General features: G+C 35.7%; 9 protein-coding genes across 19 annotated transcripts; 4 read left to right on the plus strand and 5 right to left on the minus strand.

Moving 5' to 3' along the window:
• Positions 1–18,359: 18,359 nt before the first annotated feature.
• Positions 18,360–23,572, minus strand: LOC115447526 (odorant receptor 46a). The gene is made up of 7 exons (XM_030174634.2): positions 23,332–23,572; positions 22,896–23,025; positions 22,150–22,354; positions 21,640–21,924; positions 21,381–21,480; positions 21,196–21,300; positions 18,360–18,942 (listed from the first exon to the last, which is right to left on the minus strand). The coding sequence occupies exons 1-7, from the start codon at positions 23,518–23,520 to the stop codon at positions 18,619–18,621; spliced, it is 1,338 nt and encodes a 445-aa protein (XP_030030494.1). The 5' UTR covers positions 23,521–23,572; the 3' UTR covers positions 18,360–18,618.
• Positions 23,573–26,761: 3,189 nt separating this feature from the next.
• On the minus strand, positions 26,762–33,846 carry LOC115447525 (ran-binding protein 3). Its single transcript, XM_030174633.2, has 6 exons — positions 33,591–33,846; positions 31,313–31,441; positions 30,484–30,875; positions 29,083–29,226; positions 27,773–28,015; positions 26,762–27,593 (listed from the first exon to the last, which is right to left on the minus strand). Exons 1-6 carry the CDS (start codon positions 33,607–33,609, stop codon positions 27,180–27,182), a joined length of 1,341 nt encoding a protein of 446 aa, XP_030030493.1. The 5' UTR covers positions 33,610–33,846; the 3' UTR covers positions 26,762–27,179.
• A 1,319-nt stretch (positions 33,847–35,165) lies between these two features.
• On the plus strand, positions 35,166–77,234 carry LOC115447508 (kelch-like ECH-associated protein 1). Of its 3 annotated transcripts, XM_030174607.2 has the most exons (14): positions 35,166–35,322; positions 35,430–35,505; positions 46,342–46,505; positions 55,441–55,554; positions 59,033–59,197; positions 62,833–62,982; positions 64,165–64,281; positions 67,562–67,723; positions 69,832–70,023; positions 72,557–72,688; positions 73,374–73,453; positions 74,027–74,232; positions 74,488–74,664; positions 74,803–77,234. In XM_030174607.2, the coding sequence occupies exons 3-14, from the start codon at positions 46,350–46,352 to the stop codon at positions 75,147–75,149; spliced, it is 1,998 nt and encodes a 665-aa protein (XP_030030467.1). In that variant the 5' UTR covers positions 35,166–35,322; positions 35,430–35,505; positions 46,342–46,349; the 3' UTR covers positions 75,150–77,234. The 3 variants fall into 3 exon arrangements, with proteins under 3 accessions (XP_030030467.1, XP_030030466.1, XP_030030469.1); XM_030174606.2 differs by lacking the exons at positions 35,166–35,322; positions 35,430–35,505 and adding an exon at positions 37,999–38,304; XM_030174609.2 differs by lacking the exons at positions 35,166–35,322; positions 35,430–35,505; positions 46,342–46,505 and adding an exon at positions 49,079–49,464.
• LOC115447507 lies at positions 77,224–83,551 on the minus strand. Of its 3 annotated transcripts, none has more exons than XM_030174604.2 (7): positions 83,302–83,551; positions 83,084–83,155; positions 82,452–82,570; positions 82,034–82,231; positions 81,148–81,363; positions 80,377–81,068; positions 77,224–80,289 (listed from the first exon to the last, which is right to left on the minus strand). In XM_030174604.2, exons 1-7 carry the CDS (start codon positions 83,356–83,358, stop codon positions 78,473–78,475), a joined length of 3,171 nt encoding a protein of 1,056 aa, XP_030030464.1. In that variant the 5' UTR covers positions 83,359–83,551; the 3' UTR covers positions 77,224–78,472. The 3 variants fall into 3 exon arrangements, with proteins under 3 accessions (XP_030030464.1, XP_030030463.1, XP_030030465.1); XM_030174603.2 differs by having other exon boundaries at positions 82,452–82,582; XM_030174605.2 differs by having other exon boundaries at positions 80,101–80,289; positions 80,372–81,068; positions 82,452–82,582.
• A 2,422-nt stretch (positions 83,552–85,973) lies between these two features.
• On the plus strand, positions 85,974–120,373 carry LOC115447509 (dual specificity protein phosphatase Mpk3). 2 transcript variants are annotated; one of them, XM_037443114.1, is made up of 6 exons: positions 85,974–86,606; positions 102,598–102,688; positions 115,246–115,426; positions 115,961–116,099; positions 117,042–117,277; positions 117,619–120,373. In XM_037443114.1, exons 1-6 carry the CDS (start codon positions 86,240–86,242, stop codon positions 117,925–117,927), a joined length of 1,323 nt encoding a protein of 440 aa, XP_037299011.1. In that variant the 5' UTR covers positions 85,974–86,239; the 3' UTR covers positions 117,928–120,373. The 2 variants fall into 2 exon arrangements, with proteins under 2 accessions (XP_037299011.1, XP_030030470.1); XM_030174610.2 differs by having other exon boundaries at positions 86,240–86,606; positions 117,042–117,272; positions 117,619–117,707.
• Positions 120,374–121,676: 1,303 nt separating this feature from the next.
• Positions 121,677–195,870, minus strand: LOC115447529 (afadin). 5 transcript variants are annotated; one of them, XM_037443112.1, is made up of 38 exons: positions 195,571–195,870; positions 181,498–181,634; positions 179,169–179,277; positions 176,292–176,482; positions 174,193–174,349; positions 173,321–173,446; positions 171,090–171,247; positions 170,292–170,367; positions 148,721–148,905; positions 142,169–142,336; positions 136,338–136,462; positions 135,577–136,047; positions 134,985–135,143; positions 134,655–134,763; positions 134,364–134,509; positions 133,773–134,016; positions 133,443–133,581; positions 133,118–133,305; positions 132,726–133,016; positions 132,505–132,645; positions 132,246–132,363; positions 131,954–132,064; positions 129,920–131,650; positions 129,314–129,476; positions 128,721–128,870; positions 128,260–128,359; positions 127,763–127,910; positions 127,127–127,403; positions 126,688–126,757; positions 126,256–126,352; positions 125,928–126,087; positions 125,536–125,656; positions 125,194–125,403; positions 124,834–125,060; positions 124,506–124,674; positions 124,211–124,329; positions 123,700–123,835; positions 121,677–123,505 (listed from the first exon to the last, which is right to left on the minus strand). In XM_037443112.1, exons 2-38 carry the CDS (start codon positions 181,603–181,605, stop codon positions 123,461–123,463), a joined length of 7,443 nt encoding a protein of 2,480 aa, XP_037299009.1. In that variant the 5' UTR covers positions 181,606–181,634; positions 195,571–195,870; the 3' UTR covers positions 121,677–123,460. The 5 variants fall into 5 exon arrangements, with proteins under 5 accessions (XP_037299009.1, XP_037299007.1, XP_037299006.1 ...); XM_037443110.1 differs by lacking the exons at positions 129,920–131,650; positions 131,954–132,064 and having other exon boundaries at positions 127,763–127,913; positions 173,366–173,446; XM_037443109.1 differs by lacking the exons at positions 129,920–131,650; positions 131,954–132,064.
• A 2,791-nt stretch (positions 195,871–198,661) lies between these two features.
• Positions 198,662–200,704, minus strand: LOC115447517 (high mobility group protein I). 2 transcript variants are annotated; one of them, XM_030174621.2, is made up of 4 exons: positions 200,519–200,704; positions 199,847–199,958; positions 199,618–199,770; positions 198,662–199,545 (listed from the first exon to the last, which is right to left on the minus strand). In XM_030174621.2, exons 2-4 carry the CDS (start codon positions 199,916–199,918, stop codon positions 199,420–199,422), a joined length of 351 nt encoding a protein of 116 aa, XP_030030481.1. In that variant the 5' UTR covers positions 199,919–199,958; positions 200,519–200,704; the 3' UTR covers positions 198,662–199,419. The 2 variants fall into 2 exon arrangements, with proteins under 2 accessions (XP_030030481.1, XP_030030482.1); XM_030174622.2 differs by having other exon boundaries at positions 200,380–200,523.
• A 606-nt stretch (positions 200,705–201,310) lies between these two features.
• Positions 201,311–202,936, plus strand: LOC115447520 (NADH-cytochrome b5 reductase-like). Its single transcript, XM_030174624.2, has one exon. The coding sequence runs from the start codon at positions 201,632–201,634 to the stop codon at positions 202,526–202,528; it is 897 nt and encodes a 298-aa protein (XP_030030484.1). The 5' UTR covers positions 201,311–201,631; the 3' UTR covers positions 202,529–202,936.
• Positions 202,937–207,220: 4,284 nt separating this feature from the next.
• LOC115447506 (transmembrane protein 35A) lies at positions 207,221–218,641 on the plus strand. Its single transcript, XM_030174602.2, has 4 exons — positions 207,221–207,608; positions 210,135–210,273; positions 212,696–212,840; positions 217,091–218,641. The coding sequence occupies exons 1-4, from the start codon at positions 207,498–207,500 to the stop codon at positions 217,164–217,166; spliced, it is 471 nt and encodes a 156-aa protein (XP_030030462.1). The 5' UTR covers positions 207,221–207,497; the 3' UTR covers positions 217,167–218,641.
• The last annotated feature ends 3,786 nt before the right edge of the window (positions 218,642–222,427 follow it).

The raw sequence follows: 222,427 nt of genomic DNA on the forward strand, positions 1-222,427 counted from the left end.
TAATCTGATTTACATTATAGATATATTATGTAGGTCGAAAATGTAAAATAGATTAATGAAATCCCAGCATCCCCCCATGCTTATAGTAAATGAAATATACCCTATATTACTAAAATATGTATTACATTTCCCCCTTGAATTGCAACTAACAAAACATACCTACATAACAAGTAAAGTTCCTTAGTTAAATAAGCTTTGGGTTCCTTGGCCATCCACTCATCTTTTTACACTTAGCTATAATACAGGTTGAAAGTTTCCATCAAAGTTAAAGATTTATAGCGACATCTTAAAATAAACTAAACTATTTCGAAACCTCAATCTTGTTTTATTTTCATTCGGTTTATTTTCGTTTCATCTATTTGACCTCCTTAGGAGTTGATCTCAAAATCTCCAAATCTTTAGATGTACTTACCTATTAAATATTTGCAAAATCTAATGATCGGTTTACTTTTTTTATTTTTATTATGAATTGTATACTCAAGACCTGTTTATGATTGCCTGTCTTCTACCTTACCTTTAAGTAAAGAAGTATTCATCATAATTAGGATTATTGTTTATATCCACACTCCGCAATACCCTGTATAAGTCAAGCAAACGTGTGCAAGTAGGTCAGTTATAGAATAAGACTTTACTAGGTCGGAACATGTGCTCGGCATGGTGGGGTGATTGGGAACTATCACATGGAGGGGAAATAAGTTCCACAAGATACGGACGCACGAGTTGTGTCGCTTACACCTTTGCGAACACGCCGTGTGCTTAAAGTAAAGATAGTGTCGGAATATTAAATATAAATATGATTCGTAACATGTGTTTAAAATACTTTGGGTGCTAAATGATATTTGAAGTCACAATGCCAAATCAATCGTAGACACCTGTAATATCTAAAAAAATAATAATTACATAAAACAAAATAATGTCTAAAATAGGTAATTTTTAAATACTAAGACCATTAAAACAAGAACTTATTAAGTATATAAAAATTGTAATAAAGACATTAATTTGGCTTCGCAAAATAAATGTGAGAGACGTAAATAATAGAACCTACTTATTATGTTTTAAAATTTGCTTTTTCAGTTTTTTTTCTGAAATAAAGGTCCCGCTTTATATTTTCCTGGGATTAAATAAAGCCTATAATTTATGACAGACCTCTAGCAATACATCAGTGGCATCTAATTCCACGCAGTAGTTTAAATACGTGGTGCGTATAGAAATATATGTATACAGACAAAAAATTTGATATCTGTTCTGTTGCTCTAATAAAAAGTTCATATTAGTTATTCCCCATATTTGTTTTTAGCATTTACAAAAATATATTTTCCTGTTGATTTTTCGAAATTATTATTTACTTTGTCGTCATAATCAGGAACAACAAAAAAGAAATCAATCAAGCTAGTCGAGTCATTCTCAAGGGATGCCCTAACATGCATGTGGCAACTGATTTTTATTAATACAACTTGCTCGTATGTTACTATCAATATAAAATTGTGATCCAAATTTCAGTAATGTTTTTTTGATTATAAATATACAATAAATTCTTCAAAAGTAATGCTATTATGGTTACCAAAGAGTTTTATTCGCTGTTTGTTTGCCTTTGTTTTGAGGTCATAGTTAATAACCTTTATTAACCGGGCAAGCCAAAGTGACTCCACTGCACCTGATGGTACGTGAGTAGCGTCCACATAGAGTATTCATATCTCGTCGGTCCATACAATTCGAAACCGCATATACCAGTATAATTCCAGAACGTAACACATTTATGTGGATCATTATGGCGAGTATTACACCTTGTGTGAACACAAATATTTTGTTTTTTCTACGCTGTATATAGTTTGGTAGAGTAGGTTATTTCTCTGCTCACCCAATGTGAATATTAGAATATCTGTTACACATGAACACTATTATTAAATCATATTGTTTTTTGCATGGCAAAATAAATTAAGACGTAAACATTGAGAAAGACATACAATGCATTTGACGGTCTATTAAATCTATCACGGCTGATTTAAGGGTCAAAGTTGAAAGTATACATATTAAATCGAGTACCGATATTCATCGTCTTTATCCAGTATATGAAATCTAGTACAACGCACACTATACACTAACAACACCGCAACGGGACTATCTCGCCTCGGCGAGAAGATCGCGGGCCGCAAACGTTGCATAGTCAAATCGCAGATCCCAGCACTTAATCTCGTAGAGCGTTTCGTTTCCTTATTAAGCACCCTCTTGTTCAATTACGCGATGTGGCTCCGCATTCTTAAAGCAACTTCTAGCCGTGATACGCGATTGAAAAGTCAACTCGTCCTCCAATTGACGCTTGCTGTCAACCAACGGTCTTCTTGTCATATGCACAGCGCTGCCCAGTCCAAGACGATAGACCCTCCCAAGAATGAGGTTCTGATTCTCTTCAGTATGTGCTTGCGTGCTGTTAGTACTTGATGCGTGGTTAACGAGGTTATAGATTGGCGAGGCGGTGATGATCCGCTTTCAAATTAATATATTGTGTTATATTTACTTTTAACTAATCAAAGCCATCATAACATCACAAACACAGTTAGTTATATGTAAATAAACATACTACTAGCGTCATAGTTAAGATAATTATAAACCATCTATTTATGGCTACTCAGCCACAGTGTCATTGCATGCCCAATATAATTGCACGAGACAGAGTTAGTAAAAGCCGTGAAAAATGTATTAAAACGGTTAGTTTATTACTTAGTAAAACACTTTTTTTAGGTAATATGGATTAATGGTGGTCGTCCACAGCAACTTTTAGCAGTAATAAAGTAGTAGGTAGCACTTTTCATAAATGCACTGCAACGTTTTGCTAATATCCCACTCTAAATTCGCTATTAAAAGTCGCTATGGGCGACGCTACAATGCTGCAACAATCAATATTTTACAACTTGAACTCTAATAGATGAAATTACAATTATAATCAAAATAATTTCACTTTCTGTACATATTCATAGAACATAAATATATTTAATAATCACATAATCCTGCCTCGTTATTAGGATCTTATGCGGTATGTAGATTATCGGTCGCAACATATATTTTGCGGATCACATAAAACATTAGTTCGTTGCGGAATTTAAGACACGCTCGTGCCGTTCTGTTATGCATTGCACAATGTTCACATATTCAAAGAATTTGACTGTCTGAGAGTCAGAGAGAAATTCGTATCATTATTATAAAATTTTGTACATATTATTTTTTAAAAAATATAAGCGTTTAGCAACACCTTTAAAAAATACTAAACATGTTAAAGTTTTATAATATGAAATGAGGTCTCCAAACTCTTTAGCATTTTTTTTTGGTTGATAGCCTCACATTTGGCCTTTTAGCGTCCCGTGGCGAGAAGTCCTGCTGGTGAATGCCAGCTTTTAAAAATGAATAAACGTACCTTCACATTTTAATTCTTGTGTAAAAAAACCATATAGTAGTGCTCCACAATGATCGCAAAACGTCGGCGACATAAACTGATGCGGACGAAACCGATGCGGCACGTCTACTTTGAACCTCTCCCGCAAATACTAAAAAAAAACAGTACAATTATAATAAGCAAGAATAAATAAAACGTTTAACTTTCAAAAATAATTATTAGAGATATGTTATATACATATAATACCGATACGCTGCATTAACTATATTTTTTAAATAGATGACGCTGGCATCGTATAGGTGGTTCTAGGAATCACTACAGTGTTTTAGGGACCTTTTCAGCGGGAAAGATTTTTTCCGCGGGCGAAGCCACGAGTAACACTAACAACAACAGTAGTGTAACGATAGACAAATTAACGCTACCTACCTCCTTGATAACATTTTTTCAAAGTAAAGTCACGTTTTTCACGTAAAAATATCTTAATATTATGTACCTAAATATGGATAATATAACCCGTGCGACCTAATTGTGCACCTCGTCGTTTATTAAAAAAGTTTTATTCGCAAAGTTATATTTACGAATTTTTGTTTATTTTTATTGCAATGGAACAAGACGAGCATGCCGCTCGCATCATTATACATGTATATCGATGGCTCGCTTGATGTAAGTAACATCTGCAAGCAACCGATATGGGAGAAATATCCCATAAGGCATTCCGGCAAGTCGCACTGGTTGTAGAGTATCAAAAACCGGGTCTAAAAATGTGACTAAAATGTTTTCCCATTTATTAATTATGAAGTCCTTTGAATAAGTAGTTTTATGCAATAGATTTATTAAATAATATAAAGAGTAATTCTATGATGTATTTCCGTGACGATCGCAATCATGGAAGTATACCATATTTAGAAAATATCTTACAACGGTAGCTTCCGAATGAGCCGATGAACCTGGACATTTTCCTAGTAACTTGTTATGGCATCTCTTGTGCACCGCAGTTTGGCAGGCCACGCACCTGTAGCCTTGCTTGCCGAAACCCCACAGAAACTCCTTGCAAAATGCACAGAACGTGGGTTGACGGAAGAATTTTGCCACAAACCGGTGACCATTTACTTCGTGGACTCTGGAAACAATAAAAACGATTGATCTAAAAATAATTTTTAAAACCTCAGTATGTAGATACTTATAGCAGATGTATAGATAGATACAAATATTAAGAGTGCGAAAGTAATTCTATCTATCTGTTTTGCTTTCAGATTTAAACTATTGAACCACTTTTGATGCGAGGCATGCGCGTTATCAGTCAATGGTTAAAGCAAGTTTTCAGCGTATGGTTAAGAGGTGGGGCATAGTTGACATATGGATGCTTCAAGAACTCTTTTAGAATCCCTATAATGATAGCTGCCACTAACTTTCCCCTCCCCGAGCCCTCGCCCCTGGGCAGCGCCTTTGGTATAGGGTAAGCATGATCCATAAATAATCATTCCTGCAGGGTACATTTTATCTTGGAAAGTACACAGTGGGACTTTTATCTAACGACATGTGGGAGGAGGCGGGAGCAAACATAGTTATTTATACAAATAAAAACAATCAAAGGTTTACAATAATAACATTTATACCAAAAATTACAACATTTGTGTAAATCTGAACAATCCGCTAAATGAGAATATTACATGTTTACCTTTACCCTACATCGAGTAAGATACAACGAGATAAAATACCGAATTTAATGAACGTTACAATGCCAATGTAGAGTAAAATATAACATCCGCGTTAGAGAGAAACATAAAAAATAACATACAGCGTAGGTTACATTACGAGATGAACACTCTTGATGGAGTGATAACTACATATTTATTATCAAAAAACATATTATTTCTACGTTTTAATATACCGATGAGAATATACAAAATTGTAGGCAGATGTAATTGATGTTTACATCTGATTCAATAAAAAAATCTTAGTTAAGTATTAAATATTCGGCGCGTAATATAACGATTGACGAAAAGACAGTCTGTTACCTACACGTTTAAGCGAAAAATGTTATCAATAAATAAAGGGAATCTATTGTTTCTAGTCCCTAGTGATTATGCATTGACGGATGTAAGTCAAAATATTAATGTTAACAAAATTGTAAATTTTTTTGGTGGGTAGTCTCTAACAAAAAACCTTAAAAGAAAACTGGGCACTTATGCAGTATTAAAATATTGACAAACAAAATATGACGAATAGACAACTTGTAAATTTGTCGACAATTCTGAACGTTATTCTGGAATCGTTTCTAATGGTTGAAGCGAAGAGTAGAAAAAACAGATAGAAACAAACTTCGTTATTAAGATTTTATGCGTTGAATGAAACAGCACCATGTAATAACAATGTTATTCCGTATGGCGTTTTATTACACACATCACTACTGTTTACTTTTCACGTGTCTTCACACGTTCAATCCGATAGCAACCGAAAAAAATAAGGTTTTCTGGTGAATAAATACGATTAGCGGATCATAAAACAGAATTATGCACACATTTATTATTCTGGCCGCTTTATGCCGCGCTGAGTGTCTGTTCCGCGTGCTCATGTGTATTTCCAAGTTTACAGTTTGCTAGTGCTCTTGAACTAAATCTCAACCTTCAAGCCAATATTATTTCGTCGAATACAAATGGTTGAGTTTTATGACTGTATAAAAAATAGCATCCTGTTTTTTACTTTCAAATACCGATTTTGATTTGTCTCTAGGTACGATTTAAAAAAAAAATAATATCTAAGTACGTATTAAATTTTATATCTTTTATTTTAAGTTTAACATTATTATTGATTTCTTAATTGTAGGTATAAAATAAGAAAACATTGTTCATAAATGGACACGAAACGGATAACAAACTCTTCAAATTGTTTTAGAAGAGGATTTTCATCATAGGTTAAAGTATAACAGACTCTAAAAGTGTGTAGAGCGATCTCTATCAAACCTGAATGACATTTAATTATAATTTATTAAGTATGCATTTAGTAAAAGCTATCATATAATGAACAATTCAATAACAATATATTCATGCCTAAAAGCGCGAACGCGTATTTTTGTGAATCATTTCTCATGTTGAAAGAGCCCTTGTTAGTATAGACGTTTTTTCGTTACGTCGGAGTGGGAGTGGACTGTGGATTGGATGAGGCAGCCTAAAAATTGTAGTTAGACTGAGTTCGTTAAATTGGCGATAGATCATTTCGTTCAGTTACATGTAGCACATGCGTGATGAAGGCGCAATAACGCATGGTCTAGGTGTGTCTTCGAACTTTTTCTCATTTTCAAATGAAATTGTTTTCAATATTTTTTACCTCTTTCATAATCATTCTCGATTCCTATCATCTCCTCATTTATATTACACCAATGCTTAATTGAGACCCGAGCTAATGAAGTTGATGATGCTGATGATAATAAATGGTATGTTAATTAACATACCATCGAACATATTATTACAGGTACTTATAGCCTTAAATTTACTTACTAACATATTATTCTTTTATAAATTATGACGTCACCAGTCCAGCTGGCATCGGCATAATTTCAACGCATTACGTACCATTTCACGCGTAAGCGCAATAAAATATGTATGTTCGACCGTTACGCATTACGCCTTAAGTGCAGGACTAAATTAGCCAACCACGAATAAGGTAGGGAGAGCTTCGGTAAATCTAACAAAATTATGTTATCAATCCCAAATTCATTTGGTAGTAGTATGTCCGATTTAGAAATGTTTGGCTTATAAAATTAGATCTCAAGAATAAAGATGTGAGCCTCTACGTATCAGCGGCACCCGTAGGCTTCTATCTCATTTTTTAAACCTTGTTTAAGGTGAAGATACGAACATCCTAAAGCTAGCCTGATAGGTACTACGACATCGAATATAAACTCACTTATGATGTTTGATTGCGCCGCGCCGCTGTGTGATGCGCTTGCCGCGCGAGCGACGCACGGCGCCCTCGCCTCCTTCGCCACAAGTCCCGCCCGGGAACCACTGAAACCGTTAAATATATTTTCCATTAGATAAGTATTGCTTACGCCTTTTATAGGATCTAAGGATGCATATAGATATTTAATTAGCCCTAGCATAATTAAGAACACACCGTCGCTTTAGTTCTAAAACCGAGAAGTCAAAATAAACAAATTACTTATAAGAAGACCAAATAGTGTTGTATTATGTAGTTTTGACAATTGTTTAAAATTCAATTTTTAATTGGTTTAAATCCTCATGTTTGATTGGTCAAAATCTACGTCTTTGATTATAATTTAATGACATAGGCACAAAATTATTTCACATGGTGTGAACATAATAGACGATACCTAAGTTCAACATTTTCATGCTCTTTGCACAATTCGTGCGATTTCTGATGTTTACATTTAAATTTGACGCATTACAGTTATTAGTTGTAAATCTAAAATATATAAATGTAATGTATAGGCATGGTGGAACTTATGTTTGTTAAACAATGTCTTACAACGTGGAAATGTTCCAATGTAATTACAATTCACGCATGTCTCGATATGAGTGTCGTAATGGATTATTAATCTTGTAACAGTCAGAAATGTTATGTATCGTATGCTATAAATCTTCAGCTACATTCACATGACTCATAGATACTCTACCGGTTTAGTACGCCTACTTACGTAAAACTAATACTTTTTATAGATCCAATCTTTGAAAAAAATGTTCTCATATGTCAGTCACTGTTGTTTTACTGTTTTTTTTTAACCAGTGATGTGATTGACTTCGTTTATTGCGACATAGTTAAAAAATAAATTGAGTATAGGCAGGTAGTCACCACTTATTAATAATAGCTTTTGCCCGCGGCTCCGCCCGCGTTATAAAGTTTTTCAGGCTAAAGTTTTCCGTTATAAAAGTAGTAGTTTCCCGGGAGCCTATGTTCTTCCCAGGGTCTCAAACTGTCTCCATACCAAATTTCATCTTAATACGTTGCGTAGTTTTTGAGTTTAATACGTTCAGGCAGACAGATGCAGCGGGGGACTTTTGTTTTATAATATATTTTTTAGAACTTTTTAAGTGAAACATTCCCGTCATACATCATTGTTGCATAACTTTAACCGTTTACGCAGCGCAGGCAACGGAAGCTCTCAAAACTCATAATTTTCCCCGGTTTTGCAACATGTTTCATTACTGCTCCGCTCCTATTGGTCATAGCGTGATGATATATAACTTTGAGCACTCCACAAACAAAGTACCTACTATTCAACACAAAAATATTTTTCAGTTTGAATCGGTAGTTCCTGAGATTAGACATTACTGCTCCGCTCCTATTGAATATAGCGTGATGATATATAGCCTATAGCACTCCACGAACAAAGGGCTATCCAACGTAAAAAGAATTTTTCAGTTTGGACCGGTAGTTCCTGAGATTAGCCATTACTGCTTCGCTCCTATTGGGTATAGCGTGATGATATATAGCCTATAGCACTCCACGAACAAAGGGCTATCCAACGCAAAAAGAATTTTTCAGTTTGGACCGGTAGTTCCTGAGATTAACCATTACTGCCCCGCTCCTATTGGGTATAGCGTGATGATATATAGCCTATAGCACTCCACGAACAAAGGGCTATCCAACGCAAAAGAATTTTTCAGTTTGGACCGGTAGTTCCTGAGATTAGCGCGTTCAAACAAACAAACAAACAAACAAACAAACAAACAAACTCTTCAGCTTTATATAATAGTATAGATTAGCAAGGGTACATAGATAAGTCGCAAAGGATTTATTTATTTTCGATTTGTTTTATTGAACCAAGAAATGGTTGACGGCTCGTAATCAAAATCAAACTCTAGATTCCAATTCGTTTATAGACATTTTACTAGATGAAAAAAGAACTAATCATAAATAAAAAAAAATTGCCTCAATTCTAAATTAAAATGTAATCATAATGTTACTGTAGGTACGAAAGAATAATATTGTATGATAATCATTTAGAGCTATGGCGGTTGTGTTTTGTTATAACTCTTTTGATGTTCGTAATGTGTAAAACGGTGTAAACATTTGTGATTCATCTGTAGATATGTGTTGTTTGGGTTTTCGAAGCAACTGTGTCCGTCATCACTAATTGACCTATTGCCAACACCGAACCATTACCGCAGACCATAAGGCGACACTCTTAGTTGCAATTGACTCAACATTATCACCAGAAACAACTCAATCGTTTACCTTTATACATTATCTAGGCATACTGTTATTGTCTATATCGTTTGGGAGGGCGCCAATCCCGCTAAACCGATGTATCCTGTTAACTAACGAACTGTGGTTTGCCAAAACATTTCGCTCTAATTGGTTTGTAAAGTTCAGCTTGTATGCAATACGAATGCAGATTCTAATTCGAAATACCTAGGTAAATAAATAGAAAAATGAATCATTACAGTTTCTTTGGGACACATTTAGGTACCAACAGCAACGTCATATCATGACAATGTTAAAATTGGAAATATTCGAGAATATTCTTGTTGTTAATTTTTTTTAGTTAAAAAAGTAAAAGAAAATCCTAGCCATAATTTTACTGGTTGGTATGCCACATTATATGGGAGATTTTGGTATGTACATTTTTTCTGTTAAACTGGGCACATTTATTTTAATGGTATCTTATCTGAAATACTAGCGTAAATTATAAGAAGTTGAAGATACAATGGGTCATTTCGGTAATTCGCTTAAGACAATTAGCTATTCAACCGTCTTTATGATTTGTATGACTGATTTATATAAAGCTGAAGAGTTTGTTTGTTTGAACGCGCTAATCTCAGGAACTACCGGTTCTTGGTTCAATAAAACAAATCGAAAATAAATAAATCCTTTGCGACTTATCTATGTACCCTTGCTAATCTATACTATTATATAAAGCTGAAGAGTTTGTTTGTTTGTTTGTTTGTTTGTTTGTTTGTTTGAACGCGCTAATCTCAGGAACTACCGGTCCAAACTGAAAAATTCTTTTTGCGTTGGATAGCCCTTTGTTCGTGGAGTGCTATAGGCTATATATCATCACGCTATACCCAATAGGAGCGGGGCAGTAATGGTTAATCTCAGGAACTACCGGTCCAAACTGAAAAATTCTTTTTGCGTTGGATAGCCCTTTGTTCGTGGAGTGCTATAGGCTATATATCATCACGCTATACCCAATAGGAGCGAAGCAGTAATGGCTAATCTCAGGAACTACCGGTCCAAACTGAAAAATTCTTTTTACGTTGGATAGCCCTTTGTTCGTGGAGTGCTATAGGCTATATATCATCACGCTATATTCAATAGGAGCGGAGCAGTAATGTCTAATCTCAGGAACTACCGATTCAAACTGAAAAAATATTTTTGTGTTGAATAGTAGGTACTTTGTTTGTGGAGTGCTCAAAGTTATATATCATCACGCTATGACCAATAGGAGCGGAGCAGTAATGAAAAATGTTGCAAAAACGGGGAAAATTTATTACTTTTGAGAGCTTTCGTTGCGTGCGCTGCGTAAACGCTTAAAGTGATACAACAATTATTTATATATACGACAATTGTGATAATTGTTCCTCTCAAAAAAATATATTATTAAACAAAAACCCCAACCACAGCTGTCTGCCATAAACTCAAAAACTACCCAACGGATTTCGATAAAATTCGGTATGGAGATAGTTTGAGACCCTGGGAAGAACATTGACAAGTTTCTATCCCGGAAAAATATATAGCGTCATGTTTATAACAGAAAATTTTAGTCCGGGAAAACTTTATCACGTGGGCGGAGCCGTGGGCAAAATTAGTCTAAAATAATATTTATGAAACTTGTCTTAAATAAAAATAATCAAAGTGGGCCCATAGGAAACCACGTTTCTCAATTGCATTCAAAATACTCTGCAGCAACACATCGGTATGTACTTACTCGATGAAGTTTAAAATTTGACTGCATGACAAAAGCATTAAAATTGAAATGACATCACTATCAGTACTTAAAATATGCGTTAAAAAATATTAAAACGGCCAATATTGGCTGAAAGTGTACATGAAAAATTCTTGTGCTGAATGTAAATAAATATAATTGTGCGGTGTTCACCGCTCATCTACCCGCCTCGCTCGGTACAAAGCGTCCACATTTAGATTTATTGCGCTTTTACATTTAGCGAGAACTACAATCGAAGCCAATCTTCGCTTCGAGTTAAACGAGAAACTAGACATACCCGAAACCATGACGACATCGCAGCACGATGTCGTTCGCACGCATCGCCAAGTCACACGTCACACGAAAGTGGGCTGAACAAGAATGCAAACAGGGAAAATGTATGAATTCTTACAAATACAAGTGGCGCCCTTACAGCCGAAGGGACGCAACTAGACACACCGGTATTTACATGGAAAGCATCTGTACGAGATCTTCGAATTCTCTGGCATGAATCCTGGTGATTACGGCTTTGAAATACATTGTGAATGTCAAATGGCCAAAATCGAGAATACGTTTGTCATGTCACGTGTGTGACGCGCTATGCGATCAGTGATTCATGCGATGTGCACCCGTATCCAATATACAACATTAAGTATTAACTAATTTGATGTGCCATTTAGACAGATTTACTGCGCTTCAAAGTCGTATTTAATAGAGTTCCTGGTCAGTGTTTGGATTTAAATTTGATATCTTTTCCATGTATTGTTTTGATTTTCTGGGAACAGTACGTACCGGACCGGTTCGAATGCATTATTAAATCAATGATACAATCGCTTTCAATGTCTCAATACAGAATTATATGTATGTAGGCACATACATATTTTTTTAACAACATAATGACAATATAAGCAAGCTTCTCGCAAATGTGTTCTTTCCATGAATAATATTGTCTCCAAGTAGGTATTATTAATAGATAATATATTTGTTGAAGAATTAATACGCATAAAGCAATTAAAATTGGCTAAGTATGTACTTATGTGTTTCACTCCCCTAACTCCTAGGTATGCTGATTGCCTAATATCTGACAAAAACAAGTACTTATCTAAGATTTTGTTACAGTAGATGCAGCGTTTTTGTTCGTCAGGGTTCCTTTATCTTTTTGGTTAGGTACTTACTTATTCATATACTTATAGTTATGTTCACTCCATCTATTAAAATGAAGCTGATATCCTGTAAATAAATTTCTTACTTCAACTTGTTGATCAATATTTAATCTTTTTTAAATATAAGTATATATATTAAACAGTTGATTCAGGCTGTATAAAATATACTTAAGAAAGTTAGAATTATTTTCCTTTAAACTTTAAAAAACAAAGAAGTTGGAGTTGGATACGTATATGGTAGAGACATCTGCTAGGCTTATATATTATATACGATCAAAACACATATGTAAATTCGATTTTCATGGGAAATATAATAATATATACACTGGCAGTTATTTTATAGCCAGAATAGATAAAATAAGCTTATTTATCTATTTTTTATCCCGAAAAAAAACTCACATAATAATGTACGGGCGAACCAGCGTAGGCTAGAAAATAAATAAGTAATAAAATATTTAAAGAATGTAATAAAATATTCAGTAACCTGTGGGTAATTGTGTCTTGATAAATAAAATAAGTCTATATTAGTAAAAATACTCGGGGACCGATCGTAAGACTATATTTCTGTCCAAATAAGTTGAGAATAGTCATTTTCTTTAATCCTAAATCCTGTAAATTCAATATACAAAGGTAAACCTTTAGTATTTACAAACAATACGCTCCTTACCAATTGGCGTCCATTTGGCAGTTTAATTAGCTATCCGACGTATTGAGTTATGTGACACAAAGACAAATTATGCTCGTTACCCAATGAGTCGTTACCTCATTCTCATTCGTTATCTTTTGACAAGTCTATTGTTCAACGGATTAAAAAAACACTTGTCAAACTGAACAATCTTTCCCTGTTGTTTTGATATACTTACTAAATTGTGTACTTATTTCGCTATAAGTAATTGTTTTTCTGGATAAAGTTATCTATAACTATAATTGATTCGATGTTGTTTAAGAGAACTGATGACTAATGAGAACTAATGATTCGTTCGCTTTGATTATACTGTATTGGGAAAAAATAATGTAGTTGATTACTTATTTTTAATGAATAAATGTTTTAATGACCATTCGGATCGTATAATATAGATAAAAAACAATAATTTTCTTTTTCTAATTTAGTATACACATATATACGTACACACTACCTACACGCCATATTAATTTTTATTGTCGCTTAGGTATTTTCGGTAGAGCTGGTTTGTAATTAAAATTAAGTACAATAAATTCTAAATTTTCAGGATCCAGTATCTTAGTATAACAATGACTACTTGTCATGTACCCATTCAGAGCTACAGTTTAGAGGACATCTTTATTACGAAAATTATACCTTTTTAAAATTCAATTCGGTAGTGAGCATTGTGGTTGATTTAGTGAGGAGCATCAAGGTTGTGAATACTGAACACGGCGTGCTAGTGCAATGGTATAAATAGCTGGAATCCAACGTGAGCTTTGATGGTGCCGTTTGTAATTTGTACCTATCTACAGCTCGTGCGTCACCTTCCATTCAGCTATCACTTTTATTATTTACTATCACTGTATGATTATTGTAATTGTATTTTGCGTCCTATTAGTTGTTTTAATGTGTTTAAAATAAAAAGTACGTACAAATACTACAATTAATTTGAGGTAATTCGAAAATCCTTTACTCCATTTAAATATTCTTCATCAACCTGCTAGTTCACTCTATAACGAGAGAATCTATACTATTATATAAAGCTGAAGAGTTTGTTTGTTTGTTTGAACGCGCTAATTTCAGGAACTACCGGTTCAAACTAAAAACTTATTTTTGTGTTGGATAGCCCTTTGTTCGTGGAGTGCTATAGGTTATATATCATCACGCTATAGACAATAGGAGCGGAGCAGTAATGGCTAATCTCAGGAACTATTGGTTCGAACTGAAAAAATCTTTTTGTGTTGGATAGCCCTTTGTTCCTGGAGTGCTATAGGCTATATATCGTCACGCTATGACCAATAGGAGCGGAGCAGTAATTAAACATGTTGCAAAAACGGGGAAAATTATTAGTTTTGAGAGCTTCCGTTGCGTGCGCTGCGTAAACGGTTAAAGTTATGCAACAATGATGTATGACGGGATTGTTCCTCTTAAAAAATTCTACAAAAATATATTATGAAACAAAGTCCCCCGCTGCATTTGTCTGCCTGAACGTGTTAAATTAAAAAACGACCCAACGTATTAAGATGAAATTTGGTATGGAGACAGTTTGAGACCCTGAGAAGAACATAGGCTCACGGGAAAATATATAGCGTGACTTTGATAACGGAAAACTTTAGCCCGAAAAACTGTATAACGCGGGCGCAGCCGCGGGCAAAAGCTAGTTAGAAATATTCCTCGACCGGTAAGTATAAATACTTAGTTCCTATATTATGTATTTCAATAATTATTACAGAGCCCATTTAGTGTCGTCCGACACTGCGCAACTGTCATAATATATCGGTTGGGAGATCCCGGACTGGATTCGCTGGTTGGCATCAATTTATGTAGGCTTTTCTAAAATTATGTATCCGGGATTGAATCCCCCAGAAGAGATAAACACCAGGCAGCTGGTCGGACATGGCCAAATCGTTTCTGCAACTTTCTGTCGTGGATCAATGTTTTAAGAGCATATAAAAAGGCTAAATGTTTTGTTTATATAAGTATATAATTATGTTACCCTTACATATTTAGTTGTCTTATTCAATGTTCAGTGGCTATTTATACAACATTTTTGTATTGTCATTTAAAATAATGTTGATTATATCGATTTTAAACTTTTTGCAGAGACGCGTGATCGATCTTTGTTTGTATTTCGTTTGTTTATATTCTTAATTTACCTACACGGTTAGGGCACATGAAATGATAGGTTAACAAATATGTGCCAACGGCTTTATGCGCCGTACCACCTACAAAGAAAATGCGTTTATCTGGAATTAGCCTACGGTTCTCAGACTTCACAAGTAACTTATACTTTATAACTTTTCTCCGTTACTATGCCTGCGTTAACGCCCATTCCCGGAATAAAAGGAGTCTATAACCACAGAAATAATATAGCAATATCAAAATCGATTAATTCTTTTTAGAGTTAACCTATTATAAACGTACAAAAATAAATAATTTCTCATTATAATGATAGTTTAGATAGAAATAGAATAAACATAAAACCTAGTACGTGCTTATGGCATCCAGACGTATACATAAATATTTTTAATGTATTGAGACTTCAGGTTGTGTAGCATGTAAAAGCTTAAAGTGCTTCTAAGCGTAAGTAAAATAGAAATAAATATAGTAAGTAATAAATAAGAGAGTTTGAATGCATTCTTTAAAAATATAAAATATAGGTACTCTATAAATTTAAAAGCTGCGAGCGAAATTTGCATATTCTCGTCAAAATACATTTTAACTAATAACCCGGCAATGTAGACCCAATATTTCATAATTATCTTGACATTTACGACACGCGTAAAATGTAATTAGGCGTTTATAGGCACGTTAGATAGAAAACTAACTATGTTCGAGCAGTAGTCGGGCTTGTGAAGTGATCACTCACGTAGTCGGGTTGGAGTCTGTGGGCGGGCGGGCGGACGGGAGCGCGCGCGCGTGGCGCGGGCGAGGTGCGCCGACGCGCCCCCCCGCCCGTGAATATCATCGGCGCACGCGCATCTCCACAAGCCACCAGCTACCTGCCACCGCCGCCGCGCCGCAGCCCTGTCCGCGAAGCTACTCGCCTCGGCTGCTTCTCGCCCGCAAGTTCGGCACCGCCGCGGCTCCCGCGCTCCGTCGGCACGACTCAACGCACTCGCGTATTTATAAACGGAATTCCACGCGCGCTATTTGAGGCCGGATACAACTTTTTACACGACTTTCGGCACTTACGTCGTCCGGAGCACTGAAGAGGCGGGTTACGGACTCCTGGATTGTCTGGCGGACTCCGTGTGAGTCACTCGCGCCGCCCGCACTTTGTGGTTGCGACTTCAACAGAATACGCTCAGATATACATTGATTTAAATAATTGTCTTACCAAGTTTACGCATACCGAGACAACCAATGATACGAGTTAACGACGTGTATTTTTAACGGGCCCATTAATGTTTGTTTCTTTATAAATTCCTACAAAAGAAAATGTAAAAAAGCGTGACAATGTTTAGGAATGTAGACGCCCACGCTTTTAGAAGATCGTTGTGAAAATAGTTATAAGAAGCGATGGGTTTGTCAACAACTATTACTTGCAATTCGTTTTTAATGCTTTTTTTTAAAGCCTACGCTGCAGACAGCACAAAGCGTTATTAGAATTCTACCAGACGTTCAGTTGAAAGGACTTCTAATATAACACTGCTTTAGTTGAATATCATTGCCAAGACTAGGTAAGACAAAGAATGTGACCTACAGCACAAAAGCATTGCTATGTTCATGACTATGACGTCACCTAGTCATAAAGTTCTAGTAAATGAATACAGTGATTCAAATCGCGGTCAATTTTACGAGCAATCTCCTGATAGCCAGCACGAACAACCGACACGACGTGGTGAATTTTTGCGATAAATAAACATACATAATATTGATATTTATTCAGGAATAGAATTCTGTGTAGGACAAAGCGATGAGGTATAACAATAAACAGTAAAACACAATATATTAATAACTACTACCTGACGTTTATTGATAATTACAATCGAGAAACCAGAAATTCTACAATTTCGTGGACTACAATAATAATAATATTATTCTTTCAAAATCTATTTTCTGTTCAAAAAAGTAAACAACGTATACGAAGATTTTAAAACCTGAAACAGAAATTATTTTAAACATCATCCAATTCTTTAATGTTATTATATATCTAGCATTAAATAAGTACCAGTTGGGCCTAAACGCCTTCCTTAAGGGACTTCGAACATTCAAACAGTCGTGTAAAGCATAACAATCAATAAACTTGCACTTTATATTCATACTGTTGCATCATTTAGAAATCCAACTAAAAGCACCCACTCACCTCCCTGGTGACGTTAGTATACTAGAATCATAATATGAAGCCAAGATTACTCACTAGGTATAGATAGGGTACAATTGTAATTTTATCACATAAATTTGCAGGTCATCGTATATAGTTAAAGGGGTCCCACTAATTATTCGTTAATTTTAAATACAATGCATATAAATAAACTATCTCAGGAGATAGGAACTGTATCAGCTCAAAACATATTAAATATTTAGACTCACATGCTTAGGTGCCACTAGAGATCTTAGAGAACAATGAAAACTGTTTTTATAGGAATCATAATACAGACGCAGCAGGATAAATGCCCGGTTATTACCTAACATATTTAGACATATACGACCATTCTAACGTGATTTAGGATACTACGCGCCCAATCTGTACGTGTTAGGCAGCGGAAAGGATGAGATTTGTCCTCAGAGGCATTTTTCGTAAATGTCTAATGCAAATTATAAAGCGCTAAGATTTTATTAAGCTCATATTTTTTGTTTCAAAACGAGAATGAAGTATACATCGGAAGTATACGTCTATATTTCTACTTTCATTACAAGGTCCATCGTTTTTCTTTTAAAACAAGGGCCTTCTCGCCCTAGCTTAAAGTATTGATAGAGGATACTTACGACAGGGAATACCAATTAAATACTTTGACAGTTTTGAAGACCGCCTCACATTAAGGGTAGGAAAAATATAGAAATAGATTTAAGCTCAATTACTTAAAGTTAAAAGAGGTACTGAGAAATTTATTCTGAAGAAGGAAAAAGTGGTTAATCAAAAGAAAATAATTATAACATAAATTTGCAATAGAACTACATCATATAATGAGATCAAAATATGTTGTTTTATTTGTAACGGCAGATGCCGTTCCTTACACAAAAAAGCACATAGGGCAACTGTACTCTACCGTAGGCGTCTATCTCCTTTGTTAGTTATTTTTTATTATATTGTTGTACATTAGAAAAATATTTTTATATTGACCAGTTTAATTTGAATGGACAGTCTCTCAATAATTATTACATTCTTCATATCACAGCTCGATTTCAAAAAGTAGCACATCATACCACAATTACCCACTACACGCAGAACAACAATATGGCTACTCGAATTCTCTTTGTTTCATATCCTAAAACATTGTGTCCCTTGATGATGTCTAAATATTTACATTAACCTGTCTTCCTGTATATACATGTGATGTGGTAAATTTTACACCATGTATAAGTACATAAGTGTGGTGGACTTATCCCGTATTACATAGCCGGTACCTACTTTCTCAGCAGTGATGTATAAAATACAATTTAAGACAAGTGATAGTCTCCGATAGTAATACAGACCGACTGAAGTGCAGATATAAACAGATAATAAAATACCAACCGTTATGTAGGTGTCCAAAGACATGGGGATGACGTAGACGGCGCGAGGCGTTATCGGCTGCGAGCAGTAGCACATCATAATTAACAGCTGTCGACGGAACCGAGGACTTACTGCCAACCAGTCGCTGCGGTATACCGATTGATTCACCAACTCACTCTGCATAATATACAAACAAAATTTCAAATTACGAATCCACGCAGGGAGATAAATACCTATCTCAAAAAGATCGATATAAAAGAAAAGATACAGGATTCAAAAAGATTTTACTGGTTATCCTCATCGTACCCAATATATAATATACGAGCTAATCGTTACATCAGAAACACATTTAAATTCAACCTAAATGTAGGTATATTACACCAGAGATTTGTATTACAAAATAGGTTTAAATATCATTAATTTGAGGCTAGAAATGTTACCATAATCAAATATTTAACTTCTTATAAATAACTAGCTTTTGCTCGCGGCTCCGCCCGCGTTATAAAGTTTTTCAGGCTAAAGTTTTCCGTTATAAAAATAGCAGTTTCCCGGGAGCCTATGTTCTTCCCAGGGTCTCAAACTGTCTCCATACCAAATTTCATCTTAATACGTTAGGTAGTTTTTGAGTTTAACACGTTAAGGCAGACAGATACAGCGGGGGACTTTTGTTATATTATTTAGAACTTTTTAAGTGAAACAATCCCGTCATACATCATTGTTGCATAACTTTAACCGTTTACGCAGCGCAGGCAACGGAAGCTCTCAAAACTCATAATTTTCCCCGTTTTTGCAACATGTTTCATTACTGCTCCGCTCCTATTGGTCATAGCATGATGATATATAGCCTATAGCACTCCAGGAACAAAGGGCTATCCAACACAAAAAGATTTTTTCAGTTCAAACCGGTAGTTCCTGAGATTAGCCATTACTGCTCCGCTCCTATTGGGTATAGCGTGATGATATATAGCCTATAGCACTCCACGAATAAAGGGCTATCCAACGCAAAAAGAATTTTTTAGTTTGGACCGGTAGTTCCTGAGATTAGCCATTACTGCCCCGCTCCTATTGGGTATAGCGTGATGATATATAGCCTATAGCACTCCACGAACAAAGGGCTATCCAACGCAAAAGAATTTTTCAGTTTGGACCGGTAGTTCCTGAGATTAGCGCGTTCAAACAAACAAACAAACAAACAAACAAACAAACAAACAAACAAACAAACAAACAAACTCTTCAGCTTTATATAATAGTATAGATTTATTCTGTAGAGCCTCTTAACTCTATTATGTTACATGAACGTAGGTAACTACCTTAATTACTACATGATAAGTGAAACAAGAATGAATAGCCAATGGTTAATCTATACTATTATATAAAGCTGAAGAGTTTGTTTGTTTGTTTGTTTGTTTGAACGCGCTAATCTCAGGAACTACCGGTCCAAACCGAAAAATTCTTTTTGCGTTGGATAGCCCTTTGTTCGTGGAGTGCTATAGGCTATATATCATCACGCTATACCCAATAGGAGCGGAGCAGTAATGGTTAATCTCAGGAAATACCGGTCCAAACTGAAAAAATCTTTTTGCGTTGGATAGCCCTTTGTTCGTGGAGTGCTATAGGCTATATATCATCACGCTATACCCAATAGGAGCGGAGCAGTAATGGCTAATCTCAGGAACTACCGGTCCAAACTGAAAAAATCTTTTTGCGTTGGATAGCCCTTTGTTCGTGAAGTGCTATAGGCTATATATCATCACGCTATGACCAATAGGAGCGGAGCAGTAATGGCTAATCTCAGGAACTACCAGTTTCAACTGAAAAATTCGTTTTGTGTTGGATAGCCCTTTATTTGTGGACCGCTATAAGCTATATATCATCACGCTATGACCAATAGGAGCGGAGCAGTAATGGCTAATCTCAGGAACTACCGGTTTGAACTGAAAAAATCTTTTTTGTGTTGGATAGCCCTTTGTTCCTCGAGTGCTATAGGCTATATATCATCACGCTATGACCAATAGGAGCGGAGCAATAATGAAACATGTTGCAAAAACTGGGAAAATTATTAGTTTTGAGAGCTTCCGTTGCGTGCGCTGCGTAAACGGTTAAAGTTATGCAACAATGATGTATGACGGGATTGTTCCTCTTAAAAAGTTCTAAAAAATATATTATAAAACAAAGCCCCCCGCTGTATCTACCTGCCTGAACGTGTTAAACTTAAAAACTACCCAACGTATTAAGATGAAATTTGGTATGGAGACAGTGTTAGACCCTGGGAAGAACATAGGCTCCCGGGAAACTACTACTTTTATAACGGAAAACTTTAGCCTGAAAAACTTTATAACGCGGGCGGAGCCGCGGGCAAAAGCTAGTGTTATATATAGGTGTTGGTTCGGTTTAATTTATACCGATCCGCCGCCCATAACAAAATATTACCTCCACTTTAAGCTGTGTTCCAAAATAACAATAAATAAATAGTTGTGCTAGCATACATCCCAAGTACATTGCCATCGACACAAACTCAGCTGACAAAATTTCCAACTGAAAGAAAATGATTTTTTAATAATAATACTACGTCTATGAGAAAAATATGAGAACTTTCAAAACATGCATTTACTTACTCCAATGATCTTATACACAGTCATACAAATGACCCAAGCCATTATAACAAATTGTACCGTCATTGCTTCTCCGAATGTTGACTCTACCTCTTTACTAATCCTGTAGTTAAGAAGAATTAGGCATTATTAAACAAATCCTCTTTTATATGAATACAAATTAACTGTGAAATGATAATGGAAGTAAATTTTACTTCGTACCTAAGCCTTATGTATGTCATGATTTAAAAATGACTTATGGAGCGAGATTCTAAACTTTTACCATGCTATTTGGCGGTAATGCTCGACGCAGTGTGCTAAACCTTGTTGCAATTTAGCTTTTTCTCCAGATTCATCCTTATATGTGATTCGTCTGTTTCTGCCATTTAATTTCAGTTCATTACGAGTGTTTTCTTTCGATTTAACCAGCATTTCCAAATCATGCCGAAGTATTCGTATTTGAGTTTTAGCTTGGGCATAGAAGGCGATAATCGTGCAATCCATAGTTACATTTCCATACGCTTGCAATGTTATTAATATAGACATATAAGCGAGAGCTAATTCAAACCTATAAAATGTGACATTGATTAAAAACAATATTTTTTTGTTCTAATTTTACTTCTACTTATTATTTAGATCGTATTTAAATACAAAATTAAAGGTAATTTTGTATATGTATCGGTACGTACCTGTATACAGTATGCTGTATACAGGTACGTACCGAGCTCTAGTAAAATACATAATTATTGTCAATGTTACTTATATAGCTAAGTAAACAAATAAAATTGCTTACCGTGGCGATGTCGCTGTATCAAAAGGGAAATAGGCGGTAAATTCGACAGTTGCGCCCGAGGCTCTGTTTATAATAGGAAATATAGTCCAAAGGGCTCCACATAAGAAAATAGCTATGTGATAGAGCGTTAATAGACGCGACATTACCAACGCGTTTGCTTGTATTACTTTTGTATGATAACTAGTTCTTGGTGAGAAATGTCTCCCTGCAAAATTATTAGAAATGAGTGTAAACTCTACATTCGGTAAATATTTATGATCATAGTACCTACTGGGTTTTTAAGAACTGGGGGTCAGCGTTAACGGTGTAACAATGAGTACTTAGTACTCGTAGTTCGTAGTAGTAGTCATTTAGAGATATTCACTACTCCAAAGGAACTCAGCAACTGTAATGATTGTTGACAGACATCTCAAACGAATGTCTCTAAACTTCTTAGTTTAGGTGGCTAGAAATTCTAGACCTAAACTGTATGTAGAGTCGAATCGGACTCATCGACAACGCATTATAAGAAGTGTTATTATGGAAATTCTTCTAAGATCAGATACTAGTGAATACTGGTGTAACGAATATTCAAATTCGCGTATATTCGCATGCGATTGTTTTTGGAAATGAAATGTGCAAATAATTTACAAAATCATTGTTATTAAACTGATTTGCAAAAATGGGCGTTTTAATCAAAAAACTACTTTGATAGCCATTGAAATATTGAAGATCAAATATTCGTTATGTCGCTACCCGATACGTACCGTTTATAACATGTAGTATGCGTTTGATGCGATGTGATCTCGTATTGAAAGCGACTTGTTTACCGAGCGCATTGAGCGTGGTAAGCAATATGAACAATATGTCCACTATCATATCAATGCTTTTACGAACCTGTCCAGAAAAATATAAATATGGGTATCGGTATACATTTTAATATATCTTTAGCAACATTTTGAAAGTGGCATAGTAGGGTTACCCATCACGTAATATTGAATGATACCTATTGATGAAGTAATTTCAGAAACCAGCAATTATATAATTATTTTTGCTGAACAACTAGGCCTGCATGACAATCTTAAAAAAAGTGAAATAAGAGGTTAAATAAGTATATTTTGCGTTGCGTTTAAGGTTTTTTGTAAGACTGCCTAAGGTCAAATATGGATAGATAATATCCATGAATTGTTATAAAATGATTACCTGAATAACACGAATCAAGTGCTGCAAATTATAAGTAATAATTAAGATCCAAACAATAACCCGATACAAGTTGTGCAGAATGACTCTACTATTGCCAAAATTAGTGAAAACCTTTTCATAATACCCAGCTTTAGCAAGCGCGGTAAAATGGGGCTCCATTAATTGTAAAGTCAAGGAAGTACGTTCCATATTGACTAACAAACAGATACTAAGTTTAAGCTCTAATCCAACACCTGGCTCATAATTAAATCTTAACCTTATTTATTGTGTAGGGTATAATCAACTAAACGATCCAGTTTTATTTTCTAAATTCAATAAGTATCTAACTACCACCTCGCACCACATTAATTTACCGATGATAATGACATGTGAGATGTTAATTAAAGCAACACGAAGGTACGAATACCAGTGGGCAAAAATTAAAGGTAATTAAGAAAAATACTAACATGAAAGGGGCGTCTAAGTAGTGATTAATTTTTATCATAATTAATGATCTCCACACAATCTTAGGCTGCGGTCCACCAGAAATGTTTAAGGTAACTGGGCGATGCTAGGATGCGTAGCGAGCCTGTGGAACGGTGTACATTGTAGATGTGCTAGGCCGCACAGCTATGGGAGCATGTGTAGCGACGCTGTGAAACTCTGTGTTTTAATGTTTTTTGTACACAATACATGTAGCTCTAACAAATACCATCTAGTGATTGCTATTGTTTCTAGCACACATCCCTTGCAACACATCCTTCTCTTGTTTTGTATCCTTCTCTTGTAAAACCTCGATTCGCTGAGCCGTTTCTACTAGGACCTACGCTGAGCGAGGCAAGGAAGATGAAGCGATTCTATTAGTTCTTAACAAACATTTCTCCCACTACGCATCTTCGCATATCTCTGATGGAAACGTAACCTTAAGTCTCCTCCCCGACCAAATGGGCTCGAGTAAATCGTTCCATAAAGGGCGTGGCGCACGATATATGGGCGGGAATATTCAAATATTTATGTAGGGATATTTAAAAAATCAATTAAAGGTTTTTTTGGAAAAATTTTAACTACCAAAACAATACTTATTAAATTGCTTGACTAATAGTATAATCAACACAATTAAAGATTATGTGTACCTCAGAAGATGCACGAGATCAGTAATTTTAATGGAATAGTTATTATAAAATAAACTATTGTTTATTATTGTATTCAATATACACGTAACAAACATTTTAAACAAAGATAACAGATTTTGCAGAAATATGTATTTTTTTTTTTCTACATGTACTACTTATCAATTTCAAATACATACTTAGTTTCTGAAAATACGGACCGCCGGCCATTTTGTTGGGGGCAAAACCTCTGTGCGCATTTATATTTAAAAAAAAAATAATAAAACAAATTACTAGGTATCGTGCGACTTTGTACATACCTCTACTAAATATTTTTTTTATTATTTCAGTAAAAAAACTGCGGCCTTGATATATAAAATCTGAACTGCCTTTATCTTACTCGACGGCCGAAGGCTGCGTAGTAGCTAAACTCACTCTATGTAGAGTTGCGACAAGATAGACTACAAGTAGTACTAATAGTTACTAGGCAGTAAAAATCTCATATATAAGGTCAGTCGGGGCAAGTGCGCCGACGGGGTAAGTGCACCTACCCTAAATAAATCGAAAACTATTGATGTTATACAATTACCGCAATCTTATATCGATGCTACTAACTGAAATACAGTTCCACTAAAAACATAAATGGCTATGTTCATTTTAATACGATTTATTCGCCATTTTATTTTAAGTGTCATTTAGACCTGTAAACAGAGATGACCCCGTGTAAGATAACATCAAATATTTCAAGATATTTAACATATTTCTGTAAACCAGTAAGGTGAATACATAGTTTAAACCTTTTATTTTAACTTCCTGTCTGAAGTTTATTTATATATACTAAAATAAAGGATTTTTAGCAATGCGAAAAAATGTACTTAAAATTGTCGAGTAGGGCAAGTGCGCCACAGTTAATAGTCGTATGGCGCACTTGCCCCTGATCCATATATAACCAACCTTTTTTGAGAATAAGTTTTACGAATATGAATTATTATTATAAAAATGTTATACTTAACAGCAGAATTTTTTGTACTACGTTTTTACAAAAGAAAAACTGATATACCTTGGTCTAGAGCAACTTTACGTGAATAGGTTCCAACTGTTCGATCAGGCACGTTATCTGGATATAATGCAGCTAAAACATATCAAATGTCATAAGGCCAAATTCTAAGTAATTGAGTTATAACGCATTCGAAATTGTTAATTTCTACATTTTTGTATGTTATTTTAGTTTTTAGAAATAAAATGGATTTTATATTAGGGCTACCATTTTTTATTCCAACATATCCGCACACAAAACTCTAATATAGCAAAAATCTTATATAGCAAAAAAATCTAAAATGTTTTGAAGCCCTGATTTACATATATATGGCGCACTTACCCCGAATTTCATTTGACAGCCATAGTTTGTTATAATATTGAGTGATTAAAAATTATCCAAGAGCATTGCGAGTAAAACTTATTTCTCTATGGACTAAAATGAGTGTTCTCTTTATAATGTTTCATATTGGCGTTTTTTTTTACACAGGCGCACTTACCCCATTTCCGGAGGCAAGTGCGCCTACTACCATTTTTTTTTACTTTGAGCAAAATATTATTAATTTATGGTCCAATTTCCTTGAATGGCTATAGGTTGTTATCACAAAATACCAAATATTCTTAAATTAATAAAATTATATTCTTAAGTCAGCACAAAAAGAAATTATTTTGCATTGAATCCAGCTATGAAAATTTTATGGCGCACTTCCCCCGACTCACCTTATATGGCAGAGTAGGTACCACAAGTCTATTCTACTCTTCTCCTCCTTGACATGAAACTGGAATACGACTCCATCCCAGAGCAAATCGTTCTTAAAAAACTTACACAACGTGTAGACCAGCTATGAAATAGAACCCAAAATCTTTCATGTAAATAGGTTGTGAATTGGAATAGGCTGCCCGTCGCCGCTAATGTAATAAGGCGATATCATGGAAATATTATGTATTCCGTACAAACGATATTGTAATCTCATTTCTGAAGGCCACGTCGTTCGACATTAGTTAATGAACTTTTGAAAAATTATGATATTTGTGTCGTGGCAACTCTTATGGTTGTTACTTTAACAGTATTTGACAATCTGTCGTTAGAAAATTTATTCTGATTGGTCGATTTATGCCATAGATCAGAAAGTTTCGATTAGAATAGTTTATTAAAAACAGCCGTCGGGTAAAAATGTGGTTTACGTTAGTAATGTCAGGTTATAAATAGCGTAATTTCAAACACCATATAGTAATTAACCTATGTTTATTAATAATATTATTGCTTGAAGACTAAATGAGAAGGAGCTTGTAGAAATTATAGATACTTAGATTTATTGTAAAATTATTTATTGTTATAGTCCTATAAGAAAATAAACCACATTGTTAATTTATTTGGTATTCAGCTCTGGCTAAACGTGCTAATCGTTTGCATTCACTTGCAACCTTGGAATGTGATATTAATTTTTTTAAGCCGTTACACCGCAGCCGCGTTAATTTGTACTAAAAATAAAATTCAAATGCCAGTGCGGTTGCTATAATTATTAAAATGGACTCTCCATTAGTAATAATAATCAACAATGTTGCATAATGCTATAATAGTTATTCATAAATATTTATTTCTACACAATCTATTTAGTCGAATTTACATAAGGGTTCAATAAATCCAGAGCCTTCTGTGGGTGCTGCACACATCCACATGTAGATCACAAGTTCTTGCACTGCTTTTAAAAAAATTGTATACTATCACTCTGTCAGTATATCTGGGCACTGTCGCTTCGGCGAGGTCTCGTCATCAACGGGCTCTTTCCTCTTCAATGCTTTAGTCTCTCTTTCATCATTTAAACTGTCTATGTCAGCCTGGATCTCATCAGTCTCGTTTTGTTCAGACTCAGCCTCTAGCCTTTCATTGACATCAGGATCGTTTTCTTGCGAGTCCTCGTCGACGACACTCTCCGGCCTGTCAACATCGTCATCTTCAGTAATACCGTCATCGCATTTGTCCAAACTCTCATCATCGACACCCGACGCCTCCGCCTCGAGCCTGTTCGACGGTTTCTGAGATGTAATTTGAGTGCATGTATTTGATGCCTTCTTTTTGCTTGCCAGTACACGATTCGTAAGAGCTTTACTTAACTGAGTTATATCCCCTGGTGTACCCTGAAATGCAAAAATGATGTATAAATTATTATTCTGTAACTTTATGGAAGGCAAAATATTTTTCCATGCCTATAGAAATTCTTAATCAATGTTTTTACATAAATAAGCTGTGCCAATGATTACTCTCTCGCTAAACTTTAATTTAAATCGTTAATATGTAAAAGTAATTTTGTACCGACCATAATAAGGAACAATTTGATCTGTTGCTGTGCATCCGCGGCGGTGATTCGCAGCGACTTGGGCCCGGCCTGCTCCACCACCATGTCGGGCCACAGGTTGGTGTTGAGCACCACCCGCAGCGAGCCCGACACGCGCGCCACCACGCGCGACGCGTCGCCGCTCGCCGCGTCGTTCAGCCGCAGCACGCCGCGCCCGCGCTCGCGCCAGCTGCCCGCCTCCCATGCAAACAGCCGGCACGATATCTGTACAAATACAAAACAAATCACCATAATCAATTATATACGTTTTTAGTCACTTTCACTAGTCGCTATCTGCAAATCTGGTGCCATGACATGAACGAAAACCGACGATAAAATTAATACATAGGTTTGAAATAAATCTAATTATATATAAACTAGGACAACTCCACAGAAAAATCTAGATAAAGATCAAACATAATACAGTTGCTATGTAAACCCAACCCATTATTTAAATTAAATAAATACTATAAAAGAATTCATTGTGTTAAGATATAAGATAATAACAAGGTACTAATTGTTGGATAAATTAGCATTAGCATTAATTGTTAGCAAGCTAAATCACATTTAGCATTTCACAAATTAAATACAGTTGCCAAATTTCGTGAAGTGCCAATTAATTCGTGCGTTAGCGCGCTTCACAATAGCAGCGCAAGCACGCTCGCTCTCTTTAACGCCCACAGGTATAATGATAAATTCCGTGCTAAATGCTAATGCGGCCTGTTTTGAATGAAGGAGTGAGCGAGAAAAATCGGGGCGAGACATGCGTCGCGAGTGACTCATTGAATTGTTTATATATTTGGAAAATTACCAAATATTAGGTTGGATAATATTGCACACAATAATATCTATTATGCCTGTATAAACAATTAAAAATAATTTTATGAAGAACTTGCACATTCTGTTAGGTATAATACACATTCTATATTCTATGATATACAAATTATTATGATATAATTTTAATAAAATGTATAAAAGGGAAACTGGCGTTAAACGAAAAAAAATGCCTTAAAGGAGTCGAACGAAATTGGGCTTGACCATACACAGAATGAAACAGTTATCAATATTATTCTTCTATTTTTATATCAGCCATAAAAAAATATTAGATTTGCAAAATATAATTTTCAAATTAAAATATACACAATTTTAATTCATGCGTCATATTAGCAATTAGCATGGCTATTTAGCACGCTAAGACATGAAAATTCGCATGCTAATGAAATGAATTCAAAATAGCATTAATTGCCATCACTGCAAGGTACCAAAATAAGGGTCTCAGGAGTTATACAAACCTGTAATACGTTAATTTCCCCTTCTTCTCCTGTAATAGTGCAGTTGCTGGTAGGCGGCGGAGGCCGTGCATGCGACCTCTCGTACTCGGCCGCGGCCGCGGCCAGTCCCTGACTGGCACTTACGGTGTTTGTACTGCTCATGCCCTGTCCGACAAAGAAATCCATGACATATATTTAAATATATTTTTACACATCAAAACAAAGTCTAATGTCGAATATCTTTAACATATTGTTTTATTATACCTATACATCCTCTTTTACAATGCCCTGTATAGTCAGAGTGAAAGACTGCCGAGACTTCTAACACTAGAAAGATAACTATCTTAAATTAATTTAAAATTTTAAAGGAAACATTCTGAATAAATGTTCATGATTGAATTCATGACAATAATTTGATGAGATGTTAAGTTTAACAATCGACCCATATGAAGTCATTAAGATGGAAATAAGCCCAAGCCTCCTGTGTACACCAAAAATATAATTATTATATATTACAAATTAAATGTATATACAATTTGTATGCAATTATTATATTGTCAAAGATGAACATAAAAATAAAAGGGTATATTTAAATTATATCAAGTTACAGGTCAACCACACTGACCACAATGTAGAAATTATATTCTACACATTTGCAGTACATTAAGGCGCGCACCCCAGCACGACGGCACGCTAACCGAATTTTGATAAGCTATGTATTCAAAATTCACAATACACATAAAAAAAAATATATATTTCTACAATATGTTATCTCATAATTTAATAGTCTCAAGTTTTTTAATGGTACATATTGTTTTATTATTTTCCTAATGGAAATTCCACTAAAATTGTTGATTCTGTGTACATCCTAAAGTACACATTTGAATTTGCAACCAACACTATAAGATGGATAATTTAACAAGGAACATATTCGTAATTTATAATTTTCAAAAAGACCTAAACTTGTTCGTTAAAGAAACTATTTATAAATTTTGGCGTATTTCTTCTCGTAACTCGTGTACTGTATAAGAATGAAACGAATGCTCGAGACCGTTTGTTCAGAGGAAGGCTTAAATTCAAACAAAGCATATCACGACTCACGATTCGAGATAATACACTGTTGTCACTTTGGTTACAATTGACGTCAGGCCGTAACTAATAATGCTCAAACACTGCTGTGGAAATAGGACCATAGCAGTATTTATTTATGCTTACAGACATTGGTAAATAAATCTCTTCCCCCAATTGCTACCAAGAAAAATCGCACCAATTACTTTATTTACTTTTAAAAACATTATTTGTCACTAAATATGAAAAGTTCCAAGTGGAGTGTAGGGGCCGTTCAGGTATTATGTAATTAAAAATCTTTAAAAATTGAAGATTTTTAATTGAGATCTAGCATGAAATACTTAAAATGATTACCTGACCATTCTCCTTCACAGATGCAGCGGCACTAGTGAACAACAATTCTGAGGTTCCATTTGAGGAAGTGTGGTTAACTGTCGAAGGTTCGCCATTATTAACATTCTCCTTTATGACCACACGTTCACTCAAACTCTGGCCAAATACGAAGCCACTGGATGAAGCACTTGCTGTTGGCTGTGGGGGTATCGGTACTTGGTTGCTGGTTCTAGGCGTTACGTTTGACGACCCCAATGGAACAAACTTTGGTACTTTAACTTCATCCTTGGCATCTTTAAGTCTATCTTCAGATTTGTCAGTATCTTTATCCACGGATGACTCTTCAGTATCCGTTACTTTAAGGAATGGATTGTTGCTGAGAGGTATCAGCTGCGGTGGACGCAAGATAGAAGCTAGAAGTAAAATATATTCTTATTTTATTAATATTTTGATCTCATTGGTAAATCACATTACCAAAGATGTTTAGATGTTAGAACAAAGGGCAAAACTGCTGAATGCTATAATATCATGGATCATTTCCTGACTTAATATGTTTTATCTTACTATATATTAAAATTGTAAACGGAAAACAACTGAACATTTATGTGACATTGCTGTACTAAAATTTTAAATAGCAATCATATGTTTATTATCAGCTGATACAAAAATAACATTATTTCATTAAGCCCATAAGCATCCAATGAGTACATATTGCATACCTAACTAAAAATGACCTAATATACATCAATATAATGACCAAACATTAAATTACTTTATTATAACAAGTAATTTATTGATTCATAAAACAAGAAGTATATGATTTTATCAATGTTGAAGTATTATGCATTACCAAATGGATTATTAGTTTTGCTAGAGCTTGATCCAAAGCACGAGGAGCCGAATCCACCGAGACGCGGTTTCGCCAGCACCACGCGTGATTGAGATGAACCATTGCAGAAATCTTCCACTGGTGTCTTTCCTAATGACAAATAAAGTTGTGAATACAAAGCATTAAGTGGATGGTGGTAACATATATTTTATACTAGGTGTTAAAATCCACCATAGTGGCCCAGCTAAGTGTGTCGCGTTCCAAAAGTGTGTATTGCCTGCCAGGTATCCACCTCTTGTAAGTCGACATTCTATTAAACCCACTTCACTTACCATCAGGTGCAATGGGGTCACCCATTCTTCACCTAGTGTGTTCAGTATAATTATGTGATGGGGGTGAATCTATAACCACATTGGGAATAAATTCCAGACTTCAAGTCAGCCTGCTCCAATATTGAGCAAAACACCCAATATCCTATAAAATGTAGTATTAAATTACAATTCCTCTATTTATTTAAAAAAAACTAGTAGTGAATTTAATCTAATACATCAATACAAAACCATGAAAAAAAAAGGGTATCATACCATCTTTGAGATAGACCATATAGATCAGAAACAGACCACATCAGGTAATGAATGAAATTGAATAGAAATATAATGCTTTTTGAAATAGCTAGAACACCGAGTACAAATACATAAGTTGTTTATACATTGTCTAATGTTGCATGTAGATGAATGCAGTGAAATGTCTTTCGGCATTGTCATGTGAAGTTCTGGTTGTTTTGATTTTGTTATTTGGAAACCGTGTTGCTGGCCATCAGGCAAGCAATGCATTTATAAATTTTACTTCTATAATATAAAAATCCTATGGATTCATTAACAAGTATATGAATGCTAAAAGTTAATAAATAAATTCTGCTTATCAAAGCACAGTTTAGAAGGATGTGACATTTACATAAATCACAATTTGCGTCTCCCTAAATGTAGATAAAACTAAAATGGCATTATTAAAATAATATTTTGTGAAAGTTTTATACTAAGTGCAAAAATATCTTATTGTATTTTGGGCTATGACCCATATGTTTAAAAAAAAAACTTTTATATTGGGTAACAAATCTAAGCACTGTTAGGTATAAAGTTTTTTTTTTTCATTTATTTCTATACATATTCAGCAAGTTGTTTAGTTACTTATTCACTAATCTTCATATCAAGAATAACATGATATTCCATAACACTCAATATTATATTTTGAATAACATTAAAGTGCTTGCTGTAACTTTTTCATAAGTATCAGAATGTAGTACTTATGTTTTCTCAGTTTTTGTTTATTTCCTTTCCCAGATAACACCTACATTTAAAACACTCCACAACAAATGTTGATTTCCAATTCTTATCAGTAACATAACAAATTAAAAGTATTATACTACATACTTCACAGTCATAGATCTACCATCTACTAACTAAAATTATGTTAATAAAAAAAAACAATTTTAGAGAGCCAAAATAAAAACAGGCCTGATATTGCTGATTGGTTTCCTAAATTATTTTATGGAGTTTATTTTACCTAGCAGAAAGTCGAGATATAAAGTTATCCATAGTTAATAATACAATTTACATCACTAATAACACCTAAGAATATTAAAGCCACAGTTATCTTACAACAAAAATATCATGATAGCATGTAGTAACACAAAGTTTAGATTCAGTTAATTATTCAATTATTAAACATACAAAACCACAATCACTAAATGGAAAGAGGTTTACATACCTACAAACCACAATATACATAATAATGTTTATCACTTCTGTGAAGCATATAAATGAATCTGTCAAACAAGTATCTAACATCTATACACCAGTGCAAGTGAATTTATATTGTTTTGACAATATATTTTTTACCCTAGTTATACACAAAGTTTGTTAAATGTTCAAATGTAAATAATCAAGCAATGTTGTTTCTGCAACACAGATAAAGAGATTAAACAAGCTATGGTGAATGCTGCGAAATCAATTATTATCATTTATAAAATACTCAAAGCTGTGTGATTTTGATTTTAGATTTACATATATAATCGAGAAACCTATCATCTTGATCTAAAGACACACTCACGAATGGAAATAATAAAAAAATACGTTGATGATGCAGTAAGAGCATTATGCATTATTGCTACCAAATAGCAACTTGTATTTAAATGGTACGCTAAATTTGAATAACTTCATAAAATCATGGTAAATAAATAGAAATTGTTGTTTTGCATATGAATTTCAATACAAAATACGTAAAATTGTGAAAACCATACCTTGCTTTGCGTCTGCCATTGTCGAAGATTTTTTTTTAATCTGACTAGGGCTACTACTCCACTAGTGTCAAGTGTATTTGAGAGTTGATTGAAGTAAAATCGACTTCAACGTGGCGTGGAGACTTTTCTAGATTACCTATTTTATATTTAGTTGTAGGGGTAGTACATAATAATTTTATATATAAACTTTAATATTATGACCGTACATTATTATGACGGATTATAACTCAATTCGAAAAATAAAATATAATAAATCAATTGGAACTATTGATTACTGAATAAAAAACCTGTGAAAAACAATTACAAAAAACCACAATGTCCAATTTATGTATGAATAATGTTATACTTAATAATAGTCGTATTTTGATAAGACAATTTATAATTTTGGAGTAAGGTATAAACAAAGCTTTATAATATGAACTGTAGAGGGTAGAGTTGGGTAGAGTACAATGAATACTACTTGAATTTTATTTATTTCCATAGATTAAGTAATATACTACGTTTTATATCAAAAGAATCATCAGGTAAAATTTGAATTTGAATACATTAGTTAATATTATGCATATAAATAAAAAAGGTGCGATCCTTATATGACATTTTTCGATCGCATCACCTGATGTATTGTGGACGGCAAACGTTTATTTGGATCAAATCCATAATACTATTTATTTTTTTCTCTTTGGTTCAAATACTTAATTTAAAATATATTGACTAAAATATTAGCTTGGTCCCAACTCTAAAGTTTTGTGTTGAGCATGGCGTGTGTGATGAAAGGTTTCAAATCATATAAAAAAATACCGGAAAGAAAATATATGTTGGATATCATAGTGGATTCACATCGGAATTAATTTTTATAAATGTAAACGAACGTTTTAAATCATATTTTACAGAACCCAACGTTGATTCAGTTCATGGTTTTATTTCGTAATATTTATTCATATATTTAACAAATTTACTTTTAAAATAATTTTGTTGTTGTTGGTAAATTTTGCCTTTTCACGGTGGCCTAGCTTTCCATTTAATGTAGTGTTATATTAAAGTATTATATTCTCTTTGTTCTTCCATACAACTATTTTATTTTGTGACTTTAATAAGGTTTCAGAAAGAGAGGTATTACTCAGTCATGAATCATGCATTTGGAATCTCAGATTTGAAATTGACAAGGTTGTCACCAGTAATTATATGTAACTTTTGTCACAGATTACTTACTTTTTTATGCTCTTGATGGGGCAGTATCGATTTCAAAAACATCGATTAAAAATAATTGTGTTTCAGATACGTGCATAATGACAATTTATATATTTTTTTAAATAAAAACAATTAACAAGTTGCTTAAAATGGCGTTTTCAATGACAAAACATTTGTATAAGTAATTAGTGTCAGACCAAATTAAAAAAATAACTTTTAAGTCCCCAGTCACTTTCTGACAAAAAAATGTAGGCATAAATTCGGTACAAGAAATTCCTTTTACCTCCGGAAAAGTTTTAAATTCAGATTATAAATTCCGGTTTTGTTTATGTATGTATCAATGATAAAAGACTGTACCTATATATCATTAATCGGTCTGTCATTGGCTGACAGATGTCAAACTCAACTGTCATGTGCCCTGTCATCCATTTCATTAAAATTGGGATTCTAAGATTTATATTGTATAAATGTATAAAATATTAAAATAAAGTAACATTCCATTTTATAAATAGGGTTTAAAATAACATCAACAAGTCATCTAAGTGTGAGTGTGATACAAATTAAGCCAAAGTAGCAGTATAGTGTTATCAATCTTTATCGTAATATGTTTGATAGATAGATTTTCAATGTTTTCCTTTTCTTTTTTTGTAGAAAATTATAAGACGGCAATGTTCGGAAGTTCTCTATAAATTTTATTGAATATTAATCCTGTAAGTGGCTTCAAGAGGTAAGTAGCCAAGATTTTGCATCATAATGTTTACATGTAAACTTTTAAAACTTTAAATTACGAGAACAGCCACAACAAATAAACCACGATGTTGCAACGCTGACTATATTTGATATAAACAGCTTTTAAACACCTTATATTTTGATTAAATAGTACTTATAGCCATTATAAGCATCTTAGCAAACTATTTATATTTTCAAACAATGGTTCATTAATTCCTAGATGACCCGTTAATGCTCTGCGATAGCACCGTTAGTATCTTTTACATAATATAATTTTATGTACTTTAGAACTTTTCTCAATATTTCTTAAATCCAATAAAATATTTAATCTATACTCTACAAATATTTTTATTAAATTATTATGAATATGTTTTAAGTATCTAAGAAATATTTCAAATATTTGTACTTAGTCAACTTGATAGTGTATTGAAATAAGTGACAGTGTCCATGTAAACATTATCGCACCCAAAACTAATAATTTGTGTATATACATATTATGTTTTGAAGATTACTTGATATATTATTTGGCTGTTAAAAAAAACACTAATGTGGAATCACTGCTAGGTTATTTTTTTAAATTATATACATCTTTTTGGAAGTATAATTTATTGACAGTAGAAGAATTGCTCTACTGGTTTTGTTTGGTTTATCAAACTATATATTTATTTTTCTGTTTCTAGTGCCATGATACACATCAAAGTGTTTTATGACATTACTCAGCTGTTGAAAAATTTACTGAGGTAGACCCACAACCTCCTATCTCCCCATTATAATCTATGTATACTGTACATAAAATACTTCAAACTCGAACTAATCTGAACTAACCTTTTTTGTGAGTTTTTACTACTTAGAACATGTTTGAAATTGTTTTCACATATTTGTATATGGATATTTCTCATTTTTGACTAACAAAATAAAAAAAAAAACTATCTTTCCAGTAAAATTTATGATTGATTTTAATTGTATTGGTCTTGCTTTTTTAAAGAAATATTCAAGAAGCTTGCAGCATTTCTTTTTACTTTAACTGAGAAAAAAATGTAACACTATTAACCCCTACCTCCCTAGTGATGCCTATGATTATATTATACTATAAAAACTGAGAGCTAAACCAATTTTATATACAAATGTCATTTGCAAGGATTGAAGATCACATAGAATTTTATCCACAGAACCATGGATGTGACTTTATCCATTGCAATCCCAAAAACATAAGTTTTAAAAAAGCTATGCATGATCAAATTTACATAGCTTTTTGTGCCAAAAAAACACATTAGATCTACAAATTACAAAACTGAATATTTATAAAGATAGAATTATTACATGTAATATAACATGCAGATGTAATGCCCTGGCAAGAACTTAAAACTAAGACAAAGTATGGCGTTTGTTTGCATTTAAATAATCATCCGTATTCTTATGACAGTATGACATTCTTTTAATTTTGCCTGGAGTGACATACTCATAGAAGAGACAAAAAGAAATGTCACAAACTTTATGCAATAAATTTATAATTATCCTCATTACTTTTGATTTGTATTTTAATGGACATAATATTTTAAAGGAATTATTACAATCATTTTCATGCCTTTACCCCATTTGATAAATCACAGGTTTCTTTTTATTAAGTGTAGTGTTGTGACATACACAGAAAAGGACAATTTTGAGGCTTCCAAAGTTCATAATATGATAACTATGTATTCAATGTTCCCATTTTTTGTTTAGAGTGAAGTACTGTGTTTTATTAAAACTTTATTATAACTAAGCATAATTCGGATAATTCTTAATAACCAGTCAGTTTAAAGTGTCATAGGCATAATTTTCAAAATTGAGAGATACCCATACTTGATTTGATCTGTTTACACAACTGTTTATAGAATGACAAAAGAGTAATGTGATAAGTTACCATTGTCAACCAGCCGATAAATATTATAATCTGATATGAGATAATGAAGGAAGAAAAACAAGAAATTGTCTATTGTTTTATACATGCATCAATTCATATATTTGATATTAATATGTACTTTCCAATATAAATCTTTAATATAAGTTAGGTCTTAGGGGGCACGAGCTTGATGGAATTGGAACAAAATTGACTTGGAATAATGTAAATCAATCATCAAAAGGTAGTGTTTGCTACATCATACCAAAAACGTAATTCTGTTGTGAAATAAAATAAGAGGTTGCACAAGTAGCTAAGCAAGCACTATATACTTATCTATTTCAGTAAAATATATTTACAATATTTGCCTATTTTTTCCACTCTGCTTAGTAAAGTGCAGATGCCCTCCATAAAACCTCTTAATATAACATCTTACCGTTCAAGGTATTCCTATTAATTTATAAGATGGTATTTTGTATTTACGTATCTTGATTCTTTGCTAATAGAGAAATATATTTTTAGAAGGGTGTTAAAATTCGTATGCAAATTTTTGCTGAGTCACTGTGAATTGATGAGGCTGTGATGACGGTGGTGCGCGGTGCCTCTATCTATAACAAAAATTTTGTGATCAGTAAGCGCGGGCGCGCCTTACCATATACACGCAATTTTTTGTCGCCAATTTTTGTTTTTCGTGAAAACTTTCTTCGTGTTAATATTGATGCAGTGATAAAAATAAGTGCAGTGTTATACTTACATAGTAAAGAATGCTGTTGTTGATAGTGTTGTGATTGTGTTAAGTAGTTTTACGGTTATATTTAGTTCGTATTTTATTTGCATAAATGAAGTTAGATGTGCAGTGGCAGTTTAAGCCAAGTGCAACCAAACATGTAGAAAATGGTCATTCAATATCTCAAAAAGGTAAAAAAAATATGAGTTCATTGTTCTAGATTCTAAATAAAATGAATGGACGTCAATGACTGGTGGTAGGATATATTATAAATCCGCACGGATAGCGACTACCGTACGCAAGGTGTTAGAACCCCCCACAGACCGGCATAATTGTGTCGACTGTCTCTCGACAGTACCTCTCGGTAATCACTTCTCGTCAGTTGACATTCTATTGGACCACACTCTACTTACCATCATGTGCGTTGGGAACACTTTGCGGTGCACGTATAAAGAAATGCCGAAAATATGAATGTTATACGCGCGAATAAAATTACGATTAAAATTGCGATTTACTTACCCCAAGTTATAATATGTTGTGTGCTTTAGGAACATAGAATAAATGTACAGTCAGCCACAAACGTAGAAAATTTAAAATCGCCTTTAAACTTTAGTGCCTGGATCAACAATAAATATTTCTTCCCTAAAAAAACTTCAAAAGGTTTACTTTATTTTATATCAAGAAAAACAAGATTTTAATTCAAGTTAAAATGTACTTTTATGGCTGATTTAAAAAAACGATATTCCGAGTAGTAGGAAAGACGTAATAGTTGCTATTTTGCGGGATAAAAACTGGTCAATTCCACTGATCGGTGCTGTAACTTCATATTAGTAAACTTTCAAAATCGGGTCAGTAGGTTCAGACTTAAACTTGTTTAAGCAACAAATTTGACTTTAAATAATTATTAGACTCAAAATTATTGTTGACTTGTTGAGAATTACCCCAGTGTAAAGATCCACGGTGGGCGCCTAAAAATCATACTTTATAAGGATTTACAACCCCAACACAAATATATTATTATTTGCTTCCATGCATTGCATTACACAGCAATTATTTTGATATTTTTTTTATCAAGAGATAAATATTACAATACATTTAACATTCTACGGGATATGCATCTACAATATACCTCATGCCTTCTATTTTCAGAGAGTTGGTCGCCTTAATTCAAAGTATATGTCAAGGTAGGCCTGACCAATTTTCATTGCTAAAGTTTTATCACTTACAGAAAGCCTGGCATCAGAAGTTGCAATTGAAATTAAGAAATACTCCATATCAAATACTTTAGTGGATACTGCGTGTGCGGGGATAATTTTCCTCTTGAAATATATCGTGTAATTGTTTTACTTATCGGAATTTTATAAAAGCCTTATTGTAACAATGTTAATCCATACATTTTTTGCATTGTAATCTGGGACCTTATTCTCTATCCCGCACGTTATTTTGACAGTGTGTAACAAGCACGTAACACAACGCATCATGTTTAGGACTATAGAAATTTGGCTTACAGAATACCATTCCACGCACATTTCTCGAAGATAACATGACACGGCCGCGTTACGCGTTTACACTATCATACAGAATAAGGGCCCTGGTTTTATGACGGCTCTGCGACGTGGCCAAAACATACTCTTTACTTATATGAAATCATAACACGTATCCGCAGCCAAATATATACTAATACAAGCTTTTGTTCGCGGCACTGCCCACTTTAGTTCAGGAATAATGTAGGCTCTCCTTAGTGAAATAAATTATATCAGAACAATAGTTCCAAATATAGCGTGTTTAAACAAATAAAAAACTATTAAACTCTTCAGTGTTACATAAAATTGTGTAGGCAGTACCAGTTTTATTGGTTTTTGTGCAAGGTGTATTGGTGAAAATAACGTAAGGTTCTTTGCTTGGCCAATTTTAGTCAAAATATCTTGAAATCTCTATGTCAAATTTTCATTATCGTGAGAGGCAGTTGCACAAAAATAAAAAAAGTATGCCACACCATTTAAAGGATTCAATTCATTACTTAAATATGATGTTAATTTATATCGGTCAATGTTCAGGTAACTAACAACTTACTAAGCTGTAACTGTGCTAGTAAGAGTAATGAGTACGTTACTAAGCGATCAATATGTTAATCTTGTAGTAATGTAGAACAATACATTAGGTCACTATGTTAGTGTAGAGTTTTACTACATACATTACGCACTTACTACAATTAGTTTAAATAAAGAATGTAGTCCACGAGTTGAAAAAGTGGAGACACTAGAGGATTTTGGCATGGGGTTGTTTGAACACTCGGTTATGTACCAGTGGCCTATGTTTAACAAAGTTTGGGTCGATGAGGCAATAAATCGTGCGTTTTATTAAATATTCGCTCTCGTATACTGCTGATCTGCGACGTAGTATAATAAGCGTAGATTATGATGCCGAGGGCTGCTGCCGGCTTATGTTCCCGTGACAATATGACTTATTCGTCGTTAGTAATCGCTGGATATCCGATATCCGATCTACATCTACATTTTAAGTAAACAACCTTAATTTCTTTTTTGATTCATCGCAAAAAGTTCCAATCAGGAAAAAAATTTTTGACATGCTTGCAGATGAATTATTTTGATTGGTTCCACCTTGGGATAGGATCGAGGATTAATTTTGGGACCGTTTATTGAAAAAGCCCGCCAATCACTACCTGTTTTATCTCCGATATGCAAATATATTACCGGACAGATAAAAAAAGATAATAATAATTTTAAGTAATTTTATTTACTAAGTAACTTTAGACATAACGGATTTATAAAATCACTTATTGACATCTTAGTTTTTTTTTAATGATTTTTGCGTTTTATTGCCTTATTAGTATATAGTATATTACCCAATTTAAAGCTCCAAATTAGTTGACCGTTGCGAATATTTCGTAAAATGCCGTGGTCCGATTCTGATTATTTGACTTGTTTATTGAATCTACATATATATTTCAAACTACGTATATAATATATATACTGTAATCTGTAAGCACAGCATGCATAGTAACCAAACGAAACAAAAGCCACAGTAAGTTTTCCAACGAATCATTCCGATAAAATATTTGTTAGGCTAACGAATTATGAAGATGATTAATCACATGTGCGCAGATAAAGGCTAGTCCCGTTTCGTTGTGAGCTCTTATCAGCTTACCGGAAATGACAATAAAAATATGTGTCAATCTCAAAAAACTTCGATATCGGGTGTTTGATAAAGAGTTCCTATAATCATTATGATGATTGTACATTACATAAATAAAGTGCAGAAGTTAGATTAGGCTTATTAATTACTGTGATGTATAACGTATTCAAACTAAAATATACCTGAATTCAGAAAACACTCATAAAAAAAGAAAAAAAAATACTGCTCATTATGTAAGCTTTCGTGCAATTTAATTGTATTATTATATACGAATATATAATTTTGATTACTGCTGACTTTCCTTTCTTTTATTTCATGTATCTTTTACGGCATAAACCTCTAAAATGTCTATTAATATTAGCACAAAGCTCGAAATAAGCATATTATTCAAGAATAGTCCACTGTGGAACTTATTCCAGGGAAGAATTTTAGCGCAGGTGTTACCGCGTGCAAGTCTCAGTATATATGACTATGCTTAATGCGCCGTCAACCTGGCAATTTGTGATCATGTTTCGAGTGGGCGATTGATCGGACGTGCTCTTCGCGTGTTCGCAGCGGGCTCATCGCGTGTGCACTTTGCTTTCGCGGAATGTGTACATCAACCTCGAACTAAGCTGATGGCAGATATCAAAAAACGAATCGATCCAATTGCTACCTTCAAATATTTAACGAAAATGGACTTATCAGAATAAGTATGTTTGAAGCGCTTATAGATGACTAATATTGATTATATTCTCTACAACGAACTGAAGTGGCGATTGGGATCGTGTATTGATATCGGCCATTTAATTATATATTTAACTAATTATTTAATTTTATAAATTATAGCTTTTGCTCGCGGCTCCGCCCGCGTTATAAAGTTTTTCAAGCTAAAGTTTTCCGTTATAAAAATAGTAGTTTCCCGGGAGTCTATGTTCTTCCCAGGGTCTCAAACTGTCTCCATACCAAATTTCATCTTAATACGTTGGGTAGTTTTTGAGTTTAACACGTAACAGACAGATGCAGCGGGGGACTTTTGTTATATTATTTAGAACTTTTTAAGTGAAACAATCCCGTCATACATCATTGTTGCATAACTTTAACCGTTTACGCAGCGCAGGCAACGGAAGCTCTCAAAACTCATAATTTTCCCCGTTTTTGCAACATGTTTCATTACTGCTCCGCTCCTATTGGTCATAGCGTGATGATATATAGCCTATAGCACTCCAGGAACAAAGGGCTATCCAACACAAAAAGATTTTTTCAGTTCAAACCGGTAGTTCCTGAGATTAGCCATTAATGCTCCGCTCCTATTGGTCATAGCGTGATGATATATAGCTTATAGCGGTCCACAAATAAAGGGCTATCCAACACAAAACGAATTTTTTGGTTGAAACCGGTAGTTCCTAAGATTAGCCATTACTGCTCCGCTCCTATTGGTCATAGCGTGATGATATATAACTTTGAGCACTCCACAAACAAAGGACTATTCAACACAAAAATATGTTTTCAGTTCGAATCGGTAGTTCCTGAGATTAGCCATTACTGCTCCGCTCCTATTGGGTATAGCGTGATGATATATAGCCTATAGCACTCCACGAACAAAGGGCTATCCAAAGCAAAAAGAATTTTTCAGTTTGGACCGGTAGTTCCTGAGATTAGCCATTACTGCCCCGCTCCTATTGGGTATAGCGTGATGATATATAGCCTATAGCACTCCACGAACAAAGGGCTATCCAACGTAAAAAGAATTTTTCGGTTATGGACCGGTAGTTCCTGAGATTAGCGCGTTCAAACAAACAAACAAACAAACAAACTCTTCAGCTTTATATAATTTTATAAATTATACATTTTGTACCAAACACGGTGTCCGTGTTACGGTATCATAGAGATCATATTACGCCCGCGTCAAACTTGCTAGAATCTCACATCAAGCCGTTTGACCGTTCCGCACTCGCGCACCGCAAGCACTGCAAGTACGAGTGTTCGTCAGTCTAAAGGCCTTTGTCGATTGCAGGTGACCGTATCGGGCGACCTGTCTGCATGTTCATCCAACGGCATAAGTCGCAAGATGCAGTCTCTTTTCGTCTCCTACTTGAACTAAATACAAAACAATGTGTGGTCTAATATTTTAAACAAAAATGTTAATGAGATAAAACGAAATGCTGCTATTGGAGAGGTTTTACGTTCGTCAATAGGATAAACTCGAGTTAAACCAATATTCCACATAAAAACCATCAAAGAAGATTCTAAACTAAGATATAATAAATCCTTTATAAATATTTTGTCAACATAGTATAGGCGCTCGGTGTGTTTTAAATCAGGGTTGGTTTTAGGACCACTAGCGTTTACTGGTGGGTTTAAATAGCCCACACTATTTTGACCGTTACCGTCATGGTTCAGTTGCGGACTGCGGTTCAATGTTAACATTCTCAACACCGAATTTGGGCATTAACAAAACATCGGTGACCTTGAATTAAATATTCATTACTTTTACTTTACGTAACGATGTATTAAAATTATTATCGCTTGTATATCATTTTAACTTCCGTTAAAAGATCGTTATCATACTAAACATAACAAGTTTTAAATTTACTTACTACGCGAGATAATAATATAAGAAGGATATTAATTGGGCTACATTTGCAGAAAAGATGCATGGAATGTATTCAAGATGATACCTACTATGCACTGATAAAAGGGTATGAAAACTTAAACCAGATAGCTGCAACTCCATCTAGGCAATATTATAAATATGTCTATCAGTTGTAGCCACAAGAAAACTTTGTAGTCCGTTAACCCGAAGCACAATATTGTATGTAATAAATTATAACTATCTGATATTAACGGTAATTGAAAAGTTTCAGATTAGAGAAACATTTTGATACAATGATTTGTTTCGAAATCTCTGAGAAATCCAGAAATTAAAAGGTAATGATTACCGCCGTAATGATGATTGACTAAAAATTTCTTATAAACGATTTCGGCTTTCAAAAACTCGGGCAACACCCGAATTTTGTCATAAATTAAACCTCCATACGGCTATAGTGGGTTAAATATGAGTGAGGTCTGTTAAATTAATATACATGTATGACCTTATACCGGATGTTAGAGTTACTTAGCACAAGACTTCAAAGGTGGCGTCAGCACACAATAATCTATAATAATAAATAATAAATGGTAACAAAAAATATCACAAAGTTCGATAAACTCATGTGTTTCCAGCACGTGTTAGTGACGGAAAGGATTACGGTGTTCCGACCGAATACCACCTGTATTTTTAACTCTATCGAAAATTTTTCTTGACTTTTGTATTATGTATGTGGTTTTTTTTTTGGACAAAATTCCCGCTTTATATTTTCCTGAATAAAAAGTCTCAAACTATCTCCTTAACAAACATCTAAATCTGTTCGTCACTTTTTGAGTTAATCGAGTTCAGACGGACACAATGAGAGGGACTTTGTTTTATGTTTTTTATGAATATATACCGAGTTAACATATGTTTTGGCTTTGTTTATTTTCGGTAGATTTTCAAGTACTACATGATCTTTTTTATGATGCAGTATAGATAGACTGTTATATAACAGAACCGACTTCAAAGTTCAATGTACAACATGGTATCGAGTGTCTATAAAATTCGCATTACGTAAAGAAGGAATTGAGATAAAGTAATTCTCGTAAAATTCTTATCTTAGATCTCTAAAAGGACAAGTCTCTTATCACCCAATCATATTCACAAACTTTCAAATAAACATATTAAGGGCCTGTTTAACAAGTTTCAGGTGAATATAATATTCGACAGCTGTATTAAACACCTAATGTAAATAGTACACATTTTGTTACCATTTATTTGGGAGTATATGTATATTAGAATGCATATTGTATTTGGTCGGCTTCAACATTTATGTGACGAGTAGTATTTACTCAGAAGTTGTAAAACAGGCCCTAACATAAGTATACTAATATTATACTCATCACGAGTAATTATTATTCTAACTACAATTCAATGGACCGTCTCCAATCGCTTAGTTATATTACGGTACGACTGGACCCGAGAACTCAATAGAGTTTCTAGCCTGTCTCAGCCCGGACTCTGAAATTTTTGCCCGATATTGCGACAGGCTCGCCACCTATGCTATGGGGCGGAATACGCACGGGGAAAAGTGGATGCATCAGTTGCGCCTCTGCCTACCCCTTTGTGGATAAAGGTGTGTAGGGTTAAAGAAAAATTACCAATAGTTCATACCAGGTGATTTCAAGTCTTATCATCAGTATAAAGTAATGATTTAAATATCAGAGCAGGTCTAGTGACCGACGTATACCAATTGCCAACATATTTGTTCTCTGCAATGACTGCTATATACTTTTTTATATTTGATTAAGTTTTCGACGATAACAATGGATTTTGGTTATAATTAAAATTTGATAAAAAAAATCAAAGCTGGTTTAAGTATGTTAATATTGCAAGTAATTGCGATTGTAAATGACTCCTACGACAATATGTATATTGTAACATAAATGTAACATTGTATAATTATAATATTTTTCGGTATATACATAATATTGTGCTATTATGTTTATTTTTCGGTATTTATGGATTGCATTAACATATATCGTTTCTCTTTAATCAGTTTAGACTGTATGGTCTGCGAGAACGAAACCGTTATCAGATCTGTTAAGTTCTTGCATTGGGCCAATGAACTTATATCGATAGATAATACCTAAGTATATGTTCCGTTATGTATTTTTCAGTAGAGCTCGCGGTTTCTCCGCGATTAGTTAAGGAACGAATTATGCAGGTCAGGTTAAAGTTTATTAAATATCTCGGTTTTAACTATTTACCATGATTAGGTATTTTAGACTGCTTAAAATGTTGCTCAAAAAAACTATAATGACTATAAACTGTAAGCAAAAAACAAGAATATATGCATTTTAGCAAGTCCATACGTAGTTTAGCAAGAGTAGAATTCGGCCAATGAACTCGACTCCGTGAATCGTAGAAGTAACAAACCCGAAGTGAAATATTCTATTTGGAACATGAAATAATGAAATATTTACATTCAATGCAAATTAACATGTTTTTTATTACACAGACGTCGCGATGGAGACCGACGACGACGCTCTGCGCACCAACATATTGGACGACATGCCCCCGATCAACTGCGATTCCTCTCTGGAAGGCGCCACGGGCACCGGCTCCAACGACATCGGCGACATGACATTCTGCATGGGCAATTACATAAGCGACTTTATGAGGGTGAGTAACATTATACAAATGATTTCTTATGTTTACGCGAATATTAGACATTGAAAGAAAACTGTTTACGGATTTTTGTTATTTATATTATTATTTTCTCCCGATGTTTCGGACTGTGGTGGTGGCGGGTCCGCCCCGTGACCATGAAGGCTGCAGTTTTCGAAACGTTGGGAGAAACTAATAATATAAATAATCGCTATAATTTCCGTAAATAACTTTAATTTCAACATTATACGTATACGGCATGGTAAATCCACAGCACTTGATTACTGAATGAGAATTAATGAGAGATCCACCTATTATGCTGTCTTGTTTGAAACCGGATGCTAGCTTTGTGTTAAGGTTGATATAGACTACAAGTAAATCGTGTTATTATTTGGTTGGACATGAGCTGGCGAATATTCGGGTTATGCCTGAGTGTAGAATAATTGACAGCCGTGAACACATTGTAAGTCGTGATATAAAAGTAGCGAGAAGGTATTTTTTTGACGTGCAGATGACCTTAAGTAATACATGTACGCACATCGGCAAAATAATTTATAAGTTAGAATTGCCTGAATTGCTCAAGCGATTTAAAAAATGAAATATCCTTGGTTCTTCCCTTACCCATTAAACTTATCGATTAACTAGCCCGTTAAACGTGTACTAACATCTTATGGCCCTTCTGCGAGCAAATCGCCATGAGAATGGAAATTGCAATGATTTACGAATAATTACATTAAATAACCAATTTCAGGTTTTTTTTTTATTTTAAACTACTGAACTATTCTTTATTAATTAGTCTACTTAACAGTGTTGATTGCAAATTATTCTGATGTTTATAGGAGGTGATGCACGGAATCATATGCGAGGTATTTTTATTTTGAAAATAACGGAACAATATCCATATTACAAACATTTTAAGCAATCAAAGGAATGAAATATTGCAGAAATATAATGTTTTATTATGTATTTTCTATACTCTTACATATAATAAAACAAAGGTACCTGTCGCGTCTGTTCTAAACGCCATAACCTAAAAACTATCAAACAGATTTCAATAAAATGTGGTATAGTTTTAGATCTTGGACCGACCCAAGATATATATAAAAGGGGATAAAAAGTAGCCTGTGTTCGAACATAGGCTACTTTTTATCCCAGAAATATATATAGTAGGAGTTTTATCTTGGCAGAACTTTCATGCAGCCAAACCGCGAGCAAAAGTTAGTGTATTAAAAGTTTGAAATAGATACCTTTTAAAAACACTGGGGATAAGGCCTTAAATCAATTCGACTGTTTTAACACTACATTCCACACAAACTTTATTTTTTGCTCTTAACATTGGTTTGAATTTTAATCGCGTAAAGTATACCACCCTTTAGCGAAAGGTGTATGGGAAATAAGGCTACAGACAACAATAAATTACACAAATATGTATTAAAATTTTATATTTCGGACAATCACTTGAAAGGCCCACGAGACAACAAACATAAATTACATTAAAAAAAATTGATGATAACGAATCACGAAGGTTTCTAATAAAATAAATACACGCACTTTAATTAACATTTAAATTCTAACTGTCTCAGGTGATGCTGCTTTTACAATATCATGCTTATAAGGTCGTACAGGGTGGTTTCTTATTTTATTTAACGTTTGTGGTGACGTCACCAAACCAGAAACAATTATCTCCTTTGCGCAGTTCAGTAAAATACCCCATTGTAAACAAGTGACAGTAAATTATCGCGAACTGCAAATCACAAGTTAAATATTATTATGTTCTTACATAAAAGTATCCATAGTATATATTGTATAATCCCAGACATGTTGATTTGTGTCGAATAGATATTGCAAATTATGACGTAAATAATCCTAATGGGAGGCCGTTTCACACACAAGGCGTACGGAAAAGTTTTGATATTGTTGAAAATTATGAATACTTAGAAATATGAGTGATATAATGTTATAAGCGGTCATGCTTGTTTATTTTGTAAATAAATTCTGAGATAGATATTATGAAAAGTCCCCCGTTTATCGTGTTCAATAATATTCATTCGATGCGATAAAATTGAAATTTGGTATGATTAAATATTGATATGACTTTAACGTGCAATGAGTCATTGAACTTCAATAGTAGGAAGTCGGCGTAATAATATGTAATAATATATTTGTAACCAACATGCGTATAGAGTAGGTAGAGAAGAAAAATGAATTAAAACTTAATGAAAAAAAAACACCTAACAATAAAAACCGCATAATGTTTAAAATAGTATCAGAAGTATGTAGAGAAAAAATATGTAAATTCAATTCGTACTTGTTTTGTTTTAAAATGTCGCCTCGTGCGGTTTTGGCGTTACGAGTTATGGATTACGACTTACGAGGTTAGAAATGTTGCTGAGTCACGGTGACTACGTACTAAAAGCGTACAATAAATTTAAAACTCAATGCATACTTCAAACTTTATTTACTCCACAAATTAGATAAAATACAACGCAGCAAATTCAATGTGTTTGGATAAACATATTTATGTGAGGGTATTTGTGACACTTTTTGGTACAAAAACACTGAGCGATTTGACAGACCGGGGCAATGGTCGTTGACAGTCGTACTGGTCGGTTAGTTGGTGAAATGTTTGTGAAAGTGTTTCTGTATTCAGTATTAGTACTTTTCATTTTAATCAAAGTCGCGTCAGTATTTTAACAAATGGTCATGTATATCTCTCAAGGATGGTTATAGCTGTTACTAGTTATTAAAACTACTAGGCTGGGGTCATATCCTCTATGTCAGTGTAAACTCACGGCCGTGTTACGTTATCTTCGTGAAATTAGCGTGAAATGGTATTATGTTTGCCAAATTCAATTGTCATAAACACGATAAGGTGCGTTGCGTGCTTGTTAAGAATTGTCGAATAACATGTGGTATAGAGAATCAGGCCCCTCGGTGTTATTTGAATTCAACCTTGGTCTAAAATGAAATACAGGTCCGTATGATCTTTAGATCCTATGCCTATTAAATTAATCATTGATTTTTAAAGTATAATATAATTTATAATGTACTACGTATTTCCGTAGTGTTACAACAAATAAACATGTTATTAAACTTTTCTACATATATGAAACAATACATAAAATAATCTCTGATAAGATATCATCACCTAGATATTACGTTAGGAAATTTTTTTTTTCGCATTTTTTATGAAAACACAACACTTCTTTTTTGAAACTTTATTAACATTTAATTACAGTATGTGTGTCATTTTCTTCGATGACTCTGCCATATTTTAGGAAGTGTCTTGATCTTGTTGTTATAAGAATTTTGGGACTTTCGAAAAAAAAGCGACAAGTAGTTTTGGCAGTCCTCTCTTGATAATTACCTGACACTACCTAAAGAATTTTGGAGATACCGAAACAAGTGGAAATTTGAAGGTGCATGATAGAACACCTCCCTGCTCAACTCACTCTATTTTTGCTGAGTAGCTAAATATGTGTGAGGTCTAGAGTAATCGTGATGAAAGACCACATCCTGTCTATTAATCAATTACGGCCTGTTCTCCCAACTTCTTGCTTTAATCTCATAAATTGTTAGAGATAGAGAACCAAATCGATGGTTTTGCCCGGTCGTAAAAACTCATTACGAACAATGTTCTTCCAATCTAACCATACACATAGCATCACCTTATTGCGAGTTAGCACACGTTTTGTCACAGTCTGTGAAGCCTGACCGACGTTTGTACACGACCTTTTGCATACGTTCTTGTCCTACGTGATTCACTTTCATCACCAATTATCGATCTCTTTAAAAAACGGTTCGGTTTAATCACGTCTCAATAAACAATCGCACATGAGTACACGGTTCTTTAGGTTTCTTTTAGTGAGATCGTGTGACACCCAAATATCGAGTATTTTTGTGTACCCGGTTTTTTTAAAATGGGTCAAATCTGTTTTGTGGTCAATTCTCAGTTCTTCAGCTATCGTAGTTCTACGGATATGTCGATCATGCTCCACTTCTTCAAAAATGGTCTACACTTTATCCGTAACAGGGCGACCAGAGCGAAGTGCATCTTTGACGATCAATATTCCCGGATTGAAAACGCTTAAAACAACTATGTGCTACTGTTACTGACACCGCATAAGGTCCAAAACTGCACAAATTCTTTCGCTGCTTGCGCAAATTAAATTTAAAATTAAATTATCGAATTACTTTACTAAACTCACTCATATTGACAAAAAAAAATAAAAATAGCTGGAAACAAAATTGTACTAATTTGTTTCTTTTTTTTTATGGAACCTTTTTCTGTCATAGAATCCAGCCAGGCACAAATAGTACAGCCAGAGATTTTATTATAAGTTTACATAATATACTATGTATAAAAGACGTTTTCTACGATAATCAGTAATTTTGTACCTTTATATCGTCTGGCTTTTTTTGTTATTAGCGTTATCTTTTTTCCAACTCGTGTTTTTGTCTTTATAGGCACAATAAATAATTTATTGAAGTTGATGGCACATTTAAATTGAATATTTATTCGTGTTTACTAAGTAAAGCTAGTAATTTCAACCAAAGAATAAGAATTATTATGTATGGAAAAATAATTAATGAGTTCTTTATTACATACTTAGATGACAATATAATATTCTTGCGACATTATTAATTAAGTAAGAACACGTAGACATCAGGCAATTAAAAGCGTCCGTACATAATAATATTATTATGTATTTTAATTGAGGCGCTGTATTAAATAAATATTGTTATTACGTTTCCAGCTTAATGGAAACTTAAAAATATTTTATAGTCAACAAATTATGATACTTGGTTATACATTATCCAACTAGCTATTGCTCGCGACTTCGCCATCGTAAACAAGTTTTTCCGGGATAAAAATCCCGGTATATAATTCCCCGGCATAAAAATATTGTCATACCAAATGTTATCGACATCCATTCGGTAGTTTTTGAGTTTATCGCATTCATACAGACAGTCATGGCGGGGAAATTTGTTTTATAATAAGAATATTAAAAAGACTAGAAACTTTCCCGCCCTCACACTCACCACTATAACTCCTGTAAGCCAGGATCAGCAGTGGCACGCTTTTTATGACACCGAGCGATGAAGCTCGGCGAGTCTCAAAGAATACTAATTTGTCTTGATCCCGCAACGAAATGAAGCAAATAGAAAGAAAGGGAGGAGTTGAGAAAATTAAATATCCACTTTTCTCTCTATGGAGGGAACTGGACAATTTATTTGACATATTTGCTATGCAAAGCGGGAGATAAAATAATAAACTAAGGAGGCATTAAAATGACTAGGTTACATTCTGCGATGTAAACAAATATTTTACCCATTTATGAATTATGTCTATTCTACACGAATTTTGATGTCATATATTTATTACATTAGTTGTGTAATTTCACGGAAGTCCTATGTTAATTGTTCAACATTTTTAGAATTAGGTTAGTGAATATACATACGCATTTACATTAAAATACCATTACGTTTGTCAAAGTTATGTAAAGGAAAATCATCTGTGAATCAACTAATCGTAATTGAATAGCCAATTAGTTTATAAAACACAGTTTTCATGACGTAACAATGCGTCGTTGCGAATAAGCCGAATATGAGCGTATTTTTCTTTCTGCTATTGAATCTCGCGGTGCAACTGCACGTCTTTAAATCAAATAAGCTTGTTCCCTGCTATTTTAATGACGCTGACAGATTATCTAATTAAAATATAGAATCGAAGAAAGAAAATCTTTCATTAATAGAAAGCTGCATTTAGCCCTGACCCAAAAATACAGCAAAGTATGTTGACTTAATTTTAATTCATTGTTTTCCTTTTATTCGGACCTTTCATGGATATGGGCTTCGAGCATAAACTAACTTAGAATAGACTTTTTCTAGTTAGACGACATGGAACGTCATAAGTTTGGCGTCTAACAAAGTTGTTCCAGTACAAACAATATGTTGCTACACACAAACCGAGGACAGTCTGTTGTTAAGAACATTTATTTACTTATCCTTTTCCTCTCAATTAACACTAAAGAACGTCATGAGACGTCCTATGACGTTAAAAAGTGTTAGCGTCAGCTATCGGTATTCCATTTAAGACTGATTAACACCCAAAATACATAGTTATACCGGAATCAATATTTCAAGTATTCGATGAAATTGACTACTTGTATTTAAAATTAACGGGAGGAAGTTTTTCTTTGATACGGCCACGGCAAAGTGACCCCACTTCATCTGATGGTAAGTGGAGTGGGCTCCAATAGACCATCTCTCGTCACGTATCTATGTTCTAACAGACGAGAGATGATTACCCCTCGACAGTCGACACAATTATGCCGGCCTGTTATACACAGGCTGATCCCGGAACGCGACACACTTACATAGGCCACTATGGCGAGTTTTAACAGCCTGTATACGGTGGTCTCTATTTGGACGGATATAAAATATATCCTACCACCAGATATTTTACGATCGGCGTACTTTTCAGTCCTTTTCTTGGATTTATTAGGAACTCAACGTCAACTTTAGTAAGAAAATAAAAGCTGAAAGTTAGGTTCTTAGACGACTCGAATTCGCATGATTACTAAATTTATATAGTGTCACGCTGTGCAAACGTTTATGCTATTTCTTTTTCCGAAAAAATAAACGCAATTTTTTCGACAACAATAATAATGCATGAGCATAGACTAGTTATCAATAAAATATGAATATAGTAGAGCTAGTTATCAATAAAATTCAACGGTGATAAAATGAGATTTACCTACGATTAATTGTGAACGACAAGATGACGATTATTACAATTACCGTACAAGTTTTATAATTATTGAGATATTGTATAATCAATTAATTTATTTGCGTTATTGACACTGAGCACATCAATTGCAGTTTACCTTTACCTCTCTTCCGGCTTCGGAGAAAGTGGTAAGATTAGTAAGATGATTATAAAAAAAAGTGTACAATTTTATTTGTTTTCGTAAGGCATACACAATGGTCGCCTTAACCAACGCGAGTTTCAGGTGGCATATCTTTGCGTGGTCTTTGTTATTGTGTTTGAGCCCCTTGTTAGTAGCGCGAGGCCCCAGGCGGGAGCAAGAAAAAGGTCTCCGATTTTAATAATTCCGTAGGTAAGATGCGCTGGTAAATTGGGTGGCGATCTAAAAAAAGGACCTTAGTTGGACTTCGCAAGGTCCCTATTTTAAGTGCGATTTCCCGAGCCGTTTCCCGGTTCGTTCCCTCGACCCCCCCCCCCCCCATGCCCTCCGCGCCGAAGAACGCCACTGAACATACGTAATAAATACTGTAAATAATTACAATTAATGAAATAACTCAACGCTTGATCTAAATCGTAAATGTTGACAATGAACGAACGAGCGATGAACGAGCGATGTTTTGTACCCGTCGCGTCTGCTTGGACATTAACAAAAATATATTTTAATACTTGGAACTGATGTAACACTTTCCTGGATTAAGCTAGTGACAGATTTTTATTCGTCTTATTTAATAAACACAAAGAATTTGCAAGTCATTCTTCGTTTGAGGTCACCGTGGCACGAGGGATCATTAGTCGACTCGATCTTTTGAATAAGATAAATGTATTGGAATTTGTATTTTTATAACATTTACTTAGTGAAGATAAGTGGGTTATTAACTATTTCACCGCCAACTAGCATTAGCACTATTGTGTACTATCTTAAAAGATAATGTATTAAGCAATAGAATGTCTTAGACAGGCGAAGTTCAGCGCCACGTATTTTTTTAACCGACGTCAATAAAAGGCGGTTCTGTATACGACTCGTATGTATGTATTATATTTACTCCGTATGTTTTAACGTCCGCGATCTTTTCATAATCACTTGACCCATTTTGCATGCGGCTGGCATTTAAATGCTTATTTTCAGGGAAGGTTTTATATGATCCATAGTTTGGCTATTGTTACTATTGTTTATAGGAGTCGTGTTGGTTATCCATATCAAAGCTTTTTTAATCTTTAATTAAGGAGCTTGGGTATAATTTGACGTCCATGGTGCTCCGCACGTCAGCTTGCACGGGTGTTCAATCTCTTTGCACGATGTCAAATTATTTTTTATTGAAATCCTCGCCCCTTCCGACGCAGATACCGATAATAAACTATTTATGATGCCCACATTGAAACCCAAATTATGGGGACCATTCCGCACACACTCCGATAAAACATGATGTACGTCTTCTCTAACTCTACGGTCTAGTCAGAGCAATTCCGGGAGTGTTTATGTCGTTGCTTTACATAGAAGGATGGAAGTGTTTTTATGAAGACTGTTGTTATGAAGAGTGTTCTAAGGCTAGCGTGTACGCATGTAACGATATTATTAAGATATAAGAGGTATGGTCTACTACAACACTTCAGGAGGCCTTCCATTGTTTTTGTAATTCTATAGATAAGTCGATGAATTTAGCAATATTTTGCAGCATGGGTGAATTTTAAGTCTCGTGTGTTGCATCTGCAAACTAACTAGCATTTTTTTTCTTTTTATTTTTTAATGTTGTAAGGGGCAAACGAGCGTACGGTTCACCTGGGCCCTTATTCTGTATGATAGTGTAAACGCGTAACGCGGCCGTGTCATGTTATCTTCGTGAAATGTGCGTGGAATGGTATTCGGTAAGCCAATTTCTATAGTCCAAAACATGATGCGTTGTGTTACGTGCTTGTTACACACTGTTAAAATAACGTGCGGGATAGAGAATAAGGTCCCTGTTGGTAATTGATCACCGTCGCCGTCCGTCGTCGGCCTTTTAGATGGGAATATATCGATTAGATTTACAGTTTAGCTATGTTTACGAATAATAGTAATTTCAAGCCGGTTGAAATAAATTATTTTATCAGTTTTTATAGTTATTATTAAAATAATAACCTAATATTTAGTTCATTTATCTTTGCTATTATTAACATACCTATTTTGTTTCTCTTCAATAGATGATGTTCACGATGAGATCTCACCACATGTTGACCGACGTAGTCTTAGAAGTTGGGAACGAGTTATTCCACGTACACAAAATAGTGCTGGCGGCGGGGAGCCCTTATTTTAAGGTAAGAATCTTTTTTGCTTTATCATGAGAAGCAGTAGATGTGGGTTAGACATTTTGGAAAATGTAACACATCACGCCTTTGCCCCCGGAGGGATTGGGAGAGTTTGCCAAAATGGCGCCCACTTCTCGCCTAGTGTGTTCCATCCCATGATGTGATAGAGGGTGAGCCTACCGCGAAGTCCGGCACTTATAACTAACTCCGGGCTGACACTAGAAAAACCCAATATTACTTTTTGAAATATATATTTAACAACTTATTTTAAATATCTGCGTTATAATTTTTGTTTCTATTTTGCACAAGACCGTGAATAAAAAAAATCTTTTGTTTAAAAATAAATTGTTGGTCCATCATGCCAAACATTAAAAAATATTTGCAAGCCACGTCACATAAATATTAAACATATTGGCAAATCCAAAACAACTTTTGAATACAACGTTTAAAACATTTAAATGTTGCAAATCATGCGACGACAAAAAAAATATGCAACAGCCGCAGCTCTGCGAGTCGTGCTGGAGTATTAACTGCGTGACCTAGAACAAGAGTAATTAATATTTTATGAACGCACTAATTCTGATTAACCTTCCAATTTCGATAGATACTCATATTATACCTGCTTGCTTAATCATACTGTATTGTAAGATCTTGCGCTAATAGTACGAGATCCCACTGCAGAATTAGTGCACTCATCGAGTACATGTTAAAAACTACATTCTTACACATATTTATGCTTAGAAGAATATATATCTACTAGGTTGCCTATTAAAACTTGGCCGCAAATATTTTTAATTAAATTATTGTGAATTGATTTTTCGGAAAACATTTCATTCATTTGTTTTTCAAATAAAATAGCGTCCACTTCATGACAATACACATAAAGACTCTGAAAAACCACGGTTGCCGTTGCGCACTTGGCCGCACCTCTTCGCAGCCAGGTGTAAGCAGGTATGACTATGATACATTTACTCGTTCATAATGTATATTTATTAGCTATACATCAAATTAAAGCTGAATTTTTTCTGTTGATCATGATACACGGTTGCCTAATTAAATCTAGCCGCAAATAAGGGTTGCCGACTCTTAAAAATGATAAATATTGAAGGTAGAGTGAAAGAGAGCTAGCGCGTAATATTACCAGTCAGAAAAGGATAGCGAGTACTAGCTGTACGACACTTTTGAGCCATTGCGCATACGCCTGATGATCGTGTTCTCAACCACCAGTTAAAACAATAGTAGATACAACTAAATAAATACTCCAAAAAAAAGTCTTCTCAAAATGATAAATGTAAAAATTACCACAATAAATTACTATCCATTAAAAATAAAATTAGGGTTACTCACGTAAAATAAAATTTTATTGTGCAAGTACTGTTTGAGTAAATATTATATTTTATTCAAGTATTCAATAACTTATTACATATAAATGAAGCATTTAAGTAACCCAAAAATTAAACAAACGTATCTTATCTATCCGTAAATTTTATTTAAAAATCTGAACCATCAGAGCTTTCATTTTCACTATCATAGAAGCTATCACTTTCATAACTTTCATCGCTAAAAATATCATAATCATCGTCATTATCGGAAGATTTGTTCGTGGAATCACAGAGAACATTTTCAACTTGCATTGGAGCTGAATCTCCCAGAAACCATGTAGAATTCTTCTGTATCTTTATGCTTTAAAACTGTAATTTTTTTAAGACACACTGTATGATATCCAAAGTCATAGGTAGATTCAATTGTTAATATAATATCATTGTATTTATATTTTTTACGACGAAATAATAACATTAGCAAACACTTTTTGAATGATGCATCATCAAAGTCAAGTACATTGCATTTTTTCTCACACAGAAAACACGCCTTCATCTTCATGAATTTTATTCGAAGTTTATTAACCCATTTAGCATCGGAATGTTTGCCGGCAAACATGACAGCTACATGCATGTGTCACGGGAATATAACCTTATTATGTACTACATGCTATGTATGTTATCCTTTTCTGACTGGTAATATAACGCGCTAGCTCTCTTTCACTCTACCTTCAATATTTATCATTTTTAAGAGTCGGCAACCCTTATTTGCGGCCAGATTTAATTAGGCAACCGTGTATCATGATCAACAGAAAAAATTCAGCTTTAATTTGATGTATAGCTAATAAATATACATTATGAACGAGTAAATGTATCATAGTCATACCTGCTTACACCTGGCTGCGAAGAGGTGCGGCCAAGTGCGCAACGGCAACCGTGGTTTTTCAGAGTCTTTATGTGTATTGTCATGAAGTGGACGCTATTTTATTTGAAAAACAAATGAATGAAATGTTTTCCGAAAAATCAATTCACAATAATTTAATTAAAAATATTTGCGGCCAAGTTTTAATAGGCAACCTAGTAGATATATATTCTTCTAAGCATAAATATGTGTAAGAATGTAGTTTTTAACATGTACTCGATGAGCGCACTAATTCTGCAGCGGGATCTTAGACTATAATATACTGCGCTACCTAATTTTAAACGAATTTTTATGGATATTTTTAATATTACTAATTCTAAGGAAATAGTAAAGGAAATGAACAAACAAAAATACCTCGTTTTTTTACCACTAAAATACAATAATATAAGCCTTAATAAAATAATACATTGGGCGTGGCAAATTCTGTTGTAAATACTTATATACTGTTTAAGAATAATGTTAGTTGTTACAAGTGTTGCTATGCGTGGAAAACGCAAGTCACGCTCGACAAATAGCCGGTACATAAACAACTACGCAGAAACAGGATAAAATGTATCTAATTCGTATTGTAATGCCTGAACTTACCCTCGCCGTATATTAGTATTCAATCAATTTTGTTGTATAAGTACCTTAGTATTTTCATTGTTCCAAAAAGTACCATTTTGTGATTATAAAATCTGATGATATTAAATATAAATGAAGAAAACTCGCGATATTGATTACCTCATCACGGAATAAATTAACTGTGACTGGTACTATTTCCAGACCTAGAATGCTTTTGTAACACGATCGATTACAATATTTTCGGTATCGATAATTTTTATGATGATACAATAGTTCTGTTTATGGAAAAATAAATAACACCAAAATAACTCGAATATGAAAATTTAAGTTAATTTAGTACTAGACGTATATTATAAATTGGATAAATATTTTGATTTACATTACAATTTTTTTTGGCAATATATTGGAATACTTGTGTGCCTGCTTTTCGATGGAGTATATTTATGGTAATTTAATTCACGATATCGTCGTTATTATTATATTGCCACAAAACTTACATCTTGAAAAAAAACTTGGTATTGGAATATAAGCCAGAAATCAGATGTGACTGCAGATCGTTGCCTGTATTTATTCCTACTACTTCCTTTTTGGGATACCGTGTGTAACACTTCTGCGTAAATAATGACGCAATATCTTTCCAATTATCATCATCAATTAGCATGTGTTATTGGTATATCGTCAGGCGATGTTCACGAGCGGTCTGAAGGAGAGCGAGATGTCGCGCGTGCGGTTGCAAGGAGTCTGTCCATCAGCGATGGCGTGGCTTGTCTACTTCATGTACACGGGCAAGATCCGCATCACCGAGGTCACCGTCTGTCAGCTACTGCCAGCCGCCACCATGTTCCAGGTGGGTTTCATTTATTGATTAAAATATGTTAATGAATTATTCATGAATAAAATGTGTAACGCTTAATGAGTCAAAAAATGTTTTTCCATAAGATCAATGGGCCTGCGATTCCTTTGGAATTTTTTATGTTTAAAGTTGTTGCTGTGTTCAAAGTACTATCAGTACCAATTATTTAAGCTGTCAAATAAAAGATATTCGTTCTTATGTACCGATACAGTACTGAGTGCCGTCAAATCATTGACGTAAGCCACAAATCAGGGGCTGAAAGTATAATCAATTGAATTCCAATAAACAACACAGAATAACCTCCGAATTAAAGTAAATTTATCAGGGTTATTAGGCATATCGTAAATTCGCGTGAAACATCGAATAGGTATTTATTTTCGTTATCACACAAAAACATGTGATTAAATTAAATACAACACAGAGAATTGCAAATATTGTATGGGCCCGATATTCTCTTTTGAATAATTAGGGGGAACCTCCTAACAAACGATGCTAATGCATTTTAAGAAGTTATCTAGTCGAAATTTATGGTACATGTAGAAATAATAAACATCATATTTCTAAAACAAGTCATCTTTAGTTTGGTTGCTTTAATTTCTTTTTATAATGTGGATGTTGTTTCATTAATTTTATAATGATTATGCCACTGAATTGTCGATTTCTTGCATCTCCTCCTAAAGAACACATAATGATAATTTGCAACCCACGCTATTATATAGACAAATTAAGAACGAATATTTAAGTAAGGATTATTTTGAGTAGTTAAATGGTTTCAAAAAACCTTTAATTTTTTTAAGAAATTTTTAGTACATAAGTCTGCATAATATTCCTAACGTAACTCATGCGACGTAAATTAAGTATTTGTTTCTCCGGGGAAGGTATTAATGAAATTATAATAAAAAATCATTACAGTTATAATTTCATGCTACTTTAGACAATTGTTTGATTTTTTGTAACAAATCGTATGTAAGTCGTTACGAAATGTGATTGATCAATTAGATACTTCTTATCACGCTATCGATTTTTGAATATATTTGATTCGCGAAGTCACCGTGACTGTGGGTTTTCGGTCATGAAAACAAGGAAAGTAAATTACATTTAAGCTAAATAATGAACAACTAGCTTATGATAGCAATCCATGTTTTGAATAAAATAATAATCAATGAGTCAATTTTATATAACATTTATAATAAATTGTAATAAGGCTCAAAACTAGGCAAGGTTTCCAAACAAGAAAATCTTAGTGGAAGATATTTTTATCATTTAATCATGCCGTGGGAAGAGGACCCATTGTAGATATAATGTTTATTCAAATATAATTATAAGACTTGGGAAGCGAAACGATCAACGCGAAGTCTTTATTTGCGTTAAACTAAACTTGTCACTTACCTATCGAAACATTATATTTTCATCTTACTAATATTATAAATGCGAAAGTTTGTGAGGATGGATGCATGAATGTATGTATGTATGTTTGTTTGTTCCTCTTTCACGAAAAAACTACTGAACGGATTTGGATGAAACTTTACAGATATATTGGTTGTACATCAGAATAACACATAGGGTATAATTTATAATGATTTTGTGTAATTTGGTCATAATATAACAATACATATCAAGTAAGTCAAAAATTGCTATCTTGACGTTCGCCGCCTAAACCGTTGGAGTTAGAGAAAGATGATGTACCATAGGATTATTTAGTTGACCCTGGGAAGGTTATAAGCTACTTTCTATCCCAGGAAAATATATAGCGGGACTTTATCCCGGAAAACTCCTTCACGCGGGCGAAGTCGCGAGCAAAAGCTAGTTCTTTATGAAATCACTATCTTGTGAGGGTTTACGCCTGTTTGCTTTGTCTTACGGTCCAACGGATGAACTGACGTCAATATTAGGTATGTTATAATACGCCAATTTGTTGCAAAACACGATAAGATAGACCATGACAAGCAGTTTTTATCAAAACGATTCGCATATAAAACAACTAAGTTGCCGTGAATAACTTCTAACATTTTGAAAAATTTGTTTAGTTCCTGACGGTATAATAATTTTGACTTTGGTGCTGAACAGTCGCCTACTTTACAATTTTCTCGTCACCTCTCGTTAAAAAATATAGTACACCGAAAAACTATGGAACAGATCCGGTTTATAACCAAATATTATGTTTGTTTGACCTGTTATAATTCTTACAATCGACATTTTAGCAATACTACGTTAATGGGTATTAGGCGGGTATGTTGTTTACTTAATGACGTAACTATATTATTATTAATTATTTTACATGTTAATTATTTTTATGCCACGATTAGTAATACAAACGCATATTCTGTAACAACGAAACCTTATCTAGAAACTAAGTAGGTATCGATATTATATCTGTTTTGTTTTTAATCGCAATGTATCGCAGGCAATATATTGACGTTGTTGCATAATACGAGTGTCGATTTTGGTCAAATAGGAGAAATTTCTATGTCCGATATCGTACATGATTAAAGAAGAAATCTTTTTCCCTGAAAACCGTAATATTAGACAATATTTTTTTTAACTCAAAATGCTATGAACCGGAATGAAACGTGGTGAGGTTATTTAATATTTCTCTCTCATTCTTACATCCGCACCGTCATATCCAGTGATTTGCGCCATAGTACGTGTTTGATTCCGTTATTTGAAAATGACGCACTGACTTCCAACGCTTGTGACTGTTTTTTGAGCGAAATTTGTTCTTATTTGTGTGCTAGATTTTCTAATTTTAATAATGGTAGGTATGTTAAAATATAGCGAATGTAACAACGTGCGGACGCCTGCGTTATTTAAAACATTCACAGCAATAGAATATAAAACTGGATACCCGCAGGTCGTATTGCGAATAATTTTGGTTCTAAAGAACGATATTGTGCACAGAAGCTCAAGCTGTAATTGCACTAAGTATTGACCTATGAACACTTAATGCTTATGTTCGTGCATCGCTGCTCTTATTTTCGTCTAATGGGGCGATAGGACTCGAGCCATCAAGTAGGACATCAATTCTAAGCCGCGCATTCATTTTGAAGTGGAACATAGTTTATAGTTGTCCAACTTATGAATTAAAATTCAGAAGCTCACGATTATTAATAGGTATACTTTTAGTAGACCAATGATACATTCTATAAACTCATAAGGAAATTATTGTTGTGCATATTTTGCTGGTGGTAGAATGTATTTTATATCCGCTTGGGATATAAAATACATTTGGATCAGCCTGCGTATATCCGGTTCCAACAGGCCGGCATAATTGTGTCGACTGCCGAGGGGTAATCTTCTCCCGACAGTCAACATTCTATTGGAGCCCACTCCACTTGTCCTTATATCACTTATTCCCAGGTGCAGTAGGGGCCCTTTTATCATCGTCTTGAGTCGTAGTGCAAAACTTAGTTACAATAAATATATCTTAAATTTATCAATAGAACTACGAATATTTTGATAGCGTTAGAATATGAACACATATACTAGATACTACTCAATTGTTATCAACGGAAAATATTTTTACCATGAAAGACAAAACATCTCGTACTATAAACATTTTGTTGTGCAATATTAACGTGAAATGTCCGTTATATTAGTAAATTACGCTCATTTTAGTGGTTTGCCGACAGATATCGAACGTGATCGACGCGTGCTGTGCGTTTCTGGAACGGCAATTGGATCCTTCGAACGCGATCGGCATAGCAAACTTCGCGGAACAGCATGGCTGCGTCGAACTCAAGAAGAAAGCTAACCAGTTCATCGAAAGGCATTTCACACAGGTGGGTAATATAATTGATAATATTACTCTACTCATCCCTACGAATCGAGTACATCTTATTTTTTATTGCTTTGAATGACGTGACGAGGTTGCCGTTCGCCTGATGGTAAGCGATACGACTGCCCATTAATAGTAGAGGTACCATCCAACACTTTCAATTACAAAGTATTGTTTGGTATTCCACTGCGCTCGCCATCATGAGACATGAGGTATTAAGTCTTATTATGTCCAGTTTCACTGGCTACAGTCTTCATCTCCTTGTAGATTGTGAAATGATTTAAAATATGCAGAAGTACAAATCAATACAGTACAACTATATTAAGTATACAGTACGAATTTGCAAAAACCGGACAAAGATTGGGATCCGGTTAACACAACGGCCCTATGTCTACGCAATGCGAAGGCTGCCATGCTGTCAACACTGAGAAACAGACTTGTTATCACAGCAATCCTTAGATAAATAACGTCTATGAATAAGGGGGATAGATATTAAAATTTAGAACCCAAGAACATTTATTGCATAAAAAAATACTTTAATTAAATTTAAGTTTCGCTTAAAACCTACAGCTCTTTAACCAGGTCTGCATTGTCGTATTCAGATATCACTAGAAAACAGATTTTAACAATGTTTTACATTTTCTCAACCACCTATCCCAAAATGTCTATCAACTCTTAAACTATGTGAAATTAATATTGCATCAAGCTGATGCATGCATGATATGCGTTCGATTATATATTGGATCAGGGTGTAATTATATTATGTTGAAAACTGACATGAGATACCAAACGCATATAATATGGTCTTCGTATGTAATATACTTTTAAAAGATCGAGAAATAAGAATAATGCAAACCTAATATTGTAACAGGTGAATCAACATTCATAGACCTCGTTTAAAATAATGTTTGACCACAAAATACATGCGACACGTGTAAACTATACCGATATATAAAGTTGAAGAGTTTGTTTGTTTGAACGTGCTACTACTAAAACAAATTCGATTTTTTTTTTCATTTATGGAAAGCTACATTACTCCTGAGTGATATAGATTACTTTTATCCCAGAAAAGTATTAAGGAGAATAATCCTGGAAAAAAAATTCACTCGGGCGGAGCCGCGGGCATAAGCTATTATAGATATTTATTAACATCACTAAGCAACAAATTTATATAATTTTTTTACAGGTGTGTCAAGAAGAGGAATTTCTGCAACTAACGACACAAGAAATCATATCTTTAATACGAAAAGATGAACTTAACGTCAGGGAAGAGAGGGAAGTGTATAACGCTGTTTTAAATTGGGTAAGTTGTAAACATTCATCGTTTTGTTACTGTATAATGTTTATATTATGCTAGACAAAGTGGTAGGAAGCTAACTGATCAGTAATTACATGAATTAATGTAAAACGTCGACACTTATTCATATATCATAATATGGTGTTTGTTATTTATGACTTATCTATATGCTATAACTAGCTCTGTTTGTATTAATTCATTAAACACATACGCACGAAATAACCGTCACGTAGCATGTATACAGCTGGACATTATTGGCTTTTATTAATTTAATACATATTAGGATATATATCGACGGTTGAAAGGCTAATTGACTTGAGCGACACTATCTTTCGGAAATTATTTACTAAGTAAAAAAATATATAGAAAATAGTGCTGATTTCAAAAATGTATGAAACTAAGTGTCGCAAAAGATGTCGCTTAAGTCAATTAGCCTTTCAACCGTCGATATATATTTTTTATTGTTTTGAATGACGGAAGAGCTTGCTGTTCGCCTGGTGGTAAGCGACACGACCGCCCATAAACAGTAGAAACACCTTCTAACACTTTGAATTATAAAGTATTGTTTGGTATACCACTGCGCTCGCCATCCTGAGACATGAGATGTTAAGTGTCATTATATCTAGTAGTTACACTTGCTACAATATCTTTCAAACTGAAACACAACAGTGACTATACACTGCTGCTTGGCAGCAGAAATAGATATTGTGGTGGTACCTACCCAGGTGGACTCACATATGTATCAGAGGCCTACCACTAGTAAGTCCATTATGTCTGGATAATTGTACGAACACATTAAGAGTACACTGTATTTATCTTAAGCCTTAACTATTGCTACGTGACAAAATTGCAAAATCATAATCGTTGATTTTATTATCATCGCTACTAACATGAACGACCGCCTTCGCACAATCGGATGACGTGTATCATTAATGATACCGATAAGCGATCATTGCGAACAAAAAAAGGGAAATAAGAAGTGTTATCGTGGACTGTATCCTTGATTTTGAGTGTTATGAAAATGATTTGTCACTGTATCATGTATTAAACTATTCACGTGTCAGTTATATAACGTCTTGGAACATAAACTGTAAGAGTAAGAAGTATTGTATAGGTAATGAAAGGAAACACTAAAGAAACTAGCCAATACCAAAATGTTTGTAATTTTAAGTCATACATTAACTTTCTTTTAACACTGTTTACCGTGTATCCAGGAAAATGGTGGAGTTTAAACGATTTTGCGATAATAATAAAATTGCGTCCAAAAATTCCTATTTGGGTAACTGATAAAGTTTAACCTATAGCCGCTGCACAAATATTTACAAATCATGGTGACGTTTCAAAAAAATGTATCGAGTCATTCATACTGATAAAAGTAATGTCCTCGTCTGTCACGGCTGGTCAAAGTCAAGTTTACTTACAGGCGCGCTGCAACCTTACAATGCAACAATGTAATCGGTTATTAGCTGTCCTATATTTATTTGCAAATTATATTAATATATATTTATATTTCTCTGCTATATTTTAGTATTAACACTAAACGAGACGAAGTTATTTGTCTATTACTGTTTACCATAAAAGGATGCATTCATGGTTAGAAGTTAGAAGTTTAAATTACAAAATTGGACGTAGATACGCAAAAATGATCCAGCGCACAAAATGATAATTTTGAAATAGTGAAGATTGAAGTTTATATCGTATTTTTGCTCGTTGATATTCTATTTTATATTTTATTAATAAAAAGTTCAAATAAATTTTTACTAAGATGTATTTACTAATGGAAAATATAAACCTTATAGATTAGAACTAATTTGGCATACTCGGCTCATTTTCGACCATGCTGTGGGTTGAATCCTTTTTGCATATCTACATCTAATTAAGCACGCTACGCACAACTCCCTTTTAATACCCTAGCTACAATATACTTATTTTTTTACCTTTTTGTTGCCTTAGTAGTTAACGAGCAAGCGGTCTATCTGATGGTAAGCAGCACCTGCCGCCCATGGACTAAGGCAATGCCAGAAGCGCAGCCAAACCATATTTAGCGAAAGAAGTTCGAAGTTCATGTCTGCCTAACTTCGTACTAGTGCAAAAATATATCTGATACCGTTACATCAAACAAGCCACTAGTCGATTGTATTGTACGAAATGATAACATAACCTCGTTGATGGATTAAGATATGATCACATGATGATGGTGTGTCATAGGGGTGGACGATATTTGTACTAAAATATTATTCTCAAAACAAAAATTTCCGATTTTAATCGCTGCTGATACAAGCACAATAGGCGATCAAGTTTGTGTATAGCGTACATTAATTAAATTATTTTGGTTGCTATCTTATCTTACAATTGAACTAACGTGATGACTGGCGCGTTTATTATCAATATCACTGTTTTAACAATATACCTGTGATCGATGTTAAAATTATTTTTATCGTGGTTTAAAATAAATTTCAACACAACAAATATTAATTTACAGAACTTAAAGATACATTATAAATTCTATATAAAACTGTTATTTGCGGTATTATTTATTTTGAACTATGATATCCGGTTAGCGTAGCACGTTTACAAAGCTTGTTGCAATAAAATCTAGTCATGTTTTTATTTTTCTATCCAATAGTTTAAAAAGTTAATAATTAATATCTAGGACGAATAACTATTAATCTAGACATATAATCGTCACAAAAAGGCGTTAAAATCACTCGTCGCACGCCTAGAGCATTCGATCCCGGAAGTTTTTTCTAATCTCTGTATTATCGTGCGGCGCGCCCCATACGTGACGTCAGGCGGTCGTCATACCTTATTTTTTTTTACGATGACACGTGTTTTTCAAATTCATGCCTCAATTTTCCTTATTAACTTTCATGAATGGCAAAATTTTTACTTAGTCGCATAGGTGAAAAGCATAAGAAAAAATTGAAACCTAAATGACAAGTCAAATGTTCAATATCTGACATTTATGTATTGCACTCTATACATGTCATGTAGTCAGACTTATTGCCACAGACATTCTCTGCCAGGGAGTGAGTGGGATGGTGCAGAAATAAAAACAGAGTAACATGGTATTATTTTTTACTCTATTGTTACCTTTGGAAAAGTAAAGAAAATCAAGTATATCATACTATAACCATCACAATTATTAAGGGCTTGTGTTGCTTGATGGACTACGCAAAACTAATACGAATGGTTACGATATTAAAGTACAAATAAATATCATGTCCAGATATTATTCGCAGTAATAGACAGTGTAGACAGAAGTAATGGAGTGAGTTGGCCACAGGTGAAGCACGACGAGGACAGGCGCCACGCGCGCATGGAGCACATCCTGCAGGCGGTGCGGTGCCAGTACCTCACGCCGAGCTTCCTCAAGGAGCAGATGAGCACCTGCACCGTGCTCAAGAAGGTGCCCGCCTGCAGGGAATATTTAGCTAAAATTTTTAAGGTAAATAGAAATATGAAAAGTATGTAATCATTTTGTTGTCCACTGCAGTGTTCGTGTGGAGGGGATGTCCATTTTAATATAATGCGCAACTAGATATCGCTGTAGTAGAATAGCTTCTGTGTACTATTCAACTGATTACCGTGAATAATAGTATACCTCGGCCAAACGGCCGATATATGTCTATATATCGACGGTTGAAACGCTAATTGACTTAAGCCACATTATTTTCCGAAAAAATTTAACTAGGTTAAAAACCATAGGACAAAGAGTGTATTTTAAATATATATATAAAATTAAGTGTCGCATACAAATGTCGCTTACGTCATTTAGCCTTTCAACCGTCGACATATAGGCATATATCTGGGCAACATTTATACGGATATATTACTTAAATATACATTCAGGTAAAGATTTTTTTGGGTATAACTTATATTTTGACAATGAAGCCCATCGCAAGCGGATTTATTAATAAAGAATATTGTAACAATGCCTCCACGTTTATCTTACGTGAACAAATATGTCTAAACGCGAAATTATCACATCTTGAAGAGCTCTTTGTCTGAACTGGCGCTTATCAATTGTCAGTGTCTTATAAAAAAAAATATTACTCATAAATTATTTATTTCTGCTTTGTAACATCACTATTTACGCTAATAAGTAACTAGCTTGTGCTTGCGGCTGCGTCCGTGTGAAATAGTTTTCCGAGATAAAAGTATCTAATTTTTATTTCATTAATACATCACTTTGGTTATAGTGTGATGTTATATAGCCAGTAGCCTTCCTCGATAAATAGGCTATCCAACACTAAAATAATTTTTCAATTCAAACCGGTAGTTCCTGAAATTAAACGCGTCCTAACAATCAAACAAAGAAACACTTCAGCTTTATATAATAATATTAGTTGACCCGACAGACGTTGTCCCGCATTCTGTCAATCGCTGACAGTTATATTAAATTAATATATTCGTTAAGTTTTCTTAAATTTTCTAATTTTCCGCGCAATTTTTTTAATTTTTTCTTTCATAAGATAGTTCTCCTGACAAAAACAAACACAACAAAATAAAATAGTGAAATCGGTCCAGTCGTTCACGCGTCATGGCGTGACCAAGGAAATAGAGATTCATTTTTATATATATAGATAGATAGATAAACATATTTGTCATACTTTTATTTAATTAAAGTGATCATGTCTTGTTTCCGTTGAATCCTTATCGCCTCTATCTTGTTACAATATTCTTTAACTCTTGGTCTCTCGTGAATCGCCGGCGAGCCAAGACAGCTACATGACATTTGCGTGTGTCACGGGATTATAACCTTATATACTACATATATACTACATAATAAGGTTATTTTTCCGTCACACGCGTAGCTGTCAATGTTTGCCGGCAAACATTCAGCTACCTCACGGGTTAAATCCTTATCATCTGTTTAGTCATAAAAAGTTTGACAAAGACCCGCATGTGGATTGCGAGCTTCTGATAGCTTGCATCGTTAGTAAGCAATTATTAAACAGCATTATATACTTGCAAAAACATAGCCAGAACAAAAATAATCATATTGTTTAACACGGTCATGATCCCACTACGCGCATCGTTCTTTTAAGGCGTCAATACATTAAACAAACTACAAGGATGAATGTAAATACAATGTTACAAAGTTTTTTAAAGCACTTACATTTTATTTTAATTATCACTCTACACTGAGCACAATATTGTGGACGTCTAATCACGATGACAAACAGTTTCTTGGTTCTTATAACTTGTACGTTTACTTGGAAATACGTCGCAAAACAGATTCCTCGATACCACCAATGTCAGCCGACAAAGGTGGTGAGTAAGGTCATTACACATTTCAATGAAAAATTTACTTCTTAAATGTTACTTTTGATGAAAATTAGTACCTGCGTGAATTTATTTTAATAATCCATAGGACATAGACGATTCTAGAGTGGACAAGACTATAACTGTTCTCCCCCCTAGCCACGTCCATGCTTTCGATCAATCATCTCTTATCAGGCACTCTATTTAGACCCTACTTTACTTACCATCAAATGCATTAAGGATCCTTCGCCGTGCGCGTATAAAAAAACTCTTATTTCTTTGTTTCAGGATCTCACATTACATAAGAAGCCAGTGGTGAAAGAGCGTCGGCCGAACACGCCTCGCATCATATACGTCGCTGGCGGTTACTTCAGGCATTCGATCGACGTGTTCGAGGCGTTTAATCTGGACGACAACTGCTGGGCCTCGCTTCCGAGGCTCACCGTGCCCAGATCAGGCCTTGGCGCTGCGTTTCTCAAGGTATGATCATAAGACTTAAGAATTATTCATTGCTGTTGAATGACAAAATAATCATCCTGCTCGACTGTTGGTGACCGATACGACCATATTTAAACAGTAAAAACACCATACAGAACTTTGAATAACAAAGTACTACGTCATACGTGGCACTCCTCTGCGTTCGTCGTAAGACAAGATATTAAGTCTCGTAATACTGAGTTATTACGCTGGCTACAATGACAAAAAAAAATAATAACTATATGTAAGGAAATTCCTTGGGCTCCTGGAGTTTCTCTTTCCAAAAAGCAATAAAAATTCGTTTATTTCTATCAAAACACGTGGCTTCAGAGAATAACTAATCGATCAATGGTAAAAAAGTAATTAATAGTGATATAATCCATACAAGACTCAAACCAAGCTATGTTCAAATATTTTTTTCCCAAATCGGCCTCAAGTTACATTATTTGAAACTCAATGCCATTAAGTAAAATTGAACATAGTAACACATAGTACCTAATGTATGTAAAAATAAAAGTCATGATGGATTGCACAAAACGTTTCACGAATTTTCCACGACACAAATTCATGTTCAGCTTAACATTATTAACAATTAAGATATGACTTCACGTACGTGTGTGTACATACTTTTGTATGTATTGTATTGATCTCTGTGGCTCTTTGGTCATCACTCCCACCTCCGGATCCAAAGAGACAACGTGGGGGAAAGCAAGTGGGCTGCCTCACTCACTATGCCACCATGCAGTTACCAACTTGCAGTTAGTTTGCACGTCATTTCTTCTATTTATTATAAAGGTTAAAATGCCGCCTTAGTTAATTTTTTTTGTCTCCCGCTTGGCTATGGAGGTAAGTGGACGATTAATATTTCCAACTTTTCCCTTTTGTTTTTATTTGATTAATTTCGTTGCGGGATAATGACAAATTAGTGTTTCCTGAGACTCGCCGAACTTCACTGTTTGGTGTCGTGAAATGCGTGCCACTGCTGATCCTGGCTTGCAGGAGTTGTAGTGGTGAGTTTGAGGGCGGGAAAGTTTCTATTATCCATTATTTTGTTCATAATTTTTAGCCATTTATAGCCTCTCTTTAGTGACATTTTGACGTATATGGGAAAAGCCGTAACGGACATATATAGTATTCGCTGATGGTAGGATATATTTTATATTCGTCCGGAAAGCGACCACCGTGCATAAGGTGTTAAAATCCGCCATAGTGGCCCACGCAAGCGCGTTGCGTTCCGAGATCAGCCTTGATATATTCGGTTCCAACAGGCCGGCATAATTGTGTCGACAGTCGACATTCCATTGGACCCCACTCTACTTACCATCAGGTGCACTGGGGTCACTTTGCCGCGTACAAAAAAAATACTTGACGAGTTTTTCTACAACATAGTAAGAAAGCTGAGAGATTACTCATTAGTAATCATATAATTTTTATTGAATCTTTTTTTCATGCGGTTGCTATGGCCATAAGAGCCCTTGTGCGCGTTTTACCAAATAACCATTCGATTGCATTTTTAAATCGCTGAATACGTATGACGCGCATAAATATACATTTGTATCAACGTCATACTGTTTGTTTTGCACAGGATTATATCCAAGGTGCGTGCAAACAACTGATAAAGGGTGTATGCTTTGCCATAGCCGAGCGATCACGTTTAACGAGAATATAATAATATAAAAATATTTGTATAACATTAGTATAAATGCACATCAAAAACATTAAACACGTGTAAAACGGTAACACTCATTTGGTGGATTATTTTTTTATTGTCAACGTGAAATAAATCATAAACACGAGTTATTAATATAGTAAATAAATTTTATCTATATACCTGGAAATGAATTCATTTGATATATATACTGATAGTTATAATGAGTGAGTCAGTTTTGAAACTATGGGCTTTATCAAAGGGGTCGGTGACTTATCTTGTATATAATTTTCATGTTTACTTTTGTATGTATGTAATGGTATATCATTTGTTGAAGAGTTAAACCACCGCAATGCCTATTTCAGCCGCCAAGCAGTAGTGTGTAGTCACTGTTAAGTTCCGGTTTGAAGGACATTGTAGCCAGTGTAACAACTTTACATGTCATAACATTGTGGAATGCCAAACAATATTTTGTAATTCAAGGTGTTGGATGGTGTTTCAACTATTTATGGGCGGTCGTATTGCTTACCATCAAGCGAACGACAAGCTCGTCTCGTCATTCAAAGTAATAAAAAAAAAAGGATTTCGTGCAGTTTCTAGTGGCGCTCCGTAAAATTACAATCGATCCGGGAACCTTAGACTTAACAGCGTACAAACACTGCTACCTTTACAAATGAAGCAAGCGATACACGAGACTTCATAAATACATAATATCTCATCTCATAGGCGTACGCAAGGGCTATGGACGGACACTCTTCTGATTCCAGCATACTTCTTTCACTTTCATCAATCTCTCGCATATCCGTCGTTTCTGGACCCGTCTTTCACTAAAATTGTTACAACAGACAACTTCCCGTGTTTAAATGACATGACGTGTTTTGGTTGCAGGGTTTGTTCTACGCGGTGGGCGGTCGCAACACGTCGCCGGGCTCGTCGTACGACAGCGACTGGGTGGACGTGTACAACCCCGTGACGGAGCACTGGCGCCCCTGCAGCCCCATGTCCACGCCCCGGCACAGGGTAAACATTATCATATACCTACTTACTTACATTCGTACTTACTTTCGTTTTCATTGAACGACCCTGTTCGCTTTTTTCGATCCGCCGCGAAAATGGACCAATCAAAATAAAGGTTTTTTGACATACAAATAACTTATTTTGAATGATTTAATCTCGAGATCGGTTCGAAGATCAATATTGGGATAGTTTATTAAAATCAATCGTAGGACAACATGAGTAAGGGATGCTTAAGGCGATACCTCAAGGTCCATTTTCATACATTTTGGCATTTTTTAAAGGCCGAAATATCCATGATTATTAATTATTTTTACGTTTTTCTTTCAACTGCGAGAACTAATCACTAACTAGACGTGAATTTAAATTCTTTACTTGCTTAGTTACCCAGATTAAAGCCGAAACAAAATGTATGAAAATGGACCTTGAGGTATCGCCTTAAGTAGTTACCCAAAAAAAAATATGGCGAACCGTCAAAATATTACTCTTAGCAGCCCTGATATTAACCATTTTGATAAACCCTCAAACAAACATTCTAGCAACATTGCTATCACACTCATCGCCGGGATTCTTGGCGTAATATTTTTTTAAATTTATTGGGACTATTACAATCCACTAAACAAGAATGAATGTCTCTCCAGTTAGTTGCTATATTGCCCCTAAAATTTATCTTACAAATGTTACATAACAGGTTGGAGTCGCGGTTATGGATGGATTCCTGTACGCGGTGGGTGGGTCGGCCGGCTCCGAGTACCACAAGTCTGTTGAATGGTAAGTTATTTTCCTTATCATCACCCTCATAGAGTCCACTGCGGATCATAAACCTCACCTTAAGATTGTCAAATGTACCTGTAAGAAGCGACCTGCATAATTTAGTATTTACATTTAATTCCTTTGAGAACATGTCATTTCATAAACTTAATATTATTGGGTGCAAAAATAGATTGCTCAAGTTTTATCATTAAATAAACAGACACAATAGCAATCAAATTTGGATTAGATATTCATCGTATTATTGTGATAAGCGTACGATCAATGCGGGTAAGTATTATGACGTCAGACTTAAACCAGATCGAACTAGTATTCTGATAACTAGATTATCATACATAATTTGTTCCCTATTAGGTATATATAAATCATGATGAAACATATTAAATTTGAAAGTATTATTCTCTGATAACGATAGCGACATTTTCAATAGATTAAGTCAATAGACATCTTGAAGTATCAGAATCTCTCAACCTTACATTAAAAATGACTTATATAAATATAAAGAATAGTATGTTTACTCTGCAATCTCATACATAAGTCGGAAAAAGTTAAAATAAATAATGTGTTCCACAGTTATGACCCGGAACATGACGTGTGGACGTCAGTGGCGGCCATGAGTAGCGCGCGGCTCGGCGTGGGCGTGGCCGTCGTGAACCGCCTGCTGTACGCCGTGGGCGGCTTCGACGGCGCGCGCCGCATCGCCTCCGTCGAGTGCTACCACCCCGAGAACAACTGCTGGACCGAGGTGTCGCCCATGCACGTCGCCAGGAGCGGGGCCGGTCAGTTGCAATCACTGTCTTACTTTAATGTGTAGTTATAATTTTACTAAAGTTATTTAAACAAATTAGACGGCCTTCAAATCAGAATTTGTCTAGTTACAACGTATTAAAGCACAATTTGATTAACAATTTCGGTATTTGCCAATGACAGGTACATATTTTGATACAAATATAATTCAATTCATCACCAAAATACGTCTTGGTATATATACAGAACTATATAACGACTTATTACAGTAGAATATAATGTTGCAGGCGTGGCGGCCATGAACCAGTTCATATACGTCGTGGGCGGGTACGACGGGTCGCAGCAGCTGTCGTCGGTGGAGCGCTACGACACAGAGCGGGACGCCTGGGAGCACGTGGCGCCCGTGCACATCGCACGCTCCGCGCTCTCGCTCACCGTGCTCGACAACAAGCTCTATGCGCTAGGTACCAAAGAAATCATTACCACTAACTAACGGACTATTTCCTGCTCTCAATCCAAAGACCATGTCACCAATGTTAATAACAGCCTAAATGTTTTTTACGTCAAAAATTATAATTAAGAGCTACAAAATTGTTCGGCAGGCGGTTACGACGGCACGTCGTTCCTGGACATAGTGGAGGTGTACGATCCGGCGACGAACACGTGGTCGCAAGGCACGCCGCTGACGTCGGTGCGGTCGGGCCACGCGTCGGCGGTGTGCTACCAGCACGTGACGCCGGTGACGGAGCACTGCGACCAGCCGCCCGCCGTCATCAAGAAGCTCGGCAAGCGGCCCGCGGCGGTGCCGTCCGCGTCCACGTCGTTCTACTCGTCGGCGTCCACGCCGGCCGCGCCTGTCGCGTCGTCTTCGCGCGACGATATCCCCATGGCCAATAACATCATACGAACTTTATCCAACACTCAGAACTCTTCCAATGGCGGCGTATAGTTGTGACTGTTTGTACATAGTATGTGACTTGTTTTGGCTGTGTTGATACCGATCACTCGCAGTAGATATTATTCCCTCACTATTCCGGTGGCAGTGTACTTGGGCTGCGAAACCATTAAGTACGAAGGTTCCATGACCAGTTCGGAGTAAAAGTTTTTTTTTTGTTCGAAAAACACATGACGCTTTAGTTCAGATTCATGGAACACAAACTCGAGAAACCGAACTGAGTTAGTTGGGACATAGGGGTGATCTTATTATGTGAATGAATTAATAAAAACGTGATCAAATATTATGTAAGCCATATTCATACAGCTCTGGGAAGGAAAATACTACGGAATATTACTTAAATAAATAAATATATAGAGAAAAAATAACCAGATACTTTACACAAACTATCGCTCATTACTAAAAAAAAACGTTATTTTACTGCATAGAAAATTAATTAGAATCGTTTCTGCGCGATCTGTACCCGTAGCACGAATATCTGCGTAATAGTTCTCGTTAGTTGTAGGTCCATTTAAGTCTTTATAAGGGTATTTGAATCATTCAAGTAAATTTTTGTAATTATATTAGCAAGATTAATCGTAATGCGGTTTCCCGCTTCCCGATACCTCAGATAGTTTACAGAATTCATTTGAATTTGTCTGTGTACCGTCGATGTACTAACTTGTTTCGGTATGGTTTAAGTTTTGCTGACATTTACAACAATAATGTATAAAAGAATTACTAACGTATTATTCATTCATTTCTTAAGCGAGGTTTAGATTAGCAAGAAATCTTGCAGACATCAATGCAAGCTCACTTCTGAAATTTATTTAACTTGCAGTTTTTTCCGCAACAACATTTGACAATTTGGAGTGAGAACTTGTAGTTTATTTTGCTTGGAAAAAAAAGTTGTAACTTGCTGAACAAGTAAAGATATCGTTATCTGTATTATCCTTTGGTTATTCGTTATATATAGAACCAGCATCAGAGACCGTAGTGTCAAGTCATAAGCTGATAGTATTACCGCTGTCTATTTTACCACCAAGTAGAAGTATGTATCACTTATTATGTTCCTATTTGGCGGCATCGGGATGACGAGCGCAGTGACATGCCACACACCGCTTTGTCCGTGCAAAGTTTGTTATGTTCAAACGTTGATATGTCTACAGTCACTTGTGGCGTTAAAATCCAGCTTGAGCATTCGTTACATTAGATACAGAAAATTTGAAAAAATAATTTGTTTGCCATTTTTTATTATAAAAAAAAGTTGCAAGCATAAAATGTTCGTCGTGTAATGTAAACAGCTTGAAATGAACTTGCTAGTCTAAACTTTATATTTAGCAATATTGTTTCCACTTCCCAGGGAAAAAGAACTTTGTGAATATTTAAAGTCTTTCATAATAGGAACGATGGCTAAGATCATGGCGTTTAAACATGAAGTAATTGTAATACATGGTTTTTGTAAAGAATTTGAATACAAGAATAAGGGACGCCTTATCAGAGTATTGGAATTCCTCTGAATAAATCGAAAATTTGGAATCAAAAAGTCAGTGGTCATAAGACTCGTTTTATTTTCTTACCTATCATGTCTAGATTTCAATATAAAATAAGTACTTAATCAATTAAATCAATGTAAGATTTTCCGATGAAAATTATTATCTTTGTCATAAATTACAATTTTATTATAAAACACTTCGAATGTATTAAAATTCCTGAAATAGAAAAAATAAAAATTATCGTTATTGTGTTTTCATAAATTGGAAAAAGTGAAATTTATGAAGACACGCTCTGCGACTTTCTTAGTCATTTTATATTACTACTGCCAGATTTTTGTAAATATATATCTTGGAGTCATGCGCCATATGCAATTTTAGATTTGTTTATAGAGTTATGATGTATAATGCTGATGTGGTTTTGTATGTTTATTTAAGTGTTGTGTAATAAAACATTTATCGTGTACAAATGGCCATTTCGTAATGCGTAAAATAAACGAATAATATTCCTTTGTTGTATAGTGTAAGTCGGTAATGTTACATACAATAATGTAAATATAATATAGGAATAATTATAAGGAAAATAAAGACTGTTATGGGTATTTAATATGTATTTTAATTAAACATAAAAATCAAATATCCTGATAATGACGATGTTTGCCGCGTGCAAAAACTATAGTACATATTATGTACAAATCGTAAGACATTCTTAAAACAAAAAATAATACTCCAGGACGATTAAAGCAACATGTGCGTCAAATATTACTTAATTAAAAAAAATCATCTTTAAATTTATACAATCTTTAAGTGCTAATAGTTTGTTGCCAGTTATGAAAAAATAATAAATACGAAATTCACTTCTAATGACAGATTCTGTTTTGCAGTCACCTACCATTTTGAAACAGGTAGGCAGATACGATTGCAATTTTAGGACTCCGTATTTACGTCATCGATGTAGTCTCTTAAGTTACAGTTTGTGGTAGAAACACTACTCAAATATTTTTTTTTACTTTAATAATAAAAATCTATTTAAACACATCACTCACGTTCATTGTGTAAATAGAGATGCTGAAGTAAATCATATCATTGTCTTTTTCAATTTCTTCAGTTATAATTACACATCCAAACTTATAATAACGAAGGTAATTGTTTCGCCCGAATCAACCGATTTTATTGGAATTTATTAAAATTATTACAGGGAAAAGTAATTACCAGTTGGGTAATAGCACTTACTACATTGCTTTGTAGGCTTATAAGTAGTGCTCAAACTGTACAATGTCCATGGGTTTTCATACTTCCAACACATAAAATTCAGTACCATATGCCATATCTATAAAGTATATTATCGTCAATCTTACTGTCCATGATCGAGTCCTTGAATCATAATTTGATATAATAATGTTTTTTTGTATGTGTTGTTGAATATAGAGAAACTGATACATATGTCTATATAGAGGCAAGTTACTGTATCCGCTTTAATGCATATTCTGTGTTTAATTTTTCTTCTTTTATGCCAAAGGTTACAAACAAGATAGACAAGAAAAACCAAAAGAATTCATGAAACTTTGGACATCTTTTTACACAACTTGTATAAATTAAAAAATACATCATATTTAACTAAGAGGTGGTATCATAACACTAACTAAAAAAATATGGCTCCACATTTTCATTAACGAAAAATTTACATAAAAACAGACAGACAAACATAGACGTTTTTTCTTAAAATTTTTTGGCCTTAGGTAGTTTTTACAATTAACATAAAACTGAGTATTGTCAATCAAGTATAGATTTTTTGCACAAGATATGTAAAAGAAAACAATATCATATTTAATAAACATCTAATAATTACTTTGCAGTCTTAACTATCCTTCTTCTTCTTTTTACAAATATTCTTACATCAGGTAAGTCCTCATTTGTTGGCTCTATTTTATTGTTTTTGTTGGATACCAAGGTATCCGCACAATCAGTATTTGTTAAGGTACTGTTTGAAACACAAGTTAACTCTGGTAGTTTGGAGTCTATTTGGTGCACATGTTTATAGGGTGTGGATGTTGCCAGAGCTTTAATAAGTACATTTTGGGTTTTATGTGTCACAGCGTCTTGGTCTTGTTCAATATCATCTGAAAGTAGTTCTTCAGCATTCACAAGTGATTCTGCTCTTGATTCTGTATTAATTTCATCAGGTTGTATTCCTGATGAAATGATTATGGTTGCCACAACATCATTTTCCTTATTAACAGTCTGTAATTTTGTATTATCATGGATAGCATTAGTTATTGATTCGTTTGATATTCTTGTATCATAGTGTTTCAGTTTTGGAGGACCTTTGCAAAAGTTGTCAAGATGTAAGTCTACACGTATTTTATCATCATTTTCTGCACTAGTTTTCTCTTCCCCAATACTTTTTGATTTTGATGTGTTAACTTGTACGTTTTGTTCTAGGTCTGTTGCATCTAGAGCATCTTCAAATATTGGCACGTAAATGGCTGTATTCTGGGATGAATTTGGTGCATGTGGTGCTGGAATGCCTAAATCAGCAGGTGTTATCAGACTATTGCTGTCACCAAAGAGTTCATTAAATTTTGATGTAGCTTCTTTTGATTTCTCTTTTTTATCTTTCTTCAGCTTGGGTTTCTTTTCAACAGTCTCTATAGTATGTTCTGAATCTTTGTGTTTGTGTATCTTCTTTTTACTTTTCTGTTTCTTACTGCATTCAGTATGATCTTCCACATTGTCACAATATTGTGGCAATTTTGCTTCTTGAAGTTTATTATCTTTATTACAAGGTTCATTTTCTGAGAGCTTATCTGTATTATTCTGATTTATATGCTCTTTTTCAAGAACAGAAATTGTTGAATTATCTTGGAGGTTACCATTATTTTTTTCAATGGTATTATCATTTAACACTTTCTGCAATTCTGTATTATCACAAGTCTCGTCGCTTAATTCTAAATCACCCTCAACTATTTCTCTAGTTGAAAGTACTCTCCGACTATCATCTAAACTATTTTTGAAATCGCAAGTTTTGTGGCCATTTTTAAAATCATTAGCCATAATTAGGCCATACTTTTCTATATTTTCCAGTGGCAATCTACTGCTATCGCTTGGAGAATATTGTTGATCATTATTATCAATATTATTGCCACTTGGATATGAAGTATCAATAACTTCCAAAGATTTTTCTTTAATAACTGTGTCTGCTTTGAACTCCTGGTGACTTTTTTTTATTTTAGGAATAATACAATTAGCAATACTTCCGTGTATTGGTTTTTCTATACTTAATTTATCTTTTTCCATACAATTAGGTTTGTCAATTACATTTTCACGATAATCTTCAGTTTGATTATCTTTTGTCATATGCTCATTTTGAATGGGTTGCACATCAGTACTTACCTCTTCTGAATTTATTTGCGACATGATTTGTGCCTCATCAATATCCGTGTACAAATCTTTAATTAACTGTTCATCCATTGGTGGCTGAGTTAAGGCACAAGGCATAGTCACTGTTGGTAAATTCCATTTTATCTTGTCAACTGGTTTCAAATCAACATTTCTCCCAACTATTGTGGATAATCTTTCTAAGCCATTGTCATTACTTAATATATACTTACTTGTTGCTAACCTAGGATCGTCCAGTGGAGTTTCTGCAGTATCCATAATTACTGAAAAATTAAAACAAAAATGAATATTTGTCTTACAAAAAGATTATTTAGAATTTATTTTGTTACTAAATTTTATTATTACCTTACCCTTAGGCTCAGAGGGTTTTTCATTGTATATGTGATCAGGAGACTTGCACGATGTGTATTGCTCCTCTAACCTTTCAAATGTTTCAGTAAGTTCTTGGTGTTCCACTATTTCCTTACCATTCCACATCACATCTTCTTTCTCCCTGACATAATAAGAAGGTTTTGGCTTTTTTGCATACGGCTCTTCATATTCATATGGTATTTTATGTTTGGCAACATATCTCTCAGGGCTATGCATGTGTCTATCAGTGTCATTATAATTATTTTTATCGTGATATGTCCGATACTCTTTGTATGAATTATGGTGAAATCTATCAGGACTTTCTCGGGTTCTAATTCTATTAAAATCCAGTTTGTGGCAATTTTCCTCATAGTAATCTCTTGAAGGCTTATTATTATATCTGTCAGGACTATATCTTTTGTGTTTTTGAAAGGTGTCATATTTATCTCTGATTCTGTGCTTGTAATTGTCATGTTTATAATTTCTGCCTCTGTATATGTCTCTTGAAGGCTTATGGTAACCCAAGATCCTCTCATCCCTACAAGATGATCCTGATGATTTGCTACTGTGTCTATCATTATCAAATTTTAAAAATGATCTTCTGTCTTCTTTATTCTTTATAAAGTCATCTGGTTGTGAATCCCTATTTATCCTGTCGTTTTCACTGAAACCCACTTGTTCCCCTTCAACACTAAAGTAAAACAAGTAATTAATTGCAGACAATATATGAAACATAATAACAAAATAACAAGAATATAAAATAATATTACCTTGTGGCTGGTATAGATTTGCGGCGATTTTTTATATCCATAGGCTTAAATTGTACAGGGTTAGGATTATTTTCATATGTTATATTTTCCTTAATGTGACTATTCACATAATTGCCAGAATCTGTATGTGTTTCCACTCTAAACTTTTTCGGTTTATGTATTGTGTTTTCTATAGTATCTTTTTCATCACTTGGAAGTATTGGATTCTGTTCTGATCTAAAAATGAAATTATTTTTTATTGGTACCATATTATTATATTACCTTTAAGCCTGCAGCTCTGCTCATGTCTGAAAGAAGGAGTCTGTCAGCATAGGATCCTAACCAAAGTTTTGAAGTTAATTGAAAATTTATTTTTTTACATGGTGATTACTTTTTTCTGATATATGATGACAAAATATATAATCTGCTCCCAATTATACTCAGAACATGTAAACAATATGAAAATCTGACTAATGGTTTATAAATGTGCCCAAAGATGCAAACATAAAAACAGAAAGAAAACAATTGTCACTGGTTTGTGTTCTATTACTCTTTAGTCACCATTTTCCTTATTTTCCAATATACAGACATACCAGACTCTGGTGTTTTGTTATATGTATGAAAGATATTGTGCCCTAATGCCATCTAAATTTAGCTCAAGTTACCAAGACACAGGCTAGTACACATAAGAGAGTACAATTGATCTTGGTCTAATTATCTTAGACCCAACAAACAAATTCATTCTTGATTAATGTTAAAAATCATCAGTATTGTTACAAATATTCCTGGAAATGATATTTTAATGAATTTTCAACTTATGTATATTAGTTATGTGATCCAATCTAACCTCCCTTATTTTCAAGTGTTTATGATTGCTCATTACATATAATGTAACAATTGCAAGTACCTTTTATTTCCAAAATCAGATTCATTATTTTGGTCATATTGCATTTTATCTTCTTTGGCTTCCTGGTATTTTTTCTTTTTCACAGATCCATCATCCTTGTGTCTATTGATTGTTTTAGTATAACTAGGCATATTTTTCCTCATATGTAAAACACTTTTGTTACCATTTTTAAGTGCTGTAAGGACCAACATATCTTTTCTGTGGATAAAGTAGGAATCAGTTTTATTGACAAGCTCATTAAACAACCAAATTAATAGAAAAAGGTTATGAACAAATCCAGAAAAAAGTTAGCAAAAAAAAAACATATTATAACCTGAGTTTTTGGGCAGAGATGTTCAACTTGTATGTGTTATACTTTTTATTCATGGAGAATATGAAAAACAATTAAAAGGGATTTACACAAAACATTGACACTCACTCCATATTAATGTTGGTTATAATCTGTGTTTTCCTTTCTATCTCCGACCTGGCCGTCTTCAGCAATGATGAGTAGTTGTGCTCAAGTTTCTTGAACTCCGATGACAACAAGTCAAAATCCTGCAAAATATTCTACAATCTCACTCCGTATCTGCCCACTGTTAAATTCTTGTGGCATATAATGTTATATTGAATATCATATTTAAGAAACTATAAAACTAAAACTAATAAATATATATAACTAATAAACTTCATATAAATTATTTCTTCAGACTTTTCAAGTATTTAAAATAACAAATAATTGCTAACATTTAGTTTTTCTTTCCATACAAAGTTGATCATAATGCAATACAAGTAAATAATTCAATTTACAAATTTGTCGACCAAACAAGTTGATATAAAGCAGCATTGTGTAATCTGTGATTTTTATTTGTGTACTTATCATTTTTATAATTAGGTACTTCCTCCGTACTTTAGAGATTATTTTGCATCAGCTATGATTTATAATATACTCATTTGTTTTCTGCCTGTTGATATCATATTAACAAAATATATGTGGTATATGTGGTATATGCGTAAAAGGATCTATGTCAAAAACATTACTCTACCGAGAACGAGCAATCTAGCGCTTACATTTTGTAGCTTCTCCATCGCACCAGCATAATCTTCAAGCTTCTTTTTAAGTTGCATATTTTCGCTCTTCAACTTAAAAAAAACAAAACACGTTTACGTATGGATTCTGTCTATGTTATTGTTTGATAATAATCGAATATAAAAGCAAGAATACTAGAAAAAAAATAACAATGTATTGATAGTTGACAGAACGTTTTGGCGCTAAATTGTACTAGTACCTCTACTAGAGCATTCACTTCATTATAGTTTTCTAGATTTCCATATAAATCTTCCATTGTAAAAATAATTATCCACGTAGCCTTAATTCCAGTTTAGACCTATTATTGTCGATAGACATTACACTCGTTACTGTTCACGCACCAATAGCACAAATCAAGTTTAAAAATTATTATTCATATCAATGAATGCGTCGATCACAGAAGAGCGAAGACTGTTGACACTTGACAGAGGTTCGCAAGTGACTTTTTTTTTATTTATTCATAGCCATGGATACATGCCCTTCAGCCGGAAACTTAAGAATTGACATTTTATCAGTGTTTCCACTTACAATTTTGGCTTTTCCTTTATTTCTTTTAGAATCATCAAACCAGTCGTCAACATAAAATATGTACAAAATGAGCCATTATTGTGATCATATACCATCACGGTTTCTTATTGTGATGGTTGCACTAGACCCAGGACAGCATTGAAAAGGCATGTACAATAATTGTACTCTTCTAATACTATAATGTGCTTTGATTGTCGGAATCGACCATAAGTTAAATTATGATAGAATAAAATTAATCGCATAATAATGTTTAATATGGCAGCAACCAAAAGCAATAACTATTAAACTAAGTAGGTATGTTGTTCGGTGTTTCTAGAAAAATATAGTGATGTGCCAACTCGGGATAAACACAACTCGAGCTAACTCGAGTTGAAATTCACGTAATTCAAGTTCAACTCGAGTTAAGTAATTCGAGTTAACTGGGTAAAATTAAACTGAGTAATGATTTGTTTTGGTTTATTTTACAAATGTAATGGCTCACCAATAAAAAAGGAATTTATTTATTCATCAAGTATTTATGTTTTATGTAATTATGATTAAATCTTCGTAACATAAATAATGTAAGCATTTAAACTCGAGATAAAGAAAATTCAACTCGAGTTGACTCGATCTAAACCCAACTCGAGTTAACTCGAGTTAGTAACTCGAGTTGACACATCTATAGAAAAATATTTATATGAAAAGTGCCCACATACTAATTATTTTCTGCTTCATCCTGTCAACTAACAGAATTGCTTATTTTTTAATCGCCGTACCTTTTATTCCATAGCGTAATCCTCTTGTTAGTATTATTAAAACTTTACATAGTACATATTTTTTTTGATATTAGTGTTTTAAGTATGTAATATTACGAGAGTAAAACACACTTACAATAAAGTTAAACTGTGTCATATTGCCAAAATATTTTTTTATCTACCATATAAGCCGTGGAAAATGACATCATTTTTCTACCTATGTCGCTTATTTGTCTTACCGTAACAAAAAGTGCGAATTTCTAATACGTATAATTATTAGTAGGTATCTAAAATTATTAAACAGGCAATAAAAAAATTGTCCCTTTTAATGAAACTACAAAACTAAAGAGATAAATTATAAATATTTGTTTCCTACGTTTATCTCAATCCTATCAGTTTTACCCTAACATAATGCGGAACCTCTAAAAGTGGAAACACAGTTCTTTGTCCTATTTTTTAGAGATGTAAATATCGATATGATATCTTATGGGTATCTCATCATTTCGACAAACCTCAAATTATGTATAAATGATTATATTATGTATAAATGACATTCAGTTTCTCTTAAATGAACAAGCAAGTTGTTTTATACAATTTTATGTCTTAGAACGATTAATTTACATTCATGGGAAATAAGATTGAATAGTTTTGACTACAAATTGATTGATTTCATTCTAAACATTAAAGCCATGACTTAAAACAATTGAAGCAAGCATCCGTTTTTTAGATTCTGAATTTAGGTCCGTTTCCGTAAATTTAATCAATGGTAAAATCCTAAAAATTTTGTTACATTCAATTTTATTCCAAATGCTCATAAACCTCTTACGTACTGTGGTAAAAAAAAACTCTTGACTTATACAAAATTAAGATGCTTTGCTTTGAAAAAGGGATAAATCCTTCAAAGTTAAAATACTGGATAATAATTATTATGTATTTATTACCAAATATTGCATATAATAATTTTGCGTCTATTAATTTATTTTTAATGCATCGATATCAATCGATATAAAATATATTTTTATAGCTTTGGTATTTATTTAAAACATTCAACTACATTTAATTCGCGAATTAAACCAGTTGAAAATTCGTCTCAGTATAATAGTCCATGTACTTTTCTTGGAGAATGTGGCAAATTTCACCTAAATCCGTTCAGTGGCTCTACGATCTAATAAACATAAAGTGTTGATTGTTGATAATTTTAAGAATATGGAATGAAACATTGATATAATATCGAATGTACTCATTACATTAAAAAGGCAAGCTGTCCACAGTGTAACGGTCGCAAGAACTGTTCATCTAAGTATAACAAGACAAATCGATACTCCACCACTTCATGAAATGCCGAGTCGAGTAAGAGTTCAATCTATCTTTACACAATCAAATTCATCATAACATAATTTGGTGAGCCTGTAAGATGATTGAATATTTTAATATAGCCTGTTAGACTTAGTCTTGCTTACTACGCTTTAAATTTTTGTAACATTAAGAGCTGTAGCATTATTCTTTCAAAACGATTCATAAAACGGTAAAACTAATATCGATAAACTCGTTTTACATATCGATAATGGATATTTTTACATCCTTAGTCTATTATTCGTTGCTACTTGCTAGTTGCTGGCTGCTGTACAGTGCATTTTGTTCAACTGTCTGGCTATTCGCTCGGTCGTTGTGGACGTTAAAATTGTTGTAGTGTTTTTTAAATGGCCTTCGTTAGATTTTAATTGTTTATTATAATATAGTCCTTAAATACTTAATGTTACCAATTATGTTGATGTGTATAAACGGGTCAGTTGTCTTGGTTTTCGTGCAATAGTGCAACAGGCGATCGAAAGTGGTAAGGGATCCCTGTAAACACAAGGGAACTTCAACGATAAGATGCCTACAGATTCAGAGTGCGAGTGCGACATGGTGTCGAAGGAATGGTTGCTGGCTAAGTTACGTTCAGACGAAAGAGACACTGTGTTAATAGATTGTCGGGGCTCCAATGAGTATACTATGTCTCATATCCGTTCTGCAGTAAATTTTTCCATACCAAGTATAATGCTGCGACGTTTAGCCGCTGGAAAGATTGAGCTGGCATCGACTGTCCAGTGTAAGGAGCTAAAGGCACGGATAACTCATTGTCGGACCCGAGGTATCTTCGTGTTGTACGGTGATGGGCCTCCTAGAGACCCTGACTCTGTCCACGGGATCCTGCTGAAGAGACTCAAACAGGACGGCGTCCAGGTCGTCTGTCTCGAAGGTAATTCTTTTTTTTTATTAAACACAAAATTTATTTACATGTTACTATAATTTTAATTTTTCCTTATATAAATAAATATTTTTTCTAAAAATAAAAGAAGCAACAAACGATTTCACACAAAAAAGATTTATCAATAATTGATTTGACACAGAAAAATAAAATATTCTAATTTAAAAAAATGTGTTCAATAGATTTTTTTATGTTTATTTATAAATGAAATGCTTATAAATTGTTCTCTATGTATCTGAAACTAAAAAATCTATTAAAATATTCATAACAAGTAGATATGTACTACTCTTGCTCTAAAAGATTCTTTTTTCAAATATTAACTACAAAATATTGAAAATATTTATTTCAACTCTATTTGTATTTAGTTTAAGATTTATTATAAATTTGGCATTACTACATGATGATTATATCTAGCCAGCATTTAATTATGTAAATTTTCTATCTGGTTTAAATATTTAAGTTTTTATTATAAGTATTAAAGTAATTTGTCCTACTTGGTCTTCTTTAAATTTTGTTGATCATGAGATATTTAAAATTTGAACAATCATCAACAATCATAGTATAGTTTGAGCCCCAAAGATATTGAGAGAGGATCACAAAATCCCTATTTTTAGAGAAGGTTATTGGAAAATATCTTTTAATAATTATAAGGAATAGAATTGGTCTGTATTATCTATTATATATTATTATAAGACAAATGTATAATGGAATATTGTATATTGAATTGAATTTCATTATAATTTATTTAGTTGTGTACAAAATGTATTCAGTTAATGGAAATGTAAAACTATTTTTCTTACACTTCATGTTTTATATCCACCAATAAATAAAGATATAGTATAACATATAGTTAAATTACATATTATTTATCCTAATTCATATTGTCATACAGCAACAATTTTAAAACAATATAAATAAATATTACAATACAAAACTGTACTTTGTCTAAGTTTGTGGAATTAAAACCCAACAAGTATGCATAAAAACATACCCAGTCATACAATATTGTAGTACCATATACTTGATTCTAAAATTCTATCTTGTTACAAAACTTATAAAACCACTGCAGCGATCCACAGCATTAATCTTTACATCAAAGGCATTTATTTAAAAAAGTCAGATATTTACATTTGAATATTTCCTAGAGAAGCAAGTATCTGGGATAAATATTAAATAGTACCCTGTGTTAATCTGGGACATGATCAATCTGTATCAGGTTTCTCAAATTTCTTCCAAAACTTTTTAGCGGTTTCTGCATTTAGTTGTAACAAACATTGAAACATTCACATTTATAATCAGTGATACCCAACCCCCGAGCTTTGAGCCCTTTTTGGCCCATACCTACATTTAATTAAACAGACATCCAAAAGTTCGCGTTGCCTTAAAGGGCCCCCAACAAATTTCGAGGTAGAGACGCTCTTTAGTCTATGGCAAGGTCCACCGCTGTTTATATTAAAAACAGAAATATTACAATTTATTGATTTTAATTCTTGTGGAATTAGCATTTTGACTTATCCATAGAGATAATTACATGATAATGATAATGTTCCCAGACGGTCCTAGTATTTTGATATATTATAATCCAAATTAAATATTCTTCCCCAGAGCATCCAAGTTGTTTAACGCGTAATCCATAGGTACATAGAGGTGAGCGCAGTATGTAATCAATAACTAGATTGGCTTAAAACTTGTACATCATGGTTGTTGGCATCCAAACACGCTGCGAATAAAGCATCGTTTATAATGAATAGTTACATGATATTCCCACGAATGTGTTCATTCAGTAAATGATTACCTAAGAGATATATGCGTAATACCGGTTGCGGCGCGCCGTTCGTCTCGTCTCAGAACGAGCAACGAGCCATTGACAAAAAACATTAACATAATAGGTAACTAAGTAATTCGAAAGCTAATTATGTCGGCAGGATTATTATTGAGTTTTTTAGTTCACTTCCTCTTGCCATAAAGAAACGAAGGGGGCCAGGTTGGGAGCCGAACTGGAACACCTAAGGTTGACGCGATCGTTTTTAACTTTTTTTTAATAAAACGTTTTAATGCCTAATTAAGATGTTTAGGTAAAGAGGCTAGATGAAGCTAACCAATGAAATGATGTAGGTAGATGGCATAATAAGACATTAATTCAGTCACACAATATTATAGCCTCTCTATTTTTGATATATGATAATAATTTCATATTATTTAATCTTATGTAAAGTTACTAATCCTCTTTGAAGTCGTAAGAGTCTGAGATATACCCATAGTTAAATAATAATAATGTAAAATAGATCTTGAACAAAGGTCACATCAACATTTAATAAATATTAATAATAAAATCAATTTCTTTGGTTTCCATATTTAAATGAAAATAATCTATTGCAAATGTATTGTAAGTACAATTTCTATGAGTTAATACCTATATTTCGTGCAAATTATAAGCTAACAGAACGTACGGGCGATGTAAGGAATCTTCGTTTTTTCACATTCGCGAATGCAAATCTTAGACTCCAATATTCGCAATGCGAATATCGGATTTTTAATATGCCGCCAAAAGACTGATCTTGCGTTTACGACCGATGATGTTAAAATCGAAAGTAGTTGATAGTGTAAGTAAACTCTCCGTGCTTGTTCGCTTATTGACTGAAGTTGATAAAAAAATGGGTCAATTAGTTTTGAGATTAAGGGCCCTATTCACAAGTAAATTTCATTTGACTGTTATCGTGTCAAACAGCTAATTTAGATAATACTCAACTTATGAGTTTACTTCAAAGTTCAAACAATCGTCTTAACATTTTCACAAACTTCGCGTGTATGATATTAAATGCTAAGAGAAGATTATATGACAATTTAAAATAGTACTTGACTAAATTATAATATTATTTAGGTACTGTAAATATTATCAATTGCATTGTTATTACATAAAAACATTCGCAAATAATTCGCATAGTCTAATGCGAGCGCAATTGAATATTCGCTACATGACTAAAGCATACAATTTCTTTACCCCGTTGTCCCATTGTTACGGCCTCGCGCCTTTATTAATGTAAGAATCAAGGGAGGGTTGGACTTGATCTCACTACGCCAGCTCAGTACCTGTTGGTAGGTCAGGATGTAACAAGGGCTGTTCAACTTGAATTGACGCTTTTAAGAGTTTTTTTTCCTAAATATCTTTAAACACGCCATTGATCAAAATTCGAGGTGAAGGTAATTTTAATCCACGTGGATTAAATTCATTACAGATATATTACATAAACTTATTTGTTTTCAATGCCTTAATTTCTATGAAAAACAATTTAGAATTAACTCGAACATCACCCAAAATAAAATAATATTCCGTATATCGAATTCGAATATAGTAATGTGATAAAACAGGAAGTTTTTGTAATAAATGATGGATACGAAAGCAATTATTATTTCCCGCTATTGAATTTTGTTGGTCGCTAAAACCAGTCATATCGGAAATATATACATATTTGGAATGTCATTAAAATTACGTGCTGGATTCTTCGTTACATTTTCCTGTACGGTTAGTTCTATGTGTAATCAGGTGTAATCATTTTTTTAATACATTGGAAGTATTAGGGCTGCTCGAATTATGCTATGGATATTTTTTTTGTTACAGCATTGATGACAGTTTTTTTTAAACAGTATTTATTTCAAGAACAATAATCATTTAATAGTCAAATCGATATTAGTATGGCTTGCCAAACGTCATCAGTTATGACCATCAATAATTTCTTAAGAAAAATATTTAATGAAGAGAAGTTTATAGATTACTAATTAGATTGGATGAGTTAGTCGTGTGAAACCGTCCTGTTGTGTTAGGTGTAAACATTTATCATCGCATCGCATTTAAAATATTCCATGTTCAATAGTTAATAGGTATATCCGTTTAATAAAAATATCTTCCAGAAATATTTATAATTTTTTATTGAAAATCGTATTTTATGACATCGTGATATCAGTTAAAAAAAAAAATAATTTGTTAATCTTTATTTCAATATCACCTATTACCGACGGAATTTTGTTGCTTAATAAAACGGTCACATCCTTATAGATTTGAAATAGAGTGATAAAAAATCTTTATTATAAGTATATGTGGTAGGTCGGCACTCGGCAGTCGGCATGCATCGTCGGATTGATTCGTTTAATAGGTGCCCGAGGGCTAAGACCGGTGGCGGAGGTCGCCAGTCGGGGCATCCGTTCCTCCAAACGTGGGAGAGGAAGTCGACTACTTATTGTGCTCTTCAATGCGAGACACAGATTAAATCGCTGTCGCTCCGTCCCTGCATTATGTGTGACGTGGGTTGTTTAAGACTCGGCTAATAGAAATGTGGATCGTTTTAAAAAATGAATTGTCTGTGGTTCTGGACTTATGGAATGTATAGTCATGACTCGCGAGTGTATAAATAGCAATGCAATCAATTATGTTACAAATGTATTAAATATTTAAGTTCAGTAAAACACGTGAAGAAGAATGCCGATCTGTGTATGGGATTCCCGAATAAATAAATTTTGAATGATAATGAAAATTACTCACAAAACAAGGGACAACGTACTTTGAAATAATTCAATTATCGTTTTATTGAATGTGGGATTTATGTACATTTAAAATAAATATTTTTATATTAACTTTGAAGTTAGTTTTGGATAAATATGATTTATCCCTAGATATTGGAGAATTGATAATTATACATATATTGATGGCAAACCATCAGAATTTAAAACAAAAACATCGCTATGGTAATATCTATCTTGGAATAATATATTATTGAAAATAAACCCGATCCTCTTTGTTTTTTTTAATAGCGATCTGATTTTAATACTCTACTTATTTTGTATCTGCTATTATTACTCGACATTGACAAAATCACCAATAAATAAACGTTAGCAGCCATAATATAAAAGAAGAAGAAAAATAAATCCCGAAAAGGATTCGTATCAAACAAGTATAAATAATATTAAAAAATATTTTATGTATACCTTACAGCGACGCTTCCCAAAATTGACGCCGCGATCCACCTAACAAAAACTTACAAATTCTAGACTAGGCCTTGGCTGTCATGAAATCTTTTTATACAAGAAGTATCAATTTTAGTTGCTTGACTCCTCTATCATTGGCAGTCCGGCTGTTTGCCCGGTCGGTTAATGTATTGTTATATATTCCAAGACCCACCCAATATTCCCTCACGATTTACTGGTGGATTAGACAGGTTTGAGAATTCTCTTTCACAAATCAAACGAAATTAACTGGACATACCGTATTTTTTTCTACTCCATGGCTTTACAGTTACGGTATATTATTAGCCGCCCTATTATTGAACATATTAAAGACCTAACTAATTACCGTCCCATAATAAATACTCTCAAATTTATTCCATAAAGACATTTATTGTAAATCCTGCAGGTTTTCCTATCGCTTGGAGTTTGGATCGACCGGACTAAGGAATTCTACACACATCCGTGTTTCTTAATGTATATTTATAATATAATTTACACAGGGCAACATCACTAAAAGAAATTCGAACGGAGTGTAATAATTTAACACACACACACACACAAACATAAAATGGATGATCAAAGCACACCGGATGCGTCTATGGTCCGGTCTTCGTGCGACGGAAGAGCGTCGCAATTTTATTAATAAGTTCCCGTTTCATTCACGTCCTGCCAATTTCAATTGCTTACATTATGTATAATAATAAACGGTTAGATCTATTAACAGGTTGTGCTTACATTTATTAGTAGACATTAATGACTATTTATCCTAACTTAGCGCAATAACGATAAAAAACGGCGTAAAATAGGAAGGATTGTATGATATCGTGTCTTGACTTATTAAGTGTTATGCACTCATCGTATCCACTAAATTCAGTATGTATTTAAATTAAACAGTTGTCTATAATTCATTTTCATCTACATTAATCTGATTCGTCCCATTCCAATTTATATAGCTCTTAGTTATTGCGTATTTTATTTAAACTTCCTTATTACAGTAGAGTTTTACCATTTACAAAACCAAAGTATTTCACAACTATAACGTAGCACCAGCGCGGCGCGGTCCAGAACAAACATGATTGATCGATATCCAATAAATAGTAAACAAGCCCATTATGATGTTCTTAGTATGGGCCGTTGCGATCGTAAAATAAATGGCACGTGCTTACGGACAGCAGGATGTATGCGGCCCACTATGAATGTAAACTCCACGGCATTTATAATGGCGGCGGATATCGCATCTGGCAACGCTGATGTGCTGGCCCATAGAGGAAAACGAAATGACTGAGGAAGTGGACTCTCGTAAAACTGGATCGCATCGGTTGCGTCGCGAGCGCGTGGAAACAATTATGTACGCCTCAACCCTGTGACTAACTTCTATCGGAATTTTCCTAGTCTAAGACAGATGTAAATTCCGATTTAACGGCCACGTACAACGAAATTAATACTTGCAGGTCAAAGACGCAAATTGTATTTACGATCTTAAATTCATTGTATATAAGCAAGGTCACTGCGGCTATAAAGAAATACTTAGTAAATATTAAGCTAAGTGGGTCCGACAAAAATAGATATTACAACAAAAAAATATATTTAATTCTTCTTTAAATTCTAAAATTGGTTAGCCAGTGCGTTATAAGATTTATTTATGTCTCATTAAATGAATCGTCGAGAATCCCATAGCGTGAAACGTTAATATGAAGTCGACCGTTTTTGGAATTAACCGAGTGTGAAGCGGCGGTAACAGCGACTTTGTATAATTACAGGCCACCTACGGTCTGCGAATCAACCGTGCCGTACACCAGATATGGCCAACTATGAACATAAAATATTATGTCATATGTTGTGTTCATTTTGTTTTTCGTCGTAAAGAATACCCAAATCTGTCCCACTCATAGAAATCCTTTACGGGGTTTATTACTTTTTTTTTATATACAATTATATAAGACGATTTATGATTATGTTTTGGCCAGTTTGAATGTTGTTGTTGACAGTCACATTTTTGTGAAAAGTCTAGCGTAGGATTAAGGTAACTGATCGATTTCGTTAAAACATCAATATTAAATGATTGCTAAAAAAATTATATTCGGGTAAATACTTATTTGTATTTTTTAGGTTCGTCGCTTATAATAGGATTACTTAAATTCAAGATCAATATCGTATAGGAATGTTTCTATGTTAATACATTATGATGAAATGTAATTTGGTATTGTTACGATTCATCTGATATTTTACATTATATTATTAGGATAACTCTAATATATATATCTATTATATTATATCAAAATACTAGGGTAGCTATGTTTTTATTTTTAATTCCAATCATCGATGTTTATCAATATATTTAAACGAAATAAATATGAAAATATGTATTGTATGTATTGTACGAAAACTCTGAATAGCAATAATGGTTGTTGTTTTATGTGGAAAATACATTCTGTAGTTTGTTTCTTTCTTCTAAAATAAAATCATACGGGCGCACTATACCACACAAAGATGGGCATTCTCCGACCCGACAAATAAATTGATCAAGTTTAATTTGTGTATTAAAATTTGAGTTATTCATTTCAAGAGTTATATCTGATGTAAAGAAAGTTCTATATCTTAAGAACTATTCTATTTACTGAATACAAAATTCTATATTTTACGTATATTCACTGGCTGAGGAAATATTCAGCAAACTCTATTAGTTCGTGATGCCTGGTTTTAAATGCTAGCACATGAAGTGTAGACGCTGAATGGGCGATTGTGTGATCATATCCGTGACATTGACTTTGATAATCGAATATTTCTCAAAATAAATTACGTAAGGAAATAGTTGTTATGAAATAGTTTTACCAAAATTATCTGTCTTATCACATATAAGACACTAGCTTTTGCCCGCGGCTCCGCCCGCGTTATAAAGTTTTTCAGGCTAATGTTTTCCGTTATAAAAGTCACGCTATATATTTTCCCGGGAGCCTATGTTCTTCCCAGGGTCTCAAACTGTCTCCATACCAAATTTTATCCTAATACGTTGGTTAGTTTTTGAGTTTAACACGTTCGGGCAGACCGATGCAGCGGGGGACTTTGTTTTATGATATATTTTTGTAGAACTTTTTAAGAGGAACAATCCCGTCATACATTATTGTTGCATAACTTTAACCGTTTATGCAGCGCACGCAACAGAAGCTCTCAAAACTAATAAATTGTCCCCGTTTTTGCATCATGTTTCATTACTGCTCCGCTCCTATTGGTCATAGCGTGACGATATATAACCTATAGCACTCCAGGAACAAAGGGCTATCCAACACAAAATGATTTTTTTAGTTCGAACCGGTAGTTCCTGAGATTAGCCATTACTGCTCTGCTCCTATTGGGTATAGCGTGATGATATATAGCCTATAGCACCCCACGAACAAAAGGCTATCCAACGCAAAAATATTTTTTCAGTTTGGACCGGTAGTTCCTGAGATTAGCCATTACTGCTCCGCTCCTATTGGGTATAGCGTGATGATATATAGCCTATAGCACTCCACGAACATAGGGCTATCCAACGCAAAAAGAATTTTTCAGTTTGGACCGGTAGTTCCTGAGATTAGCGCGTTCAAACAAACAAACAAACAAACAAACAAACTCTTCAGCTTTATATAATAGTATAGATTAACGCGGTTTTGTAAAGGCTTTTAAGAAGACAAGAATTCTTTTAATTTAGCAACTAGGTAATGTAAATAGCATGTCAATAATGAAAGACAATGCAATTATTTTGAGCCTACCTGTCTAAACAAACCACTTAAAATCTTGTACCATCGCTTTTAAAAAGTATAATATGTTAAATTATTGGCAATCTCGACAGTATAATATTATCTAAACACAGACAGAAAAAATACGAGGCTTCGATATCTTTTATTTATCCAATAATCATTTGAATTAGAGTTCGTTTAGTTATTGCATTATTATCTACTGTTCACAAACTACACTACAAATGCGAAGCATGAATCTCTCTATCATTCTGCCATTGTTTTGTTCCAACACTGATTCATTTCATCGAAATATTCACCGATCTTGTCTACAAGCTAAGGTTTTAGGTAATTAAATATTGCAGTAAGCATATTTTGTAGTCCTTCACGATTGCAAAGCTACATGAATTGGATCTCATAATATTATCAAATCACATGTGGTGAGTAGTCTAACACATCAGGCCGCCAGCCGCATAGACTGCGAAATATAGCCGTTGGGATACCTCTATTAATCGCGATTCAGTTGTATGTAAAATTAGTCTTATTGGTAAATTGACTTATCAAGAAATAAAATATCGGACAGGACTTTTACGAGACGGTTCCGTTGTAACCCTATGAATAACTATGTCGATTGTCGGTTCTTCTTTCTCATCTGGAGTCTGGAGTTTCCTTTATTTGTCACAATTTGTTAAAAAAACTGTCCATCATTTAGAAAATGAAGGAAATGGCCCTTATTACATTACTCCTAAGTAATTTTTTTTTAGTTTTCGACGCCTACAATTAAAAGTTTTAAGTTTACAACGAAGGTTGTTAGTGGTAATTCCAGTAAAACCAGAGCGGTATTTGGTCTTTGTATTATTTTTTAGTGAAAAACGTCCGTCAGCCCCAGTAGCCGCTACACAGTAATGTAAACACTGTCGCGGCTCGTGCGGTCATATTCGTAACATTGGCATTGACAGGTATACTTTTTTATAGCGTTGATGTAACTACGGAATGGTTGATTCCGCTCCGAGTATTGTATTCAGATTTTATTTGCACAATCTCGTCGCGGTACAGCGATTATTATGTATAAAAACTTAGTTGCGCCGTGGAGTCACGATGAGGTCGCCCAATTGTGAATAAAATGTTTAGGTGTTCTATATTCAAATGTTTTTTTTTTATAACTATATACATAATGTTTGTTAATGTAAAGAATGGGACCTAAAATAGCAATCTTTTTATTTTCCTCTCACTAGATAAAATGCATTCGTTTTTGTTACGGGGTAAAATTAGTATAGGTCAATAATCTGGTACAAACTCGACAATGAATTACCAGGTCTAATTAAAACATAATACGCAAAAATTATATTACATAGAAAAATATTTCATACACAGCAAATAGAATTAATGTAACAAATCCATAAGTATAATGTTTATTATACTTTAAGTCTTAGTAAATATTATTAAAAAACAGCATCTATTAGGGCGGCTTCTTTAGTTGGACGAGCTGGATGTTCGTTTGTCTGTACAAAGTTAGAATGAATTACATCGTGGAAATTATTTTGTTGAAGTTAGTTTTATTTGTAATCAATATGCATGTCACTGTCCTTGAAGTGATTAGTCACACGTCATATTGTGTGTTACTTTCGACTATATGAACAATAAGGCAACATAAAGGAATAACAGAAATTTATGTTATTGGTAAAGTTAAAAATGAATTTAATCTAATTATCAGAATCTCGTAAATAGTTTGTATTATTTTTGTTCATATTGAGAATTTTACTAATATATTTGGCTGTATTAAATAAATATCTAATTTATTGGGGAATCAATTCAACGATTCACATTTTCTGAGGGTATTGGATTAAAAAAATGTAGTGTAATAACTGGAATGCAATTAAAACATTTGTTAGAATTTCCCATTAGGAAAATCTTAGTAATCCTCTTAAATAGGATGAATTTCCGAGAATCCTTTCTTGTGTTTATAACGTTGCAACTTAATCACAAAACTTGCGTGCAAATTTACACGCGTCTACGTTCTAGATGACTCCACACCCTCTGAACTCCTGAAATTCGCACCCTATGCCCACTCGTCCCCTGTAATATTTTTAGTGCCTAGGGCAACAGGCTAACTGCGTGTTGTCTGTCAATCAGACAATGTTGAAAAAGTATTGAGGAAAAAAAATACATTATGGTGTTTCCTTCATGTTTTATTGGTACCGTCGTGTCGATACGAAGGCCGGGGAGCAGTCGATGTAGCAGCGTTGATACTGTTATCAGCGAAATTATCTGCCGTCCGCTGGCGCCATGTTCATTATCGCCTTGAAATCGAGCCGCCGCTCAATTACTGCAACATGTACCCTGCACTGACCGGCGACCGCCGCGGACACCACGCCGGCCCCGACGACGTGATATGACGTGAAATTATCATGACATGTACTAAGTGTTGTACAATAATATATTATTGTACGTCTAATAATTTAATTTGTATTTATCTCATCTTCTCTTTTGGCTTGTTTCTGTCTATGCAGTATCTGAAGGAGTGATTGACGTTAGGGAAACATTTCTACTATTTGCAGAACGTGGACATAATTAATGCAAATGTCGCCTACAACGAACGTTATCCTTGATTTGGTTCACATTCTTTATAAATCGTAGCACGTTTTCCACCAGTATTCGCCTATGATGAATTGTATGTATGTAGTATACTCATATATGTAAATTTTAGCTATAACCAAGTTGGTCCTTAAAGTTACAATAGTGATAAAATAAACCTTTCTTCCGTCTCCAAAATCTATTTTGGAGACGGAAGAAAAGCTTTACTCGCTGTTAGAATACACAGAACTGCCGATCCAGTCGATTCTGAGAAACTGAATCGATTCTAAATCCAGTGACGTCAATACGCCGGATTCCCGGAATATGTCTGAACATTATTTTATTTATTACTGTTTTATATAACCATTGTTTCCTTAACACGAATACCCAAAATTAAATTTTACGCGTGATCTGGCGCAGGTGGCTAAAAATACCAGGTGTGTATGTCCGGTAAAAATAGGATTATTTGCCCACAAAGTATGATACGATTGTTGAAAATATCTGGGCTTTGCACGCGGCTCGTGTCCGGCCGCAGAGCCGCAAGCCGCTGAGCCGGACCAATGTATTTAATTGATGGGAGTTTAAGACGAAGAGTCAATAGAGGCCCATGTGCAATCATATTATTTATAAGTCGCCCACTGACATTACTAAATTGGTTCAAATTGTCACAACAGGCTTGATTAAACTCTATTTGTGAACACATGACATGTTGCCAATAACGACGTTTCGCTTTCGCTACATTATTTTATTGAAACAATTAGATAAATATATTCGTAATGTGTAGCGGTTAATTTGCAGTTTCTACATTATGTGCTCGCGCATTGTGCACATTTAGATTTTCAGTTGATTCTAATTAGGTTATTGTCCCATTGTAAGAGTGATATCGCATTGCATCAGATCTCAACTGTAACACAGATGTAACCGCGGCAAGTACGTGACCGCAAAGCCTGTAAAACATTGGCCGCTTTCGTATCTATGGTTTGAGTTGGTGTTAACTGATAATTGATCTTGTCCCTGTGGACTGCATAAGTATACATTATAATTAATATTTGAGATGGCATGGCTAGTTTAAATCGCACAAGGTTATTGGTAAACGGTGCGAGGACGCAGGCGGGAGCCGACCCCCGTCTGCACCTGCCCGGTGCCACCTACGCGCACAGCGCGCCCACCCCCGGACGGCAGCCTCCGATTACCAAGTACCAACATAATACATTGTTATACAGTGTATACAAACCAAGACTTAATAATAATTGTTCCCTATTATACTACTTGCATAATATATATATATAAAGTATGCAATTTCCAGCCAAATGAGATTACTACGTTAACATTTTCAACGGTACTTAATAAAAAAAATTGACGTAAGCACCTTAGCAGTACGTATCGGTTCTAGCGGTGCTATTGTGCGACTGCTCACTAGAAACGCATGCTAACGTATTAGCGTATCGAAAAGGCATGCGAACCTCATTCATGATTTTCGTTTCGACCTCGGCGTGGCGGTAAATTTGAATATTTTAAAAGTACTCGTATCTAACTATATTTATGTATGTACGTCTTAGTGGATGTATACGGACGATCGTGGGCGGCCGGAGTGGGTGACGAGCGTGTGCGAACCGATCACGTTTATATCAAGGTGGGTGTAATGGGCTGAAGGACTGGATTCATGCGGCGAGGACGGATTTTATGGAGTCCTTGCTACCGAGGACGCGATGTCGGCGGCGTGCGGGGGAGGACCAGCCGGAGGGTGGGCGTTGTGTTTGCGAGGCGCGGGCGCGGGGCGGGCGGGGGCTACGGCGGGTTCATTGAGTGCGGCGGATGAATGGGTCGCGATGAGTCACCGGATCGATGCGGCGCCCCCGCTCCCGCGCGGCGCGCTAGTGCCGCGGCTGCGTGCTGCGAACACCCGCTCCGCGGCCCGCCAAACGGCGTTGCTACAAACATCATTTTATACCTGTTCTTCCTCTATATTATTAACAACAATGGAGGAGATCATAGCGTTACACATAACACAAGATTGTAAAAATAGCAAGTGTAAAAAAGATGTTTACATTTATACGTACCCACATTCATAAGACCTTGACCTTGTATAACGAAGTGACACAAAGCGAGCCAAAAGAATATTTCCAACCTACATACTATAATATTTTCTACTTGATTAAGATTCTGCTTTGATGGAATATCGAAACAGAATGTTGATAATTATAATTAATTATCAACTTAAATTTCAGAGTCACCTTAGCTTATCAAGGTAATCTATGTATACAAAGTGGGAAACACTTACCTCTCCCACTTTGCACGTATTCTACATACAATGCCCTATAAGAACACCATTAATATAATCTTGTTTAGCTATTAACGACATTATAGATCCGTCCGATTACAATGATTGATTATTCAATGATAATTTTTTGTGATTTGATACTATGACGTTAATAATTCCTCATTGGCATTAAGCGTTATTAAGCCATCGATTTACAGTCCGTAATGGCGAACATTACAATTTGAATATTAATTGTTTATTGCGTAGTGGCTGACAATAAATAGGTAGGTCACGGCTACTGTAGTCTAAAAGATAAACAATAGACAACATGCCAGAGATTTTAAGAAAACAATGTTCCATTTATCATTTATTAAAATCTTAAACGTATCAACTGTCCTAATAAGGGATTGGTGCTAGGAATTTTTTTTAAAATTAATATTTATTTTAAAAATATTCTCGACTCACATACCTACGTTTTAGCTGATGGCAACTACCGGTACCAATAACCTATTATAATTAATACCGAGAAGTAATAACTTAAGTATCAGCGCGATTTGAGTGGGATAAGTACGATATTATGAATAAAATATGAATTTATAAACCAGCTTCAAATTCTCGGCCTACAGTTAGAAATATTATTATTCGACCTGGTTCGTTCCACGGGCCCCGCTTTGTTGATAGTATCACACGGCTGTATAGAGTATAGGTGTGTAATTAGCCGGTCCCCAGAATCGACGGTAGGATGCGATGGACATAATGGGAGCGGAATTAGCATCACAATGGCGCTGGGCACGGACAACGGCGGCAGGAAGCGATGCGCCCGCGCCGGAAGCCGTCTGCCTGCTGCCTGTTGTCTGTTTCCTACGCGTCAGCGCTGACTGCTACCGGCTGCTGACCTGTATCCCAACCACTTAAACGCTTCTACTCATCACTAGAATGCCGTGCTCCAATCAAAGGCGAGCTGTATCGTCAAGCTGTCTTATAACTCAAGCTTGCATTTAATACGTATTATTTAGAATCGCTCGTCGTATTTCGAACATTTTATGAGTTTATCGGCTACAAAGTTTATTAATATAATTTGATAAATTTAAATTATGTTTATTTTTTACCTGCCGCAATGAATTCATGCGCATTCGTTTTACATGATTATTTTCCCGATAATTATAAATCCATTCACTAAAGCGGACTAGTTTTCAATCGTAAGGTTTAAAATATGTAATTAATGAAAGTAAATAAAATGCAAATCCAATACTGTTATAAACGCAGTGTTTTAACAAAAACACAATATCAAGTGTGTATTGAAACATTCTAATTGCTGATCGTCCTTGATCCTGGATATAGATCTGTCAATAAGTTATACCTCGCACCTAAAATGCCGATACATTGCCGAAACACCCACGTCGACGTGCGTGTCCCAATGGCAATAAAAAATGGCTTGTGTGGGTTGATTGTTATTTACTTTTTATTTTTTGTTGCGTCATAAGAGGTCGTAGCAAAATACCAAATAAAAATGGGGAGGATCATGAGGCGTCTAACCAGTAGCGTCTAACAACGCGCTCCGTATGGTCTTTAAGAATCTATGTCTGGTGATAGAATTATGGTGATTATTATCGTTCGACAGTTATCGTGACCACCTACCTACCTTATTAGTTATAATTAAAATATTAATAAATATTTAACTAAATATAAATTATGTTAATTGTGTTTAGTGTGATTCTGTGACTTGGTGTATATCATGATTTCGTGGCAACCATAACAAGATGTAGTTATAAATGGTATGCGGCATACACGATTGTATTGGGAAGGTAGAAACAAGTCCTAATGAGGAATTATTTGAAAGCGGTTGGACACCGGTTTACATCCCTGTAACTATATATTCATTATCTAATATCTACCTACAAACTACGGATTGAAACAGTGGAGCGCGTCACTGAATGGAAAAATATCAATGAGTCGGTAACGATGAATGAACGAAACCAAGTTAAAATTGAATTAGCAACTCCGCCTACCAGCGTTTGCTTCACCGGTTATCACGTATCTAATTATAATTACTATATGTACGAGCATGTAACGTACATGGAGCATGTATGAGAGATTGTTTTTTTTTATTTCACGCGTGACTCGCGAATCAATAAATGTTTGGTTATTTAGTATTCGGTTTGTGTTCTATAGATATTTTATTTTTGTTATTCGACGTGTCATTACTAATTTAATTAGATTTTCTTTAACATATTATGCCCTGAATGAGTGAGCATGAAATATTCTATTTAAAGTACTTACGCAAATATCTTAAACATAAATAAATATTTTTAATATCATCACATTAAAGATATTTTATATGGTAATTAATTCTAAAGCTTAAACAGGAAGCTGTGTTTACGATTATTATAGCTACAGAAAATAAATTATGAGTTGAGATAATGATATCTGTTCTCAGGTGACTTTGGCGAGTTCCGTCGATCGTATCCGGAATGGTGCAGCGAGGCGGGGGCGCAGCATGTACCACACCTGCCTCTCATGGGATTACGGTCTGTATTTACTACACAATAACAAACATTTTGCCCTGAATATCTATGTAGCGTCGGTTCACTATCATCGCATATTAGATTAGCGCAGTGCAACTATCATTTTCAATGTATTATTGTTAACAACTTTCGTCATAATTTTCATGTTCGTTACTTTGCAATAAAATACCTACCTATTTACTATTTTTAAGCATATAAGTATGCCAATTATGTACTGGTATTAATATTTTTTGACAATGGCAACTTCTGTACTATGCCAAGGCGTTCTCCGTATTGCATGAGATCTTCTATTTTTAATCGACTTCAAAAAGGGACTAGGTCTTAATTCGACGTGTACTTATTTTTAATATAATATGTTATCTTGGATCACCGTCACATGGTTGATTTGGAAAAATCTTTTTTATTCATTCACATCCACATTCACGCCCGAAGGGGTAGACTTTCCGCCATCGGAATTCCGTCTCACGATGTGATAGCAAAAAAATACATTTTTTCAAAATTAAGTTAATAACATATTCGTCATCAGTAAAAAGACGTATCAACATTTTTTACTCCGTATAAAAAGTAGAGTTACATACTTTTTCCTTATGACGGCAGAATTGTACCGTGGGTACATAAGTGATTATAGAATGATAAATCGTGATTATAATATTACAATATCAGATATTGTCATTGATAATTTCTGGTTGTTGATCTAAGTGTGTGAACGAGGAAAGTTGAAGAAACGCGCCGTGGGAATAAGATTTCATGCGCGTGAGAGTTTTTCTTTAATCATTAGGCGTACGTGGAAAAATTGCGACGGTTGTACGATTCCGACATTATTAGTAATTACACTCGTTTCAATCGCTTGCCAGATTGACCATCATTCCGGTACTTACAACAGTTCTGTCTCCATGTGCCTGATCTGTAATGCATTATCTTTATTTGATAAAACCCTAAAATAATATATTAAAATAAATATTTAAGCATATACAAGCATAAACCGGACGGAACGTTTGGTGAAAATGAATGAACAAATCCTTTTTGTTTTTGTTCCATTTTTTCTGCGCTAAACTATTAAAAAGCCGGTTTGTGAAACTAAATTCAAACTCGCGATCTTAGTTTTACTCAATGTAGCTATTGTTAAATATTGTAGTTTTATAAATTGCGTTATTTGCCCTCAAAACGAATGGATTCGATGTTCAAATTCTCCGCATTAAGTCTGCCGATGTTACTCTAGGCGGAGGCTGTTTTTTTGCGCTCACGTTTAATACCCGTACACAATACATACATATATTTTGTTATATATATTATATCATCGCGATTGGGGAACATGGATTTATATGTGAAAACACCTGAACTTTGATCAAAGCGTGGGCCGCCCGCTCGGACCAGATCCAATCGAATAAATAAACGATTTCTCAGTATCTGCGGTGATGACAGAGGAGGTTAGTCATCACTTGACGCGGGTAGGTTTAGCACGCTGACTTCTTTGTTCCCTCCAACAGTTTACTGTAGCAGCTATATTTATTATCGTGGGCTTGGTGAGTGCATTTTGCACGTGCTAACACGCTTGCCGGCTGCCGCAGCATCACTCGTCATACATATACTTAGCTATTGTAATGGCACCAGTTTTGGACACTTACAAAGGCTGAATATTTTGTGTTAAAAAATTAAGATATATTTTCGTGTTTAGGTTAAAAGGGATGAGTTAAATAGTAAAATATAACCGTATCTTACTTACCATAGTGTTTTTGTACATTAATAAATTGTTAAATGTAAAACCCGAATGATCAAAGTTTTTTAAGATTATCTTTACGCATCGATAATTAACACTTATAGGTGCAGTAATCAACACCCTGGTCCTCGACGGTAATTAGCAAGCGTAAAAAAATCATAGACAGAATGATTGCACTGATACTGAATGTTAAGATAGGTCCCTTTATAATCTATATGACAAGGATCGCAACCTAGTAAAATAAATTAATTTTCGTATTTATTGAATTTATTACTTGCTTATAATCAAGCCATTCACAAGTCTTTCAATAACATTTCTAAGATTTGCAAAAAAAATATGGAAATAATACATACCATCCTTTTATAAACAATGATTAAAAAATAATACGAAAATTTAATTACCTATTATTATCTAAGTACCTGTAAAAAAAGTAATTTTTCGTTTTCTGGAGAAAGGTCTTTTATGAACGCCAATAGTCATCGGCAGCTTTTGGCGCCAAAAAATAGCAGACAAATTCTTAATTCAAACCGCGCCTTGTCAAAGAGAGAAAAAAATCTAAATTCCAAATTTCATTGTATTATTCCCGTAACAATACCTAAAATATATTTTATACAACTAAAATAATGAACAAAAGAAATTCTCAATTTTTAAAGTATTGTATTATAAGAAATAGGTATTTTTCACGAGAATACTCAGTAAAACTAAATTGAGTTTAAACAGCTGTTATTGTAAGAAAAATTTGGTGAATAGCATTGAATGTTCACCGGATAACATGAGTAAGTATGATATCTTACCTCTACTGCTGAAAAATTTAAATAAGGGTTACATACTTCTAATTTGTTTAATTAAAAAAGAAAAATGTTAATCACTGGTGTCTGTCGAAGACTGGGTGTCACTATGTTATTCCATTCATTTGTATAATCCATTTGTTCAGTCGAGATCTTCATTTAGTACGATTATGTTAAATGCGCCTATTTGCATGTCGCGGTGATGTATAATAATTCATACCTACATATGACATGACAAACAATACACGCCTTGTTAAGGAAAAATTCCGACATTGTATCGTATAATGTATAATATGATTCACAATATCCGTGTGCCATCGTTTCAATGACCGACATCAACATAACTAGAAGGTTACGAATGTACGGTTTGCGCGTCCGGTAATAGCGGTAGTCGGTACGTTCGCTGCGCCGCTCGACTCGTCCGTCTCATAACTTTCCACGGATTACGTCACCTTGAACGTAGTGCATTGCAATCGACACGTAAAAAGAGTTTGGTTGGTAAACTCATTCATCATTATGATGTCGGTTGTCTCAGCTGAGCCGCGCCGGTGTGAGCCGCTGCGAAGCTGTGTGCGTGGAGTGCACGCCAGTCGGCACTCGGCACACACTCACCTGAACACGTAATTGGTGTATTGCAATAGAAACGGTGAGACTTAGCGTTGCGCTGAATGGAACGCGGCCCATTCATGTGGCGGCGCGAATGCGGTACATGCGGCCTGCGCGCCGCAACCTGCACCGGTCGCTATTCAACTTTATTTCTTGCATAACAATAAATATTCGATAGACACAGACTACGCGGAGTAATGAATTACCTACCGTAATGAATGACCGTTTGTTAACATGCGCTTATGAACGGGCAGCGCAGCCGTCTGTAAGTAGGTAACCTACAACTTGGGATATTAAGTCCTGGCATTCATTTTTCGCCGTCTTGCGAGTTGTGACTACTGTTTGGCGCGAACATACGATAATCATAACTGTTATTTATTTGCTTCAAATTTTAAATTTCAAATTAATACTTATTAGATATCACTTGAAGTGTTTTGGGCCTAATGAAGTTATCGCGAGGTCAGAGAGAAGTTATTTTAATTAATTATTAAAACAATGTATTCAATTATAAAAGAGTTGCGTTCTACACTACTTGCCTAGTAAACATTGCTACAAGTAAAAAAGTGTTATCAATATCTGCCTGCTATAAAGTGGCGGCGTCTTAGTGGCACAAAACATTTTGGTTGCTTATATGCATTAATTATTACGATATTAGATATAAGATAGCCTAATACTAATTTTACGACTGAATAATTTTGAAACGCTGTACAGGTCTGTATCTCGTGCCGCTAATAATATTATGTGTGTACTGTGCGTTAACCCTAACACTGAGGCATCAGGCAATCCTCAGAGACAACCATACACATTTCACACAGTTTGAAGTATGATTGGCTTCGCTATAATAACAAAGCGTATCAGCGATACTGGTATCACACGTCCATTCGCCAATTGGAAAAGTGGCGGATAAAATGTTAAAATCCACCATACTCGAATGTTAACGCCGCGGGCGCGTTAATCGGCCCACGCGTTTTCCATTTAGATTACATCGTCTAAAAATAATAAGCTTAAGTAATGGCTCGCAAAGGTCGCATTGTAGGTAGATATTGTATATTGTAAGTGTTTTCGGAAAATGCCGGCGCCTTAGCGTGCACCGTACGCCCACGAGTGGTGTTTTGACAACGCCCTTTCGAGCACTAGTACCGAATTCAATGTTCTATAAATAGCCGCGTACGATTTATGGCGTAAATGTAATCACGCCTACGCGCAATGATCGCGCCTCGTCACTCCGTAGTCCGTACCTATCTACTGTCTAAAAGCCAGTTCAAATATACTGTGCGATGTTAGTGTTGGATTGTTTTTCGCTTATCACTTTCGCGCAAATTATGTTACATTTTGAATTTTATAGGGTGTTAGAATTTTACTTAGGGATTTCCATCAAAGAAGCTTAGAATCTAGATTAATCAATTATAATAATTAAATGTGTTTTATTTTAACATAAATGTAGAATACCTAATTGTTAATTTAGTTTCCCGGGGTTGTTATTTTTATCAAAATAGAGTTAAGGATCGTGTCAAATTGGTTTCTCGGTACAATCTAGCAACGCTAAGCTGTAGCAGTGTGTGTTGCCGAATTTTTTAGTATTAGTTCTGACTGCCTTAACCGCACTTCATAGTCTGAATCAGATGTCAATGAGTTAAATAAATTCGGATTAGCTTTGATCGTGTCTAATCTACACACTGGATACTTTTTGAAGTAATCTGTATCCATATGGAATTGTAACACAAAAGGAACTTCATCTCCTTTATTTCAACAACCCATTTTCCTCGTGCTGCCACTAGCGGCGAGTATCGACATAATCGGGAAACCTTGAAGCGTAGTTTTGCATAACAAGCGGATTGTGATAATACTCATGCTCGTCGTCCGGTAAACAGTGCGATTGTCTTGCATGATAAGTGATAACCTGCAATACACATTATGCAATGTTTATATTAGAACGCGGTTGGGTCACGCGAGCTGGGTTACAATGGTCGCTATCGAGATTCGCGACTGACGTCAGCGTGACGTCACAGGTCGTAAGGCCGACATGATTATGGTGTGACGACTCCGCCGGTGACGCTGTCTGAATTCTCGTAGACGGCAGGACGAGCACAAGTTATTATTATGGCAAAAATGTTTCGGTAGACATGTGTTCCCTAGAATTAATTAGGTAACGTCTTGTTTGATTAATTACACCGGAAAGACTTTCGTAATCTACGTGGAACTTAGTAATGAATACCAAACATGACGAGGGCGGCAGATACATTACGATGTACGGTGCATATTTCCATATTATAGCAAGCGTCAAGAGAAAGTAGATTCAAGGTTTATGTGAACAATTAAACATATGTCAATTTAGTTCAATGTCAGATAATTTTACAAGCATACATTAAAAAGAAATTTCTTTTTTTACAAATGCTACATGTGTTTCGATATAATTAAAATTGCCCAATATCCCATGAACGTCGCGTCTGCAATTTTTGTCAAGCTGAAATAGAATACTTATCTTGTGTTAGTTGTTGATATGGGTGCGCCAGTTTGGTTCAGTCCTGTCAGAACGCAAGCTGGTGTACTGACCTGTGGTAATGCTTGCGCCGTCTGAATCATGAACGCCAGGGTATATAGCGCCACTATATAGCTTCGGATTTGTTTTAGAGATGGTAAAATTGTGTCGACTACCGAGGGGTAATCATCTCTCGTCAATCGACATTTTATTGAACTCCACTACACTTACCATCGGGTGCAGTGGGGTCATATTACTGTGAACGTCTAAAAAAAGGTAGAACAACATCTTTGGAATGATGTAGATTTCACTGCTTTGGCGTGACAATGATTTGTCAAGGTAACAAGCGTGCTAGATGATCTCAAATCAGCCCCGGATTTAAGGGGGGCTAGCCGGGGCCCATACCCCGGGCGGCAAATTCAAACTTGGCAGACGAATACATAACTCATCATTAACGCAACTTTGACTACTGAGATATCCAGTACATTCCATACTAAAATTATAACCCGCTGGATGCGAAATAATGATGATGATAACAAAAGTAAAAATATAGTTGTGTGTGGGCGGCATTTTACAAACTTTGCCCCGCCTCGAAAAAAATCAAGATCGGGGGCTGTCTCAAATATAGGCATAGTCCAGTAGATAGCACTGGCGTCAGTCTGCATTGAGATAGAATATTCCAAGGAGATATAAGAGTCTGAACCATCAACTACAAGCTTACCTCATGCTAATTGTTAATTCGCTTGAAATCGTATGGTGAATTGACGATTTATTAATTACATGACTGATAACGTTATCCGAGTATGTACGTCATTTGAATCCGTGTTTGATTCATGTATGGAATTAAATTAATGCGGAAAGCGAGCGGTTTTGATAAATTTAGTCACTGATAAAACATATCTCTTTTTTATGAATGTCATGAAGGATAAAGAAAATTGTCATTTCATGTCTACATAATAATAACGATGATTAATTATGTTACAAATTAAATAAAAGCGTACCATGTAACGTAATTTGTGTACAGAATCAAAGCCCTTATGTAAATATAAGTTGTTTTTACAATATGACTAGTGAGCTGTAGTGTAACGACATGGTTTTAACCGGTTTAAAGTAAACTAGGCTTAGATAGATGCTTGGAAATGATTAAAACCTGTATTTTCGTAAGAAAGCGAATGTCCTTCCGATATGAGGTATGACGTGTTATGTTAACAGTTTTTTGTTACTCACTGGATTCACATCCAGTTCTAAACTACAAGAGAAAAGGAACACGTCGAGCGATCGCTAGGTCAAGTCCATGACAATATACATTATTCTACTGTCTAGACCACTTAACAATTCGACCTCAGAGTGGCCGTTTTACGTTAGGGACGAAACCGGGTAGTATAGGTGAGAGATGTGACTACTGCAATCGTTGCACGGAGTCATAAAGCAGCAAGTCCTGAATTGCCTCTAACGCTAATGGCAGCATGAGGCCAACCATCCAACTCTCCATCCCGGGAATTGGTTAGAACCGACGCGACGCGAAACCGGTTGCCTTCTAAATAGTGGAATTACTCTTTTCTACACCGGTTACAATACATAATCATTATTTTAGTCAGTAATTTTATTTATTTTATATTGTCTAACAGGAAGTCTCATGCGTTATATGGTTACCAGTTTTTGTTCGCGGTTCCGTCCATGTGAAAAAGTTTTTCCAGGATAAAAGTCCTGCTTTATATTTTCCTGGGAGAAAATGGAGCCTATTTTTTAATTTGAACTGCTAGCATACATCGTTGAAAACTGCATATAATTACATTCAGTAGTTTTTGCGTAAAACGCGTACAAACATACAGACAAAACATCTAAAAAAATATTTTAGCTTTTGTTGCTCTAAGAACGACCCTCGATATTACTTTTACTTCAATATCTATAATGTACAGGAGATCGGCCTGTTACAATTTTATTATATGTATAGACAAATGCTGGTTTTACAGTGAGATTCTCGAGGTCATAGGTCCTGGTATGGGATCATCAGGTAATGAAGATGGTGACGTCACCCGCCGCCAGCGTGACGTCACCATGCTGGCGTTCATTCACCAAACTATATCCGTCGGTCACGGCCAGTATGCCACTTGAAACTTTTACTTGTGCCGATGTCGTTTACACATAGATCTGGTTATAGTGGCAAAACAAATAGAATGCTTGTTTCAATAGTGAGTGACTATTTATTTATCTATCTATAATATAATTATAAAAATAAATGAGCCACGTTAATCAAAGGAAAATGCCTAAATCTCTCCCAGTCTTTTAAGTGAGTGTATAGCATTGTTAACTTATTTATTATTTACGAAATATTTTTAGAAATTATTTCAATTCATTGGATAGAAACCCTTTGAAGTGTGAGACATTTGTTTGGGGTATACTCCTTTACCAAAAGGAACGTTAGTTTTATTACTATAAGAAGTATAGCCCGTCGCGCTTTCATTTTACTCAAGTGTAATCTATTATGCGATGTTTCATTTCAAACATTCAATTTTCTATTAAAATTAACCTATTTGGAGTATAAATCCACGCTCTTTAATTATGTACTAAATGGTTAAAGACTCCGCTGCTACGTTATATTTTGCTAGTGGGATCAGTTTAATATTAATGTGGCTTAATTCCCCAGACAGACAATATTATTTGCGTAGCTGATTTGTTTTGCAGTACTACTCACGGCAAAATGTACAAATTGCGTTCGGAACTGGTAATGTAAATAAGGACTATTATATACAGAGTGTGATATTACAATAGCCGGTCGTATACCTGCTGCCTACGCTTATTAACATTTATGTACTGGTCCGATCGGTTCACAATTACGTTCATTGAATAAATGTTGCGCTCCTTTACTACGAATGTATTACTGAGTCATACGGATATGTCGTTACCATTATCTTTTCTACCATCGATGATGATTCGGCAGTAATTATTTTATTACCTAATTAAAATACCTCAGTGAATACATCAATACTTTAGGGATAAGTTCACAGTATTGTAACGCACGAGGTATTTGTCATTGTTTTTTAACTGACAACGTTATTACTTGTATTAGAAACGACCGGTCCCCTTTGTCCGGATGACTCGGCGTCGGCTCGTTAAAACTCCTGCCAGGATGGGAACGAGCGAGTCGGGCATTAAAAAACAGTCCCTTGCAGGCGGTCATTGGCAGCGAGTGGGTCGAGCCGCATTCCTGTGCGCCGGCGCACGCACTCGCACGCCCACACGCGCCGCTCGCCGCTCACCGCCACCGAGCGCTCTGAGAGCATCCGACTCAAGGAGTCGCTGCTCGACGCTTCGCCGATGCCCGATACTCCTATATATTGGACTCGTTCATTAATAACACGGTCGGCTGTGTCGCGACTTCCGGCGCTCGCACCCGTTGTGCTCATTCAAATAAGAATGGTATTCGCGCCCCGGTAGCCGCACCACCGTACCGCCGTCCCGCCGCCCTAGCGTACACAATGCAATACCAGCAACGTGTGCGCATTCAAATGAACCACTCGATTATTGTGTTACGATTGAGTCACATTTTCCATCGCGAACTGTTCGTTACGCGGCTGTTCGGTGTCGACTGTCGAGCCTAAGCTTGCGAAACGTCGAGGTCTGATTTCCCGCATATAGGCAAATCCCAGTAAACAATGTCGTTGCCATTATCAGATGTGTCAGAATGGCGAGTAGCGTGGGTGAGCTCCCCTGAATGGACGCGTCGGATGGTCGTCGCCCACGCGTGGCACTAGCGCGGCCCACGCCGGCCGCGCCGCCACCTACTACGGGCCTAATGTGACAGTACTCGGAAGGCCTGCCGTTTGCCGCCTGCGTGCTCGCTGCTTACCGCTCACCGCCGCCCACCCCTTGTCAATTGCAACTAATTATCTTAATGACCACTCACGCGGCGCTGATCCCATTTATTTCGAAAGACTTGTTCGCTGGAATTTTCCATTGATACAATGTCCTAAAAGCCTAGACCTATGCGCTAACATATTAGGGAATAGAAATAAAACCCTTTTTGGTTACAAAAACATGTAATTTTCTGATTTGATTTATAATAGTTTGATATCAATATGTCCATGGCAGATTACTATAAAAAGACGTCGTCCTTGAAGACCTTAACAAAGGTATGATAAGATTGAGTAAACGAATAAGCTAGGAATCGATAGTGAGTTTAGGAGAACGCGATCAAGTTCGCAAGAGCCCGACGACACTTTGTGACCGAGAGATACCGGCTTGTTTGTTTTATGTTTTTTAAACGGCAAACTGAATGGTGGCGCGTGTGCTGAGGGGGCAACTTTGGGAAAGTGTAGCGTGGGAAGAGACGCGTCGAGGCCACAGGAGTCGGCCGAGGGGATGAGGCACACGGCCAGGGGCGGGAGGGGGAGGGTTGAGTAAGGACGACGCGGCGCGTGGGCGGCCATTGAGCCGCGGGGGCAGGTGAATGGTGCGCCCGCCGCCACGGCTCTCCTACCCCATTGAGCGCGCTCCGGCGGGCGCGGATCGATCGCCGCCTCCGCACGCGCCCTCAACAACGCTGCCAACATAACGCGCGCCCTTTATCGTGAGATTTTATTTATAAATCACGATTTGCGAAGGTGGATTTCTTATTACAAGTAATTAAATACCACGAACCGTTTAAGTTGTCAAAATTTAAGACATTTGCAATTCTTCAATCTTTCATTATACACAAAGAACTATGACCCTTCTATATAGCCTTCTGTACGTACATTAAAATTTATTCATTAATACTTATTAACACATTGTATTCGCACTGCGATTATAGTGCGAGTGTACACTGTACAGTAGTACTCGCTGTCAGAATAAATGCAAGGGTTGCGTGTTTGCGTCGAGTACATATTTCTTTATCATGTGGCGCGTTATTCACTACTGACGGGCGCGAAGACAGATGACGGTTCTATGATTAATAATTATTGAGTAATCAGCACGCACACCGCAGTCGCACTCTGTAAATAAATCGGGATCGGAAATTATACTCACTCGCGTAGTAATCAGTCGAAACTTCATTTCCATAGAACGACTTGTCACTACGCAAGTTTATCTTTATAACTTATATTTTCCAGTTGTTATAGTATCTTGTAGAATTGAATTCAACATATTTTCGGCAGAGACTATTGTGTTCGTTCGTCTACAATGAAACCGGTGTAAACGTATGGTGGAGGTTGTTTCACCAATTTTATCCTCGTGAAAAAAACCCTCCTTACATCTGGTTTGTGCCCTTGACCAATCCTAGGCCAGCATATCGACTCCCAAATCAAGTTGTCTTTGGGAATCCTGTGTAGATCTGCATTGCTCCATTAGGTTTTCGTGGTCGCTTCATATAATAAATTAAATATCAAGGTCAAACAACTTCACCCCTTTGCTTAAATGAAGCTAAACTTCCGTCATACATTAATACGGAGTGACGTCAGCTATTTTAGGTATGCTTTGATGCTAATAAACAAAAGATTGGAGAAAACAGGCATGATTATGAATGCCCCTTACACGCAAACTGTAGAGTTTATAGTTTACTTATGCTTTCAATATGGCTTTGTCAAGTTAGTTTAATTATTACCGAAAAACAACAATCGTTATGAAACAAATCAGAAAACCTCTAAGGAACCTAAAGTGCGCCAATTGGACTGACTGTTCGTCACTTGAAGTATATGATGTCTTTGTTCGAGTTATGAAATGATCTTTGCTTGTTTTTTTAGTATTCTGTATCTATTTTCTTTGTATCATAAATTCATTAATGCATTAAATAGGGATTTTGTTTTTTAATTATTTAACACTTTTGGACTGTGGATTTAAACTTAATTTTCAATAAAATTTTCCGCTACATTATTTTCTTTTTTCTTTTTTAAGTATTTCTTAGTTCAAAAGGTACCCTAATAGGATCATTTTGGTGTTCGTCTGTCTGTGTATAAAGACTCTTTTTCTCAGAAGCTCGTGGTGGTATCAAGTTAAATATTATATCAGATAAGTACCATCTACGATTTCATTCAGCTATAAAAAAAACACTTAAGTCAATGCGATAAAAACACATGGCTGTTTGTTAGATATTTTAGCATGTTTTGCGATTTCACAAGGGAATAAAAACCTTGACCAAGAATCATGAAATTTGGCAAGAAGCCAATCAAGAATTTTAGAACACGTTAAGGAAAACATCTGAAAACCGTAAATATGTACTTAATAACTAAATAAGCGAATTTAGTGTTACAAACTTAATAATTGAGTTTCCTGCAATAACCGTGTCTAGGAATCGAAAGGTAAAGTTAAGTTTACCAAGTTTGAACTCTATAATTAGACACCTTCAAGTTTGTAGAGAATCCTTGGTGCGCAAGTCCAATGCGTACTTGTCCGGTCTTTCTTTCTTCTGCTATTTATTTTTGCTGGCAGTGGACACTTTATGCGCGTAACGACAGACAAGATATTGTAAGCGGCGGATGTGAGGCAATTTGCGCGAGGTGTTTTGTGGACGGCTCACAAAAGTTCCTAACAACTACTTGTACTTGTGGGCTGTGGCGCGTGATAATGCGTCGCGTCGTAGACGGGATGTGTCCGAGACAGCTTGCTTACAACTTGAGTGTTATGCCCAACGGGATTATTCCGACTCTAATGGACTAAAACCAGACGTTGTGTTTATTTGTATCAAAAATATTTATATAGACAAAGGATTATGATATGTGCGTCCAATTGCATATGATTAAAATAAGACTACGGACTCTAGTAATAGGTTCAATGATCATGTTGCCTTTGTCTATACCTAAATCGATCTTTGGAACCGGGCAATCGCCCGGGACTTCACGCGGGCAGTACAAAACAAACTATGCCTTTAGAATGAAACTTTTGTCCCCCGAAAAGAGCACAGTGGAAAAAACGTTCTATGTAATAATGTCGCCGATCCTAAATTAGAACAAAGGAGTATGAAGGTTGTCTAATGATGTATTGTGTTTAATTTCAGGTCTCTACGCATATCAGGGTCAGGGTGCGAGGAGGCGCTATCGTCAGGCTCGTCGTCGGAGTGCGAGGAGGTGCACGGGCACGTGCCGCAGGAGTTTCCCATCGAGATCCTACCCAATCTGTACCTCGGCAACTCCACCAACAGTGAGGACTGCGACGCGCTCGCCAGACATAACATTAAGGTACGACCTGCTGGTTACTTCTTGTTAATTCCTTTTTATCAAAGTCAATTAGAGAACCGGATAATGACATCAGTAGTAAGCAAGTCAACGTTTTTTTTTGCCTTACCGGAAATTTCAGAGGAAAATTAAAAACGCGCATGATTTATATGGAAAATATTCATGTTTATCCAAAGCACAATAATTATTATTTTTATACCAGGAATATAATGAGTAATACCTAAGTACAAAGTGCTTTGAATTAATAGGGTTTTCATTATTTCTATAGTATGAATCCCTCGTTGCCTACATTCATTAAATTGTTTATAGCTTATTAATGTATATTTATGCTGGGGTATTCCACAGGCAAATGATATTTATTTGCGTGCAAGCTCTTGAAATACTATAAATCATGACAATACATTATGACGTTTAAGTATAATTCTAAACAAATTTACCTGTTTTGCAAATATTTGGTCCAATTTCGGAATCAAAATCCTACGTTGGTCATAGGTAGTAGTTTCTAATAAGTTAAATATTGTTATTAATGATGTACAGTACGTGTTAAACGTGACGCCGGACCTTCCCAACACGTTTGAGGCGGAGGGCTGCGGCATCAACTACCTGAAGATCCCCATCGCCGACCACTGGAGCCAGAACCTCGCCGTGCACTTCCCGCAGGCCATACGGTTTATCGGTGAGCAACATCACATGTTCATAAATAAATGTGTCTTATGACTAAGAGTAGGGAAAACTGTAGAACCGAAAATAATATGTCATTACATTAAAAGACTACTAATTATTGTTTTAAAAGTTATCGTTTGTTAATTCAGTTTTTGTTTCTAATTGTTTCAAAGCTTTAAAAATTGCACAACGTATTATCAAAGTCATCGACCAATATCATAACATGAAGGTACCAATTATCAATTTTGCTGTATGAGTACTATGTCTAATGACACTACTATAACTAAATGTAGGCTAACATAGGTTGTGCTTCCGCCTTAATGAATCCACTCACGAGTGATGGTCCGTATGACGACTGTGTGAGTGGTGACATCATTGTTATTAACTGTATCAAGGAGAGTAGTGACGCTCCCGGCAGCGTGCGGTCGACATACGTCGGTTATTAGTCACTGTTCCCTCGGTTGGATGTGGACGGCGCGATATGAGTTAATGTGACGTGGCCAACAGCCAGGGTGTTATAGTATTTACACGACCTCGTCCCTTAACCGATGATGACTAAAAATAATGGCATGTCTCAACGTCAAGCTTTGTTACTTTGTATGTGGTTGGGATATGTATTACGATTGTACGGTTTTGTTACGTACTTTGCTGCTCACATGTAACTGAAACAAATAAAATATAATGAGATATCGGATTATATGCATTGCATGGCATAGGCAAATGCATAAAAAGATTTTTGTAGAGTTATTTTAGTACTGAGTTTAGCGCGTTCAAACAAACTCTTCAGCTTTATATAATAGTATAGATAGATTCTTGAATAGAAACAAAGTATTTATAAATATAAGGTCTTATTTAAAGTTTCAACAAGCAAATGGCAGTAGTTTATAACTCGACAATTTCACATTTAGTATTTGATTTAATTGTTTATTAAAACAAACGTGACTGTTGTTGACAGAGGAGGCTATGTCGGCGCGGTGCGGCGTGCTGGTGCACTGCGTGGCGGGCGTGTCGCGCTCCGTCACCGTCACGCTCGCCTACCTCATGCAGCGGCACCGGCTGTGTCTGCGCGACGCCTTCGAGCTCGTGCGCAGCCGCAAGACCGACATCGCGCCCAACTTCCACTTCATGCGCCAGCTGCACTCCTTCGAGCAAGACCTCGGCCTGCACGAGCACAGCGCCAGCCTGAGTAAGGTCTGCACTTCTACCACCTCCCCCGCCTGACCCCGACACCGACGCCAAACCGCGCCCCGCTAACACGATGCTATAACATCTACTCGCCTATTTTCCAATGCTTTTGCAATACACACACTTATTGCGACTGCAGTTCTCATTCTGAGAAAGTAAATTTTACATTTTACTACGTGTCAGAAATGTATAAATCTCGTTAAACTATTCACACTGCTTCTATGACTGCTGCATTTGCCTTTTTAGACATGAAAAGTTTTGTCACTGTGTGATGAATATTATTTGGTAGACGCATTGATAGATGAATGGATAGTGTTTATTTGAAGATGAAGTATTCGGTGGCGCAGGTGCTGGAGGAGCTGGGCGTGCGTGAGCTGCAGGCGCCGGACTCGGGCGTGCCGAGCGCGGGCGGCGCGTGCGGCGCGGGCGCGGGGCGGGCGCGCGCGGCGGCAGGGGGCGCGCGCGGCGCCGTGCGGCTGCGCGCCGCCCGCGCCCGCCGGCGTGTCGCCCGACTCGGGCATCGAGTTCGACCGCTGGAGCGCGGCGCGCGACACGCCGCAATGACAGTTCTTCACGCCGCCGCACGCGCCGCAGCACCACCACCAGCCGCCGCCCGCCTGAGCGGCCGGACCCCGCCCGCTAACACCACCACATAGTTATTTTTCAATTTACATTAGCGGCTCCGAATGTATACTCTTGTCAGCTATGTTTAGAATTTTCGAGTGGCCGCGTCGGAACAAGTACAAATTACGTATGTTTTGTGTACTCCCCGGTTGTTGTGTTGCGGCGGGTCGGCGGCGGCGCCGGTGACTCGCCTCGATGATGCGCCGGTTCGACGTCCCGATGTGTGAGTCGTCTGAGAGCACGTTTGGTAAAGAAGTATAATATAGTCGTCAACGCACGCTGCGAACGTCTTTTACACACTTGAAAGTATAGGATTTTTAGTGGTGCACTTACATGTTATCAATCAACTGTTTAGTGCCACAAATTGCATGATTATATATATATATTTATTAGCTGTAAGTAAAAATTATTAGAATGTATGATACATAATATTATTATGTACTTTACACTTTGTTAAGTCGAATTTTCTAAGTTTGATATGTTTGTGTTGTGTTAGGGCACGGTTACAAGATTGTAAATGCATTCCCGAATATATCTTCCATTAAGCTATGCATTTTGTGTCCATTAGAAGTTATTTAAAGACTTATTGTGGAAATGTTTTATTATTATTTAGTCTGACGTCACTCAAACGTTTCGCATGTATTTGTGTTGCCCGCGAATGTTTTCCTCCGTGAGGATCTCGTGTCGCTAGACAACTCTAATTTTTTTTGTGACCCAGATAATTATTGCGAACACATCATTTAAATGTGCAGTATTTTTTGCCAGAGTCGGACATAACGTTGTTATACGGTACGACAAGTTTTTAACTGAAATATATTTTTTCATAGATGATTCTATTGATATGGGGCTTCGGATAACTCTTCCATTGTTGTTGATATATGATATTGTATTTGTATGAGTGCGCGCGAGTGTGCGTGTGATATGTAGTTAATTTTAATACATCACACATAAATATATTTACAATTTGTAATATAAGATACACTGACCACTGACACAATTATATTATTCATTGTTGAACGATATTCACATTGATACTTTATTTTTACAACTAAAACGTAATGTATGTAGAATAAAAAGTTTTTATACATTGAGAAAATGCTGGTTTATTTTTTTATTGAACTTGGTGATTTGTCACACATTAGAAACAGCCGCGCGAGTGTGCGTGCGTGATGTAGTGGTCAGTATCTATTTGTACGTGATTTATTAATAGGAAGTAGGTTCTACTGCAAAGGTTCGTTTAAAGGAGTTTTGATGCGACTATTTTTGTATGAACTATAGTACATTGTAACTAGATACATAGAACTGGGACATGTGGAGTACTATGTACTGTGCGTTGCATTGTTTATCACAAACCCCGGCTCGCAGACGAGCCAAGCCAAGTCGTTACGAGATATGTTATGTACTGTAAATTTCCATTGGCATTTATTTACCAGCTAAATGTTTATTTACTAAGTGAACTCACTATGTTTTCTGTATAGTTTAATGACAATGAATTTTAACAATTTTAGTACATGCCGTCTCACTGAACAAACATCACCTATATTATGTTCCCGTGATGTATGACCGTGAGTTGTAATTAGTATTGTATGTAAAATAATTTAATAAGTATAATATGCCAACTGACTTGTCGCCAGTGATATCGCTAAGTCCCAGTCCCCACTAATGTTTTATAGGAACTGTTGTACTGTTCAGTGAGCCGGTACAAATGAGTAGCAAGCTTTAAAATTAAGTACGTTAATTATGAATAACGAGTAGTGAATTGTTACAAATATAAATTTGTTATAGAATAAGATTAATTGACATTCACCTTCCTCGAATTGAATACGACTCATTTTACATGAACAAAATTGTTTTGTCGATTAGTTATTATTTGTGTTGTTGCGATCATCAGTACAGATGTGTGTACTTCGACTTCCGCATTAGTAGTTGGTACGAAAGCGGCGAAAAATATTCACACATGTTAATTTAACGCAAAGGTGTATATCCAAATTAACTATAGTAGAATAGGTATTTAGTACATTTGTATGCACTTTGTATGTCGTTGCCATGTATTTTTTATTATTGTTGTGTCAAAATATAATTAATTCCGCATGAGTCACAAATAAATTGAGGAACTCAATGCAGTAACATTCGACTATAGTTAAATTTGGTACAAATCGCTTCGGCGACTTGCATTTAGAATTTAAGTTGCACTGCTGACAGCAGTTCTGTATTCCAATGAATGTTTCTATGTAGTGCACAAAATAGCCAGGTGTTGTCGATTCCGAGTAGCCTGTCGCTTACACCGAACTGTGGTTTCCACACCATAAATTGTATATAATATTATGTAATGGTTCTGTTGTAACACAAAAAAGCATGTTAATTGACGAAGTTAATAAGTTTTAGATATGTTTTTAGTGCTTTTTCCTAAAGGTACCTAAAGCCAACATGGCGCACGTAATATTAACCTCGAAACAAATATAAACACTGTTAATTGAACATGACTTTTATTTCTTACACTCAAAGTAACAATACTGTAGTGTCTTGGTAACAATGATTGCTCGATTGTCAACTGTTAGTTTTTGCTAACTACAGACGTGTAGTATAGTTGGCCCATAACCCTTATTTAAGGGTGACATATTTTTCTGTAATCTTAGCGGAATTTCGTTTTACCTTGTGGTAGTAACTGGAAATTATGCACGATTCTCTACATAGGCAGATTTATTTGATAAAGCAATAAAATTGCTGTTTAGAAAATTTGAAACAAATTTGAATAAGGTCATACCAAACATTATTACACAATTTACGCTATTAAGCGTTGCTTGGAATTTTACCACATTGAGGACTTGATATCAGTGGGAACTTTGTTTTAAAGTGTATACAGTAATCCTTTCAAGATTGCCGATTATTTGAAGCCTAGATTTGTGATTAATGAGATTATTTGTGTTTATGGTATTTAAACCATGGATTGCAAACTTGGTTGATGTAACAACCGTGTTAGGGATTGAACGGAAAAGTTTTGCATGTTCTTAAGTTTGTCTTTTAGTTAGAGCAATAATATAAGATGCATTCTTTTAGTAGTTACCTATGAAATTTGTACAGAAGCTTTGGTGCGCGGGTCTAACTCGCATTTGTCCGATTTTTGTGATGCCGCTTGGATCTTTGCTTCGTTTGAGGGCATTTTTGAACTTGGGCCTTTGTTTACCGAGCTACGCTACTGCCTTTGCTAGTTACACCTGGGTTCTCTTGCCGGAAACGTCTGTGCTTGTGGTTTCAAATTTCTTTACTTTCTTTACTTCATTTTAAGGGACGTATAAGAAGGAAAAAGGACAAAGCTTGATTTACATTCACGAGCATTGATACATATTTGTTTTATGATTTATGACACAATTATACGCATCGAATCGATGGCTACGGTAGGTAGCTATTAAATGCTTTCAATTTCTTTATGATGCTAGATGTTACGCCACGGCGCAGCGTTATACTAACGTTGCTGTACAATAAAATCGAGTTGTACTTACATGTAAAAATGCGAAAGCTGAATACAGACAACTAGCCACATATATTTGATAGATGATATGAAAATCGGTACAGATAGACGCGTTTGACGCCTATATTTCCAACTTCTTTCTTATTTGTATTTAAATAATATCGCGGGTAAAAGGTACCGCGCATACGAACACCCCAGGTGCGCTGATATCCTGCAGTCGTGTAGATTTCTTTTTGGGTTGTGATAGTCATGCAATTACGCATGAGATCTTCATTTCGCAAATAAATATTGGCGGGAAATAAAATTAGCACGTGGATCGTTAATTTATTTATTTTCAAATAGATGAAATACAATAGTTAATATTAAAACACTATACCGATTTAACTTCTAAACTTTATAGACTGGAACCGTTTACTGTTCTAGTGTAGTTATTAATTATGTACATAAAAATAATTAATTCTCAATCTACAAATAAATCTCGATATCTCTTGCTAATTGACTATCGTTGGGTGAATACTGAGAATTTATGTAAATCAATTCTCAGGGACTAAGCTAATGTCACCTTTAAATAGGCCGCGCATACCTAGTTAATATTATGTAAACTCTTGATATAATCTTTAAATAAACATTTACATATACAAACAGGTGTACAAAAAATCTTAATCTAATATAAAGGTTTCGTTAACTACATTTATATACATTAAATTGGTGCTGTGAAATGTTAACCAAATGATCAAATAGTAGCAACCGATAAGCGCACAAAACTTTCTCGCGGTGGCGCCACACGCGCGGCCCATGCGCAGTTACTTCCCGCCGTGTAGCGTCGCCATTAGAATACAAGGAGTTGTCACCGACACTACCTTCATCTTCGACTGATTACCGATTCTGACTAATAAGCTATGTAGTGTAGCTGCCGTAGGGAAATGAGTTCCTAATATTCTCCTTAACGGGTACATTTTCTATAAAAGTACACGATTTTGGCACAAATATGTGCTTACAAAGTACATAAGTAACTTAGGTTATATATTTACAATAAAGGCTTCACAATGATTTATTGCTTTTTGTTGTTTGGGTCAGGTTTACAGTTTGCACGATATGTATAATGAGTATACAATATAATAGCCGTGTCACACACGGCGTACAACAATATAAGGCTCGAAAGGAATGCTTTATCGATAAAGAAAATAAAATATTCATATTCTTTGGAATGTAACGAAGATTTATAACTGACAAAAGAAAATGAGTAGTTTAGGACATATATTTTTGATATTTCGTAAAAATACTACTAAGGTACATACACAGAAGGCACCCACCGATTTATTTTTTATATTGGTCCTCCTTGAGAATAATCCTCTATCGTGATACAAAATATTAATTTATATAATTACTATATCATATTATACTGTAACGATGGCACGTTAAGTTTTAACACAAATTTACGTCCACAATTTAAATGTGGCACGAAATTCTCCACAGTTTCTCTGTATAATATTATAATAATATATTATAATTTTCAATTATAATTTTTGACATTTTACATACTGCTCCGAAAGCTTCATTGCACTAGCTGCTAAGGCGAAATGGTGTATACATCAATCAAAATTAATTTTCATAAAGATATCGTCGTCCGACTGTCTTAATTCCTACGATTCGTAAATTGGTGCTAGGTTTTGACAAAGATATTCAGTGGACCCAGAATTGTCAAAATATTTCGCCGCGCTCGACACTTAAGCAGGTCGTCCACCGCCAACTAAACTAAGTTAGTTTAGCTTAGCTAGCATAGTTGAGCCAGTTTTTTACACTTGTCGGTCCACCACAAACTATACCACATGTATAAAAAAACTGGCTCAACTATGCGAGCTAAGCTAAACTTAGTTTAGTTGGCGGTGGACGATCGGCTTTACACTTTACAGCTTAAAATATTCGTGTCAAATTATCTCTGATCTCTTGGCATATAACATGGAACGTACATACCGGGTATCAATGAACTAATTTAATACTGAAATATTAAATGTAACATTCAGTCACGATTGCCACATGATTATACAACAAATTTGCTAAAACTAATAAGTAGATAATGGATTATAATCTGCTCCTCAGTGGACCGCATCAATGTCTCGCTGCGCGCGTGATATTTTTACCTGAAAAAGGACGTCTGTTGAGAATAAATAACAATGTTTTTGAAAATTATATATAGGTATGTAGCTATTATTTAAATACGGCATTCTAAGTCACAATAGTTACAGGAAACGTAATTTTGCGCGGTGTCATGTAACGTACGCGGGATAGTGATTGTGTGTGCCGTATGCAGCGTATATACAGAGTGCGTGGTTACCTTGTCCTTGGGCGTGGTGGCCTCGCCGGACTCGAGCGCGAACATCTTCATCTTCTCCTTGAAGGAGAGCTGCTCGGGCACGGGCGCGGCGCTGGCGCGTGCGCGCTGCTCCGCCAGGCGGCGCGTGCGCGGGTCCCTGTCGACATCACACGTTACACACTTGTGGCTGTACAAACACTCCGAACTCTCTGTTATTCTAGCCATGTTCCAAAACTCCTCTTCAATTAATGCGTCTGCTCCCAATATTCAGATCTAATGGTCTTTTATCGTTATCGGTTATTAATTGTTACCGGAATGACTTTCCATTGTAACATGAAGGTCAAATCCGCAAGACTGTACTAACATACCGAATGATATGTTACAGTAAATCCGGTTTTCAATCGCAACATATGGCTATTAAAAGCTAGTTTTTATATTTCCTATGAAGAGTATAACTGATACAATAGCAGTTAGCCTTTTGAAATAGTATTTCTTAGGTTATGTTTGATGGAAGTGCGTACGATTGTTTTACCTGTAAACCTCTTGCGCGCCGATGACTCCGGGCGTGTGTGTCACTGGTCCCGACGGCGACACGGGTGTCGTCGGCGACACCGGGCTCGCCAGCATATTCTCCGCTTCCTCTATGAAACGCTGTAATAGCATAAATAATGTTAATTTATATTGAACATGTCATACAGCAGACATTAAGCTCTACAGATTATTTAAATATAAAAAAACATAACAGATATTGAAATCTAGTAGAATTCCGCTGTGACCAGTTTTGATATTATTGTGAAAAGGCCTGTGATAACATGAATACTAGTTACATCAGGATCCTCTCTGGGCGGAGTGTCGTGAAGTGGCGGCGGGGAAGAGGTAGGCGGTGCGGGGGGAGCGGGCGGTGCCGGCGGCGACGGCTGCGGCTGCGGTGGAGCGGCACTCTGCGCGCGCTCGTGGAACGACACGCGCTTATCGCGGGTCGTGTTCACTGGGGATCTGGAAAGAAAGTAATTAGCATTATTACAGTTTTAGTTTCGTTGAAAACAATCTGTGTTTACTACGTTACCAATGATCGATGGTAGTATTTTGGGCTTAAAGTTTAAGAGATCAGCTGTTTCTTTCAGTGAAGCATAGATGGTTTGTGCAGTTACTAACTGTGGTGGCGGCGCAGCGTCGATGGGTGTGCGGTCGGGGCGCGGAGGCGACAGCGCGCGCGCTCGCTCTGCCATCACCGCGAACGAGGAGCCGCGCGCGGGCGGCGCCGGCGCACCCGACGCGCCCGCGCCCGCCACAGCCACGTTACTGCTGCTGGCGGCTGAATTCATGCTGAGGCCGGACATGGCTGTACTCATTTCTGACATGCGGCTACTCTCTTCATATGTCTGCGTCACCATTTTAATAGTTTTCATTATAACAATAATAGTTAAATGGAATTACTTAGTAAGGAAGGTACATGCAACATAGTGGTTATTTTTTTTATTTGTAACCTATAATAACAATAGGTAGGAATATTACCGTTTCATGAACATATCCGTTGGTAATTTCTGAGCGCGTGTTAGTCTTGAGTATTGATTTGGGTGGGTGCGGCGAGGAGACGGGCGCGAGCGGAGTGTGTGCGGGGGCAGGGGCGGGCGCGGGGGCGGAGGGAGCGCGCTCGGTTTCACTGCGCGGCGACGGCGAGCGACGCTCTTCTTCTATACCGTCCTCTGCGGCACCGCCTTCCTCCTACACATTTACATTCAGTGAAATCTCTATATACAGAAAAATTGCGTGGCGTACAACTTTATAATATTATGCGTTTTTGTCTAATCGTTTTTTTATATAGGATATATTGGTTATGTAGAGCGACTATGGTACCTGGTCGTGCATGGTAGCGCGCAGCTCGAACTCGCGCTCGAGCTGCAGTGAGCGCAGCTGCTGGCTCTGCATGGCGGTACGCGCGCCCCCCAGTGACACCAGGTGCGCGATCGTCGCGTCCCTGCAACGCATTCATGTGTCTTGCTGAGATCAGGTGATAATATTTACGCAGAAAAATATCACTTAATCCAACGCGTGCATAGGCATGGTCTTTCAAAGTGATCTAAATACTTAAATCCTTCTTTAAATTCCAGCTTCGGTGTTACATTCTTGAATGTACTTTGTATCGTCATGGTGATTTCGAATACCTCTAGCGTTATAAGTTATAATGATTTTTTACCATAGTGACTCACATGCTAATTTATATCCTAAACGAAAATGTATCGTCTTACCTTCTAAGCCGTGCAGCTGCTCGCATGGCCTCCACTTGCCGCTCGCGCTCTTCGCGCTGCCAGGGGTTGTGCGCGGGCGCAGGCCGGGTTGCGGCGCCTGGCCCGCCCGCAAGGTACACCGACACCGCCGGGGGCTCCAGTGCGCTCGCCACGTACCGCTCTATACACGCAAACAAAATTAAACACACCATTTCTGAACATCAGGCTTAAGCTGCACCTTGTTATGGCTTACCGCATCACAATTATTTCAAGAAATGTTCCGTATTATCACATATTCGGTTTAGTCATAATCCGAATAATCTTAAAGGAAACTTTTGAAGGTATTTACCGTCATCCGGCTGTACGGAGCTGGTCGACTGCGGCGGAGATGAGGCAAGCGTCTGATGTATTTGCTCCTCCATTTCCATGTCCGTTCGCCGGATAGTCTGTAAGTAAATAGTGTTACACCCACTAGCGCTCGCCGATAAGTTTTATTTTATACTAGAGAGTTCCCGACCGTTTCATATCTTTAGAGAATCTTACACAAACATGTATGGTACATGCGGCCGGGTATAAAAGGAACGCGCGCGGCCCCTGCGAGTCAGTCTTGTTTGAGACATGATAATTACTAGTGACTTTATACGGCGTTAGACCGCCCTAATATCAGTTTCGAAGTTTCTACTTCGCCCGATTTTGAGCATTCGCTTTCAGGCAGATTAATTACCGCCTCACCTATATGTACAAAGATTATTAGGGTTTTGGTGTAGGTATCAATACTTGCCTGCGGTTTGGGAGCGACGGGCGGTTGAGATCTTTGAGGCGATGGCGGGCCTGGTGGGTGCCATTCGTACCTACGACAAAATATATTTTACATAAAGATTTTAACTTATTAGGGTGCACATAGACAGTTATTTCGAAATACAATTAAACCTATTTTAAAAAAAAGATTACAGCTTATACAGTTAATTTAGGATTATACAAAGGTGGACATCGTTTTGAAAACTCCCTGTGATTTGTCAATTCGTTTTTATGTTAGCTGTGTCCGAAGTAACAAGGTCGAGTGTAATAATTAATTATGAAATTTTTCACCAATCCGTTCTGGAGCTGAACTGAATACAGCAGGATTTTGTCTTAATCTTAATAAATGTTACAAAGTATCGATTAAAATTTATTATCGTATTTATGTTTGTAAGATTCTTTGGGTGATAAAACAGCAGTACCTTGGTGGTTGTATGTGCTGGTATATCTGTTGATGCGAATGCGGAGGCGCGTGCGGTGAACCCGCCGGCTGCAACTGTTGCTGTAACTGTTGGTGCTGTTGCAACTGTTGCTGCTGTTGTTGCAACTGCTGCTGTTGTTGTTGCAACTGTTGATGTTGTTGTTGCAACTGCTGGTGTTGTTGTTGATGTTGGTGTTGCTGCATTTGCTGGTGCTGGTGCGGCTGGTGTTGATATTGTGATGTCTGCGGTCCTTGCGATTGCGGTTGCGGTTGTTGTCCTGTTGGCATTCATATTTTAGTTATTATTAATAACTAGCTTTTGTACATCTTTGAGCGCCCTCTGCATCGCGAAATTTTTATACTCTTACTGCACGCCGCGCGTTGATGAATCGCTTCGTTTAAAATGCACATACAAATGAAACAGAATATAATACTTAATGTATCTACTATAACGTCCTTGAACAACATTTTGAGTAATAAGGTATAATCTAGTGTAAATAGTACTAATATAAGATGTTTTTGTTACATAGATATGTTGTCCGAGCTCAATACTGGTAAGACGAAAGCAAGGTAATTGCCCGACATTCACTTAGTCAACCTCCAACCACTGTCGCGGCTAGTCGGCTTACTAACTTACCGTATGCGTGGTGGTTGTACTGCGGGTGGTGGTGCGGCAGCAGCGCGGGCGGGCGGTGCGGCTGGTGCGGCGCGTGTCGGCGCGCCGCCTCCTCCGACATCTCCGCCAGCTTGGCGGCGCGCGCGCTCATCGCACTCGACTGCGCCGTCTGCTGCACCGGGCGTCATTATGTTCATTACACGTATCAAATAAGGTAAGGCGTTTACTAAAACGTCAAGTATTACTGTTCACGTGCACACACACATACAGATATACTTTTTACCCCTGAAGTTATAGACGAAGATGCAACTGGTGTTCTTTCTGTTTGCAATGTGTATTCCATTTTATAATAAGATCGCGGGAAAAGCCTATCGCCATACCGAACATAAATTTTCATCCGGGACTTGGGATGATATAGGGCAGAAGAACTCTATATTTTCAGAGCGTCAGCCGCACAGTGCACGCGATATAACTACGTGACAAGTATAATTACTGTGTAAAGTATAATTAACAATTACCTGGTGTGAGGGAGAATCCGGAGTTTGCTCCTGTGTGGCGGCAGAGAAGTGCGCCGACTGGGGCCGGTTGCTACCCGTCGAGCTGCGTAGAGATGACCATCTGGAATGTACGCACGTTTTTAAACAATGGAATAATTCGGCAAATGTAGTTTGTGAAAACTGCATAATGCAATTCCCTTCTGTATAAAGTAACAGATTATACACATTACACACCCATCAACATGCTGGACCCAATATTAGGATAGGAATTTTAATTTTTTGTCGTAATTTCGTAGAACAACTTTTTTCTGGTTAATACACAATTTTAAATAAACAACTGCAGGACAGACTGTCATTAATTTTACGGTGATACGTATTAATTCTGCTCCTTTTGTTTCACAGTCTGCAAATAGCTTGGAGCAATGTATGTGCTATTTTACAAGAGGAAGACAACAGCTACGTATTAGCATAAGCAGTGTTACCTATCCTGTAGCGCGTGATGCTGCGAGTGCACGGTGGAGAGGTTCTGGTAGAAGCCGTCGTGGTGCGCCGGCGTGGACAGGTTGTGGCTGCTCCGCGACTTGCTGGGCCAAGCGCTCGGAGAGCCCGCCGCGCCGGGACTCATCGACGTGCTGACACACACATACAACCGATCACCTACCAGTACTAGCGTACATGGACCTAACTCAATATTGATATACATGACCGTTATTGTTATATTTTTAAAATAAATAATATTTAATAACAAGCATTGGTATTTCAATCATTAGTTTCCTGTGCTCTTAAAAGTTTGGCTATTACCAAGATATTTTAAAATGGAAATCTTCTAAAGCTGCAAGGAAAATCTAGTGACAGATAGTCGTTTCATTTACAGTATCGGTTGTTAGGAATCGTATCCGTATCGTATCGTAATTGTATAATTATATTAATAAGACGCAAAGGTATCCAAATTATGAAAAAGCTATTAAAATACTTCTTTTATTTTTAACATACTAGTCATTTTAAGGTTTAAGAAAATAATTTGAACAATTTTCACATAGGTAGATAAGTTCGTGCAATGATTGTCGGTACATACGTGTGCGGCATGGTGACCGGCGGCGAGGCGGCGTGGTGCAGCGCGGGCGTGCTCTTGCTCGGCTTCACGGGCTCGGCCGCCAGCCGCGCCGGCAGGTCGCGCTCCGACGCGCGCCGCACCGCGCCCCCGCCCGCGACCCCACCCGCGACCCCACCCGTGCCCGCTGTCGATACAAAACATAAATATATCACGAGCCACTGCTATAACAACTAGATTCATATTAATTCCGCTTTAAACCTGAAAAGCATAAGCGTGCTCCTGTAACATACATCTAAAAAAATAATTATAATGTAGCAAAAACAAAAATGTCAGCATTGTGTCCTTGCAAATAAAATATAACAACCTTATACTTCAACATAACTGTGCGGAATTCGACGGAATTCGAGAAACGAAAGAAAAAGAATACAAGTAATAAACGCATGCTGTAACAAAAAAAAATATGACGAGAAATGATACGAATGGACGCTCGAAAAAAAATAGTGGGACGGCTAGAACACACCTATTATCATGCTTGTAGTGGAGCCTTACAAGGTGTGAGGGCAGTCGAGCTGGAGACGGCGGGGCTCGGCGCGGAGCTGAGCGCGGGGCTGGTCGCGAGGCTGCGGCGCGCGGGCCGCACGTCCGGCCAGCTCAGCGCCAGCGCGCCGCCGCACTCCGCCGCCGCAACACACACGTCGCCCGACGACGATGCGCGTGTCGCCTGTCGCGGCGCCTCTGATGGGGAGTCATCTTTATTCAATTTGTATATACTCTCGCTTCGGCCCAAAGATTCTTTGCTCCTTTTTATTTGATCCGAATTCACACTGGATTGATTTGATTTTAGTCTTATATTATCAAGTGTGATCTTCCTCGGTTTTTTATCGACGATTTCGTTAAAAATGTATCCGTTGAGTGCGCCCTCAGTCTGTTCCTCGGCCGGCAAATTGGGTAGCTCAAACTCATTACCTTGCGCCAGAGTGTCCTCGCTGCCCCGCGAACCATATCTGGACCAGTCTTCTAACTGGATGAGTATGCTTTTTACTTCGTCATCGGACATTTTTGCACCTTTCGATTCGGTTGTTTCAGTTTTTTCCGTCTCATATTGTATGTCTGCTAAACTGACACTCATTGGGATCGAGTCAATAATTTTACTAGCTTTCTTACCGCACGTGCTGAGATTAGGACTAGATTGACAATTTCGTTTGTAAACTTTGACACTATACGTGAGATTGATAGCATTGAAGTGTTTAGTTAAAGCTTTCACTTTCCCGAATGCCGGTCTAAATTCATCCGGTGATTTCCAAGATTTTCTGTCGGCACTGTCCAATATCTTTTTTGCACCTATTTCCACTGGCGTTTGAACGACAGCTTTAGTTTCGGGTTTGTCATCGGTCGTGTCGTCGAAAGACTGAGATGTCGAGTATGTGGACGGAATCTCTGTATCCTCGGATTTGCTTGAATAAGATTTAGACATCGTAAATAATGACCTTCGGAGACGGCACTGAACGTCTTCTATTTTTTTACTTTCTCGGGCGATATCTAATTTGACGTCAAGTCTGGGTCCTACAAGTAATGTGGATGATGGTTTCGGTTCCGAATCCAAAGGGGATGAAAGAGTTTGGCAGATCGCATCGGCAGTTTCCGGCTTCTTGTCATCCGGCTTGTCAAGTGATAGAGACGGCAATATTCTCCTAATTTTAGGCGTGCCGATGTTTTCAGGGATTCCGTCATTTTCAAATATGACCGGTTCGGAATTGGGCTCGTCGATGAATGGTATCGGCTGCGTCTCTGGCTGCGGCGTGCGGCAGCACTCGCACGCGCTGACGCATTCGTCGACGGCGGTACAGCGGCGGCGGAATGCGTCGCCGTCCTTGGCGCGCATGTTGAACAGGTCGAGCGTGAGCCTGGTGTCGATGGGCCTCATCTGCGGCGGCAGGCCCGCGTCGCTGTCGCCGCTGTCGGCGCGCTCGCCGCTGTACTCGTAGTGCGCGGGCGGTGTGGGCGGCGTGGGCGGTGCGGGCGGAGTGGGCACACATGGCATAAGGTTCTCCGTCGACGCATGCGTGTCCTCCGCGGTCGTGTCGCTGCTGGGATGCTTCTCGTCAAAGTCTTCACACGTGAACGTAAACACCGGTATAGGTCGCGGCGGTTGACCGGTCTTCAACTCGATCGGACAACCCGGCGTGTCGGGCGATAAATCTTCTCGTAATTGATCGTTTTCTCTGTCTAAAGTTATTATTAGTCTGGGAATGGAGCCATGGTACTGCGGCGTGAAGTCCTCGCTGTCATCCGTACTGGACTCAGTGGACTCGTCCCTCAAAAGTTGACATCGATAATTACAAGGACGACGACCATATCCTGCAACGCGAAGTACCCATTTAAATGCTTAACCGCTATTCATATGCTAATCGGCTAATCTCATTATTATAAACTGAAAAGCTAGAACAAAATATTACTGAAGACTAATCTTGTAGTAGAAGAAAACAATAGAACCAAATCGAACGAAAAAGTTACCAGGAAAAAAAAAACGAGATTTTAAAACGAAAGAAATAAACAAATCACAACACCAGTATAACCCGTATCGATTATAATTAAGAAGACACGTGACGTCGACACGTTTGGGATGTAAAGGTGTTCTGTATAAACAAAATAGAGGTTTGCCTGCAGTGGCGAGCTCCGTGAGCGGCGAGGTGGGCTTGAGCAGCGCGGGGTGCGGGTTGATGAACGTGCCCGAGTTGCGGCGCGCGCGGTCCTCGAACTGCACCTCCTCGTCTGACGCCACATCCGCGTATGCCAAACAGTTACACTCAAACATATTGTAAACTAACTTATCTAAGTTTTTATTATATGACACAAAAAATATTGAAATTTGATAGCATATCAATAAATGACGAAATGCAGTAGTATTATTTTGCAGTATTAAAAATAACAAGGGGGTCCTGAGCAAACATACCTTGTCGTTGATTATATGCGGGTTGATGAAGTAGAGTTGCTAATCCGTGAAGCATGGCGCCCTGCTTTGCCACTTCTAACGTGACAGTAGGTCCAGTCCTCACGAGGTATTCTGCTGCCTAAATTGACAAACATAAATTTACGATACTTAAAACTGAAAAGTTTATGGAAAAAGGGGAATTATTTAGTGGAAGCCTAGGAAATAGTGCGAACATAAGTTATGAACGTGAGGTGTTTTGTGTTTTCGTGACAAAACTAACCTTTTCTTGTGTGATGCCGACGAGTGACTGTCCATCAACCGAAAGCAGTTGGTCGCCGGCTGCCAGCCGCCCGTCCGCTGCGGCCGCTCCACCAGGCACAACTGACTTGATGTAAATGCCTAGCTTGCTCTGTCCCGCGCCCTGTTTTACATCCATTAAGGTCATTCTTATGCAGTTGCAGATAGCAGTTGTTAGAGTAGGGTAAGCGGTATGGTACGTACCTTGGCGGCGACGATGCTGAGCCCCATGCCGTTAGAGTTTTTATGTAGATGCACGATAGAGAGCGGCGGCGCGGGCGGGGCGCGCGGGCGCGTCGCTGCGGGCGGTGGCATGTACACCGTCCACGCACCCGGCGCATGCGCCTGCAGCGCCAACCGACATAGCCCGCCGCGCTGCAGCGGCGCCACGAACTCTGCTAGCCCTGGCGGCACGCCGCGCACCACTTCCGCACTGAACCCGTCTGCTGGAATCAGCAGCCCCGCACCCAGCCACCAACGCTCCTCAGCCTCGATCTAATCACGAGTATAACACTCATAATAATATTGTCCATACTATTTTTTTAATGATATCATGAAGATGAAGTATAAATAATTTTGATATGTGCGGTACGTGCCTCTCGTCCGTCGGCGCGGCACAGTTCGTCCGCGAGCGCGCGCGCGTGCGCGACGGCAGCTTCGAGCACGTCGGGCGTCACGAGCGGCGCCAGTAACGCGCGCACCTGCGCCGAGTTTAGTTTAAAGCACGTCGCCAGCGCGGCGCACACCTCCTCGCCTGTCCGATACTCGCCCTGTATCAGCCGCGCTGCACACACAACGATGACTTGTTATAGTATACAGTACATATATTTTATATTTTTACTCGTTTATTCTATTTCGCAAAGTTATAAAGATAGTCATAAGTAAGTGTGGTGTTATTGAGGCGTGGTGATGTATACTGACCAGCCTGGTGCGTGCGCGCGAGGTGGCAGTCGGCGGCGAGCTCGAGCCCCTGCCGCTCGGCCCAGGAGGCGAGCTGCGCCAGACGCGCCGACAGCGCCGCGCCCCATCGTGCGCTCACCGACCCCGGCTCTGATATCAGCTGAACGCACAACCATTCACGACTTAAAATTTGCAATCAGTGAATCACTAGATTGTTTGTCCACGAACTTACTAATTTGCACTTTAGCATTTTCACAACTCCTTTTAAACAAACGAGAATTCTATTAATCAATTATAATTATAGATTGATTTTTAAGGATCGTTTTCATTCCAAAACGTTAAAAATATAACCTTATTGAAACAGAACGCGTTGATGTAGTGGAAAAGATGTGAGAAGAGTTGTATGGTGAGCGCGGCGTTGACGCGGCACCGGCGCAGCAGCACCATGGCGGCGGCCAGCGCCTGCACAGTGGGCGCGGTGGCGTCGTTGGCGTCGCCCGCGGGCGCGCCGCCGGCCCCCGCGCCCGCGCCGCCGCCGCTCGTCAGCGTGTCGAGCGCGCGGGACAGCTCATTTTGGAAGCAAGACACTAGATTGCTGAAAACAAATCTCAGTGTTTATTGGATTTTATTGCTTATGCTGTGTGTATATTTGGTATAGTTATTAAAATTAAAACAAAAGCCGAATTTACGTTATAATGAATTTACATTGTATAAGGAGACGTCAAAACCTGTAACTGTATATATTTAGTTGGCGCTAAATAAAAATATTTTATATTATTTTTATAAATCGTAAAAGTACATAATAAACAGAAAATTGGAAAAGTACTATACAAAAAAGTGAAAAGTCAGCAATCTAATCTGCTAACACATAAGATGTGGGCTATAAGAATATTTGATAAAATCAACTACTCTAGTTCTAACGGTGTTTAAATGAATGTTTACCTGAAAGCATTTTGCACTGTCATCAATAAAACTTCTTGCGCCTGTGTCGAAAATGAGGATATATGGCGGTCAAATTTTAGGAAATGTAGCAGCTCGCTGGCATTAGCCATCCAAAACGCTTGCGCCGCCGAATCTTTTGCACGTTCCTGAAATGTTAATACGTAATATTTAGTGTGTACCATTTTATTAATTAGTTTATATTTTTATAGATAATTTATTTAAATTTATTTGAGCAAATTTATACCAGACCAATGTTTTGATTAGTTGTATATATTTATTGTATGTATGGACCTGTACGGTGGCGTGTATGAGCGTGGCGACGTGGTGCAGGAAGGCGGTGAGCTTGTGCGCGCGCTCGTTGGGCGTGAGCTCGGGCCGGTAGTGCGTCGACGCGCGGTATCTGCGAACACACATCGCTCGTCACGTGGGGCATCGCCTTCATGCATTTCCTCTAAATACACGTTTCAGTGAGTGACAATGAAGTTATGTTTTTATGAATTTTACTTATTTAACAGGGTAAAAAGTGTTAGCGTGAAAATACGACAATAATCATTGTCATAAGTATTAAAAAAGGACATTTCTCAGAAAGACTCGGGTAACTATTAATCTATGTGTACGTACCTCGCGCACAAGTACAGCGTGTAAACGGGGGCAAGTTTGAATGCGGGCGCGTGCGGGTCGAGCCTGGTGATGACGGCGGACAGGAACTGAGCCTGTCCCGCTTCCGGGAACTCCAGCACCGCCGGCAGGATCGCCTCCTGCGCCGGCCGCCCCACCATCCTGCACGATACAGCGTGAACATTCAAACTAGCCGTATTTCTTAGTGTCTCGTGCTTTTGTAGAGCCTCGCTGACTTTCTGCCCAAACATTCAGGATTGCTCAGCTGTGATGCCAATCCATGTAAACCCCCAACACCATGACATAAGGTGATTCAATGCTAGGCTTTTTAAACCAATTTGTAATGTTATGTTAGTCATCAGTATCACACTTCAAAGTTAATTACGACGTTATAACACTATGTGAAATATTATTACCACAAATAGAACACTGATTTATAAAGTGTTTGATCATAAATAACAAACTAAGTGTGCATAGAAAAATATCTAAAAACGTTTTCCGATAAAGCAGAACAAAAACAGACAATAACAGCTAAGCGTTGAGACAGTGGCGATTGTATTTAATATGAAGCTTTACGTCTGATCGTGGACGGTACCTGTTGTCGTGTCCCGAGCCGCCGCTCTTGGCGCTACAGATGCTCTTAGTCTCAACGTTTCCGTCTAAATCGAACGTGGTCTCGTAGTTGTCTTTGTATTGTGAGGTGGGCGTGCGCGTAGTGTTCACGCTCGGCTCTTGCTCGTTGTACACGGAGCCGGATATGTCGTCTTTAGTGTAATCATCCTTCGAGTCGCTCAGATGCTGAGACATCATGAGCGACTCGTTGTCCAGTTTGAGCGTGTTGTTGTTGTACGGCGTGGTGTCGGCGGCGTGCCGTGCGTCGTGTCGCGCGTCGTGTCGCGCGTCGTGCCCGTCGCGGTAGTAGGTGTCGTGCGAGACGGGGCTCATGGTGCGCATGTAGTCGGTGTCGCCGGTGGTGTTCGCGTTCGCGTCGAGCGCGTCGGAGGGCCGCGACGCGACCGACGCGGGCGACATGGCGCCGCTGTTCTCGCCGGCGGACGTCGGCGAGCTAGCGTGGGGGTAACGTACACAAGCGGATGTTCGTGAGCCAGTGACAGAAACATGCAAAAGAAAACAACGACAGATGATAAACAAATAACGGTGATTAAAAAAGCGACGGTTTCGGTGACGGTCACGTAACAATTAGTTCAAAATAAAACTATAGATGCGATAACAAGATGTTGCAGGTGTACACAAACGAGAATTTAGAAAAATGCTAATCGAGTTGGACTAAATCGAACAAAGGATACAACTAATCACAACATATAACATGTAGTGCAAGTGCGAGTGAACACTCACCGATCGTATATGGATCCCGAGCCGAAGTGTTGCGACTGCGCGAGGTTTCTATTGATGATGTTCTCCTGCGCCGGGTCCACGAAGCGGAACGTCGACACGCGCCCGAACTTGAGCAGACAGCCGTGCTGGGGGACACACACGAGTTAAATTAACTTCTGCAAACATATTGCATACACCGTAACACCTACGTGAGTGGACTCGGCAACTTTATATTGCAGGCTAGTTTTATGCTTTGCATGTCATTTCATACTCAAATCTAATCTAAATTTAAATACATAACGATAGGGACACTTCTTTTAAAACGACAGTAGAGACTCGAGTATTCGAACCACAGATATTTGGATACGCAATCATTGGAATTGCTAATCGAGAGCAAATATCTTTATAGTCTAATCAAAAACCTTGTTCTAAAACAAAAAAAAAATAATTAATTTTCAAATTACTTTTACTAATAAGAATATTAATGGCCCTTGAGTGATTATAGGCTACTTATGATTCAGGACATGCTCATTGATGTGGACAAAGCTACGAAGCATCGTTTATTGATAGGCACTTTTGATTATACGACTACAATTAGTCTGGTTAATCGCGTCTTCACTGTTCTACCTAAAATACGATTACATTAATGCTTTAATTTCCGTACAGGTCTATTATTTTCATAACCGTATTACGATGCTGCTCGTATAGATATCTAACACTGCTGAAATAAGAAACAGCGGCTTAGCCCCCTCGCTAACAATACACTATTTCATATTATTTAAATAATTGGAATCTGTAAAAGATTCTTTTGTCTCCGTTATAATATTAAAAATCACGAAAATCCTTTAGTATACTTTTCTTTTGTATTACTTCATACATAAAAAACATATTCCATAAACTTTATGTTTTAGTTGAGAAGTTAACAACGTTGGCACCGAAACTAAGGCTGGGTGTACCTATTTAATACTACGTTGAGAACATAATCCATGACATTGAGCAGAATTCTAATGGGGATGGATTAATCAAACGCGACAATAATAATTATGTTCCAAAGCTTATTGTGTATTCATATTTATATTAGAAAATAAATTAAATACTCTTTTAAAATAAATAAATCTACACCCTGTTAAAAGTTCTGTCTAATTTTACTACCATTACAATCCAATTCAATATTTTATCACCTGATCTACATACAACGTGTGACTTCAATAGAGTCTTGAACATAAAGACGCAAGAACAAAGAAGCATCACGACATCGAAATGTGTAGCGAGTATTTTCCAACAACAACATTTTCATCCATAAACTATACGTACAATTTACTTTACTAACATACAATTTCTGTAACGGACATAAATCATTTATAATAATAAATATGCAACGCTATTCCGTAAAGCGATCTTAGCCGCGAGTATCGCGCTTCTTCATCGATTTTATGTTAAGTACATAACACATTGAAATAGCTGCCGCCACGTACGGAATACCACCAACACATTAGACGGATATGAGTGAGAACATCATATATCATAGTCGTTTTTATTTATTTGTTGGCGTTGGCACCTCCAACGTTCCCGGCGATACACGGTAGGCTATGCATACCTGAGCGACATAAAATTTACGAAAGAAAGGAGTGCTGTTGGGATTGGTAAGAAACACTTTCTTCTGTCATCGAATGTATAGGATTAGCAAACTCAAGCATTTGGACGTTTGGATGAGTGTGTACTGAATGGCAAACTACCACTCGTAAGTGGCATATGGTGTAATATTTACATACCTAGCTGTATTATTATTATATAACACATCGTAGTGTAAAAAGTAATATTTTATTTCCACCTAAAATTCATTTAATGAGGGAAATATATCAAAGAGTTTCTAATGAAGAATTGTTATATTCTTCGGCCATACCTTAGCGTCTCTTGACAATTCGACGTTCGTTACAGTTCGTCGAGAATTTCACATTGAATTTAATATAAATAAAATAATTCCGCTAGCTCGGGAAACTTGAGAAACTCCTGAAATTTAATTATTCATCCTTTCATCTTTGTCGAGTTTTAGGTGAATATGAATTAAGGCAGAAAGATTAATCGAATTTGAAGCAACTTTGATTGCGTGTGTATATTATAGCTAAAAGCTATTAACAAAATGGGAACGTGTATTGAACGTACTGTAGAACGTTTACTGCCAAAACAATAGCCGTAGTACGTGCGTGCTTATGTTTGTCGTAATTTGTTTTAAATGAATATTTTAATTACTCATTACTAAGTTTATTTATTATGATTATACCTAATATGTATAAAAACTGTGACTTGTGTTGCCTATTGGGCAAGGCTTTAAGAAACAAACATTTCGAATAACAAACCTAAAATATAATTACATTCGATTACATATAGTTAATAAATTATCATTAAAAATTATATACTTTTGCAACAAATCCCAACGCGCGTTCACAACTATTTGGAAATAAATAACACTTCTTCACGCAAAATAAATATATTTAAGGCATATTCCAAATTATGTAATAAAATTAATTATAGGTTTACTAAATTAGAATACTACCTACACATCAGCCTCTATGGACATAGGAAAGTTTTGGTATTGGCGTACGAGGGTTTAATACATTTCGTTACAGACGAAACAAAAAGTACTTTTGCACGCGCTACAACAGGATAAACAGGCGCTTTCTCGACTGTCGTATTGACGCTCGCAGAATAAATAACAAGGTAAAAACCTCTCTAACACCCGGAGTGAAAAAAATACGTTATAAAAATGACGAAAAGTCGAAAATGAAATTTAGAGGACACGAGGGCACCGGTGAGCTGTCTGGTTAATATTTTATTCCCTCGCAGAGTAATAGCCGAATGATCCTTATCAAGAAAAATAATATGTGAACACGTGGCCTCGCAGCGCCGGCTGTTTATCATATATGTCAACCACACTATAAGATTCTAAAACATTTGTTTTATGGAAAATAATTTATAACAAGTACTAAATGGGCGTGAACTGTTGGTATATCGCATTAAGACAAGGCTTCAAATTAGTGTAGAGCTCTTTTCCTTACGGGAGCATGACGATATCAAGTTTTTTTCGTGATGGTAGTCATCAGAACTGCAGTAAACAGTAACTACACATTCTTCATAACACAAAAGCCGGGCAAGCGCGAGTTGGTCTCGCACACCGAGGGTTCCGTACAAATTTGTAGGTAAGGTGTCTAATTAAACGAGTTCAAACTTGACAAACGTGAATCTTATCATTTTTACTTCTGAATTATTTATATATTAAATTGGACGGAGCTATGCCAAAATGTACCAACTACTTTTAAACAACATCTGTGGACTGTTATATATAACAGCTGGATTTTTCTATGTATAATAGTAAAATATGTAGTTTGGTTCACTAATACTTTTTTGCGGCAGATATAAATAGATTGTGGCGTGTTTTGCTGAACAGTAAAGTATTTCATTTAGATTAATTGCGTCTAAAATATGGATTACGTATAATGATTTCTTATGTTTACGCGAATGTTAGACATTTAAATTAAATTATTTTACGGATTATATCGCGGTTTTAATATTTTACTTTTGTCCCGATGATTCGAACACTTTGGGGGGGGGGGGGGGGGGCATAGTTTAATTTTAATAGATTATGTAGTTTTGAATAATTTGCGAGATGGTAACTATCCACCACCGACGGCTACATCCATTCTTAACATAAAAAAACTTTTAAATTAATTAGGTCTGCCTCACTAAACTACCGGTTCTGGTAATGTTGATGCAAACTGTTGATGTTCGGTGACTAAAACTCGATCCGGCTTCGTGTCAAATCCGAGAGAAGTTGGGGAAGGAATTTACGAAGTTAGTTAATCGGGATTTAAACTAATGTAGGAATATAAAATAGTGTTTACTAAAACCACTTTCGCGCTAAACCAAGCAATCTTCTTGACTAAACTCTACCGACTATGGCATGTAGTAACAGTCTATTTGTCAAATGAGCTGGGCCCTTTTTCTGTATGATAGTGTAAACGCGTAACGTCATGTTATATTTGAGAAATGTGCGTGGAATGGTATTCTGTAAGCCAAATTTCTATAGTCCTAAACATGATGTGTTGTGTTACGTGCTTGTTACGCACTGTTACAATAACGTGCGGGATAGAGAATAAGGCCCCTAATAGATAACATTTAAACGCGTTTGTATACATAGAAGTTTCATATATTACATCGGTCAATAAGTCCCGAGCCTAAGTAAGAAAAACAATTTTTTTTGACATATTTCGTTTTTATTTATCAAGATAGTCTCCTTCAAAAGTGATACAATCAAGCCAGCGCTTCTCTAAAATTTCTATACCCTTCCTATAAAACGATTTGTCTAACCCTTCAAAATACGCTTCAGTTTCAGCGATCTCTTCTCCATTTGGGCCAATATATTTTCCGGAAAGCATTTTTTTCAGTTTAGCAAACAGGTAATAGAAGCTGGGAGCCAAAACTAGAGAATATGGTGGGTGAGACATCAACTCAATCTTTAATTCTTGCAGTTTTGCCATTATGGCGACCGCTGTGTGACCCGGCATTGTCTTGATGGAAAAGCACTTTTTTCTTTTGCACTTGAGGCCGTTTTTTCGCGATTTCATGCTTCAGACACACCATTTATGCGATATAATATTCGCTATTGATCCATTCTCCCTTCTGAAGATAGTCAATGAATATTATAACTTGCGCATCCCAAAACACGCTAGCCATAACCTTGCCAGCAGACATTTGTGTTTCTGGTCGCTTTGGACGCCTTTCGTCGGTTGCCGTCCATTCAATTGACTGCCGTTTTGACTTTGGAGTGTAGTGGTAGATCCAGGTTTCATCCATTGTCACATATTGCAAGAAAAAAATCGTTTTATTTCGCCTTAAAACCTCCAAACAGCACTCCGAGGCTTCAACACGTTGATCCTTTTGGTCAACGGTGAGCAAACGCGGTACCCACTTTGAACAAAGCTTTCTCATGGACAAATGTTCCTGCAAAATGACAAATGCATTGCCTTTTGATATCTTTAGAATGTCGGCTATCTCCTGTAACATCACTTTACTATCTTCCAAAACGATTTTGTGTACTTTTTTATGTTATTTGGAATCACAATCTCATTTGGACGTCCTGAGCGTTCAGCATCATTGGTGTCTGTATGCCCACGTTTAAATTCAGCAAACCAACGTTTAACTGTTGCTTTTGATGGAGCAGAGATCTCATAAAATTTATCTAGCCAAAATTTTATTTCAACGGTATTTTTTCCTATTGGAAAACAATGTTTAATCAACACTCGAAATTCTTTTTCGTCCATTGTTTTAGAGACACTCAAAGTAGCATCACTAAAATCACTGTAACTTTTTTACAAATTGTTGAAAGTTTATGAAATTTTGACATGTTTTACATAGAGGTCAGTAATTTTTGAAAATCGATAGTATTTATCCGTAACAGCGCAATTTATATATTAGTCTCGGGACTTATTGACCGATGTGTTAATTGTATTTGGCATATTACAATTTTCAAAAAATATTATAAAGCTTGTTAGAATTAAAATAGACTACTGTTATATGGGTGTTCGTAGACTACATAATGGTAACTTTTTAAACATTTTTTAGCACAACTAGTTGACATGTGTACGTAGATACGCAAGTGTAGCTGTATATATAGTGTTGCAAAGGACGTTCAAAACCTGAACACGCGCAAGATAAATGATTCAACTTATAAGGTATGATAAAAATAAAAGGGATTGTTAAAGACCGGCAATGCATAATCGATTGTTCTTCGTTACCTACTCATTTGTTTAAGTACTTACTAATTTTTGGATAGTTGCGCGTTCGTTGTGACTGACCTGTAACCGCTGCGTGTGCATGACCCGTTGCCCGTTGACGTAGACGTGCGCGTCCGCGTGCAGAGGCGTGACGGTGTAGCCGCCGCCCTCTGCCGGCGCCACCACGCAATGCCGAGGCTGGATCGACGGCCCGTACAGTTGCAGTGTTGTGCCATTGCCGGATCCCACCTGTCACATATATTCTTTAAAATCCTTACTATAAATGAATAATAATTTGCTGCTGCACCGATACATATGTATATATAATCACACATACACGTGTAGGCTTATGTATCGGGGATAATATGAGCAGATTTAGGAGATCCAATGGTTACCCATATATTTCCAATCCGGGCGAATTCGGATGTTACGAAATAAGAAGTCACAAATAAGTCGTATATCAACGTGACGTGACGTTAGGAAGGGACGGTTGAGCTCGAGATCCCAATTTATTAATGCCACGTAGATTTCTCAGCTGTCTTCACTACTTGATAATTGTTGATAAAAAGTTACAACATTTAGTCCGGAATCTAAATCGTCCTAGAGGTTGGTGTTCTGTTTTCGTTACTATACCAAGCTTTAAGTTCGTATAGTGATAAAAGTTTTTCACCGAGGGCTCTTGGAAAAGTTAATAATGTACTCCGGATAATTAGGATCCCACAAAAGTACCACCGAAGATTCAATTTGTTTAGTTTAACGACACTGAGTAAAGTTATATAGACTGTTCAGCTGCTTGATAAGGTCACGTAGAAAATAACTAAATACACAATGTTTCTTTAATTTATTTCAAAGCATAAAATTAATTCACCGTTGGTTCTTAGTTTCCTAATTATGGAAATTAAATTTTATTTGAAACTTCGTTCCGTGTGAGTGGACAGATAAAACGAGTAAGCGTTATGGTGCTTATTTTAATTACACCAAGCATATAGCAATTAGCCAAACACAAAATAGATAGTGAAGCCAGAATAGCTAATATACAATATTACCAGATTTAACAAGAATAATAATAACATACCTACATTTTAATACTACCTTTAACAATATTATGCTAAGTATTTAGGTAATAAAGCTATACCTACCATATCAAATATGGATGTTAATAGGTTTTACAAAAGAAAAAAGTACGATATTCAGCTAATTAAAAATACAGACATAACAGTCCTGGACGATGAAGGCCCTATAATATAAGGTCTTTATATTAAAATGTATCGATGATTGCGGTGTCACAAACACAGATAAGTTGTAACTTGTTGGGCAAAGTTATATACTGACGGGGATTAAGGAATAGTACCTCTCATCTCGTCCATCACTGCTTGAAACTTCGTTACTATCTTGTTATGTGTTTTAATTAGGCATATAAGCATAACAAGATATTGTAAATGAAAGTCAACGTCACATATGATATTTTGAAATTTCCCGCTTGAAACTCGATTCATGGCGACATTAAAAATTTATAGATAAAGATTGTCCGCGAAGTTACTGACTTATTTACGATTGTATGAGCGGCCGCGGAAACAAAATGTTCGCTGAATTAATAACGCGAAAGGCTGGTAGGAATGCAAACGTGCATTAACATAAGTAATTTAATTAGCCGCGCTGCTGGTACCGTGAACTTACTGCATGCAGTTTATATGTGCATTATAGGTTAGTAAATATAAAATGCAAATAGAAGCTGTCTTGTGACTTAAAATTATGGCTCTTACTTTATATCAATGATGGAGTCACTCAGTACGCGTTAATCAACCGAAAAGAGTCATTTATTTTTAAGAGTTTGGCATAATGTGTGCTATATATAAATATAGACAATTATTTACAGTCGGCAATATAGCCAGCGCACGAGCACAAATATAAAGGCATTATCGTACAGAAGTCTTTTTCTGACGACGTAAATAAAATAATTATTATCATTCAGTAAAGTCTGTTATTAAGGCTAAGCGAGTAAATAATCACCCGATTAAAAGTTAATAGTTTTGTCCTTTTATAATTATTACAATAAAACGCCATAGACATTATTGAATATTTAAAAAGGCCTTTGGCGACGTCTTATCGATCGTAAATCTAACACCTGGCATGTGTCTCACCGAGCGACAATTAAAATGAAAATAATCATATGAGTGCATTTTCTGTGAATAGAAAAATATCGCTTGGCAATAAAGATAAATATGGTATAAAAAAATATATCTAGTAAGACTAGTTTTACTTGCTCACATAAAAGTGTGCCCCCGAAATAAATAGTAGCTCTCAATGATAATGTTTCTATTAGTAAGAACTTTAAAAAACGAATCCGTAATTCTTACCATTAATATGTAACAACAACAAAATCATGAGCTTCCCAATATTAATATAGATAAAGTAAATACAAATATTGTACGGATAACTATAAAAAAAACTCTCCGTAACATCAAATATCGTAGATATTTATTGTGTAAATACTATCTATGATATACCATCTTGTTTGCCTAACTACCACAATTGTATCGTAGTTATATGTTTTATTAAGATAAACAGACTTACTTATATTGTATAAATGTATGACTTTTATATTCAGGGACAGAATATAAATGATTTTAAAATGTAAAGATTTTGCCACTTTTAAGTCTTGGCACGGGTTTCTCGTTTGAGATTGATGGAACAACCCACGCTACGACATTTCGGCTGACCAATTTAAGTGTCACATCGCTGAGCTTATGTTTTATTCAAGTAAAAACACTCTCAGTATCATATTATACATTATGTTAAACTATACGATACCCGCGGGTTTGCCTGCGTCGAAAATCTTGCCCGGTTAAAGAAGGTACCACTGTGTACTTGTCTAGGATGAAGAGGACCCTGTATGTTAATCCAGGATATGTTCTATTTATGCACTAAAAATCCAAAACCATTTACCGGTAACTGGCAAACAAACAAACTTCTTCACTATCTTTAACATTTATAAAAAAAAATAAGTAAAATTGTATATAATTTGTTATCAAGAGTAGAGCAAATCTATAAAATGAGAGGTGGTTAAAAATCATTAACATAATACAGATTGCAATTGAAAGCAACCATAGATATAAAAAATGAATATTTTGTTTTTTATAAGTGAAAGGATCCATAAATTGTGTATATATAAATAAGAATATATTTATTACATAATACATTAATTTTAGAATAATATAAATCGTGGGAATTCTCGTTTGTATCCGATAGACAGCAAACATCGTTAATTATAATCTAGTGTAAAGCTTGTAAATTAGACGGTAATTAATACATCCCACAGTAGTTTTTTGCTTGTTTTGAATAATTTAATACGAAAGCGCGCTGCGACAGCGCCAATTGCATTACAGATATTACAGTTCCAGCTTAATTTCAACTTTTACACAACCAGTTGGTTTGTAACTATATAAAATGTATACATATTTATATAATTATTATACAATATGAATTTCTTGGCATTTGGAATCGACATGCTACGATCGACATTAGAATATAATTGAAACTGAAAAGTTTTAATAACAAACAGAAACTGTAATATTTGGCACCAGGGCCACTTATGCGAAGAACTATGATGATATTTTTCCTGTACCGTTATTATACCTACCGAGTTCAAGAAACTGATCACCGTTGAATACAATCTTCTAATAACTGCATTATAGGACTGTGGAAGCACAATGGTTCCGATTTCCAGCTCAGACACTCACTCACTCAATTCTAAATCTAAAATATGTAGGTGGATTGCTCGTATTGCATTTTGTACGTGATGTGGCAATAGCAGTCGCATATTACTCAACAAAACTAAAAAAGCAAGTTGTGGTTGGGAATTTGGATGCACTAATTACCTTTTCAAGCAACCTTTGTGAATGAGCCAAAAAAATGACGACAATCAACTAACAGTCTTCTCAATTCATACGGGTTGCCATAGACGCACTGGTTTTGAAGTAACTGGATATACTCGTATTCTGTCTGGTTTATTAAACGGGACTCTGGCTATGATATTAACAACGTGCTTTCACGGTTTACACTGCGAACGCAAACGTAATTAGCCAATGTAAAGCTATTGTCGAGACTAGACCACACACATCATTATTAACGATAGTTTTCAATAATTCGATAATCCGATACGATTAAATGGACTCATTTGATTTTTTTGACATGCTTACAAATGACTCATTTGTAAGCATGTCAAAAAAACCTTTGTACTGATTGGTCGATTTTCGCGATGGATCGAAAAAAGTGATTGCGATCATTTACCACAAACGGCGTTACGATAACGCTTAGTCTGGAGACGGTATCGTCTCAATTTCACTACTGCCTGCCCCTATCCCCCTCCACGTTGTCGTTGGCGCTACACACTTCTTCACGGCTGTTGCAAAATAGTTTTAGCTATGTTTTAAAAACCGGCAGCCTGCCTAACGTGCACCCTTTCCTAGAAACCCAGTATTTGTTTAGTGTTGTCTGGAATCCAAATCTAACACCTCCAGGTCCACAGCCCCTAAACGCTGCCACCAGACGCAGGAGACGATAAAAAATATAGCACTAAAAATATACTGTTGACCACGTAATCCTTGCATGGAATAGCCATTGATTGGTTTGTGCTCTACATGACAATAAGTAACTTCTGTGATCTCATTAGATTGAAAAAGTTCCATTTATAGAGGAAAAGGTTTAAATGCGGACACTTTAAGGGATCCTTATGGTGCGAGTGTGTGGTACTATGGACATCTGGCTCCCCGTTAGATGCGCACATCGAGCTAAGGATAAAATGTTTAATCTGAGTGCTCTTGCACAGTTCTTTAAAAACGAAGTACGTTACACGCAGAATGCGAAATAATTTACACTAATTTCGTATTAGTGTCAAGTTTCTTTGTTTATTCGCGGTCACCTTTTCAAACACCGATCGCAACTAGCCCCAAACATTACTTAACCGAACCAATAAACCACAAGACTGAGGTAAAACTCCGAAGTAACTGAAAGGAACTTGAGTACTCAGATATTCGCAGACTTTGCCGGCACAAAAATATCATGACAAAGCCCGCACGCTCCGATATGCATCGCATTTGTACCGAGGGCTGTAATTACTTCTCCGTCTATCATTCGTGGGATCAATTCGGTTAATCCTTGAAGGGTTACATCGTAAGCCCTCGTGAGTAATGTGTTTAGATTTGTATACTCCACCGACACCTAAGGTAACGAGAAAAAAAAATAAGAAAGAGTTGGACGGTATTTAGATTGCCTCGGAATATATTTTTATCATATGTATGCAAATTACAAACAGTATAAAACGCGACACAACTCTTTATGATTAACCTTATTACAAACTTTTCTCGTACACCCACGTATTTTCAATCCCCGATAAAAAAGGGGGATGTTAAGAGTTTAGGGTATGTATTTGTATGTCTCTTAGTGGCATCGTAACTACGAAACGCGTGGGCCGACTTTGATGTGGTTTTACTTTGTTTTAAAGCTAATATGCTTGAGAAAGTTCTTATAATTAAGGAGGATCCATTCAGGCGTTTGAAGATCGTCATCTCTTTTGCTACTTTCACAAGTCCGATTGATATGAAATTTGGTATACTATAACTTCGGTAGTATTACTGAGGCATGACAATCTTGAGCTGATACTGCAGCATCATGTTCTCTGCGGGATAACTAAGGCCTCAACAACTTACAGCACATATGGAGTGTTTGGTCTCATAAGATTCCAATGAGTAGGTGTTACCAAAACCGTGAGAAGCGAAGCTCATGGTGGAGAAAATTGTATTTTTTTTTAATAACAATAAAAAAATAAAATAACCCTAAAAACAAAAAACGTCTAAAAAGCAAAAAAAAAATCATAGTATGTGTTTTTCTTTTGAGTATTTTGTAACTGCCTAGTAATATTTTAGACCAAACGTCGCTACGTCGAGGGTCCGAACTCGGTACTCGGAGGGCATGAATATGCTTCTTTTGCGGTTCCCCAACGCGACGACGTTTGTGTCAAAATAATATAAGTTAATAGTATACGTTATTTATAGTATAAGGTTTTTTATCGAAATTGTCATCATACTCACCTTTTCAGTTCATATGAGTTCATTACATTGACAATACAATTATAAAGGACGATGGAAAACGTTTAAAGGGTAATGTGGTATCGTACCCAACCGAAATATTCAAAGTAGTAATCATTTCATAACTGACAAGGTTTTGCTTTTAAATTTTTAGGTGTTGGAAAAAATGTTCCGCAGACACTTAGTAAGTATACATCTAGAATTGTATGACGACTGTAACTAAACAAATGGTATTTTTTTTATTGCTTTGAATGACGAGACGGGCTTGCTGTTCGTCAGATGGTAAGCGATATGACCGCCCATAAACAGCAGAGACACCGTCCAACACCTAGAATTACAAAGTATTGTTTGGTAGTCCACTGCGCTCGCCAACCTGAGACATGAGATATTAAGTCTTATTATATCCAGTAGTTACACTGGCTACATTATTTTTCAAACCGGAACAGAACATTGTCTACACACTTTTGCTTGGTGGCAGAAATAGACTTTGCAGTGGTACCTACCCAGGCTAACTCACACATATGAGAGACCAGTAAAAAAACCATACCTCGACAACGTCGTTGATCCGCACCCTGCGCCCGTTCTCGAGCGGCGAGGCGTCGGGCGCCACCTCGAGCAGCATGGGCTCGCTGCCGGGCCGGCCGCCGGTACCCACGCCGGAGCCAGCCTTCTTCTTCCTGCGCCGAGGCTGCGCGTCAGCCGGCCGCCGCCGCACGTGAAACATTATGGAGCCTGAAATAACACTCCCATTAAGGTAAACTTTCGCGGTCGTCACTCATGTAACTTTTAAATAGTGACTTGTCTAAATTACTTTTGAAAGTTAGTTTTTTTTATATATAACCCATTGGGAAATCTCTTCCAATATTAAATTATCAAACTAAACACAAGTGCAAAACTTTTAAAGTCCCGAAGAAAACGAACTGAAAAGTTTTAAAACAACATCATGTAAGTTTTCAGTGGAAGATTTCGTTTGTTGATTCAAACCGACGCTTGAGCGAAACGACGCGACGCGAGCGACGTGGGCTCGCTGCGCCGCGCCCGCCGCCCGCCGCCTGCCCCGGGGACCCATCGAGCGTTTAACGTGCTAACTCTACATTTGAAGATTCAAGTCGGACGGTAGCACTCGGAACGATTGTACTGTATTAAAAGTCTTCAGACATCAAATAGTGGTTCTATTTTAGTGTCAAGATAATAAATTTGCGGAAACATCTTGATAAACACAAGGCAGACATTTAACGAGGGATATCTTGAAGCAATTAAACCAAGCCATAAAATCTGCTATAAGGTTTTAAAGTCAATATTATGGTTGTGATTATAAATCTGGCCATATCTACACTAATAACACAAAATGCAGCGAAACGATAATAGAAAAGGACCAAAGTTATTTGGATCATAAAATTTGACGTATACCTTTACTTCCTTACAAAATAAAGAACTTAGAATATTTATTTGTTTTGCCATAGTTCATACTTCATAGGTAAAATATGAAAAATCTTATTACTACATCATGAAATACTTGAATCAAAGTCTACTACTTATTTGAACCCAACCTAACTTTGAGTTATATTTGAAGCAGATATTTAAGTATCGTGTATCCTTTCCTAATCTGTATTCCGTTCCTTTAAACCCGACGGCGCAGCGCATTAGTTAGTATGAGTAAATATCAGATGAATAACTACTACATTTGCCGGCTATTAATATAAAAAAATCAACACGAGCCTAAGCACTTAGATCGTCACAGTTTTGTAACATAATTAACTTAACTTTGAGCACGTCCAGACAACGCGAAACTGGTGCAAATCAAATTTTGCAACTCGGGTAGATAGACTGTAGGTAAAGACAATAAAAGCCGTAGCGGGGGATCGGCGACGGATTGGGGTCAGGCCACTTACTCTGTTTAAATCAACGATAAAACGGTGTAACACAATTTGAGAACATTTCAGGGATACGTTTAGTGTGGTGTATATGTGAGTGCACTCGAAGAGGTGAGCGCCGAGCGACGGCATGAGAGCCGAGGGGGCCAGGCCCACCTCGAGCCGCCTCTAGTGTCAACATCATTAGCGTCTACATTGTCGCACCGCTCTACTGGAGCCACGAGAGCTACTAGCCGGCTACAAATTTCCCTTGGAGACACAACAACATCTTATTTGTTTCCACAACGTTATGCGACACTCCGCTTCCTAGATTATAGCATTACAACACCAAATTTCAATTATATTCTAAAATACTTTATTGTTTTAGTAACTACTTTGTTTTTTGGGCTTTTACATTGAAATGGGTCATCGAAAGTCGGTCATAATGCTTAGTGACTGCGAGTTGTATCAACGAACTTTGAGCTGGCTCAATGTTGACATGACTCGCGCCGCGCCAAGGAGTATCAATCATAATGCGACCTAAAGCCGCCTTCGAGCATTTATCAACTCAATAGATATGTATACGAAAGCTTACACTCTCACATCGAAATAATAATAATGTATCCGTAGCACATTCAATACACGAATTGAACTTTATGTTTGTAACAATTATTACACGACACGAATTTTCTTTTTCTTCACTTAAATAAAGTCTAACGCGTCGACTCACTTGTGGTGTAGCCTATTTAATGAATTTAAAATAGGGCTCTATAATGCACCAAGTTCAGTAGTAGCAAAATCAATAAGTACTAGCCAAGAAACTATTGATAGACTTTTCAGTTTTTAACGATCGCGCTTGACCATTTCAATTTCAAGCATTGAAATTTCACTGCGGTAAGCTTTCAATGAAATAGTTACAGTTTATACTATTCAACACAAACTCGCGGCAATAGTGGCGTATAACCCGTTCTATATTAAAATGATTTACATAAAATGTGGATTGTATACGAGCCGACATAAATAATAATTAGGCTCGGCGTGCTATAAAACCTTCTGGGACTAACATAACGGAAATCAATATTCCAAACCAGCAGCAGAAGTAGACTGCGAATTGTGAATGGTGTATTTAAAAACCATTTCTAGTTAAGTTTATTTTTGGGGAAATAAGTAAACATTTGAGGAAACGCCGTTTTATTTATTGACACGAGGCGCGGCAACCATATTTGACACACTGTTAGACACTTGTAAATAAAAACACCACGTACATTCAACGTACACTATTGAGTAATAATTAAAGATATTTCCCCACGTGTGTGCAAGTAAACGCGGGTCTGTCACAAACAGTCGTCGAGAAAATTACCGAGAACTATTTCCTTTTTATCGTTCCGCAGCCGTGAACTAAAAGACCTGCTGAATAGCATAACTCCTGATGTTTGAATTTTTGCGAGCCATCGCCCATTGGACAATAGTCGCGCGTCACATACGTAAGTTCAAACCGACGGTCTAATTGTAACTGGACTAAGTGCCACACCAGCACGACGTGACGTCGCCGGTGCCACCGACCGGACAACCATGACCAATGCAATACAGGTTAAGGACTAGTTGTCAGTTTTATCCAGTTTAGCGGTCAAATGTCACCGCGGAATTCGCGTTTGTATGGGAATTGCGGACGTTGTTACTTGCGATTAGACAGCTGTTTGCGAGTGACGTACATTACACATGTTTATAAAACACAATATATAGGTACTGTTAATTATCTTAATTAATATTTGATAAAACTTCAAACTGAACTACAAACACAACAAATTGTCAATTTTAAACAATGAAGTCTTGCTATACAATTAAACACGAGTAAGGTATTTAAATATTCACCTTGAAATAATCAGAATTGTAATTGTCAAAATGACAATGATAGTGGCTGATAGATGTTGCGTTAAACGTGTGATGAATGTTGCAAGTACACACACGCATTATGTCACCAGTCACTACACACCAATGAAAACCGCTAGTGCCGATGCCAAACGTCGCGCTGGTATGTAGTACGGCTGAACACTCGAATTTGATTCGATAAGAAATTAGACGGAGCTGCTTATCGAGGACAAATATTAATTTCATTTCAAGCTACCTTTCTGGCTTTCATCAATCAGGTAGGTTTTCAATTTTATAAAAAAAAACTGCATAGTATAAGGCCACCATTTCACACAAGCTTTCCGCATTGCAGTTACTTGACGTTATTAACATTCGACAGTTTAATTTCCGAACCATAAAACCTTTGTATGTTCCCTCCCACAAAATAAAATTACTTTGAAACTCAGTTTTGGCGCTTATATATGTATGACCGAATTACCATCTTCAGATGTGAAGAGCTTAACTTGTACGAGTATAATATTTGTATATTATAGTCCATCGATAAAAAGACTCCTATCCACCCTCTCAGGCTTTCAAAGTTTATCGCAACAAGCGTCACGTTGTCTGGATGGCAATTTATGGACGCTAGAGACAGTCTCTCTAGCTCTGCATCCGGTTTATTGACCGCGAAAGGGTACCCTAGAAGTCTGCTCCCTCACTCTCCATATAGTCCTTGACTAAGATGTTTTGTCTTTAAACGAGGCTTCAGATTTCCACCAATTCCTCATCTCAACCATGTCTAGCGCCATTGTCAAGAAAGAATATTGTTATTGCTATATTGGAACCTACGAGTAATACAAACTTATACGTGAATGTACGATTACATCTTATAGTAAAAAGTCTCAGATACAGATCACATAACAATACTTTAAATCACGGCGCACGTGTTTAGGATTCGCTATATTTATATGAACCCTAGCCAAATAAAAAAAATACTATATTATACTTCAAGAGTCACATTTAAACATGACGATTTACGGTCATAGTATCTATGAATGGTATACTAAAGCACAACACAAACGGTCCGTGACGGAGTCGTCGGTGGGCGTCGCTCGGCAGCATCAACCGCGCACGGCTGTTATCATGCGTGTCCCTCTGTGCGTGACTGCTAGGGCATTCAGTGCTGTCTCGACTTGTTGCTTCTGTTTAGCGAAACTTGTGTACATAATCCAGCTTACAGCATATTGACTAATTCGTTTCAAATAATTACCATTACACATATTACGCAAGAATACATCAGAAAAACATTAAGATAGAAGCTTAGACCCCAAAAGGTTTAATTAAAGGAACAGACGCCTAATCAATACACTAGATTGAGACAGAAGATAAATATGGCCAATGTTGATATAACATCAAATCATAATATTATGATTAATGAACAAGTCAATTAATCAATTATTTATAACTCTATTGGTAATCATGCTACGTACAAACTATTAATTTTTTTCATCGATTTCCAATATTTGTTTTAAGCTAACATTACCTAGACATCATTTCGTACAAGGTTACCTCCGATGTTAAGTAAACCAATAAATCCAATGTGAATGGAAGAGAACCCCATAGTAAAATAATTGACAACGTATCTAACGTTGCGGACGTGCAATGACGAACCGTAAATAACCTATTTGCCACGACCAATAAGGAAGTCATAAATTAATTGTCTTGAAAATAGCATGCAAAGATCAACTACTTACGTTTATAATCAAGCGATTCTATTGAAAGGTTTTTGGACAGTCTGGTTTTACTAATAAAGTATTTTTTTATTAGTAAATTAAATATAAATGAATGCAAAAAAAAAATAAAAAACAGAGTTTCCAATAATCATAATGATCTCAAGATTTTTTTGACGAAGGCTGTATACTGTGATATTACCAAATAATTGAAACACTAAATATTTACGAAGTTTATCAAGCGATTTCAATTTGTTTTCCGGTCTTTAAATTCAGCCCATTGTTATTTTAAACGAAAGTCAACAAACAATGTCTATCCACATTTCCGAATATAATAAGTTCTACAAATTCGTTTTAAATCATATCTATCTACAACTAGATATTTTTGATGGCTTCACTCGTATGTAAAACCTTTCCCAGAGTAAAATTACCACAGTGTACAATTTTCGGCGTAAGAAATAGCCTCATTATAACCAGGCCATGCATCCAGCTGTATGCCTTATTTCATCCAAACCCCGTCAAAGATTTATGCGTTTACTTCAAAATTAATCAGTAAAACATCATAATAATTAAATCGAGATAAATAATTAAAAATCAGTTTGTTTTATGCGCAATTAAACCGTGTGATAAGCGGTCATCAGCTTTGGACATCTGCAAAATTACCGCAGTATATTAGTAGAGCATATTTTGTATTGTATTGCGCGCTGAATTTAGAGATCTGTATTTTCATATTTTTAAGTGGATGTTACATATACTTATTTCATTTTATTATTAGCAACAGTAAAAATATAGTCGCTCTATAAAATATTTGAATAGAGCATCAATGTGCTTCGAGTGTACCTTACGTGGTTCATGATTTAGACACCTCTGTACTATCTATAGTTTAGAAAGAAGCGCGTATTTGTAAAATTCGCTGTGAGTAGTTTTTGTGGCTGTGAGACCTAATAAAAGGATTTTTTTTTTTAATAAACAAAATAAAAACATGTCAATGCCCGTGACATGTCGTGAATTATCTTAAAACTGCATAATATTATAATTTGCTTACCCTTTTCCATGATTGTAACGCTTTTTAAAAAGCTGAACAGATTTTTTGTTGTTTGAAAAACTTTAGTTCATGTAAAAACTGTATACTGTTTAGTGTAAAAAAATATGCGATATTTTTAGGAACATACAATATCTCAGAATATTATAATTTATACTAGACTATTTCTTACCCATAGATTGGACTAAAATGTACCATGTGATTTTAAGAAACGATAATAATTTTTTCACAGTGCATATCATTGTTTTTTGATTTCTAAATGTTGCTTTTCTAAAAAAATATTACACTAGTTCAACGAAATATACTTCATATTAAATAATCATTAAAAAAACGTCATGACTTGCTATAAAAATGTTACTACACAGTTTGTTCCGCTGAAACGTCACTCAACGCCACACAGGCTATGTCCCGCTTATATGTATAGAGCTGAAGGGTTCATGGAAAACCTCATTTTCGGAAAGGTCATGAGCACACAATCCTTTTTAGCTTTCCCTGCCACTTTGATCAGAAAATTGAACGGAAAGTTTTCATACAAAAAATATACTACACAATTACCATTTCACAAATTTTCCAAACATTTTCATAACTTTGGGTAAAACATTTTGATAGGCTTCTCAACTTTTAATAACTCTGTATATTCTATCAGACTGTGCGAATAAAAAAAGACCCATATTTTATCGCATTTTTTCTTCGGAGTATATTATTTAATTCATTACAATCATTGGATTAAATTATAAATTTAGCGGATTATTAGAATGATGTACAGCATGAATACTTAATTAATTAGATTGTTAAAAATATCATGTTCATAATATAAAATTCATCGCAATAAGCAACATGCTTTGAATGAGATGTAAAATATCTTAAGACAAAATAATAGATTTATATAAAAAAAAAATATTATATTTTATATTACAATGTTTGTTGGGGTTAAGCATTCAAGCACTAGTTGTGTTCCCATAGCACCAAAAATAATGCAAACCAACTTTTCTTAGAAATAAATTCTAACACGGTCATGCGCGAACCGCTAGTATCATATCATACCCACAAAGGCAGTACACAACACAAGTTAAACCGAAGTAACCCACAACTCTCACTCAAACAAAGCTAACTATAAAGCGTTATATATATCGCGCAGTTTTCCCCGAGGTGAAGAATTTATGTGGTACCTTAAGCCGATACAACATTCAGGTCAACATGTTTATAATATCGACGTGTGGTAGACATGTGAGTGTACAAACACACCGATAACATCGGACAGGAGGTGGGTGCAGCAGACGGCAGCTACCGAGTACCGACGACAGGCACGCAATGTCGCCGATGTGCGTTCCACGAACGACGAACCTTGGCCACATCTAACAATGAACCCTGTGAGCGGACGGCTAGTATTGCTATTCACCGTCTAAATAGGGGATTGTACTATTATAGCATTCTTGTTTACCAATGAATCGTAAATAGGCTAAACGATCATGATGCCAGAACATCAAGGGTGTATTCGCGTCTCATCAATTATAATTTTCATCTAAGCATTACCGCTTATTGTAAAATATATTCGTCATTTCTCTTCCCATTAACATCGCAATACACCAAGAATAAAAACAAAAATATATCTTTAAATGAGGCAACGTTAATGAAAATATACGGTAACATCGCCAATTTGCTAAGAGAAAAAATACGTAAACTACCTACGTCGTGGTTCGTGGGCCGTAATTATTAACCTCATAAATTTAGAGGCTTTGCTATGTGTTCTAACTGTAAAATACACATTCGTAAAAGTCGAAGTTGAACGTAATTTTATTTGTTCAAATCAAATTGTACCCAACTGACCAATTTCACAGAAAGTTCACAATCAAAACGCTGTACCATTGAACGTTACGACCTGACCTTATAAAGGACGGACGTGTCCTGATTTAACATTACTTACTTTCTTAAACACCACTTTCTTGGGGGAAATCTACTGCAAATATATAATCAACATATTATTATGGTATCCCTACTGAAGAGAGAAAGTAAATTTTCTGAGAATAAATTTAAAAAGTACGTTTCTAACCAGTATAATATCTTTATGTAGGTAAAATTGTACTACGGTGGGTAATGTTTACATGTATTTTTCATGTTCACAGCAGCAGAGAACGTTTATTGATTTAATAGTTTTGCTCTTGTTAAAACAAGCAAAACTATATCAGTTGGCTATTTAAATATACCTACCAAAGTTGACTATTCAACACTCGATAGTCATCTATTGCTGTTAAAATCCATTCTGGCAATATTACATAGATTTAGTACATGGCTTCAGTTTAGATTTCATCTCATATATTTCATTTCATATTACATTGTTACGTTGTACTTAAAATTTCATGTAGTTCATATTTTTCTAAATTCAGGAAACATTAATGGATGTAACACATTATTTAAAAATATGCAAGAGCAAAGAAAAGTGAGAAGTACGTCAAATTCTAAAATACGCAGAGTGGAAAGTTGCATTGAAGACAGATGCATTGTTGTCGTATCCATTCAAAATATAGGAGACGTGGTAGTGGGTGGTGCAATATAAATAGAACTACATAATATACTAAATCTTTGAGATGTCTGTCTCTCTGAAATATTAAAACATTTTAGATGCATACTGTTGGAGCATAGCAATATTACCATAAATTTGAATTGCAACTCCTATAACCTTTGATTTTCTGATTCACAAAAGAGAAAATTTACTTTTTGAGAGCATTCACTGGCTTTATATTTTATTAATTTAATCACAATATTATGTTGCCATCGCTGCTGCCGTCATTTGCATTGTAAGCGTGAATAAAGTGAGAATATTTGTTACAAAAACCGATGACCATAAATATTACCGAACGTAAAGGATAACCTACGGAACTAGATTATTGTTCCTAAGCCATATCACAAAATGTTGTCTATAAATCTTTTTCACCGCTCAATTAAAAGCAAACATGGTAAAACAAATAAATTTCCAGATCAATGTAGACACTGTGACCTCACATTAATCAAAGTAAAAGTGAATAAAATAGTGGGTAGTCTTCTATCGCAATCAAATTGATTCAATAATTCATTTGTTTACCAATTCCACAATTTTCTAGTTCTTCTATGAAATCTAAAAGATTGTGCGTTAGTCTTTAACGAACAAGCTTTCAGATTTATGTTTTCAATAGGTTTTGTTTAAACGGTTCTTTTGACTGAATTCTTAACAAAATTGCAGATTTTTCACCATCAACATAATAACCGAAAACAGACTATCTTCTTAACTCAAATAAACGTTTTGATATAAAATATTATAACAGTTCCGCTATTTTACAACGGATTATGCACTAGTTATAACGTGAGACACAGCATGTACTAATAACTGTGTTCTGTCTACGTTGTAAATAAACTTAAGAAATGAGTATAACGTATTGGATATTATTATGATAACGTCTCTACTCGCTACTCCCATTTGACTGAAGGCAGTGGAGCATTACCGCTTGTCGCTCGCTGCAGCGCTTCGCTTGCTTACTTCGCTCTTTTAGTGGAATTATATTCTACATTCCAACATAACCCAATATGTCTTTACTATCATAAGTGCGTAGGCGAGCACTTACACCAAATGACAACAGAATACAAAATAGTGAAGTATATTACAACTTGCTTTTGGTAATTTTCAAACTAATGATATGATGAATTATACAATTTTCTGACGTATCGAAAACGAGCGAGACTAGCTTACTGACGTAGCCGCGAATTATCGTTCGCTTTGGTATTCCACTACAGTGGCACGAGATTAACAATTCATATTCATGCTCTCATCTACAGAATATAATATACATATTTATGGAAATATTTTTCAACCTTTTTCAATTTTACAATATGGGTTTTTAACAACAAACTAAATTGAATTCGGTTTATATCATAGTAAATTACATCAGAGTATAGAAATGCAAATCAAAACACAAACCCTAAAGATGTTATTTCTGTGTCTTTACGACATCTTTCAACTGTAACAATAATTTAAATGACCGTTGGTTAGAGCTGCCTTCGTTTGCGTAATGACAATTAGTGTTATTTCCAAATATTTGTTTCAGTTTCAAATGTCTCTAATAAGGATTTTAACAAAATATGTTCCGCAAAATCAAGAACCCAGATCGAGAGAGCTCTTTGTTTAAATTGCGATTTCAGTCAAAAAAAGTCAGTATTGTGTAGAAGTATCAAGTCAACTTTATCTCTATATATCTAGAATCTAGATGTATGTACTTCGTCACTACTTTTAAACTATAATTTTTACTGTTTTATGTAACACATTATACTTTGCATCATTGGAAATGTGCTTATCTTATACTTTGTAGCACTGTAAACTTCGAGCACAGCGACCGCATCCCAAGGAACTTAGCGTGGGACGTGTCTCATCAAATGAAGCGGCGACCCCTGGGCATTAGGACAGTTGTTCGGATCTCCAAGGTTCAGTCAAATATTGTAACAATAAAATATAGTATGTGGTACATATTTGTTTATATTAAACTAACCTCGGAACCTTGTTGAACAAATGACGTTCTAGAAGAGGGTAGAGTCGATTTACGAATATTATAGTATACAGTACTTTCATGCGGTATTATGTGCAGATGTTGCAACGCAAATTAAACTCCCTGCATTTAAATTAGTACAATATTACTCGACCTAAGGCAATATACATACATTGTATAAATAGAAACTCTTTAGCTTTATTTTATAATATGGATTAAGATAGATACAATCTTAGAAAATATAATCTTACATATTTATAGGTCTACATAAAGTGTGGAAAATATTTACTGTTTGTTGCTATTTGCGAGGCGTGTCAACATGTGTGCTGGATTGGCCACAACGGTGTACCTAATTAATTTTCGTATCCAATCAGCCGTGGTTTCGGAACTCATTACGCAGCAGACGAAGTTCACCCTCTGTTTTTCTATACCCAGATTTCAATGGAAGGCATAAGATAAATATGCAGTGGTACATTATTGAACAAATAAGGAGAATATTGTTGATTTTGTGTTTGTATGTAAGCATGTGAGGTTATTAGTTTGACAGTGTTACAAAGGGGAATAGTAACACTAGGTAAATGGCATCACAAAAACTAACAAGCCGGACGTCAGTGACACGACACACATAGACATGGTTAACAAACAACTGTTGGTCCGTTAGTTTGTCCTCGACTAAGATTCCCTTTTGGCGCAATCCTGTATGTGTCGTTCGGATTTTTTCTTAACGCTGTGTTATATGTTGTTCCGCCTCTGTGTACTATTATCAATTACTAATTAATATGGAATTGATACTTTCGTACATCCCGTTGCCCTCAGAGCGGGTAGCTAAAATTTACATACACCCAAATTATGTAAATATATGTATGTAGATTTTTTAATAATACAATATAAGGTACCTTCACCTTTAAAACAATCGATTATAATTTATACACGAATAACTTCAATAAGTAAGGAGTTGCGCGCCATTGGGACTGAGATCGAATATCCCACCAGGGCGTTAAACTGAATAAATCACAAATCAAATCACAATTCATTCACCATAAACCTAAATTTTCTCAATTGTAAAACTGAATTGTGTCGTAAAAATTCTGCATAAAAGTTAACTTAATTACACAAAGTGACATTAAAGATGGGTTGCTCTAGACTAAGGGTCACCAAATTGCGGTTTAAAGCCGAACACTAAATTACATTATCTAAAGAAAGCCGCTTCTGTAGACTCCAAATAAGACAAATTACTATTGGAGAAGGATTAAGTTATAAGTAGCGCTATTTGACTTAAGGCGTTATTGGTTCGATCAACAGTCGGCGTCCACATCGGTTGTTTGAGATATGAACATCCAATAGTCGTATTTAAAACGTCTTGATTTGTAGTTAGTTAATTACAAATACAAATGTAACGTTGACAAGTCTCCGTAACTCTGAAGGTAAAGATGAACTGCCAATTTTATTGCAAACTAAAATACAAAATTAGATAGACTTCACGAATTTAATAGAATTATTTATTCTTTTATCTGTATATCACAAATCAGAGAAATAAGAGCGATTCGTTTGAAGATTCTTGTCGTTTGCAAAGGTTTTTATGTTCGAAATTAAAACCACGTTCAGCATAATACTCGTACACGCGTATGTACATTCGAGGCGGCGACGCGTACATTAATTTGGCCACAAAGACTTGAAACATAGAAGCAACATTAATGTACAATGTCTACGTGACGTATTCTTGTAATAAACAAAGTTAAGGAGACATACATGAGAAAAAACACACATACATACGTATTCGCGAGTAATAAAATAGGGGTCAGTGTGCTCCAGACGAGTTTGTGCCGGCCTAAACATACTATCCATCTTCGGATCCTATATCCTCTTTTAGGTTACTGGGGCAGGTGTGACGAACATAAACGTGCAGTTGACATTTGCAAAGTTAAATGAATAAAAAAACTTACACAATCTTACATAATTTATAGTAAGTAGGGCTAATGAAGAGAGGCTTAGATCTTTGATGTGGAACACTAGCTACTTTATTTATGGAGTGGTTTCTACGCTCAAGTTAATTTTGCCGAGATTATAATACATTCGTTGTAGAAGAAAAGAAGGGAATATTTTATTTTGTTTCTTATGTTTTAAGGTTTCTCTATTAAAACGATATTATTAGTAATGCTAACGAAGAGAAGGTAGAGATGGACCTTGGATATACGTAAGCTAAATAAATAGACGTCATAAATCTCAATGTAACAAAATAAAAAGTAATATTGTACAAAATCTGTGCTATTGGGCGGTTTTCTAGAATTTTTAAAAAACAGAAGGAAGATAGAGTGCATTTAATCCCAGAAAATCCTAATCACGGCATTGAATGCAACAGCAAAGTTTTATGTTGGGATTCCTTCAGAGCGCTGCCATTTCGTTGAGTCGGCTCATTTATGGACGTTCTTCAACTTCTTCTTCCCTCTTCGGATCTTCGACCCGATCCGGAGATAAACCAATCAAAATAAGTCATGTGTAAGCATGTAAAAAAAACTTTGTTCTGATTGGCCCATTTTCACGTAAAATCGATAAAAATATTGGATTAGTATATTGAAAACGCTAGTTAGTTGTAAGCAAAATCAATAACCTTATTTTAATATTAATTAGGTTGTTACCACACAATAGGTCCTGTGCCGCGGAAACAGTGCACTCATTTTTAGGTATCCTTAGACATACGACACCAACAAATTTCGTAAAACCATAGACCACGTCGCGTGACTATTCCTCCATGTCCGACACTTAAATGGCTATATTTTGAATTATAATTTACAACAGGCTGATTTTTTCAAAAAATGTTATTAAGGGGGATTTCTTAACCAGAACCCACTCTGAACGTGCCCTACTTTTTGGCCAGATTATTTATGCCAACGGTGATTGCCAACACGTTGACGGCACCGGCACTTCAATAACGGACGTGTGCGATCACGGTCATAGGAAATGCACCAATATTTATTTTTATATCTAATACCGCGCTGTGCAGCTCCGTCCCACTACCACGCTCGTCGGATCCTGTGCGGCTGTATGTACTCACTTTATAGTTACTCTCAGAACTCGCAGTGTTTATATTACTAAAGCAACATAACGTGCATGAATTGTGAGTTGAAGATGGCCAAGTTTAACAGCTACAATTTAGATCTGTATAGTGCCTCGGGGAAAATTAAGCTTACACTGTAACGGGTATCGCCTGTGTCTAGTGGCGGCGCAATTGGGCGGATAGCTGTGAAGGCTCAGATGCGATTTTCGATATAGTGATAGGCCTGTCCCGTAACACATTAAGTCTTGGATATAAACGCGTTGAAATGTGCCGAAACTGCTTACCCCTTCGAGTATGAAGAGTGTAAGTGATCGAGTAGGTACCGATCGTTGGTAGACAGCAGCAGATTATTATATATTATAGTCTATAAGACAAGCAAAGTACTATGGCCTATATTCCCCTTTACTTTGGTCGCGCAGAAGCCATTAGTGAGACATGTAGGTCGATCATAATCTGTTATCAATTCGAATAACAATATCTCTGAACGGATATTTGTAGTAATTAGTTGATATTAAATGGACAATCTGTAGAGTGGTATAATAGTTCTTAACCTTCGCACTTGAAACGACGGCTCACTCTCTACGGTAGAGGTGCTGCCAACTTTTATTTTTATATATTAAAAAACACATCTGTGACCTACATCGCCGTTATGCTCCAGAGGTAGTGGTAATGCGCTTTAAATTCTAATCCACTGAGCAGAAAACATGATCTGGTTCAAAATACGTGCAGGAAACAAAACGTGCCGCTATATACGTACAAACCTCGCTTTAGAAAGTGAAACTACTTTTATTTGATCACACGACCGGATTGATAACGATATGCATGTCTGCTGATTGACTCCCACATAATGCTCGAGTCTTTTGTTACTATATAGTGAATGATAGCGTGCAAGCCAATAGTCAGGAATAAAGCCAAATACGAGCGTGTTAACTCATTACGACATTGATCGAATGTACAAGCGAACGTTCATAAATATATAATGGGCAGAGATCCGATCCCTGGCGCCTTGTTTCGAAGGGAATGTTTGACTAAAGCAGCCGTTTTTTTCAGGACGCGTAAGGGACAGTCGTTTGTCTTCACTAACAACTTGGTTAAGGGATTGCTCTCACAGTGTGAGATAATGGTAAAGGTCAAATTACTCGTAGAGACACAACTTTATGAGACGGCTATAAAAAGTGCTCTTTATCGCGACATTCTCGGCGAAATAAAACTGGTTTACAGCGAGACAAAAGAAATATACTTAACCTTTTATCGGTGACAACATAAAATATGTACGTAGAAAGTTCAGCATTTCCGTATTGCACGAAAGCGATGAATGAACAGCCGTGAGCCGACATTCGACAATAACAAAACAAGTTTCAAACTTACTGCTGCGTTAAGGAATTTCTCTCACATATCCAAGTCGAACAGCGAACAAACTAAAACTCTATTCAAGTTTCGCAAAACTTAAGACTTTCAAGGACAATATTATGCATATCGATTCCGCGAACAAACGGACATCGAACCGCGAAACGAGTTAAAAATACCGATACCGGGCAGTGGACCGGCATCTGCGGGCACACCGGTCGGACTACTCGGCCGAGCCACATGCGTTTGTTTACTATCGCGCTAGATCGCGGCGGCGGCCGGCCGCGGCTGTGCAGCCACGACCACTCGCTGCCGCCGCGCTCGCCGGCCTCGCCGCCAGCTTTGCAGAAAAAGTTGTCGGTGCAAACTTACGCCGGATGCCCCAGTCCATAGCGGAGGCGCGCGACTCGTGCGGCGCGCGGCGCGGCGTCAGCGAGCCGACTGCCGCGTCCTGCGCCCGCACGGACCCGCTCGTGTATTCCCATTGTGAACCGCGCCGAACATTGTCCAAGCACCGAGGAACCTTCCCGCGCACACAGTGCACTCGCACACCAATGGATCATCATAGAGCCAACTTTACGATGCAATTGTGCAACTGGTCACGGTGCATTCTATGTTGTCTATATCAACGCTACACTTCAGCCAATTTAGTCTGCTAACAATCAAAACAGCCTATAAACTTGTATATAGTGCAATTTTTAATAGTACCATGCCATTTATAATTGCATTGTTGCTAAATTCACTACTGAGTCAGTTTAATCTGTGGCCGTTGAATCCCGTGGAGACAATTTTGCGGGTCTCGTTTGATGATTGAAAAAGCGTTATCGGACAATTCGTTACGACCTACTTATTTCCCCTTCAGAATTAGATTTCATTTTATGGAAACTTTGTAGAGATCAATGTAAAAAAGTACTTATATATAACAGCGCCTACTTTTCTAAAATTATAATTTATTTAGCTTGTCTTTTGCGAGATCATTAAAACAAAATTTTACTTCTATACTAATTGAAATATGCTTAAACATTTTTACAACTTTAAAAGTGTGAGTATAACATTAACTGCAATGTTAGATTACAAAAAAAATTGAGTGACAAATTACAGCAAGTAAACATTGGACTCCTAGAGAGCCGTGATGACGATTAATGTAGAAAAACATTCACTTGACAGATTCAAATAGATTTGAATTTAGATAAACTACTAACAAAAGCACGCGCCGTAGACGCGCAAACAGCGTATCGTTAATGCCCGTCTTCAATTAAGTGGATAGGACCTTATTTGTGACTGTATGATGACCATTTGACCTACTAGAGTATTTTTTGTTAATATACCATGCTTTATTTCAACAGGTTAATGTGAAAACAGTTTTGTTTTTAAAGTTTGCAGAACATTTTAATGTATAATGCCTTTTACTTTGACAAATACCCTATTTTAGGGTGTGTTTATCTTATACTGAGGCTGTCAAACTGTGCTACATTTTTCCGTTAGCCCAGAACTGCGGTAAGCGAGGCTTGGGAAATGAAGCGAATCCCTCCTATTGGTGCCGTCGATTCGGATTTCTTTTTACCTTCATCACACATCTCGTCTGTAGCTTACCAGCAGATGAGTGACACGCTCGTTTAGTTATTCACACGTTGAGTCAAAGCGGTATGTCTGATAGGCCTACAATAGCCTATTTCACTAAAACAGCCAAACTCAAGTTTAGCTTGAGTAGCGTAGTTTGAAATTAAAGTCGGTTTTTATCATAATATGTATTGTAGGTTATATGCCTACAACGGACAAAATTAATTATTTTCGTTTTTAAGATAGTATCTTAAAACTTAACAATCAACAGAAGAAGCAAAACAATATTTCACAATCGTTCTTCGTTAAACCCCTCTGCGTTACGTCTAAGTTACAGACTTTTTTACGTTTATAAGACAGATCGCGTTTCACAATTCCGAAGCCGAGACTTCGTCGACCTATATCCGTCCAACAGTCAAACCACCCTCCAATTATAAAGAGGAGTATCTACATCGAATCAATAACAGCATCGTTGATGATGTACCAAACGGTACTTGCCAAATCAAGGTATGAATTCCTATACATATACTAGTTACTGAATTTGCTTACAGAAACATACAAAAACTAATAGACACGTAATTAATAGAAAAAATATGCGTGATAATGGATTAGTAATTGCTGGACATTCCGTGAAAAGTAATGTCATAAAGTAGCTGCATAAAATATTACTTCTAATAATATACTAAAAGGCATTTGTATGGTCGCGATATAACAAGCAAATTAAACCTTTACATGAAACTAATTAAAACCGTGTAAACGCCCCAATAAGCACGCCAGTGTTTTCAGCCTAATCGAAATCAAACATAACGCCGTAAACGATTGCGTAGAACAAATCCTCTCATAATTATCACATCGCACGTGATCGCACCTTGACGTGGGAACGGAATGTGTAAAAAAATATATTCTAAACATATGTTGAACGTAACTAACGCCACCAATTAGTAGTTTCTCAAATCTCTCGTCTCCATAAATACCAATTTAATAACAAAATGTGTATTCGAAGTTATTCATACATCAAATTTGTTCAGAATGTATTATGTTTGTAGAGTAGAAATTATTCGTAGCACAAAAGGTATTATACAAAATGAATATGGTTTTGATAATAAGGGATTTTCATTATTAATTATAATTTTAGTTCATAACATTGATCATCCCCTCAGGGTGATATTTAGAAAATCTTTCGAGCGACTCTACATGCTAATATAAAATTAATATTTTATCATTATAAAATAGTAAACCTATATAATAAAGCCAAGAATTTAATTAAATTTTATCCATCACTATAAAAAAAAACATTTCGAATATTTTCAAAACTATACGTACCGCTCAGAAGCGCTGGCACAAAGTTGTGAGAGATAAGGGCCAACAGAATTGACTGTTGTGAAAAGAGCGCAAAATCGAACAATGCAATTTAACGGAATAAAATCTAGCTACGGTTCTGAAACTGTGACTATAAAACTCGGGTACATATGCATTTTAACACATCGACAAACGAATTCATTCTAAAAACGAAAAAGTTAGAGATAGTTTCATTATATATGGCCATTTTGGCACTGCGTTCGTAATGAAATCCATATACATGTCTTCTTAAAAAAAACTGTTTACCATTAGGTTTTCATACCATAGATGTTAAATAAATAAATTTTAATAAAAAGTTAAACGTGTCACATCGTCAACATCATACTTTAAGTAAAATATACTTTATTTGCACTAACCTACAAAATTATCAAAAAATTTAAAAAAATAACTATTTAAGTTATGCATGGATGATTTTTGGCACAATATTAGTAAAGATAAAGACAAATATGTGATTAAATTTAATAACACAATGTAAAAATTACTAGAAGAACTGGAAACAACTGAAAATATTAAGGTACGAAGGCTTAACTGACATTCGAACTTAGGCACAAATATTAATAACAAATAAATATAACTATGACAAAATAATTTATTATTCTATATTTTTTAATCATTAAAAAATATTTTATATACGATATTAACACATTATGTAAAAAAAAGTAATAACGTCATCTGTGTAATTTTCTTAAAATTCAAATATATAAAAAAATCTGTTATAATGCTCATATAACCTTTAATAAATTATTCTAAAGTATCTACAAAAAAATTACTTAGCCATAAGAGACTACGCGGGACTAAATAAAAGCAACAAATTATCAAGCTAAGCCTCCGCAATGATGGTTGTTCTGTGACGTGTGTGTGACTGAGTAGTGTTTCCACCATTTAAATTTAAAAACTATAATAATATGGTGAACACAAGTTATAAAACCATTCAAAAATAAAGGTATGTTGCCATAAAGCCCTAAAAGCGCAGTCGTAGGAATAATAAAAATCAGCATTAATTCCTTATAATATAAAGGATCGTGATGTTTTATATAGCGAAAGTGAGTTATGTAAAAAGTAGAGTAAAAACAAAAACAGATACAGATTTCGCAAACCGCGATGAAATTCTTTGCATATAATAGTCAGTATCAAGATTATTTCATAATCAATAATATGATATTTTATTCATTACGTGACGGTCTTTGGTAACGAAGGTTAATTATTTGCGAAAGGTAACAGCTGTTGCTAATTTATGAGTAAACAATCTCTAGACAATTATTGCAAAATAAACTTAATATTCGGAAATATTTATAAAACAAATTTGAACAAAGATTTAATTAGACCCTTTTTGCGAAGCATAGCTTTGCCAGATCCAGGGAGGTAGGTGGATCCTGTAGGACTCAAGCCCCTCCCAAAGCATCTAGGTCACCCTTGACAAATTCCAAATTAAACGTTCTTTAATTTTCCTACTTTCTCGGTGCTACTGTGTACTTCTCAGAAGAATTTTCATCATTCATTCTTACTTAATAAATTTTAAGTGGCTTTTTATCCCTAAAGCTTGTGCAACTACTCTCGTCGTCATGTGTATTCTGTCCCATGATGTGATAAGAGGCGAGCCATATGGGGCACAAATTACAGAAAGGGGGCTAATAGTGAGAAAAACATTCAATATTACTTTGCTCCACCCGGGATTCGAACCAGTGACCGAAGTCGCATCACGCAAACGATACAAGTACGCCATCCAGGTAGTCTTTGTTTCATTTGTACATTATGAAGGTATTTATTTACATCTGGTCTGGGGTCTTGCCAAATCAAATCCCTGGATCCGTCGCTGAAGAATACTAAGTAGTACTGTTCATAAATATTAATCTTGGTCTCATTACGTTGATAGAGAAACGTCGTTGCTATAAGATATTTGAAACTTTTGAAACTCACGTAACGTCTATTATAATTATTTTTGCTACGATTATAGTTGATTTGGGAGTTTATAGCGTAAACGAATACGGAGCACTTACTAGTTAATTGCATGTTAAATGTGTTTACTGAAGTACGATGTTAAAATACTTTATACCAGTTTTGTAGTTTATTATAAATTATATTAATATTTTATGTATCTGTGTGTTAATAATAAATCATAATGTCGATATTCTTAAATAAAAGTTGATTTTATTCTTATTGTTCGACCGGATGAGACAGTTGAGTCTAAGTATAGGAGCGGCAACATTAAAAAATTGTTAGCTATGAAATATAAGTGCTTCGTTGAATAAATTGATCTGTTCCTACAATGAAATCAAATAAATAACTTCATAATAAACAAAAATATATGCATAATTTACAGTCCTCATTGGTTTTATATTGATTAGGTTATGTACCTATAACTTCAATACAAATGTACTAAGTAAAGAAAACGCATGTAGGATAACATTTCTTCTGCCCATAACGAGTATTTTCCATAGCAACAGCGACATTACTACGTAAACGTTGTACAAGGAAACCACGAACCAACGTAAGGACAATGTGATTAAAATTCACAAGCGCTCGCCATTATGTTCGATTAAGGGACGTGAAGGTATTGCATTAACTTATTTGCTACTAATGTTGATTGTTTCACGGACTTATTTATATACAGCCATTACTATACTGTGTGTATGTGTATAAATATCAATAAAAATCGTATGTGGATATATGAAGTACATGGCTTTTACAGTTCATTTGTAAACGCGTGCTAACCGTATTTTTAAATGCTATATATTAGAAATTTATAAAACCTATAGAAAAACAAATTAACACCATAATATTCCTGCATTACGTTATATTTATTTCAATTATTTAATATATGTTTATACCGTTAATATTGTTTCACTAATCTTATACTTGAATGCCACTAAAATTGCTGATCCACTGCATCACCTAATAAAGTACACAATATTTTAATTTGTATCCAACACTATTAGATAAACAATTTAATAAAGAACATTTTGGTAGTCTACAATTTTTATATTGACGTAAAAATTTAAAGAGATAATTCGCAAATCTTTGCATATTATCGCCCGTAACTCATGCGCCGTAAATATATGAAACGAATACTCTAGGCCGTTTGCTCAGAAAAGATCCTTAAATCTGAAGAATTATGTAAGGCCCTGGGGCCTTCTCTATCCCGCACGTTATTTTAACAGTGCGTAACAAGCACGTAACACAACGCATCATGTTTAGGACTATAGAAATTTGGCTTACAGAATACCTTTCCACGCACATTTCTCGAAGATAACATGACACGGCCGCGTTACGCGTTTACACTATCATACAGAATAAGGGACCTGCTGGTTGGCATAAGAAAAATATAGAGCAAATGGAACCTATCCAAACGAAAAGGTAATATACGCAATAGGCGTAGATTAAAAACAAAATATCGTATTAAAAATAGGAAAAACTAAAGAAGTCATAATAGTCTACTGAAATAGTTAAAGTTGTACCACATTTAAATATTTATGTAGTAAAGAAATACAATCCAGTTTAAAACACTAAATTGTTTTCTTTTTAAATCAAATTATGCAGCATATCCATTAAAAGAACAACAAACACTACAAATGAAACATAGACATAAAAAACACGAACAAGACAACCATAAGAATGGCTTTAAAATTAATAAATTCGAATAAATACTCAAACATAAAAATAAGCTGGTGGAATTCAAATTTTCCGCTTTCTAATTTCAAAAAACTTCTTGCTTGTCCACATAGCTCGCGTTACAAATAACTGCTATATACCTTTAAATCATATGAACGAAATAGCACACATAATTAAAACATGTAAATAACATAAATCACTCACTGCGAGTCATGTTCATCAACGCGAGCGGACACTCGTCGTCCTCCAGTATGTACTCCGAATTGTCCGACTTGTCCTCCTGTAAACGCACGAATCCATTAACACTGCAACCACGGAACACGCTAGTCTCCACCGGAATTGTATTAGGGGTAATGTTATTACAACTATATTGGATAGTATCGGAGAGATTGGATATAACGTTCGACGCGACCGCGGCACGTTCACTTATTATTCGAAGGGTGATATCGCTACATCGATAGAGGTCAAAGGTAATTTTATATGTACGATAGGGACTCGCGGGGAAATGTAGGTATGCGACTAGGAATTGGCACCTTTTTCGTAAATAATTATATTTTGAGACTTAAAAATTTATTATTAATAATATTATTATACGCATTTCCTTTTTACTCTCAATAGAGCATTGATTCCGCTAATACCGAACTGATCAATAGGCTGCGGGATTGGAAGCCTTACTTTAGGACAACTTCCTGGTCAATAGTGTTGGAAAGTGACACTTTCATAATCAATTATTGACATAAAGCAAGTTACTTATCTTTACATCACTAGATAGTAAGCAGGTATTCCTGCCAGTATTCAACGCTTAAACTAACGTCAAAGGTATATTCGATAAAAGTAGTTTCGCTAAATGTCGGCAAAAAACCACCACTGTTCTCGTAACATTGTGGTGGTATTTACATACATTACTCATTTCCCACCCTCGCTATAAAATATCACAATAAATGTTATCGACGCAATACAAAGACAACACAATATAAGAACCAGTAATGAAGAGGCGTGTACCTGGACGATACAGTACTGTAGCGGGTCCTGGTGCGCCATGCCGTACTTGTCGAGCGTTTCGCGCAGCACCGTGGCCGCCGAGTCGTTCACCGACAGCAGCAGCGTGATGTACGACACGTCCGGGCGGAGGATGCCGCCGTATATCCTCAATGTGCCACCTATAACAATAACAAATGTATGTACTATTTACACAATAGATTGTTTTTTTTCTTTTAACATATTTATGTAGTAATTTTACTATAAGGTTTAATGCCTTGTAGTCATCAGATGACAATGGTGTTAAATACGCATTTAAACGAAAGCTCGTCTCACAAGTTCACTTTATCAATTTATCTAGCAGTGAAAGTGAGAAATATAAAAGAATGGGTAGCTGTGACGTTTATCTAGAACTCAGATTTATCCAAGTTACAGACTTGCAGAAGGGAATGATTCTACTCTACGTGCATATCTATACTATTATATAAAGCTGAAGAGTTTGTTTGTTTGTTTGTTTGTTTGTTTGAACGCGCTAATCTCATAAACTACCGATTCAAACTGAAAAAATCTTTTTGTGTTGAATAGTCCTTTGTTTGTGGAGTGCTCAAAGTTATATATCATCACGCTATGACCAATAGGAGCGGAGCAGTAATGTCTAATCTTAAGAACTACCGGATTCAACTGAAAAATTCGTTTTGTGTTGGATAGCCCTTTATTTGTGGAGCGCTATAGGCTATATATCATCACGCTATGACCAATAGGAGCGAAGCAGTAATGGCTAATCTCAGGAACTACCTGTTTGAACTGAAAAAATCTTTTTGTGTTGGATAGCCCTTTGTTCCTGGAGTGCTATAGGCTATATATCATCACGCTATGACCAATAGGAGCGGAACAGTAATGAAACATGTTGCAAATCGAGGAAAAATTATTAGTTTTGAGAGCTTCCGTTGCGTGCGCTGCGTAAACGGTTAAAGTTATGCAACAATGATGTATGACGGGATTGTTCCTCTTAAAAAGTTCTAAAAAATATATTATAAAACAAAGTCCCCCGCTGCATCGTCTGCCTGAACGTGTTAAACTCAAAAACTACCCAACGTATTAAGATGAAATTTGGTATGGAGACAGTTTGAGACCCTGGGAAGAACATAGGCTCCCGGGAAACTACTACTTTTATAACGGAAAACTTTAGCCTGAAAAACTTTATAACGCGGGCGGAGCCGCGGGCAAAAGCTAGTCTTACAATAAAAAGGCAGGACAATCCCTTTATCCCTTTCAACAAAACAGTCAAAAGAATGTCGATATCACTCAGGCTTCTCTCGATGTCTATGAATAAAATAAAGTTACACAAACAATTTTAATAGTGTTAGACGATTATCACAGGGTAAGCAGATCTCTTCACTATTATTTAATTGCCCTAAATATAATTATTGGCATAGACAAATCCCTAAACAAGGACAATAATGTTATATTTTAAAATATAGTATGCAGAGGCCTTATTCTCTATAACAATGTAAACGCGTAACACAGCCGTGTTACGTAATCTTCGTGGAATCAGCGTGGGATAGTATTCTGTACGCCAATTTCCATTGTCTTTAACGCGACGCGGTGCGTTATGTGCTTGTTACGAACTGTCAAAATAACGTGTGACTACCAACCGTTTTCAATAAATGAACCCAATCGCAATCTTTAATCCGATTCTAAAAATGGGCCAACCAGAATAAGTAATTGATAAACATGTCAAAAAAAACTGTTCTGATTAGTCCATTTTGAGTGAGGTGAAAAAAAGCGATTGAGATCGTTTATTGAAAATGGTGGATAGAGAATAAGGTCCCAGTAGTTAGGATGCAGGCTATTAATTAACTTTTATCTAAAAAAATATACCGGAACTCCGAGTTTTCTTTCTAGGAATAACTTGATAATGTTATTCAATTGCTATACATAGTAAATATGGTTCAAATTCCTGCTATAATACTTCTTACTTATTTTAATAAAACAATGTTAGAAATGTGTAGTAAACAACTGAATGGATTTACATGATATTTGACACACAATTAGAATGAATATTTGAAACTCTCTTATGCCGAAAAAGACTATTATTTCAGAAAAGGAGCCTTAATCGGACAGAGCCATGAACATATGCTAGTGTAGAATTAAATAAAAATTAACTAGAGAGAACTTTATACATTTGTACATGAAACCTAAATCAATTCAACACGGTGGTTATATTAGAAACTTTAAGGGGCGTTTGTTAGTACCTGTGTCAGGACCTCCGTCCTTAGATTTGAACTGCTGCAACTTACGGCCGAGCTTTTGTTGGCGACGGCGGCGCATCACCGCCTCCGGGTTACTGATGCTGCGCATGAACGACGTCTCCGGCAACTCTGCACCAAACAGTGTACGTAGAGTCGACGAAAAATTATAAATAATAGATTTTTACAATAAACGAGGTAAATCTGTCAAAAGTGCCACTAGTACAATATGTTATAAGTAAAACAAACTTTAAGTCTAAAAAAAATACTGTATTACTTAAATTTAGTTTCTTTTTCTCTTGTTCTCTTTCTCTATTTGTTATACACCCTACATCACATATTGTACGAACTATAAAAGAACACTAGAATATTGAGAATTATCTCGACTCTACCAAGATATTAAAATAAAAATGCTACTACTAACATCGTGATCAGTAAAAAGTTATATTTGTTAAAACACTACTTTAAGCTCGCGACTTTGCTTGCGTAAAAGATATACCGCGATATAAGTCCCTCTATATGTTTTTTCTGGGATAAGAAGTAGTTAATGTCTATACAAGGATTTCAAACTATAGCAAATTTAATCGATATTCCTTCGGTAGTTTATCGTGTTCAGACAGACAGACAGTGCGTGGGCTTTTGTTTTGTATTATGTAAGGATACAGTTACTAGCTAAATAATTTGCAATAGACATTCAATCATTCTCATATAATTGTTTACTTTCACGATGTATCGTAAAATTACTCTGTCTCTACATTTTGTAACAATTTTTTTAACATATTGTAGAGGAGAATCTAAAAATGTACGAATGGTCATTTTTATACTTAGTTTTTTTTTTTTATAAATGTAAAAATTTATTAACGTAAGACAAACGGTACCGGTGTATAGTTTCTCGGCGACAGGTCTATTTTCGTCGTTGGTGTCCGACTTCAGTCTGGATAATTTCTCTTTCTTTTTCAGTTCTTTCTTTTCTCTTTTCGATAGTTTTCTCTTGAAATTTTGGTCACCTTTATCACTCACTGATGATATAGGCACCTGTAATAAAAACAACGGATATTAAATGCATGACAAACTCTAGTCTATTAGCACCAAATAGGAATTGCGTTTTCAAATAATTCTACAATTATAATATACTAGCTTTTGCCCACGGCTCCGCCCGCGTTATAAAGTTTTTCAGGCTAAAGTTTTCCGTTATAAAAGTAGTAGTTTCCCGGGAGCCTATGTTCTTCCCAGGGTCTCAAACTGTCTCCATACCAAATTTCATCTTAATACGTTGGGTAGTTTTTGAGTTTAACACGTTCAGGCCGACAGATGCAGCGGGGGACTTTGTTTTATAATATATTTTTTAGAACTTTTTAAGAGGAACAATCCCGTCATACATCATTGTTGCATAACTTTAACCGTTTACGCAGCGCACGCAACGGAAGCTCTCAAAACTAATAATTTTTCCTCGATTTGCAACATGTTTCATTACTGTTCCGCTCCTATTGGTCATAGCGTGATGATATATAGCCTATAGCGCTCCACAAATAAAGGGCTATCCAACACAAAACGAATTTTTCAGTTGAAACCGGTAGTTCCTGAGATTAGACATTACTGCTCCGCTCCTATTGGTCATAGCGTGATGATATATAACTTTGAGCACTCCACAAACAAAGGACTATTCAACACATAAATAATTTTTCAGTTTGAATCGGTAGTTTCTGAGATTAGCCATTACTGCTCCGCTCCTATTGGGTATAGCGTGATGATATATAGCCTATAGCACTCCACGAACAAAAGGCTATCCAACGCAAAAATAATTTTTCTGTTGGGACCGGTAGTTCCTGAGTTTAGCCATTACTGCTCCGCTCCTATTGGGTATAGCGTGATGATATATAGTCTATAGCACTCCACAAACAAAGGGCTATCCAACACAAAAAGAATTTTTCAGTTCGAACCGGTAGTTCCTGAGATAAGACAATACTGCTCCGCTCCTATTGGGTATAGCGTGATGATATATAGCCTATAGCACTCCACGAACAAAGGGCTATCCAACACAAAAAGAATTTTTCAGTTCGAACCGGTAGTTCCTGAGATAAGACATTACTGCTCCGCTCCTATTGGGTATAGCGTGATGATATATAGCCTATAGCACTCCACGAACAAAGGGCTATCCACCGCAAAAAGAATTTTTCAGTTTGGACCGGTAGTTCCTGAGATTAGCGCGTTCAAACAAATAAACAAACAAACAAACAAACAAACTCTTCAGCTTTATATAATAGTATAGGTAAGGCCCTACTTTCTACTATACTACTTCTTGCTTATAAATAAAACAATGGAATAGAATGTGATGACTGATATTATAAATTTTGGACTCCAATCTCATAAAAGGGTAAATACATCCCTAGCTTTATTTTGGACATTAAACCAACCCTTATCTTCGCAGACGTAACATTAAAAGTGACTGAAAATTGTTATACTAATTGTTTTTGCCATTTTAAGCGATAAGACCATGCCTTTGTGTGCTGCGCTATGTGCAATTCATCTGCCATGTCAGATATCTGAAAATAATAAGGAACTAAGCAATTTTGTCCTTATCATGGCTATCTGTTTGTGTCATGAGAAATAAAAATTTCCATAAGACCAGTGACGATTTATTATAACAGAAGTGATGACGTCCTCGATTCGATTCCATGTCAGAGTAATCTTTGTTTGAGTCTAAGATAAAAAAAAAATGTATTTTTACGCTCGGTGAAAAGAAAGCTAGGAATAAACAAAGATGATCTGATTGGTTCAAAACCGTCAATGCCTGTATTCCATTCTAGTTTAATCAAACAAGACCTGAAATTATAATACTTTCATGATTTCCCCGTATTGAAATGAATGTCCTTTATGAAGACAGATTCCCTAAGAACAAGATTGGCCTTTTATTAACATATTCATTAGATTTCCTACCAGGGGTACAAAGTATATAGAGATAGAGTCGCATGCGCACCTCGTTGTTGCTAAGGCACTTGAGCAGGAAGCGTCCCTCGCGGTCGTCGGCGTGCCAGTTGAGCTGCACCAGCAGAGGCTTCTCGTGCGGCTCGAGGCGGCGCTCGTCGTCGGGCCCGTGCGTCTCCCACAGCGAGTACGAGCCCAGCGACAGCATGCGCATGTCCGGACGGAATTTCTCGATCAGAGTTTCTGCACAATACAACACTTCTTATTATCCTACTTACCTAATGAGAAAGTTTGTGAAGATGGATGTTTGGATGTATATAATTTTTGTTCCTGTTTCTTGAAAAAAACGACTTTTTGGATTTGGATGAAACTTTGGGGTATTATTGGTTATACATCAGAATAACACATAGGCTACAATTTATAATGACTTTGTGTAATATATGTAACGATACATATCAAGCAAGTCGGAAAAAACAATATCCCGGAAAACTCCTTCACGCGGGCGAAGCCGCGAGCTAGCAAAAGTTAGTCTTAAATAATAATTGCATTCAACTCGATTTTCCGGTTTTATCATAGTTTACAGGAACTTCTATGAACATTCGCTGAAATAATTATCTAGGTAGATAAAACGTGAATCTTTTTATACAAGACTAGCTCACCCGACAGACGTTATCCCGTCTTACCTATGAATTTGCAGCGCGCATTCTGTCAATCGCTGACAGTTATTTCAACCAATTGACAGTTATATAAAATAAAATTTACGTTAAGTTTACTTAAATTTTCTAATTTTCCTCGCAATTTTTTTATTTTTTTCTTACAAAGAACCTTCTTCTGCCAATAACAAACACAACAAAACAAAATAGTGAAATCGGTCCAGCCGTTCACGCGTGATGGCGTGACCAAGGAAATAGGGATTCATTTTTATATATATATAGATGATGGCGCTTGTTAACGATACCCACGGTATCTAAACAAAAACTTTATGTATAAGTTAATTTTTATAGTTCCCCGCCTGTAAACCGTTTACTATCTTATTTAAAATCATTCTTTCAAGTTTACAGTAAGGAGTAATGTTATTTCTTTAAATACCTGAGGGACGAGAAGGGTTAACCTCATGCGCAATGCTAAGAGACACGATCGCCCATAAACAATATCGACACTAAGCAGAAAATGAATTACAAAATACTGCACTGCACCTATCCCTAGGGCTGCAATAGGCTTTAGACAGCATTGTAGGACTAGGTAGTATCATTGTGTCTACTTGAACTTAGAACGACGAACGGAATGCATTACATGTAAAAATTTAAAATGCAAATGACTTGTCGTTCCAACAATGCTGTATATACGCTCTGCAGTGCGATGTGAAACAAAAATAACTTATTGCGATGGTCTTATGGTTGGTCAGCCCTCATTTCTACAACCGGAAACAACAGGAATGAATAAATCTAATTGCATAACATATCTCAAAGCGTGTAAGTTACGCGCGTTCACTTCTCATAGTAAACGAACGGTATATATTCGTAAATGTAGGTTAGCAATGTTTACATTTCGTCATATCTGGTTATCAGTGGCGTATATTATTCTGTATGCCGCTCGTTAATTGGCACTAGACCGGGAAAGTGATTTTAAATCGGCCGGAACTGTACACATTGATTATAACTAAAAATCACCCTTAATCAATATATTATATTTATTTCAAGTTTCAAAATGAAAAAGGTAACTACGCTACAAACGGCACACACATATCCGTAACGATAATGGCTAAGTAAGCAGTTCCTAAACAAAACCATAGCCTTATTCCTGTGAGTTGAAATTGCTACATTAAAGCATTACTTTAATCTTAATATCATAACGCGAAACGTAGAAAACTATTCATCTTTGTACATAAAGCGAATCATATATTAGTCACAATAATATCGAATGACTAACATCCTACAACTAAGGATGCAGTCATTTATGCCAGCTTAAAAATACAAAGCAAGCAATCCGTAAATAAGTAGTAAAAAAAAAACGCGTTCTGTCATGGAACATTATAATCCATGCAACCGTATAAGTAATTTATTGATACCTTGAAAGCAACAATTCACAGCCTCAGCAGGCTGGCACTTGACCAATGAGGTGATGCAATTTTAATCCATTTATATGATGTACTAGGTTTCATTCGTGGCTCCGCACGCTCAAAGGTTAGATAGGTTAGATAGGAGGGAAAGTGTAGATTTTTATTAACGAGAATAATTAAATAAAGTTTTAAAATTACGTAAATTGTTTGTTCTTCGGTTTTTTACGCGGCATATATTTTTCTAGAATTATATTTTCATTCACTAATACATTACATAGCTTAGGGTAGATTTTATTTAAATTTTATAACAAAGATCTGCCGGATACTTATAAAAAATATCGTTCATCTTTTACAGTTTCGATTTAAGATTAAAGATTCGTCCTCAAATGAATAAGATTAGATTAATTTTAGGACAAAATATAATGTCACACCATAGAATTTTTTGTAAAAAGGAGAGTTTTATCTCGATTGTCTTTAAGTTAAATTTAACCCATGTCAATTCCCAGGGGGCGTAGAACATAGTCAAATTCCATTGAAATCACATCAACTGTCCAGAAAATCCCATATAAACTTTAGTATTCAGTTTAAAATTTTTAATTAATGATTCATGAAAATAAAGTACTCTATAAAAAACCTTGTACAAAATTCTATTAAAATCGATTCTCTTTGCCATTACAATATCATAACATGGTTTTCCATAGTTTTCTATTAACATTCTTATGATACTATAATACATAGTAATACTATAATACATAGATGATGCTCTAATCCCTAATAATCCTCCAAATAACATAATATTTCAAGAGTTGAAATGTGCAGACACTTTTATCTGCGACATATTTACTAATCTAGATGATTTCGCGCGCTAACCTATGACATCGCTAACTGTGGCGTCGGAGGCGACACGGATACACTTCGTTGCTATCTTCTGACCCAAATCCTGGAAGTAGAACCGCATCACACCGTGGAACTCCAAATTCTGCAAATAATACACAATATTATTTAATTAATAATAGCTTTAATATCAAACAAACATTATAGCCACCAAATATGGCTAATCTGAATAAATAGTCGCCGTATACTAAAAAAAATACTCTGAACTGTTAGGTAAACTCCTTATAATTATATACCTAGGTTCGTATTTTATAGTTTTCTAGCCCAAGTACTTAATTTTTAAATCTCTGAAATCGTTTAACTCCTAGCTATTATGAACGGTAAATTTATTTCTGGCGTAACGTACGTGTAAATATCGAAAGAACGTGTCTATTTCAAAAATAACGCTGGTATTTCCGTCGTATCCTGGCGAGTTATTTGCAAACAGAAATCGGTTACGCGATACAAATGGCAATAACTAATGCGTATACCACGTCCGAGTAAGTAATACGAAAAGCGATTTCAAATGCTACTTTGACAAACATGTTTCTTGTTCTGTCTGGGGCTATGTACAAACGAATTATTTTAAACATTATAATAATGCAGACCCTTTCGTATGAACGAAATATTATGCACGTAAAAGTGGTGTTAGCAGAGTGGAGCGTTACAAGTGTGTATTTAAATGAGCATCAAGTAGCAAGCAAGCGGGAACAATTGCCCAGTGCGACGAACGCTGAAAGCGTGAAGAGACGACATCTAGACAGACGACCTAATAGCTCACTCGCTCCCATTGTGCAAATAAGGTACGGAATAAAAGCCAATAAATAACAAATAACCGGAAACAAATTTATCTCGCTGGACCTTTGGATGATAACGTATATTGCCAACGTTTTGTTATCAACGCAAATATTTACCGAGGGAACTCGCTCGCGTGCGTCACGATTCAAAATGTCGTGCATTGATAGACTTTTTGTCTTCCCCTTCATCTACGATGAGACTATCGGCTTTTTTCCGTTGCTTTATTACTCATAATAACGGTTAATCTGATATATAATTAACTATTATAAAGACTTTGCTTTTTATATTATCGTATAGCAATCTTTTATTTGATACGTTAAATATTTAAATGAACTAGGTAAGAAATATTACATTCGAACGCAATTACTTCGACTGTAAATTTTTCTAAATGTTAAGAAACAGTTTAAATTCTCAGACATATATTTGTTCAGTTTTGTCTAGTAATTTTTTCGTAACACCAACCCTAATAATGAATAAATAAATCAGTGGATATCACAAAACAAAGCATTAAATAACCATAAAACATCTTTGATACCCACCACAGTAAATTTATTTGCCTTATTTCATATAATGTAACTGAAATCATCGTTCATTCCAATTACCTATATCATATATATAGCTCTGTCTAGCCCGATCTGGGAAAAGGCCGTGAAGGTACAGAAATAATAAACAATGAGCAAGCTTTATACACAAGCGTCGCATAATGGAGCATTGTTACGATGAATCTCATGTTATCCATTCACACTGTGGTCTACTAATTTTAATTCCTCTTTAGATTAACAAATTTCTTCTATATTATCGCACCAGTCATCACATACGATTACATGTTAGCTTCCATTTAGTTTCAACTCAATTAATCTTTAGATGAAAGTACTTATTTAAGGAGAGGGCGCAAATTAAAACTTGTAAAATTGATCTTTTGAGACGTATCGACGTATTGATTCACGTATTACAGCAGCTCAATATCTTTTCCTCGTTACTACGTGTTCGTTTTTAGTCTTGATTTGACGTAGAGAGTAAATTTTCTGCTTAAGAAATAATGAGATGGACGGCTCTTATCGTGTTCATGATTTGTTCTTTGGGTTTTCGTTTTTATCATTTATCTCTTCTAAAGGAGTAATTTAAGCTACATATTTTTTATGCAAATATCTAGGGTTATCTCATAAAAAAAAACAAGATATATATCGTAAAGATTACGAGTATAACAAATTAGGAGCTATGCGAACGGCCGTATCACGCATAGCTTGAAACGATCTACGCTAACACAAGGAGCCAGTGTTTTTAAGTTTGTTGCGGATCATATCTTGACCTACTGAACCAATTCTAAAAACTCGTTTACAAGTAGAAGGCTGCATTGTCCAGGAACACTATATTTTATTATGATTTAATTATTTTCGTTCTGGGAAAAGACTACCTCGCGGTCATCAAATGTTAGTAAAATATACTTTAACATCCATTTCACAGTCAACCTAGCTTCGAACATACATTTTCTAATCGCAATCGTATAAAATAAGTATCGTGTACGTACTTCATTGGGCTCGCTGAGTGCAAACAGGTCGAGACGATTGGCGTTCCACTGTTGTATCATGTTCCGGAGCGCCTCGCGCTCCAGCATGCGCTTGTCCGCCGCGTCCATCTTGTCACTTGTCACCGCATCAACTCACACTGGAAAGTTTATTAACACACATGTGAAAACTGATTACTCTCACCTCATCATAATGTTTATCAGTGGTTATGATATATTTGACTGTAAATCATAGAATGTGCAATATAAGAAAGTATATTTTATATTCCATTAATAAGGGTACGCATTTGATCTAAACGTTACAACCACTACAGTTGATAACAACTTAAAAATTAAAAATGTAATGTAATACATAGAATCTTGTAAAATATCCATATAATTAGGTGACATTCGTTATATTGTATCATATTAGGAAATGTGTAAAGTTATACAATAATTAGGACATGCTGTATTACTTATTATCAATAGTGTCTTTACTCTCTAGAGAAAGAAAGCAGAATGTGTTCGGTAATCGGTAACAATAGCTATTAAATAATTCCCTTAAGTATTCATTGTTATAACAAGTCAATTCATTAACAACAAAATATAAATGAATAAGTTTATTGTTAATTGTAATTTTATCATTAATTGCCTGGTTTGTTTTTCCTTAACCGCAACGATATTTATAATGTGTGAAGTGTTATGACTACAAATAAACTACACGAATGCAAACGATAACGGACTTCATTAATATAGCGCTCTGTATAGTAGCCGAAGAGGGAAAAGATTTATGCTATTCGTAAATGAAGAATGTCTGATAACGTTAAAATTCACATACAAATCTGAGGACGATTTAATTTCTACCGTATATATAATAATTTATCAAATAAACCAGTAACTTCAAATCAGATTTTTCTTATTAACCCTCAAATAATTAACCTTGACGGAGTTTAAAAAAAATAATACATAGTTTTTGAATAACAGAAAAGAACAAGTAAATATTTTGCTTACAGCGGTAAAGGTTCTCGCATTAAAGGCTCGCGCACATTAGGGCAAGCCATAAAAAAATATACTCAATACATACTTAATAATATTATGTTCAAAATATTATCAGTAAACCTTTGTTTCACGTTTTTGTATTCTACTGAATATAAAGCTATATAATACTTTACGTAGCTTCTGAAATCAAAAGGTATTAGCGATATGTTGTATGACCCGTACCTAAAGGCTAAGATACCAAATTTACATTTTTACAATCGATATTGCCTTACATAATATAAAAGCTATGAAGGTGATCAATAGCCAATGCATAGTCATAGTAATGACAAGTGACATCACGTGTTAGTGTACAATAAAATGGTTGTAGTAATAGCCTTCTTCCGATCGGTTGTCATTTTATTGCTATTTTGATTGATGTAACATTAATGTACTGGTATACGCACTTTAGTTAGGTTATTCTCTTTAGCTTTGCTATTGTATATCTTTTAGGAGTCCTTTAGAATATGCTAATATATATAACAGGGTTTCGATATATATGAAACATGATTCAAATGTTTTCATTACACACAAACAATCACGCCTTTTGTCTCCAAAAGGTCAGGCAGAGACGCAACTCGTGCACCCACTGTCGCGCACGTATTCCATCCTATGGTTTGATCGGGGGCGAATCTCAACATATCGGGCATAAATTCTAGACTCCGAACTGATACTAATTCGAAAAACCCTATACCACGACCCAGAGAAAGAGCCCGGGACTTCAGCACTGCAGTTACGTTTATTGTTTTACTATTAAAAACTGAATGAGTAATATCCAATCGCATTTCCAATATTATGAAACAGACTAAGAATTATCCCATTTTGTAAATACAGGATATTTAACATAGATAACGCGACTGTTTACCAAATCGAAATACTCATAAGGTATGCACTGATAATTCAATATTTTTTAATGTCTTTTAAAATACAATTGGTAATTATATATGTATAATTTTGGATATAAGTTATTGTGAATCACACAAAATTGCATAATATCATGGAACGTTTGTCTACAAAATGGTTAAATTCACTTTATGAAGTAAAGGAAATGAATATTCTACATCCTTACTTAAACTGTTGTTATCTACGATATGTCGGAAACAAAGTGATTAATATCATAAATGTTTATACATATCTCAAGTTGAGAAAAAATCTAGGAAATACATCGCGGCAATCGACTATCAAGATCAGGTCACGTGGTATATATACTTACGTATTAATATTTTTAAAGCTAATAGCCAGTCAGCAAATTGTATTACCAAATGGTAAGATTCGTCTTCTACGAGGCGTAAGTGTCCGATTTAAGAAGTAAGTTGATGATCTCCAAATGTTTATGTTTGCAATGTTTTTATTCTTTAATATAATATTACTTTTAACACAATATTTAAAAAGTCATTGATAATAGTTAATTTTGACGAATGAGAAATGAGAATTAAACAATGCTGTTAAAGTGGGCGGTTACTGGCGAGGATGGCCTGCGGCCTGCGCGGGCGCATCACCTACATACAGCGCAGTAGGTATTTATATCATAAACATATGGCCCGACGGCCGGTAATCAAACATCCCACCGCCGATCATCGATATTAATGAAATCACTACCAAAAGGTAACATATTATTATACATACGCAATTGGAATTTTTTATACTTACCTTTACTGTATGCTTTGTTATGTGCATGCTTAGGAAAATAAGATTATGAAATATAAAATTTCGGCTTAAATAATTATTAATGCTAGGTATTTAATCAATACAAAAAATTTTGCCGTAGCCCTTTTCATCTTGAATTTCGAGTAAGATGCCTTGCCCAGTGTGTTACCGCTATATTACAGTAATCCGACATGAAGCATAAGGTTAGTTGCTGTGATTGTTGTAAGTCCGTAAAAAATCAATTCCGAGGCCACCAAGCATCTGCGTTTCTACTGTCATTGTGGGCATTCATTGACACCAGTAATCACGTGTCATCAGGTGACTAATTTACTAGTATCAACATTTCAAAAATATCTAATCTATGTGATAATGTTGTTTGTATAGCTTGCTCAAATACTATTAATATAAATTAAAGGTTAAAAGAGAAATATAAAAACAAAACTGTATGTAGTGAAAATAACTACTAACAATCAGTTTGGCGTATACGCAAACACTTACCTACTAATACTGCAGAATACTTAATAGTACTACCTACGAATACACCTCTATCCTATCAACATATTCCATAGTGATTATAAACAATGTAAGAAGGAATACATTCGCAGATAATCTAGTAACTACGAGTATTTGAGCTCAAGGCTTGCAAGGGACTATTTAAGGCTTCCTCAAAGAACGCAGCTATTTGCTATGATTACAAAAATACAAGTAAAATACAATGATTAATATTTGCGCAACTGTAAGACATTATACACCGACTACGAAAATACTGATTTTATTACTTACTACCAAATAAAAAAAAAGGTAAACTAGCTCAAAATTTACTTCACAGTAATTTTGAATTTTGCTATAAAAGTTGATTTAAGTATAAAAATAATAAATTGAATACAGGTCAATGAAAGGAAAAAGTTGAAATACATTCTCCGTTTATTTTTGTATGACTTACGTACCAAAAACTAGAATTCGATCCGATACGTACCGCATCGTTGCCCAAGTAGACGCTATTTATTTGCATTACACAAAAACTCCATCACCGCCATTCCAAAATTCTAGAACCGATTTAGCACATCTTACTGTTGCCAAATTTAAATTCGATTCGATAATAAAAGCCGTTCTCCAGGATCTATAAATCTTATAAATCTACTTAAGATTGTTAGCCGTTCTGAGAGTTTCTGTCAATAGTACCTACTATGTTGTACCTAGTTTGTAACACATTTGGAGCACACTGCACAACATAGATGTATCCATGGGCTAGTATCGAGGCACTTTTAAATTATTTGGTAACATGTTCCTATTCCATTTCAGTTTGAATCGGAACACGGTTTATTAGTGTAACTTGTCAGAAACCGAAACAGGCATCAGCGTTGTTATGATTGGAGTCGCTTCCGCTATACGGCTAGCTGCAGCTCATGAACTGCTACACTTGCGTATGAAACGAGGAACCGCGAACCGTTCAAAACACGGATCGTTGACTCGTAAAAATAAACACGCACCAGTAACCGTGGGCAACGCATTTTTACTGCCGAAAACTTCGATGCGTACTTTTTACTATTTTCAGGCGGTTTTCACGGTAGAGACTCGATTGCGAGATTTGGGACGGTCGATTAGGTAGAGCGATAGTATTTTCTATTTATCACCAACTCGCTGCTGACCCGAATAACTACAGCACAATATTAACAGTTATAAATATTATTACGTCACTACGCACGTGGCACGTCACGCCTGTAGGTCTATTATGAAAATATTCAAATATTTATGCACGTTTCAATAGGTATTCGATGGCGTTTTAAGTGATTCATACAAAGGGTTTCTAGTCTTTATGTTTTCTCATCATGATTGTTTAGAATCCACAAAGGTGCTTGTCAATAGTGGCGGAACTTCACGCTTGGACGCCGACCTTGCCCCTTCCTGCGAGACCGGCAAAACGCCAAACACGCAGGCTAGACCATGGTGAAACACAATGGATATAGAATTTAGAGGGTACATTGTATTTCTAGTCTATGTATATTCCAATTATAATAACTGCATTATTATTTAACTAACAATGTGGTGTTATTTTATTAATTATTTTTACAATATAAGTATATTTGAAAGCCAAAATGTACAGTATGCACTATGCACGTGTATTAAATATTAATAAAAATATGTTATCTCAATTCTTAGAATTATTTAAGTCTATAAACAAAGAAATTTATACTATAGAAATAATTGTCTCGGATACAACTTAAAATTTGTACGATAAAAACACGAAAAATAAATTCTGTATAACTTTTTAATTTACAGAAATATTTTACAACCGCATAATTTTTTTTGAATCACGTTTCTTTACACGTCATTACCATTAAACAGGTTAATTTTATCATAATAAAGCGTGGGAATGCGGGGTGTTAAAAAATGAAAAGTGGATGCAAAAACTATGGGCTCGCTCGACCCCTCTGGCAGGTTCATACGGGCGGAACAAGTGAAGTGGCCATATCGGCGAAAAAGGCAATGAAGGGTTTTTATTAACTCCACTTGTGAACCCTTCATTTTTTACAAACAGTGCTAAGTATTTGAATAACATTCACGTGAAAATGAGCACAACAGAACTAGTATGCCTACTGAAAAAAAAAAAAAAGATTTTTGAAACTACAGAAAATTGGTTTGTTATTTAAGAAACCAACATAAATTTAGTTAAGAAAATATGAGTCAGTAGTTCGTATTAAAACACATATTGCAATGCATAAGAGTGGGCGCGTAGTAGGAATATCGCGCTATGTCTTCCTTGGATAACGTGACGACTGACATGCATGCGACTGACTCTGCGACTGTTTTCTGTTTCTTGACAGTACCCCCTCTGTCGCATTTCAAAGGGCTGATATGTTCATATTTTACCGGATTTTGATCATTCTTTCTGTGTTAGATTTCATATACCGTAAATCTATATATATAAAAATCAATTGCTGTTCGTTAGTCTCGCTAAAACTCGAGAACGGCTGAACGGATTTATCTTATCTTGGTCTTGAATTATTCGTGGAGGTCTAGGGAAGCTTTAAAAGGTGAGAAAAATTCGAATAATTGCCGGGAAATCCTCAAAACAGCATTTTTCTATTTCCCATACAAACGTTTTCTAAATAAAATGGAGAGTCAATTTGTAATTTATTACCGCTGCATAAAGTTCAAATTCGCGTGCGCGTTGGAGGATCTAATATCGCGTTCTGAAACTCAACAAAAGTGAAAGTGAATCGCGAACGCGACAAAATTGCATAGTCTCAAAATACATAGTACATAAATAGTGGTCGGCTTCGAGAAACTCAATTTTAGCTAACTTCAGTTGTTAATATAATATATAACTCAAAGGTGACTGACAGTGATATATCAAGGAACAGCCCAAACCATTGGACGGATCGGGCTAAGACTTTACATGCATAAAGCTACTATGACGTAGGCATCCCCTAAGAAAGGATTTTGATAAATTCTACCCTTAAGGGGATAAAATAGGGGATGAAAGTTTGTATAAATGTTCTTAGATTTTCGACTGATTGAACTGAAATTATAGATTGGGGATAAAATTAGTTTGAACCTATAAGTACCGGGAAAATATGTAGCAAGACTTTTATCAAACAGTGGAATTTTATCCTGGAAAACACCTTCACGCGGGCGAAGCCGCGAGCAAAAGCTAGTATTAGATAAAATTAAAAAACAAATATAATTTTCTCTTGACGTTACCAACCCTTTGCTAGTATTGAGCTGAACTTTACGTCAGTTGATTCAATTCTATATATTTATAATTCAGATTATTAAAAAGAGTGGCAATTTCTTAAAAATGATATACAATAAAGTAAATCATCCTGCTTTCTTAATGTAATTGAATACACATATTATATTCAAAAATAATAATAATTTTTTATTCGTCAGCATTTTGATATTTTTGCAACGAACAGGAACAGTTCAAACAAATATTAATTAAAATGCACATGTCTTACTAAACGTTTTGCACGCTTATTTTGTGGTACACAAATATAAACGGATATACGTTTTAAATTGTTATGATTCCCGACAACATGCAACGCCATTAAAATACATCCGCATACACAAATAACTAGTTGTGGGAATCTTAGAATTGCGCCGTCACGTTTAGCTTCATAATCTCCATTATCGTGGCAAAAGGCTAGCGAACTTGTCCCCCTGTGAACACTCCCATGTGTATTATGTAAGCGACTGTACTGTTATGAATTGTCACGCTACAAAACTACAATCGTCTGCGAAATGCAAGCACATCTTGGCATCACATAATGGGCCCCGAGTCGAATGCACTCGTCACCTTATCTCAAAACGGCAAAATATTCCGAAACCGGCTTTTGTGTTGACGCTGCTGCCTTCTCGAACATGAGGTTTGGATTGTCAACAGTCGGAGATCAGGTTGCGTTAAATATAATATAATGCATTATATTTAACACTTAACTATGCAACTACGGTCCTTAGCCATTCATAAGGTCGCATGTTGTATCAATAATTGGAATGGCCTGAAGTATTAAACATGACTCATTGGCAAGGAACGCGAGTCTCGCGACCAAGCCACCTAAGCTCCACCCTGACAACCTCTTTACTTTAAATAGGCAATACGCATCATTTGCGGTTGGGTTTTAAAGTATTTTCAAATTATCGATGAATTTCGCTGCGATTTTTTTACACTTCATGTATCATCGCAAAATAATTATAATGGAACACTTCTCAATTTTTGGTACTGAACCGTTGTAAAACATTATTTTGTCGTTGAACACGTCATCATTAAGAAAATGCGCACCTGCTCAAGGCACGTACTGTCCTTATAAACTCGACGTGGCTTAATTCTAGGATCGGATTACAAGCAACACATTGCTCGCACGTTATCATATGACCGTCTCACCGACATGACAGCTCGGAGTCTGTATCAAATAATGTTTTGTACGATTGGAAAGGAAGAATTAATATCACTCGAAGCGATATTAAATAACTTGCGATTCGAGTAGTATATTGCCGAAGTGATAGTAGGGCAGCTGTCGATAGTGCGTCAGAGAGGAAGGTGGCGCTGGCAAGCCGCCGGCTCGCCAGCCGCGGGTGCCACGTATCCCGGCTTTAGCTCTGACAGAGTGAAAAGTGTGACGCCACAGTCTTCATTGGCATTTGCGCTCAAACAAATGACCGTGACCGGACAACGCGTTCACTCTCGACTAAAACGGGACCGCGCAGCACGCGATTACATCGTATTTCTTACTGGGGCAGACAAAAACTAGCGACTCATCGTCTGGTAGAAAGGGGAAATAACATTGAGCTGCGCTATATATTGACATTTAGCTATAAGATACATGAGTGCGGGTGCGTACTAGCAACGACCGGAGCCTGGCACGGAATGTTCCATGTAATAAGGACGGTTCCACTTTGCATCGTTCTTCAGCTGTGAGCTCGACACGAAAATGTCACATTGCCCTAATTGTGCATTCCTTGCCTTCTGTCGTCTTATTATTGTATATTGTCCTTACTTTGTATATCAGAACAACTAAATTAACAGAGTACTTAAAAAGGCGATAATGGTGAAGTAATAACTACCTGCGCAAATTAATCTTTACTTAACTTGGGCAATAATGAAAAAGTTAAACCAAACGGAATAAAAAGATAATCTCAAACAATACCAGTATTGCAGCATCGATGTTCAGACAAAGCGAGATGCAATTACGGGCTATGTTTTACTGAATCAGTTTTGCAAGTTCGTCTGTTGTTGAATAGTAGGTAATTTGAGAATATTTTCAAAACGAAGTTCTTAAGACTTCCGGCGGAACGTAATAATTCATTCAATAGAGAAAACGTAAAACATGTTTCAATAGACTTCGTACACACACGTTGAACCCACAGAATAACTTGTTCTCGTATCTATATCAATGCAGATGTATGTTAATATACAAAAGCGATCGATATCAAGTTTCTTCATTAGCATAAATATGGTTAAAGAATGCGGCACAACTAACCCGGTAATGGCAATTATATTTTATATTAAGCATATTACATATTATGAATAAAACGTAATTATCAACAAAACAAATTTTACATCTAAGAAAATTTTTACTAACGCTTTAAAAACCTTGAAGCTCCAAAATGTTGACACTCAGACGCTAGAGTATAACAACAAAGTAGTACGCAAGGATGATAAAAGTATACACAAGAATACTACGACGCTACGATACATTTCATTCATACTCATTTGCACGTTCTCAGAGTTTCTCTGAACAAATATTTGGTATTATGTAAAATGCCGGTTAGAGAGTGTATAAAGCGGTCACCAAGTGTGCGGCTGCGTGCGCCAAGCGCGTTCCACTTGCAGCCTAATTCAATTAGAAGCAATCGGCTCCGGTGACGACACCTTCTGCCACGTTCAATTTTTTCCCATTTGTATCACATCATGCACATACTGATTACAATTAATATACATCTATGATAGGTACATGTGTCAGTAATTTAACCGATATCAATAAACTACGTAAATAACTGTTTTAACTAATAATTGTTTCGTCACTTTTTTCTTTATGTGATTTTTTTTTGAGATCACACAAAAGACTGATTAGATAAATCTCTGATAACCTGTTTATTGTTCATATTCCGTACAAATGTAGTGGTGACTAGTGAGTAGTGACACTTTCACAGCCGCATCTAATGTGTGACCTCCACACGATCGCTTCCGCATTGGTAAAGATGTATGAGCGAAAAATGATTGCTTGAGCATCACAGGCATTCAAGCGACTCTCGTCTGTTCGTAATATTATGACACCTTGTCTTCAACTTCAGTGATGGTTTTATCATACCTAAGCAGTCTAAGCTTTCACTTCACTCTTTCCAGTTCTTTATAATTTAAAAACAAATTTTGTTTAAACATTTTCAAATAATATACAGAATCTTGTATAACTTGGTGTAAAATAAGAATATGCAGAACTGAAGCAATTAATATGCAAAAGCAGCACACTTTTTATTCCCAATTTATTCTTCACTTTTTATTAATAAAATTTATATGTCCATTTTTTTTCTGTCGTACAAAATAATGATAAATTAAACACATTATACCCTTTCTCTTGAATCACTCGGTCCATTAGTGAAAACTGTATGAAAATCCGTTCAGTAGTTTATGAGTTCATCGCGTTCGTACAGGCAGACAGACATACGCAGCGGGGTGAATTCGTTTTATAATATTATGTATGGATACATAATATTTGTAGATAAATAAAATCATGTTTCGTTACTTATTAGTGAAAATGGTATACGGGTTTCTTTTCCGGAGTGATTTGCATATTTCACGTATTACAGTAGGCGGAGATGTTTCAAAACATAACTAATATGAAGATCTTCCTTTTTTGAAGTCGGTTTGAAAGCGTATTATACATAGATTAAAACATATGAGCTTAGAAGTTGACCGCTAAGTATCAACTTCGCTGGGCAGCTATTGTGGACACGAGCTTCCCTGAGCTGCGTTAGCGAGAGCGTAACCCTCGTCGTATCAAATGTAATGTGATACGAAGGAAAATACGAAAATATATTATAAAAACCGGTTGGTCAAAGTAGTTACGTGAAGTTTGCACAAAGAAGGAAACGTGAAAGTTATGGCCGAATAGAAAACTGGATGTTACATTTCTGACGGACTTCAATCTGATAGATAAACAACTGTATATAATAATCGGCAATTTACACGTAAGATATGGTTCAATAAATACACAGGTTTGCTCAAGCTTGAAAGTCCCTCAGCGCTAAGTACACATGGACATTATGTGTGCCGTATAGGATTGTTAAAGGGCTATCATCCGGTCCATAGATGTTTAACAAGTTCCTAGTCCATAGAGAGAGAAGGTTGCGCCGCAAGCACTGCGCTACGTTAACACAGCGGCCCCTTGTGGTGAAACCATCGTGAGAAAGTAAAAAGACGCAATCACCGAGAGAAAAGCACACAGAGACGGACGCCGAGTGAGGCACAGGCAGCACCTTAATAGAATACTTAAAAATTCAGGACGTCGGCCAGCGCTTTGACCCAGTGAAGACATTTAGCATTGCTATTAACGTTGTTTGTACATCGCCTATGTAGTGGGTTGTGTACACTCATCATTAATTGAGACGTACGAAAGCAGCCAAAACGTGCTCTGAATCGGTATTTCAATAAACTGGATCTCTTCGGTGCATTGCGGATGTAGAATGATGTGAAAGTATATAAATGACTTTTGGAGCTGCAAGATCGGATCCTGTTTTTTTATACAGATACAGAATGTCTCGAATATGTTTTTGCCTAACAAATAGAGATGCAACTGGAATCGATGGCGTTATATTTTAATATTTTATTCCAATTTCAGTTTACTTGATAAAAGAACCCCTAATATATACATACGTTACACTTTTACATCTTTGTACTTTTTTAACTGATCAATTTATTAAGACATTACTTATTTTAGTTCCTGATAAGTAATCAATAAGTAATCTGTTCTATAGTAGGTACCTATTTGATCGGATAGTAGCTATTAAAACAAAATTCAAGGTTTACCCAACAATCAACACACACAAACGGATAAAATAAAACTCATAAATATTCAACAGTGCCCATATATGTAGGTTATTGAGACACGTCGGGATCCTATATTATGATGCTTTGAAATCCCATTCAAGAGTTGCAATATGCAACATGAGTTCAGCTCAAATGAAAAAAGTTTGCTCGAAAATGCAATGTCACAAGAGGCTCTATAATTTTTTTTAACTGAAAGTATCACCGACTATTGTGTTGCGCCTCACGGTAATGAGTCAACCAACACCAAGCTCGCCGCGCGGCATGCATTTGTGACTCACTGAGGCAACGACCGGTAGTACCGAACGAATCGCAATCTAAGCAGATAAAACTTAATTCATTATAGTGCGAAACGGTTGGCAATTGCCATAACTTGGCCGAAACTTTTTTAACGCATAACCAATCGAAGAAATTTAATAAAGAAATATTTTCACAACTTACGTTGCACAAGAACGTTACATCGACTACCTATTCAATAAAAAAAATATTATTATTCATATCGTATATTTATACTTTATTTTTGATACGTGTGGGCGCTCAACACGAGTGTTCGATCATGACTTCATAAAGTCATTTTAAAGGTAATTGGTATGGAGTGTTCGTATGCCTTAGAGTGAATACGTATCACATGAGTGTGACAGGCGCGCAAATGCAATAGATCGTATAGGCACCGATGTACGATGGCACGTGTCACGATTCAGACAATGAACAGTCTGTCAGCTTTGCATGATGACTTCAATAGTGAGCCATGAGTGTGATAAAGCTCCAAACATTCTGGAATTATTTATTTCACTTTGTTTTTTTGACAATTAATTTTAATTGTCGTTCATGTAGCTGTTGGTACTTTAATATGTTAAATAATATCTCCAACGTAATTGTATTGATTTACACCAATAAACAATAAATTGTTTTGAAATCAAACAAGAATTATTCGGGTGTATCCACAACTGACGAATCAGCGCGTTTGTGAAAAGCTCACGATATACTTGAAGAAAAGCCGCACAAGCTCTGTTGTCTGCCGCCTGCGTCCTGCTCTAATGTTATTGTCTCATATTATTAAAAGCAGCCTAATGACAAGGTATTTCAGAAACAAATTCGAATTAAGTGCGCGAAATGCTTGCGCGTCTTATACAAGTCTTATTTACTGGATGTAAAGAAACGCGCGCGTGCCGCGCCATCGCCAAATTTTAAAACGCCCTTATGTTTATGGTTTGTACAAAAACTGACTGGCTATCTTGTATGTTGAGTCAATTTCCATTTATCAATAAATGTTAATATAATTATTTAAGTGAGTCTTCTGTGCGTTTTTTCACACATACAGAATACATGAAAACCTGTACACAGAACATTGTTTCACCACACATTTTTGTATTGAATGGGGGCAAAATACTGTCAATGAGGTAATTTCTATCATAGTAATATTATGTTTTATCAATGTATTAATTTGATGACGAATTATGACTTTTTTAGGCATTTACTCCATTTATTTTGACCACATTACTTGTTTCGCAGATTTTAGCACCATAATGTTTATACACAATGTTAAATAATATCTTATGTATCTATATGTCACATAAATTAAAATTAATTGATTCTAGCGTATGCTCAATATTATGTTTAATACAGATGCATCCAAATTGGAACAGAAGGCCACTGGAGACTGCATTGTGATGAATTATTTCCTGACATAACGAGTATGAGAGATCATGGTGATCTGCTTATCAATCATTAAAAAGTAAACAATTGTTTTTGTATTTTTTTTATACAAAAAACAGAAAATGATCAAGTGGTTAGTAATGCACAGTCTGACAATATACACCGATAATACCAGGAAATTGTACATGCAACTCAACCTTAAAAGGAATAGGGAAAATGAAAGAGGCAATATTCCTTAGGCGTCTGGAAATCTCATTCATTAAGAAAGATAGTATGCCTTATCTATACGAATATATAAAGTCAAAGAGTGTTTGAATGTGCTAATCTCAGGAACTACTAAATCGATAAAGAACTTTTGTTCACTAATAGGAAACTTCTGAAGATTATAGGGTACTTTTTATTATAGGAAAATATCTATCCTAGAAAACCTTTTCTAGGATAAATATTTTTTATATACAGACAGGGCCACAAGCAAAAGCAAGTAAACAATATACAGTGAGTCGAAAATACTAATCTCTTTGTTTTGATATAACAGCTTTTTTTTACTTATTCATACTATTTTTATAAATGCAAAAATTCTATAGTGCGTTCACAACTACAATGGTGAAAATTTTTTGATGAAAATTTGTGAGTAGTAAGTTGAACTATAAGAAACAACATAAGCAACATTTTAACCCAGAAAAAAAAATAGCAAAAATTGAATCCTGGAAACCTTTTTAATTCCAGTGTAACTGCAAGCAAAACCTATTGCCTAAACATTTTTTTCTAATACTAGCTCTTGTTGCAACAAGATAGTTGAATATTAGTGGAGCACTTTGTCAGACTGCCTAAGAATGTATTACTATCATAATATATTCAGTCTATGGAGATTAAAATAACATTTATATGTGGTCAATATCCACACCAAATCCTTTGAATCGGTATAATAATTAAAGAAATAAGTGTTCAACTATTATGGACCATCAACTGATAGCCTTTTAATTCTTAAATACAAATAAAAATAAATACTTTGGATTAACTAAAATTGTAACATGAAGTTTTGGTTGAAAATTAACTTGAAAATATATGTTGTATGATACGAATATCAAAATGACAGCTATGTATTGTGTTTGTGCGTAACTACACAAGGTAAGGTAATCGCATAGATAACGTAACCTGGTCATAAACGTACATGTTCTGGAATTTATGAACATTACAGTGTAAAGTCCACATACCTGGAGATAAATTCCGATCGCCAATGACATAAAATTCGCTCATATTATGTAAAGACAAGATATATGCGCGAAAAAACCACTTCACAAAACTTTGAAATCGGTTAAAAACTTTTCAAGGCACTACGCGAACTCAGTCATTATGGTTGATCACATTTTAGATATCGAGCAAAAGTTATCAAACAATCACTAAATGTTACTTGTTACACTTAAATTCTGTTAAATCGTAAATAAATGGAATTATTATATAAAAAAAAAAGATTTTTTTAACGAACACAACTCAGGCACACGTATGACGCTTGACTAACTGACAATAACAGTGCTACCAACACCCAAAAGTATTTACCCCTAACGCTAATTCGAAAACCCCCTAAAATCGTCTTTTCTACTTGAAAACACCCCAAAAATTATTCTTGTTCTCACTTTTCAAACCTAGTACATTTGAGTATCATAAGCAGTGGCAGTCTTAAAGGAGGCAAGGACCCAGGCGAAAGCAAAAACAAAACGACGCAAGGCCCTGGACGGAGCAAAAAATAGTTTCGCGATTTAATCGATAAGATCGTTAAAAAAGGTCCTTCAAGGCACCGCGTGAGGCCCCTGTATGCGCGAGACCCCGGGCAGTCGTCCGATTCGCCTCCACCTTAGGCCGCCTCTGATAAAAGGAAATCAAATTGTAGAGAAAGCAGTAACCACAGAGTGGTAATTTTAAATCCTATGTTTTTTAAAAGTAAAATAGGGAAATTAACGAGGAGTTGTATTAGATGTCCCTCAATCACTAAGTCAATCAGTATAGCCCATAGGTCGATTTGCGCTTGTGTGGTTTCCGATTAATGTAGTAAGTTAGCCGCCATGAGGACGTATTGCCCACCCATCAATAAGTCAAACACATGGAGTTCATATTAATGCAGTACATATTAACTCCATGTTTAAACAATAAAGAGTGATGTTTTGTTGACATTTCTGTTTCTATCTCTTCAATAATAATACCACAAAAACATATTTTAATGGTCTGTGTAAAATTGGATTAATGCAAGTTCTGCGAATGTGCCAGCTTTCGTTAATTATCCTATAAATATAATGGCCAAAATCATAAATATGAAAAATCTAAATGGCCCATAAAACATCCCCTCCCTTTAATTTTCCCTCTAAATTTCGGAAGCAGCCCCTAAGAAAACCCTGGATCTGAGACCCTGGACTACTCAGGGCTGCCAGTATATATTTTCTTTTTTTAGGAAACTAGATAATGTTGCCAGTTCAAAACACAGTACTGTCAACTTCTAAGTAGAGAATCCCTCAAACAGAATTTAACTCGCCCGCGTGCCGCATGTACTACGTACAAACGTGCAAAAAGTGTCATTTATAAATTGCTACGATAAATTTAAAAATTGAATTGAATTGAATTGAATTGGATGTTATTGAGTAGTGACGTGTGGGTACATATGAAATAGGTTGACAATATTTTTCATATCTTTCCAAATAATAGTGAAAACTTTGTTCGACAACTTGTATAAAAATTATAATATTGCTTCGCCTAATCATGTAAACAAATGTTTACTTTATTTATATCTAATAATAATAATAATATCAGCCCTGTATTATATACTTGCCCACTGCTGAGCACGGGCCTCCTCTAACTACTGAGAGGGATTAGGTTTTAGTCCACCACGCTGGCCTAGTGCGGGTTGGTAGACTTCACTTCACTATCCTAACGATGTTTTCCTTCACCGTTAAAGCGAACGATAAATTCACAACGAATACACACATGATTTTTTCAGAAAAGTCTGAGGCGTGTGCCCTTGGGATTTGAACCTGCGGACATTCGTCTTGGCAGACCGTTCCACACCCAACTAGGCTATCGCCGCTTTTTTTTATATTTACATATTAATTAAAAATTTTGATATCAAAATATATATACGTCTTGTTTTTTTGTCTCATCTATCTCTTAAAATAATACACAAAAATAACGTAGGTTTAGGTGCCCTTCCCAAAAAATCCCTCAGAAGAATAAAATTAGGGCCCATCGCTCCGAAAAGGGGATAAATATCTTGAAGTGGAAACACTGCTACTATGCAGTGATGAGTGGAATCTATCTCTTTTACTCACATATTAAAGTGCAAGAGAGAGATTTAAATTAATTATTTCTTGAAGACGTTAAATTAGAGAAGCTTCAAGCAACCTTTGCAGGCTACAGGCCGCTGCTTTATCGAATGCATTTGGTCTAAGATTGCGGAAATGCAGGGTCTTTGTTAAATACCGCGATATCTGATAGATAGTTTCATCGCAGTGTAATAAACTGCTACTTGCTACTCTGGCAATAGAATAGGTACAGTTTTAATAACAAAAACGCTATGGAACAACTGCTACCATTCAATAAACAACTGTACTTGGTATCTTGAGTAGACAGTAATAACGATAATATTATTATGTGTCCCTTTGAAATGTATTCCAAAATAAGTAAAAAAAATCTGCGAGGTTGTCCTTAACATAGAGTAAGAGTCATTGCAGTCATAGACTAATATGTAATACTGGAAAATTGCAGTTGTTACCAAGTATTAAGTATACTACAATAACTCAGTTACATATACTTATTGATTTCACTAACGGCAAAACTAACTGTAAACATTTAGCTGAAGTCATAATTAAGAATGATACGATTTGTCCTCCTGTTGAGGATCAACTATCAATCTTTAATTACTTAATAAAAAATAATTTATAAATGAAAATATGCTAATGACTTACTGGTATATATTATGAATATAAATACTTATTATTTATGTAAGGCATGCGTCTGCTGTACTAATGATAATGATTGCCCGCCTAAAACAATTTCAGATTGATTAAGTACATTAAAATTTTCTTGACTGAGATCCTTTTTTATGAATTTTTATACATACCTAGGTACTGGAATATAATTTTATATAATTTGCTATCTATACGTAACAAAATACGAAATTTGGTGTTTAGTTTTTCTTAGCACTTAGTTTCCAAAATAGCTTCTAGATTAATTTTATCTGGTAATTTTTATAGATGATTAAAAGTATATTATTCATTGAATGTAAATGGATCCAAGGTTTATTTCGAAATAAAAAGAATATTTACTTAGTGAATTTATTTATTTATACTTTGTCCTAAATTGTACATTCATGCACATACACACAGTAAAAGTCAATAAAAACAATACTTTTTATCAGTCTGCCAAATTTAATAAAGTTTAATACAAAATGGCACTACTCATACCACTACAAGATCTAGTTTTACGGAACAGCAGTGTTATTGATTCCAAGATATTTAAACTAAAAAAATATTGTTAGACATCAATACCAGTGGGAACAAATAAAATTATTATAAAAAATGAACATATTTATTATAGAAAATAATACTTGACTTGAATGTCAAATCATAAATCTAAAAATTGTATCATATCTTATAATAAATCAGGAGATTACAAAATACCTATTTGTATAGAATCTACAAAAAAAGGGTCTTATGAATTATATCTTAAAGTTGTACGTTCTAAGGAGAGCCAAGTCTGCCCAAATTTACTCATGCAAGACATTAATTATCCATTTTAGATATATTTTAAGTAAATGCATTTTGATCACACATTATATTTTGATTCTATTATAAGAGTAAGTGTATCTTGCACGATTAACCTTTGGATGGACAATCTCAGTAAAGAGTTTTGTGCTGTCAGGATAACCCTATGTGTGAATTTACAAAAATTTCTTACCAACATTTACAATCATGTAAACATCTACAACAAAATGAATATATTCATAAGTAACATACACAATGAGAGTTATCATGACAAACAAATTACACTAAAGTAAGTGTTTTAAGTCAAGAAACACTTTATTGGTCTTCGGAGCCCTCATCCTCCTCATAGTCATCTTGTTCTTCTTCAGTAGAGGCAGCATCTTTTTTGGGTGGTGGAGCATCCTTGCGTGGTCGGCCACGACCCCTGCCTTCTGATCCACCCTGGAACAAGACAAATCAGTATGTCATCGTGTAATTTTAAAATGTATGTATACAAATATCAGACTTTCATACCTTTCCCTTGCCAATAGTCTTTTTTTTCGATCCCTTAGGCCTTCCTCTGCCTCTTTTTGCTACCGGCGCCTGTTCATCATCTGATGATTTTGCAGATTCTTTGGGTTTACCGGCTGCTGGTGGTCTCCCTCTTTTCTTAACTTCTTTCGCATCCTATGGTTAAAATTATTATTGTAAAGCAAATAATGTAACTTAAAACACATTTAATAAGTAACACTAATAATCTCACCGATTGGGTTCCATTAGATTTTGGTCTACCGCGTCCTTTCTTCTCCACCGTCGTAGATCCGTCATCAGACATTTCAATCAAACAAGATTCCTAAACAGGCGAAACCTGAAAACTAAACAATAATATTTAATTACCACACGCTTCATAATTTATTGAAGCTTTCTAAACAACTGTAACGTTATGCGACGTCAATGTGAATAAATGGACGCGATATTGATTACACTTTAATGTTTATAATAGCAATTCTTATGTTTATGACAAACTTAATGCGGTTTTATTTTATGTTTAATATACACAAAACAAACGAATAAGATGTCAACAACCGGATGAACACACACTGTAAAAATTAATTAAATAAAGACAGCATCGCATTAGACATTAAGATTTATATTAGTTACACTAAAGGGTTCATTTTGATGCACCTTAATGTATTTTTGAAACCGAATGGCATAGAACAACAGTTCTTATAATAAATAGTGAAATTATTTTACTAACGCCAGTCGCCAAGCCGCTAATAATGGAGTCGGACTTACATAGATTCAGTAAATAAGAACTGGTAGGAACGAATCGGAAAAATAACACTTAATATTTTTTTATACACTATAGAATATTTTTAACATTTTGAAAAAGGAAAATGGTAGTTTTACTCCATTATACCACAAAAATACTTACAAAACTGTTTACAGCAAACGTTAGCTCAATGGGCCAAAGAGAATTTATGGCGGGCGGGCAGCAAACCAACGTTTAGATGGCGTCTATGTAGAGGGCGCTAAGGTATTCAGGTAGGTATACATTAAGAAATAAAAATTTGTTTCTATGGGTTTTTTTATTTAATTTTCAATATTATCGTAATATTTTTTTATTAGGTGTATGTATATTCGCGCCAAAATTCCAAATATCAAGATTGTCAAAGAAGAAATAATCTACACAATATTGTCATGTTTAATGGAATTCTAAAAGTTTCTAAATGTCTTCAATTCGTGTGTTTTCGATGAGAGTATAAGTTATTTTATACTTTGCAGTTGTTTTTGAGGTTGATATTACTTATTTTTATGATGTATCTAGGTAGGTACGTTTCCAAATGTAGTAAGTATATAATTTTTTAAAATTTCAAAATAAATAATCATGCAAAGTAGGTATTCGTTTATTATATAGTTATAGTCTACGTGTGAGCTCCGATAAATCTGTATGTATTATTTCGCAACAATAAAATAATTAATGTAACTGAGGATTCATGTGACGATTCTAGTTCATGTGGAGAAGAATCAGAAAATTCAAAATATTTCAGTTGCTTTAAATTCTATATATTTTGTATGTATATATCCAAGATAACTTTTGTGAATCTTTAATGTAAATAGTTTATTCACTGCCACATTCTATTTTCGAAAAAGTTTTGAATTATCTTTTACAAAAATGGGCTCAACGAATATCGATTGATGATTATTTATCTTCTTTATCGGAGTGTAGAGCAAGTCGCTTCACTATGAAAAGTCGTCAAAATTTTGCTTTCGATATGTCAAAAGTTAATTGTTGGACGGAGTATATTTTGTTTAGTTTTTACTTTATTTGACTCTGAGTTCCATTTTTGCCGCATTTAATAACCTTGTGGGACTTTAATATATCTCAAATTCTTTGAATTTTTGGGAACTATCAGCCATTAAGATATCAGCTGACCAATTCATGACTTGCTTGCGACAGTGATCTACATGCTAAAATATATAATACTTGATCTGATTACTGCAGGTGTAGACCTAGCGAAGAGAATAGAATATAGAAATTTGAAAAATGAGGCAGCCAAAGGAACCAAACCAAGAAGATTGCTGCAACAGTGGTTGTAATCCATGCATATTTGATGTATATGCGAAGCATATAAAATTATATAAGAAATTCCTGGAACACGGTGAAAACTTTTCAGAACCCGTTGTTGAAAATGCTATATCACAGCTTGAATATTCTGCATTTGTTGTAGCTGACAATATCAATTTGTGTGAATCTCATACTCTACTTACATTTAAAAAAAAAGTTGAGGATGATAAAAAATTAAAGTGGAGACCTGGCCAACACTTTCTATTTAAATTTAATGATCAAAATAATGGGTGCACAAGGGCCTACACACCTGTTAATGTAAAAGCAAGAATGAGTGATGGTAATTTTGATTTTGCAATCATTATTAAAAGATATGAAAATGGGCTTGTATCTAATTTTTTAAGTTGTTTAAATAAAGGTGATGAAACATTGTGGAGAGGACCATATGGAAGTTATGAAATTACTGAAAATAAATTCTCTAGAATAATTATGTTAGCTCAAGGGACAGGAATAGCACCTTTTATGTCCATTATTGAAGAAATATTAAATAATGAGGAAAATATGACTAAAATTTTATTACTATATTGTAGTCATAGTATTGATACAATTTTATTTCGAGATGAATTGTATAAATTTAAATCATTTTGGAATTTTTCATATGATGTGTTTGTTTCTAATATTAGTGATAAATTTGTTAAATATAAATATCAGGAACCAATAAAAAACATTAAATTGACTAATGAAATTTTAGATCAGTATAAACCATTGCCCCAGAAAGACCAATTTCTTTTATGTGGCTCTCAAAAATTTATGGAAAATTACAAGTTATGGTTATTAGGAAAAAATATTGCTCAAGAAGATATTATATTGTTTTAAATTAAAAAATAATGTGCTTGTAATGTAAGTAGTTAACAAGTGATGACGAGGGTGTGGTGCCTTAGTTGCCACTATCTGTTGATGAATCACTAATGCCAGTTGCATCCACAAAAAAAAACATATATTTTGGATCATAATATTTTTTATGGTAATCAAATAATTTGGCCATGGAATTATTTTATACTATGTTATACTAAAACTCTCTGGAAACAACCTGACTAGACAGTCACTCACCGTGTGGTAAGCACCACACAGTGAGTGAAGGCGTGCAAGTACCTGCATGACTGTACAGTCATGTACATTAATGTATTTGTTTGGCCGTAGCCCGTAGTATACGAGCAAAGTTGTTTCGCGCTGAAAATCATTTGACAAGCACCTATCGTTTCGAAATATAAGTTTATATTATTATTTTATTATTTCATTATGAAAAACCTATTTAAACCTATTATTGTTATCAGTGGTGCCAAATGCCTGCTTTGTAATACCACAGACCATTACATTAAGAAATACGCAAAAACTAAAACATTCCAGAAACTTTCACCCCAAATAATCCGATTTTCGTAAGAACTGTGTAACTAAATTGCTTGATAGTGTTTGCTCTTAATCGGTAATAGGCTATTTGACTGTGTTTGATGTCGTTATTTTTTTTAATATTCAACAGAAATCAGTACAAAAATGAAATCCTTCTATGAATAAAAATAATTTTAACAAAAAATTAAACCGCCTTCAAAAACCACTCAAAACCAATAAATAATTTCACATAACAAGTATATATTGGGTACCACTTTTGGAGTCGGTGCCTAATTAAAATTGCTAGTTAGCTATATTTGTTGCATAGTCCATCTATGAGCTAAATTTCTTTCAAATCAATTAAAAGGAGTATGTTTGCGTGTACTACAACATACACAGTGAAAGGTGTAATACCAAGCACATGTATGGTGTTTCATCTTTTTATTTCCTCTTTTTTCGAGGCAGGGAGTGTAATACACCCACATTTGACCAGCTATATGTAATAGGGGAAGAATTTGGGTAGTGTTACAGTTCACAAATTTAAATATTTCCTTAATAGTTTCCATTTGCTGTGCTGCGGCGATGTGCTTATCTCCGGTGACGATCTGACTTGCTGACTTTGTACGCTGGCAGCACATTGTTTTCGTATATTCGTTAATGTATTTATCTAGCTTAACTAGCAATTTTAATTAGGCACCGACTCCAAAATTGGTATCCAATATATACTTGTTATGTGAAATTATTTATTGGTTTTGAGTGGTTTTTGAAGGCGGTTTAATTTTTTGTTAAAATTATTTTTATTTTTTGCTTTTTTGGGTTAGTAAAAATAGATCGTCTCAATGGCATAGTTGTGTTTCGCTCACGATACGACTATCGCGCTGAGGAGTTACACCTCTGAGTACCACTGAAAAGGGGAAAAGGTGTGATGCTATATATATGTATGTAAGAAGTAGATTCAAGCAAACCTAACGCAAAAACACAACTGATATTATTTGGCTCACAGTACAACTATCGCGCTGTGGTGTTACACCTCTGCCTACCCCTGAAAAGGGGAAAAGGTGTGATGCTATATGTATACATATATGTATGTATGTAAGAAGTAGAGTCAACTATACCCAACGCAAAAACACAACTAATGTGTTTCGCTTGCAGTACGACTATCGCGCTGAAATGTTACACCTCTGCCTACCCCTGAAAAGGGTAACAGGTGTGATGCTACATATATGTATGTATGTAAAAAGTGGAGTCAACTAAACCCAACGCTAAAACACAACTAATGTGTTTCGCATGCAGTACGACTATCGCGATGAAATTATACGCCTCTGCCTACCCCTGACACGGGGAAAAGGTGTGATGCTATATATATTTATGTAAGAAGTAAATTCAAGGAAACCTAACGCAAAAATACAACTGATATATTTGGCTCACAGTACAACTATCGCACTGTGGTGTAACACCTCTGCCTACCCCTGAAAAGGGGAAAAGGTGTGATGCTATATATATGTATGTAAAAAGTAGATTCAAGCAAACTTGACGCAAAAACACAACTGATATATTTCGATCATACTTTAACTATTGCGCTGTGGTGTTACATCTCTGCCTACCCCTAAAAAGGGGAAAAAGTGTGATGCTATATACATATATGTATGTATGTAAGAAGTAGAGTCAATTAAGCCCAACCCAAAAACACAACTGATATGTTTCACATACAGTACGACTATCGCGATGAAATGTTACGCCTCTGCCTACCCCTGACACGGGGAAAAGATGTTATGCTATATGTATAAGTAAGGTCAGTAGGGGAAAGTGCGCCATAAAATTTTCATAGCTGAATTCAATGCAAAATAATTTCTTTTTGTGCTGACTTAAGAATGTAATTTTATTAATTTAAGAATATTTGATATTTTGTGATAACGACCTATAGTCATTCAAATCAATCAGACAATAAATTAATATTATTTTGCTCAAAATAAAAAAAAATGGTAGTAGGCGCACTTGCCTCCGGAAATGGGGTAAGTGCGCCTGTGTAAAAAAAAACGCCAATATGAAACATTATAAAGAAAACACTCACTTTAGTCCATAGAGAAATAAGTTTTACCCGCATTGCTCTTAGATAAATTTTAATCACTCAATATTATAACAAACTATGGCTGTTAAATCAAATTCGGGGCAAGTGCGCCATATATTTGTACATCAGGGCTTCAAAACATTTTACACATTTTTTTGCTATATTTAAAAAAATAATAAAAAAATGGTAGCCTTAATATGAAATCCATTTTATTTCTAAAAACTAAAAAAATAAACATATAAAAATGTAGGAATTAACAATTTTAATGCATTATAACTCAATTACTTACAATATGGCCTTATGACATTTGATATGTTTTAGCTGCATTAGAATCAGATAACGTGCCTGATCGAACAGTTGCAACCTCTTCACGTAAAGTTACTCTAGACCAAAATATTTCAGTTTTTCTTTTGTAAAAACGAACGATCTAAAACAAACAAATATACGACGAATTAACTAATACGCCCTTTTATTTAAGTCGGCTTTAAACAAAATACCTTGAGTACTAAAATTATGCTAAGTATAAAATTTTAATAATAATAATTCATATTAGTAAAACATATTCTCAAAAAAGGTTGGTGATATATGGTTCAGGGGCAAGTGCGCCATACGACTAGTAACTGTGGCGCACTTGCCCTACTCGACAATTTTGAGGTACATTTTTTCGCATTGCTAAAAAAACCTTTATTTTAGTATATATAAATAAAATTCAGGTAGGAAGTTAAAATAAAAGGTTTAAACTATGTACTCACTTTACTGGCTTACAGAAATATGTTACATATCTTGAAATATTTGATGTTATCTTTCACGTGGTCATCTCTGTTTACAGGTCTAAATGACACTTAAAATAAAATGGCGAATAAATCGTATTAAAATGAACAGAGCCATTTGTGTTTTTTAGTGGAACCGTATTTCAGTTAGTAGCATTGATATAAGATTGCGGTAATTGTATAACATCAATAGTTTTCGATTTTTTTAGGGCAGGTGCACTTACCCCGTCGGCGCACTTGCCCCACCTGACCTTATGTGAGAAGTACAGGCAACCAAACTCAATGCAAAAACATAACTAAATACGTCACAGGAAAGCTAAATTCGCGTTTTCGTTTTCTTGAACGACATAATTATTCTAGTTTTTTTAATTTTAAAACCAAACTACCAAAGCGATCTTGAAAAAAATTTTATGGGACCAATCTGGAGAGAAATTCTTTCGAATAAAAAAAGAATTTTCCAAATCGGTTCATAAATGAGCGAGTTCTGAGGTAACAAACATACAAAAAAAAAAAATTCACGTCGAATTGATAACCTCCTCCTTTTTTTTGAAGTCGGTTAAAAAAGCATTAAAATTCTATAAGACATGAGGCAGTAATTCTAATTTCAAATATTGTTGAGTGCTAGAGTGGGCTTGCAGTGGGGATATCGCTTCATCTCTTTCTTTCGCACGCACTGTAATGCCCGCTGACGTCACTTGCAAATATTTTGTCGATTACGTATTTTTTCGATTACTAGTATGTATAAAATAGATACTTATCATTTCCTAATCGTATAAATTAAATAGGATACTACAATTAATGAAAATGTTAATCTGCGAAAAATTGTGCGAGGAGTTTAATTCTATGGGCAGGAGTTTAATTCTTCATTCATAAAATAAAAAAAAATCTACAGCCTGACATAGAAAAGTCAAACATAAATTCTATTTAGATTCGCAGAACTTTTATCTAATGATAGAAAAATTTGTTTCAAGTTTATTACGAGTACTTAGTTTCCTTCAAAACATCGTCAATTGACTCATTCAAGATGCACCGAATAATTACCTATATTGTAAGTATAGTTATAAGCATGTCGAGAATAGTTCACATAAAATAATTATGAACTGTTGAAAAGTTTATCTAAATCCTTTTTCTTCTTCTTTTATATTATGGCTGCCACGGTTTATTCACCGGTGATATTGTCAATGTCGATTAAATACAGATATAAAACAAAAAGGGACTACAAAATCAGGTACATAATCAAAAAACTATTTTTGAAAAACTTCTTTCGAGCATTTTCATCCTAAAATAATGTGAAAGTTTTTTCTCATTCTTTTTTATGTTTTATTTTATAAAATGGCAACACAAACTTGCTTCGTTTATGGATTTTTTCGCGCCGGCGCGAAACGTGTTTGACTATTAGCTTGCTTTATATTTCGTTCGTGTAAATTGAATTTCGTGAAACATGGTTTCGGCTATTTAAAAGGGTTGCAGTACCTTCTGTTTAGACAAACGTCTATTATTCTCTAAACATAATTATGTAATACACTAAACAGTAACTTAAACTGATACATTAAGTGATAGATATGTGCGTGGTGTGAGGCTGTGCCGAATAGTAATATAGTACAGAGTGCGTTCGATAAAAATGGGTTCTATCGTTTTAAAAAGTTTGTCTATCCTTTTGGGATTGTTTTTCATATTCGTTGGAATCACAAAACTAACTCCGATAATATCGAAGGAGTTGCATAAAGATCTGGTGAGTACCATATTATATTATCAGATGGTTTTGCACAGACAGAATAAAAGGTCGCTTGGTGCATTGAGATTTTTGTAGCAGAGCGATCAATGTGGCTTGCTATTTTGGTATTTGGCCTGCCGCCTAATACCACCAGTGAGTTGTCTCATTGCGACACGCAGCGTAAAGCTGAAGAATCGTCTTGAGCTAGTTTTTAATTTATGTTATTTTATTGACATAGCCCTATAGTCGACAATTTGTACAATTACTACAGACGTGTTTGTTAATAAATACTGGTACTCGTATTAGAAATCATGATTTTTGGCGGCTTTTAATTGGATATGTAGATTATAAGCAATAAATACAAGTTTACCCTAATGATGTAATTACCTTTCTACAAGTTTGTTTAGTGGGTAGCTAGGGATCATTATTAATTAGATACATTTAAACATTTACAAATATTATACAAAACATCAATTTGGCTTTTTGTAGTATGACATATAGGGGTTGTTTCAATCGTATAGGGCGCAAATCAGTCTCGACCTCTTTCCAACATAAAAAAAAATATCCTTGGTTACACGAAGTATTTTTTTGTTTTAGAATAAGGTTAGGTAGGTTTGTGGCTGCCTGGAGGCCTAGGTGAAAAAAAATTGGGTGCTCCTTTTTTAGCAGGACATTTTTTAAGGTCACAACTATATTTGCTTCCCCTGACTACGTACGCTACGGTGCCACAAATCCCTTGCACACCGGGTAAAGACGGCTGTGATAACATAGGCCGGTAAACGAGTACGTATGTCACCCTATATATCCGCCCTGTAGCTCGGGAGCGTTTGGAGAATTCCTTCACAGTATCCCCTGTCGTAAGAGGCGACCATAGGGGTCGCGGGCGGGCGGTCGGGGGCCGTTTTCCATTAGTATTATATACAATGTACACTACCCGTGCATACTCTAAGATGGGCGGGTAGTTTCTCGCCCCACAACATGGGACGGGTCCCACTAAGCGTTGCCGCAGAGGGGTAGTTTCGGACGACGATTAGGCACCTTTAGACATAGAAACCCGGGCCGTCCCTAATGCGTCGAAGATGGCCACCGTGGAGCTTTAGTTGGTATTGTGTGCAGGGTGGTATATAGTGTTAAGGATTCGACCTGGCGGCCACCTGATGTTAACCATCTATGCAGGTGGCTCGACGTCGTGTTGTAAGGCCGACGAACATAAAGGCGGAGCGGTAGTGGCGAAGACTGCAATTTCTCCGCGAAACAAAGAAGTCCATTCGATATTGAGTAATATCCACATAGTTAAACACCCATAGTACCAAAATAACATGGATGCGAAAGGATTAGACATTAAGAAACGAAAAGGGGTGTTGGTTTTTATAGAATTATCCTGAAGAATTATCACTCGCTGTATTAAACACAAACTGTCATTTGACATTGACGGTGATACGTTTAATCCCCAATTAAATCGGCTTGCTGTGGAGTTTATATTGTTCACAGATAATAAACATACAGAAACATAATAAACCACTGACACAAAAAAATATACTACAGTTAGAAATCAACTCCAAAAATCTTTATGCAAATATACTCTTAAGGACGGGGTTTAGTATTTAATGACTCAATAGTAAAACAAAACAGTAAAATTATCTGAAACTTCAAATTTTAATAGAACGATTATAACATCATTAGAGTTGCAAAAGTGGTCAGATTTGGGCACCCTTAAATTCTCCCATTTCTTAATCCAGCCATTTGCGACGTTCTTAAGAAAGTCGGTACAGTAGACACCAGGTCGTTCTGTGCGCGCCAAACCCGTGAAGTCACTAATAACTTACATTAAAGTTTGCAAGATGAACGCGTGTAGTTGTGCGCATGCAGTTCGTTTCATAATACTCCCTACTATTTAATCAAGGGTACGATTCCCTTTTCGGGCACATTCAACAGATGTGTACGTGCACAGTTGATGCTTACACCCACTATAATTGCTAGTGGGTAAAATTTATACAAAAAATTATTAATTTTTGTTGATGAGCGGCACTTACGAGGAAAAAGGATCTGCCAACTAAAGTTAATGAGCTCCCCAAAACAACAGCTTAACATCATTTCAGCGGCTAACTGGTGTCTAGTAATTATGTCTTAAATGGCGACCAGTCTTAAACGGTTCAGTAGTCGGTGCTACAACATTATTACCCTCGTTTCACATCCATTCTTCGAGCATTAACTCTTGCTCCTCTAATTGTCTACATAGAGTCAAGCCAATAATGCATGTGAGCTATTTAAAATAATAAACTAGGCACCTGTTATTGATTATTAAACTTTCTGTTTTTGTAGCATCGTTTTATTTAGAAGTAATAAAACCCTTTACGGAATTTATAATAGGTATTGCCTCAATCGAACATCTATAACGTTTCTTAATAACACAAAACAACAATTGGTTACACTAAACATTTCGTGTTGTTTACGTATATAAGATATTTTCGCTAAGATGCTTTGCGATGTTCTTTGCCCACATAAAGTCTAAAAATATATTAATATTTATATTTTTCATTTCAGAGGAAAGAATATGTGAGATACGCAAAAGTGTTTCCAATGTCAGAGCTTTTAGACTTCAAGTTGCCGTCGAAGTGGTATAGGCGGGCTGTGGGCGGGCTAGAAATACTATTCGGGTTTGCGTTAGCAGTTATACCCAATCGTAAGTAAAATGTTGGCATGTTAATCTTACTATTACTTATGAATTTCCTCTACAATAAAGCTATATTTATCAAATTTTCCTTCCCATCTACTGGTCTATCATTTATATCTCGAGTCCCGTTATATAGCAGTTTAGATGTTTAGCGCTTTTCTTCATTTAGTTCTTACACTTACGAATGTTGTACACTATTAACTAAAATAAAGTATCTATCTACGCATTATTCTAGAACAGCGTCGATTATCGGAATTAATTGAGAGCCACGGGTGTTCGAAAAACCGGATTATCCGGATAATCGTACTGTATGTACGAATATACCAATAAACATATACATTTATGATATGAATCTCGTTTATCCGAGTGGTAAGTAGGAAATAAAGCACAGATACCTTAAAGAATAAAACTGGTTATTTATATATTTAAAGTTCAGAAATCCTTAATTTTTGTCTGTCGAAGCGATCTTAATTGTTCAGTTAATCGACGTTCAGATAACCAACGTTACTGTATTTCTAGAATTAATTGAAACAACAACGTCACCCCTCATCAATGACCTTACATGGGTAGATTAATATCTAAATATCTAAACCCAGAAATATTGACTAGATTATATCTAGGAACTTGTTGAATGACAAGGATGTTGTAAACATGTATTACAAAATACAATACACTATTATTCTGGGCACCTTTGATAAATATTCGTGCTTAGGTACCTAAACAAATCGCTCACGGACGTCACAGTACATTTATTTTTGTTTGGAAATGAATACAATAGGTTATAATACCTTGAAAAGCGTTCTATGAACTTGAAGAGTTTAAAAACGAATATATCTACTGTTGAAGATAGCAACATCTGTCACTCACAGTTATTTATGCTGTAATAAAACGGGCTGTGCAAAATGTTATGTACTAGCGTGCGTATAAAACTACAGAATGTACAAAGCTGATGGATGGATTGTAGTTGTGCCCATCGTAACAAAATGTCAGTGGTGCCGATCGATGTCTGGCGAACATCAATAAATACCATTACAACTATCGGCTGGTGCTTCTACTCTTAACATTTTGTTATAAAACATTCTAGCTTGATTGATTGTTGTTTTTATAATCATTTCAATGTTACGCATGTATTGATCAGTACAGTACTATAAAGTTTTTAAATTTTATAATACTTAGATAGGTTTTAGTGTTTGATATCGTATAATTAAGCTATAGGGCAGCGTTGTGAGCTGTCACGTTTAAGCAGTGTATTTCCCGCCTCCAAGGTAATTTTACGCGGTTGGTCCTCATATCGAATACATGCTCATTCATGTGGGACATTTGTCGCGGGCCAAGGCGCACAGTGCTTGTGTATACCTCTTGTTTGCATAACATATTGAGCACCACGAACATTTCCCTTCCATCCTAGGGAGATCTCATCCTTCCTCACTCTATCAGGGCTGCTGGAGTGCCCTCACAAAAGAACGGCGTATTTTAACTTGTGATTATGGCGTAATTACACTCTAAAACCTATAAGATCCTGATTTCTATCTTTACATCGTGAGGTTTCAGTAATTAAATTATAAAAGTATTTGAGAAGAGAACAGGTTAAGCTGGCTGGCTTCAGGAGATGAAAATCTACATGAACGAACCTTGCCCGTGCTAGGTCAATATTTTATCACTCCTTTTTGTTTAAAGGCACCAACCAGCTCATATCTTAAATAAATTATAGAAAAAAAATATACAAATTAACATATTCGATCCGAACTGGCAGCGATTCCAAAAAGAACTCATGTTTCATCTGAATAAGAAGTATTACGTGTAAAGTTTTCTAGTACAGATATTTTTAATGCCCGCTATAAGTAAATAATTTTGTTGAATGTAGATTGTTTTGCATACAATGAATGCCAATAACTGGTTTAAATGTTGTAATCATAGTATTTTTATTGAATAATAGATTGTTAAAATCTGGGTGCAGTATTTTAGGTACATTATCAGGTTAGGTTAGGAAAGCCGGAGCAAGCTACTCAAGATTGTTCCGGCTTTCCATGAGCCTTCGTTACCGATTTAGATACTCTTTTGCCATAAATGCGTTTAAAAAAATGCGCCTTATTAAATACACATTAAAACAGTACTGAAATCCATCCATATTAATATTATAAATACGAAAGTAACTGACAATTTGTTACGCTTTCAATGCCTAAAATTTTAAATCGATTTTGATGACATTTAGAATGAAGTTAATTTGGGATTTAAGAGAAATAAGAAATGCTGTTTTTAATCCTCAAAAAAAAACATTCTATTAATCATCCCTGTTAAAAGATTATCATGCGTAGCGGAGACGGAGCCACGGGCAAAAACTAGTATTAAATATTCCACAAAAATACGTCAAATTGGACGGACACACGAACGACGAGAAACGATTTTCAATGTCAATGTCGTTTATTTCCAGATAAACTGAAGAATGCAGCTAACGTAGGGCTGGTGCTGCTGATGATCTTGGCGGCGTATTCGCACGTCATGGTGGGCGACCCGTTCGACCGCTGCGCACCCGCCCTCGTGTTTTTCTTTATGCTCAGTGGAAGATTCGTTGTATGGTAAGAATTTTGATTCGATAAGTGCAATACTAATAAGGCTACTAATGATAAACGGTGTCCCTTCAGTTCCATTAGGTAGTGCCGGCATATGGTGATTCTTCACCGATTAATCTTAATACATCATTTCGATTTATTGAATGATTTTAAAGTACACTATAATGTTAAACCGAAAGCAGCAATTTTTTGCCTATCTCAACAACTTTTGATGGTACCCATGTCACTTATTTATAAATACTTATAACATTAATTATACTATCTAAGTTTTAAACAGTTGGTCAAGATTATATTTATGTTTGGAATTTGTACTGCCCTTGTTTATCTTGAAGCTGTAACCTTAATAGTGGATTAAATCCGAGTTCGCGTTGAATGTCATTTGACGATAGGTTAGTCATCAATAGAAATCTTTGTTGGCAACATTTATTCAAAACACCTGTGTCGACAACTCGACAATATTTGCTGTAGATAAACACTGATGTATTCCCAAGCGACTGTCAACATAAAGATGTCGCGTCGCAGGCATAATTTAAGGCCCCTGGCCGAGCAAACGGCCTTGAGAAATTCATTCCTTACTTAGCGGGGCGCGACTTACAGGAGGAAATATCGCACACAATGACGCAAGTGCAATATCGACGTTAGTGTAATTACCAAAAGTAGATGTTGCAGTCGATAGTTTGTCAGTTTTCAAATGTTGTGGATTATAAATATAAAGTCAATTTAACGTTTTTTTGCATTTGCATCATTGTAATTCTTATATGAAAAAAAATAATAATTAAAGTATTTTTACAAAACAAAAATTACCATCATGATGTGTACTTTGGAATCAGGTCCATAGAATTTAAGGGCCTTTTCAAGATAGAGTTAACGAAGCAATATCCACATTATCTAAACAAATTTTTAAACAACCAAAGTAAAGATAACATTTGCAGCAATATATTTAAAGTATTATCAATTTCAAATAGATAAGTTTTAAAAATACTTTTAGAGCGGTGTTTTACTAGGGCACCTTTAGAAAGATAATATTAATGAAATATATTATAGGCGGTCCTATGATATTAAATTTTAATTACGTAGGTAGATACGTAAACTTCGTGCCGACCAACAAACAGTTAATAAACCTACAGTTAGACAATAATTTAGGCAGAAGACTTTTCTAATTGGTGTATGTAGAGTCATTCCTAGACTTAATTCAAAAAGGGGTATCATGAAATGTATTTTGACTTCGAAATGTTATTAGATCAATAGGTTTTTGTTGTCATAACAAATAACAAACTTTTAAGCCTTGAAGTCTTTAGGCATTTGTCTCACCGTCGACGAGGAAGGTCCTATTTATAGGCTATTTCTCGCAAAAGAAATATATTATACTTATACATTGCGTGTAAACAAAAGTGATGCATATATTAATACTTAGCTGATCGCTGATTGTTTGTATAGTTGGCGAGGACTAATTTGTCGCTGAGCGACAAGAGCTTTCAAAGATAATAGGTACTCGCTGAGCGACGCTCGCTTAGCGGTAAGAACTCTCGCCAAGATACTCCCAGCCCTCATTCTCTGCTACGGTGCGAGTAATCGTCCTTCGCATTCGTACACTCGCTATACAAGTGTATCCACCGACGATATGATGGGTACTACACAGTCGCTTCTCGATATTCGCTAACTCGTTTCTACTCGCTGCTCGCTCATCGTCGGCGGTAGGACAGGTGCTATAAAATCGAACAATGTCAAGCAAGTGTATGTGTAATAATCGAATAAGTAGGATGTTTGGTTTCTAGAAAGTAAACTACATAATTTATTTTAATTTTACAATAGCGATCATCTGTAAACTAATATATGAACATATATTCCTTATTAAGGCGATACCTCAAGGTCCATTTTCATACATTTTGTTTCACCTTTAATCTGGGTAACTAAACAAGTATTGGCAAGTAAAGAATTTAAATTCACGTCTAGTTAGTGATTAGTTCTCGCAGTTGCAAGAAAAACGTAAAATAATTAATAATCATGGATATTTCGGCCTTTAAAATTTCGTCATATTAAATTTTAAAGGCCGAAATATCCATGATTATTAATTATTTTACGTTTTTCTTCAACTGCGAGAACTAATCACTAACTAGACGTGAATTTAAATTCTTTACTTGCCAATACTTGTTTAGTTACCCAGATTAAAGGTGAAACAAAATGTATGAAAATGGACCTTGAGGTATCGCCTTAAGAATTTAGACAATTACCTAGACAATATATAAAAGACGCGGTTTATATGATCTTTCTCTTTGTCAAATGTATAAGATTAAATGATCATACACACGTTTTTATAATCATATTAGTGTGCGTAAATCTAATAAGCGTTGCAGATTTGTTTATGTGTATGTTCACATCAACACAATATGGTTTGACTATGCGTATTATAAATTTCATGTAGTAGTGCCACTGAAATTGACAGAATTGCTTCGTTCTAGATGGATTTAGATTAAAAAAAAAAAATTAAGTTGTGAATTATTAGATATATTTATTCCAAAAAAGTGTAGTACGTTTCTGACAATATATAACAGTTATTTCGTTCAATATTTCGCTATTAATCTACATATACGCTGAGGCCACACCGATGTGTTGCACTTACCTGTCATGAGCTGAAACAGCTGTTTTGTCTCAAACACGCAACAGTGTTTACTTAGCGTGGGAAAGTTTATTTTTTATCATGTTCATGGAAATGCCAATCTTGTAATCGGATATTCAAACTACACAGATAAATATTTTATTTGGAGCCCGACTAAAAGTCCGTGGGCAGATATGATTGACGTCAACGCTCAAAGTCAAAATTAGCTGGAACTGCTTCGGCTTATGATGACATGATATTGTTATAAAATAAAATAGCATGTTAGGGTAAGATATTACGTCTGTTCCGCAGAGCGTAAACATAAAACGACCGTTAAACATCTTCAATCGTTTTATGTAACCACGAAAACCGTCAATTTGTGGTCAGAGTAGAAAATCGTAAACTGCACTTCTAATGTCGGTTAGACCTTAAGTTAGTAACCGGGCACCTTGGTAAAATTTTATGTCATGTAAACATCAGTTACGAAATAAAATTAGTGCTATCGTACAGCGGAGCATCGCGCTGGCACCGCGCCAGGGAATCTGCTATGACGAGCGCCGTCGTGTCGCGTATATAATACGAGTTTCAGTTGATTTCAGAGCCGAACTGTTCAATACTGTTATCGTATGTTAAATGTAATAGTCCTACGTCGATAATAATCCCACGGTTACGAATGTTAAAGTTTGTAAAGATTTTTGGATGTTTTAGTGCACCATACCAAAATTATCAAATGGATTTAAATGAAATTTAGACAGTTTGATACAGATACACCAAGCCTGGTCAATCACTGTCTTGAACATGAAGGTTACCTTACATCCTCGAGAATAGTATAGGAGAGCTTTATTTCCAAATAAAATTCACGTCGGCGGAGACTATCAAAAGCTAGTGTTCTGTAAATGGCACTATACCAAATTTTACCTCGAATATGACTTTAAGGAATGTTAAACAGCATTCCTTAAATACAATACTCAAGGTAAACTATAAAAAATTTATGTGTTCGTTATTATATCTTGGCCAGTTACCAAGGAGCGTTAATTACATTGGTATTTGGTACCTATCCTACATACTATGTTATTCTCCGCAAAATCCCAGGGCAAATATACAGGAAAGTGTAGATTACAATTTTTCAAATGGGATATCTCTTACTTTCGCTTATATTTCTACATGCATGCTGTTCCAGTACCATTTATTTAGTGAAAAAGGATGGGAAATTTTAGACTAGAGATTTTAGTGAAAATAGTGACGTAGGATAAGAAATAAAGGATTTATACAAAAATCTTTCCAGATCGAAAGATGTCTAGTCAACTGAGGGTACCTATCAGAAATGTTAATGATGGCAAAACAATTTTGACGTAGGATTAGCTTTGATAAGAATAGTAGCCGTTTACACATTATTAGGCGACGAATGACGTTGAATCCAAATTTTTTTAGAAAAATAATACGGATAACCGTAAAGTCGATTTGTTATTTGGTACTCACCGTACTTTTCAAGTAGTATAAATCTCATACACAGGAGATAAACACTGCGGCAAATTGTCGGACTTCAGTTTGCGTTCAAATCGGACCGAGAAATTGAGACATATGTGTCGCAACACCGTTTTATATCACATACTGTGTCTGCGCAAGAAGCAAAGAATTTAAATATTTTTATTTATTTTAGGTATCAAACCACCCGCCGGGAAGAATTAGAGAAAGCTGCAGCCACGCAGAATGGGAATGGCCTCAAGAGGGAATGAGTGAATACGTTGCAGATGTTGTCAGATGACAGAGAGAATGATACACAAGTTTTGATTTGTTTAAACATTATTGAACAATGACCTGCCTCTATAAATTAACCAGAGATCGCAACATTGTATTTCTTACGAGCACTGATCTACATAAAAAACGCTGTGATTGTGCTAGTCAAATCGAATATTCAGGCAGACAAGTATTTATAATTTAATTATATATGTCTGGATCAGTACACTTGTGCTGGCAAAAATCGTATTAACGATGCAAAGCTAGACCACCTGGCTGTTTAAATTTAGCCCGCGATCGCGACTTACGGCCATTCCCAATATTTAATTTATAGGTCACGAATCACGATGGATAGCTGCATTATCTTCAAATATCACATATTTTCTATCAGTGAGTAGAGTTTGCGCCTATTTTTGAGTTACCATACCTGATGTTGTACATTAGCGATAAATAATTACCTTATCTATATTAGCCCTCATTTACGTTGTATTTACATGCAAGCTGAGTGCAGCATTGGAACACCAAGACTACCAAATTTAGTGTGTCTAATACGTGAACTATTTAAAGCCCTGTTGATGGACAGCAACGAATTTTGATCGCTGATAATGCAGACAAAATGTAAAATTGATCGCAAAATGAAATTTTCTATATTTAATAAAGCAAACCAGAAATAAATAGAATATTGGGAACGGCCTTTAGTTAATGAAATGGTCAGTGTGCCTCAGTTAGGGTATTAGCATACGTAACATGGTTTTCTCGTGCTCGATGGGACGGATCGACGGGTACATCTTAACACCGTTATACAACTTATACATTATACCAAGTAAATTAAATACAACGTAAGAGATTACTGCTGTAAAAAAATAAAAACACGGACATGCTTCCACTAGAAAATATATCACTAAGACCAAAATGTAAAAGCAAACTTAGGTAGAAAAGCGCATGGCCAAAAAACGCTTATTCTTGTGCATCTGTCACGTTCCCGCTCCGTCGCGTTCGGGGTTCATCCGGTTACATAGGCAACTACCCTTATTGTATACTTAATTTGTACCTTAAAGTGATATTAATTTAAGCGATACATGCTAAGTTAATTTTGTATGTCGCGTGAGTGTTTGTGTAGGGTCGAGAGTACTGCCACTTTTAAGCTTAGGGAATATTTATTGCACGATATAGATTAACAAGCACTTAAACGATGGATATTGTTTGCTCAATCATAGACATAAACGTCATTGCTTCTTATTAGAATTAAACCTTTGGATAGAGCTTTGTGTCCATTGGCCATTATTTGTAGTAAACCAAAATAAATTTAAGCTTGTAATTAATACTTCGGCTATTTAATACATAGGTACAATTGGTTTAATGTTATTATTTAAATGACATCTATATAGTAATTTCTATTTAATTATTGGAGTAGGTATGTGCTGTGTGATGTGACGTATTCCAGTGAAGGTGAAGTAATAAATTTTAAAAATAATCAACTTGTTTTATTTATTTACCACGTTTCTGCTGCGGAATTGAGATTATGTAGTAATAGTATAGAGTAATATGGCTGAAAGAAACATGGTTTGTTTAGGTAATGCTAATTTATTTAACGTCTATAGCAATAGTTTAACGCCATGCCAAGGTGCGTGGTGAACAAATGCCTAATTCCTCTCAGTATTAGAGGAGGCCTGTGTTCAGCAGTCGGGCAGTATATAATTCAGGGCTGATATTTACAATATAGGTAATAACTGTTAACACCACAGAACAAGAATATAGTTACTGTTGGAGATTGTAACCTTCGTCGTGACTTATTATTTTTTATATGTTCTATTTTTAGAACTAATTGTATTTTGTTTGCCATAGTTACTTCTCTTTAGTCCGAAATAAACACTCATGTCAATAACATCTTTTTACTAACTTTATTTAATTACTAAGAACATATACCATATTTACAACACGTTATCAGCACGAACGCTTAGTTCTTAGTTTTTTCACGTTATTTAGTAAAATAAAGTTGAATATATTTTTGTGTGACTAGGAAATAGTAATAGTCTGAAAATGTCACAAGAATCTGGAGATGTTTCGAGTGTGAAAATTCCCCTGCGTCGATCACATCTTTTCCATTTCCTTGTTTGAGGATAAAAGATGGATATCCGACTTGGAAGTTCAAGATGCGAAATTACCTTATCCATGAGGATTTATGGGAAACAATCGGTGGATACCCAAATGGAGACACAACCCATGCCTCTACAAAGGTACGCAAAGACGCAAAGGCATTAGCAAAGATATGCTTATCAGTAGAAGGTGCAGCGATAACCCATATAAGATGTGCGAAAACTGCATCTGAGGCATGGACTTGTTTGCAAAAAGCCTTTGAAGATAAGGGAATAGGACGAAGATTATTTTTGGAGCGTAGACTGTACAGGTTGAGTCTATCAGAGTTCAAAAATATTGAACTATATATTAACGCAGTTATGTCAACCGCACAGGATCTTGCGGATATTGATGTAGTCATAGAGGACAAGTCTATTGCTGCAATACTTTTGGGAGGTCTAACTCCAAGGTATGAACCTCTCATTATGGCTTTAGAAAATTGCAATGTAGACGTGACTACAGAGTTGGTGAAAACAAAACTGCTTAATGAAATGTCCAAAGATGTGGCTACGTCATTAGACTCTGTTTTTCATGCGAAGAAGAAGCCTAAGTCAATGAAGAAGAATATAGTTTGTTATGAGTGCAAGACACCTGGACATAAGAGACCAGACTGTCCACTGAGAAATAAGAAGGAGAAAGGCAATGCGGTAAATACCAATGATACGATATTTACAAGTCTTAATACTTCTGGAAACCCAAGAAAGGACATAATTTATGTAGATTCAGGTTGTACTAGACACATGACTTCTAGACGGGACTGGTTTCAGAATATCTCGATACAGAATCAAGGTTCTGTTACTGTCGCAAATGGAGAACAGATTAAGTGCTGCGGAATTGGAAATATTTCAATAAACACGCCCGAGAACGTGGTCAACAATATTAGTGATGTTGCTTATATACCAGATTTGAAAGCTAGTTTGTTATCTGTATATAAAACTGTTGAAAAGGGTTTTATTTGTGTTTTTGATAAAAATGGATGTAACTTTTATAAATCTGATACTTTTAATTTTACAGGTGAATCTGTTGCTCATGCCTCGCCCTGTGGTGGACTGTACGTTTTAGATGGTACTGTAAATGTTTCCGAGAATGTGGCGGATAATTTTTGACACAAGATGTGCACTCTGGTTGTCAGGATAGTTATCAAATATGGCATAAGAGGTTAGGACATTTGTGTCGTATAGGCATAAACCAACTGAAAAATCACAAGGTAGGTATAAAGTATACAGGAGTAGATAAAACTAGTTGTATCGCTTGCGTGGAAGGTAAACAAGCAAGAAAACCTTTCAAAAGGTTAGCGTTTAATAGGGCTACTTCCCCTTTGGAACTGATCCATATGGATTTGATGGGACCGGTGTCTACAACTTCTTTTCAAGGAAATAGATATATGTTGACAATAGTAGACGATTATACGCGAAAAGTGTTTGCTTATTTTATTTCTTCTAAAACAGAAGTCAAAGATATATTTTGTGTGTTTCAATGTTTTGTTGAAAATCAGTTAGATAAAACAATTAAAGCAATTAGGACTGATGGAGGTAAGGAGTTCCTGAATAAAGAGTTTGTTGATTATCTTGCTTCAAAAGGTATTGAACATCAAACAACGACGCCTTATAGTCCTCAGCAAGTTGGAGTAGCGGAACGCACCCATCGTTCGGTTACAGAAAAGGCAAGAACGTTGCTAGCTGAAAGTTCACTACCGAAAGCATTCTGGGAAGATGCATTCCAAGTTGCCATTTACCTTAAGAATAGGTCTCCTCATCGAGCCTTAGGTGGACAAATTCCTTATGACAAATGGTATGGACGAAAAGGTGATCTTAGGCATCTAAAAGTATTTGGTTGTAGAGCTCTAGTCCATATACCTTCGTGTCACAGGAAGAAATTAGATGTCAAGGCACAGGAAGCAATTTTCGTCGGTTATTCTGAAAATCCAGGCACTTATATTTTTAGGGACCCTGCTAACCCACGAAAAGTTATTATATCCAGAGATGCAACCTTTTTTGAAAATTGCTTTACAGCGCTAAAGCAGAAGCAATCTGAGTTTGTCGCACAGTCAGAATCTATATTGTTATTTGATGAGCAAAAGAGATTGATTCTGAGTTTGATCATGACTGTCAATTCTATGACTGTGATGAGAGTATCAGCCCGGCGGCTGAAGCAACTTTACCAGTAAATCTAGAAAGTACAAAAGAGTCAGTGACTCTGGAAGAGCGAGAGTCTCTCAGTGACTTAAGGATGCCTAGTGTGGAAAAAGAGACAGCGAATTTGGAACGGGAATCGCACCCTGAGCGCAGATACCCTTCCAGAGACAGAAAACCAACAAATTTTTATAAAGCTTACAATACGTCAATGGTAGATTCTAATGAACCTACGACATATTACGAAGCTACTCATGCCGATGATGCTGATAAGTGGCACCATAATATGGCTGGTGAGTATAGTTCTTTAATGAAACTCCATACATGGAATTTAGTAGATAAGCCTAAAAAAGGTTATGCCATGTAAATGGATTTACAAAATTAAACTACCAAACTCTATGGTAAAGAACTTATGATATTGGGAATTTTGTTGATGACATAATAGTCTTCTTTAAATCTAATTTGACATTTGACACTGTCAAGAATTTGAATTTTTGAGAAGATTTGTCGAGATATTTTTCATTAAAAGATCTCTGAATTATATTCTTTCTATATTAGAAAAGTTTAATATGAAGGAGTGTAAGACCGTGGATACTCCATTAGTTTAAAATAATATGGCAAGAAGAACGGATGGTCAAGTCATAAGAATGAAGAACCATTTAAAGGGTTTTTGTGACGCAGACTGGACAAACTGTCCAATCGACAGAAGGTCATACACCGGTTATGTTTACAAGTTAAGTGGAGGTCCAGTATCATGGGAATCCAAGAAGCAACCTACTGTTGCGTTAAGTTCGGCCGAGTCAGAATATATGGCATTAGCGTCTGCCACGAAGGAAGCGTGTTACTTACGTCGGTTTATATACGAGATAACAGGTATACTTTGTTCAGTTAACTTAGCTTCTGACAGCCAAAGTGCCATTAATCTTGTTCGAAATCCTGTACACCACAGCAGGACGAAGCATATAGATACTAGGTTTCACTTTATTAGGAAA

Source organism: Manduca sexta, chromosome 26 (genome assembly GCF_014839805.1).
Source record: "Manduca sexta isolate Smith_Timp_Sample1 chromosome 26, JHU_Msex_v1.0, whole genome shotgun sequence".
Taxonomy (NCBI): Eukaryota; Metazoa; Arthropoda; class Insecta; order Lepidoptera; family Sphingidae; genus Manduca; species Manduca sexta.

Bases quoted from the DNA above. Each gene is read 5' to 3' on its own strand.
- LOC115447520 (XM_030174624.2), top strand. From the start codon at position 201,632: ATGAGGCAGCCAAAGGAACCAAACCAAGAAGATTGCTGCAACAGTGGT.
- LOC115447526 (XM_030174634.2), bottom strand. From the start codon at position 23,520: ATGGAACGTACTTCCTTGACTTTACAATTAATGGAGCCCCATTTTACC. The intron at 23,026-23,331 runs GTAATCATTTTA...TTTTCTGGACAG, and splicing joins ACTTGATTCGTGTTATTCAG to GTTCGTAAAAGCATTGATAT. The intron at 22,355-22,895 runs GTACGTATCGGG...ATAATTTTGCAG, and splicing joins CATACTACATGTTATAAACG to GGAGACATTTCTCACCAAGA.
- LOC115447508 (XM_030174606.2), top strand. From the start codon at position 38,226: ATGAAGTTAGATGTGCAGTGGCAGTTTAAGCCAAGTGCAACCAAACAT. The intron at 46,506-55,440 runs GTGAGTAACATT...TCTCTTCAATAG, and splicing joins ACATAAGCGACTTTATGAGG to ATGATGTTCACGATGAGATC. The intron at 72,689-73,373 runs GTAAACATTATC...GTTACATAACAG, and splicing joins TGTCCACGCCCCGGCACAGG to GTTGGAGTCGCGGTTATGGA.
- LOC115447517 (XM_030174621.2), bottom strand. From the start codon at position 199,918: ATGTCTGATGACGGATCTACGACGGTGGAGAAGAAAGGACGCGGTAGA. The intron at 199,771-199,846 runs GTGAGATTATTA...TTTTAACCATAG, and splicing joins AATCTAATGGAACCCAATCG to GATGCGAAAGAAGTTAAGAA. The intron at 199,546-199,617 runs GTATGAAAGTCT...GTCTTGTTCCAG, and splicing joins AGACTATTGGCAAGGGAAAG to GGTGGATCAGAAGGCAGGGG.
- LOC115447507 (XM_030174603.2), bottom strand. From the start codon at position 83,358: ATGGAAGATTTATATGGAAATCTAGAAAACTATAATGAAGTGAATGCT. The intron at 82,583-83,083 runs GTAAGCGCTAGA...GTGAGATTGTAG, and splicing joins CGATGGAGAAGCTACAAAAT to AATATTTTGCAGGATTTTGA. The intron at 82,232-82,451 runs GTGAGTGTCAAT...CTTTATCCACAG, and splicing joins ATAACCAACATTAATATGGA to AAAAGATATGTTGGTCCTTA.
- LOC115447506 (XM_030174602.2), top strand. From the start codon at position 207,498: ATGGGTTCTATCGTTTTAAAAAGTTTGTCTATCCTTTTGGGATTGTTT. The intron at 207,609-210,134 runs GTGAGTACCATA...TTTTCATTTCAG, and splicing joins AGGAGTTGCATAAAGATCTG to AGGAAAGAATATGTGAGATA. The intron at 212,841-217,090 runs GTAAGAATTTTG...TATTTATTTTAG, and splicing joins AGTGGAAGATTCGTTGTATG to GTATCAAACCACCCGCCGGG.
- LOC115447529 (XM_037443112.1), bottom strand. From the start codon at position 181,605: ATGGACGCGGCGGACAAGCGCATGCTGGAGCGCGAGGCGCTCCGGAAC. The intron at 124,330-124,505 runs GTAACTAGTATT...ATGCTATTACAG, and splicing joins CGCCCAGAGAGGATCCTGAT to CGTTTCATAGAGGAAGCGGA. The intron at 123,836-124,210 runs GTAAAACAATCG...TGATGTCGACAG, and splicing joins GGCGCGCAAGAGGTTTACAG to GGACCCGCGCACGCGCCGCC.
- LOC115447525 (XM_030174633.2), bottom strand. The intron at 28,016-29,082 runs GTTTGTATAACT...GTATTTGTACAG, and splicing joins GGGAAATTAACGTATTACAG to ATATCGTGCCGGCTGTTTGC. The intron at 27,594-27,772 runs GTCGGTACAAAA...TTTGCATTTCAG, and splicing joins TCAAATTGTTCCTTATTATG to GGTACACCAGGGGATATAAC.
- LOC115447509 (XM_037443114.1), top strand. From the start codon at position 86,240: ATGCCTACAGATTCAGAGTGCGAGTGCGACATGGTGTCGAAGGAATGG. The intron at 86,607-102,597 runs GTAATTCTTTTT...ATCTGTTCTCAG, and splicing joins CCAGGTCGTCTGTCTCGAAG to GTGACTTTGGCGAGTTCCGT. The intron at 115,427-115,960 runs GTACGACCTGCT...AATGATGTACAG, and splicing joins TCGCCAGACATAACATTAAG to TACGTGTTAAACGTGACGCC.